Source organism: Peromyscus maniculatus, chromosome 17 (assembly GCF_049852395.1).
Source record: "Peromyscus maniculatus bairdii isolate BWxNUB_F1_BW_parent chromosome 17, HU_Pman_BW_mat_3.1, whole genome shotgun sequence".
Taxonomy (NCBI): domain Eukaryota; kingdom Metazoa; phylum Chordata; class Mammalia; order Rodentia; family Cricetidae; genus Peromyscus; species Peromyscus maniculatus.
In genome coordinates this window covers 27,773,976-28,062,333 of record NC_134868.1, presented here as the reverse complement: position 1 = coordinate 28,062,333, position 288,358 = coordinate 27,773,976, and the positions used below count along the sequence as shown (strand labels likewise).

Sequence of the window (288,358 nt, the reverse complement as noted above, 5' to 3'; positions counted from 1 at the left end):
CATGCTAGCATTATCTTTGTTTCATGAATTATCAGTCACTGTTAAATTTAGCATGAAAAGCACATAGAGAATGGAATTATTCTAGTTCTTTTATTTATACTTTTCCCAAACTGTGCTAGACCAAGGGGGAAGGAAGGCCGGCAGCTGTGTAGGGGTAGCTACTCTTGAGGGGAGTAAAGGAACTTTAAAGGGTATGCACTGGCCAGAAATTTGGCCTTCTCCACAATATTGTCCTGGATGACCATGAATAACTTCTGTGTGTCCAGCCAAAAGTGAATAGGAAATAATTTGGACCATCCTGGCAACAGGAATCATAGAACATCATACCATACACCATCAGACACAGCGTTGCACGATAGCATTTGGTTTCTGCAAAGGCCACAATAATCTAGAGGATCCGAATGTTTCTCCTCTGGAGATTAAGGATTTCTAATTCAAAATTCAGAAATGCCAAATAATTTCCTATCTCATATCTCTCAAAAATCACTACAAAATAAGCTATGTGCATTTAGTTCCTTTGGCTCTTTAGTATAGCATGGTGGCTGACGTTTGTCTCATATATACAGAATGTTCCAGGCAGGCATCTCACTGAGGACCTTCAGTAGGTTTGGTACTCGTGCAGTTCTCCAAGGAATGGGATTTTCACAAATGAACAACTGGAGACTTGGAGAAATTACATAATTTCTGTAAAAGCATACAACTAGCAGATGCCAAAGGCAGATTCCAATTCAGCCATAATGGCTTTAGAAAAAAGCTTTGCATCATTTTGCCATAGAATGAATGTCACAGCTGGGAATATCTCATGAACCTAACTAAACCATTTGCTCTGAACAGCAGTAAATTGAAATACATATAAAGTCAATAAGAGAAACTTCAGAAAATATCTGGGCTTGAAAATGCACAGTGCTTTTCAATAAAGACTTTACTTTTACTTGTGGATATCTGTGTGTAGGCTTATGTGTTCATGCACGTATGTGCTTGGGGTGCCTAAGGACATGAGAAGAGGGCATTGTATCCTCTAGAACAAGTGATTCTTCCTCTGCACTATCTCTCTAGTCCAATGTCACTGATCCTATCTTTAATTTATACCTGGATACTTTGCAGTTCCCCTACATAACCACTATCATCTCCCAGGACTAGTCACAGGCACTTTTAGTTGGCACACAGTTTTTTTTTTTTTTTTTTTTGTGAGGATACAATGATATATATATATATATATATATATATATATATATATATATGTATGTATGTATATATATATGGTAGTGATGTATTCACCATGAAGAAATGATTAAAATATAAGATAAGCATTGATGTATGGATTACCCTGAACTACATTCTTGGTCTGAAATGTTTGCTATCTCCCTCTCTCAGTACATACAGAGCATTGTGACTATTTCCAGGCAGTTTCTCCCTTCTAATACATTTAGGCCCACATTTCTGAATAGAATGATTTTTGGCTCTATAATTCACATTTATTCTGGTAGAACTGCCTTTCTTGTCTGTTGTGATTCTTCTTGTATTATTATCCCACCTTCATCATCTCCTGGTTTCTTCCTCAATCATTTCCAGTTATTGAGTAATAAGACTTCCACCACTTTGAGGTAATCAACTGCGACCTCACAGCCCCAATCATTTTATGTTTGGGATGATTTTCAAGTGAGATTTTTCAGTGCTGTCAGATTCTTTAACCTTCAGATAAATCCAGCTTGAATTTGCTTAGATAGCAAGCTGGTCCTGGGGCTGGAGAGGCAGCTCACCTGTTAAGAGTATTTCCTGTTCTTCCAGAGAATAGAAATTAGGTTCCCTCCACCCACATCTGATAGCTTATAACTGCTAATCGCTCTAGCCAGGGAATCCAGCAATCCAGCACCCTCTTCTGGCCTCAGAGAATATCTACATACATGTGTTATAAATTCACACACACACACACACACACACACACACACACACACCACATATAAACAAAAATAAGGCTTTAAAAATGCATCTGGTCTTGAGCTTGCCAAAAATTTAATTCCTATTGCCCTACAGGTACTGATAAGGTCTCTAAGTGTAACTCAAAAATTAGTATCTCTCTAATTTATTCGCTTATTTTGAAGCATGAGCATTTGTTTATCCATCACCACTACCAGCCTTCATCTATCTTTGTCTAAACTAGGGCAGCATCCTAACTAATTTTTATAGTTCCAGCATCCCTAACTGTCCAGTAGACAGCCATTTGTTGAATAATCGTTGAGTAAATGGGTGAATTCATACAATATAAAGATGATGCTAAACCTTCAAGATGAGTTACTGTTGAGCTTTTGCATACTACTGAGTCCAAACAAGAACAGATTTACTACCTGAGATAGAATTTGCTAATAAGATTCTTCATCTCACATTTCTAAGCCTGAATATCAAACTCTGGCTCAACTGGATGAGTTTAACTCAGTCATTCCTAGGAATATAATTGGTTTGGTTGCTTCTTAGGTGGATTTTAAACTTTTCACAAAATGAAAAAAAAAGTTTTTTTTCAATAATGATTGAATCTCCACTTTGAAATGAAAGAGATTCAACATCCCTGTGCACACATCAGTACAGCAGTGAGATGTGACAGGTCCTGAGAACACCATTTTTTTTTCCTCATCAGAGGACCACAGCTAACTCTTAATCATCCAATGAACAATTTCTGTCCAGTGGAGCTTGAAACTTCCCACATGACCTCTGCCTGGGATCAGCTGTTGCTTGTATCTGCCCACTGGTTGTGGAATCTGGGATTGGTTGTGCAGCACTGTGCCATCTCTTTATAACAAGAGCATCCTATGGGAGAGCCTGCTCTGCTTCCAGTTTCCCTTGATCCTGAGCAGACGGCATTATCTCAGTACATTGTCAATGAAGGGGACTGTAGGCCCCTGCTGACCCCCTTAGCTGTAAAAGCATCTCCCCGGTTGAAATATGAGCAAAATAGAATTCCTTCCAGAAACAAAGCAGAACATTTTTGTGTGTGTGTATGTGTGTGTGTGTGTGTGTGTGTGTGTGTGTGTGTGTGTGTGTGTGTGTGTCTGCAGCTTGATTAAACTTCCCCTAGGCAGGAGTGGCCCAGGATATTACCATTAAATAAATCATGCAAAATGCTGTGCAGTTGTAAGGGGCATAATAACTTTTAGATTTATGTTTCATAAACTTTTATGGAATTTCACAATACCTTGCTCTACAGTGAAGCTCGGAGCGTCCAAGTTACATTCTCTTTGCTTTTCCTGAAGACTTGAACATCACCTCATGCTGACCTGACCCTTCACACACAACTCTTGATCTTATTTACACCACATCTCTGTTCTTTTCCTGTGGACAAAGACAAAGTCTTAAAACTAACATGTAGCATGCTGCCAGAATTGTTTAATTTTTGCCCATTTAGTCTTTTTATGTTTATTTTGCCATGAACTCACTTGGAGCAGTAATGTCTTTGAAATGCCAAGAAACTATTCCTTTCCCACCCAGGTTTCTATTATCTGCCAATCAGGTATGATTGCTTTAAACTCTCCCTGCATTCAATGAAGTGAATTTTTACCCAGAACACATACCTTAACATGTCAATGGCTTCACATATAAGGGAATTTGTTGGATATGATGCTAGTAGATGTATTAACTAGCATCAGGACCTTGACCACTTTGTTCTATCTTCAAGAGTAAATAAGATGTTAGTGGAACAATATTCAGCAGAACACCTTGAGCAGGTGTTTGCCCAAAGAGTCATGATATTACCATCAGTCCACTTAGAGACTGCTCTCAAATCATCATATAGTTAGCTTTTTAAATTCTAGTATATTGGCTCAGCACAAGGACATTTGTGTTCTCTGACTCTGTTTACTCATGGCTATGTGAAAAAAAAAAAAGGTTCAGGACATACTTCCTCAGCCGTCTGCCTTTCCAGTTGCTACAGAAGATTAAGGCTTTCCCAATGGTTCAGTAACACACAGTAGCTTGGACAAATTGTGTGAAAACTCCTCGAATTATTGCTATGCGGTAAAATGTCCCCTGCTACATAAGCAGTGCTTGTGGAGCGCAGGGCATTATGGCACTGCTAGAGAAAGCTGAGAGTGGTGTGCCAGCACTACCCACTGCTTCCTCGTGATGCACGCCATCATCCTTCAAGGATGGACTTGCTCTCTGCAGCATCTTCTGAAGAAGACTGGGGTTCTTGTGGCTGGCCGGGTGTGGACATGCGCAAACGTGAGGGGAGTGAAGACTATCCTGGAGGGCTCACAGAACACCCCACAGCAGTTGAGCAAAAGAACAAATTGAAATGGGAGGAAGGGGGTTTCCATACGTCAAAATCCGGGGGTTGTCTGCTCAGAGCAAACTATGCAGCCGTAGTACGTCTGACATGAGATAACGTTCTGTGAGCTGGATTGTACCTGTGTTTCAAAACTTACAGTAACCTGGGTAATTTCTGCTGTGGGGTTGTCTTTCTGTATGCCGTGAATATGTGCTGCTCTGATTGGTTGGTAAATAAAACTGCACTGGCGTATGGCAGGGCAGGATAAGGTTAGGTGGTACATTCAAACTGAAGACGAGACGAAGAAGGGTGGAGTCGGGAGAGATGCCAGCCTGACGCCAAAGGAGCAACAAGATGCCAGCAGACCAGTGATGCCACAGCCAGCCACGTTTAGGTAAATAGAACATATAGGTTAACATATAGGTTAATAGAAATTGGTTTAGTTAAGTTATAAGAGCTATCTAGCAAAAACCTGACCCATAGGTCATATAATTTGCAATTAATATTAAGCCTCTGAGTGATTATTTTATAAGTGGCTGCAGGACCCAGCAGGACCAGAGAAACATGAGGCTGTGGGGGCAGATGGAACCAGAGAAATTCATGGCTACAAATTTCCATTGTTTAAAGTTTTTTTCTCTTTCAGTTTATGAAGGTTCAAGTTAAACTCAGTATGATCTCTCAGGCATCTTTTTCTGGCACTTTTCCCTCTTCTGAGTTCTCCTCTTCCAACTTCTTGTAATTATTTGGGGTGTCAAGGCCTTCTCTTTCATCACTGCCAGAACTTGACCTTGGCATGTAAAATTAGTTTTTGATGTTGCTGTCCTTGATGAAATGAAAACATAACATTGCTGGCATTTCCTTTCCTTTCCTCTGATCTGTGTTTCCAGCCCACAGAGGTCAGTGCACATGACAGCCTATTCCAGCTGCGAATGCCACTTCAAGATACAGTCCATGCTCTGTGTGAGGGCTTTAACACAACCATCATCAACTACTGCCTGAACTACAACCACGCTGTTACATCGACCACACTTCTAATATAATAAGCTTTTTAATTTTTGAATCTGCTGAATGTACTCGTGGCCACCAGTTGGTTTAAATCTGAGAGTTGTTATCTAAAGAAGAATCCATCAATGCAGAAAATGCTCCTATTTTAAGGCCATTTCCTTATGTATGAATCATTTTAAATCTGTTTTCTTCTCCTAACATATTCCACTAAAAAGTCACCATGGACTCCTACCACTCTCCCATTATCAGAGCGTGATATTGTGTCTAACACAAAGATAAGTGTAGATGAGTTCCTTCCTTCCTTCCTTCCTTCCTTCCTTCCTTCCTTCCTTCCTTCCTTCCTTCCTTCCTTCTTCCTTCCTTTGTTTTTGCTAATAATCCATCTTCATACAGAAATAATTGTAGCATGAATCTTAAAAGGTCTTATTAATAAAAAACAAACCTGGAGCCAGGTATGAGCTGGAGCATAATATATGATCTTTCAGGGTGAACTCTGAAAGATCAGAGAAGCTGAACAAGCCACAGCTTCCTCACCTCGCCAACTTCTCAGCTGATCTTGTTTCCTCAAACTGGAAGCCTCTGAGTTCTCATCCAACTGGTTCTTAGGTGAACTGCTGCTAAAAGCCTAAAAGCTTAAAAAGCTAAAGTTGCTGGTCCTCAAGCCTTATATACCTTTCTGCTTCCTGCCATCACTTCCTGGAATTAAAGGTGTGCGTCACCATGCCTGTCTATTTCCAGTGTGGCTTTGAACTCACAGAGATCCGGATGGATCTCTGCCTCCAGAATGCTAGGATTAAAGGCATGTGCTACCACTGCCTAACCTCTATGTTTAATATAGTGGTTGTTCTATTCTCTGACTCACAGATAAGTTTATTGGGGTGCACAATATATCAACTACAAATAATTGAAGTTATCCCTATTCACTGGGATTTCGAAACTGATTAGTCTAATATATTCCCTCTAGCTGAGCCTTACTCATGAGTCTTCTTTCTTGATTTTAATACAGATGGGGTTTTGTGATATGAATTTGTGACCAAATATTTTTAATAATAGTATTTTTTAGAAGAAAATGATGAATTGGCCAGAGACATTTGAAAGTTAGCTATATGTTTGTGCAAAGCAAACAAAACCCTATAATTTGCCTACGTGTTACTTTTCCAAAAAGAAATTAATGTTACATTGTGATGAAGCCACTATTACTCAGATTTCTTGGGGGTGCTGGGTGATGGCTCCATCTTCCTGTACAGGCATGAAGACCTGAGCTCACATCACCAACACCCATGTAAATGCCAGTGGTAGCTGTGGTACACCTATAACCCTAGCACTGAAGAGGCAGAGATGGGGAACTCCTGGGGCTTGCTGGCTAGAGAGTTCCAGCTTCAGTGAGAGGACTTGTCTCCAAATGATAGTGGACCGGTGATTCATAGCAGCAGTGGCTTTCTGTGCAAAAAATTGTACCGGCCTGGGAACATTGACGTTACATCAGGGATTGGGGAGGGACTCATAAAGCCCCACCCCTGGTAGAGGAGCTATAGAAAATTAAACATTGCAGAGGAGGGGGAGTCGTATTCCTCAGTGGTGTGGCCATTTGTACATTGTCCCCATTCAAGCGACAACACCTCCCTCATGCTCACGTAGGCAAACCTAATCAAATGCATGGAACACACACACACACGCACATGCACACACACACACACACACACATGCACACACACACACACACACGCACACACACACACACACACATAGATTTTTGCTATTAGGGAAGATTGTTCAAGTAAGAACTCTAGGTTTTCATTCTACGCTGTCTGACCTGTACCAGTCATGTTCCCAGTACTGTCTGGGGATACGAACACTAAGATTTGGTCACAAAGCAGGCAAGTAGCCAGGTACAGGACAAGGTTTTAGGTTTCCTAGCTTGAACAATGGACGCCATCCAGGTGCCATGATCACTGCAGGTTGGAACTCGGTTGTTACTCCATGGCCACTGGTTTTTACTATTCGCACTGAAAATCTAAACTTGTCCCACAGGCTGAGGCTGTGGACAACTGGGCCCACCTTTATGGGTTCTCTTGGGATAGTTCAGTGGAGCAGAGTTCACATGGGAGAGAATGGTTCAGACACAAGCATTGCGTTCAGAAGACAGTGCACATTCAAAAGAATACCCTCTGCACCTTGACCTTGATTAGTTGATTGTCTTTGCTTCGTTGACATCATGACTTGTCCTGTCACTCAAAAGAGCTTTCTTTCTTTCTTTCTTTCTTTCTTTTTTTTCAAAGATAGAAGAATTTGGTCCATAGAGAGTCTACTACCCTAATTCACTCTTCTTTTCTGGATCGTGGGTTGTTGTGAACACACAACTAAGTCACATTTTATCGAGTCTAAAATGAAGATATTACCATACAGCTATGAAAGCAGATTCTATAAGAGGGGGGAAGTGGTCTCTAGACTCCACCCCTTACTGAGGAGCAATTAGCAGTTGATGGCTAAGTGGGGGGGGGGGAAGAACCATTCTTCTTTTGAGGGTATGACTACTGGGAGGTATCCCATGATCCAGTGGGTGGACCCACACCTATGCATGTGTGGGCAACACTAATTGGACATAGTGGGTTATTTAAAAAATATATATAGAGAGAGAGAGTTGGGAGGGGTATAGTGAGGAGATATGAAGGGAGCTGGAGGGAACTAGAGGGAGTTGAGGGGGTAGATATGGAAATCAGGAGGCATGTGTAGATGCCAGCTCTGTTCTTAGCTCACCAGGCAATCACTGCCCTCTTGTTTCTTCTTCAGGCAGATGCTAGATTGGCATGAGATAGGCTCCAGGCCCTCTTCATTCTCTGGCAGTCTGTGATTTTCAAGTCATGGAGATGCTTGCTGTAGCAGTGGGGTGCCATGTCTGGGATGACTGTGTGTTTTGTTCCTTTAATGGGGACCTCAGCAGCAGTCCTGTTTGGCATCAGCTGGGCTGTGTCAGCACAGTGAAGCTGATTGGCTGAGCCTCAAAAGCAGACCCTAGAGAGAGATTGATTCTGACAGGGAAATAATTAAAGGGGGAAATTGGTGCCTTGCACGGTAAGACATCTGCACACTTGTGATGCTCTTGGTCAAGTCTTCAGTATAATATGAGCTTTAATGAGTATGGACAGAAATGCCGTAGGTTAAGGCCATTCATGAAATTAAAGAGAAAAATAAAAGAACAGAACAGACATGTGCAGATTATACACAGGCAAGAAAAATATGTTTTAATTCTTGAATGACTAGTTCTTTCTAATTTTTACATTTAGAGCCAAGCAATTTGTTGGAAAATTAGTCAGGCTTTAATTTTAATGTTATGCAAATACACCAGCAGCCTGAAGCAGTTGGCAGGGGTAGCTCCCACTTTCTCCAGCACCTCCTGCCAACATTCTCTTCTGCATTGGTCCTCTTGCTCGGTTCTTTCCTGCATCTTCTACTTTAGCATGTCCCCATACTTTTTTAGCCATTTCAAAATATGTACGTTTCCATGATTCTACCAAGCCCTGACTTTACATCCATGAGTGTGGTGCCAAGCCAGTCCAGTATGTCTCTCAGTATCAGAGAGAATATTGAAGTCTTCTGAACACCAGCCCTGCCCGTGGATGCCTGCCAACATCGAACTCAGCCTCCGGCACTTCACCCTCCATGTGGTAGAGGCGGCTGCCTCTGGTGTATTCCAACCTGTCCATCCAGATTCAAGCAAGCTCAACTTGGCAATATCAGCACCGATCATCTGAGTCCAGGGCAGCCCTAGGAAGCCCACATGCTAAGCACAGCAGCCTCTCAGTGCATTCCCCTTCCTTGTGATGCACAGAAATCTTAATTCCTTCTTCTAAGCCATGAATCCTAATCCTTTTGTCCTTGGCCCTCCACATGCTACATCCTCGGAAAATTCAAGGCAGTCATGTCATTGGCTCTACACTTATCTCAGCAGCTCCCCACTTAATCTTGGTCACAAGGCCAAGAAATGATGTGCGCTATTAGCTCTAAACATCAACTTGTCTGGATGTCTGGGACAGAGAAGAATGTGTTATGAATTTTCCCTCATTCTTGCTTTTAGATACTGTGGTTGTCCTTCTACATGACCAAGTCCTCCGCTCTCTTTCTCCTTTTACATTGTGGCAAATTATAAATACTCTAAAAGCTAACCATGGCAACCATGCTGCTCACTGCTATGAGACATTTACGTTGCGGTGAGTCAGCACCATCTGTCTCCAGCGCCCCTTCATGTTCCCAAACTCACACTCTATTTCCATTAAGTATTCCATTTCTTTACTCCTACCTCCCCAACTCTCCTGTCTCTGTGCATTCGACTAGTCTAGATAACTGGTCTGACTGGAACTATACAATATTTGTTCTTGTGTGACTGATTTAAGTTCCTCAAGATTCACCCATGTTGTAGCATGTGTCAGAATTCAGCCTTTATTCATGCACTTATTAGTGCATTACATACTTATGTATATGTGTATACCATCCTCATGGCCAATTCATCTATCAATGGACACTGGGTTGCTCCCATTTTTTACCTATTACAAATAATGTTGCTATGAACATCAGTATACAATCGAAATCTTTCTTAATTACATAAAGAGCTTTGTTTATAAAGAAATGTTGTGGAGCTGTGTGAATGGATAGTTCTAATCAGGTCTCATCTTTGCCTCTTAAGGACACATGGCACAGTCCTACACAACAGACAATATCGTGGTTCTCTGTTTCCTTTTAGTCTTTCTTCTTCTGCAGACACAGTTAATTTCTTTTAACAAATGAATGTTCCAGTTTATGTTACTTTCTTGAGGCTGATGATACAAAAATAAGAATAAAGTGTTCTATACTTTTTTTGAAAAAGAGATAGAGAGATAAATATAGATGATAGATATATAAATAGATAGATGATAGATAACAAAAAGTTGAGAGATAATTAGAAAGAAAGAAAGAGAGAGAGAGAGAGAAAGAAAGAAAGAAAGAAAGAAAGAAAGAAAGAAAGAAAGAAAGAAAGAAAGAAAGAATAAAATTGGGTGGGTAGGGAGGTGGGAAGAATCTGGAAGGAGTTGGGGGAGAGGAAATATGATCAAAATATATTGTATAAAAAGAAATTAAATAAAAAAAGAGAGGAAAACCCATGCAGAAAAACAAACTATGGAGTGAGTAAAAACAGAAAGAAAGAGAGAAAGAACAAGAAGAAAGGAAGGGAGGGAGGGAGAAAGAAAGGAAGGACAGAGGGAGGGAGGGAAGGAAAGAAGAAAGAAAGAAAGAAAGAGAGAAAGAAAGAAAGAAAGAAAGAAAGAAAGAAAGAAAGAAAGAAAGAAGGAAGGAAGGAAGGAAGGAAGGAAGGAAGGAAGGAAGGAAGGAAGGAAGGAAGGAAGGAAGGAAGAAGAAGAAGAAAGAAAGAAAGAAGAAGAAGAAGAAGAAAGAAAGAAAGAAAGAAAGAAAGAAAGAAAGAAAGAAAGAAAGAAAGAAAGAAAGAAAGAAAGAAACAACTTGTCATCTAAAATTACATAAAATATGAAAGTGCTTCCTTATGGAGTTTTTGGTGAATTCATTAAATCCTCTTACTTTTGCTTATTAGGTAAAAGTCATACTAGCTGGTACAGGCTCTCGACTAGTGGTGTTTTAGACCTGAAAGCACTCTTGGGGACAGCCTATCTTAACTGTCTGGGTAGTTAACAAGATTTGTTCTGTTCATCTAGTCAGTATTCAGTCAACTACCTATATCTGCACTGTGCTTAACACTGCAACATAAAAGGCTGCTTTTGTCCCTGGCCTTACAGTGCTCCCCCAACCCCGCCCCTTTTCTACCAAAGAAAACAAAAAGCAATAAACAAAGGCATTGAAATGCAACAGGCCAGTGAGAGAAACCACAGAAACAGATACAAAGAAAAGAAAGGGCACTCATAGGCAGACAGTGAGAAAAGATGCGTGCACATTCTGACTGATAAGCACCCAAGTGAGGCACTGAGGGTCAGTGGGGATGGAGGGAGTTGAGAACTACATCTCTAAAGGGAAAATGCTATTCCACACAACATCATCTCCAATCTCGGAACTCTCTCCTAACAAATATGGTACAGTAGAAACCACGGAGGATACTATTTGCTAGCTGGCTCACAGTAAAGTTTATGCTCAGCCAGCTTTCTTATACAGCCCAGGATCAACAGCCTAAGACAGTGGTTCTCATCCTTCCTAATGATGCGACCCTTTAGTACAGTTCCTCATGTTATGGTGACCCCCAACCATAAAATTACTTCATTGCTCCCTATAACTATAATTTTGCTACTGCTATGAATCATAATGTAAATATCTGTCTGTGTTTTCCAATGGTCTTAAGTGACCTCTGTGAAAGGATCATTTGAACACCCCAGGTTGAGAACTGCTGGTCTAAGAGATGGTGCTGGTAATAGTGGGCTGGCCCTTTCTAGATCAAATAACAATCAAGATAACCAACAGACACCTACAGGCCAATCTGATGTAGTCAGTTTCTTTCTCAAAGAGTTCTAGGCTGTGTCAAATTAACAGTTAAAGCTAAACGAGGATATGGGACCATGTGCTAGACACAAAATTCAAGCCATGTATGGCAAGGGAGAGGGAAATAGGTCAATTATCCCTAACTCTGCTCCAGGTAGCACATTCAATAGCTTTAATTTATCCCATGCAACCATGTTGTGGGATGGTCTGTATGGTGTGAATGTGTTGCTCTGATTGGCTAATAAATAAAAAGCTCATTGGCCAGTAGCCAGGCAGGAAATATAGGTGGGATAAATAGACAAAGAGAATTCTGGGAAGTGGAAGGCTGAGTCAGGAGATGCTACCAGCCACCACTGCGATGAGAAGTAAGATGTAAGGATAAACTACAAGCCATGTGGCAAGGTATAGATTAATAGAAATGGGTTAATTTAAGATATTAGAACTAGATAGCAAGAAGCCTGCCATGGTCAAACAGTTTAAATAATATAAGCATCTATGTTTTTATTTGGGTCTGAGTGGCAGCAGCCTGGGTGGGACTGGAGATATCTCCAACTATACAGCCAACCATCAGGAGAACATTTTCAGAGGTAACACACTGTAGATGACTGTCTTTGTGTTCTGTCTTGTAATGGATCTGGGTGATTCCCCTCATTGTACTGTTGAGTGTGGAGACAAGTGACTGGTCAGACCACACTGTGGAAGCTTAGACTTGAAGAATTAGCAGAGATTGAGAACAAAGAGATGGAGACGGGTCAGAAAAAGGCTCTGACCAAAGTGAAAACACTAAATGGGTTCCCTATGGATGCTATAACAAACCCAGTGTCTTATAAAGTACAGAAATCTATTCTTCAGTTTCAAAGATGTAAGTCCAAAATCAAGAACCACAGCAGAACCACATTCCTGGAGTCTCTAGAGAAGGGTCGCTACCTTGTTTCCAGCTTCTGTGGCTACTAACATTCCTTGGCTTGTATCTTACATTCTACTCTCTGCTGTCCTCTTCATACTAACTTCTCTACATATTAATCAGAACTCCCTCTGCCTCCCTGTGAGGATCTCCATGATTTCATGGAGGGCCCATGCAAATCATCTAGACCCTTCTTCTAGCTAGAATGCCATTCACAGGTTCCGTGGTAATTGATCTTATCTGTGGGAGTCATTACCAAATACATGAGAAAAATCATACTAAGTATAGGGAGAACCCAACATACCTGGCTTAGGACCATCAGTATATTAGATCTCAGAAGAAAAAATAAAATCCGAAATGCCAGCTTCTACACAGTTCATCCTTACCTCAATTTTAGTGGAAATCCATAGCAATTAATGTACTCTGGACACATGCAGTGTGATTAACTTCTAATAATTTAGTTAAAAGCCAAGCAAAAAAAGCAACAAGTTGTACTCAACAACTCAAGGATGCATTCTTTGAGGAAGAAAACCAGACACGTGATTGGATAATTTGTCATTGATGAAGCCAACAACAACGTCTCAATAATCCCCCAGAAATTATCCTAATTGCAACAATTGCAAATAGCCAAATGAGAGTGTGCTGAAGTCTGAGAGTCAGGTCACCTCCGGCTCTGCAGAAATCTCATGAAGCTGGGGTTTGGTGTGGGGACAGTGGGCACCCTGTTTAACTGGGTTACAGTAGCTCCTTTTGCTAAACCATTGAAAATGGCATATTTCAAATCACCTGTGAAAATATTTTTAATGCACCACAAAATATTTGGTTTATAAATCAGCACTCTATGGTGTGCATTTACAGTGTCAAACTCTTCAATAATCAAGGCCCTGCTTTGAAAAAGCCAGGAAGTTAAGATTTCTCCATCCTGAGCTACACCATGGTTCTTAGTCAAGCAGTGGACTTTCAGCGCAGCAAACAAACCAAACTTTGTATCCGATTCAGCAGTGTGTAAAAGAGCAAAGTATATTTCTTCAAAGAGTGTTGATTTGCTTGCTTAAAAACTTTCTTGAGACACAGGGCTCTCTCTTCCTGCAGCCCACTGGAGGAAAGCTGGCATTTTCCCTTCATCTCTTGAACTGTAAGTGCCTATGAAGGTGGGTTTATGAACATTCCCAACAACCGAGCTTTGTTCCCTGGGCTCTTAGCCTTCTTTTGACTAGTACCCCCTTGACCTCCAAGTACCTCTCCTGCTTCTCACCGCATGACTGTCCAGGTTTTGTTCATGGCACAGCCCACACACAACCTTTCAAGGGAGACTGTTCATGTTTGGGCTGGCTGGAAGGTTCCCAGTATTATGGAGTATTCATTTCTCTCTTAGCTTCTAAGCTCAGTTATCCCATTTGGGGAGACCCACTCTACATACAACTCTCTTTAAGGCATAGCCTTAAATCCCTGGAGGTAGACATGCCCCTTCCTGTGTTTGCTGTGGACTGGCCAGCCCAGATATCTTCATTCATCTAGTACATGTCATTAGTCCCAGTCCTTCTGTACCTTTCCTGGTTATAGGTGTCCTGATTTCCTTTCCATGTGGCTTCCTATGCCAAAGTCCATGTCCTCATTTATCCAAGCAATGGCAAACAGCAGACATAGGCCACATGACATCTACAGCATACTCCCTGGCCACAGCCTAAGGTGCCCTGAGCTTCATGGTGTCCATTTCTCACCTGATCTGAAACACTTTAAATGGCCATTCTTAATTCATCCACAATTTTTCCTTTCTGCCTGTGGACGTGTTGTGTTTCTTTGTAAAGCACGGCATTTACCTGTAAACACTTGGAGATGAAAACGTGCCCTGTGGATGACTAATGAGCCCAGTAACTTGGGAGAGGAAAAATGCTTAGTAATGTGGATTTTCCTGGAGTCTTTAAACAAGAAAGAAAAGTAGAGAAAGCTGCCCTGGGTGTCTGTATATCAGATGAAAAGTTTCTGAACACAGTATAATCTACATATGGAAGCTTAGTAAGACCTAATTCTTTTCCCCCTCTAAAATGACATCCCCAGAGAATATAACAGAAATGGAGGGGCCCTGTGTGGAGCACAATTTGCCATTCCTTGTGGTACTTTATTTTTCTCTACATAAATGCTGAGACTATTCTAGAAGAATCCTAAACAAAGCCAAATGTTCAAGTTCATTTATATATACATATACATATATATATGTATATATATATACATATATATATATAATTTTTCTTTTCTAAAAATTTTTAAAACCGTGACAAGAGGCTATAAAAATAACTGGTTGATTCTTTTTCACTTGAGTTTATATATAATGGAGAGAAAAGGCCTAAGGAGAAATTGAGCAGTAACCCATGGATTGCTTTTGAATTTTTATTGGCAATGGACTTGAGCTCATCAATGGGGTCTATGTCTGTGGAGGTGACCTTGATTAAGATCAGCCATATGCTATAGTAGGCCGTTATGGTGGTTGGAATGAGAATAGCTCCCATAGGCTCATATGTTTGACTACCTGGTGGAAAGATTAGTAGGTGTGACCTTACTGGAGGAGGTATTTTACTGGGTCTGAGCTTCGAGGTTTCAAAAGATTCAGGCCATTCCTGTCAGCTCTCCCTCTGCTTCATGGCTATGTTTCAAGATGTGAGCTGTCAGCTACTACTGTAGCGACATCCCTGCCTGCTGCCATAATGGCCACGGACTCTAACCATCTAAAACTGGAAGTCCCAAAAAACTCTTCCCTCTGTACCTGCCATGGTGGTTGTGGTATCTTATCACAGCAATAGAAAAGTAACTAAGACAGTGGCCCTTTACACTCCTGGATTTTCCAGTGAGTCTTCTTGGTGTGGGTGTTTGTTTTGTGGGGTTGTGGGGCTGGCAGTGTTTGGTTACTGTTTAGTTGGTATTTTTGCCTTCAGTGCCAGGGTGGAACACAGAGCCTCTTCTGTGCCAGGCAAGTACTCTACCGCTGGATTCCACCACTCCCCTCGCTACATTCTTCACTGCCCTCAAATGCTTGTTAATCCTAGAGAGGCCGGGCTTCTGTGTCTTTTTTTTTTTTTTTTTTTTTTTTTTTTTACAAGAAGGAAAATAAAGGAACAAGAGTGAAATTCCGTTTTACCCTCAGTCTTTGGAAATGACCTTGTTAAATTGTCCATCCCCACAATATTCCACTGCGAAGTTGAAAACAAAGTCCAACCCAAGAGTCTTCAAGAAACCAGCCAACCACTTCTGGTTATCTACTTATAAATTCTATTTGGCTAAATAATACTTTTTTTTTTTGTCAGCAATATTCTGTGAGTAATTTGATTTTTTTTCTCTCTTACTGTCTTTCCAGAGTATACATTGTAAAATTCTGATATTTGCCACAGAAGTGAGGAACCAGATCATTGACAGGGCTTTGACACTATCTGTATTCTATGAATCTAGATAGTCAGGTATAATTTCCCTTGAATCAAAACACAGAGGAGTATCACTCTGACCTGCCTTACGTCCCTGTGCGATCAGTTACACTAACTCTGTGCAAAACTCGATCCAGGTTCTGCCGCATAGCTTTGTCTTTTCTAGAAAGCCTTATAAACATCACCAAATAGTACCATGTTTCTTTGGCTTGCAGATGTACTTTGGAGAGTCTTTGATGATGTGGTAACAATAGTCTACTCATTTTTAGTGCTCACAAGTATTCATTGTATGATTGTACCATATTTTGTTTACTGAGCAGTGAGAGAGCATTTGAGTTGATCCCGGTTGGGGTATTATAATTAATGTATGTTTGAACATGTACTTAGGATATTGGTTTTCATTTGACTGGGATAGATACCTAGGAGTGATTGTGCTAGTAAACACATCCAACAACACAAAGAACTAGAAAATGGGTTTCCAATATGTCTATGCCATCTTATACTGTTATGTGTGTGCAAAGTAGCTTCTCCATGTGCTCATCAGAATTTGTGCTGTGAAGTTTCAAAATAATTTTAGCTAGTAGGTATATCATAGTGTCTCATTATGGTTTTAATAAACATTTTTCTAGTTACATAAGTTAAGCATATTTTCCTATGTTTTGTCAACAATATGCCTTTTTGGTGAATTACCTCTTCAAATCTCTTACCTACTGTTTAAATTAAATAATTCTCATAACAGTAAATTTTTTTAATTATTTATTTCATGTTTTGAAATTTTAATTATATCATCTCTCCCTTCCCTTTCTTCCCTCCAAACCGTTTTTGTTCTTTTTCAGATTCATGGCCTCATTTTTCATCAAATGCTGTTATACACACACACACACACACACACACACACACACACACACACACACACAAATATATATTCCTAAATACATAAATGCATCCTGCTCAGTCTATATAATGTTACTTGTATGTCTGTTTTCGGGACTGATCACTGGTACTGGATAATCAATTGATGTGCTCTTCCCTGGGAAAGATTATTTCTTGTGTTCTCAGAATTCCTTGGTTTCCTGTAGTTCTTCATCTATGCTTTCACCATTTTACAGTAGCATATCTGCTGTTGTCTGGTTAGGTCATGTTTAAGCAGTTGTGTTAGTGAGACTTTATGGATGTAGCTTCTACAACCAGTCAAAATGCAGAGTTGTGGGGCCCAGTGCCTATGGACACATCTACAAAACAACCTCTGCCCCTACGGCTCAGGGATTGTTGCAGAAGAGAGGATGGGAAGACTGTAAGATCCAGAGGGATGGGGAGTTTGCTGTGAGATTGTGTCTCCTGGGGAATATCAGAGGGAACATTTTAAATGTAGTATTATTAGTAATTCTTTGAGAATTTCATATGTGTATTCAATGTATGAGCAAAGCTTTGAAACTCTTTTTTGTAGTATAGATATGTTATTTTTTCCTATACTAGTAAGTAATTTTCTCTTATCAGTGGGGATATTCTATATTCTTAGCAGTGAACTCTTCACAAGAGGGTTTTTAACTTTGGAAAAACATTCTACTCATTTCTTTCTTCTCTGAATCATAGTTTTTGTAGTATTTTGAAATTTTACTCAACATGAAAACACAGTTTTTGTATTTTATTCTGTAAGGCTTATGTTTTTAAGATTTATATGTATGTCTATAACCCTTTTGAGCTTATGGTATGAAATTAAAAGAAATATAGAATTCTCTTTAATATATAAAATACTAGTCTCTTAAGATCACATCAAGGAAATAAGAACTTTTTTTTTTAAAGTAAAAACTATTTAGACCCATTAAGGTTTTCATAGCTCTATTTCAAATTTATGTATTAGCTACTAAAAAGATTAAAAGATATATATAATAACTTTATGCTTCTTTTCCCCCCATGCTATCTGTTCTTACTTTTAGTACATTGTTACTAAAAGTTCAACAGTAACTTAGCTGTAATATCCTACAAAGAATTGTATTCACTTCTCATAGCCAATCTTTTGCCCATTACATCTGTATGCTTCCTAGCATTCTTGTTTGAATTAATAATACATTTCATAGTCCAAAGTTGTTATTTTCAAAAACTAATTACCCAGTCATATATTCCCTGCAATCTGTGGAGATCCGTGAGGAGCCTAAAATTGTCACTTCTAAATGACTTTAATTTTGTCTTGTCTGTGTGTGCACAATTCTTTTTGTCATAGACGGTATGAAGTTGTTTAGAAGAAAGTGTTTTGCCGTGCATTGTTCTGGATCCATTTTTCCTGGAACACACTTTCTGTCTCTGACTTCAAAGAACTCTCATTGGTGCAAAATTTTTATACAGAGAACAGTCAGTGCTGTAATGTCTTGTCGTTATTGCCCAGCCTTCCTTCCTCCTCTTTTCTTTCCTCTTCCGGTCCCCTCCTCCTCCTTCATGGAGCGCTGGCCTTGCAGCTGCCATGCCAACAACCATCACAATACAACTCACCAGAGACCATATCGTAGTTACTGTTCTATTGCTATGAAGAGGCACCATGACCATAGCAACTTCTTTTTTAAAAAGCTATTTAGTTGGGGCCCTGCTTACAGTTTCAGAAGCTATCGTGGTAGGGAACATGGTGGAAGGAACATGGCACTGGAACAGTAGCTGAAAGCTTACATGTTGAAACAACAACTACAAAGTACACATACACACACACACACACACACACACACACACACACACACACACACACACACACGGGCATTGTTTAGGCTTTTGAAACCTCAAAGCCTACCCCCACTGACACACACCCTCCAATCCTCCAACCTGGCCACACCTCTTCATCACCTTCCCAAACATTTCTACTAACTGGGAACCAAACATTCAAATATATGAACCTTATTAGGGCTGTTCTCATTCAAAACACCACAGGCTGTTTTCTCCAGACCGTACATTTGCTCATCTCAGGCTAGGACTTTCTATAAGATTGTATGGTGATATTTATTTATGGATTTCCTGGAAGATCTATAGCTTTTCAAGTTACATTAATGGTTTATTCTCCACATTCCTATTTCTACTTATCGCTAAAGTACAGAAAACTTACATTTTCAAATCTATTTATCTGATATACAGGCAAATTCCTGTTTTAATTCCTGTGCAGTTTTTAAGCCAGGACCACTTGGTTTGCCTGTGTGTAAAATAGTATCACCAGCAATGCAGGTAGTTTGATATTTTTTTTCTAATACATAGGCAATTGCTTTCTGCCTTAACTGTGTATAACATAATCTTTGAAACTAATGACACAGGGGGATATTTCCTGTCTACTTACTAGTTCCTATTTTCATGTCATATCTCTTAAAATGCTGTTTTGTTTTAGTTTTTGGTAGAGCTGTTATATTTGATTGTCTCCCTATTTATTTGTAATGAGAAATGAGTGCTGAATTCTGATCATTCCATATATGATCATTTGATTATCCGTTTGTGGATTCAAGAAAGTGGTATTCATTTTTTATGTGGATGCGGTATGTGGATGCTCAAGTTTGTGTAGGAGTGTTCACCGTGTGTGTGTGTGTGTGTGTGTGTGTGTGTGTGTGTGTGTGTGTGTGTGTAGTCCAGAAAGAGATCAATACAGTGCATCTTTCTATCTTTCTTCCAGTATTCTCCATATTGATATTGAGACAGGGGCTCTTCCTGAACCCAGAGGTGGCCATTTTGGATGGACTGGCTGGCCAACCAGCCCCAAGGATCTACCTATCTCCCCCCCACACACACACTCCAGCTCTGCAGTTTCAGGCACATACTAACTCTCCTGGCATTTTACACAGATTCCGAGGATCCCAGCTCAGGTCCTTGTGCTTGCTTGGCCAGCGCCTTACGCACTGAGCCATCCCTTCCTCCCCAAAAGAGTGTATTTTTAGTAATTATGTCACATGCAGTACGGCTTATATGGGTATTGGCTTATTCGTAATTAGAGAAATGATGTCTGAGATAATTTGTAAATGACTCAAACTGTTACACCTAGTAAAATTAGTTTCTTGAAAATAGTAGCCTTATTCCATAAAATTTCTTCTTCATGTTTCTCCTGGCTCTCTTTTAAGCTGTTTTGAAAGGCCAGGCTTCAGTTTTAAAGCGAATGTCTTTAATAGACTTCACATTGTAATAAAAGGTTGTATTTTTCTGAAGGTTATATTTACCTGTTTGTAGGTAGTGTGTGACATTATGACAGCTGATTATTTCTGCCCCCCCCCCGCCCCCAGGCAGCCCTTTTTAAAAGACATGCGATTCTGTGTGCTATCATTTTACTCTTGTGTTGCAGCAGGTCTCCCACGTGTGGCTTATTACATTTCTCCATTGGATATAACAGAAAACTACAACCAGAACCACAGCAGTTAACTACTCCAAACAGTTACTTGTTATTTCAACCGAATCAATGTATTGTCTGGTTCTTAGATTTCAGTTTTGTGAAGCCGTGGATAGTTTATCTCACACTGGAGAGTCCTGCTAAGGGAGCTTATAGTTCCCACACCCTATCTGAGTATCTGGACTAGCTTCTGCTTTTGAATGTTCATTTAAACCAAATTATCATTTCAATAAGCTAACAGTAGTTAGATCAGTCTGGAATATGCACTTCCAGAATTTGCCGATGCTTGTTTTTCTGGGGCATGGTATATGTGAGCAGAGGAAGAGGGCTCCCTGGGACATGAGCTCTGCCCAAGAACTGATTAAGGACATCTTTTCCCCTTGGAGACTCAGTATATTATGCCTCATTTTTTTTTTTATATCTCTCTACTTCCCTCTCTTCCTCTGTTCTTGCCTTTCTTATCTTTTCATCAAGGGTTTTTGTTTGTTTGTTTGTTTGTTTGTTTGTTTGTTTGGGTTGTTTTGGAGGGTGTGCTGAAGACTGAAGCCAAGACTTTAAACACATTATGAAAGCACTGAGATATCTCACTAGCCTCTCTTTGGATATTCAGATTAGTCCTTTCCTTCCAATAAAGGATTAAAGATCCTTAGCACTCAAGTGCACCGAGTACATACTGGACCCATTTATGGTCAGCTAATTCTCACAAGTATTAGTAGAGCTCTAAATCAGTAACTTGCTTTTTATGGATGAGGTAATTTTATTAGAAAAGATAAATATTTTAAGCCTTAAACCTTGTCATGCCTTTTAAGATTCTATTATATATAAGCACTTTACACTAAAGTCAAAAGCTGTATGGAGAAGGGGTCCAAATACAGAATGTTGTTGTTTCATACAAAAAAAATCAGAAAAAAAAATAATAAATGGCCCCCACTGTGGGAGAAGACAGACCTAGATTAAGCATATCAATTCCATATTGTATAACTTCAAAAAATAACTAATGATGTATATTCTGAGGTTTAAAAAGTCTTATAAGTCATATTATTAAATGGCTAAATGCAAAAGAAAGCTGGTAACGGCAGAGCACAGACTTCAGGATGCTGTCTATGCTTCACCAGGGCAACGGCTATACCTATGTGCATATGTGCAGCTATATGTGTGAATACAGAAGCCCGGTCAAATCCTGGAAAGACTCAGGCAAAGCCTTCCTCTAAAGAGAGAGGAGGGCCGGCAGGCAGAAGAAATATAGAAAGGCTGTCGTCTTTGTCTTCTCCACTTGGTAGTCATCATACTACAATCCATATGTAGACAATATACAATATTGTCACATATTGTATACAAGCTTTACAAAATGAGCACAGTGAAGGAAAATGCCATTCTCATCCTATCAACTGTGTGCCTCAGCCAATTTAACAGGGATATTTGCTCAATTATAAAGTGATAGGGACTGACCACAGGGACAGTTAAAATGCCTGTCTTCAAAGGAAGTGTTTTATTGGGTTTTGTTTATTTTTAACCTAGAAATAAAAATTGGATATATTCATGGTATACAGCATGATGTATATCATGGAATGGTTAAATCATGGTAATGCCTGGCATACTGGCAAATGACTTCAACCCTAGCTTTGGGAGGCTGGAAGTTTATGAGTTTCAGACTCTCTCAAAACCAAAACAAAGCAAGATACAGACGTGAGATATCACATGTGCAAATACTTCACATAGTTATGATCATGTGATAAATACATTTAAAATATTTTCAAGTTATGTAAAAATCTTCCATTTAACTGGATGAAGTTAACATGGGGAACAACAGATCCTTTGAACTCCATGATATCATCATTTTGTTTTAACTAGGGGACTTTCAACCTCACAGTCAGCTCTTATAAAACAGAGTTTAACATGGGCTCTTGGTCTTAGATTTTCAGATGACTCCCACATGATGACCACATATTCTCTCTCTAAATCATTCTTATATATTTTTATTACCAAATATTGAGTCTACCCAACCAGATAAACAGTAATAAAAAATGATGAGATTCAGAATTCTTAAAATACAAATCTTAAAATACAAAAATTCATGTGTATATAGCGCTCTGCTAAGCTCAATATTCTATAGTATACAAAAAAGTAATCACAGCTTTTTCACTTTGGACTAAAATAAATGGTCTTGCAACGGCCTTGTCCCTCTGTTAGGAGAGAGATCATTCCCACAGTCATAACCCAGGGTAACTAATGCAAGGATAATTTCAATAAGTATCTGAAAGCAAAAATTAAAGTTTAATGTGAACTAGAAAAACATCTTATAAAAAGTAAATGTTTCTGCTTTGCATAACCTAAAATAAGAGGAAAATACATTACTAAACTTAGTCTAATCTAATTCTAGTTAGTTTAAACTGTCAAGTTGACACAATCTAGAATTACCTGGGAAGAGAGCCTACATTGTGTTGGCCTGTAGGCATGTCCACAGGAGGGGCCAGGGGATGTTTTGATTGTTGATGGATGTAGGAAGATCCAGCCAGAACCATTTTCTGAGCTTGTGATCCTGGACTATATAATAATGAAGAAAGCTAGCTGAGCATAAGCAAGCCAAAAGGATCCATGAGTGTCTTTCTCTCTGCTCTTGGCTGAATGTGATGTGACTAGATGTTGGAAGTTCCTTCCTTGACTTCTGCTGTTGACAGGCTATCGCCTGGAACTGTAAGCCAATAAATCCTGCTGCTCCAATGTGGTTTTTTGTAAGTGTATTTTATCCCAGCAACAACAATGAAACTAGAGCAATGGTCTATTTTTATGCCTTGCTTTAGGGAACAAATGATTTGGAATTTATAGTTTTGATTAATATACAGGATCAATAATGAGTATAGGACTCCATTCATGGTCTAGTTTTTCTCTCAAATACTTTTATATAAAAGCAAAGATAATAAATATTGTCTAATGGACCCATCCTGATGACCAGTACCTAGCTGCCAAAAAAGATGTAATTGTTTTCTTTGAATCTGATCTCAGTGTCTAATTGGAAACATAACTAAAGCTGTCACACATACAAGCAACTTAAATTTAGTGTTAAGAAATTTCATATGCTGATGAATTTATGTTGGTGTCAACTGGAAATTCAAAAGTGAAGTAGAATTGTCAGCTACCACTCAGGGAAAGAAAAAATAGAAGCAGATATCATTCACAATAGATTTCCATATTCCCATTTCCACTAGTTCACATAAGGTGAATGACCCATATAGTCTTCTGAGATTCAGTCAATCTATCACAGAAGTTTTAAGGCCAGTTATAAATAAGGTCATCGTGGCATAGAAAATGACAGATTTTCTAACGAGAGAAGAGAATCTGGCCTGGTACTCTGTGAGTCTTTCTCTGGGGGGTAAGCTTATTGGGAAATGAATATATAAGATAGATAGATAGATAGATAGATAGATAGATAGATAGATAGATAGATAGATAGATAGACAGATAGACAGAGATAGATAGATAGATAGATAGATAGATAGATAGATAGATAGATAGATAGATGAGAGATAAATAGATAAGATGAGCTAATTGGGAAATAAATATATAAGATAGATGACAGGTAAGTTATGCATATATATGGATTATATATACATACATTGATTATAGATACATAGATTTTATATATGTGTGCATACATAGATGGATTATATAAACACATACATTGATGGATTATACATAAATACATAGATGGATTATATATACATACATACAGGGTTATATATACATGCATACATAAATGGATTATACATACATACATGCATATGTGAATTATGTAGTTACACACACATATATAATTCATTTTGTGCTAGTACTTATGTGTCCTCTCTTTGCCAGCCTATATGCTAAGGACTTGGACATTCATTAGTGATTGGAAGCGGAAATGTCCACTTTTGCTCCCATTGATTGGCCGTTAAGCCTACCACCAACTCTTATTACAATGCTGCCCACAGCTACAGATAACCATAGGTGTTGATGGTATAATTAGCCCTATCAGCCACCATCTTGAACAAGAGGAATTATGAAATAGAGAGAGCTCTCTCCTTTCCCAGCACTTCCCAACATGAGAGAGGTCTGAGGCTCCCACATTATAGGCCAATATGGAAGCATTTGAGGAAGGATGAAGCAAGGTGTCTCTGTGCTCCACTTTTCTCCATCTTGTTTTCGATTTTCTCTTCCTCAGCTGACCACTTAAAAAATCTTGAGGGGTCCTGATTGCATTGGCAAAGTATAGTAAAAGAAGACCATTTTTTTTTTTTTTTTTTTTTGGTTTTTTTCGAGACAGGGTTTCTATGTGTAGCTTTGTGCCTTTCCTGGGACTCACTTGGTAGTCCAGGCTGGCCTCGAACTCACAGAGATCCGCCTGCCTCTGCCTCCCGAGTGCTGGGATTAAAGGCGTGTGCCACCACCGCCCGGCTACCAATTTTTTTTTACATCATTGATTTAGTGCATGTGTGTGTGTGTGTGTGTGTGTGTGTGTGTGTGTGTGTGTGTATGTGTGTATGTGTGTACACAAGTGCCACAGCACGCTGTGGAGGTCACAGAAGGTCAGGACTTTCAGAAGTCAGTTCTTTCCTTCCATGTTGTAGGTCCCAGGGGTCAAACTCAGGTCATTACTCTGGGCTAAAAATTCCTTTACCTGCCAAGCCGTCTTGCTGACCCAAGATCAATTTCTTAAAGTTTTCTTTTGCTTTTTCTGTTATGTCGCATCAAGGAACGTTAGGGGATGCTTTCACCGATGACTGTAATCATCCTTCATTGTCACATCCTTGGCCATGTATTGGTGTTTGGTGCTTGCTGTACACAAAGATGTTTGTATGAACCCCTTATCAAGTTCTCAAACAAAATGATATGAAGACGATACTATTACCCTCTTTGAATGAATAAAGGGAAATGGAGCCAGAAGGTATAGACCCTCAATGAACAAGCAGCGCCCAGGTGTCCAATGCCGTAAACCGCGTCCCAGATACCTGAGTTACCTGGTCTTGCTATACCTTAAGAGCCAACAGCTTGCCCCCTTCCTCTTTTCCATGTGTCCCCAGAGAAAAGTGAAACCAGACGCTCTGCTGAAGGATCCCTTCAGACTTTGAAAATGAAGTTAAGCCAAGGCCAACCGGAAGTGCTATTTTGAAATCTGTTGTCTTTTTTTTTTTTTTTTAAGAAAACATTAAGTACCCAAACCTAAACTTATTCCAACTTCAGTGCTTTTCAAAGGAAATTCTACACAGCTGTCTTTGATGATCACGGCAACATTAGAGATTAATGGCAGCCCCGAGAATGAGGTTATGTCCGCCTACACACCAGCATAGACAGATAACAGATAAGACAGTGTGCACAGAGAAATATAAAATTAGACCCAGAAAGCCTACCTCGGTACTGGGCAGCTATGTATCAAAATGAGCATCCTGACTGCAGTCTTTTGTAAGGGCCCTAGTTCCATACATGAGGCTCCACCCTAGTGTCTCAATCCCCTGGTAGGGGCTCTTAACACAATCACATTGGCCCCCTGTTGAGACTTGAATTTGGGGGGCGGGGTGGCATATTCCGCCCAGAGTAGCATGGAGAAAAACAAAACAAAACAAAACAAAACAAAACAAAACAAAACAAAACAAAAAAAACAAGAACTGTGCATGGTTTTATGGATTCAAGATTATCCACTAATTGCTTTTTTGATAATTGCATTAACTTTCACTTTGGAAAATTTATTTTCACCAACTCCCTAAAATGCAGCCAAGGTCTACCCATTCCCAGTGTACAAATGGGCAAACTTAGAGAAGGATCAACGCCCCTTCGTTGTGTTTCCTCCATGGCTTGCACAGCCAAGGAGGCTTGACCGGTGCTCAGAAAGTTTCAGGAATAGGTGGGGCTTCTCTCCGTACTATTTACTAGTTCCTGGAACTTTTCTTTTCTTTTCTTTTTTATTTTTGCCTGTTTGTGGTTTTGCTTTGCTTTTTTTTTTTTTTTTTTTTTGAGACAGGGTTTCTCTGTGTAGGTTTGGAGCCTGTCCTAGATGCTCTGTAGACCAGGCTGGTCTCAAACTTACAGAGATCCACCTGGATTTGCCTCCCGAGTGCTGGGATTAAAGGCATGCACCACTACCACCTGGTGAGACTTCTTAACAGTCACTAGAGAAAATCCTTGATTGACACTGGTTACATAAAGAAGACAAATAAATGCTCGATCAAAACTGGATTTTTTTTTTTTTTTTTCGAGACAGGGTTTCTCTGTGCAGTTTTGCGCCTTCCCTGGAACTCACTTGGTAGACCAGGCTGGCCTCGAACTCACAGAGATCCGCCTGCCTCTGCCTCCCAAGTGCTGGGACTAAAGGCGTGTGCCACCAACGCCCGGCCAAAACTGGATTCTTAAAGCTGCTGGACAGACCTGGTGCCCTCACTCCTCCGGCCACTCTGGATCTTACTCATCAGAGAAGTGGATAATTCCCTGTAGAAGGCACCCGAGGGTAAAGGACGCATGCGCTGTACTTTCTCTCTACGTGATCATGCAGTCTCAGTCCACACTGACCTCAGAAACCCGCTAGGCAGAGCCCACTGATGTGTCCAACAGTTTGGTCTTATTAGAGGTACAGTCATGTGATCAGAGTTCAAATGAGATCAGAGACAAACAGTTTGAAACATAATACTGAAAAGAGCTTGCAGCTCCCAATTATTTTATAGGAGAGTTTTTTGTTGGGATAAAGAGAGGCCCATACTGGATCCTGAACAGAAAAGAGGCAGGGTACAGAGGCAGAAGGTTTTTTTGTGAGACCCCCATGGGGCAGGAGGTGTCCTGTGATACTGTGGGTGTCTTTTATCTCCTGAAGATTTCGTGTTCCTGGCAGTTCTCCTGTACAAGCTTCTCATTGATGTCCATTTGAAGTACACAGGAACTATATAATAACCACAGGGTCAATATAATCACGATTATATACTCTCTTTACTTAAAAGATAGTTAAAAGCCAGACATGGTGGTTTGAACTTGAAATTCCAGCACTGGGTAAGTGGAGGCAGAAGAATCACGAGTTCAAAGCCAGTTCCAGCTACAGAGGGAGTTCAAGGCTAGCTTAGGCCAAATGAGACTGAGTCTCAAAAACAAACGAACAAACAAACAGAAGACAGCTAAAAGTGGAAATTCAGACTAAACAATGGGTGAAAAGTTTGAAAATGTAATAATTGCTAAGGGTGTCAATTATTGGAGTGGTAAAGCATAGTCATTGCATATTAGTTATGATACATTTGGTTAAATCTCTTATTCTCTCAGGAAACATTTTAGAAAGTTTTTTTTTCCAACTTTTAGTTTTTCACAGTCTTATAAACCAAAAAGGACAAATGTGATTTATAGTTATCTTTTATTTTTAAAATGTTAATAAAGTTGTACTTTTGAAATGTTTTCTCTAATAAGTTCATTCTCATGGAACTAGAAAAAAACCTTCATTTTGCAGCTGAGAAATATTTCAAAATGTTTTTAACTAAAATGAAATACATTTAATAGTGGTGAAGTACTTTATTTAAATGTTAATTTGTCTGTATTGTCTCCTTTTTTCCATGCCTGCCCCTCAACCCAACACCAATCCTCTTTACTGTGGTTGGGTGACTTATCCTTGAGACTTCATTCCTACCTGGTGACTGTGGCCAGCACTCCCAAAACACCTGCCCAATACCCAGACATTTCTTCTACCGAAAGAGTCTCATTTTCACTGGGCACGACATCATGTTCAAGCAAACACTCTAGCATCTGCTGCAGCTGGTTTGGGTCAACGCAACATTAGCATCCTTCAACATGGAGGTGATAGCAGCCAATCTGTGTGAGTCAAATATGAGAGCAGGTACCCAAGGTAGCAGAGCATCAGGACAGGAGTCTAGGTTGGGGGTGATGTGGTAGGCCCTTTTGGTGAAGTTCTAATCTGCCTACAAGATATTTTCAATAGAAAAACAAAACAATAAAGGCACCAGCCCTTGGTTTATGTAAGCTGCAGTTCAGATTTCTTCTACCCAACTGAGTATTGTACTGGCTCAGCACAGTATTTTAGGTCAACTTGATATAAACTAGAGTCTTCTGAAAGGAGGAAACCTCAATTGAGAAAATGCCTCTATAAGATAAGGTTGTAGTCAAGCCTTAAGGACATTTTCTTAATTAGTAATAGGTGAAAGAGGGCCCAGCGCACTGTGGCTGGTGCCACCCCTGGGTTCCTGAGTTCCATAACAGTAAGATGAGCAAGCCATAAGGAACAAGCCATTAAGCAGCACCCCTCCAGGCCTCTGCATCAGCTCCTGCCTCCAGGTTCCTGCCCTGTCTGGGTTCTTGCTCTGGCTTCCTTCAGTGATGGACTACAATGTGGAAGTGTAAGCCAAACAAACCCTTCCCTCTCCAACTTGCTTTTTGGTTGTGGTGTATTGTCACAGCAATAGAAACCCTAACTAAGACAAGTTGGTATCAGCATGGTGGGCATTGCTGTGCCAGACCTGATCATGTTTTGAGTAGAATTGTGGAAAGGCTTTGGAACTTTAGGCTAGAAAAGCCTTTGAGTATTTAGAGCTCAGTGGGATGTTCTCTAAGAGCTTGGAAGATAAGAATGTTGAGAGCAGTGTAGAAGATGGAGGCCTGACGTGTGAGGTTTCAGAGGGAAATTTACTCTATCAGGGTCATTTTCTATTTTTGAATTATGATTCTCTTGTTCTGATTAGGTGGGCTGAAGAGTCAACCATGTTTTGTTTTTAATCACATTCAACCAAAAACAGAACACTGTGTGCTGTCTATCTTGAGTGAACATCATATTTATTTCTGACAAATTGTCCAAGCACTGCCCATGACAGGGGGTTCCTATGTAGATGCAGAAATTGCACTATCCACACAGGGCAACATACTCCTAGTTTGGGTACAAATTTCTGGTCGGTGAGTTTTGCCAGATATCTTCTGCTTTTCTCTATTTCAGTAACCTATTTTTACAGGGAGAGTTCAACATAAAAAAAAATTTACAATAGGTGAAGGTTCAAAGAAGATGGCACTCAGCCAATAATCAAGCTATTTAATAGGAGGATTGGTGGGATAACTTAGCAGATAGAGGCCCCTCCTGCTGAGCCTGAAGACCAAGGTTTGATCCTCAGAACCCACATGGTAGGAGAGAGTTGACTCCTGCAAACTGTCCTCTGATCTGAACACATACTCTGTGGCACATACATACAACATACTCCCTTCCCCCAACACACACACACTCACACACACAAATGTTTTAAACTAAAACAAAATACATTTAATAGTGATGAAGTACTTTATTTAAATGTTAATTTGTTTGTATTGTTTCTTTTTTTCCATCTTTGTCCATCAACCCAACACCAATCCTCTTTACCTGAAATATTAGTGGGTAAATATTGCCTTATAGAAATAGAAGCCTTTAATATTTACTTTATTATTCTAACTTTTATTTCCTGTTAGAAGTAGGAGATGCTTTCTGTCTTGTATAGGGATATGTGTTAGTCAGTTTTCTGTTCTTACTAAAAATACTTAGCTAATCAAACAATAAGAAGAAAAGTTTAATTTCACTTGAAGGTTTAGGGCTTTCAGAGCATGGTTGATTGACTCCATTGTTTGGGGCCTGTAGTGAGGAAGTACACTGTGGTAGGAGTGTGTGATTGAATAAGCTTCTCACCTCTCGGGATCAGAGAAGCAAAGAGAGAGGAATAACCAGGGTCCCAATATCCCTTTAAGGGCACAACCCTAGTGAATTCTTCCTCCCAGTGGGTTTCACCTCATAAAGATTCAGCCATATCCCAATAATCTACTCTATGCAACAAGATTTCAGCACATGGACCTTGGAACCATTCCAGATCTGTTCCAGAACTTTAATAAGAGGCTGAAGTGAATTAAGATTACGTAGTGTTCTCAAAGACAGGAAGGAAGGATTTGGCCTTTGGAGGTGTTAGGAGAGTGGTCTCCTAACAAATAAGACACAAAGGAGGTGGTAGATATGTATCCATTGAGTAGTTTGTAGAGTTGGCATGTCCTTTGGGAGTTGGCTGTATTCACTATTCGCTATGGAGGGTGTTCCCCCATTATATAAATACTCCAGCCTCATTGAAGACTTCCAGACCCAAGTAGCGCAAAAGGAGTCCATATACCGGAAGGCAACACAGAAATGGTTAGTAGGGGATTGTAGTTATACTAGTAACCAAACTTCCTTCAGAACTTCTGCCTAGAATTGCCCTTGCACAACGAGGATATTCTCAATGAGGCAGAACAGTAACTAAGGCTACATTCCCTGCCAGCCCAAGGGTGTAAGTCAAATTTAAGTTGACAAACAAAAGAGAGATGAGAACATTTTTTTTTTGTCCACCTGGCATCTTGGACAGAAATCTCACCTACTGGGTTGTTTATAGAGGAAATGAAAGACTGCACATAAATCATACAGTGATGATATAATGACCCCTGGGCACCTGCTGCGTTTTTAGCTCTGACTGTGTTTCTTATCAGATGAGTTGGGTCGTCTTAACATAACTTAGAGTTTAGATTAGTCAAAGATGACTTAGAGGAAAGTCTGTTTTTACCTTGAAAACAGACCTGTCGTGTTCTAGTGTGCCCCGAGCACCTGAATGAGATCACTCATTAGAGCGCTGCCATTGTTATTATCTCAAGACCCAGAGTTCCACTTTCATTGTTTCCACAATGGCAACCCTTTCAGTAAGCCATTCCTGAAAGCAGCCATGCAGATTAACAAATGAATATTCATCAAATTTAGCAAATCCGAATGTAGTACTCATACTAATAAATTCTTCAGTAGCAAGAATCTGCATCTCCTGTGGAGGTTTCTAGCTGGCTAGCAAGATGGGAAACAAATACATTTGTCAGCAAATATAATGAATTACACACTTGAGAACTGAGAGTGTCAAGATGAAAGAAAATGGGGAAAGTGAGAACAAAATTGACTCTTCCTAGCACAAATAATGTTTTCAACTGATTAAATGAAATGCACTAAAGTGAATTGAAACAGAGCAACCACAGAAGCTAATTGAATCTGTTGCTGCCTCTAGTATGCTTGATGGGACAGGAAAGAAAAGGAAGGAAAACCATGACCTTGAGTTGGATCTCAGTTCTTATAAAGTCAAGCTGTGTAAGTGTGGCATCTGTGTATAAACGTCTAATTGTTTTTCATCAATGGGCAGTTCTTTTTAAGCAAAACCCATTGCTGAGGGAAAGTCATTTATTTTAATGAAGTTTGTTTCGAGCAATTAGTAATTTTCAAGTAATTGAGTTAGAAGTGAAATGAAATCCAATTTTGGGAAAGTTCTCCTTGTTGGCTTCCCAGCAAACATGAATGTGGTTTATTTGCTGCAAACTGGGGGACACTCACCTGTTTAGTGTCCAGACTGTTATTCACCCAGCATTGGCTTCTGCCAGCCACTCCATGGTAATGGTTATCAATATCTCCCAGCACTAACTGGATGGCACTATGCATCTCTTAACTTCAGAAACCAGTTCAATAAATACCAAATGGGGGCATGGGGGTGTGTAGAGAGAACCCCAAAACCTCTCTCACATGTGACTGCATAGTTGAGGCTTTCTAGCCCTTCTGGAATTTCCTGTGGCCATGTGTTCAAACCATGACAAGCATTTCCTGGGTTAAAGTTCAAGTATGTACGTGGCTAAGAGCCTGGTTGGGTCATGTCACTTGAAACCAGTCTCTGGACAGTTTGTGCCTCAGAGACAAACCTGTGTTGTCACTGAAATAAGAATCACAGCATAAAAGAAATGAGAAGTTATGTCAGTTAAGAGCGAGCTAGAAAGGCTGAGGGATATTGCTCAGTAATATGCAAGGGCTGAGGTTAACTCCTATCTCACTACTGCCACCACAGCCCCCAACAATGAAAACAAAGAAAAAGGATTAACTGTCATTTTCATAATACAGTATGTGCCAAAAATATTGGAGCAAAATTTAAATACTTTTGGTGCCACGTTTAACTGGGGTTCTTAGAAACTAGAACCAAAGGTCACATTGGAAAGAGAGAAACATGAAAAAATGCTTGATATAAAAGAAAAGTTTTTAAAGCTAAGCTGGAATATGGAAGATTTATGGGGTAAGTTAAGTCATGTTGTGAGCACACACTTCAGATGTATTCTGTACAGACTGTAGTGTAGGGAGCATTAGGTATCAACCCCTCTAAGGGCTTTGTTTATTTTTGTTGATTTCTGCCATTGTCCTTACTGGATTTGGAGAGAGAAAAAAAAATAGTGAATCTGGTGATTGTTCATCTAGGGTTAGTATACAGCACTTCAACACATAAACAAAGATAAATTTCAATATGGTAGAATTCATTTGAGGGGTTCGGTGAGGGTAGAGGTACTGGAACAATGTGAAAGGGTGACCAGAAGCAGCATGAATCCAGAACTCCCATGGGGTTTCCACCTTTTCTTGTCCCCCTGCAGAAGAACAGCCCATGAGTTATCATTGTCACGCCCTCTCTTGAGTTTCAGTCACGTGAGTTTGAGGTTGATAATTAAACTTATGTGAAATATTCTCTTTGAAAAATAAAAGGAATTCTAAATTATTCCCTCTTGGCAAGCACATCAAAGATGAAAAATGAAGAACCCAAAGATTCCTCAGGTAATATCTAACTCAAGCTTCCATTTGAGGAGGCAGGAAGAATGCTAGGCAGGCTGGACAGAGTGAGGTGAACAACTTGCCTACCACCAAGGAATATCAATCAGCTCCTAGGAAGCTTTTTCCTCCATTCTCATTATCTACCACCCTCTTCCTATGGGATAACTTGTTTACTCATACCAAGTTAATTTTCTTTCAGAAAATCCTTAATTGATGTGTCCACACATGCCTGATTCCCAGACCCTTCAAACTTCACTGATACAGCCAATCCAGGGGGAGGTTGATAATTTTAAATCTTTAAATGTGGTAAGCATCAAAATTAGACAGATGTCTGTCCTAACTTTTATGCTGCATAGAAGTCACAAATCAAGGAATGTAGTGCCAAGCAAGTAACAAACTGAGTTTCTGAGATACTGCTTGAAATCTCTTTCTTCTAATTAATGCTGAGTTGTAGAGAAAATTTCAATATTTGATGTGATCTTGCTCACGTTAAAAATTATCTCATTGGGTGCATGAGATTTTTTTTTTCCCCAGCCCGAGGTGTTCTTTCATCCGTCTGGTACATGCCATTTTTTTACGGTTGGGTTATGAGAACAATGACCTCATTCTCTCTGGTTGATAAGAGGAATGGCACACTTTTTATAACTTGAAAAGGCCTCTGCTTATTGATATGGGGGTTAAAATTAACTATAACACAGGAGTCGCCCACTGCATACCTCACCTTATCTTGCTGAGCAAAAATGAAGAGGATGGAAAAACATGTACAGCTCGTGGCTCAGGGCTTTGTCAGGGGCAATCTGTGTTCCTGTAGAAACCTTTATCTCCTCTTTAAGCTCATGCCACGGCTGGCTGAAATACATTTTGTTGAATGCAGCCAAGCTCAATGGAACAATCACACTAAGAAAGGTAGATTCAAAAGCCTTTACTGAAGACGTATTGACCTTTAACTCACAATAACATTTGATAGGCCAATAAATGTGAACATTAACAACTGATCTTTTTCTCTCAGAGGCAGCACATGTCTATCTCTTAAGTGCACACCCCAGTTTCATTTTCTAGGTTAAATTCTGACTAAAATCTACAAAGCATGGTATTTAAATTAGTTGGGGTTTCAACTCTATCTCTAAACAAGACTGATAACTGAGTTTTGGACTGTGGTCTGATAAGAAGCCTGAAAATGGAATTATAATCTTGTTTTATCATATTAGTATTTATGAAACTAACCCATTTAAAAACAAAAAACCTCTATTCAAATGGAAAAAAGTAGCATAGTTGCACGTGGACTTCTCCATATGAATTGCTAGCTGCTGGTGTGGTGGGCTATAGATAATGACCCCATCATGAACGTAAATAGTACAACTTTGCGTCTTATTGTAATTGTCTGTGATCTTATCACTCTCCCCAACTTAATTCACATAACCCCATAGGATTGTACACTATTTTTATCTCTGTTTTCCAACCTCTGGCTTGGGCGGATTGCTGGCACATGGACCGATTGCTGGCAAGTATAGACGCTCTCCATCAAGGTTTATTATTATTCAGATTATGCAGTGTTGAGAGAGGAATATCTCATCATTCCCAGTTTAGCCTGCTGCTCTCTTTTTTTTTTTTTTTAATGTGTAATGCCTCTAATGTGGAAACGCCAATGTCATGTGGAAGAATTAGTCATTTATCCTATTCATGGACTACATCAGAATAACACACATTAATCCACGGGAGAGCTTTTTACCACTCTGTCTCAGCCTGCTGCTTGCCTGATGCACACAAGGCTATGTGCATAAACATGACATCATGCATTTAACTTTGCTTTTTTTTTTTTTTTTTTTAACCACCATGCATTGGAAGGGGAAATAGGAGCAGGGCCTGAGGGTGAAGGGCAGGAGGCAGAAGAAACAGCTTTCCCAGACCTTCCCAGGGTGAAAAAGATCCATATCAAGGCAAAGCCATTTGAGGAATAAGTGTTTCTTGCACATCATGAATGAAATGCTAGGGAAACATCCCAAAGCTTTTAAATAAATGGTATTCACGTGTTGCCTTCCATAGCTAAGGGTTTAATAAGGGCTGTTCAGGAATAAGCTGCTACTGCCGCGTGAGGGATCATCATGAAGGTTGCCCTTCATGTTCAAATAGGAGACCCCTTGAGAAGCTTGGCTGTCATAGTGGTGAGCTGAGGTCCCACCCATGGCCTACCAGTGAATTCTTTGCATTTTAGTAAAAGATGTGCAAAGTTAAATTCATGTCACCTTTATGGGTATCATCTCAATGACCACTGTGCATGGCTGATGGTGAAGACTGCACAACCTGACTTTGTGCAGTCTGGCCTCTTCGGACCTCATATGCAGGCACCGCCGCCCAATTCCCACTCGCCTCCAGGTTTTTATTGCACTGAAAATTTATCTAGCACTGTCCCTCATGCACACATAACTTTCTACTCAGTTTTTTACATTTATGAAAATTACGTTCTTTTCCGTGCTCTCTAGCCAAACGATCACTATAATTTCAATTTTCCCATCTCCGCGGCCGGGATCTGACTCATGCTACCACCAACCAGCCCTCTTTCAAGCTACTGTCCTCGCTGCCCTGCTTCAAATCGCCGACTGCCCTATTATCAAGTCTCTGCCACGCAGCGGGCAAAGCATTATGTATCAAGTATAAATCTGTTTTCACTCCAAGAAGGAAATCCAGATTCCAGTGTTTGACCTCTAAAGCACTGCCTGGCTGCCTTTGCTCCGCTTCTCCATGCTCATTATGGGAATGACTTCTGTTCTATGTCCCGCCCACACTGGCCTCTTTTTGAGTCTCTTAGACGCTCTGAACTCCCTCTGATCTCAGGGACTCTGACACATCCCACCTGCCCCAAAGATTCTTCTCCCATTTGTTCTCACGGCTCCTCCACTCAGGGAGATCTTGGAGTTAAATGCTATCCATCTAGGAGGCCTCATCTAGCCAGGTAAACTGTTCAGTCATCCCTCAGCCTCTGGTACCCTCCGGCACACTCTACAGTCTCTCCGACTTCCCCTGTTCGCTGCAGTTATCACTAACTAGTCTGTTTACTATCTTAGCCTTCTCTGGAAATCTCCAGGCGAAAAACACTCTCCGACTCTTTCATCTGATGCCTGGTATAGTCTGAACTTCACAGATTCTGCAGCTGCTTCCTTATTCACGAGCCAGTTTTCTTCCTCTTCTTGTTCTCCATCGGCTCATTGTTTTTCTGTATGATCCTATTTCATACTTGGTGGAAAGCTTCCCAGAATCTCTGCAACTGCTTATAAAATCGCCATTGACCTTTTACTTATGGAGTACCTTCAAGCAACCTCCAAAGGGGGAGAAAACATTAATGAATTATGAAAGGCTCCTTAGCATATGGATAAAATTTTACTGACTCAATGTCATTTTTCCCTACTCCTCGTCTTTCTGCATGACTAACAGTATTTGCTTCTTTACTGGCTCATTATCTTTGAGCACCTGTTCTTGGAAACCACAGCCACCAGCACCTTGGGTTTTGTTGAGTAGCCACATTTCTTCTTGCTTCTAGGTCCCATTACTCCCCATCCTTTATGCGTTAACCACCATGTCCCAGGTCCTAGGGACACAAAAAGGACTTAAAATGCATGGCAACCTTGGGAAGCCTATTCTGTCTATCAGAGAAGATTGACGTCTAAAATACAGGTAAACACAGCAAATGAGAAGATCCAAACAGTCAGGGCCCTACAACCAGCCAATCTGGACATGCTTTTAGAAGGAGGTGCCCATACTGTCAGCCCACAAAGGAAAAAACAGGGTTTCCTGACAAGGAAGGACAATCAGTTAAGGCAGGAATAGTCAAAGAATCTAGAGTTTTGAGAGACTGGCCTGCTTAGAATGTATAGAGTGTGCAGGAGATGGAGGGAGAGACTAAAGAGGGATGGGACATGGAATAAAACCTTGGGGGAATGAGGAGTGATGTACAAACACCTGAATTTTATCTCTGGGGACAAATGGCCACTGGAGGTGTTTACTTTCCAGCCATAGGAATAGCAAGAAACTGTAGTCACTCACTCCTGCGTCCTCTTCCGTCAGTGTTTCTGAGTGAGAAATCCCATCACAGCCAGTACTGTGCTTTCTAAAGTCTTAGCAGAAACCTCCTTACAGACAGTAAAAAATAAACTGATTTACTGTTTTGATCGCTGTTCATTCTCCTACTTCCTTATGTTTATTCCCATTAGCCTTTTAGGTTCATCGAAACTCTGGATGAAGTCACTGGAATGTATAAATAGACTCACCTTGATGATGAGAAAATAATTAATTTTTCCAGAACTAATAATTACTTCCAAGTATCCCTAGACAGGTTTATAAATATGTAGACTTCTCTTGAAGTCTTCGGTCTTGTTTTGCTTTTATTGTAAGAAGTAGATGAATATGTCACAAAAAAAGAAAACAAAAATTATTGCTTTCCTTTGTCATACCTTTGAATATTTCTCTATCATATGAAGCTAATTTACTCCTTTTTTTTAATTTTTCAAGACAGGATTTCTCTGTGTAACCCTGGCTGTCCTGAAACTCACTCTGTAGACCAGGCTAGCCTCAAACTCACTAGCTGGGATTAAAGGCATGCACCACCATGGTCCAGCAATAATTAACTCTTTAGGTAGGGGTTTGTTCCAAAACCTTTCTGTTCCCGGTGTATTTTCATCTCATTCATCACAGTCGCATGGGCTTCTTTTCAGCCCTTTCCTTGAGTCTCCCTTAATGCTATACTATGAGCTGCAGATTTGCCTGTGACACACCCGTGTTCATGCTGTCTCTGGCTAAAAGGCAATTTATGGACCCAGAGGAAAGGAATTGTATCACATGGAAATCCATGATGTACAACAAACACTAAATACTTTATTTTACCACACCATCTTTATCCCCAACACATAAAGGGGAAAATGGGGTGTGGGGGAGGTAACGATGGGAAATGGGAAAGAATGCATCAACAAGAGTAATTCAACTTTCAGCACTGAGTTGTGGCGTGGGGACAACAGTGTCTAAAGGGTCCCCAACAGTAGAAAACATTCAGTGTTTTGCCAAGATTACGAAAATTTTGCCTGTGTATATGAGAGGAGGTGACAATGTAGAGTCTGAAGGAAGGAACAAGTCACTTCTGTTGTACAGATACCACAAGCCAACCAGTGGCATCAGGATATTAACGCACACTCTTATGAGCTATGTTGTCACAATTTCGGATAGTGTGACTAGGCTTTACCTAGAAGGAAGTGACAACCCACTGGCTCAGTAGGTGGACCTGTAGATAATTTTCAGACGCTATTATTGGGAGTCTGTGGAGAAGGGTAAAACTCAACGGAGGAAGTAACATGGCCGGGTCAGGTGGCCATGTGGGAGAGAAGCAGAGTGAGATTGGCACCTGATGGAGAACCCTATAATCATCTTGGTAGCACATGACACTTCATTGTGCACGAAGAGCATCCTAGTAAAGAACTACAGTTTAAGTGGTAGAGACATGGCTCCGAGGTTAAGAGCGTTGGTGCTCTTGCTTGTTTCCAGTACCCACGTCTAGAGGCTCACAACTGTGTATAACTTCAGCTCAACAGCATCAGACACCCTCTTCTTGTGCCTGCATGCAAACTGTGTACATGCAATCACACACACACACACACACACACACACACACACACACACACACACACACGTGCACATAAAGAATACACATTTAAAATACATTTTTAATTTTGATTGTTTGAAATTAATTTTTTAAAAGATGACTTAAAATGGACATTAGATTAAAGGAGTGATAGAAGGGAATGCGAGGCATGAGCTGGTTTGTATCCTAGTGTTTATTTAACTTTGTACTCTTTAAAAGAGAGCTAAGTGTGAATAGACATCGCAATGTTGCACACCGAGTTTCATATTTCACCTACATTTACTAAGTATTAGAATTTACTAAGTGCCTGGAATTACAAAAGCACATTAAACCGTGGTGTGATTCATTCTTCGAACCAAGTGACCCAAAGCAGTACCTGGCTTTCTATTGATATCTACTATAATTCACTGCAAGGGACAAGTCAAAATGGTATTTTAATGCTGAGCTGGTATTATTCTGCATAAAGTCACTACTGCAAGTCTCACAAATGGGCTGCTCAGAGGTGATGGAGAACTTGATGGTCATTAAGACATGTGAAGGATTCGGTATGGTCTGTAACATATCAGAGAAGACACCAGGCTTTCATTCTGCTTGAATCCTGGGTAATTTTACCATGTTTCTATTTACCAAAGAAAAACAGGTTCTCTAGGTGTGCCTTCAGAAAGTGCCTCTTGAACTGTTTGTTTTTCAGAGAAGGAAAGTTGTTCCCAAATCAATATGCTTAAGGAAATGGAAAGCCCTTGATTAGCAGCCAAGAGGCCTCCTAATGAAATGACATTTCCCTCCAGGGATTTCAAGTGGTTAATGGAGCCTGGCACTCTCTGTGTAAAGTGCTTATGTTTGCTCTGTTCTGTGCTGAGCTGCACTTTACAAACACCAGAACACCATGAAAGTGACCCCAGATAGACACATTTGCATGTCCATTTCTGTCTTTAGACAAAAAGTAAAAATAAAAAGAAGAAGAAGGAAGGAAATATTCACACCTGGGTTGTGTAGCTGAAAGTGAAATTTCAAGTCTGAAGTAAACAGACTCGAAACAATTCTTCATGAACCTTCATAGAGTAGTGGGCAGTTACCAACCTGAAAATATAAAAGCTCATATAATGCTGGAGGCATGGGAACACAATGAGATGAACAACAGTCCAAGCAGTTGGTTCTTGAAAAGATGGACAATCCCTGTTTTGTTGTTTTTTCCTGAAGAAAGTAAACAGGCTATGGTCTTTATTATGGTATGATTTAAATGTGTTTATAAATGTACAAGGGCATCATTGTCCATCTTTATGGTATCTTCACATTATCCATGTGTATAAAAAGGCCTTAATTTTAAAGCTTGGCAAAATTTCTGTATTCTTTTCTTCCCCCTCTTCTCTACCTCCCCACCCTCCTCACAAATGGGGAAGCTATCTCCTGAAAGTGATCACAGATAAATCTACTTCTCATTTGTAATCACAGCATATTTCTTGATTGGAGCTATGAAAAGCTTTATAACTTTGTATCTGTTTTTAAATAAAATTGTAAATAAATAGGAACACATTGTCTTGGTGCCATTTTAAAGTGGGATTCTTAATTTCTGAGGAAATAGAGGCTTTCTGAGTTTATTAGCAACAGCAGTAAAGGCAAAATGCATGAAAGATAAGCTGTTTATTATGTCTCTGACAGCTTTTTTTTTGATACATGCATATGTATTAGTGAAAGTTTTCTAGAGAAACAGAACACACATGGGCATACACACACACACACACACACACACACACACACACACACACACACACACATTACAGAAGATGCCTTATGAAAGCTAGGAAATTCCATGATCTGCTGTATGCAAGCTGGATGCCCAAAAAAGCCAGTGTTATAAGTGTGAGTCGGAGTCTGAAGGCCTAAGGACCAGAAGTGATGTCCTAGGGTAGAAGGCAGATGCTCCCAAGGAAACAGAGAGTGTGAATCCACACTTCTCCTTTGCTATATTCAGTCCCTGAACAGATGGGGCAGTTCCCACTCACATTGGTGAGGGCAGATCTTCTTCGCTCAGTCTACTAAATCAAATCTCTTCTGGAAACACCCTCACAGGCATACTCAAAAGGTTTTACCAGCCATATGGACATCACTTAGACAAGTCCACCTCTAAATTTAACTATCACATGTTCTGAGTTTATTCTGACCACACTTGATAAAACATACAATACAGAGTGCAATGGTCTTTGGCACAGGCACTCCAGACATTACCAGTGCTACTCAAAGGAGATGAAGCAAGATGAAGCAAGACAGGTTTGTTTTGTTTTAGAATACAACCCATGAAATGAAGTCATCAAGTCTTTGTATTGTATTCCTTTTGTGTCCACACATGGAAATATCATTTGGAATACACGTATCTGAAGGACAATCATGCCATACCAAGGAGCTGTGAGTGTATTTGCTTGAGTTTTGACATGGATGAAGAAACTGTTCTCTTTCCCTCTAGCAACTTCCACTCAAAACTTGTTAGCCTCTTCACACAGGGGCTAAGTCAGTGGAAGAGAATCTTAGGTTCCAACATGGCGTCTCAGCATTTGAAAGAGACTCTGAGAACTGGTGGCAAGCAGATGGCTCAAGGTATATGTTTTCCCTAACTCGGACCTCACCCGCTGTGCATCCCACCTGAAAGTCATGTTTAGCATTCCCCCAGATTTGAAGAGGAAGTGGTGAGTCATGCCTGTGAGCAGGCTAAGAAGAAAGGTCTCACAGGGATCTTCAAATCAGGTCTGCCTCCACTTCACATTTATATCATGAAAGAGCTTTGTTTCATCAGAAGCCAGAGACCAAGTATGAATTAGCATCACCACAGTCATGGAGAATGTTAGGCTTAGGCAACTGTCGGGATGACCATGGTGGGTGTGGATCAGAAAGCCATGCGGAAGCCCTCATGCCATTTAGAGCAGACTGTGCTGGCCAAGCAGTTGTTCTTGTCATTTTAAGAACATTATGCCTGGCTTCTGTTTCCTGGCAATCTAGATCTGCTCTTTATTTCTTTTTTAGTCTCAATAGAAATTAAGTGGTCTGGCCATCAACAACCCTGTCTTCTCTTGGTCTCCTGTGAAGACAGCCAGATGGAATAAGGCCTTGTATATTTGCACATTCATTGGAATCAAAATAATGGCACACTAATTCTTCATCTTGTAGGTAAAGGCCCAGGTCTGCCCCCAGGAAAGCATGGCATGCTGGGCTACTGTCTTATTCTACAAGGAGAGTTGAAGCATCAAAACCCAATGACAGCACTGAAAAGACTAATTATAGAGACATGTGGTAGTTTATTTAGAAGGAAGAATTTTACAGCCTATGAATGAATTATCCTCACACAATTATTTTAGATTCTCAAATATGTGTGTTTGAGGCAAAGAGGCAAATGATAATCCAGCTCAACCAGTTTAAGCAGTCAATTCATAATGTCACTTTGAATTTATGAATTATCTCCTTGTCAATTGAACTGAAATAATAGAGCAAGATTTTTTTCCATTAAGGAAAATCCTACTTCAAATAGGATAAGTCTTTCAAAATCTCAAGCCAGAATTCACAGTAGATCAGTAGCGAGTTCTTGTTCTCTGGAATGAACCCCCAATCAACCAGAGCATGCTGAGGTGCAAAGACCTCAACCAAATTCTGAGTAGGAAGAGATGCTCTACTGGGCTGAAGGGGTCCTAACCTAATGGGGTTCTGAGACAGTGCATCTTGTTTTTGAGGCTCAGTCACTCAAGAGGCCCTCCAACTATCGCTTTCATGACTGAAGGTCACTCACTCTCTGTATTCATCATTTTTCATGTGGCCTGACCAAAACACACTGCCTGACAAAAGCAGTGTAGGGAAGAATGAATTGAACTTGGGTTATGGTTTGGGGGATCAGTCCATCATATCATCAGAAGCTTGAGGTACATTGTACCCACAGTCATGAGGCAGAGAATGCCGGCTGTTCTTGCTCAGCTCCTTTTCTCCTTTCTAGTCAGTCCAAGACACCAGCCCACAATGCTGCTTGCATTAGACTGGGTCTCCTCATCTCGGTTAACCTAATCTAGGAAATCTACCGCACACATGGACATAGCTTATTCTAAAGCCATCAAGTTGACATCAAGATTAACCATCATGAGCCGGGGGGTGGTGGCGCATGCCTTTAATCCCAGCACTCGGGAGGCAGAGTCTGTAAGTTCGAGGCCAGCCTGATCTACAGAGCGAGATCCAGGACAGGCACCAAAACTACACAGAGAAACCCTGTCTTAAAACAAACAAACAAACAAGATTAACCATCACATTGTCAAAAAATCAACAAACTTCATCTAGCCATGGTCAAGTCACTATGACACAACAATCTCACAACCATGTGCATCCTTGATGTAAATAAACCACAGTGGTAAAAGTGCTACAGAAGATAGTTTACCCTGCTTCATCTAGAGTCTTCTTAAAAGGTCTCAACTTCAGAATGATTCATACATGTTTACTGTAAAAATGAAACTTAAGCTTGAGGTCCATATCCAATGGACCTAATTGTCAGATGAAACACTAAAAGTTTTTATCTTTCTATACTGGAATTTTAAATTTGGGTTTGATTCTGAACAAGAAAATTTTCATTTATGTAACTTTTTTCTAGGTTTTTTTTTCAAGTCTATATTTCATAAATTTATGTTCCTTTGAATTTCCTTTTGCATTCAAGTTGATTTCTTGGGTCCAACTTGTAATTGCAGAGTCATAGCGGTTATGGACATGAAGAATATTTACCAATACAAAATTTAAGACAGTATGTAATGATGGAATTTCATGAGATCTAAATCACCATTGTTGGGTGAACCACTCCCAATTCTCTTTTATTTCCCCAATACTACAGTTCCATGAGTAACATTTAGCAATTCTTGTAGGTTAACCATTATCCACAAGCCACAGCCCTTCTCCCATAGTGTTCCTAAAGGCCTGAATCATACAGGAACCATTTCATACCTGGCCTCAATCCCAGAGCCTTTATGAAAAAAATGAAAAACTCTACATTTTCTTCTCTATTGACGTTCCATGATATTTATGAAGCTTGGGATTGTCTAAGCCTAGAACTTAGTGTCGTTCCTACACAGTCCCTGAATTTAATCAAAGTTGGCAGACAGTCCAAAAACTGCAGAAAACTGTGATTATTTGGGGATCAGTTTGAAGATTCTTTTTTTCCCCTTTTTTATTTATTTCTTTCTCATACAATACATCCTGACCACAGTTTCCCCTCCCTCCACTCCTCACAGCATCCCTCCCTCTCCTCTGCCCCAGATCAGCTCCTCCTCTGCTTCCCTTCAGAAAAGAGCAGGCCTCCCAGGGATATCAACCAAACGTGGCATAACAAGTTACAGTTTGGACAGTCTTAATTTTCTGGAAAGTTTAAATCCCAGAGTGTATGCCAAACCATCCCTGAGTCTTCACAGATGTGGTAAGTTATGGATTCCAAAGATCCAAGTAGTTCTCATATGGAGGGCAGGCCACTTGCTGTTTGAGGAGAGCAGTCATGAAAAAGGTCCCCAGAGGCCTAGAGAATGTGACTGAGTAGTAAAGTGAATAGAATAGCTCAGTCCCAGGTTTGGTCCTTAGGACAAATGCATAACCAAACAATCAAAACGACACTTGAGAAACTTTACTCATTATTCTGAAGTCCATTTCTACCTCATGAACAAATCTCCTTAGATGGGTGCTCAGTGCTTCCACAATTTAGTCATCTGCTCAGGCCCTAGGGTACAAATTCTTGCTCTGGAATGACTCATTGCTAGGATTCAAGTTGTCACATTCCTTATGGAGTCAAGGTTACTATAATTGTCACTGCCGTCTACAGCAGCCCGGGAAGGGCACCAAAGTGAAGGGAATTTCACACATGCCATGAGTCACTTACTCATCCTTCTTCAGGGATCTGGCTGGAACTTGGTGAGGTGAAGGAGGGGGAGATCTGTCTGGCTGATGCAGACACGGGGACCACAAAGCCTGCAAGAATGGAACCTGAACTAAAATTGTCCACCATGACGCATGTGTGTGACTTGATTTTATGGCACTGGCATTTTGGCACTCAGTGGCCACCTCTGCACCAGGCAGAGTGAGATATTGATGCATTCATCCAAAAGATATTGCAGGTGTTTTCAAAGGGAGACCAACTCAGATCGTTACTCCCAAACAGCAACCAAAGCCTTTCCTTTTGACTTTACCCAAAAGGTAGAACTTTAAAAATTGGTTTTTTTTCTCCTCATCCTAGAATAAAAAATATTAAGTCTTAAGTATAGTGCAGTAGAAAAATTTAAATAATATCAATATTGCATCTATTACTAAACACAAGATGAGTGTAAATTCATAGCACAGGCTTTGTCTAATTTGTTATTCCATATGCCCTTTTATTATTTTTTTTAAAAAAGCATCCCTACAGTCATTCTTACTACACCAAACCATCCCTGGGAACAGGGGCCTACCATGAGTCACTTTTCAATATCTTGGTCATTATCATACAATAAAAGTTCACCATGCTTCCCTTTTTCTAGTTTTTATTTGACACGTAGGATCTTTTTTATTTTTTTTTGCTCTCAAAATTAAATATCATAAATAACATCATCAAACACCAGTGCTTTTAGAGATTCTGACTCATCCTCACCAACTCCCACCCCCGCCCTATCTCCTCCAAATGTTCCTGGGTTTGAACACTGGACTGTATTAATGACAGACTCATCAGCAACCAACTCATCCTGTCCTCCACCTTGTTTTCTGCCCCATTGAATGTGTGCTGTGATCCCCCTCTTAGGGACGTCACTCTCAGGAGGATTGCCAAGGCTTTGCATGCCTCAATTTTAGTCACCTTCAAGTCAGGTTTATAAGCATATAACTGGTGCTGGGATGTAGCTCAGTGGGTAGAATACTTGTCAAGCATTCACAAAGCCTAGGAGTTTGATTTCCAGGACCATGTAAACCAGGTATGGTGGCAGGGGGATAAAAAGTTCAAGATCACCTTTGGCTACCTGAACAGTTAGAATGTAGAATGGACTACATAAGACACAATCTCAAAAAAAAAAAAAAGCATACAAAATAATAAGCATGTAATTTATAAGCATTCATTCTTTTAAGGTGTACATATGAATTTTGAAAATTAGATGGAATCATGAGACTTCTATCATAGAGACATTAGGACATTTTCATCACTCTTGTAAAACACCCTCTTAGCCACTGATACTCATTTTCCTTCCCTACCCAACAAACCTCAGACTGCTTTCCCTGGATCTGTCTTTTCTCAAATGCTGTGTTGATAGAACATGTCTTTTTGTCTTTTTTTTTTTTTCATTGTCAACACACATTTGAAAGTCATCTGTGTTTTTCACACATCAGTGCTGTTTGTTTTTCCTTTCTAATAGTGAGTAGCATCCTATTGTATTGATCTAACATAGTTTATATAGCCGTTCTTCAACTGAGAAATATCTGTGTTTCAGGGTTATTCTGAACAAAGCCTCTATAAATAGTCGCATACAGGTTTTCCTGCAGATGGTAGGTTTGAATAGACAGCAAGGAGTAAGGTATTTCATTGTGGCTTTCATTTGCATTTCTATGGGTAGTGGTGCTGAAAATGTGTTTTTTGCATCTATACCCCCATGCTAATGGACTATCAGTTAAAACCTTTTGTCTAGTTTGAAAATGTAGTTACTTGCTTTCTTCTTATTATTGATCTGTAAAAATCCTTTATATATTCTGGATATCAGTCCATTAAATTTTGTAAGATTTTCTTCTGGTTTATGGCTTTCATTTTTTTAGTGATAGTAGTCATATAAGTTTTACATTTTGGTTATGTCCAATATATTAATTTTTCTATGACATGAAATATGGGTAGAATGTAAATTTTTTATAACCCATGTTCAAAGATTGACTCCTTTATTTCTATAGATTTTACAATTTTTAATGTGGTAAAATATACATAGCATAAAATGTAATTGTAATCATTTAGAAGTATGCAGTCCAGGGATGATTATCTGATTTACATTGTACAGCCAATGCCAGTCTTCTTCATTCCCAAAAGAAACCCACAGTCCCTAAGCAGTCAGTCTATTTTCCAACCACCCAGGCAGTGTTCATCAATGATCACTCTTTATACATTATATATATTTATATAGATATAGTATATAGACAATCATTTATTCATTGAATTGTCTGGGTACTTCATTAGAGATGTGGGATATAATGTACATACTAGGAACATTTGTTCTCTTATTCTAATCTGTGTCTTTCCCATCTCCAATAATGATTATCTTATCTTATAAGTCAAAGAATATTGAGTCTTAGGCATAGCATCAGGATTATGAACTGCCCTAGCTAGTTTTAGTTGTCTACTTGACATAGCCTACAGTCATCTGGGAAGAAAGCCTTGGTCACCGAATTGCCTAGATCAGATTAGCCTATGGGCCTTTCTGTAGGGAATTGTCTGGATTGTTCAGTGATGCCCAAGAGCCCTTCCCATTGTGTGTTTCACCGTCCCTCAGCAGGTCATCCTAGGTTGTGTAAGAAAGTAAGTAATAAGCCAAAGAGTCAACCAGCAGGCACAGTTCCAATATCGTTCCTGCCTTCAGGTTCCTGCCTAGAGTCCCTGTCCCACCTTCCCTCAAGGATGATCATGGCCTGGAACTTTAAGTTGAAATCAACGTTTCTTTTCATAAGTCCGTTCTGGACAGATTGTCTAATCACAGCAGCAGAAAGGAAACTAGAACACAGAGGGAAGCTACTGCTCCCGGTTCTGCATGGGTTCTGGGAATACGAACTCTGGTGCTCACCACTGCACAGTAAGCACTTGCCCATGGATCCATCTTCTCACCCATTGTCTCATCCATGGACCTGATACACCTCCCCATTCATTCAGGTCTGCCTCAGTGTCTTTCTCTCATAAGTTTTAGCTATAATAAATTATTCCTGGGTACTTAGTTTTTGGTGCGATGGCAAATGATACTTTTGTTGGCAGTTTTCAGTTGTTCGTTCCTAGTATGTACACTTAGGATTAATCTGTATGCATTTAGTTTATATTCACAATCTTGTTAAACTCAGTTACTGGCTCAGGAGCTCTTGGGTATTCTTTGAGATTTCCTTTGTCGAAAATTGTCCTCTGTGAACAGAGGCTGTTGGGTTCTTTTGTTCCCACCCATGCATCTGTTACTTCTTTTCCTTTCCTTATTGTTCTGCTGAGGATATCTCATCCAATAAGAAGAACTGCACAAACTGGAATCTTTTCCTTGTTGTTGACCAATCACATTTTAGCTGCTGTTTTATTTTCCCGTGATGAAACAATCTTGGCTTTTGTAGTGCCAGCCTAAATTTTCTCTGCCTTCCTCCTTACATGGTAGGCACCTCTTCCTCCAGCTGCCCTTAGTGGGTATACCCCTCACAGTCAGCAGCTTCCCTCCATCAGCTCATCTACTCTTGTGTTTTGAGGTCTTACTTGTATATAGACTCCTGAATGCTAGACCTTTCCTAGGGGAATCTCTTATGAAGTTCCATGCCAAGTGCATGTCTTAGTGGCACATCAAATTGATGTTATTAATACTTACACCCATCATCACTACTCTTCCATTTGCTATATAATTTGTTTCTCTGGTACATATTTTTTTTTTAAAAAAAAAAAGCATGTATCTAATTATATTGGCAATTGGCTAAATGTACTCATGTGTTATTTCAAGTTTTGTACCAGAGCCAAGCAGGCCCTACATGGTACTTCTGTCTCACTCTCAAGCTTGCTCATCCCCTAACACTTCCCTTCATGTCCACTGCATTCCATCTTCATGGGTCTTTGTCTTCTTCTGAGACAACCAAGCTTCTTCGCTCTTCATAACAGCAGCAGAACATCATGTGACTAGCACTTTTTAGGTGTTGTGGGTCTTTCAGGATCAAATGTGATCTTCTTGGTCAGCTTTTTTCTCTACTCAGTCTAGGCTATGCTAACCACTCGGATGTTTTCTTTCATCTGATCATCTGTTCTTTTGTGCCCTAGCATTATTCTCTGACATCACATTGTTTGCTTAATTATTGGTTTGTTGTACCCTTTTATCTGCCCCTCTTGAAAGTAAGCCCCTTGAGGACAGGATATCGACATAGTAGCTGTATTCTCTGCTTCTTATTCCAATGACTGAACTCAGAGTAGATGTTCAGTAAATAATGAATGCTGAAAAAACAAAATCTCTAATCACTTGGTCACTGAAAATGGAAATCTCAGTATTATCTTATTCCAGCAGTAAAATAATGGAAGCCATTCTAGACACATGTGTGTATTGTTGTTGTTGTTATTGTTACAGATTGACCCCAAGTCTTCACAAATGTTAGCCTAAAATCATATCACTAAGTCAATAGGTATGAGATGGACCCTGGATTGTGTATTTTAAATAAATTTAGGATTCTCTCCCTCTCTCTCTCTCTCTCTCTCTCTCTCTCTCTCTCTCTCTCTCTCTGTGTGTGTGTCTCCCTCCCTCTGTCCCTACTCTTTCCCTCCCTTCTTTCCTCCCTCCCTCTCTTTCTCCTTCTCCCTTTCCCCCTCCTGAATCCATCTCCTTCCCTCTTGGGCTGGTAATCAAATTCAGGTCCTGCAGATGATAGACAAACACCCTACTTCTGAGCTACCTATGAGACTTTTTAATCAGAAAACAACTTAACACAGAGAATTAGGACATTGTGGAATCTGTTGTATGCACTAAAGAAGCAAAGGCCGGAGACACTCCGGCTAGCATTTAGGAAAAACAAATTTCAGGAATTTTGATGAACTCTTGCCAAAGCTCTCAGCTGTCCACATCACCAAAGATTCTCTAGGAGTTATGCAGAAGTCCTGGCCAAAGCTCTTTCTACCAGCTGCCATACCCATTTGCTTACTCATCACTGCTGAGTAATAACAGGGTTCCTTTCTTTTCTGGCTTCCCATCTTCCAGGAGTTCTTTTCAAAGCAGAGGAACATGAGGTCCTGTTGGCCAGCAATAAAGAAACATATTGGCCCAGGACCCCAGGCACCTCTGAGAAAGGAAGCAAAGATAGAAAGAAAGGAAAGAGAGGAGGATGGGAGGGAGGGAAGGAGAGAGAGAGAGAGAGAGAGAGAGAGAGAGAGAGAGAGAGAGAGAGAGATACTAACCAGCCAACTCATAAACTCACCTCCTTCCACTCTGTGATGAAGTCTTTACTCATCTTACTCTCTCCATAGCCCCACTGTCTCCTTTCTTAATCTGTCTGAAATATAGATAACTCAGTTCCCAAAGCAAGAGACTTCGATGCTTTTTCATCATCTGTAAGGGTAGGTTCAAGTGCCATGGCGTGGGAGGAAAGGCCTGGTGCACTGATCATTGTTCTTCAGCAGCATCCTGCAGGCTGCATATTTCCTCACCTCTGCCTCTTTCCTCCTCCTCCACTGGCTGCTCTGCTTCCTGCTCTTCTCCCCTTGATATCTGCTGACCCTTTGAGACACAGTTCAGATGTCACCTTGCCCAAGGGGCCTTATATGGGTGGTGTGGATGAGAATGGCCCCCATAAGGTCATATATTTGAATGTTTGGTCCACAGCAACAGTTGGTGGAACTCTTTGGAAAGGATTAGAAGGTGTGGCCTTATTGGAAGAGGTGTGTTGCCAGGGGTGGGCTGCAAGGTTTCAAAAGCACAGACCACTCCCAATTAGCTCTTTCTGCCTCATTACTTGTGGATCGAGATGTAGGCTCTCAGCTACCACTGTAGCACCATGCCTGTCTGCCTGCTGCCATGCTTCTTACCATGATAGTCATGGACTCTAACCCTCTGGAACCATGAACCCCAACTTAAACACCTTGATCATGGTGCTGTGTCATAGCAACAGAAAGGTAACTTACTTCACTTCCTTGTCTTTTCCTCCCTCTTACCCTCTCTTATGCCCACCCTACAACTGAGTTAGGACCCTCCCCAAAGCAGCACTACCATTCCCATGCTAACAGTCTGTCCGGCTATAGACTTTGTACAAGAAGAACCGGTCCTAGGAATATGTCATCTCTTCCTCAGGGTTAACATCATCAGGATCACATTTTGTCCCTTTCATCTTATACCAAGTGACAGAGACTCATTTGGAGAGTCTTAACCTCTCATCCAAATGTCCACTTTCTCATCCTTGCCCTCATTTGGAGAGTCTTAATCTCTTACTCACATGTCCACTTTCTCTGCCTTGAGCCCATGGCAGATTAAACCAGAGAGTTTGTATTTGACTTTGCCATTTTTATTTGTGTTTGGGTTCGACTTCCTCCTGACAGTTTTTTTAAATTCTGATTCACCAGGGAGCACAGGTCTCACCATTCTGAATTTCTCTCACACAATGTAATGTGAGAGCTGAAGGATCTCCCCTGTCTTGCAAACTAACATCACATGACATTAAGACCTTGAAGAGCTGGCGTCTAAAAGGTAGAGTGAAAGTAATGTCCTATAAGAACACTTGCTTCTCTTGCAAAGGACTCTGGTTTGATTCCCAGCACCCACATGATGGCTCACAGCCACCTATAACTCTATCTCCAGGTGATCCAGCGTCATCTTCTGGCCTCTACAGGCTACTGAAGACATGAAGTGCACATAAACCCATGCAGATCCACACACAGAAATGAGTAAAAGTAATAATAAATGAAAAGTAAAGAAAACACGGCTGGCCAACAGGCCACATGAGATAAAGCTGTGTATATCAAAGCCGCCGCTCCTCACTGCTGTGTGGTGGTCACTATTAAATTTTTTGCATGTTCCAGATTCTTGCATCCGAGCCCTCCAGGTAGTCTCTGAGGAAACCAAAAAGCTTCTGTGACTTGAGTTGTGCCAGACCTAGGTGGCAAATTGCCTTAACTGAAACTCCACTGGGCGTGATGGTGGCCTTGCCTGCCCCCAGAGGAAGTGGAGGCAGCCTGGGAGGTAAGGAGATGGATAGCAGGGACTCTGCTATGGTTTTACAACCACAGGAATGGAGCAAAATTACAGCTGAGACCACTCCGACTGGAAACTGAGAATTATGGGGTGAGTGGGAATAACCAGACCTCCAGTGTGTGTAGTTGGAGCCTTATACACACTCTAGCATGCCACAATTGAGGGAATGTGAGGAAACACTGGGTACATCCAGGTCTTACAAATTACAAGTACTATAATCCTTACAAAAACACAATCTATTAGAAATAATCTCAAATGGGAAATGTAAAGGAAATTGTGGGATTTTAATGAAAATACAGATCTGTGGGCTTGGGAATAAAAGAAGAGCTATTAGGGATCATTTCCAAATTAAAAACCAGTACTTCAAATGGAAGGGACTGGATCACTTGCCTTTGAAAAAAATCCACAAAGAAATCTAGATTCCATTAGTTTCTTTATCAAAGAGTTAATTTTTTTTATCCTTAAAGAAGATATATAGCTGGGGTAATGGCCCACACCTGTAATTCCACCACTTTGGAGGTTGAGGCTGAAGGATCAAAATAGTTAAGGCCAGCCTGAGCTACACAGGAAGATACTGGGTAAAAAAACAGAAAGTGGAAGCTATGCCCTTGGGAGACAGTCTACATAATCTTGGAATAACTTAAGTGATTTGTTATCCATATCCTTTGCATTATGATTTTGTATTTCAATGCTCTTATGCTAATTAACTGCCTAAAGATGTATAGGCTTTTCAGAAGTATTTCCATATGTCGGGAAGAATTATATTTATATAGAACAATCTCGACTACAGATTAAGTTAAGTTGCATATATTAGTGATTATGTTCTAAAGACAGATCGTCTACCTCAACTTGCTTAATTAGAGCGAAATCCACTAAAGCAATAAAGCTCAGTAATAAACATATATTTTCTCCCAACCCAGTTGCATTTGATGGAGGACTCCATCTCAGACTTTTCTTTATCTGAGGATTTTTTTTTAAGTGCTTTTAAAATTATCTAACAGGAGAGTTTGGAAGTCAGTGACTTCCCTGATCAGTAAGAACCATTCAAGCCCCCACAGAAACTGTTTCAAGAGCATGGTTGAAGTTAGCTTTCCTGGCCTAGCTGTGCCTGTGAAGAAAATGGAATTGCAATTTGTAAGGAAGGCTTTGGCTTCGGATGGTGTTTGTTTGGACTTGTGGTTCTCCAGGAACAAGTGCCTGATGCCCTCTGTTAAGGTCAACAATCTGCATAAACTGAATATTCTCCTGCACATTTTCAAAAGCAGCAAGCTTACGTACATTGACATAATTTTAGGGGTTTTTTTTTTTTGCACATATATTTTTTTCTCAAAAATATGAAAGTTGGCTCCAGTGTCTCATGAAGGTTGCTAAGAGAGAAATCAGCCCACACTTTTTCCCTTTACTTGTTAACTAAACACCACTGGGGGAAAAATGCTGCTCAAAATTGGCAAAAAAAACTCAAACAACACAATTTAAGATCTTTCTATCCTTTATTTTTTGGGGGGCAACAGTCAAATGAATTTTCACATATAGAAGCATATTCTAATATTCTTTTGTCAAATTATTTTTCTTTGGTAGTTTAGATTCCTCGGGGGGGGGGAATATCATGAGTTTACTTAAACATGAGAAATGGTTTTGTTTCATTTTCTACCAAATAGACCAGTTAAAGTTTGAACACCATTGAAATGAAAGGGTCTTGTATTTTTCTGTAGCTAGGCAGCAATTCTATCTTTAAATGTATATTTTATTTCATTCCATCTTATTTGTAAGATGATTGAAAATTACTTTTTGAAGACATCCTTTAATGTGCTTTACATCTTTGAATATTAGGTGTACTTTATGACTTTGGGAAACATTCATACTTTGGAAATTGCCTTGAAAAACAATAATGTGTGTACCAGGAAAAGGACTTGGTTTTTTGTTTGTTTGTTTGTTCGTTTGTTTTGTTTTTTTCAAGACAGGGTTTCTTTGTATAGCCCTAGCTATCCTGGTTCTCACTCTGTAGACCAGGCCGGCCTCAGAGATCTGTCTGTCTCTGCCTCCTGAGTACTGAGATTAAAGGTGTGCACCATGAAACCACCCAGCTAGGATTATTGTTATTATGTACAAAACAAATCAAATATATGCTGATTCTGCAATATAAATTTCAGAACTCTTTGAAGTCAAATTTTTATAGGGTCTATCCATGGGTTGTATTATTTAAATATAAATATTTACATTCACTATTTTGAAACTATGAAGAATAGTTCTCACTTTAGGACCTATTAACAAATGGATAGTAAGGGGAATAAATGTTTAGTATTGTTCACAGTATACTGAGATGAGAGCAGCATGTATTTATTTTTTGTTTATGTGAACCTAAACTTCTAGAGTATGGGAACACAGTAAGCATGTGCTACAAATGTACACAGGCCCAGACTACAAGACACAGTACATGCTTTATCTCGTTGGCGTATCATAAGTGAACGTATTTTATACTTTGTGCTGACTAATGGAATACATGTTGAAAAATCTGGTTAGCCATTATTTTATTATCTGAATAGCTATCACTTCTCCATTCCATTGTCATAACTTATATTGACTCCAGACACAGATTAATTCTAGAACTGTTTGCTGAGCATTTGTTCTGTGCCAGAAGCTGTATTACATGCTACAGGCTTACACTCCCTGAGGTGATGGTCTGGTAAAGGATATGTACACTCTTTAGGTGATGAGGAAACGTCACTTGGCTTCAAGTGTTATCTCCTATTCCATTGTGGGTCTTCGTTAACTGCAATAAAGACTAGTTGAGAATTAGTGAGAACTGTTAATTAAATGTTCACTAGTAACATGAAATGTTACCTGAATTAAATCCCCTGCATGAATCATGACCAAAATAGTATGAATTAGATGCTAAACTTACTTTTACATGTGGAGAAATAGTAAGATGTCTCTACTTACCAAACTATAAAGTGACCATCTATTTATATTTCATACATATTTGTAACTTTTTACACAAACTATATCTCCTCCAAACCATTCCATTTAAAAAGCATGTTAAAGATGCATCTAAATTATGGGATTTTATGGCCCTGATTACTTAATTTCTTACATTTGGAACAATCTTAATTAGGTGGACACAGAAGCAAGGCGTTACAGGGTGATAATCCCAACCACTGTGTACGTGACGTGACTTCATTGATTTGAAATGCCAGCTTCTGGAATGCACAAGCACAACCGTGGTTAGACTTTGAGGAACAAAGAAAGGACAGTGACCTACCCGTGAAAAGAATGCTATGGACAAGCCGATCAGTTACTTATCAGTCTGCTATTGTTACTGTGCCAAACCGCCATGTTCGCATTGCTTGGGCATGATGTGACCGGTGGTTATGGTCAGACAGCACGATGAAGATAAGATGATGACGTCATCCTCCGTGGCCAGCTCACACCTTGTTCTCTGGAATTAGTCGTTGAGGAAAGTGTAAAACCAAGCACATGTTCCAACTCGGTTACAATGGTGCTCTGATGCTCCGTCACAGCAAGAGAGGAAAGATTTTATGGATATAAATTCGGCTGAACTCCTTTGTTAAGAAGGAAATAGCCTTATTGAAACAGGGAAGTCTCAAGACAGTGTTAACCTTCAGGATTACACGTGAATTCAGACTAATGCTTAATGATCTGTTGAGAAGGGGCTCCCATCTTCAGGTTTGGAAGGGAATTGATTAATACTTTCTCAAAATTCTTGTTGGAGAAGATGCCCATTATCTTCCACAAGAATGTCTGGAACAAATTCAGATAGTAAAAGAAAAGTCTTAAAGGTAAACGTGTGCAAATTCGCTTCTGGGTAAATCTTCAGCCAGAAAAATCTCACCTGAACAACAACAACAACAAAAAAATCAGTCTGAGTTTGGGATAAGGATAAGAGTAAGGCACAAAAATAAATAATTATTAAAAAATGGGATAATTCTTTGTCATCAACTCTTCTTGAATGGCATTTTGATAAACAATAGCCAAAATAAATCATGGCTGTACCAAGATCACACACATTCTCTCTCTCTCTCTCTCTCTCTCTCTCTCTCTCTCTCTCTCTCTCTCTCTCTCTCTCTCTTACTTCTAAGGCAAAAACATGAGAGCAACTTCATCTGTAAGCTGCCCAAAGGGATAGAGATGAAGTAGGTAAATACAATTGTTTGATAATTTCACTAGAGTTGATCCGGGTGGATTACTGCTTTAACGACTTATATATACTGAGTCTGAATCTCTTAAGGAAAGAAAAATCCTAAAATTTAAGAATACAATACAGTTATATATGATATGCACATATAACATGTGTAATAAATATTCATTATCACATGTAGAGTTCTATGTAGCGTTTAGACTATGGCTGCTGGGTTTGAAATCTCATTCCTTGCCTGGACTGTAAGCAGAGGAGTAACATGTAAAATGGCAAAGCTGACAGAAACTAGCGTGGCCTAAATAGAAACATCTGAAGAAGCTGCTTTGCAAAGTGCTAGTATGAAGAGAACAAGTATTTCTAAGTTTCCATTTTATCAAAGTCTCCTTTTTTTTTCATGATAGGGTTGAGAATATTTCTACCAGAAAACATAGGTGATAATTAAAACATGTACTGAGCCATTGCATGTGCCGAACACAATGATTAACTCTTCCTTTTGAGGGAATTAGTTAATCTGCCATCAGCTTAGCAAGGCACTGTTGCTGATGCTAATGTAGAAATGAGAGAGTTGAGAGGTCTTGCTAATCTCCAGTCCGACTCAGTTTGTCCCTAGTTAGAAAAATAAGGACTAGGTTTCCCTATTTGTTTGTTTTCATGCTTTAGCACAGGATGTCACTCTACAGTCCAGCCTGTCTTTGAACTCGCTCAAAATCCTCCTACCTCAGCCTCTGGAGTGCTAGGATTACAGGTGAGGGACTGTGTGCCAGGCTCAGGGACTAGACTTTGAAAACCACTAATGGTATCACAAAGTGAGTGGAGAGAGCAAGGTTTGGGGACTTAAGAGAACCATGTTCTAGTCTAGACTCTGATTCCTTGAGGGTGGAAATGAAGAAAAGGCAGGTATATGGAGAACAGAAACATGGACACAGGAAAGCTGGGATCAGAACATCTGGGCTCTCACATAGAGAAGCCACAGCACCCCAGAAGCTCAAAGTGTTCATTATGTACAGTTGAACAGGGGTGTGGGGTTACTGCATACGGCTGAATGGAGGCATATTTAGCTAATCTGGGTAGGAGCAGTATTTGTAGGGGAGCAGTCTTCAGGATATAAACATTTGGTCACAGAAGAAAGCTATGGTGCATATTTTCTACACACTCTGTTAGAATTCACACTCAGACCCCCAGAGTCTGCCATCCCTCTGAGCCTCAGCTGGGAAACACTTTTCCATTCCTATACATTGGAGTCCTTCACATGGTCATGTCTCTGGCCACATCACCCACTCACTTAGGACTTCATTTACTCTGACTTTCCTCCACTCTTCAAAAGTAGGTATTATCTTCATGACCCTTCTGGGCAATTCTTAAGTTCTCAGTTGACTCCTTTATAGAGCAATTGACTCACATCTGAAGAAAAGAAGTGTTGACTCAATACATGATATCCAACAAATTGCGTGATCCCTCTGGGTGCCATCCATATTCCCCTTCGTTTTTTTGACTTCATTTCCAGAATTTCCTTTGTTCCCGGAAACGATTTGAAATAGCCTAATAAAAGATATACCGCCTAAGACCTTAAAGATAAGAGGTTGAGGGCGGTGTACTTTAAGGTGAAAATAGCTGTTTCCTCTTCTTGGAGCTCAGACTGAAAGTCTGTGCAGAAATGGAGGCCCTGCTTGATGGACTTCACCCCACCTACCTACTTTTCCTACTTTTCTTCTGCCACATTTGGCCAGAGCAATCTGCTTCTGTGGGAGTCTTGGAGGAAAGAAGAAAAAAAGCCCAAAATACCAACTTGGTTGTCTAATTGTTTTTAATTGTCCAGTCATTCAAGGTCTAGATAAGTGCCTTAAGCCTGTTCCCGAGGCTGTGATCCAAATCCTCAAACGGCAGAAAACCTTGGGAGCAGAACAAAGAGGTTTCATTATCAGCTAAAATCTGAAAGGTTCTATGGAATGGAGAGTCACAATTGCTCTTAAAATAAGTAAGAGATCTAAACAGCAGGCTCAAAAAAAAAAAAAAAATCAGAAGAAGCAAAGCCCAATAAACCACAAACACCCACACAGCAGCACCAATGATCCTTGGCCTGCTCCTGAGAACAAGAGAGACCATGAAAGAACAAGAGAAAAATGGTCAGCCAGCGTCACAGAAACCCAGTTTAGTGAGGGCCTAACTGCCCCAGGGAGGCTGTTTGTTTGGGGTTCAGACAGAACAATTTGATAAGAAAAGAATCTGAGAGGACCCGTGAGAAATGTAAATAATTAACCTTGCAGCCCCAGCAAACAGCAAGCTAGAATAGTCATGTTTAGACCTTCAAAGCAGAAACGTTAGCACCCTCAAGCCCCCAGCCTGAGACCGTCATCTTAATGCTATTATGCTCCAGGCACTTTTCCTTTCTCCTGAGAAGTCAGTCCTTAAAAGCCAGACCACGTCACACTCCAGGGATCAAAAGGAGGCCTTTCCCAACACATTGAAGACAGTGCTCTGAGTTCTTCAATGCTCATGAATGTGTCTGCCCACCTGCTTCCTCCTGTATCTTTCGTGTTTGCAGACTTAAGGCGAATGTTAGCTATTTCATGGGGGGGAAAAAGGAAGAAGAAGAAAAGTGCTTTATCAAGTGGCATGATGGCGTATACACACCTATAATCGTAGCCTTAGGGAGGCTTCAGTGGGAAGATGGCAAGTTCAAGGCCAATCTAGGCTACATAACAAGTTCTGAGGTACACAATGGGATCTTGTTTCAAAAACCCAGGGGCTAGGGGTGTAGTTCGGTGAGAGTACTTTGGCCAAACAAACAAACAAACAAAACAACAACCGAGAAAAGCAAGCACACCCTGCAGTACTGTATTGTACTCGCTCTCTTTCTTCTACATGGTTATTGTACAGAACTCCTTATTGAGACATGTCTAGTAGCATAATGGTTCTTTCTCTAAATTATGCCCTAAAGTAATCTAGATGGACAAGCAGAATGTGTTTAATTAATCTCATTTTCCCCCTAAATATCTTTCTATCTGTACATCCAGGTGAATGAAAATCACCAAGGAAATAGAAAGGGATGTAAGGAAGCAAATGGGGTAAGCTTTAGTATGAAAAAAAAAATTACCAATGTGGACATAATCAAATTAGTTCTAATTACTATGGTGCCTCTTAAAATTCTGTCAGAGCTAGGGTTGACAACCCTTGAGAAAACAAAGGGAATCTGACATTCGAACTTCAACTCAGGGACAAACAGTCCAGGAATGTTGACCTTCTCATTCTCCTCTCCAGTCCAGTTCAGTGAAGTCATTTCAACTGGGGATCTGAATCTCCAAATGAGATTATTTGTTTTAATCTGTTTAAGAGTTGAGTGGACACGCAATTCCATATCACATGGAACCATGGCTTAACTAGGTAACTGGCTGATAATGAAAAACAGCTGATATTCTTTATGATATATCTTCACAGCTATTTTTATTCAGAACATGAGCTTAGAGTAGGTGTTCACATTTTCTAAATAAATACTGTGTGGCAAAAACCAAGGGTGCAACTTATAAAACAGCTCATCTCTTTTTCACTTGGTGAACAGAACGCTCCATCTGCTTTATCTGATCCTTCTAATTCACTTCCCCGTGTGCTCAGGAGTCTGGTGAGACTGAGCATGGGGATGGGAGTAGAAATTAATTTCTCTCCACTTTAAAATTCTTTTCCTAAAAGTTATGTGTTGTTCTGGCCAATGTTTTTATTAAGTGTGTGTGTATGTGTGTGTGTGTGTGTGTGTGTGTGTGTGTGTGTGTGTGTGTGTATGATCACTTTAGTAGCACTTCAAAAAAAATCCTTTTCCACAAAAATGAGTCTCCATCAAGATCCCCATATTTTCGATCAGAGACAAAATTGAGTTGTACTTAAGTCTACATGGAATCTGTCACCGGCATTCCGAGTAAGAGTTCACTCTGTTAATGGACGATTACAAGAGATTGGGCTTCATGCTTTGTTTGTCAACCCCACCACACCATTCACACATGGTGGTTACATGCTAGTGTTTTAACGTGAAACCACCTAGAGAGAGAGGCCCAACAGCACCAAAGACATTTGTCAAATCCTTCCTACATGGGATAGAAAGCCCATGGGATGATTGTCACTGTTTAGGGGAGAGATGAAGGTAGTTTGAGAAGCAAGGCCATGTACTGGTTTTGAAGACTTTAGAAATCAGGATCAAGGTTTGGGAACGGAGCCCATTTCAAAACAAAGCACTTTTCAAAAGCATATATGAGTTCACAGAAGATAGATCAATTCTAATCTGTGCCATCCTGTAGCACACCAATGAGAACGGAGGTAATAGACAATCTATGAAAGTAGATTCAGCCACAGCAGGTTCAGAATGCAGTGAGTGCATCTTTACAGGAATTGGTCCATCGAGGTGGGCTCAGTAATGTTTGACAGAGTTGTTGCAGAGAGCTTCATCACAAGGTGGTACTTTAACCAAATGACCTGCAAAGCCTTCCCCTTCCCTGGGCACCTCTCATTTAATACGTGGAATGGAAGCTCAGTGCGGTTAGTGTGGAGATGAGAGAGTTTGATGGAATCAGTGTACAGTGTGTGCCCCTGGGCTGTTTCAGCAGATCCTAGATTCAAGGCCTCTTGAGGTCCTTTACGGTTCAACTATAAAGTGGTGCTTCCTATCATGATGACTGTGTCTTTTCTTTCTTCTTGTGATATGGAAAGGAAATAAAATGATTGTGTGTTCTTAGGGACTGCCTCCAGGCACGCCGAGGCCCAGATTGTATTAATGATATTCATGGATGCCACCATCCTCTCCATCTCTCCTTCAGAACCAAAGTGCTCACTTATCCGGTCCTGTGAGGCCTTATCTTCACTTTGGACAAACCGGAAGGGTCATCTCAGCCCCCTAACTGCCTGTAGGCATCTGCTAAACCCTGTGATGGTTAATTTGACCGTCAGCTTGGTGATATCTAGAACCACCTAGGAGGCTAACCCCTGGTAATTCAATGAGGAAGTTTCTAGATTGAATTAATTGAGGTGGGAAGAACCATTCTAAATGTGGTCTATAGCAGCATCTCTCTCTCTCTGTCTCTCTCTGTCTCTGTCTCTCCCCCCCCACCTGAGTATGGATACAATGTGACCTCAAGTCTCCTATCACCATGTCGCCTCCCCCATGATGGACTGTATCTCTTAAACCATTCACCAAAACACACCCTTCCTTCTAAAAGTGCTTTCTCAGGAGTTTGGTTACAGAAACAAACTAAGTCATTAATACAAAGTCTCATCAGAGGTGTTCTTTCCTCTTTGCCCAGTTTTCCCTACAGACATAAACCCCCTTCAGTAAAGCCTTCATGGATTTCTAGAAAAACCAACCCAAGACAGTAGAAGTGATAGTGGTGCTGATGAGGATGCAGGGAGGGGAGGCAGGCAATGGACACAGTGATGAGGGAAATGGCATTCCATGCACATGGTACTCTGCATTTGATCCTTACAGTAATTTGTGGATACGAGAACTGAGTCACATGAAACATGGCTCCATATATAAAGACAGATCTTATGGCAAATCTTGTCATTTTCAGTTTGAATGTTATTTCACCTGATTTCCATGCCTAACACATCAGAGAACTCAAAACATCTTAGCTGCATAAATGAGCCAATTTCATTGGCTTTTTGTACTTCCCTTTACCCTGAGAATTGGGGGGTGGGGATAATATATTCAGAGGTCCTGCCTTGCAAGACAAACATGATTTCAAACGTTTTGACCTATTCCATTCCATAGATTGTATATCCACTAGCTCACAAGAACAATTTGTTTCATTTAGAAAATGTAACGGCTTGTATATAAGTCATATGCAGAGCAAAGTGAAACAGATTTAAAAGAAGAGGCAAGAAACTCTGAGATCCTGGCATGCTGAGCTGGGCTTCTGGGGTTGTGTTTGTCACAGACCGGCAGAACCTGAATAACAAGTATTGGTAGTCAATGAGTGTCCATACTTCAGCGAGGTGAGTGCACTTCACCGGCCACTCAGAGTAAAACACCATTTCCAAGAAGCCCTCAGAGCAAAGAAACGCTTCAGGGAAAACTCCCCAGCTTCACAGAGCCCAAGAGCACCGATCAATGTTTGTTATGGCAGTAGCATTGACATGGCAAAGTGAACTGAAAAGAATTCCTCCTTCTGCGTCTGCATTTGTGGAGGCCTCTGATTAAAACATTGCAGAGACAGGCTTCCCCACTTGGATTTTACTTGAATGAAGTTGTTCGGCTTGTGTAGTGGAGGACTTAGAGGCCAGCTGGTTTAATTAACTAAAGAAAGACTCCCCGCCATGACCTGGGATATTTCACTCGGCGGGAGTGCTAGGTGAAGACGCTTCCACCGCTGAGAGCGGGGAGCTATTGAGCAAGGGAGGGTGGCTCATTGCAAAGGAGAGGAAATAAAAAGCGATTCTTCTTTCCTCACAATGCAGTTACACACCATGCAAAGACAGGTTAGAAACAGACTTGTTTCTTTCGCCCCAGAAGCAGCCCTGTAGTTTGGTTTTCAAGGGATGGTGGTTGCTAGTCAGGAATCTAGCCTTTGCATCGGACTAATGTTTTTCTCTCCTCCGCTTGGAGGAGACAGAAAGGGGATGGTACATCACCTCACCCAGCAGAGTCGCTGCTGCTGTCACTTGGGTGGCAAAGACAAGTAAACATTTGCTCACTTGGAGAAGTATTTTTAAGAATGCATTTCATCAAAGTTTGGTGTGTCATAGGAGCCTTCAGAAGTGAAGACCCAAGGACCTAGGGAAAGCTACTTGTGCTGAGGGTACAAGGAGGAATGGACAGTTATGCAGGAAGGTGATTGGATAAAAGGGGATGGTGCCATAATACAATGTGGTGGGTGGGGGAAAGGGTTGTCTGCTCAGATTTCCCAGATCTCTGGGGGCGTGGGGGGCGGGGCGGCTTCCCAGAATAAGGATCTTCTAGGAAGGAGTGAGAAGAGAGAAAACAATCTTCTTAATTTTATGGATTACTTTGAGGAGCTATCAAAAACCTAACCAGTGGCAGGGTGGTGGTGGTGATGCACACTTGTGATATCAGCATTTGGGAGGCAGAGGCAAGCGGATATCTGTGAGTTCAAGGCCAGTGTGGTCTACAGATGAGTTCCAAGACAGGCAGGGCTACACAGAGAAACCTATCCAGCATATTCACCTCTCTTCCATCATTGACCATATATCCATTTTTTAAATTAATGAGAGTGGAATTGTGCCACTGGGCAAGTCCATGGATTTGTTGCTGCTGTTACTCATTTTGAATACAATATGAACATCTTTTGTGCCATTTGTGCCATGAATTTGAATTTTTTGTGTGGGTGTATACATGTACAGGCTAGAAGGTCAACATTGGCTATCTTTCTCAATTACTTTACACCTTATTTTTTTTAATATTTACTTTTTAATTTTATGTGTATGAGTGTTTTGCCTGTCTGTGTGCATGTGCCTGGTGCCTGTGGAGGAACTGGAATTACTGACAGTTATGAGCCATCATGTAGGTGCTGGGACTTAAACTTGTTTTCTCTGTAGAGTAGCAAGTAGTCTTAACCACGAAACCATCTCTCCAGCCTTCTGCCCTATTTTTTGAGGAAGGGCCTGTCACTAAACCTGTAACTCACTGATTTTGCTAGGCTGCCTGGCCAGTCAGTCCTCAGAATATGCCTGTCTTCCACTTCCCTGGTGCTTAAATTAAAGGAAGTTTTGGGGTTTTGTTTTGTCTTTAGTGTGAGTGCTATGGATCAAACTCAGGCCATTCCTCATCCGTGTATGCCCCATACTTGACTGACTTAGCTTTCTCCCCAGCCCTGTGGTGAGATTTAAACATTGAGCATCTCCTGTGCCCTGAGGCACAGAACTCTAATTCTCTTGCTGTGCAAATCACCACCAAATTTTAAAAGTCTTCTTTTTAAATGTTATCAGATTCCCAGCCAACTTCTCTCTCAAAAAATTTACCATACCTCTATGGTGCTAAGACGTATATGTTTTACACTAAGTTCCCAGAAAACAAGAACAATTTCAGCTGGGTCACAGTCATGACAGACTTGTCTTGTTCATCCAAGAAAAGCCACCAGGTACAAGAAGATACAGAAAACAAGCAGACCACTGGTTTAAAAGTGTTTCAATGCTCATTATTTACTGTTTCTCAAACTGGGGAGTCTAGAAAATTTCCAGAATACTAGCGCCCTAGGATTGTTAAAGTGATACAGTCTGGACCTCTGCTGTGGATGATTGATAAATAAAATGCTGATTGGCCAGTAGCCAGGCAGGAAGTATAGGCAGGACAAAGAGAGAGGATTAGTCTGGGAAGTGGAAGGCTGAGGCAGAGAGATGCTGCCAGCCGCCACCATGAGGAGCAGGATGTAAAGTACTGGTAAGCCACGAGCCATGTGGCAAGGTGTAGATTAATAGAAATGGGTTAATTTAAGATACAAGAACATCTAGCAAGAAGCCTGAGCCATTAGGCCAAAAAGTTTAAATAATATAAGCATCTGTGTGTTTATTTTATAAGTGGGCTGTGGGACTGCCAGGGCTTGGCAGGAGCTGGAGAGAAACTCTCCAGCTACAGACCTCTGTTATTTCTTCTTCTTCTTCTTCTTCTTCTTCTTCTTCTTCTTCTTCTTCTTCTTCTTCTTCTTCTTCTTCTTCTTCTTCTCCTTCACCCTCCTCCTCTTCTGCTTTTTCTTCCTTTTATTCTGGAAACTGAAACCCTGTCCTCCAGAGGAACAGTCCACATTCTAAACTGATGAGCCATCTCTTTCCCATCACCCCCAGTAATTTACTTCTATTGATTCTGAAATGTCAGACTTTAAAAAGCACTAGATAGAGAATACTGCCATTCAGAACACTCCAAGTCTGTATGTAAAGAATTTTAGGAATATCTTCACCTAATAATTCCGAGTCTTTCTTGTATGCAGAGTGATAGATGGGGAAATATAATCCTAATGTATTTGAGAAAGCTCTTGCAACAAACAGTAATAAAAATTCCAATGTACAAAAAGAACATTGTGCTATGCTTTCATTGGCAGCATGTATTTTTTTTCTTTTTCATTTTAGTGGAACATAAAATGTCAGTATGTCTTGTAATCTGAGTTTTTCTTTTTGTCAGAACTTTTTTGGCACCTAAAATAAATACCTTACATAGAGAAGGTATCCAACAGATGTCTGATAACAATGATGGGGGAATGAAAACAGCTAAAATATAAAGCCCTGTATGTTGTGCTATTAAAACATATCACCTAAGAAAGTGTTCCCCAAGGTCTTCTTTCAAAAATACAAATATGGGCAAGGCATAGTGACATACATCTCAAATCTTGACACTTGGGAGGTAGAGCCAGGAGGATCAGAGGTTCAAGGTTATCCTCAGCTATACATTGGGGTGCTGGCTAGCTTTATCTTTGTGAGACCCTGCCTCAAAAAGGGTGGTGATGGTGTTTCATCTCTGTTGCTATTGTTATTGTTGTTGTTGTTGTTGTGGTGGTGGTGGTGGTGGTAGTGGTGGTGGTGGTGGTGGTGTGTGTGTGTGTGTGTGTGTGTGTGTGTGTGTGTGTGTTTAATTTCATGATTTAAGTTGTGGAGAGATGATCTGGCAGTTAAGAGTGGGTATTGCTCTTGCAGAGGACCCCAAGTTTTGGTTCCAAGCACCCATATTTAGCAACTCACAACTGCCAGTAACTCCAGATCCAGATCCTGACACTCTGGCCTCTGTGCGTGCCCATACACTCTGCGTATATACCACCCCACAACACATATACATATACATAATAAAAATAAATCCTTACAAAGATTAAAATTAAAACATGGTGCATGGTGGCTTCCCATTCCTTGGGAGATAAAGTCTCTACCATACATGCCTCATCACCTGTTCTGCCCAGTCCAAAGCTGCAACTATATTCACCTCCTGGGGACTTCTTGTCCCTGTGCTGTCTGTCACACCTGCTGCTGCCCTCACCTCAGCAGAGAAATCCTGTTTCTGCCTATCAGAGTGGTCCATCTACTGGACCAGTTCAAGCACAGACCTTCATGAAACTCACAGACTAATCATTTTTCTCTTTGCTCCCAAGACACAATCACTCTGAGAAATCCCAATGTGGTACCACTAGGGATTGGCTTCTGTTTTCTCTCTCTCTCTCTCTCTCTCTCTCTCTCTCTCTCTCTCTCTCTCTCTCTCTCTCTCACACACACACACACACACACACACACACACACACACACACACACACAAAATGTGATTCTTGGTTCAATAATCTGACAGTTGATGTTATTCTTAGGATGTGGGAGGAAGAAAGAAAACTCTTGATTGGATGGAGGGAAGACATAACTCAACAGTGACTTGTCTAGCCTCACTTAATTTTCGTTCGTTCACTGACTCTGTATCTGAAGACATGCTCTGGAAATAGTATGAAGTCAAAGCCAAAATGATTCCTGACATGGGGAACTCTATAATCTAGCGGACAGTGGTAATATATATACATGGGTACAATGGGAATGTGGTCAATGGTAGGCTAAGACCCTGTGTCCAAGTGCAACTAAAAAAGTCTCAAGGAAAAAAGTGCCTCTCTCCATAAATACCCACTCTGTGACCTCAGAAGCATGTTTGGAATCCTCCTAATGAACTTCTTCTCTCCCCCAAGATGGATGTGTCTTCCCTGTGTGGCTCTATCTCCACCAATCTACTTCTCCAGGCCCCTTTCTTCTCCAGCTGTGGTGCTGAGGACAACACCCGCTTCACAAGTGAGCTCCCCTCAGAAGTAACTTTGCCCCAGCAGCCCCCTGGGCATTCTGGCAGTAAAATTATTCATCATACATAAAGAAAGGGCTCATGGGATGAAGAAACTAGGGCTATGAGGGAGGATAAAGTATTCACTAATTTAAATGAGAGGGCAGGGACAGCATTCATGACAGAGAGGGCAGAGGGCGGAGCTGAACAGGCCTCCAACAGCATCACATGGTTTAGCAGGATCCAGATTAAATCCCACGTGCCCTTCAATGACCATTAATAACCAGTACCTGTTTCTTCATCCCTGACCACCGTTGGCCTTTAGGCTCTGGGATGGCCAATATTAAAGCTCACTGTCAATACGATGAGCTCCACAGTCACAGGGGATGTGTCTGAAGGTGTTTCCAGAAAGATTTAACAGCAAAGAGCAGACCCAGTTTGAAGATGGTGAACACCTGTCCATGAGTTGGCATCCTGGACTGAATAAGGAGGAGGAAGCCCACTGGGCATCAGCATTCATTTCTGTCTGTTTTTTGACTTTGGATGGATGAGACCAGCTGGCCCAGGATCCAGCTACTGTGCCATCCCCACCAGGATGGACCATGCCTTCCAATTGCGAGTCCAAACAAGCCTTCCTCCTTGAAGTTGCTTCTTGTCAGGGACTTTGTCACAGTAATGAGAAAAGCAATGATCTGATTGTTTTTTTCTTTCTTTCTTTTTTTTGTTTTGACAGAAGACACATTAACAATGTTGTCATTTTCTAAAACCTCTGTGTTCATCTAATTTTTACAATTATATACAGGAAGATTCCAGACATCTGTACCCATCACAATCCTGCTCACATTATAGCAATGTAATAAAAATGAGAAATGAAGTACCAAAGAAACACATAATGACCCTTTAATCCAGTTAGTCGCCATAACAACTATCATCTGAGTCAGACAATATCCCCTAAGGCACATAAGGGTTAAGTCATTCCCACACGACGATATGGCTGATGCTGACATAAAGGTTGGATCTGTGCAATGTATTTATTTGTCCAGTGACTGGTGGAAGAATTAATTAAACTTGGATACAGGTAGGAAACTAAGATGAAGAGTGGCCCAGGCTAAGCTGATTGAGTCCCTGCTGGGACACCTGCAGGACACCCTGATGGATCAGTGTTCCACCACACTAGAAGGGATACTTCTTCACCCCGTCAGTCAAATCAGTCCTGTGAATGGATTCTCTGATGATGCCCAGCCAGGTCAGCAACATAGGAGGAAAAACTAAGAATGAACTAAAAATGAAGCTTCATGGAGATTTACTTCAAGGCAGCAAGGAGGTTATCAATATGTGACCAACACCCCCTCACTCCCCACATACTGGAAGTTCACTAGATGAAGGTGGCCATGACCATAAGAGATGCCATTTTTAGAGACATGGCCAATATCGTCTGGCAATGGATGCCTACCTAAATCCATTCTCTTTTTCTTCATCAACAGCAGATCACTGTCTATTATTATTGTCTGGGGCTATAATGAGCCTGGCTGAAAAAGACAGCATCTGCAAGTTTCACTTGTGATTAGGACTTGACAGGCAGGAAGATATCCGTCGGAGGTGCTGGATGGAGGGTGTGAGAAGGTCCTCCAAACAGGCCAAGATGGAGATGTAGCTCAGTGGGTAGAGTACTTACTTGCCTGCCATGAGCGGGTCACATAGTTTATTTTTCCTGGCAGTATAGAAACTGCCATTGGCCAGCCTTTTCCTGAGTACCTACTGCCTCCAGTGTGGTTTTCAGTTAATTTTCTGATTTGGCATTGGGCTGCTGGGCCCTGAAGCACCCATGATAGTGCATAATACTTTGGCTCCATCTTACTTTGATGATTGAATCTCAGCATTTATATCAGAAGTATTGTATCAGAAGCATTTATATCTGAAGGACAAAAGGTGACGCTTCCTATTTTCATTTTTTTTTTCTGGGCATTTGCGCATTTGGCTGCTGCAGGATTTGGCCTTTGCCTCCTCAGCACAGACAAACCTTGCCAAGTTTCACCCTGTCCCTCATAGTTGGTTTCAAGGGCTCCGGTGAAACCAACAGCATTTGTTTTAAAGCGCTTCTTGCCAGACTTTGTTTGCTGAAGCTATGGTTCGTTACTGATTCAACACTGCTGGGAGAACCCAGCCTGGGGCTGCTTCTGAGCTACAAATGTGGTGGCACTGCAGGCCCGCAGCTACCTGGGAGGCATTGTTTCCACCACCGCGACCACGGTAAGTGGGAAAGGTCTCTCCAGAAACACTCCAGAGGTGGTCTAAGTGCCTCCCTAAAAGGAAGAGTGACTCCCTCACAGGAAAAGGGACAGCTCCAACTCTCCTCTTCCCTGGTCACTTTACAAGCTTATTACAAGAAAACGCCAACAGTCACTTTTCAGTGAGCCCAGGTACAGCTTTTCCTGGGCTGCTTGCAAACTCACACAGTGGACCTAACTCAGATCTCTGGTCTTGAGCTGGGCCTAGCAAAATGTGTTCCTGCTCAAGGAGTTCGTTCTCAGAACTGGAAGGGCGTGGGTGGGTAGTATAATTGTGGGTTAGTTTTGTTGTTATTGAATAACAACACTGCCCCCCGCCCCCCAGCTCCCACTGACACATATAAATGCAAACTGCCCCTTTCAGCTTTTGCAATCATAGTTATTTGCAAGGCCAGAGCTTGGGAAGGCTGGATGTCTAAAGGAACGTTGTTATTACCGGGCAGCCAAGAGCAGCGTAGGCCTTGATAACTCTACTTCCTGCACCCCTTGCCGCCTTTTCCCACGGCTTCTGATTCTAGAAGGGATGCAGAGCGATGACAGGGTCCTGGTTACTCCTGGTGGGGTAGTCTTCTATGGCACACACACACAGTAGTGCTCTGTGAGCAGATTATTTTATGTCAAGTTTTTAAAAAAGTTTTATCTTGCTAACACTAAATTCTCACCATATCTCCTGTGATATTTGTGGTTCCATGTTCATTTTCTTAATTTTTGACTTCTCTGGTAGGTAGATTTCTGAGATGCCTTCACTAGGCTGCCTGGTTTTGGTTTTGGGGGCCGGACATCTGAATGTCACTCTGGATATTAATGGGAATTAGGATTCTTTGGTGGAAAGCACAGACCGAGGAGGTCTCTGCTTTCCGGCTGAGCATCTTGGAGAATGGAATCTTCAAATCAAACCCAATCTGCTTTAACTTTCAACCCCCAACCTACTTCCTGTCCTACCCAAGGTGACACTTGCCGCACTTCCCATCCTGATCCCACTTGGGATGTGCATTGTTCCTGTCATTGTGAAAATGGCTGAACATGGAAGATTGTGGAACAAACTTTGGCCTATTCCATTTGTTATTAGGATTTAGGAACTTCCACAAAAGCTTTATAAAACTATGTTATTCCATTAAACAAAACACACTCCAGCTTCATTCCACACAAGCAATTCTTACAAAGAGTTCTTTGTCACACTAGAGACGGGATCTTTTGGTAGAACCCCGTGATGGAGGATCTAGAATAGGTGTGCCTGAGGAGCATGTTGATCTAAGCAACAACGCAACAACGGTCTCATTGAGTTTTACAGCAAAGAAGGAACCAGATTAAGGAGGGTTTTAACTTGGGAACCAGCAAATGCGGAGAAACAGGAATTCTTTTCAAGAAAGTACAAAATATTCTCAGTAGTTTTACCAAAATAGCCTTTTAATAAGAACAATAACATTACCTTTGTTATTCCATAATTTAATCAATCCTCATTTTTAACTTTACAAGTAAGTTATGTCCCATCAATTAACTTTAACCTTAAAACAATATCTATTCCAAACAGCACATTTCACTCCATTTTTAAAAGCTTTGTAACCTGAAAAGAAAAATTTCAAACTTAGAGAAAAGTGAAAAGAATTGCAAAATAAAGTAAAAACAACCTTCACCTAAGATTCACCAGGGGTTACTATGTTGCATATTTGTACTGTCCTCATTTAGAGAGAGATAATAGCTAATAGACAACTACAGATAGATAGTTAAGTGATAGGTTATTGATAGATAAGTAGATAATAGAGAGACGAAAGATAGATGATAGATATGGATATATTTGTACATATGATATAACTTAGCTCTTAAGTGACAGATAGGTAAGTGACAGGTAGAAGTAGTAAAAATTTGTATGTGGTATGATTTAGCTCTTAAAAGTAGATAGCAGAGAATGATATTATCTAACCTAACTGTTTTATCTAATATTATTTCTAAACATACACTGTGTTTGTTTTAGAAAATCATATTCTAGTGTGGTAGTACATGTTTTCATATAGAACATAATGTTGAAGTGGAAATTTCCACCCCCATTCTTCATTTCATTTCATAATAAACCCAAAAAGTGTGTGTATTATTGTTAAGTGTCAATGGACATCTTATCAACTTTTAATGACATAGCAAATGTAATTATGATGTTTAGATATATAGAAATTAGAAAATATTTTATGGCCATTCTGCTCAAAATTTCACTGTAAGACAATAATACCTCAACAGAGGAAATGGGCAAAACTGTCAATAGGAAGTTGACAGAGGAGGTGACATACAAGATCACCACATGAAGAGATGTTCAGTTTTGTTAGTGACTTAAGAGATGCAAAGTAAAACCATAATAAATGATGACTTTGCAGCTACCACACTGACAAAAATGTAAAAGCTAGATGATACCACACATCCTCACTAACGACCAATGCAGAGGGCTGCCAGATGCAAGGTATTAGTGATTTAGAAGGCATCTCATCTTCTTACAATGAAAGATGAGCTAGAAAGGCCAGATTTGCCTTCTTGGAAGCCTGTACACAGCAAGTTTTAAAAATGAACACTTTCACCAGAAGAACAGAAGTTAAAGGTGTGAATTAGAATGGGCCCATAGGACAAGAGAGATACTGATGAGCCATGCCAGAGGTTTTGATATAAGCAAAAGCCAATGGGGTCCCAAGTCCTTATACAGAGCTGTACTTAGCAAGCACTCTGCAACCTTGGGTTCAACATTGACAGATTCAGGCCATCACAAATAAAAGGTATTCACCAATTGCTTCTGTGGGATGTGATACATAGTAGCACACAACTATAATTCCAGTACTTAGGAGGCAGAGGCAGGAGGATCTAGAGTTCAAATTCAGCCTCAACTACATAGCAAATTCAAGGTCATCCTGGGCTAATGAGATCCTGCCTCATTAAATATGTGTGTGTGTGTGTGTGTCCGGACTTCTTAACACTATTTTCTAAGTGCTATGACACAACATACATAGCATTTTTACATTGAATTAGATATAAATTGTATACCATATGAACACCACATTTTTTATAAAGAACTAGAATATCTGGTGATTACATTATCCTTGGTGAGACAAGGTTGTCCTGGAAACAGTCTCTAGTGGTTGACAAGGGACAACTCTTTAATAATCAATAGAGATGATTAAAGGACATCATGGGGTCCACAAAATAGCAAAGGGTTGGTTTCGATTCCCACTAGCTTTTTCTAGCCCCATGCAATGTGGAGGTTTCAAGTTCTCTTCTTTAGAGCAGGGACTGTTTGTGGTGTGACAGATGAAGGAGATACACCATAAAGGAAGAAGACCCCTTGAATCCCAAAAGAAAATGACTTTGATGTGTAGGTGGGGTTCTCTGTCTAGACCTCCGGTTAGTTCTGTTCCTCCAGCCGCACCTCAAATAACCACACAGAGACGTACTAACAGTTACAAATGTTCGGCTGATAGCTTAGATTTGTTTTTAGCTAGCTCTTATAACTTAACCAATTTCTATTAATCTGTGTGCTGCCCTGAGGATCATTTACCTGATATATGTAGTTCCCATCCTGCTCACTCTGTGTCTCCTCCAACTCTGCCCTTCTTCTCTTGCCCCAAAAATCCTGTCTAGCCATCAGCCAATCAGCTTTTTATTAACGAGAGCAGCACATCTTCACAGTGTATAAAAGGATTATTCCACAGCATTGATGATTCCTATACCCAACTAAACAGTCATGTAGGTAGAATAAAGACATTTTCAGACATATCATGAAAAAAAAATCACACAAAAATCCAAAATAGCTTTACAATATTTGTTGGTATCTTTTTAAAGTGCCAACATTTAATCAGAATCACTTCAGTTTTTCTGAAATGATAGCCTCCATAAATGTATAGTGCTTGAAAATGAGTTAAAATGCAGAATACCCATGAAGTCTGAGAGTATTCAATATTAAGGAAGCCACACATAATAACATGCACCTGGAGTTACAGCTACTCAGCAAGCTGAGCAGAAGGACTCCTTGTGTTCGAAAGCTGGAGACAGCCAAGGCAACACAGTTAGATTCCATCTTACACTCAAAAATTATATGAATTAAGAAGTTATGGTATTCAAGTACAGAAGGCAATAATGTACGGGCCAGATTGGCTTTCAGGCAGTGACAGGGGAAAACTGTTAATAACTAATAGGGTATGACAAGCCCCCCCAGACAATAGAGACAGATCCCAGGCCCAGTGGGAGCACCAGGGTGCTCAGAGAGCGTCACTCACAAGGTGTCCATTTGGACAAGATGTTGAAGGATAAAGAGGCAGCTTGGAACTGAGGTGAAAAATGCTGGGTGGAGGTTCAGTAAAGAACCTGTCAGGAAACAGAAACATCCAGGAGTCCAGGAAGCATGGACCTTTATGCCACTCAAGATGGTGACATTTGAGATGGAAGAGCAGACACACTCAAGGAATCGTAGTACCCTGTTCAGGACTAGCAAGCTAGCAATGTAACCTGAGGATGACTCCAGTGACGAAATATAATGTGGGACTCTAACTGAGCAGAAAGGACCACTCGGTCTTTCTTACTGGACATACTGATCCTTTGCAAGTCGAATATGACCTGCTTGGACAGGAACAGGAAATGGAGTACCTAAATCTACATCCACAGGATTCCTGTCATACTGACCCTGGGAGTAACTACAGAAGGAAGGAATGCTAACTTGGGCAGGAAAATGCAATCCTTACAACACATAAATCAATGTCTCCTAGCAAATGAAACCTGTCTGTTTACCAGTCCAAAGTGTTAACACACTATTTCAAACAGATTGCTAGAGGTAAACCTAAGTAGGACACTGCTTTAAAAATATATCAGATAGAATATGACTGATGACAATATTAAAAAGTAGAAAAGGCTGGGTGGGGGGGACTGTCAGAAGATTTAAATTGTTAATGACATTAACCATGGGAGATACTCTGAAGAGATGGGCTTTTTTTTTTTTTTTAAGTGTGGAATGTAATCAAACTCCTGCCTTGAAGGTAATGCTTAAATTCCCAAAGAGTTTTTCATTTGGTTTGGATTTTTTTTTAAGTATTTTAAATTTTAAAATAAAGTATAATTGAGTTAAAGAGAGTATTACTCAGGAACAGCAAAAGAACTTTTAAAAAATATTCTACTTTAAACTGTGTAATGTACTAAGATATTAAACGCAGTCTATAGACTATTATTTGGACTAGATATAACATACATTTCATGGGGCTTTGTTTGAATTAAGTTGGCTACCAGGTTGTCATTGGAAAACAAAAACCACAGCTGCCCCCATTGACCAGGTCTCCTTCCAGCCCCTTCTGTGACTCCGAGGTCGAACCTGTTTATACCCAATGGTTCCCATTAGTGTCTCTCCGGCGATTTGCATATTATTAACCTGGATAGACGCAAACACAGCTTCGCTTCCTCGATCTCACAGTGGAACCCTGATATGTACAACAAAAGTTCCCCCAGAAAAGCTGTGTGTATGGGGGGAGGGGGGAGGCCAGGGCGCGCGCTTGCGCTCTCGGTGAAACATTCAGAAAGGTAACAGAAGCTGCCCCCCGCCCCTTTCGAAAAATGATGAGTTTGATTTTAAAAAAAGAAAAAAAGAAAAAAAATTAACAAGCTGTGTCGTGCGCTGCACATGATCAGCCATGCTTGCTAAGTCTGTCTGTTGGCTGTTGCTATGGCTACGGAAAGCCAATGGAACCCAATGAGCTGTCGCCGCCGCAGCGCTGAGAGGACCAGCCATTTTACTTATGGAAAGCACTGTGTGGCGTCGAGCTTCGCGGTGGAAGAAGCATTTATTTCTTTCAATCTTTTAAGAGGAGAGAGCCACAATGGGCATGCTAGCGCACAATCATTGCAGCCACGTGTGCCTGCGAGCTGCCCCTGCGACAAGCTGTTGACTGCTGTTGCAATTAGCTGATTGGAGCGCGGGGAATGCAGGGTGATAATGCTGCGTATCCGCTCGCGGGCAGCAGGAAAGGGTTTTGTCTCTGGGAAGGCGAGCCTTCCCCGCACAGTTATCTCAGCAGCTCCCCAGCTGAGAGAACTGGGGCTCTGAAAAGAGGGTGTCGCCCTCTGCTAGCACGGATCCTGAGCGAGGCTGCTGCTGCTGCTGCTGCTGCTGAGGAGCCGCGGGTCTGGGAAAGCAGGTGTGTGCTCGGATGGGCACTGGGCTGGAACGCAGGCGGACGCTCTCGGGTTCACCTGCTTCCTGTGAACAGACTGTTAGCTCAGAGCATCTGCTCCAGCACGCTGACGCTGAGAAAGGGGCTCCGGGCATCCCACTTGACTGCCGGAGGTAAGCTTTTTTCCCCCTCTTTCGAAAGCTCGGCATAAAAATAAATTGAAGCAAAAACTTAACCTGAAATTTTTACATTGATCGCTATGGTCTGAAATTAAGGAGGAAACACACACATTACTTCCACAAAAATAAGTGTCTAAGATACAGAGTTGACTCCGTGAGTTGAGGTCCCAGAAATTGTATGAAAAAGAAAAAGGCGCTGCTGTTTTGTGTTAGGATTTAAAATAACTATTTACTGTTATAACAAACTGTGATGGCTTGTCTTTCTGGATAGACCTGATAGCCAATAACCTTTCTCTCCGACAGAACAATGGGTTCTTTTGTGACTTGCCCTTTGACACGTTAAAAGAACTACACAGTAAACCGGCTGCGTGCAAGCTGTGAAGCGTTTGGTTTTGAAGCCCCATAAATGTTTTAATCCTTAACACCTATGCACACCTTTAAAGCAAGGAATTCTGTTTCCTATGTGGATCATAGTAGCTAGTGGATTTTGTACTTGCTTATTCTAGACCAAACGGCCCGGTGTGCTGTTTGGTTTAGTCCTCGGCAGTTACAGAGCAAACACTGAAGGTATTGGAAGTTGCTCACACCTCCTCTCGCAATATCCTGCATGCCAGGCTGCCCCAGAGCACAACACCCCCATTGTACTCCCCAGGCTCAGAATCCAGGGAAAGAAAAGAGGTGAATTATCGGCGCTGAACTCCAGCATAGCTATAAGAAAACTTTCCTTGCATAATTTTTCTCACAAGTAGACAGATTTCACAGGAGAGTGAAACTGAAGAAATAAAACAACAACAATAAAACAAAAACAAAAACCCCAACACATTCTTCCTACAGATACACACACCAATAATGGGAGCGGTGTCTGCTGCTGATCGCTGCCTGGAAGTGGCACTGACTTGGAATTGAAAGGGGGATTGCCCCTTCCTGGGCATTTCTTTGGTGTAGAGTCTCTTAGGAACAGGCTGGTACGGTGAGTTGACATCGGTCAGCCAAATCAAACTCCCTGGCAAGGGAAGGGCCCAGAAATAATTAAATTCCGCTTCAGCACCGTCTCGGCCTTTCCTAAGTCAGTTCTGCTGCTGGTGTACCAGGAATATGTTGGCTTAGTCATAATGCTGTTGAAAATACTTCACCGAAAATTATTTGGCTGACAACTTCTGATAATACGTCTCCGCCAGCTAAAGATGGAGCTTATCGTGAAATTTCAAATAAATAGTAACTGAGATCTTTTTCCCAAGAAATAATTTTATTATTTACTGTCTTTTACTTGAAAAATATAGATCGAATAAGGAGTCTCCTGACAACGTGACTTGGGATATTTTCACTGATATGTGTGAACACGTATCACCTGTTTCATATGTCAGCATATCCTCAGAGCAAATCATAAAGCACAAAAGGGGGTATTTTATAACTTTTCTTCTGTTGGTTCAGGATACAAAGACTTAAACTCAGAATCATCAATGTAGAGAAATGTGAACACGTGTTGGATATGGAGGCCTGTGAACATGACTGAGTGGGCAATGGTCTATGGGATAAAACGCTGAGATGATGGAATTGTACTTCACTTGGTTTAGTTTTTAAGAAGTCAATGAACAGACTTAACCTTAAGTCAAGTTCTAGGAATAAAAATCTCAGCCATGTAAATGAGTCAGTAAAAACAAAATGAATGATTAAAAAAAAAAAAAAGAGCCCCTTTCAATTTCATTTCCTTTTTATGATACCGCCAAAGGGATTCTTAGATTAACACCATAAATACACCTGAGGCAAGAAAATAATTCTCTGTCAGTTTCCCTCGAAGCAACTTTTAGAACAGGTTGTAGAAACACCTACAGCACACCTGACTGGTATGTCCTGTTGCACGTGTGGTGTCTTTATGTGGGACAAGAACGTGTGAGGAAAATAGACATGCACACTCCTTACCCTGGCTCTGTATTCCCACACTGCTAACTATTTAAGGCAGCAGCTGTGGACGATGGACACCTCAAAACCAGTTCTGTGCAGCACACCAAGAGCTGTTAATTCACCAGTTTTAAGCACGAAGCTCAGGGAGTCCCCATCGGTCACCACTTGGCTCATTTTTTTTGGTTTAGTTTTAGACTCGTTTTCTGCCATTCCCAACTCTCCTATTGGCAAAATCAAATATTTTATCATTTCCAAAACACACTATCAAACTGTGACAAATGTTGACATTCTCTGTTGTAGATTTCCCAGCAGCAGCGGTCATTTTCATGGACCCAGCAAGAATGCCTCCCCAGACTGTTCCTTACCACATCTGGCAACCCATGTCTCTCTTTCTGTCCGCAGCATCATCTTGTGTTTGCCTCTGCTCACGGGTTTTCATGGTCTTACTGCTCTCTGATTCTACAGCATTTAGATTGATGATTGATGACTGTACAGTATTTAGAACCTGGCATTCAGACATTATGTTGATAAGCTCAGGCTTCACTATTAGCTACTGTAAATATAGCCTTAACTCAGGACTGTCTTTCATCAGAGAAACTCAGAACATAAAAAAATAATAAACTAAAATAAAAAGAGGCATCCACCTCTCAGATATGAAAATGTCACAGTTTTATAAAAGCAATAGATATTTTGTATTAAATTGTCATTTTTTGAAAGGAAATCTTTAAATGTAACTTTTAAACAAACCAACAAAAATTTCAGATGAAAAGAAAAAGTGAACATTGTTGTTTGGGATTTGCTCTAAGTCAAGCTTTTGACTGAAAGCTGAGTATAATGTAAGACCCTTAGGAAGCAGTTTTTCATACTGAAGCTGAGAAAGAGGAGTTTTGAGCTGAGGGGGGACCAAGGATTTGGAATGCAGCATTTGGTAGCCAAGTTTCTTTCCATTTTCATAAATAAACTTTGAAGGTTACAGGCTCCCTCATCAGTCAATCACTGATGTCCTGCATCCTTCCTCCTGAAATGAGCTCCTAGGAAAGTGAGGGGCATCACTCCAGCTGTAGACCTGATTTTAATAGAGGCTTGCCTTTTCCCCAGATAATGACATAATTATTATTTTTAAAATATTCTAATTACCATTTTTTGTGGGGAAATTGCTAGAATGCTGTCATCCATGGGAGTGATATATCAGGAACTCTCTGTACAATTCCCTGTCTCTTAAGGTACCCATGTTCGAGGCCAAAGTAGTCATTAATTTGGTATGAATGTTTTGTACACAAAGTAGCTCAGATTAAAAAATCTCAGAAAGTTCAAAATAGCCAGATGTTTCAAATGAGAAAGGAAAATGTTAAGAAATACTTAAATTCATATTTCTAGACATTCTAACATCTACTCCATATTTGAATTTTGTAATGGAAATGAGTTAAGTAGAGGTTCCTCATGATTATACTGGGTTCTAATGGCTTGCATTAGCTATCTTCCAGCTGATGTTAATGTATAGCATCCTGTAATTAAATAATAGACAAAGCTTGATATTCATCTTTAAAAACTAGTTAATTATCTCAAGTCACGTACCGTGATTAGATTTTAGGAAACTTAATCTCATCACATCATTCTCTATATTTCATATTTAAGTAATATTTGAAGGCTTACATTATACATAAAAATATTTGGTAGTATAATGAGTGGCCCTTGCCTTTTGCAATGAAGAATTATGATAGATGACTGCACTTGGTAAACTATCCCTGTCATGAATTGTATTGAGTGTTTCAAAATATCTATAAATCATTTCTGAAAACACTAAGATGTATGTATTCAGCTATAGGAGCACAGTTCTGTAACTATTGATCTCTAAAATTGGCCCCATACCTCTGATTCATCTTAAGTTCAATCGAGGTGATGTTAGTTGGCTGGGGGATGGATTACTTGCTGGGGATAGCATACATCGTGACATACTTACATAGAATAATGTCATGCTCTCCATTTTTCAAAGCAAAAATGTACTAGTTCATTAAATAGGAAATTTGGCCAAAAGGCATAAATTTCTTGTCCCTATATGAGTCAAGGATAATGTAGGTCTAGCATTGTTTCTGCTTGCTCTCTAAAAGATTTTATTTGAGCAGAATTCAAAAAGCTGTGATTCTTCTTCAACCTAACCAAGAGCCATCTCAAAGAAAACATACCCATTCCCTTCAAGAATATCTTTTTAATATTTAAGATATTTTTGCAAATATATTGTAAATAAAGGAAAACCAAACAAGAAAAAGGTGTACTTGAAATGTTCAGGGACTTTTAAAATGCACATTTGCCTGTTTTTTTGTTTTTGTTTTTGTTTTTTTTTGGGGGGGTGTTATTCTTTAATTCAGACATTCAGTTCCTCTACTTTTCCTTTGAGAAATGTTCATGAAGAAGGGCAAATATCAAAAAGGAATTTCTTATAATGAGCCATATCCTCTGTCTTGAGAAGGATATAATTTTATGCAGTATTAATTAAGCAGCATGCGGGGGCTTAAATTCCAGCTAACATTCCTACAGGTTATCAAGGTGAGTCTAGGCCAACCAAGGTGGAAAGAAATCTTTTCAGATTCCTTTCCTACTCATTTTTTTTGGGGGGGGGGAATGGTTGGAGTTGAAAATAGGGGCAACTTAAATGTCTCCAATTCCACATCCCCTCCATGTTCTTCTCAATGTGGCATCCCTTAGAGACTAAGGTGTTTGTAAGGCTCAGCCACGAAGACCAACAAACTATAACCTAGATGGGCTTTGGACCAAGAGTATCAACACTTAGAAAATTCCAAACAGGAGGTACAAATGCCAGTAGGACTTGTGTGAAGTTTTTAAGTGCACAGAAAAACAAAACAAAACAAACAAACAAAAAAAAAAACATATATATACATTCTGGCCACACTGGAGAAAATGCTTTTGTTTAAATGTTTACTCTGTCATCCTCTACAAAGTACCTAGTCGTCTAGCCTAGGATAGCTGGCTCCTCAGGAGCATTTAGACCTCCAAGGAAGTAACTGTCCATGAGGTGGCATCCCTGTAGATAGAAATGTACTTACACTTTTGACTATGGGAATCTTTCTCCATCTATTAACTAAGGCTCAGCTACTTCTGGACTTATTAGGATGTTGAATATTTTACCCCCTTTGTCCATACTTGATACAACTGGGAAAACACAACACAAACAATTTGAAGCCCACATTGGCTGGCTTTTTGTGGCTTATCAAGATGCCCTCACACCTTATCACGTCTGTTTTCTGTGCTGGAGTTAACAGAGGAAAGAAGATTAGATAACAATAACTCCAGCTATTCTTGTGCTCACTATGTTGTCTGGTGAAGGTTTAGTGTGTTTTGAAACAAAGGTTTGTAATCCGTCAGCAATATTATTGCATGGTAAATACCGTGCTTTATACTGTGAGAGTAAGCACCTTTTGACAGAACTTGTCCCTCAATATCTAGATCTAGATTTTCTTTGTTATTGTTCTTAAAGGTTTATTTAATTTTACTTTATGTTTATGGGTGTTTTCCCTGCACTTCATCTGTACGGGGCATCATGCAGTATCCATGGAGTCTAGAAGAGGATATCAGATCCCCTGGAACTTGGGGGTTGCAGAAGGTTGTGGGCAGGAATATAATTGACATGAGTCCTCTGCTGGAGCATCAACTGCTCTTGACCACTGATCCATCTCTCTGACTCCCTCGTTTTTATATTTAAAAGAGGTCTCACTAGGTACCCCAGGCTAACTTCAAACCCCTAATCCTTCTGCCTCTGCCTCCTGAGTACTGGGAATACAGACACTTGCTCCCACATGCAGATAGATCTGGAAATTGATATAACATGGTGGTCAAAATGAAAATGTTATGACCAGTCAGTTGCTGCTACAGCGAGAACAGTCTTATGTTTTAGGTTAGACAATTCTAGGTAAAGGAAAGTCATGTGACTACCTAATGTTACAACAGGAAAAGGTTACCAGTGCTTGGGGAGAACAAAAGTGACAAGCAAAACTCAAGCAGCTTTAGAATGTCAGCTGAGGCATTGAAGGCATTCAGGACACAGGTTGCCCCATTGAGTCTTCAGTCGGCATTCATTGAATGAGTAAATGGCCCATAGTGGTCAGATCTTCCTCTACAGTCTAGTAATGCTGACATGTGATTTTAAAAGACTGTTTCTACCCAGAGATCTTTTTTTTAAGCTTTTAAAAAATGTTCTTAACTTTTTGAAATTACAAAACAGAGAAGAAGAAGAAAATTAAAACTTTAGCAACTATTATTTTTTTAAAGCAAAATATAGTCTTGCTGAAGAAAGGCCCTGTGCTCCAACAATTTCATAACACAGGAATACTGCCAGGACCTGGGTAAAGCTCAAATGTAACTCTGAGTGTCATGAATAATTCAGACAAGGAAATGTGATTTCTGTTCGTTCTAAAGTGTCTGCTTATATTCACACCCGTTGAGAAAACAAGATCAACACGAAGGAATCCACATTTGCCTTCTATTTCAAATAGCATACGGAAGATAATTTAAACACTACACATTTTAAGATATTTCTTCTTACGCTTTGGAGTATAATTAGAGAACTTAAGCTAGAAAATGATGTCAATTTAAGGAGATCTTTTTAAGTTGAAAACCCCTAAAAGCTGGAAGAACTTATATAAGCAATAAAAATAACATCTTCCAAGTAGACTCAAGGAAATGAAAGCTTGAATACTTAGCATTTGGTAAGCTACAGCAAATATTTGCATGATTTTTTTTAAGATTTATTTTATTTTTTAATTTTGTGTCTGTGTGTCTGTGTGTGGGTTTGTGCTCATGTGTGCCAGTGCCTGCAGAGACCTGAACCATCTAATCTGTCAGTGGCTGGAGTTCCAGGTAGTTGTGAGCTGCAGGGTGTCGGTGCTGGGCTTCAAATCTGGGTCACCAGCAAGAACAGGAAGTGCTATTAACATGGAGACATCTCTCCAGCCACACTGCAGGAAACACTCCTATGAAAGTGATCCAACCTGATCAACCCAGAGGATGCTGAAAATAACAGACCAGCATTTGCCCTGTGTTAGCTACTCTCCCAAGAGCTTTACATGTGTTACTTTAGAGGAGGGACTGAAAACCATGAACATACCAAGAATAGGTACATTCAAGGACATGTGACTGAGAGGTACTCAGCAAGACTTTTGTGATCTTTCTGCCAAAGGAAGACTTAACAAGGTCATCTGCTTAGCTGCTCCTTACACTTTGCACAAGGCATTCTTGTGCTATTGCAATGAAGCTTTTCTATATATATATCTAACCACCCCATGTAAAAGTAAATTCCATGAGAAAACAACAGTGTTTTTGCTGATTATTCCATCGTGGACTTGGCCAATGGTGGGTGGATACTAGATGGAATAGGTTCTAGACATCTGGGTTTATATGTCTGTAAATAACAATATATGTGAGAGTATGAAGGTCGAATCACAATAATGAAAACTGGTTCCATGCAACTTTCATCACAAGAAAATTAATATGGTCCATATATCTGCAGATATTCTTTTTGTTGGGGGATTTCTGCATGGGATTGGTGTCCTTTTTATGTAAAACACTAAGCTAATGTCTAAGGAATCCTTTGAAGTCTTCAAGGTATCTTGAACAAAGGAAGTCCTTACACAATAGAAAAATAACTTGGCTCATTGAACACGCTATCAACTTCCCCCTCCATTTAGTCTCCAGAACAACCTAGCCTCAAGGTAGTGATATCTGAGAATTAAGAAAAAATAAAAATGGGGGAGAATATAGTCATCTGCCTTACTGAAGAAACAATAGTCATCCCTTTTAACTATACCTGTGTAGGGAAAAAGGTTTTCTTCTGTCCTGAATTCTCTGACTTTACATGGAAACACGTATTTTCAGATGAGATGCAGCCTGAAATCTGATTATATCACTGACTTCCTTTCTACCAGAGCTTTAATTCTATAAAACTAACATAACTGATGATATTTTCTCTTAAATTAAACAAAGCTTCCCTTCTACAGTGTGTAAAGTATTAGGCTCCATTTTAAATTAATTTTTAGATTTATTGGCAGGACAGAAGATACCATCACCCTTATTTAATAAAAGCAAATGATAATCAAAGTCATAAATAACCTGGTGTAGTTTGAAAAGTCACCGTCCTTTTGACCCAGTGTCCCCAGAGTGCCTCATAATAACCATGATCCAACAAAGTCGTTTGACTTGAGCTGTAGATTATCATGCGATGTAGTATTACATCACAACCAATTGAAACCCTAAATTTTTCTCTTCCTTTGAAAGAAATTAGAAAAACATGTCCTCAAAACTCTGTTTCCTCCCTTTGGGGCTTTGATATTTATTTTTTTTTAACAGGCAGGAATGCAAAGATTAGGATCATCAACTTGTTTCCTACAGAATGTTCTATCCGTGAACTGCCTGGTTCCCAGACTCCTCAGTGGTTAATTGAACTCCACATCTAACCCAGTGTGTGAGCAGAGGTCCTGGAAGTCCATAGCATGGAAAATCCCTGCAGGGGATAAGAATAGGGCCTTAATGACTAGGGCCCAAAAGGACTTCAGCACATGGAGTGTGTACCATCCATTGGCTCACCTAACCAAAAGAGCATTCAAGTCCAGAAGGAAGTAAGAAGAGTGTTGATTTGAAATTCAAGTGTTTTCATTTCTAACTAAAAGGAAATCATTTCCAAGAAATTTACATATGTTCTTGCTGATGCATCCCAGAGCAAGGGAGGATATTTTATCTGGCCAATAAGACAGGATGACTTCTTGGGTGACTGGCGTTGGGAAACTGCTTCCCACTGATTAGAGAATTCATTGGTTAGTACATTCTCTTGGGAAATAAATCGGTATACTACCCCCCAAATATAATGCCAGGTCGCAAAATGATTTTAAGAGCATGATCAATGTATTCGCTCAACAAACATACCAGTACCATGAGTTCATACTTCTAAGTAAACCAAGATATGAAGGAATTGTTCTTTCTGGCAGCTCGGCATTCCCATATAAGATGGGTTCTTTCATTCTTCCTTTTCAGGCTTTTAAAGCCAGTGTCTCAGTTGGTGTACTAATTCAAGTTAGCTGGCCATGCCCTTTCTAATTCTATCTAGTATTGAAAAATTCTCAGGAAAGGGAAGTAATTGAGGATGGACCTTAGTGGCAGAGTGCATGCGCTGAGGGTCTGACTTCAAGTCTGTGAGTTCAGTTCTGAACTCTGCAAAAAGATAATCAGTAAAGGAAAGAAAATAAGAGAGATCCTAAGTTCTGGGTACAAATTTAAGGAGAGACCAGATGGAAGCATAGATGCTGAGATTGTAGTTCCTGTTGTTGTTGCTGTCTTGAAACAGGATCTATTATGTAGCTCTGGCTGTCATGAAGCTCTCTATGTAGACCAAGTTGGCTTCATACTCACAGAGATCACCTGCCTGTACCTCCCAAGTACTGGGATTAAAGGTGTACAAAACCAAGCCAGGCCATAATTCTCTTTTAAGGTTGATATTTCCACATGATTAATTTATCTGTTTCTTGTACTCCTACCCAGGGCCCACCCTATGTTCATGATAGAAGAAATGATGAGAAGTTGAGTTGGGAAGCCATTAAAGGATCTCAGTTCAATAAGGCAGGAATGTTAATTACGCAATCCGTAGAACACAGAAGATAACCTGCCATACACAGGATACAAAGTTAGCAACAAGAAACTCTGTGCTGGAGGAGATGACAACGAAGGACTCTGAGAAGAGAACTTTCTTAGAGGATCAGGCAAGGCAGACCAGAGAAAATTGTAATGACAGGGAGCGTCACACAGGATTGGTGTACCAATTAAATGACTCCTATGACAGCAAGGAGAGACTGCTACATAACTGTCAGCAATTCTCTCTCCTCTCTTTTTATCTCTTGCTAGAGCAATTCTTGACACTTGCTTTCCCAAGTAAATATCAAAATCCCAGCTTAATCAAGGCCTTACTTCAATAGCCTTTAAACGTACCATGAAGGAGAATGGAAGCCAGTGGAAACCATTGTGGAAAATAGAAGTTCCTACATTTAAACTATCCCGTCGCTCTCATTGGAAGGGTTGCACCACAGGCTGGGAGTTAGGGGGACAAACCCCATAGGACTTCTTAGTTATGAAAAATTACTTCTAAAATGAGCAAGACTTTGGTAGTGAACATCATGAAGATGTAGACCCCACATAATTCACAGAATCATTATCTGACATGAAGAAGGTTCTATATATGTTAGCTGCAACTACTGTGATAGCTGATCGTAGAAGTTACAGAGGGGCTCTGCTTACCTCTGGGTCCTTGACAGTCTTACAGGTGGCGTGAAGGTCCAACCCTACTACCCTCTTTGATGAGATCCTAGTTTAGAAATCCCAGCAGGCTTTTGCAATGCCCACCTAAGAATGGATCATAGGGATGTTGAAAAGAAAAGATTCATGGGTAATGAGATAACAGGAGGGATGGTGATGCCATCAACCAACATGGGAAGAGGGTTTAAACATGCAGGACTTGACATGCTGGCTGGAAATGTCTTGATAAAGGCACCCAGTAAGCAGGCAGGAGTACTTCAGCTATCAGAAAGAAGTAAAGCAAATTCTGGGGCCAGTGAGGTCTCTGATGTTGCCTACAGGAAGGGAACAGGCATAGGCTGGCAGGCCCTTGTAGCCTGACCCTACAGCCTCTGTGGGAGACATTTTCCCCCAAGGATGCATGCTTGATCAACACAAGACTCTAAAGCAGTGGTTCTCAACCTGTGGGTCATGACCCCTTTGTGGTCACATATGGGATATCCTGCCTAACAGATAGTTACACTACAATTCATAATAGTAGCAAAATTACATTTATAAAGTAGCAACCGAATGATTTTATGGTTGGGGGTCACAGCAACATGAGGAACTGTATTAAAGGGCCACAGCATTAGGAAGATTAAGAACCACTGTTCTAAAGAAACTGTTTTAGGAGCCGGGCGGTGATGGCGCACGCCTTTAATCCCAGCACTCGGGAGGCAGAGGCAGGCGGATCTCTGTGAGTTCGAGGCCAGCCTGGTCTACCAAGTGAGTTCCAGGAAAGGCGCAAAGCTACATAGAGAAACCCTGTCTCAAAAAAAAACAAAACAAAAAAAAAAGAAATTGTTTTAGTTCCTCTTTAAAAATGATTCACATTTTTTTGCAGTTATGTTTTAAATTTTTTATTTAATTAAAATAAAACTACATAATGTCCTCCCCTCCCTCTCCTCCTTCTAACCCTTCCTGTGTTCCCTCCCCACTCACTCTAAAGTCCGTGGCTTCTTTTCCTTTCATTATTATTGTTATATATATATATACATATATATGCCAATAATTATGTAAATGCAGCCTGTCGTTTAATATAATTGTTCAGTTTACCTAAGTCAAATGTTCTAGATGACACCACCATTTCCCCCACATGATTTTAAAGTAAATGATAATACTCCTTATGTCTTTGTTTTAAAAGTATGTTGACTGATAAATGCAATTACGGTGACGTAATAATGAATATTAACAAAAACCGACATATGAGCCACTTTTAGTTATTTTGTTGTTGGAGGTTGACAAAAGCTGTTTGTGTTGTTTTTGTGTTGGTTTTCCACTGAAGTTATTATTGTAAGTCTGGCTTCTTGCAACAACAACAACAAAGAAGATTTAAATGATAAATTATTCTAAAAACTTTGGTGGAGATTAAATGGAGTACATGCTCTAATTGTGTACATTGAGACTGATATACAGAAAATACTGAAGAAATGTGGCAGGATGTGGTAGCGTAGGCCTGGAATCACAATGTGTGCGAGGAGTCTGGACAGGAGGGTCAGAAGTTCAAGACCAGCCTGGGCTGCATAGCGAGACTCTGTCCTCCCCGAAAGCCGGGAGGGGAGTAACGGCACTTGCTGCCAAGGCTGATGGCCTGAATTTGATCCCTAGGAACCACATGGTGGAAGGAGAGAACTGACTCCTACAAGTTGTCCTCTGACCTCCACATGTGGAATAGGAGCACGCACGCACCCATACATATACATGTGCATGCTCACACATGTGCACTCACAAACACATGTGCATACAATAAATAAATGTAAATTAGAATGAATTAAAAAAGAAGGAAGCAGGTTAGGAAGGAAGGGAAGAAGGGAGGGAGAGGGAGAGAGGGAGGGGGAGGGGGAGGGATGCGTGTTACCCAGTACTTCTGTCATTTTGTAAGCTTGAGTTCACTGGGAAGACAGGTACTGAGAAGCCCCCGTTCTCCTAACTGTGTGATAAGTTCAGTGGTGACTAGCTAGAGGTCTGCTCGTGGGAACTGTTCACAGTCTCGTAGACAGTCACGCAGCATCAATCAGCATCAGAGGGAAGTAACCGAGCCTTCAGAGGGCACACACAGAATAGAGTATGATCTCACCCGGACCACTTCAGGCAAGCACAAGGCAAAGACAGGGTTTGGATGATGTGGACCCTGTATGCTGATGAGCAGAGCATGGAAAGGGCATGGGAGGTTGCCTCGTGGGTCTGAATGTAGGAACAAAATGGAAATGAGGTGTGGTGTGCTGCAGGGATAACTACAAGGCCATTGCAGTCACAGGAACCCGGGATTCCTTCCAGCCTGGTGATGGTTGACTCAGGGTATGTGGACAGGTTCTCGGCCTGCTCTAGAGCGCTGTTCCTGACTTCTGGTTGACAACAGTCACCTCTGAGAATTACCATTAGAACAGAATGAGGTGTTTGTAAAGTGAGTGTATACTATAAAATGACTGATTATGGAACAGGAATGTATTCCATCAAGACCCACTGCCAACCAATCACTGGTCTAAGGTCATGTAAGGGTTAAAAATGGACTACTCCTGGAATCACAGCACAGTGGGGGAACTCTTTAACCATAATCAAGTTTGGCCAGGTCTAGAACAAAAGACTAAAACAAAAACAACCACCTAAAACAAATAAAAATGCATTTCCACAAATAAATGAAATACTACTTGCTATAAAATGTACTAGGTTTCAATGATCGCCTCATTCGTAGAGGCCCTGATTGACATTTTGATAGCCTAATTATCATGTTATAAGACAAAGCAGTAGAAAAAAAGTCAAGCCGTCTGCATTTAAATCCTCATCAGTTCCATTTATTTTTAAAATTAGCATCCACTGTAACTTAAGAGAGTATGTGTACCACTGGAAAACTGATAGCTGCTAACTTGACATTCTGTGTGTAATGTCAGCAGACCCTGTGTTTGCTGGCAATGAAGATTTGCCCTGGATTAAGAATGATTAGTCCTACTTTGGAGCTGAATAAGTTCAACTGGAGTTCAAAAATAATCAACAGGCTTGTACCAATGCACGTGTCAAATAGTTTCCCTTTGTTGACCATAGAGATAAATCTAAAGAAGAAAAATGGGGCACTAGAAAGCATGTGCCTTGGGAGAACAACCATCTTGCTGTCTTCACGGTTTTTTAGGGAAGTATCTAGTACTATAAATAGCAAGTTTGAACACTAACTTTTATAAGATTCGTTGCACATGTATGTACTCCCATACTGGAGAAGAGAACTCATCCTGCCCCTTTACAGGAAGAAAAGGGACTGAGAATGTAGCTCAGTAGAAGAATCTGCCTAGCATGCATGAGCCTTTGGTTGGGGTCCCCATTACCAAAACTAATAAAATGAAGTCAGGGGGGAAAAAGGCATAGGAATTGAACTGGTTCTTTACAAGACTTTGGTGCTCAGTTCACACCATAAGGCATGGCCATGGCTAGCTGTGTCCATGCTTCATCCTCTCACGCATTTTTCATCATCACGAGTTAAGTTTCATCATGAACTAGGATCACATACTATGTGAACAGGCAAAGGTCCATGTCCCTAGGGAGCTTCTAGTCTGTTAAGGTCTATTTGTAGGTCTGTTACACTTTGTACGTGAGGCTCCCCGTAGGTGGAAATTTCTGTCCCACCCAGTCCCACAGCTAGCTCGGTCTCAAGTAAACATGCAGAGGCTTATACTAACTACAAACTGTTTGGTCTATGGCTCAGGCTTCCTGCTAGCTAGCTCTTACATCTTAACTCAATCCATCCCTATTAACCTATGTTTTGCCACATGGTTTTATGGCATTAACTGTTCTCTCACATCTTGCTTCTTCTGGAGGCAGCTCAGAGCATCTCCTCAGACTCGACCTTTCTTCTCTCTCTCTCTCTCTCTTGGATTTCCTGCCTGGCTCCATCCTGCCCTGCCATAGGCCAATGCAGATTTATTTATTAACCAATGGGAGCAACACATATTCACAGCATGCAGAAAGACCACTCCACAGCAGCTCTGTCAGCTGATTAATTATGAATCTGCATAAACAAAACATATTTTTGCTAGATGTTTACTGCGTCAGCAAATGTGTTCCCCATATTGTCTTCTCACATAGGTGATAGACTTACACATGCCTTTGGAGGGTAGTAAAATGTGGCATGTGGTAAAGGTCTGCTCTTACTAACTTGAGTGGAGGTATGTAGCTTTAAAGTCATGCTAAAATCAGCATGCTTTCAGAATTAGCAACTAAGACATTAAAGTTGTTTACAAAGAAGGTTATTTTAATAAGTACCAACATGTTATACCCTTAAAAGTACAGTGATTTTCTTGGATTACTTCTGTATCCTATTCAAGGCCTTCAGTTGATAACTCAAATTTTTCAAAAGTTAGACACTGTAAAACATTCATAATGAGTACCCAAGTCCTCCCTTCTGTCCATGTGTGAGACATGGGAGAGGGAAACAATACAATGGTACAGAATCAGTGCCTGGTTACAAATGTTGCTCATTTCAGGCAACCGTGAGCACTCATTTAGTTGGGTCCCAAGTGAATCCCATCAGTTGTAAAGGGATAAACATATTTTAGAGTCTTTGAGAACTAAGAGGCACTTTCTGTCAGTCCAAGAGACTGGTGTATGAACAAGGATATTAACATTCCTAACATTCAAATGCTAAAATTCCTTTTCTGTGGAGAGATCATTTATAAGTGTAACTGGCTGTATAAATCACAAATAAAATTAGAGTCTGCATTGGCTCTTTTCATGTGAAAACCATTGCAATTTTAGAGACATCCATCTCCGTGGGTACCTTGCAACAATCCCTGAATTTTATAGCTCTTAATTTGAGCCAAGTTATTAGAACCCATCCAACAGATGAAATGGCTCAGAGATTTGTATTTTACTTGGAAAGCCACAATGTGAGAGAACATTGGGAATATTTGAACTGCAATGTGTCTTTGTGAATATAGACACTGTCTTAATAGACTTCTGATCTACCACCTTCATTGTTCGTGAGTTTTAGATTTTTATCCCAGCGCTTGTTTCTCTTAGGACAAGCTAATATAACCACCAGAGCAGTGGGTAGAGATAAGTGTAATCAGGAATAAAGCTCCATATCTCCTTGGAAGCTGTGAAATTAGAGATGCCTTCTTAGCCTAGAGATTAGCAAGTGCCATTCATAACCCTTTGTGGTACGATAAATACATTGTTTTTTAGCAAAACGCAAATGACAAATGAAGCCAGTGTCATGGAATCACTCGGTCCAGCTTCAGAGTAGCTCAAGTTTACAGGTAATTACTATATGGGAAGAAACTTCAGAGTCAAAAGAAGTTTCTAAATACATTGAGAAAAACAGTGAGAAAATGGTCCAGAAGCAAGATTAGTAAACTGTTTAACAAGCCTTCATCTTGACCGTTTCATGAACTTTAAATTCTTTTTCATTTTTTTTTTATTTTATGTGCATTGGTGTTTGGTCTGCATGTCTATCTGTGTTCTGTGTTTCTGAGGGTGTCAGATCCCCTGGAACTAGGGTTACAGGCAGCTGTGAGTTGCCATGTGGGTGCTGTGAATTGAACCTGGGTCCTCTGGAAGAATAGCCAGTGCTCTTAACTGCTGAGCCATCTCTCCAGCCCTGAACTTCAAATTCTTAAAAGAGGAATGTCACCAAGTATGGCATCAATAATTAGGATGGTACATTATGATTTCTCCTTCAAATGACTCTGTTGTAACAAATGAATATATTCTGAAGACACAATATAAGTTTGCCTCTTTAAAAGTTAAATGAGAAGAGAATGTAAATGAAATAATTTGTTATATTTACATAATTTCTTATGAAATCAATTTAATTGTCTTCAATTGTATATGACTAATAATAATATATAATATAGTCTATGTAGTTATATAATGTGCAAGATATTGTTATAAATATTTTATTATTCATTTGACAAACTGTATGTTGATAAGTAATGAAGTCATTATGTCTTTATTTTTAATAACTACTTCATGGAAACTGTAAACTCTGAGTAGCTTTCTAATTAGTTCATCTGGATAAAATGAGTGAGATAAATGAGAAAGGGTGTTCTCTACAGGGCTGGTTAGAAGAACGAAATCAGCTCATTTCCTCTTAATTAAAAAAAAACTATCTATTGGTTATCTCAGGGTGGCATAAAAGTATTCCTCAGAAATAGAACTTAGACTGATTTTTGAGGATTAGAAAGAACATTAGTTATTATTTTAACTTAAGGGTGAGAAAAAAAACCATCACAACAAATTTGACCTGACCTGGTCTGATTCAGTAAGTCAAACACCTGAAAGAATAATTGGAGCCCACAGCCTGTAACCCTGGAATCCTGTACGCACTAGCTCATGTTCTTAAGTTTATAGGTCGTGGTGTTCGTTACAACTTGAAATTTCCAGAACCTTTGTAGCTACCCCAAATAGAATGTGATGCCTAAGTCCAGTTTGGAGGCTCAAAGGTGTGTTTAAATGTGTGTGAGTCTTTTAAAGAGGCCAAGTGGGTAGGCAGATCCTAATCAAGTAACATGAACATAGAGTTCATGTTACAGAATGATCGAGCCGCCAGAGCTTACAGTTCAGGGTGAGTAAAATGATGGGCACCATTTGTCCTGGACTGCCTGCTTCCTCTTCTCTTACCCACCACTGTATATACAAGCCCAAGGCCAACCTGAATTCTGACCTCCTTATCTGTCTTTGCAGGTAAGATTCATTACATGGTATAACTTTTAGACTTAACCAATAAACAAAACACAATAGGATGCTCTAAAATTATTGCAGCCGTGAGTTTCTTTTGTGCTTCCAGAAGCATTTGACTAAGTAATCCTCACATTCACAGAATTAATTTATCTCTAAGAATCACTTTTTTTTCCTAATTATCCTACATAACATCTTCTCCTTTGATAACTGATTCTGAGATCATTTTGCCCTGCTCGGGTGTCTTTAATGCCTTCATTAACTGTGCCTCATTTTCAACCTCAATGGCTCCAAATTTTGGCTTTCTCTGTAGAAGATATTCTATTCCTCCTGTCTCAAATTATTGCAGCTCTCACCGCCTCTGCTGTTGGTGTCTCTTTTCGTTCCTCCATAGAAGCCTCTTTTTGTTGCTCCATCAAAGCTAGCACCGGATACTTAAATGAACCGGCTGCTGTGCCCAGCAAGCCCATCAGGGTTTGAACAGCAAGTCTCAATCAGGACTGCTCCCCAGCAAAGAAAGTAGCCGTTGGCACTGGAGCAGCCCTGGTACACATGGCACAAATCCATAGGAACCTTTGGGAACACTAGCCCATCCCAAATAAGCGATTGGTGCTGTTTGTGGCCTTCTGTCTCGGATGGGAACAATGTTCCTCAGATTCTCATTCAGTAACAGTTTTCCTATATATTCATCCTTCATACTCTAATTTTCAAGATGTGAAGACTTTTTGGCTTTGTATGTTTCTTCCAGCCATTATTTCAAGAATATATGAAAAGTAACCGATACCTAAAGTTAGAATTGGTCCTGGAAGTCTAAAGAATGTGCCAGATTTGTGAAGTGCTGACTTAGGAACAACATACTAAGTGTATCTATACGTGTGTGTGTGTGTGTGTGTGTGTGTGTGTGTGTGTGTGTGTGTGTGTGTCTTGGAATTTGCCATACAAATTCATGAGTTCTTAAGGTGGAGACCCTGTCAGGGGAGACACAGAATAGGGGTAGAGGAGTAGACAGGAATTAGAAGGGAGGTTTACACGAAATGCTTCTGAGTTTAATTAAAGCAGACAATACTCATAAAAATCAAGGTCCTAAGGTAATTACCATATTTCTACAAAATAATAAAACAACACACACAGATATATATAATTCCACTTCAAGATGTTGTTTGTAATAATACCCTCAGATAATATGACCATCAATATGACAACCTTTCTCTGTCCTTTACAGACTACCTCTCCTCTCTAAGTCCTGTGAAGAAAATGGTTTTTATTTACCATTTATTTAGATTTCCTTTCTAGTGTGTCTATTCAATTAGCCAATATCTGTTTTCACTTAAGTCATCTTTTATTTGCTTTTGCTGTTTTTTTAAATTGTCCTTTTATGTTAGTCCTTTATTTGATCATATATTCACCCATCGCCTATAGTGACCAGGTACTGTACAAAGAGTTAGCTAAATTCAAGGTTTTGTTGCTTTTGTTTATTTATTTGTGTGGGGTGGGTGATGGGTAAACATACTTACAGCCCACGCAAACAGGGCTTACAGGACTCAGTTCTCTTCTCCCACCATGTAGGTCCCAGGGACGGCATTGAGATTGGCAGGCTTGGCAGCAAGTGCTGACCTGCTAAACCATCTCACTGGTCCTAAATTCCAGTTTTCAAAAACAAGGTCTGTCTTCAAAGAATTCACAGTCTATTAGGACAAAATCAAATAGCTGCTATGATAGTAAATGGCTACTACCATGATAGTAAATCTCTTTCTACAACACACTTACTTGGAGTCATTTTTCACAGTCTCATTTAATTCTCTCAAGACACCCTCCAACAGGTAGACACTGTTGTCTGCGTTTTCTATTTTATCAAGTAACTCCCCTGAAATAGCATACTTTGCCACTGGGGAAGCAAAGGCCAAAGCACAGCACTGCCTGATTCTAAAAGGCTCCACTCCTCACGTTGGGCAAGGTAATCACCACTTTAGTAGACAGATCTTGGACTTCAGCTATCATTAGTTATAATTATAGTCAGCCAACATAGGTTAGTGTGTGCTTGTAACAAGATGCCCAGGGTTAGAAATCTGCAGAGATAAATTCACTTCTGCTTTCTCCAAGCCATTCCTTTTGATAACAATAGAATTCCACTTCAGCCTTCTACTTAACATATGAGATGATAATGTCATTGATTTAAAGAGACCATCCAATCAACTGCAAAAAAAAAAGTAGGGTCAAGATGAGAGTTTCTTAGTTCCGTTGCCTGACAAGTCCATGAACTCTTATTTAAAATTAAAATAGGAAAAAACAAAACCCAGAATGTGAACTATCTGAAATAAATTATGAGAAAATTAAATTCAGTATCCAGGTGGGTCCAATCTATTTCACTTTCCCATCAGCAAACTAAAAGTGCCTAAATTTTTGCAGCCAAATTGTTCCATTTGGAAAGCATTTTTCTATGTAGCTTTTGAAAACCACTGTCTAATGATTACTGTGTGCCAGGAGTGATTTCTTCTGCAGTGTATTTAGTCCCCTATAAAATGCTCTCAGGTCATGGATTGTATCCCATTTCCAAAGTGAAGGAATTGGGGCTCCGATGTGCCAAAACAAGGAGTTTAAGCAGTGCAGAAGGAGAATTTTAACACAGAACTACGCTGAGAGGCCATACTTTTAACTCCAGCACTGTGTGTCACCAAAGTGATGAAGATAAGCCACAGCAACAACCACTGCTTAGGCAGCACCCGCTGTGTGCCAACACTGAATAGCTTTTCACAAGTTAGCTCATTGGACTTGTACGGCAATCAAAGGAGTAAAATGCCGTGGTGGTTCTTATTTTATTGTTAAGACATCTGTCATCTCAGCACAAGCTAGAGTCACCTGAGATGAGGGAAATTCAGTTGAGAAAATACATCCGTAAGTTGGGGCTATGGGCAAGCCTGTAGAGCATTTTCTTAATTAGTGATGGGGGTGGGCAGCTCAGGCCATTGCGTGTGGGGCCATTCCTGGGCTGGTGGTCCTGGGTTCCATAAGAAAGAAGGCTGAGCAAGCCACAGGGAGCAAGCATGGCCTCTGCATCAGCTCCTGCCTCCAGGTCCCTGCCCTGTTTTTGAGTTCCTGCCTTGAGTTCCCTCAATGCAGTGTCCAGGATATATAAGCCAAATAAGCCCTTTCCTCCTCAAATTGCTTTTGGTCATGGTGTTTCATCATAGCTATAGAAACCCCAAAACAACATCTAAAGCACATATTATCAAATTGCCTATAATAGTCAGAAACAACTGTCAGATTCTATGGTAGCAGCCAGGTTCCTTGGTTCTTAAAAAATATAAAGAAAAACAAAACAAGTATGTGACTCCCTGCTCTAAGATCAAATGTGTTATCATTTATCTTTATTCCTTCAACTAAGGTATTTAATCAGAAAACAAAAACAAGCAAACAAACAAAAGCAGGAGTCCTTAGAATCATTCCTGTGTATGTCATCACGTGTATTGAGTTCTGGGAAACAGTACGTTTTCTCATCCGGTATAGCTGTACTTCAGTCATGAGTGGCAGCATCCACAGTTCTCAGAAAGGCACAAGTGGAACTGTTGTTACCGGCCCGGAATAAGTCTTCAAACTGTCTTTTCTGTAACAAGAAGAAATTCCATCTTTCAATTGAGATTTTGAAAGCTCGGGTAAGCTACGTAAGTGACCCTGTTCAAAGTTTTCTGAACAATGACCTGGCCATGTCCACCAAGAACAGGATAAACACTGGGTTCCTGTTCTGGGTTTCCTGACAATTAGTGCTGTGTTCTTAGCCTTCTTGGCATCACTGGCCATTAGCCGTAGAGTTTAGAAAGGCCGAACACTTTACTGCATTTAGAAAAAAAGAGAGAGAGAAATATATCAAATGTTGAACCAGCTATGGCTTTAGGCATCTTGAGTGTATTTTCCATGCCATTCTTTACTCCAGTGGGCCTGAAACCTAATGCAGTGGCAGCTTTGAATGCTAGTGTTGATGTCTAGAAGTTACACTTCTGAATCTATTTTTACGTGGTATCTTAATGGCAGGGCTAATAGTCCCCGCTATCTTTCAGCCAGCCTGATGTAATAAAGTTGTTCTTAGATGGTTGTGTTTATTGAGCCCAGCTTCAAGAAACAGGATAACTCTGCATAGCTCGGAAAGCCTCTGACAGGCTGGATTTGCTTCAGACAAGGAGCTCACGCAGAGGCAGTCTGGTATGGGTTCACCTCCACTATCTGGCCTTTAATGTGGCCTTCCTGAGAGAGCAGGTCATCTCAGTCATCATAGGAGTACAAGGCAAAATGGCACAGGACCAATAGCAGCCTGCTGGGGAGAGTTTGCGCAGATGTTGTGTGTGTGTGTGTGTGTGTGTGTGTGTGTGTGTGTGTGTGTGTGTGTGTGACGTTCTCCATGTTGTGTAGCTTATTAGCTAGGGTGAATACAAGGAAGTATGGGAAAGCAAGTTTCTAAACAGGTATGCTCACCAGACTCCTTTGAAATGAAGGAAGCAGAAAACGGGTCCTCGGTATGTAGTGAATGGTGTTCAACACGAGCATGTTCTAAAACACAATAAACATGGGATGTTTATTGATGGGTGCAATAAATATGGAATGTTGATTTGATTGTAAAAAGCAAGCAAGAAAGAGACTCAAGGAGGATCCTTAGGCAGAATAATCTTTAAAGAAAGAATTACTTGATGAGAAAATGTTGGCCCTGGCTGCTGGGGAAAAATGTGAACAAACTACGTTTTAGAACAAACTTAGTTTCTAAAACTAAGATGTCTCACAGCTGTCTGGACACGCCACGGGCAGGTTGGACACCCTTCCCTGTCTGCCTCCATAAACCAGTCTAAACTAGTTCAGCCCAGAGGACATAAAGGAATATTCAACCACCCCATTATTTTTTGTAAAATTGAGTTAAGGTCACTCATTTTTTAGCATGTCTCCCAGAGTTCATTTCTGCCATCTCCTTTTGTGATAGAACCATTATTGGTATTTGTAGGAGGTTGACTTTGCTGGCTAATACTGGCCCTCCCTGGCTTCTTTGTGCAAGGATGTCAGGATCATGAGAGTTTTTTTGTAGGCATACTGCAGTAGACAAAGGAACTGTGAAAATCCAGAGGTGATTTGGTCCTGGGCATCTAGCACCAAGGCCTTGTCTGTCCCATCTGAGAATAAAGGGACTGATGGGGAGCATTGAGCTACAGGTAGATCTGTACCTATGTGGATGAACGTGGCAACAGGCCACAGGAAGGTTTTGGTTTAGGGAAAGTCATAACATGGACAATACTCATATATCCAACCTACATTCATATGGGGAGAAGTTTTATTTTATTATGTACTTAATAGAGTCTGTTTGTTTGACTGATTTTTTTAAGACAGAATCTGGCTATGTAGCCCAGGCTGGCATTGAACTTGCTCTTCCTCTAGGTCTTCCCTTACACACCCCCAGCCGTGCTAACTTTTGAATACTGGCCAACTGGTTTTTGTACTTGACTTTTATGATTTATAAAGACTTTCCTAGCATTCTGTGTAGTATGTATGTGTGAGTGTTTTTCCGTATAGTGTGTGTGTGTGTGTGTGTGTGTGTGTGTGTGTGTGTGTATGTGTGTGATATAGTGGGAAAAAAAAATCAGTCTCAGTTCCTCCTATACACTTACTTAAGAATAACCAACAGATAAAACTTATGAGACTTCAAAAGATGTGTGGATTTCTCCCACCAGCCAGCACCCACCCGGTTCAGAGTGGACGATACCTGGGCATCCTCTACTCTAAGCCAATTCGGACACTCTCTGGAGTCTGGATTCTAGAATGTGTGTGACCCCCACCTCACCCCTCAATAGAAACAGATTCTGGTGCTGGTAAGGACTTACAGTTTAGCTCAGAATGCAAATGCAGAGGAGGGCTTTGTGAATGATCAGTCCCCTGTCTTGGAGTTCAGTTTCCCAACTTCGGGCACCGATTTTTGTTCAGGGCACAGCAGACCTGAGAATGAGCTGATGGATACTTCCTGCACAATGAAACTAAGAGCGACGACGTTTTTCCTGCCCACACTTCACTTTGACGAGGATGGCGGAAGCAAACCACCATGCCCAACTTCAGCTGTATTTTACAGTCTCTTGCACACCCTCCTTTAATCCAGTTTTATCAGATTTCTATAGTCTCCAGGGTAAGAAAATCGGACTGTCATCCTTTTCCATACATCCTTGAAATCCGTGCCCATGTTTGGGATGTTCTTGTGGCCTCAAACACAAATGTATTTGCCTGAGAGAATGAAACATTGTTCTCCTGGATTAGACAATGATGCTAAACTGAGGAAGGCTACGAAAGCCTTCAGGTATCCTGAGCGCAACTCAATTTTCAAAGGGGGGAGGTGGGGCGAGCTCTTGAAAACAATATTCCTGGGAAAATGACATCCGCTTCCTTCCTCCTCAGACCCTCCCAAATAGTAGGGTATGATGAGGCATCGATTGAGAAGTCTGAGTTCTCTTGAGAAAAGAATTTTTAAAAGTTCCAAACTACATGAATTGAAAGTTGCACAGAAAAATTCTTGGAAATCATCATGCTATCTAAAAATAATTGCTAAATGTAGCCACACATTAGCCATTGAGCCTGGAGCCATTACATGCTTTTAAAGTTTTTCTAAAATTACCCCCACCAAAATAATAACAACAACAACACCTGGAAAGCAAGGCCCCTGAGTGAAAACTGGGGGTAGGGGTCATCTTGTTTGTCTCTTCTTTGTGTCGTCTGTCTGTTTTGCTGTGCTGGGGGATGGACCCAGAGCTACCTCTGTGGTACACTAGTGCCATGCTGCAGAGCCACAGCCTCAGTGGAAACCCTTAAATGGTGCCAGTGTGAGCCCAGATGTTCTTTCCAGTGGGGATTTATTTTTATGAAGTTCTCTGGAACACTGAGCCCTCTGGGGCCACTTACAACAGTGAGGAGTATATTTGAAAGGCTGATGAGGTTACTAAACTCAAAACCGGCATATTCATTTATTTAGGGTGGTCCAGCAGTATGGGAAAGAATAACAAAAAGATTCTCTCTCTCTCTCTCTCTCTCTCTCTCTCTCTCTCTCTCTCTCTCTCTCTCTCTCTCTCTCTCTCTCTCTCTCTCTCTCCCAAATCATATATCTGCCTTACAAGTGGTTCTAATTGGGGTGTTATGTGAGTTAACAAGATTCTCCCTTGGGGTATGAATACCCTCTAGGACGGTTTGGTCTACGCAAACCGTGTCTAAGTGGGGCATGGTTCTAATGCAACATTGAGCTCAGAACCATCTAGATTCTTGCTAAGCATTTAGAAGGAGAAAAGAAAATGCCCAACTGATTGGCCTTTTGACATTTACTTCCATTTTGTGCTCACTAATCTCCTTTGGAAAGCTTATTCATAGTCTAGCATCTGAAGCCTATTTTGTGCTTACACAGAGTGTAAGACATTCAGTTACTACTGAGGCAACCGGCCTCACTTTGGATTTTCATCAGGGTTCTTATGTCAGGGTCCTACCTTCTCTCTTAGAGCCCATGTTTCTGCCCAGATATTTTACCTGTTGTTTCTCACATCTCCAGATGAAGGCAGAGGTTCACTTAAATATAGTCATTGATGAATTATTTGAAACTGATTTATATTAAAAAGAAAAGAGAATATGAATGAATGTAATTAGTATTGCCATTGAGAGAAAAGTCACAGTGGTGACATGGAAAAAACAAAATCGTCCATCCTTTACCATTTAAAAATATGCTTGAAGTCTGATTTGCTCTCTGGGATGCCAAATATGTTGGAAGGAGCTGTTTGGATCCTGGCTCAGGATCTTTGGGAACAAAGGAGACTTTGGCAAGACACAGTGTTCCACAGGATTGATGTTAAGTGGAAGCAGGGACCAGACCCCTAACCTCTTTGTTTGAGCGCAGATTTTGAGGTAACATGACCACGCAGGCAAGACTGAGGCAATGAGGCTTCCCGTAGGGTTAGCGTGGGAAGTAAGTGGCCAGGAATGAAAAATCATAGCTGACTTAGTACTCAGATCATCCATCTTTATTTGTTTCATTAACATTTATAGTTTCTCAAGGAGCCACATTTAAAAAAAAACGTTTCTTTTTGTAAATAAACTATTATAAGGGGAGAACAAATAAAAATAATTTTAAGAAACTTGTCTGAGAATAGATCTCAAATCTTTATCAATAGAATTGTCATTCAAGAAGTAAAACAAGTATCTATTTTAAACTGGTAGCTAAGTAGTGCTTGGTAAAATCAGTCTATTTAGTCAAGCAGAAAAATGCAGTATTCTATAATGGCATTTTAAAACTGGTAAATATTTTAAAATCAAAGCTAAACTTACTTAAGGTTATAATTAGATACCTCAAATTTAAGTCAGTTTTTTTTTTAAATTAGAATATCTGCATCATTTTAGTATCTGGTGACCTCAGCTGAAATATTTCACCATTACAACACACGCTGAAACGAGTCACATGACACCGCTCTCCACCATGCTTGGCCCCCTATGTTTTTAAAAGCCATTCCCCAAGTCAGTAATGCAACCAAGGAATTGTATTTGTCTCAAAACAAAGCGCAACACAGCTGGAGAATCTTCTTGTAAGGCTTGAGTAAAGCATTGCTTTCTGACACTACTCACATGTTTCTGTGTTGCCATTTACATGGGGAAAAATAAGATTGGGGGAATTCATCTTCATTGAATCAAGGCTTTTAAAATAATGTTGCAGTATTTGCTTGGTAGGACCACCGCCTTCCATTCCCAGTTCTTTGATGCAAGCTAGCGGCTTCTGGGAAGAGGGGACCGTAGTTGAGAGATTGCCTGTGGGCATGCTTGTATAGCATTTTCTTGATCAGTGATTGATATGAGAAGGCCCTGCCCACTGTGGGTGGGGCCACCCTTGGACAGGTGATCCTGGGTTACACAGGAAAGCAGACTGAGAAAGCCAGTGAACATGGATTCGTCCATAGTCTTTGCTTTGGGCTTCAGGTGTGTGCCTTGAGTTCCTGCCCTGGCTTCCTTCGATGAAGGTCTGTGATCTGTAAGATAAAATCAAGCCTTTCCTCTCCCCAGGTTGCTTTTGGTCATGGTGTTTATCACAGCAATAGACAGTAGATTGGACAAGGGACATAGGAAAGGCCCGATGAAAAAAGTGTGCACACACAGTCCTTTCCTTCGGTCTGGGTAGAGAGAGACCTTCGCTCTGTTTTTACTCTTACAGCCTGAGTATAATAAATCTTTAAATGCTAAGGCAATGTTGATCTGCCCATTTTTGTATTCACGGAGTTCCCAGCCTACGGTGAGCTGAGAAACGCTTGCCACATCCATTGAATGAATTGCCACAAAGTGAATGAATGCAGGAATACAACTTCTAGATTGTGGCTATTCATTCTGAAAACGAAGTAAAAGTTCTCTGAGTTTGCCCGTCATGGTGACCCAGTGTGAATGGTTATTTTCCCCCCACCCGACTGGGCTTGTGGCGGCAGAAGCCTCTCTGCAGCATGTCATTGGATGGTCCCCAGCCTCAGCCAATAGATAAGACATGTCATCAGCTTAACCCAGTAGCTTTCAAAAATAGCATAGTTAAAGTGGACGTGTAGGTGTGTGCTAGAAAGAAACCATTTGCCTGTGGCCTTAAGAATAGGCTGGTAGCTGATGTTCCTACCTGGGAGATCTAAAACGTTGCCTAAGACCCGTTGTGAGCAAGCAAGGGGGTAATCAGAAGTCCCCTTGTCAATGCAACATAGCGTCTTACTTTCTACGGATCCGGTAAACCCTTCTGAAAACCTCAGGGGTGGAGCAAGGTGCTGTGTTCCTTTAAGATCCAGTCAAATCTGTGTGTGTGTGTGTGTGTGTGTGTGTGTGTGTGTGTGTGTGTGTGTGTGTGTGTGTGTGTTTTCAATAGCGCTTTCAGTTTCCCTCAAAATTTCAATGAATATTTGCACAATGAACCAAGTTGTTGTGGGTTTCCTGGTTTGTGTTGGTTTTCCCCCCCAGGGTGGGGGTGGTGATTCGGGCAAGGCATTTTCATCCCTTTGCAGACAAGTCCAGCTGCTGGTAATGCTGAAAATAGCTCAAATGCTCTCAGGCCAGGAGCACCACCCAGCAGCTGAAGTTCCTTGCCTCTCTCATTTGCCTTCTCTCCTAACCCCCAGTCCCCCTTTTCCTCCCTGCAGACGCTTGGAGTGGACTTAATCTTAAACCTCTGGAGGTCAAGACCTTTTAAAAAGGGCTACATAAACAATCTCTACACGGAAAAGACCCCTGACTTGCGCTTCCTCTGTTGGAGCAACTGTGAAGTCCAGCCTCTTCAAGGTAAGGTTTTTGCTCTGGAATGACTTCTTTTCTGGTGTGGTCATGACTGGTGTCTCTAATATACCTTTTTAGTGAACATAGGAGGAAGGCAAGGGAGTCCCAGGTAGACCCTGTGTCCTGGGATGCAGCGGCAGCATCGTGCGTGGTTTTTTTTTTTTTTTTTTTTTTTGGCGAGTGTAATTGTAAACTTTGCCTAAAGCCCTCTGTCCCGGGTGGCTGCCGCACAGACACACTCCTCTTGCTGAGCACTGCCCCAGAGTCCTCATTACAAGTGACTGCCACAGAGGTGAGAGGACTTCTAGACACCATCATTTCCTTGTTTAGACTGCTTTCTTATTTTAACTTTCTAAAGGTATTCTTTAAGCAGGATGCAGCCCACCTGAGGAAAGACAGTGTATTAGTGACTGCCCTTGATAGACAGGGAGGTGGCTATATTACAGTATGTTCCTGTCTTATTCACAGCTGGTGTGGAACGGAACGTGGTTTGGGGGACTGGATTATTATCATCATCATCATCGTTATTGTTGTTGTTGGGTTTTAGTCGTCTAGCGCACTTTGGGGTGACTGATTTTGAGAACCCCTTCTCCAAGCTGAAATTTAGCTAAGCCACTCTCTTATGAGGTAGATTTTCTGACAGGTTTTTTGACAGTACACATTTTTTGGATAGTATTCTGGCTCCCCCTCCCCCCTCCCTTATGCTTGTACTTGACATTTTGCGAAGTACTTTGATCTGTGGACTTTACCCTCAACCACACCATTTACTTTGATTGTGAGTATTTACTATGTTCAGTAAAAAGGCTTTTTCTCCCCGCTTAATGCTTTGATAGCAATTCCTTCAGATAATTTACTGGCTTAGCGTCTTCTGCCGCTATGATTGAGGTTTTATTTCTAAAGGAACCTGCAATTTAAAGAAAAATGTTCTCCTGCAAAGCACTTTCATTACATTGACTGTCTAATACAGTGGTTCTCAATCTTCCTAATGCTGCGACCCTTTAATACAATGCCTCATGTTGTGGGGACCCCAATCATAAAATTATTTTCGTTGCTACTTCATAACTAATTTTGCTACTGTTATGAAATGTAATGTAAACATCTGTGTTTTCCAATGGTCTTAGGCCACCCCTGTGAAAGGGTTGTTCAACACCCCCAGGGGTCGAGACCCACGGTCTGAGAACCACTGTTCTAACAAGTCACAGCTCAGGATATCTAAAACCAAATATCAAAGACAGTTCACAGAACCAATCCTGTCAACTCCTACTGGAGTCTCTTGCTTCCCCCAAATTACCATGTGCCTTGAGACCTAATTGTTGCTTTTGAAAACATGAGCATGGAAATCCTTGGCATTTCAAGATGCTTTTTACCAAAAGAGTTTTGGTTAAAAACAAAAACAGAAAAACATGTATTTCAATGGCATGGTGATCTTTTGAGTAACAAAAAGAATAAGGCAAAAGAAAAAGGCAGAAGAAAGAAAGAAAAGAAGTAAAGTAAAATAAATTAAAAAAGAAAATCTTCAGTAGCCAAAAGTTTTAGTGAAACTTCTTTGATGTATGGGATGAAGAATTTAACAAAACAAAAATTGCTTCTTAAAATGGATGAAATCTTAACACTCTTACTAATCATTAATCACTTTAAAATATTGTCTTGACTTTCAAAACGTCATTGCATTTGCTTCCTGCTCTTTTCTTCTCCCAAAGCATTGGCTATTTTCAAATCTCCCTGTTAGCTACTGTTCTGGGTATCCTTGGTAATATGGTTCCTGTTCTGTTGGAGGCTAGGAGCCTAACCCAGTCAGGAAGAGGCTGTGAAGTCTCAACTGTGACTATACACGGCTGACACAGTCTGTTCTGTGACCCTTGTAAAGAGAAGAAGCCAATAGCCACCAGACAGGACTCAGAGGTGGCATAGGAAGGGAGCATGTTCCAGGAATGTTCCTCCTCAAGTAGAAGCTCATAGAGTTCTCCCCTCCAGCGTGTGGATTATAGTAGGAAAGCCTAGAAAAGGGTCAGCATCATCGCCTTGCTATTTGACTTATTGGAATCTACATTATAAAGAACACATCAATGGTCTTATTTCCGTGAATGGTCAACTTGTGAGTCCCCCCGCTAGTCTGAGCAAGGGCTTCACTGCTTCCAAGGACCTCGAGGATCAGGGATGGTCCCTTTTAGCAGGGGGAAGGCTTGGTGAGCAGTGCCAGGTACAGATGTGTTCCGAGAGCCAGCAGCAGGGCCGTTAGTGCAGATGCAAAATCAAAGACGTCAGGGATAAGGAAGTGTTCGAGATGGGAGACTGTGATCCCATCCTGATGAGCCATTCGGTGTCCTGTTTGCCCCTTCTTCCTCCTGCCCCTCTGTTTTATTTTACTTTGAAGCATTGGGTTGTTCCAATGTGAAACTCAAGGAGAAACCTAGCCGAGGCCACTGAGTTTCACATAGGCTACATAGCGTTCTACCTGGACTTGCTCGAAACTCAGCCCGTGTTTGCCAAAAGTTTCATGAGTGTCAGCAAGCCTCGGCTGGAAACCTAATCCGAAGCCAGGTGACTCCTGGTGACTTAGAGGCTTTGTTGTGTAAGTACAGAAGCTGCCACACAAGGGCACTTCTTATTTCCACGACTTCTACTGCAATTCCATGTGCAGACACAGTTCTTTCTATATATTCTGTGACATTTTAAGGACAAGCGGAAGTCTAACATGAACTTCTGTAACTGTGGTATTTAAGCGCTGGCAAATAGAAGCCTGAGTTTTAAATTCCAGCCCAGTTTGAATCACAGTGGTGTGAACATGCTGGTATAATTCAGCTAAAGGAAGGAAGTCCCAAGAGAGCTATGGAATGTCTTTCTTTGCTTAAATATACCTCTGTGCTTGGGAAGAACAAACAGTAACATTTTGTCCAGGTCTGTCCTCCTGACAGTACGCCTTTTGTTCACTTTCCAAAGGTGCTGTCAAATATAGTGGTGGAAAAATAATAAACTTCCCCCAGATATGTTTTCCCTGCCTGCTCAGTTGATACACTCCTAGGGAACATTTCGAGTATTGAAACGATTGCTACTGTTGCCTTGTAATGTAAACTGAGAATAAAGGGGTAGTCATGAAGCCAGCTTCTCAGAAAGGTGTGGCCGCCCAGCGCGGCTGTGTATGTGAACAGTCAAATGGGATGTGGTTGTTAAAGTGTGGTGTGTGTGTGTGTGTGTGTGTGTGTGTGTGTGTGTGTGTACATGTGTGTATGGAGGGAGGAGAGAGGAAAATGGGTTTTCAACTTTTGTGCAGCAAATCTGTGGCCTTAGAAACAAAAGTGATCAAGCCCCAGATCTGAAAACATTCCTTTGTTGATCATATTAATTTTGTTGGCTGCATGCCAAAATATTTTTGGTATTATTTCCTCTCATTAAAAGCAACAAGCGTTAGGATTCCAGACATACTAAATAATCCCCAACAGAAATAGGACCACTTTTGGAGAGTCACATACTTGTATGGTTCAGTCTCAGAAAAATCATCATGATTGAGGCCATCCTAAGATGCAAAGTCACCCAGAAAACTAAGATTCAACTTGACATTTTCTTAATTGGACAGTGTGTGATGCCATCTGAAGACATTTCAGAGAAGTAAATTGGTGACCGCAATAAAGATTTGGTTAGACTAAACTTACTGACGTTTATGAATACAGACTCCTGATCAAATTAAATTCCAGAAGATTTCTTTTTGGAAACTTTAAAGTCAGTTTTAAATTCAACAAATCATACTTTTATTGAGGATAAAGTTTATATCTTGCTGTATCACTGTTGTTTGATTTGACACTGTAGAAAGCATAAAACATTATAAGATAACAACAGCAAAACTTAGGTTAATATATGTAGGTTTAGCCCTGGCTTTACTATTCTTGATATGAGATTTATGGGCATATAAGAATTTGCATAGTCTTGAATTAGCAAAATGAGAAGAAAGTGCTCAAATCCAAGTCCTAGAGGAAATAACATGAAACAATCCATAGTATCCTACAAAGAAGAATATTATTAAATGCACCCTGGCACAGGAATTTAATCTTTTAGGCAGGTCTGTCATCCATAATATTCATAAGAAAAGAGCAAAGATACCATACCAAAAATAAATGCCAAGCTTATGTATATGCACACGTTTCTCTAGATCATTAAACAGTGTTTTCACAAATGTCTTCAGCTGTCATTTAAGAATGCAAATATCTCTGAATCGAAAATCATTTTGTGCTTAATTTGCTACCAGAAATAAATGAGCCATTTCATACTTATATATTTCCTAAGGATATATTACAAAAGCCTAAATAACGTAATAAAAAACATTTTTCTTCTTAAGCAGAAAATAAAAAACAATAATGTGGTTCAGATCAGGTCAAGATCAAAGAGTCCCTCCCAATAGACCAAAGAGGATTATTTGCACAGCACAGATAATGCACTCATCTTCAGAAAAGTCATCAATTTAAACCAAATACGAATATTTGAAATAGGAAAAAATGCAGGGGCTAAGCATGTAACTCATTAATGATAGAGCATCTGCCAATTATGTGTGTTTCCCTGAGTTGAGGTTGCTCTTCAGGACCATCGCAGGAGGAGGAAGGGAAAGAGGAGGAAATAAAAACCACTTTAATCATTATAATACGCACAGCCCACAGTCATTCTAGAGTCTGCCCGTCTCTTTGCCTTTTACACTGATGTGCACATTCCTTTTTGAAATACAGGGATTACTGTAAGGGTACAAGAGGCCTTCTCATTGCCACTCTCATTCCTGGGCTTTCTCCTAAGGAATCATGGAATGAGGGATGGAAATGAACCTCTGAATCAGCCCTATACTCACTGGGAAGTGGTGGCCAACTGGTCTACCACCTATGGTTACAGAGAGAAAGGACCAGATTGCAGGAGAAACTAGACTGCCCTCTCCCAGGAACTTGACAGAGAATTCTCCTGAGTCCCCAGGTCCCATTATATTTTTTTCTTTCTCCTAAGATCTTCTCTTATATTTTCCTCTGCCTTTGTTTAGGAGAAGCAGAGATCTCTCTTATAAATTCGCCATTCTTGAGCTGCTAATGGAGAGAAGAGGTTCAGACAGCAAACTCTGTGTTTCAAGATCCACACACATTACAGAATTAGCCCACAACCTCTGACCTGGGAGATGATGGGTATTTGGGTATCATAGGAGATTTGTGCTTTATAACTACTGTTGATGGATTCACACTAAAATGCAAATAGACTGAGCAAGATTTCCTTTTATACTTTTTATTTTTTTATTAAGAAAGTTTCTATTCATTTTACATATCAACCAGATTCCCTTGTCCTCCTTCTTCCTACCCCCCAGCCTTCCCCCCAACCCACCCCCCATTCCCACCTCCTCCAAGGCAAGGTCTCCCATGGGGAGTCAATGACATCATGAGGTTTGCAGGCAAATGGATGGAACTAGAAAATAACATCCTGAGTGAGGTAACCCAGACTCAGAAGGACAAACATGGTATGTACCCACTCATAAGTAGATACTACATGTAAAGTAGAGGATAACCATACTGCAACCCACAGTTCCAGGGAGGCTATCTAGTAAGGAGGATCCTAGGAAGGATGCATAGATCACCCAGCAATGGAGAAATGGATGAGATCTACATGAGCAAACTGGAGGTGGGGGAGTAATGGAGGGCAAGGGACAGGGAAATGAAAACTTAGGGGAGCAAGAGGTTCGAGCTGGGAGAATAAGGAAAGATACCATGATAAATGAAAGCACCACTTATATTTTTTAAACCAAACATTTTAGAACAACTTTATACTTATAGAAGAACTATGAAGACAAGTGTTATGTTCCATGCTTATTAGTACAACTTACATTAAATGGTATCCCACTATAATTAATAAAGCTCATTGATGATGATATTATTTTAACCAAAGCCCATGCTTTCTCCTTCTTTGTACCCAATAACCCTCCTCTGTCCTGGGATCCTGTCCAGACTATCATATTACATGTAGCCATTTCTCCTTAGCCTCCTCTTTGCTATGGCAGTTTCTTTCCTTGTTTTTGAGAGCTGTGACAGTTTGGGGAATACCTGTCAGGTATTTTGTCCTGTTGAAACTTCTCATGTGTTTTTCTCATAACTAAACTGGGCTCACTGGCTTAGGAGAGGGAAACCTCGGAGCAAGGGTTCTTCTCATCAGCTCACCTGGATACATGCTGTCAGCAGGGTATAGGGCTGCTAACAGTGTCCTTGATCACATGGCTGAGGCAGCTCTCAGGAGGTTTCTTTTCCTATAAAAGCACCTTCTGTCCCCTTTCTATGTTTAAGTTAAGTACTGTTTAAGTTTTTAATCACATTGTGGTGATAAAATACACGATAGAAACATCTTCTGGGAGGAAAAGTTTAACTTGGCTCACAGTTCCAGTGGCTATGGTCTGTCACATGGACAAGGCAAGGCAGCTCCCTGGTGGGGTCATTTGGCCATTGTTGCTCACACAGTGACCAGACCAGCTAGCAAAGAGCCAGAGGAGATAAAACCTTCAAAGGCTCACCCTTTGTGGCCTATGTTATTGTATAGACTCTAGTTCCCAAAGGCTGACTTTCTTCTACAAGGAATATTTGAAACTACTAATTTAAATCTACTCATTTATTCATGCCATCATAAACAAGTGGACATCTGTTTTATACTTTGAGTTATGCGATGCTCAATATTGAGATCTGAGTATTAATGGGTGAGATCAGAAATCACCAAACAGACAAGCTTCTGGTCATGTTTGTGAAAGACTGCCTAGGTTAGGTTAAATGAAGTGTGAAAATTCACCCTAAATGTGGGCAGCACTATTCCATGGGTTGGGACCCCAAACTACATAAGAAGGAGAAACCTAGAATTCATCACTTTCTGCTTCCTGCCTAAGGATGCAATGTGACCCTCCATCTCCTTTCTCCCTCTATGTCTTTCCCGCCATGTTGGACTGTATCACTTCTGTTCCCATAAGTTACTTTTGTCACAGGATTGAGATAGTAACTCACGCAGTTCACAGTTAATCCATGGATATATTACTTTTTCTTCTTTCACATTATTCCAATTTGCGCCTCGGCTTTGTCGATTGATGTGGATGTCTCTTTGATATACTCCTATCATTTAAAGGTTTTACTCTGGTACCACAAAATACTCCATATTCATTTGGTGTGTTCCCTGATCCACAAACCAGCTATTTCCTCAAAGATCTCTGGTTACTTTTATTGAAGGAGAGTGTTGGTGAAACCCAGAACATTCATTTTAGTTTTTGTGGGAAACATTTACAAATTATAAGCAGTTTTAACTTTTATATTACATAAGAAGGAAAATGTAGGCAAAAATGCAAGGAGTCCAGAAAAGGCATGAATATGCCTATTCTATCAAGAACCAAGGTTTATGATTAGGCCAGCTGAAACAACCTGTCAGTACAGCGAAGAGAAGTGTGTTAATAGCTCAATGCAGTTTATATTTAAAGTTCTACTCTTATGAAAAGACAATTTAGCATTAGAAAGGATAGAATGGAAAAACGCATGCCTACCTCATGCTGTCGTTCATTTGCACCTGAACTCTGACAATGGCTGAATTGACTTAATAGGGAGGTCGGCGTACATTTGAAAACAGTGTTTGAGGGCCTAGGGGGATGGCTCATTAAGGAAGTGTGAGGACCTGAGTTCAGATCCCCAGTACCTACATAAGTGGGCAAGGCAGCCTGCCTGTAATCCCAATGCTCTGGAGGCAGAGAAACGGTACCTAGCATGAGTTGGCTGCCTCCATTAGATGACTCACCAGTCTCCAGTTCAACAAGAGGCCATTTCTCAATATATAAGGTGGAAGGCAATGCAGGAAGACGCATGATGAAAACCTCTGACTTGCACACACATGCTCACATGCAAAGACATATGTGACCACAAACATGAACACATATGCACACCCTCATATCACATATACACATGTTCAATGGGGTGGTGGTGGTAGAGCATACATTTTTAAAGCACTGCACTTTGGTTATTTTTAACTAGTGAAAATGCTGCTCCAAACCCAACTTCTTAATTGTTCTTGACAGGCATTTGGCTCAGTGGCACCTTACTCATTCAAATTTGCAAGCCCGAGAATTTCAGTGACTTAAAGTTTAGTCACAATTGGTACTCTGTTGATTTGGTTTTGTTTGAATTGACTTTCAGATGTTTAATTTTAAAAACCCCCAACAATGTTGGAAAAGCCCTATGAGCTCAGTGAGCATGGAATCAAAGAGTTTCCAAATATAGACTTTTCACTTTTTAAATTTAATTTTATGTACTATAGTTGTGTGTGTGTGATGAGGAGGGAGTGCATGCATGCATATGTGCGCGCGCATACACGTGCATGCACATGTGTGGACACACACACAGGCACATGTGTGGACACACACACACAGGCACATGTGTGGACACACACACAGGCACATGTGTGGACACACACACACACATACACACACACACACACACACACACACACACAGGCACATGTGTGCACACACACAGGTGGTCCCATGGGTGGCATGTGTGTAGAGGACAGAAGACAAGACACGTTTCAGGAGTCCGTTCTCTCCTCCTACTTTACTGAGGCAGAGTCTCAAGGTGGTAAAAATTGCTGATGGGGCTGGTGCCTGCCTGCTCAAGGAAGGCTTCCTTTCTGAAGTAGGAAATGGCCCTTGCCCCAAGGCACAGGAATGTAACACACCTATGTTAATGAGAAGCAAATAGCATTCGACATATCGCCTCCCCATCATAGAGTCGGAGGAAGAGAACTAATAGTGTTTCTGACATAAAATTAAATTGTCGGCATTTTGTTTTTTATAAATTATGATTGTTTTTGTTCAAGACAAAATAAGTCCTAAGCTTTGAAGGAATAAAGTTCCTAGGCTTAATATGTACATCACCAAAATAATGTGGCTTATAAGAAACTAAAAACAATGAAAATAATAAAATGAGCAACATTTTGTGAAAAGAAGAATGAAAGTTACTTTTAAAAGCTTGGGGTTTGTTTATTTAGTGTGTGTGTGTGTGTGTGTGTGTGTGTGTGTGTAGGCAGGCAGGCCTGTGCATAGAGGTCAGAGATCAACCACAAATAGCATTGCTGAGGAGCCATCCACATTATTTTTGAGACAGAGTCTCTCTCTCTAGGACCTGGGCCTCCAGATATGGCTAAGACTGGCTGGTAAGCCAGTGGTGGGGCTCTTCCTGTCCCCACCTCCCTCCATGACGGGCTTTTGACATCGGGGCTGGGGTCCAGCTCAGGTCCTTGCGTCCATGCAGTGAGCTCTTTACTAATGGAGCTCTTTCCAGCTCATTAAAAACATTTTTTTGGTTGTTGTTTTATTTTATGATAGCTAGTTATGTGTAAAATATGTTACCATTTATGCTGGCTTTGATTTACACCATGAATATATTTAATTTGATGAGTTTTGTTGAAAATTGGCACTCACTCTCTTTGTCTTATGTGACAAGCTCTAGCACCAGATGAGCCTGAAACAAAGTGATAATTGTCTTGCTGAGGTGAGAACACTTGAGTGTTGTGAAATATTTACCCTCCTTATAGAATTTTATCTATTTCTGTTATAGAAATTCAAAAGAAGGCTACCAGTCATTTATATCTACACAATACACAATAATTCCATGTATTCACAAATATCCTTTTTCTAATCAGTATTCTGAATGAATAAGGACACATGTGTCATAAGACGCATTTCACAGCAGACCTTTTCATAATGTTAGTGAATATTAAAATTGAGCACATTTAACACTCAACTGCACTTATCATCTTAAGAATGGCTTTATTTAGAAATTTATTAATAACATACTCTTAATAGTGACCACAGATAACTACTTTAATGTCTTAAGCAATTTTATATTCCTTGAATGAAATACTATCACAAGATTTTTTTTTGGTATCACTTCAGCTGTTTATTTATTTTTAGTCCTTTTACTATTTGATGATGATCATACAGAGTTGGTGATTTCAAACTTTATACTATGGCTATAGAAAGATTCAAAACATATGGAAAAATTAATAGAACCTAGTACAGCCTTTTTAAGATTAAAATCTATCCATGAGACATAGGAAAGAATTACTATAATTTGAAAAGTTGTATCTATTAGAAAACTACATCAAAATAGCATAAAGAAATATGGATTGTCAAATAACAAATTTACATAGTGGATGCCTTTGAGGAGAGAAAGGAGATTACAGTTACAGAGGTATATGCTAAGCTTTAATTAAATTAATAGTATCTCATGTCTTAAGATCAATATAGATATTGGCATATTTGTTTTGTCATTCATTTTATATATTTAATATTTGAATAAAAACGTGAAAAAGATCTTCTCCCTGAAGTTACATTTCTTAAGTTTGAGATATATCCTAAATGCAGAACAAATTCGAAGGATATCTCTTAGGTGAGAGTTAATATCATTTCTTCTTCTGCTTAAAGCATCCCAAATGTTCTGAACCTTTACAAAGACAAAATGACAAGCAGATGCATGACGTTTGGCTTGTATTTCTATACTTTTCCCTTGGGTGTCACTTTGGTCATGGTGTTTCACTGCAGCAATAGTAACCCTAACTCCACGGAGGGCCTTGTTTTCTTGATGTCCTCCCTTCCCTCTGGCTGGGACAGCTTTTTGCCTCCTCTTCTGAGGAATTCCCTGAGCCCTGAGGGCAAGGATTTAATGGAGACATGCCATTTAGGGATGAGTGGTCCAAGGTCTCTCTCTCTCTCTCTCTGCATAAAATGTGGCTGTGGGTCTCTGTATTTGTTCCTATCTGCTGGAGGAGGAAGCTTCCCTGATGATGGCTGAGCCAGGCACTGATCTATGAGTATAGCAGAATGTCATTAGAAGTCATTTTATTGATACTTCTTTTTTTTTTTTTTTTTTAATTTTAGAACAGCGGTATTTGGTTTTACCCTAGATCCCTAGCTATCTAGTATCAGGTTCTTGATCACCAGTGTCAGGTCTCAGGAAGTGGCCCTTCAATCAAATCAAATACTGGTGGGTTAATCCTGCAAACTTTGTGTCTCCATTGCACTAATATACCTTGCAGGCAGGACACCATTGTAGATCAAAGGGTTGTGGCTGGGTTGGGGTTTATGTTTCTCCTTGGGTAGCATGCACAGTACCTTCGTGTAGCAAAGACACTGGTACATAGGCATGAAATTCTATGTAGTCATCAGCTCAACTTCATGTTCAAAGGGTTGTGCAGGTGTTGTCTTCAGCAATGGGGCCTTGCTGTCAGTTTGTGGAGAGCAACCTCTATGGCCTTGGCAGCAGCCAGTGTTGTTTGGGGATTCACATGATACCCCTTTGGGTAAAATTCAATTAGATATAACCCACTTCCAGTACTGGAAGCTTCATTTGGTGGCAAGAGATGACCATCTGTGGCTCTGTGTGCCCCATTATTTGACAATTTCATGTAGATTGCCTGTGCTAACGATGTTCTGTTTGGAAAGTCTTTTCCCGTACCACTCACTACTCCCCACATTTCATCTATGAGGTCAGTGTATCGGGTTTCATTTTGAGGTCTTTGATCCATTGGGAGTTGATTTTTGCAGGATGATAAGTATGGATCTATTTGGATTCTTCTACATTGCAGCCATTTTTATTTTAACAGCACCATTTTTTGAAGGTACTTGGTTGTTGTTTTTTCCCTCAGTGTACATTCCCTGCTCCTTCATAATTCAAAGAAAAAAAATAAGGTGTCCATGGGTGTGTGGATTTAGGTCTGCGTCTTCAATTTGATTCCATTGATTGATGTGTCTATTCTTGTGCCAATACCATGCTGTTTTTATTACTGTAGTTCTGTAATACAATCTGAAATTGGGAATGGTGATACCCTAGCAGTTCTTTTATTATTCAAGATTATTTTAGCTATCCTAAGGTTTTTGTGTTTCTATATGAAACCGAATGTTGTCCTTTCAAGATCTAAGAACTGTGCTGGAATTTGATGGGGATTACATCGAATCTGTAGATTGCTTTTGTAGGATGGCCATTTTTACTATGTTAATTCTACCAATCGATGAGCATGGGAGATCTTTCCATCTTCGGATAGCTTCTTTAATTTCTTTCTTCAATGACTTGAAGTTTTTATCATATAAGTCTTTTACTTGCTTCGGTAAAGCTACCCCCAAGATATTTTATATTATCTGTGGCTATTGTGAAGGGTATTGTTTCCCTGATTTCTACCTCAGGCCATTTGTCATTTGTATATAGGAGGGTTAGTGATTTCTGTGAGTTAATCTTGCATCCAGCTACTTTGCTGCAAGTGTTTATCAGATATAGGAGTGTCCCACTGGGATTTATGGAGTCAGTTATGTATATTATCATATGCAAATAAAGATATTTTACTTTTAAGAAATAGAAGGAAGGTCAGAGTGATTCTGTATCTGCTATTGTTCAAGTGTCTTTAATTCAAAATAATATACCAGAGGGTAATACTTTGAGTTGGCATGATCTTAATTCCCTCATAGGCAATGCTCATGAAATTTATTTAAAGCATTTTTCATTTTATTTTTATTTTTTGAGACAGGGTTTCTCTCTGTAGCCCCAGACTGTCCTGGAACTGATTTGTAGACCAGGCTACCTTTGAACTCAAAGATCCTGCCTCTGCCTCCCAAGTACTGGGATTAAAGGCTTGCACCATCATACGGAGCCTTAAAAGTATTTTTAAAATAATCAACAAATACATGAAAAATCACAGTTCTAATTAAAATGGAAAGTAACTTTGAATTTTTTATGTCATTATTATTAATGCTGCAAAACCAAGCACTGCATACTAAAATAATAATATTTGTGAGTGAGTGTGAGGGAGGGACTTTTGGATTGCTGACATTAGAAACTGGCGAGTGCCCGCACCTCATCCAAATCTCTTCTCTCCAGCTTTCTGTGCCGCTGGAGCTCCTGATTTTCCTTCAGGTCCGATTACAGCATCTGAATTCCACTTTCAGGAGTCTTTCTCTCTGCCTAACCTTACAATCGCTTCCGTGAGTTCTGTCCCTTTTGCCTAAGTCCCTGTAACCGTCCCAGAGTCCACCTCCTTCCTCCATGGTGATCTCCAACTTTACACCTCTCTCTCTTCCTGATCTGTCTCATAGGATCCAGACTCACACTTCCAAGTAGTTCTTGTATGAATGCCTGCTGAATACCTCAAACTCCACACTTTTAGAATGTATCCTCTTTTACCTACTCCCTCCTCCTCCTCACCCAAGGGTATGTCATGCTACTGAGATCACCCAGTTACATGGGACTGGAATCTTAGACAAGTGTGAAAAGTTCTCCCCACTCCTCCTACCTCCCTACTCATGGATTACTCGGTATTCCCCTTGCCCTAGTTACAAGACTCTTGCAACACTCTTGGCTGGGATTTCTTAGGAGTATCCTGACTTCTCTTCGCATCTTTTCTCGCCTCCAAGCAGCCTAAAGGCTTGCCGTTGCCAGTATCCTGTCAAAAGCAGGTGAGCTTTGCATATAGAGTTCCATCTACCAAATTCTCCTGTTTTGTAGCCCCGCCCCCAAGCCCTATCAAGCCATGAAGATAAGTTCAGTGCATCATGTTTAGGAATAAATAGCCCCATGCTTTCTAAGGAAACAGGCAGAGCTGGCCACATTTCCCAGCTCATTCATAAGGAAAGGGTGTGGTTCCCTGGGATGCGCTTGGAGCACAGACCCAATGCCGGCCTGCTGCTTACCTCAGCGAAGCCTTTTCCCCCCAGCCTCTCCTACCAAACCATTGCTTTGTTGGCAATTCCTGAGTGCTACTGTAGTGGCTGAAGGACAAGTTCTAAATTAGAGCACCTTTGTTTGATAAAGTGAATCCATTAAAGCCACAAGCTCCGTGTGATTCATATAGAGTAGTCAACGTTCCCACAGAATGCTAAGAAACAAATCGCTGAAGCACCTCGCGCACCTCCTGACTCTCATTTCATTCAATGAGAATGTTGCTTAAAGCACCAAAAGCAGTTATGGGTGGACACTTACAACACTGCTTAGTTTTACTAGTAAACTTTTCGTTTCCATCCTTTATGTTTCATGTAAAAAAAAAAAAAAATCACTGTTTGTGTGGGCACATGTGCTCACTCACGTAGAGGCCAGAGGCCAACCTGCCTTGTCCTTCCTCGGGAAATATCGACCTTGTTTCTTGAGACAGGGTCTCTCATTGCCTGGAACTCATTTATTAGAAAAGCTAGATAGCCACTATGCTCCAGGGAGCTGTTTATCTATGTCTGCCAGTGCTGGGATTAAAAGTGTGTGCCAGCTGGGTGGCAGTGGCATGCACGCCTTTAATCCCAGCACTCGGGAGGCAGAGCCAGGTGGATCTCTGTGAGTTCGAGGCCAGCCTGGGCTACAGAGTGGGTTTCAGGAAAGGCACCAAAGCTACACAGAAAAACTCTATCTAAAAAAAACAAAACAAAACAAAAAGTGTGTGCCACCATGCCCAGATATTTTACATGGGTTCCGAGGATCCGACTCAAATCTTCATGTTTGTTCAAGCAAGCACTCGATGGACTATGGTATCTCCCTAGGACTGCAAGAGAATTCTTGTCTCACTGTCTCTGTCACTCACTTTGTCTCTATCATTTCTCTCTCTCTCTCTCTCTCTCTCCCTTTCTCTCCTCTCTCTCTCCCTCTCTCTTCTCTCTCTCTCTTTGTATTAATATTGTATTGGTGTTATATCTGCTAACTTTTTACTGTGTAATCAAAAGCAGCTATGATTTGGAATGAAATGTTTCCACTTTTCAAGCACAATGACAAATTATTCAGAATAAGATCAACAATCATTCTGCCCCTGATACTCCCTTGCACATTCCTGAGATTGACAAGTGAGCTGACTTATTTTTAATGCCACTGTTTTCAACTAAAAATGGCTGCATGCAGCTAGAGGGGGATTTTCTGCACTGCACATTCTACCTTGCTGGATCCTCTCATGAACTCTTAGATGGCAGGTAGCTGAAACCGCTCATGTCATTTCTTTTCCAGCATTCAATATTATGACCTTCCTGAAGACCCATTCCACAGATAAAGGATGCCTACAGGAATTTTGTTAACTTTTTGAGTATTCCTTCCTCATGTTTGGCCAAATCACGGACAGTAATTTTAAAAAGCCATTTTCAATTCCTCGGAAACTAAATATAATATAATTCACAATGCTGTCAATAGGAGAGTTGAATGCAAATAATAGAATTACAGTGGTGGTTTCCTACCTACTTCTGTCCAAAATAACATTTGACCTCTGAATATTTATTGCAGTAAATAACTTCTAGAGTAGCCATCTAAAACACATCCAGATCTTGATGGATGAGTCCATTTTCCACGTATTTGTAAATTACAGTGGAGAAAACCCACTATTGGCCTCCAGGAAACCCATTTACACCAGAGACTGAAGTCTTCTGTGCTCTAATCATTCATCAAGAGGTGTTTTTAGGTGAACTGCTGAACCAATGTTCGCCCTACCCACTGCCATTAATGTGCACACCATGAAGTCAGTCATCCAGCACAGGCCTTGCACACCACCACCTCCCTCTACTGCACACACAAAGTTTATTTTGTTCCTGCGTGTGCCAAACGAAACACCTTACCCCCTTACATATAAACACGGGACATAAGAGCCTGCCTGTGAATGGAATTGTGAGAATTAGAGGAAAAAAAGAAAGAGAGCTCAGTTCTTAGAGGCTGATAATATGAGTGGCACTGACTGTATGGAGCAGAAATAGCTGTGTTCAATCCTACATCATGTCTTTAAGAAAGAAGCTCTTATCTCCCAGTCAGGCTTTTGACGTAGCATGGATATACTTCACTTCTAAACTTAGCAATACTGATGCCCTTGTTATTTGTGACAGGGCACAGTCGTTCCCTCCTGCACATCCAAACTTGAGAACTGTCCAAGTCTAAGCAGCACTTGAGAACTTGGGACATATCAAAGAACTACTCCAATAGAAAGGCATCTTTCCTGTAGTTTCTGAATGCCAAGTAACAGTATCAATGAGAAGGAACATGAACATAAGGCTCTAGAGGTCACCATGTGTAATCACTGAGAATGGAATTCGACACTCCATTATATGCTTTTGCACACACACACACACACACACACACACACACACACACACACACACACAACTGGAAAATATTTGGTCTATCTTCTTCCCATCAGTGAATAGCTTATCTCATTTCTGAAGATAATTATGAATCAACAACATCATCAACATGGTGTTATAGTAAAAATCTCATTTACAAGGAACTTTGAGTTATCTAAATGTCTTAGGTCACAAGAGAAGCCACTGACGTGAAAGAGGAAAAAAAATGACCTGGATAATACCTTCAAACATATGTTAATAAATCGGACCTTCCTAAAAAGCAGATTACTGGGTTTTCCCTGCAAAGAACTGGGAGAAAAAGAAATTAAGCCCAATGGGATGTCAAACCTATACAGTAAACAAAATTCTGCAGGCTGATCCTGTAAAGGTATGCCGTGTTCCAACTGTAGACACCAGGACACAATGCTTGATTTGGGATAGCTCAAAGAGGCATAATTTTAGTGTGTGGACTGATGGGCCTGCTTTCTGTCCAAATAATAAGCTACTTAAAATCAGGCTCCTCAACCTGAAGAATGAAATTTCCTAAAGCATTTTGTTCATAACTTTGAAAAGTTTGTACGATTAAAAGCCCAGGTGATATAAATGGCTAGCGTCTAGCTATGGGAAGGAGAATATTTTAACGTGGCTAAAAATAATCTTTACATTTTATAGAGGCGCGTGTCCTAACGTGAGTAGTGTGAGTAATGGTTGTAACAGCAGGAACAAGATACGTACATGCTGGAGAGGCACCTGCTTGAGCACCCTCTCTCTAAGAAACTGGGAATGAAGAGTTCCAGGGATTTCTTGTCTATTCTACCAACTAGTGATCCAGATAATCTGCACACTATTAAAATCCGTGGGTGTCTTCACTGGTTTCCTATCAAACTGCCTGGATTCTATGGCTCCTTCACAACATTTGTAAAAATCTAGAGGATTTTTTAGTTTTGGTTTTGGTTTTGTATCTTAACTGATGTAAATTTATTTCAGACCTTTTCTGACACTCTCAGTTAAATCCCTTCAGTCAGTGTAGTTGGGTGTGCAATCGAGGAAAAAATTAGGGCATGGGAAGATGGATCAGTGTGTAAAGTGGTGTCTGGGCAAGCCTGAGGACCTGAGTTCAAATCCTCAGGACTGACTTAAAAGCTGAATATGATCAACCAGGACTATAACCTGAGCACTGGTGGACAGAGACAGGAGGATCTCAGGGACTCGCTGGCTAGCCCTTCTATCCCAGATGATGAGCTCTAGATTCTGTGAGAGACCCTGCCTTGAAAACTACAGTGGAGAATATGACAAAGGAAGCTATCCAGAGGCAACCTCTAACTTCTCCATGCACACACACATATAGGGACACACACCCTACACACATGCGCTACACACATACACCAATAAATAAATGAATAAACGTGAGATAAACACGCATCAGAATTTATTCCTCTGAGATATAAATAGAGAGATGTTTCCTTCAAAAGGAGAGGCCTTAAGAGAGTGAGAAAATGAAGATTCCCTTAGTTCTAACACCAAATGATTAGAAAGTTAAAGTGAGAACTTTGGCGGCTGTAATCTGGGTAAGGTTGACAATTGCATTTGGGCTTTTGAAACTCACCGCTATTTCCAAGCTCAATACCATTTACACTATGATTCCTACCATCTGCTGCAAATGATGCCCAGCATTATTAAGGTCCTGGTATTTTTATCATATTTTAAGTAGTATATTTTGTGGCTAGAAAGGTGTCTTTATGGCTAAATTCTCACATTTGTGCATACCTTAGGGACCTTGTATTTTTACTCTTCAGATCATTTATAAAGCAGTAGTTCTCACCCTGTGGGTCATATCGCCACAGGGGTCTCATATCAAATATCCTGCACATCAGACATTTGCATTATGATTCATAACAGTGATAAAATTATAGCTATAAAGTAGCAATAAAAAGAATTTTATGATGGGGGGGTCACCACATCATGAGGCACTATATTAAAGGGTTGCATCATTAGGAAGGGTGAGAACCAGTGGTTTAAAGGAACATACGAGGACAATGGAATCCATAGCCTCATACCAGGTTATAGTGACTCTCCTCCATGTGAAAATGAAGATGGGTTACAGAATCAGATCTCATCCATAACTGTAAGGGGAAGCAAGGATGTCAGTCACCATGTGAAACAAAGACCATGATTTCTGGGAAGAGCCGGAAGGGCATCTAGTCAGAACATCTGATTGACTGCCTCTATGGTCAGCTTATGGGAATAGAAGGGTGATCATCTTGCCACACAGCCAAGCCACAACTGCATTTCAGATCAACATTCTGTTGAAGGGGAGAACTGAGTGTCGATTCTACAGCTGTTAAGTATACAGACAAATGACCTTTTTTTTTTCTCCTTGTGATTTAATTGCCAGAGATGATGCTGTGCATTTCAATGAAGCCCCTTTCCTCTCCTCCTGGGCATACAGCCAGGTCACATTCACCCACATCCATACTCTCTCTGCTAGTGAGAGTGGTCCATTCCCCTATCAATCTGCCTCCCAATACCTATATCCCCCATATTTCCCCTCTCTGCCCCTCTGCCCATTGGGTTTAGCTAGTGTGATAGACTCTGAGCACCTATGGAATGTTAGAGCAATGTGTGAAGGAAGCCCTATTCCAAATGACTGCCAGGGACAGAGGCCTCTATTATCCAACTGACTTGTATTGGCTGTTTGATTTTTCTGGTGTTCAGCTATGAAGATTTGGAAGTTGGATAACTTTACACAGTTGGTAAAACTATAGAATTACATGATTATAATATAAATTGTGGATGTGTTGTGGAGGATTTTAAATACACATGAAGTTATATTTTCCACAGATAAATTTTTAAAAGATAAATGAGTAACATTGAGTTCAAACTGTTAAGCCATGGTGCTCTGACTTTGAGAAAATTAGGAGAAAAAAAAATCAGAGAATTGAGCTTTCCTACTTCATTTGGAAGCATTTTAGTTACATGTCTGCAGTTTCTACTTTTGCTGAATATTTCTTCCTCTGAGGAGGCTGTTGTCCTAGTGAAACTAAAGGCAGAGTAGAATTGTTACTTTTTAAAAATTAGGCAATTCTTACAAATGATCTTGAAGAATAGCCATGAATCCCTGTAGTCAAATTTCTAGTCAGTATCCCAGTTAGAATCTGTAAATTATGTTTTGTAGGAAATACATTTTAAACCCGAACTTCCCAAGGACATAAAAATAAGCAAAGAAAATGAAAATGTCTGACTCAGTGCAAAATATGTTGCACTGATACTATTTGGAATCTTCCCAGTGGGCTTTTTAACCACATCTGCCTTTTATGAGACTCCCAGACAACTCTCCATCATTGCTAATTGACTCCCAGAAAGAACGATGTGAGCAGTCACATTAAAATGACTACAATCCAAAACTCAATCTCCCCAGACTTTTTCTTTTCATATTTATGGGTCAGTGTCCTAAAAAAAAATACCATGGCAAATACAGAATGATAACTCATCCATTATGTCTAATTAGGATCAAAGATTCATTATGCACCAGTAATTGCAATGAGTGTACTTCCTAGGATGGAAATTGTTTGTGGCTAATGTGCTGTAGGAACCCATGCAATACTTGTAGCTACGTCAAGTGACTCCAAGGAAAGTTCCCCCCTTGAGGAATGTCTTTCATCTCGGTAGCTGCTTTGTAAGTTTGCCTGAAGCTCCCTCTATAGTCCTAAATGTGGCGTATTGGTGCCAATTTAAATATCAAGTATTACGACCACAAAACAAGCAATATTTTCTTGTCTGATACACATCCATTAGGTACCTAAAAAAGAACACACATTCTTCAGGCTACACATTTTGTCAGGGCTAAATGGGTCAGCATTTATTAACAGTTTGAAAAGACAAATATAAAATGGAACCAGAGCCAGACTTAATTAAATTTACTTCCTTTAGTCTTATTTTAAGGTCTTTTTCTACTCACAGTATCTAGGTTTTTGCTGGAAAGGATTGTACTCAGCTTACCACTGCCTTCTACTACCATGATTTTGAAGGATGTCCCCTTTTTATTAAGAAGCCTGGTGACACTGACTATAGTCTTTAAAAAAACCTACTGTATTACATAGATAGATAAAAAGAATTCTAACTACAATAATATTGTTACTTAATTTCATTTTTAATAAGTGTGCAATGTTAGCATGCACCAACTAGACAATCCTGTTTTGCAGCTAGATAAGATGATTTATCCTTAAACTCTTGCTGTTTCCACAGGGATCCTCTGGACTAAGTTTCTTATCCTTGGCGTTGTTAGCCTTTTGATCGAATGATTATTTGTTGTCGTGGATTCTCTGGCACGCTGTTGGATATTTAGTAGCATCCGGTCCTTTATAAGATGCCAGCTAACACCTCTCCATAGCTCAGTAATTGCAATTAAAACTGTCTCCGGATGTCACTTGTCCCCCTGGAAAGCAAAGTTACCATGGTTGATCCTTAGTATTCATAAACTTCACCTTAATGCAAAGCTGCTTTTGCCTTATAGTAGATGTTAATGCCAGTAGAAACCTTTTCTCCACTGTTCTTTGGTGGGGTTATCTCCATTATTGTTTTTTTCCTGTGCTATATAGTGTGTGATGGTTAGAATTAATTGTCAACTTGACAGGATCTGGAAACACCTCAGACAATTTTCCAGGTACAACTATGAAAGACACTTAAAGCTGGATTGGCCTCTGGTTTCACCCATGAGATGTTATCTTAATTGAATTCGTCGGAGTTGGAAGACCCACCAGAAAGAAGGTAGTGCCATTCTCCACCCCGGCTTGGGTTCTAAGAAAAAAGGGAACTGAGCACTAGCGTTTATCATCTCTGTTCCCTGGCTGTGGATGCAATGTGAGCAGCTGCCTCAAGCTCCCGGACAGCGTGACTTCTCGGCCATGAGGAACTGTGCCATAGATGATAAGCCCCCCTCCCCAAATCTTTCTTAACTTGCTTTTATCACAGCAGCAGGAAAAGCAGCCAGGACACGGCCCCTGGCATCTTTCTTTAATCTCTTTTCCTAGTTCTCTCCTCTCAAAAACGCCTATCTCCTTCCATTTGTTTGTACGTGTTCATGTCCATATTTCGTCCCTGTTGTAGTCCATATTTCTCTACTTTATTCAGAGCGGTTTAGAATCTGGGACCAGTTAGGCAGCTGCCTGATGCCTGCCTTCCTCCTTTAACATGAGAGCCACTCCTCAGCCAGTTGGTTTTAGTGTATGTATGAGCAAGATGCAACGTTGACACGTGTAAATGATGCGCTTTAGGTCCATCGTTTTCCTTTAATGGACTAGACATACTCTCAGAGCAGTTAAGGGGGAAAAAAAAACCTTGTCTGAATCAGCATGCCTCGTGTAAGTGGAGCAAGAATTCTAACCTCAGTTAGGAGGACATTCCAGGAACCAACATCAGTCCTCCTCAACATAATGTCTCCCTGCAGTGTGCTGATGAGACCAGAGGGTGCTATTTCTACATATCCTTATAAGCAGTCACGACCAAGGCTAACTACTTCCCCAGTGGGTCCACTTCCTAACCAGCTCAGCACAAGTGTTTATAGACAAAAATTGAAGCCACAGCACCCAGCAGGTGAGCAACAGTCCCTTAAGATTAATTTCTATTAGTTTTGTTTGTAGGAATCTTAAAAGGGATACAGCTAGTGAGCATGCATTTTTTTCCCCTCTCCACCTTTGCATTGAGGCCATGACCTCCATTTCTATATTCGCTCGTTTGTCAGCAGGAACAGCTAAAACTCTTCCATGAATCTGTAGACTCGTCTGCAGCCTTCTGCTATCATCCCCCTGCATCACCAATTGCACCTCCTCATACATGAATGCAGGCTCTGAACTAATGGATCTCTAGTCTTTCCTTTCATACAGTGCCCCTGGCATCATAGCCCATGTACTGTCGTCAGGTTACACAATTTAATGCGCTGATCTCTGTAATTCTGAGCCAAACTGGGCAAGAATCAGAGGTCTGTGTAGTGGATTAATTGGTTTCCCCGTCCTATTGGGATTTCAGATGAAAAGTTAGCTAGCTTTCTTTTCTTCTTTCTTCACCGCCCCCCCTTTTCTTCTCTTCTGGTCTCTTTTCTTTTTCTTAATGCAATGTGAGGCCTCCTCATCTTTTCCCCTAAGGATGACTCTCCATGGGATATCAGGAAGGCAGGAAGGTCAAGGCAATTAAATCTTCCCTGCCTTCTGTGCCGATGCCAAAGGTAGCTCAGAACAGGCCTGATCCTGGGGTTGCTCTTAGCGACAGCTTCAGAGCTTCCTCAGGCTGTGGAGCTGTGGCATTCCCAGGCCCCAGCTGTCTTTATGGTGAGTCTCTTTTCAGGTCCCCTGGACCAGTTTTTCTATCTAGGAAGACTAGGTAATCGTCCCAGGCAGCACCTTCGGCAGGTAAGCCAACTGCAATGGTTCCTCCTGCCGACTATGGAATTCGGTGTTCTCTTTGATGAAACACATTTATGAAAGGGATCTTGTTCAGACTCCCTTAAAGATGTATTTTAAAATAAAGCCAGAGCGTTGGTGCCCAGAGCCAAGTTCAAAACACATAACTGTCATCATGTCACTGCAGAAGAGCATCCCACTGGGTTCTTCTGTGTTTGCCCACCGGTTCTCCTCTGAGAATATTGTAGGTGTGGATCTCATTCTCTTCCAGTCCACGCTGCTCCTGCTTGCAGTAGGGCTCAGAACTTCCGGCTCCAGAAGGAGCCCGGAGAAATCTCATAGTCATCAGAGGTAGCTCTACTTCACCAGTTTAGCTATTACTTTTCACCACGGATTACCAAAATCTCACTTTATGAGAGAATTGTTTTGAGATGATTAAGCACTTTACTTTATGTATGAGTAACATCTCATTAATAACGAAAGACAGATACAAAATCCATTGCAAACCTCCTCTTCCCAGAAGTGTTAGGTTCCTTAGAATTGGCCCTGGGGCCTGTCTGAAGAGCCTAGCTCAGCTGCAGAGATATCTTTCCTTATATATACAGGGACCTTTGGGTGATCCTTAAGGGTTTTAGAGTCATGCTACCCAGCCCGCCATATTCCATATTCCATAATAGATTCCAACATGGAAATATAAGAGTAAGAGAAAGTAAACGCTGAAAATATTTTCAAGAACATACTGCATAAACCAAAGTCAGCATGATTAATGAGTTTTTCTGGTGAATATAGGAGGAACCAGAAATGTAGCTAGTTATTCCCCAAAACTCCACTCAGCACACACTGAGGCCCTGAATGGCATTTCCCTTCATTAAAACTTGGCACTAACTAATGAGGCCAAGGTCACATGTCCTGATAGTCTCTGATTAGATGCTGATTTCCTAGTTCAAGTGAGAGCAGTCCTTCCTACCTTAGAGCAAGCCACTGAAAACTTACAAAGTGTGCCTTAAGTAAGAACAGTCTTACCACAGCTTAGACAGAACCAGGATCTTCCAGGGGCAGAGCAAATGGGTGTCACAGGACAAGGAGACACCATTACCTGACCTCTGGGGTCTGACTCATCTATCGTGGGTATGGTGGACTCCAGCAAAGCACAGATCATCCTAGCAACCCCAGCTGCCTGTGAGAGAATGTAACAAAAATGTCCTTTCTTCTGGGTCAGTGGTTCTCAACCCGTGGGTTGCGATTCCTTGGAGGTCAAACAGCCTTTTCACAGGGGTTGCCTAAGACCATCAGAAAACACAGATATTTACATTACAATTCATAACAGTAGCAATGAAAAGAACTTTGTGATTGGCAGTCATCACAACATGAGGAAGTGTTGTTAAAGGGTTACAGCATTAGGAAGGTTGAGGATCACTGTCTTTGGGCATTCCTACTGACAGAGTCTAGTTAACCTGATCACACCACTCATAAACTAGGGTCCTCTAGTCCATTCCAATCAGATCACAGCCTGTTTCTAAATTCAGCTCTCTGAATCTGCAATAAAGTTGCGTTTTATGCTCAGAGCTTAAATTCGACATTATCTTCTTTTGCTTACACAATAGAGGTCTATTTCTCAAAGTTCTGGCAGCCAGAAAGAAATCCAAGAGGCTGTTCAAGATCAAGGTGTCAGCAGATCGTTTTCCCGGCAGCATCTCCTCTTGTCTTGGGTCTGTCCCCTGGACAGTTGCTTTCTCACCCACTGTATGAGGACAGTCTTTTATCTGCGTCCTTGCATCTGTGATGTCTTTTTTGTGTGTCCACATTTTTTTTCTTATAAGGATTCTAGGTACACTGGATGAAGGCCTACCTCAATGGCCTAATTTTAACTGAAGCATCTTTCTAAAGGCCTAGCTCCAAATATAGTCACATTCTGAGGTATTTGAGAGTCAAGGCTTCACCATAGAACATGTACGTGTGTGTGTGTGTGTGTGTGTGTGTGTGTGTGTACACATCTGTGGATGTATGGGTATGTATTTGTGTATGTGCATGTAGAGACCAGAGGCTGACATTAGGTGTCTTCCTCCGTTTCTCTCTATATCATATTTTAAGACAGGGTCTCTCGGTGAACGTGGAGTTCACTGGTTTAGGTATACTGGCAAGCCAGGAGGCCCCAGGGATCTACCTGTCTCAAACTTATCAGGTCTGGGATTATAGGAGTATTGACATCACCTAGCTTTTTTTTTTTCTTTCCAATTCCTGGATGTTTTTATTCTGAAGACCAAATCCCTAGCATGCATGAAGCAAACAATTTTACCACTAAACTATAACCTGAGCCTTTATCATGTCAAATTTTAATAGTCAGTTTATAGCTTAGTGATGATTTCCAAAGACAATAGTCAAAATATTATAGAGAATCAAACTGTGTTGCAAAGAAAAGTAGAGAAAATTCTATTAGGAAATAATGATGATGATGACAATGATAAGGATGATGACGGTGGTGGTGGTGGTGGCCTTGGGGCTATATATACCAATTCACAAAGCACTAGTAATAAAGAGATTGTAACTATGATTATATTAAGAAACCAAAAAGGCAATCTGTAAGACTAGCTTTTTATTTTTATAGGTTATTGGGGATTGAATTCAGGGCCACATGCTTATATGGCAAACACTTTATCTGCTTAACCATCTCCCCAACCCTCACCACGGGAATTTTGAGAGGACATATTTTAATGACTAATATAGGTTGTTGACAGAATGGAAGTGATACTGTCTTAGAACTCCTAAACCTCATACTGAGATCACACCCTTCATATTTCTAACCATTCATCAAGCTCATCATGGTCACCTTAGCCTTTCAGAGCTTGTCCCGGCCACTAGCTCCAGGCTCCATTCCCACCGGTATACTCTAATCAGATCAAAGTGACTATGGAGAGGAGGAGAAATTTATCACACTGTGAAAAACAGCCCTGAAAGCACGCTTCATGGTGGTGTTGGAGCACTCTCAGACATAAGCAAATGTATTTGAATTATCTCACTAGGCATTCATCTCTCTATAACCCTTCAAGCTACTTAAGTGTAGAGAAAACACGGCCTGCCATAAATCTCACAGAAATGGAGCCCTGATGAAAAGCTACTTGCCGTTTCCCTCTCCGTGTCTGTCAGCTTGTTATTCCTTCTCTGATTTCCCTCAGGCTTCCTTTTCCATAGTTTACAGTGGAGAGAGATGTAGTTAAGGTTTTGCCGATGCATGGAAAGATCAAAAGTAGGACAGGAAGACATATTTCTGAGAGTTGGATCTCCCCCAACTTTTTGAGAAGACTGAAATGTGGTGGGAAAGGTCATGGCCAAAAGATAGTGACCATGGAGACCAGTAGGACAGGCCTTCCTCAAGGCATTCTTCAAGCAGCTTGAGTTGAAGTCTTCATATTGGCCTAAAAGGTAAAATATTACAGGAAAACCAAAGAGAGAATGTTATTTGTTACTATTGTTTAGTTTTTATGTATAAGAATAATATCTAACTGTTCTCAAGTATTAAGCTAAGTGTCCAATAAGACATGCCCATTGGGGCTGAAGAGATGGCTCAGCAGTTAAGAGCACTGGCTGTTCTTCCAGAGGTCCTGAGTTCAATTCCCAGCAACCACATGGTGGCTCACAACTATCTGTAATGAGATCTGGTGCCCTCTTCTGGCCTGCAGGCATACATGCTGTATACATAATAAATAAATAAATCTTAAAAAAAAAAAAAAATAGGCTGGGCGGTGGTGGCGCACGCCTTTAATCCCAGCACTCGGGAGGCAGAGCCAGGCGGATCTCTGTGAGTTCAAGGCCAGCCTGGGCTACCAAGTGAGTTCCAGGAAAGGCGCAAAGCTACACAGAGAAACCCTGTCTCGAAAAACCAAAAAAAAAAAAAAAAGAAAAGAAAAAAAGACATGCCCATTAAGTATAGTATGGCTACTCACTAAGCAGATCTGGAATATCTTTCCATTTTCAAGTCTGAACGGTATGACTTGAGGACGAAGGTTCCATGAGGAAGGTGCCTACCATGTTCCTTTGTCTTCTTTTTGTTCATCAATGTTGGTTTAGAAGATGACTAACACTACTACAGAAGTGAACTGTGTATTTTTCAAGACATCTGTCTAAAAATGTACGCAAATCAAAACATAGGGCCACTCAGGGCCCCTCTTTGCTTTAGGGATGGTCTTTCTGGTTAGACTTGCATTCCTATCTGTCCAGGTTCGGGATGGTACTGACAGCACCTGTTTGGCCATCTATGGAGCAGCTGCTTCATCCATCCTTCATGTCTGGTTCCCACGTCAACTACTCATGAGTGGTCGTGAGGAAATACTCCCTATATGCCCACTCATCTCCAGACAACATGAACCTGGTACTCTATGCCCTCAGCTGGGCTACAAGTGTCTGCCCATTTCTTCTCCATTTCCTTATTGATGGATGGCTAACGAGAGTCTTCTTGGGGCTAGCTTAACACCTAAACTGTCTCTCCATTGGGAGCTCTCCTTCCTAAATGCTGCCAGTGGTTCAGAAGAAAACCGCCCTTCACAGTGCAGGGAAGTCTTTATGTTCAGCACCGATTTTAGAGGTATTTAATGGGCCATTTATCATGACCTTAGCCTTGTTGTGTCATTTTGTTTTCACCTGTAACCGATCCATCCTGCCAGTGTGTCGGATATTATTGAATTTGTAATTCAATGTGTTCGTTCCGGGATTCTGACAGTTCAAAATCATCTCAGTAGAGCAGGCTTGCTGCCAGTACCACTTGTTTGTGTAAGTTCCAAGGTGACACTACTTCTTTGATTGATTTGGGCTAACGAAAATGATGACTCAAGCAATGATAATTGATCAATTCTCACCTATCTCAATCAAACCCGCAGGTTAGGCTTAGTAATACAGAATAGAAAATACCCAGTGATTCATTTCCATCCCAACCATACACTGTGGACTGATAATCTACTGATTTAATGAAACAAATCCAGGGTCCAAACCTACCAGTTACTTTAAGGAATCTGGGAAAAGCCACATTAGGCTTACTGTGGTTCCAAGTTCTCCTGTGAAGGCCGTAACTTATGGTTGTGGGAAACACCGTTTGAAACTACCATCCTTCATGTGATCACAGTATAATGGTATTATTATAACAGCATCCAACCACATGAACTTTTAGGAAGGAAAAGTGGAGAAAGCCTAACAAAACTAAGGGGAAAGGGAGGGAGAGTCCACATCTCAAAGCTTGCATTGTCCAACATGCATGGACACCTGATCCCTGCCTAGCATAAAATCCGTGGGGTGTGGAAGACAGCTATGGAAAGTAATACAGTAGGTTGATATGATTAGGAAACTACAAACAGAGTTATAGCATACTGTGATAATATATAATGGAGGCAATAAATCATCACATATAATTTTTATAGATATGGTTTCATATTCATCACCAGAGAAGACCATGGAACAAATAACTACAAAACCTTAGCAATATGCTAAAGGATTATCTGGTTCCATCCTACTGGGCAGCCATTGTGAAGCAAGTTGGGAAATCTTTGTAAAACCAAAGTTTGATCCCAAGTTGAGCTACTAACAATGAAATGGGTATGTGAAAGAGAGAGGTGAATGAAAACATCCTATAATTCCTAGCATGGCCAAATATAGTGATAGCAAGTGAGTTACTAGCAACAAGTTTTCTCTAAGCTACAAGTTGCAAAACTAGCCTGCTTCCCCGGGATGCTATGAAACACTAAGAAATGAGGCTGGAGCTTCGAGATGACACTGTACCTAATAAAGAGTAACACAGCGGGCCTCCATCCTGCTGTCTTTCTGAGCTTAAGATCTGAAGTTCAGATCTAGGTTGCTCTGGTTAGATGGATGTAAACAAGATGTCTCTCCAGGAAATGGAGCCAGTACCAGCCAGGGCCAAAAGGCTCAAAGCTATAAGCTGCTGTGAGTGTGAGCTTCACCTGTTCAAGGGGTGCCAGCTGATGTTGGGGGCTGTGCAGCTGTGCAGGGTGGGTGGACAGGTTTGCCCTCTATATTCCTGGATATGTAACACCTCATAGATGAGTTTGGGCCAACGCTTGGGAGACACTCCGAGCCTACCTGGTGTCAGTCATGCTTGGGAAATAATTCCTCTCCCCTGGATTCCATTTATTTTTCTCTCCTTTTGAGGATAGCAGCTTCTGGGTTTTGTGGGGATGTGAGAATGGTGTTCACACCCATGCATGCCCATATGGAGGACAGAAGTAGTTTCAGCTGATATTTTCTATCACTCTCTACTTTATTTATTGAGACAGGATGTTTCAGTGAACCTGGACCTTCCACCCTGGCTGGACTGGAAGGCCACCATGCCCTGGTAACTCTCCTGTCTCTGCCTCATGTCTCTTGGATCACAGGCACATTCTTCCACACTGGCTTTTTATGTAGATGCTGGGCATTCGAACAGAGGTCTTCATATTTGCAAACACTGTCATTGCCTCAGCCCCGGCCTTATTTATTATTTCAGCTTAATCCAGTTAAAACTTTGGCTGAGCACTTATTTTTATGGCTATGACAATAACTAATAGCTCTGGAGAATTTTCCACATCTGAGGCACTATGATGTGTAGGTTTGATGGATTATATAATTTGAGCCCAAAAGTAAACTGTAATGGAATTTCAACTCCATGTATGGAATTTCAACTCCTTTTTGCCTGGAAATTAGTTAAGGATTCAATGAATACTAAAAGGATGAATGGTCAGTGAATGAATGAAAGAACAACTTACAAAATCAACACTTTCGTTATTTTTACTTTGTGCTATGCCAAGTTAAGCAGCCCATGAATAGTCACAGGAGAGTTCTAAGCCAGGTCATATGTACAGTCATGCTGATGGTGTGTTGTTTTGCTTTACTTGTTTTTGTTTGATTGTCTGGTTGGTTGGTTGGTTGGTTGGTTGGTTGGTTGGTTGGTTGATTGGCTGGTTTTTATTTCCTGCCTACCTTAGAAACTGAGTAGTCATACAATGTTAGCTGACCAGCTTGAAAAGTTAGATCCTTAGTGTTACTTAAACTCTATACCAAAAAATGTTTGACACAGGACTAGACCCCAGAGGGCTGGACATTTGTTTTCACCAAAAATTAATGGGAAAAACAAGCCACTGGGACAAGTTAACTGGGAATAAAGAAGCTGAGAAACCAAGGAAGGCAAGTTGAGAAAATCAGGACAAGTCTCTGATTCAGGAAAGACTAAAGGCAGCCCAGACACAAGGGGTCTGAACAGCAAGACGTAAGACAAAAATGGATACAGACCAGGATCAGGCAGTGCACAGGGTGGGGAGAAGGAGATGCATATCTTAATGACTACCAGGAAGGCCAAGCTTGGTTTGCTCCTGTCAGCTGGCCAGGGTATGATTTGTCATCAAAAGAGATAGTGAAAACAGACATACACTTGCAGTCTACTTCCTGCTGTGTCCAGAGAAGACCACAACAAGCTCAGGAGCAGAAAGAGAGGTGAGGAACAAGGCTGGTCTCGGGCACGGCTTCTATGTAAAGTGGAAGAGGCACGGAGGAGCAAAAGAGCCTTCCCGACAGAATGTTCAAGATTTCAAGTGCTGTTTTGAGTCTGTGTGTGTGTGTGTGTGTGTGTGTGTGTGTGTGTGTGTGTGTGTGTCTGTGTGTGTGTGTCTGTGTGTGTGTGTGTGTCTGTGTGTGTCTGTGTGTGTGTGTGTGTGTCTGTGTGTGTGTGTGTGTGTGTCTGTGTGTGTCTGTGTCTGTGTGTCTGTGTGTCTGTGAGAATAAAATTGCATCATGTGCCTCCATGTACATGTAAAGGCTACAAATCAATACTTGGTTGATTTGCTCCTCAATTGCTCCTTCACATTATTTTTGAGGCAGGATCTCTCACTGAACCGGGAACTCAGCAATTAGAGTTGCTGGCTGGTGAGCCCTAGGGGATCCTCCTGTGTCTGCCCGCCGCCCAACCCCCCTGCCCCGGCAGGAATTACAGGTGCCTCACAGACAAGGCTGGCTTTGTACACAGGTGCTGAGAATCTGAACTTAAGTCCTCGTGCTACATGCCACGTACTGTACCAAGTAAATCCACATCCCTGGCCCTTCAGCTGATTCTTGATGACTTTGTGTCATATTTTGCATACTTATGATCATAGACATTGTTATATTTAGGCAAGGATCAGACCACAGTTCTCAGCTTTTCAGCTTTGACACATTTTTCTATCCATCTTTGGGCTCGGAGGATAAACCAAAACATTGGTCCATGCACTTGTTTCTGCTCCCAGCCGCTGTTACACACTCAGGCCTTCCAGCACCCCTCCTTGCTGCAGCATAGACTGGGTGACTTCCCAGTCTTCAGTCCACTGCTTCCTAGCTTTCTTCATGCCACAGTCACAGGAAACTCTGGTGTTGAAAATTACCCTTTGGCAAAAAGCAATGAAGCAAACCCAAACAGCCATCAAGAGCCCAGCTTGCCCACCCCACAGTGACATTCCACAGGCTCACATTTCTGTGCCAGAGGCATTGTAGCAGGCACGCATATGTTCAGCTTCCTGCCATTTATGAGAACGGAACCAGGCATTGCCCCGTGCCCACAATGATGAATGCCCTGACAGCATGTGTACACGGGTGTGCAGCCACTTGTCAGCCTAAGACAAGCCCCCGTTTGATGACTAGACAGGACCACCGCTTCTTTCTGCTCTCTTTCCACACAAGACTGCCCTCCTTCAGAGGACTTGTGTTTCTGTCCGGAGCTCTGTGTTTCCATCATCTATTTTTTATAGCGTCGACACTAACCCAATGGCAGCAAATGAAGGGTATTGTTTCGGACATGGTGCATCATGATGCTGATTTTGCTAGTCCTAGGAGGCACCTCGGCTGCATTGGGTTTTATCATTTTTGTCATGGGAGACCTGGTTCAACAGAACGTAAGTGTTTTCGGGTGCTTGATGTTTCCGTAATGTAAAGGCTTCGTTTCCTGTGGGGGGGGGGGAGGCGAATGTCAAGGTAACATGAGAGATGGATGCTAAGGATGTTGGTGGGATTCCTGGCACGATGGCAATATAGTGAAGACAAGTAAAATAATGTGTCACACCCTCTTGTTTCTCAATAGGTGGGTAGGTTTTTTTCAGAGATGTTGGTTTGCCTGAAGGAGCCGTGTGATATTTCAAAAACATGTGATCTCAGAAATGTTTGTACATTCTCATCTCTATGAACTCTCTAAATACAGTTTTAGGCTTAAAGGGGAGAGGGATTAAGGACCTTCAAAATGTGACATTTTGAAGGAGCCATTTGTAAGGAACTAGCACCTCTCCCCCACCCTCACATATCCTTCCACACACCAACAGAACACTAGTGACTAAATTAACCTGCTAACTGGTGAGAACATTATATACCAACGTAGAAGTCCTTTTGCCCACCATGGGCTTGCTGATAGTGGCTAATCATCAATACAGCAAGTGTTAAACTTTAAGTCTGTAGCATATCCCATCCATCATAGCTTTAGGAGAGAGAACACATTGGGTTTACTTCTCTATGAATAGTTAGTGCATTTCAGATGTATAAATATTACTGCTTTTTTTTTTCAAGCGTCTTTCCATTTTGCCCTCTTTCCAACTTTCAAGACTCCTGACTCAGCTGTTCGACTTTGCAAATGTAATTACCACACTGAGCTGGTAGAAGAGGAAATACTTGAGCAACCCATGCACATTGCTGCTATCTTTCCAGGGCTCTGTGCTTTACCTCAAAGCAGAATCAATAGGACGCCAGAGGAGGAAAGAAAACAGGTTAGCTTTAGGCAGCTTCATGAACTTTCTATTAAACTTGACAGCTAATTTGCAAGTTCACGCTTTAAAAAAAAAAAAAAAAAAGGCTAGGCTTCTTGAAACCCTGGCAGCTGAATCCTCCCAACTATGCAAATAGAAAATGGAGCCCAGAGAATAACCTTGCGTTAGGGTGATAGCCAAGGCATTATTATGGTCAAAGACAGAAATTAATTCTCATTTAATGCTTTCTAGTAAAAGGAGACTAAAAGAAAAAGTAGGCAGCATTATGAAACATGCCAGAAATTTCCATTGAGAGTCTCATATGGAATTTAAAACCTTTCATTTCATCAGAATTCACAACATCATCCCAAGCAAGGATGCCTTCTTAGACCCACTGACGGGATGTTTCAAATGCTTTTTCTATATAAAGATGTGTTTAATCTGATAGAGCAAGTGACATTTTTATAACCCAGAAAAGAATTATTTATTCTTGGAAGAGAAAAAAATCTTGGACATGTGGCCAGATATGGGGAAAATATATTTAGGGGGTGACATTTTTTGGCATGAAATAGAAAGGAAAGAGTTTTTTATGAAACACTTGGCAAAGCAGAATCTTAAAACTATTTCTAAACTTGTCCATTTGCAAAACCTCCTAGTCTGTTTTGCCTTCTCTGCTATGGGAGAAGGAAAATCCCTTGGCTGGGATGGGCTGAGCCCCATTACTGTGCTTCTCCCGATAGGAATTGGTTAAATTAGCTAAACTCCTGTTGGAATGTCTAGCCTGTCATCAGCTCTGCATAAAAATGAAACACATGGCATTCTAAGAGGGAACCACAAACAGCCAATTCTCAGAAAATATTTGAATAACCCTTGAAGGTTAGCAGCACAATCATTCAGAGAGAGAGAGAGAGAGAGAGAGAGAGAGAGAGAGAGAGAGAGAGAGAGAGAGAGAGAGAGAGAGAGAGAGAGAGGGGATGCTTTGAATTTTCCTTCTAGATCCAGAATAGGACAGACTCATATACCCTTCTGATCTGGGCACATTTCTTCAGAAGGTATGATGCCCTCATGGGGAGCCTCAGTGGCCTGGGCTTGGGGCTCATGGTGCTGGGAAAAAATGAATTCTGTGTATTTTAGCAAAATTACCGTTATATGAGGGCACTAGCCAAGGCATTATTATTAAGAACATAAGACAGTAGGCCAAAGAATATAAGTATAGCCTGACCTTAAATGCGAATAGTGTGTTCTTCCAGGTCAGCAAAGTATTTACTTGTTGAATGCTGTGCCTAACCAGCCCTGCCTGAGTAAATAAATGACAAGCACAGGTAGCTGTTGATCAAGGGGACAACATGGAAATCACGAGAAGGCTGTCAGTTTGCCACCTTGCTCTGTTATTTTATTTGTCCCATGCTTCTTTTCTCCCCTGGCAGTACGGTCCTTAAAGCCATGCTCAGTGGTGATCACTCAGGACTCAGTACGCTTGTTCTGACTGGTAAACAACTAACTGTACTTGTGTCTCCTTCTCGGTCAACACCGTCTATTTCTGTATGCCGAGAGGAGCCCGGGCAGGCTTGTTTACTGAGCGGAGACAGCCGCGCTGATAAAATGTCTTCTGTTTTCCTTAGGGCTGAGCGTGAGTCTAGTATTCCAAAGGTGGACAGGGCTTCCTTTTAGAGCAATGTTGTTCTGTCGGTGGGAAAAGCCCTTCGCTTCCTCACATGCGTTCCGGCTGTGTAAAATGTTAATCCCCACCAAGGTGTGAGTTAGATCCTCACCAATGTGAGGCCACGTACACACAGCCTTTGTCCATACGTCAGAATCAACACTGCTGCGCCCATCCTTCTAGAATATTGAGATTTGGACTAGACCTTTGTAAAGTTTTGTGGGGTGTGTGTGTGTGTGTGTGTGTGTGTGTGTGTGTGTGTGTGTCAGAGTCCCTTCTTTTCCCCATTTCCGATTTGAATTTAATGTCTTTGAACTGTCCCTCTATCACTAGCCTAGCTCTTTTTAAACAGCTCAGGCAACCCAGGGAAGCCGAAGTCACACATGCTTGACGTTGATTGAGGAAAGAGGTGGCCCAGAGCTCGTGGTGGGCCACTTGCCTCCACCATCTCCCTCTCCCCACCAGTTTTGGGGAGAGGTCAAGGGTCAGACCTAGGTCAGTGTGGTTCTTTCCTTGGCAACCATTTCAAATTCAAAGCCTGAAACCTGAAGGCGATGGAAATTCTAAGTTCAGTTGCCAGTTAGAACAATCACTGGAAAATCTACCTCCCTTCTCGACAGTGAGAGGTGTTGCTTTTAAAGCACAAGCCATAATTAGAGACAGGGGGAAACTGTGGACATGCGTCAAGGCCGAATCCTTACCTTGGGTATCACTCCAAGTGCCAATCGGCATCGCTAAGGCGTTTGAACCATGCTTCACCCGACCTGCTAACCTGGAATTTTAAAATGTTAGCTTCACAGCGAGACAAAGGGAAAAAGTGTCCCAATGAGCATGCTCGTATTGGGTGAGGAGAGTCATGTTTGCCTGTTGAAAAACATTTCTTTTTACCCTGAGATGGACTATCAGCTTTTGATTTTCCAAGCCCCTGCTGAAGATGCAGTGTTGTGCAGGTGACGTCTTTTGACACCCTAGTGGATTTGCAGAAACTAAGAAGCAAACACAAAAAAGTTAGCCTTAGGCAAAGTCCTGGCAGGGCCTGGTGCTATCAGGTGGGTATATTAAGATGGCTCTGGGCTGAAGACCCCCAAGAATAACTACGGAAAACCGGTGGGGTTGGTGTCATTCACATACCTGTAGCTAAGCAAGCATTGACCCCATTTAGAAAGGGTATTTTGTTTGGATCCTCTTTTCTGTACACGTATGAAAACATAATGTCATCATTCACATGGATGGCACTGTTTTTTTAATTTATTTTTATTTCGCGTTCATTGTTGTTTTGCCTCCATGTATGTCTGTGCGAGGGTGTCCAAAGCCCTAGAACTGGAGTTACAGGCAGTTGTGAGCTGCCATGTGGGTGCTGGGGATTGAACCTGGGTCCTCTGGAAGAGCAACCAATGCTCTCAATCACTGAGTCATCTCCCCGGCCCCAGATGACATTGATTTTTAACCCTTCCTTAACACCCCCACCCCAATTTCTTCTCCCACTTTCCCTTGAGTCTTACATTCTCTGGTGAGGAACCTACAACTCCCCAGACTCTCACGATTGGCTTCTGCGATGCTCTCAAGCCTCACATGACAGCAGTGCCTCTCAAATGAGAACACCTATTTCTGACCTGCAGCGTACTATTGCCTTAGGTGCAAGCTTGCTTTGTTGTTAAATAAAAGACTATACTTGCACCACAACATCTTCATCACTAATCCTTTTTGGAGGATGCTAAGACTTTAAAATTTATCGAAATTAGGTCTTTACTGTCTTCACATCCAAGCTCTCAAGAAGCAATGTTGACAAAAAAGTACTTAAGACTATTACAGCAGGTCCATTTTACGGCAATAAGAATGACTCCATATCTGAGCCCTCATTTCAAAGGTAGGCTGCAATGCGGGAGACCCACGCCACCGCTGAGGCCTGAGGAACTTGGCATCTGGCCATGGCTCTATTTCCAATTTATAAATGGGGGGTGGGGGATGGCAGGCCCCATCTTGTCTGGTATTGTAAGCATAACCTGGCTTAATGTGAGAGCTTGGGAAAGAGCTTTGTGGCATAGCAATTTTGGTAAGTGCTAGCAGCAGGGAAGACTATAACCGTCTGATGGTGAACCCAGCAACACCAGATTGTATTAAAATGTTAAAGTCTAAATATTTTCCAGGGTTGTCCATTCATCGTTACTGCTAAACAACTTTTGCTTCACCGAGGCACACACGCAGGGCTTTAGATGTGTTAGTGGGCTGTTTTTGTCTATTCTGTGGTTAAGGCACAAAAGTGCATACAATCACGGACGTACACACTGTGGACTATTTCTGTGACACAGTGTAGGGATTAACAAACATCTAATACAGAAGCAGATGCAGTTTGGGTGAGATTAATCCTCCAATGCTATTTGCAAACAGGTAGTTTAAGGAGAATTAGAGACTGCAGGGGATTCGGCGCAGGGCTGCATGTGCATGTCTGAGTGTGCCGTTCGCCCTTTCCCCTCGTCACAGTGGTTCCCTCTAGGAAAGAAATGCTCTCTTCCCAATTTGCAGAGGCCACAAATAGCATTCTGCCCGGAAGGGAGAGATAATTTATTATGACTCATCTGAAGCAAGTGTCCTAGGATGTCAGAAATGAAGTATTCATTGCTGCAAGGGGAGTGATCTCTAGAAACACACATTGCTTCTTACCATGAAATCAGAGCCATCCCGTGAACCGGGCTGATGCTGAGCATGGGAGACCACAGAAAAGTTCCCTTTAGCTCCAAAATACTCACACCATTTCCTATGACTGTAGCTTCCTACTTTGTCTCAAATTTCTGCTGCAAGATTAAACTTGGTATTTAGAAATCCTAGACACTTGTTTAAAATATTGTATGATTTACCTGAAAGGAGAGAATGTTCCTCCTCTGTTAACACATCCAAGAGCCTTACACAGTCATTGCAGAGACTCATCCATCCCTAAAAGGTGAATGCATAGTGATAAAGGAAAGGCATTTTTTGACGACAGGGAGCAAAAGTAACCCTTCAGCTTTAGCAGGGAGTGGGAGACAAAAGTGTGGTAGCCCCCAGTGGTGTACGCAGGGAGAGCTCTTTGGGAAGGCTTATTTCATAATGTAAACAAATAATTGCCTCCCTCTATGGATCTGTATCCCTCTCCTTGCCTACACATATTTAGAATAGACTAGAAAAGCTCAGAGGATTTGAGGATGCAGGTGTGGAGTGTGGAGTGTGTGAACCTGCTACCATACTCCATGGTTCCATTTTATTAAAATACTGATCAGTGTCCACATAAATCTTTGTAAGAAGAATTTTATCTTAAATGAGGACCAAGAAGAGAGGAAATGAATCAGCAAAACATGTCAGGGTCTAGGACAGTCAACATTGCTTCGTAAGCATCAAATGTGACCCAGAATAAAGAGCTCTAGTTTACTAATTTCATATGATTGTTGAGTACAAACTAATTGTGATATGTAATGTACTCACAATAATAAATGTGTTTACAGTGTTTCCTTTCAACTTTTTTTTTAATCTTTTGGGGAAGTGAACATCAAGCTTTGTTAAGAATAAAACCTACCCTGATAAAGATAGGTTTTGCCTGGTTAGATCTTGCTTCTATTTTGGTGATTTTGCAATTGTCGAGCAGACCCCACCCACCTATTCATTGTAACATTTCTCTTCTAGAGCCAGAATAGGACAGACTCATATACCATTCTGATCTGGGTGCATTTCTTCAGAAGGTATGCTGCCCTCATGGGGAACTTCGGTTGGCCTGGGTTTGGGGCTCCTGGTGCTGGGAAGAAATTAAATGCATGTATTTTAACAACAACAACAAAAAGATATCTCAGTGAAGTTAAGGACCTAAGACAGTGGCCCTAAGAATATAAGTATACCCTGACCTCCCCTTGACCTTTACCTCTGTTATCCCCAGAAGGATGTCTACCTTGGGTTTTGCACAGACACCTGTGTTTAAGCTGATTCAGAAGAAGCTCCTAGGGGACCTCAGAGGAAGGGGGGCCAGGGCAGGATCTCAAGGGAACTTCCTTTTTGCTTAGTGATTGTTTTGTTTATTTAGGAGTGCTAGGGATGGAACCCAGGACCTTGTACATGCTCGGTAAGCACTCTGCCACTGACTCACATCCCAAGCAGATGTGATGAAATATTCTTGAGTAAGTCTCAGGAACACTGAAAGAGTAACTGAACTCTACCCTTGTCCTAAAAATACCTTCCTTCTCACATAGACACCAATGAATACAAAGGCAGCACCATCAGGAATGTCCATTCCAGCTTCCTATCCACTCCAGGCAGTGTAGGGTTAAGTTGTCAAATTACAGATTGGAGGATATTTATGAAACATGGCATATCATGCCCTGCCTGAGATCTACTTCAAGTGATAAGACTTTCATTAAAAGGCCATTTGAATTTCTAGGACTAACTTCCTTCTGACTTCACAATGGGGTCTTCACAAATCTACCCTCATACACACCCCAGCAGTGTTGATTTCCTTAATTTTCAACAACCCCTTGGGTCAAATTGGTTAAATTTGGTTGGTCGCTAATGACAACCTTGGATTGCTAATGACAAAAGGACTCAAGTCTATATACTTCAGCCATCGAATTAGTTTTCTAAGGCTGTTGAAACAAAAATCAATTTGTAACTCTATTATTCCCCAGTTGCCTAGAACAAAAGTCTAGAGCTCCGAAATCAATGAGTTAGAAGAGCCATGTTGACTCTAAGACTGTTGTGGGGGAATCCTCCTTTGCCTCTTCCAAAGATCTGGTGGCTTCTAGCAATTCCTGGCATCCCAGGGCTGTAGTGACAAGATCATAGTCTCAGGGTCTGTGGTCACACAAGTCCTCCTCCATCATGACTGTCTCGACATCAACCTCAACATCTCTCTCCCTCAACCCCCTGAGAAACAGTCATTGCATTTAGGTACCCTGTTCAATTAACTTTGTAACTCCAAACATGCTCCTTCTAAATAAAGCCACCTTCATGGATACCAAGTGTTATAGATACTGACGTCAACATATCTTCTGGGAAGACACAACTCACCCAACAACAGCCACTATTAGACATGGAGTCATCTCCAAGCAGGAAACAGCTTTAAAGCATCTATTACAGGTTTAAAGCTTACCCTTCATCTCGCAAACTCAACACTCACTTTCTTCCACACCCATACAGCTAATCCATTCTGCAAGATTCAGTGAAAGACTTGGGCATCTAGTCCTTGCTATTTCTGAGCAAAGCTAGCATACAGAGAACTGGAGGACTAACCATCCCTGATTATCACCCAGGCACTTTGGTCTCAGACAGCACATGAACTCCTAAAGAATATATGAATAGCTACATAGGTTCACAACTCACTTTTTTCTTGGTGCTATGAATTTTCTTGTGAAAATATCACTTTATTTTTAATTCTTTCTGTTATACTTCAATACCCTTCCTATTCACATTCTGTATTTGAGATAATCTTCCAAGATAATGGAGTTTTCTACATCTTCACATGCCACTTGATTACTCTGACCTTGGAGAGCCAGGAAACACCCTGGAATTATTTGCTCTCAGGCAAAACCATTTAGAAGGTCATCAGTCTCCACTGAACTTTCCATCTTTTCTGATGGTTTATTTTGTATAGGAAATATGTTACTTCCTCCATTGTAAGTCACATTTTTTTTTGGATGCACAACATGCTTTTCAAGAAAGATTACTAAAAATTATGTAAAAAAGAAAGGTCACATATCAGGGCACAGGCAGAAGATTGTAGAATTTGTTTTCCATTATCGCAGTCAATAATAATCTGTGTGATGTTCTTAGTCTTCTGCAGTATGAAAATATGGATGGGTGGATGGGTGGGTAAGTGGATGGATGGATGGATAAATGATAGATAGATAGATAGATAGATAGATAGATAGATAGATAGACGGATAGATAGATGGATAGATGTAAATAAACAGAAAAATAGACTTCCTAATCTTTGATTATTGTAACAGTTTTTCTGTGTAAGGACAAAGAGAATCTCATTGAAAAATAAATACCAAGAGGCTTAATTAAGCATGACACAGAAAATGTATTTTATAAATATTTTGCTAAGCCAATAAGAGAGGAAGTGATTAGTGAGGTGGCTGTTTTGCCTTCTGCTGCTTTCGGAGCCCGTTGAAATTCCTATTGGCATTAACCATCTGACATGTTTTCCATGTGGAGAAATGTTCTATTCTAAGTTCCAAATCTCCCTCCATTTTCAGTGGGCAGGGTTAGAGTCCCTGTATTTGAATCACCAGGATGGCATTGTATACTCCAGGGAACTCTGAATAGCATTGAGATTAGAGGTTAAAATTAACCATGTGAGTTCTCCAAACTCCTCTTTAAGCCATTTGCAGTGTGTGGATGCTTGGCCATGAGAGCATCCTATGAATAGATAGAACCATAAGTTGCTTGTGTCGTAATAGAAGAAGATTCACCTACTTAGTGGTCTCCATAGGAATGATCAGTAAATATATCCATTGACTGATTTTAAATTAACATGTCATTTTGTCAGGAAGAATAAAATTGGGTAGAACTTTGATCTGAGCTCGAAATGCAAGGAGTCTCTTTCCAGATCTATGATAGTTAACATCCCACCATCTCTTCCAAAGGCACAGCTCCAATAACCTGATTTCCTCCCACTAGGCCCATCTCCGACATTCCTGTTCACTTAGAAATATACAGGCCAGGTGCCTGCTGCCCAGCTCGAAAAGCAGGGATGCATACCAAGCAAAGCCTGGATCTATACAGCCCCACTACCTCTAGCGTAGGATGTAAGTTGAGCTATTTCAATTTTTCATCTCTGAGATGGCCAATGTAAAGCAACCTTTGCAGTATGGGTCCTATGCCAGTGCCTGCAGCAGTCAGAGGGACCTCTGACATTTTAGTCTCGGAAGGACATTTTCTGAAGGTTGTCACTAGTCCCAGAAGGACTGAAAAGACATTTTCTGAAGGTTGTGTCGTTAGTGACAGAAATAACCAAGTCACTGGAATTCTCTAACACCTTCCTGGATGTAAGTGCTGCTCACATTTTGCAAAATCATAACTACTATTGAAGCATATGACTTAATCCATCTTCTCTCTCATCCTGATAGTGTCTTGGTTACTCAAATTTCCGTCATTATGACAAAATATCTGGGTTAGTCAACTTCCAAGGGTCAATTTTAGTCTACGGCTATTCAGCCCTGCTGTTGTCTTTGGGCCTGTATTGAAGCAGAGCATCATGGTATGGAACATGGGGTAGAAGAAGAGACCAAGAAGCAAGGTGAAACGGGAGCAGCGAGGTGGCCCACTGTCCTGTCCGAGGGCACACTCCCAATGACTTAGCTTCCTCCCACTTGGCTCCCCCTTCAACCTCTTCTCAGTAGCACCACAGGACAATGACCAAGTTTTCATCCCGTAGGCCCTTGGGAAATGTTTAAAGGCCAAACCATAAAGTGTTCATTTGAGTGGACAGGGATGTATTTCAAAACAGATAAAAGGAAGGTGGCTTATGGCATTGGTTGACAGTGGTAGCGCCACATCCTCACAGGGAGCCCTCCAGTCCCCCAATTCAGGGCTCTGCCCTGTGAGCGACAGCAAAGAAGAGCTGTTCTTTAATATAAACTATATGCGAAAGAAATTAATATTTAAATTTTTCAGCTCACCATCTGGGTGACAAAAATGTATATTTGGGGATATTTTTCCTTTTGACAAAATTCATGTTGATGTTCTTAAAAATCAGATTATATTCTCTCTATTAGTTTGCATATTAGACTTATGATCCATTGTTTGACTATTTTTCAATAGCATTAAAGTATTCTTTTATAATAAAAGTCCATTAGTGACAGAGGAAATTAGCCACTAAATATATAAATTAAAACACCCCAAGGATGAACCACTGAGATCTGATATCTTCTAATGTTAAAGGAATCAGAAATGCTTAACATTGAGTGTGCTATATCTCTCCCAGCTCCCTGAAGAAAAATTATGTAAGTTGTACTGTACATGAAATGCTGGTGTCCCAAACCACCACCACCCCCCTCCACCACCAACACAGAGTGGATCGTGATCATTCTAAATCTGAACAGAACCATCTGGAATATGAGTCATTAGACTCAGTAAAAAGAAAAAGTGAGAAAGTCATAAAGCACTCTCCCAGGAAACTGAAGATCTGCACCATTCCCTGTGTTCGCAGACCGGAAACAGGGGCTCTTGACACTGAGACCTCTTCTCCCAAAGCTGCAGACCTGTGACCATTTGTCAGGATGACAAGGGCCGTCCTCCTCCTCAAACCGATTCAAGGCAGGCGAGGGAGGTTCCTCTCTTATTCAGAAGATTAAATGTAGAAGAAATTTCAGAAGGAACTACTATAAGAGGCCACACAAAGCGGTGCTGTGCAGGAGGGGAGATTTTTCTTAGATCTGAGGAGAAGGTCAAAGGAAAAGCTACATCTCCCCACAGCCCCTAACCCTTTCACCACAGCAGAGTCCAAGCTGGGTCTTACACAAGAGACAAATGCCCTACCACTGAGCAAATCCCGCAGATTTTTTCCCACTGTTTTGAGACAGGGCCTTTATAATTTACCTGGGCTAGCCTTGAGCTCAGTCTGCAGTCTGAGCTGGCTTTGAACTTGAAATTCTTCTGCCTTGACCTGGGATTATAGGCATATAGCACTCACCCCAGCTTCCTGTCCTTTGTCAACTCTGTAGACTTAACTGTTTAGTATGTGTTCACTGAACAAAGTTTTATTTATTTAATACTTGCATACTTTACTATGTAAGAAAAGAAAAGAAAATGGAATAAACAGTTTCTATAGCTCTCTCTCTCTCTCTCTCTCTCTCTCTCTCTCTCTCTCTCTCTCTCTCTCTCTCTCTCTCTCTCTCTCTCTCCATATATGGAGGCCAGAGATTAAGACAAAACTGTCATCCCCACAAATGGCGTCATCCACCTCCTCTGAGACAGGATTTCTTTTTGACTTGGGGCTCATCAACTAGTTAGACTGACTGACCAGTACATCACAGGGTTCCCCCTGCCCCTGCCTCCCTGGCACCAGGATTATCACACACACCATCACTCCTGACATTTTTATATGGGTGAGTGCTTGGGTGCTGACCTTGGTTCTCTGTGCTTTCACATCAAGCGCTGTTCTCACTGAGCTATCTGCCCAGTCCTTTGTTTTAAGGGCTTTTGTTTTGTTTGGGGCATGCTTTTTGTTTATTTGCTTGCTTGTTTTTTTTTTTTTTATGCTTTGCAGCTCAGGCTGGCCTCAAACTTCTCCCATTTCCTTCTTGAGTGTTGGGATTATAGGCCTGAACCACCAAGTCCAGTTTTCATTCATGGATTTCTTACCATACTCTATTACACACATCATCTAATCCTCACAGCACCTAAAGGCAAGTAAGTGTCCCATCTTGTTTTACAGTGTAGGCAGGAAATATGGGAAGGCCCAACGCTAGTAGGTGACTCTTCTGAGAAAGCACTGGTGATGCTCCTGATTAGTGACTGGCACCATTCAGTGCTGGAGATGCCATCAGGGACCTGATCATCACGACTGATTCCTCACAAGGCAGATAGACACACCACTGGGATTCATCTCTAGTCTGTCTTTTTCCAAAGCACTGAAACAACGCAACTTAATGCTCTTCTTGATTAACTGTTTAAGACACCTACGAGGTCTCCTAAGGGCCTGGTAAATGTTGTGCATCTTCATTTACTCTCTTCCTGATCTTAGAATCACCATGGTTAAGTTTATGGTTAGGAATGGCTCTCTGATACTTCAGTTTGTGAGGATCTGGTCAATAAAGGAGACGTTTAGTTAACCAGATTTAAACACAGCTTTGTTCTCTGAACAATACTAATCTTCCTAACCCTTACATTTTCATAGTTGAGACAGTAAGAAGTATCTATCAGTGTACATCTAGATCCACTTATACTTCCAGCATCACATATGATGGCAGATGCAAACCTAGCCAAATAATGCTCCAGACGATTCCCATCCACAAACGTTTTGGCAGGGGACAGGCAGGCTGTTTGTTGGTTTGGTTTGGTTTTGACAAGCTTAGAGCTCCTCTCTGAGTGACAGGAGGGTACAAACGTTTACCCAGGTGACAAAGGTAGGAATCAAGCTGCCCAGGTTGTCTCAACAAATGCAGTGACTTCCTGTGGGAATCACAGTCACAGGCTCCTATAAACCCTCAGATCTTTGTAAGAAAAGACAGAACCTTAAACCCACTCTTAGTCTGGCTATGTAGATACAAAAACAAGTACTGTACTTTGTGGGATTTTTTTTAATTGAACAGTCTAGTAATCTCTGCAGAAGTTAGTTTGTCTGAGTTTACTAAAAGTCAATTAATTACAAGATGTTGAGCATGGGAATTGTCTTTCTCACATCCAGTCCTAAATACAAGGCCTTGTACTGGCTGGGTTTGTGTGCCAACTTGACACAAGGTAGATCCATCAGAGAGGAAGGAGCCTCATTTGAGGAAATGCCTCCATGAGATTTAGTTAGTCATCAGTTAGTGATCAGTGAGGGAGGAGGGCCCAGCCCATGGTGGGTGGTGCCATCCCTGGGCTGGTGGTCCTGGGCTCTATAAGAAAGCAGGCTGAGCCAGCCACAGGAAATAAGCCAGTAAGCGGCACCCCTCCATGGCCTCTGCATCAGCTCCTGACTCTAGTTTCCTGCTCTGTTTGAGTTCCTGTCCTGGACTTCCTGCAGTGGTGAACAGCAATGCTTATGATTGGCCAAATAAATCCTTTCCTCCCCAACTCGCTTTACTGTCCTGGTGTTTTGTCACAGCTATAGAAACCCTAAGTAAGACAAGACCATACTGTAAGGACCAGCTAATCTTTAAATCAATTGTATTCCCAGGACTGAGTCATTTAGGAAAGTATCTCCTCCACCCACAGCAGAGTCGCAGACCAATCTAGCCACTAACTCAAAATGGCGATCAAGGCTTGTTTTCTAGAGTCTAGCTACTTTTCCCGGATCAGCTGTTTATCTTGCTTTATGTTAAAATGTGGAGTGAGCATCATTTTTTAATCATAAAATTAGCAAACCAGGGGTCATTTTAGGATACCATATTTTGTTATATCATAATGATTTAATTACCTTGATGAAGAAGGCTTACTTCCTAATGAAGACACTGTTTAAAGAACTTGTTGAATAAATTCAGTCTTTTCAAGCATTTTCTTCTCTGTCATGTACCCAAGATCTGATAAAAGGCTTGATTTGGTAATTTAGCTATAAAATAGTTAATTTTTTCTTAATTTATTTTTTTGATTAAGGAATTTTTTACTCATTTTACATACTAACCACAGATCCCCCTCTCTTCCCTCCTCCTGACCCTCCAGCCTTCCCCCCAACCTCCTCCCCATTCCCTCCTCCAACAAGGTAAGGCCTCCCATGGGGAGTCAGCAGAGCCTGGTACAAGACCAGATAAACAATTTAAATAGACCTATAACCCCTAAGGAAATAGAAACAGTCATTAAAAGTCTCCCAACCAAAAAAAAGCCCAGGACCAGATGGTTTCAGTGCAGAATTCTACCAGAAATTCAGAGAACTAATACCAATTTTTCCTTAATTTTAAAATAAGAAAGAATTGACCTAACCAAGTAAAATTTGCTCATTATAAATGCAAAAGTACCATAAAATATAACATATCAATTTGCTAAAATTCTTCTATGTCTACTTCTGTGTATTATTACCATTATGACAAGATACTACTGAAGTATGTTGACTCTGCATGACTTGGCTAGCTGTTGTGACTCCATAAACATTTGGACTTCCTTAATATTCTACCCACTTTTTGGAAAGGATGAGAATGGGTTATGCTGAAGGTACTTAGATCACATCCATGCCGACTGAAGTGACTCATTCAGTAACCATGGAAACAGTGCCCAGCAGTGAGAAGAGATGAGCATGTGTGTGTTCTTTTGATGCTGTTACTTCTGTGGAGATAATCTGTTCGGGATTCCTGATCTGTCCCAGCGCGTTCAGGTCTCCTCTCCCTCAACACTTTCGTTGAGTCTCTGCAATCGCCAGAGTAAATTTAAAACAAGGCAACGGAGGCTGCACCCTCAGGACCCTATGTTCTTTCCAGAAATGAGTCTCATATTTAAAGATGCATGCTCAAATGTCCTAAAAGCAGACTCTCCTCCCAGATACATTTCTCTCCCTTCTATTTCTGCAGTCCTGGTCTAGGGCCAGGCTTCCATTCTCTATTTATGTCATTCTGTTTTTTTCCTGTGTCTCTTTTCATAAGGGTTTAATATATTACTACTTAAAGAGGAAAATATTTTAAAAAAACAAGTAAATAAGCACTCTACCTTATTATACATTGAAGCTGCATCACATATATGTATGTATATATGTATGCATAATATCTTAACTGTGGTTTCAAAGCTGCATGTATTCTAATGTAGCAGCACAAATTTCATATCAAGCAAACTTTACAGATTATGTATCTATGGAGCATGGAGTTTCTAAAAAGGAGCCCATGAAAACTTTGGGTAATTTTAAATTTAAAGTCAAATTATAATATTCTATTCCTTCATTAGTAAATATATAAAATACTGGATAACAAAAAAAACTAAATAAAACATGGCCACCCTTAAGAAAACACATGCATCATAAAGACAAGATGAAGTGATAAACAAGGCTTGCCTCATAATGAAAACACATTTATTTAAAGGAGCATGTTGAAATGAAGTCAGTCTCTTCAGGCAAGGCGCTGTAAAGTTGAATGGGAAGGAGGGCATTGGGAGCTGCTTTACCATGTGCTTCTAAGAATGTTTATTATTTTAAGAATCATTAGGAGAAATCCCAATGAGAAAAACAAAATCTGACAAAAGATGAGCCAGTCACACCAGTTTGTCAGTCAGTCACGTGTTCCCCAACACGGACTTCCCCGATAAACCTGACTGCCCTTAGACCCAGGGCAGTGTCTGGCCCAGGGTAGGCACCCAGTCAGGGTGCGGTGTTTAGATCCTAATGGAGGTTAAAATGAAATATGATCTTAAAAGGCAGAAAAGTGTCCTGAAGAGCCCAGTGTGAGAAGGGAAATAAAGGACAAGGGACTGAAAATTTACCAGAAATTATTGTGACAGGAGGGAAGGAGGCAGGAAGGGAAAGAGGGAGGGAAGACAACCCAAAGGTTATTATGTTAAGATGTTAAGGATAAAAGTAAGAGTCCTGAAGGCCACAGCAGCAGTAGCATGACATGTACAATGGCAGTCACAACTAATCTTCATGATAAACGCCTGTGAGCAAGCACAGAGTTAACAGCTGGATTAATACCCTCTTAGGCATCGTGCCAACGCTGTTCTTCCCGAGTCTATGTGTGAAGATAATCGAGACTTGAGGGATTAACTTGTGGAGCTGGAGAGATGGCACAGTGGTTAAGAGCACTGACTGTTCTTTCCCAAGGACCCAGGTTCAATTCCCAGCACCCACATGGCAGCTCACAACTGTCTATAAATGTAGTTCCAGGGAATCTGACATTCTCACACCAATACATATTAATTAATTAATTAATTAATTAAATTAAATTATTAAGAGAGAGAGAGAAAGAGGAGATTAACTTGCTCAAGGATGTTCTGTAATCCCTACTCCCTGCCCAGAGGTGGGGGGGGGGGGATGGTCCATCAGAGAACATGTATATTTCCCTCTGCCATAGAGTTCCAACTGGAGGTGCTAGAAAGCCACAGTTAGAAGCTTTGTCTAGTGCAGCCTCCCAATTAATACAAATAAGTGGCCTAATTATCCATCACCACTGGTAACAACTAGAGACTAGAATATCGGCAGGATGGTGCCCTGTGCTTCTCACTGCCGGATTGTAGCGGATGAGCATGGTTCATAACTATTAACATATAAAGGGCTGCAGTTCAGTGTAAATATTAACAAGAGAAATGCTCAAAATTAGATCCGAGTCTTTTTATAGAACTCCTCAAAGATTCACAGCAATTGCCTGGGGGGAAATGCTTTGGGTTAAAATATACACTGGCAGCACGTTCTTGTATGTGATGATTCTTAATGCACTGAGCATGTCGGGATATTCAAGGTGCTGAGCCAGAAGCAGTGAGAATTAAATGGTGAGAAAAACATCCTTAGTCTCATAAAAACAGAGGAGAAGAGAGATGACAAGCATCCCGTCTCTGTTGAATGAGTATGTTTCCGAGAACAGAGAAATAAGGAGTAATTGATCTATGGGGAGGGGACTGAGTGAGAGCGCATGTCAGGAATTTCAGGAGGCTGAGGCAGGCAAATTTAGAGTTCAAGGCCTGCCTGGGCTACATGACCCTGGAAAGAAAGTGGGACAGAAAAAAGGGAAGAAAGATGTATACGATTTAGGAAAATCAAATTTATATGTCTGATCAAAATTATCTGTCTAAATTTGGGGAACCAAAATGGAGTTCATAATAACATTCAAAAAGAGCAGACAGACAGCCAAACTGGAGGGAAGCAGACATCATTGATACTGCAAATAGACAGAGAGTTGGCAATGTGGGAGAACTTGCTAGAAGCTTATTCCTTGGAGAAGAGTCTGCAGAAGAGAGTCAGAATAGCACAAGGTGGCTAGGTTTTAAGAAGAATGCTCTGGTCACAGGATAAAGGACTATAAAGAGGGATAGGGAAGTCAAATTAGAGGCATCTGTTAGAGTTCTTAAAGGCAAGCCATCAAGCTGACCACTCACAGGCTCACCAGGACCATGTTCAGATAGCCAGCTCAACAAATACCACGACACTCTGGGAAGTAATTAATACCAAATAGCTGGCTTCACCCTGGGGCTGCAAAGACAGTTAGCTATTTTTTCCTTTTGTCTTGTTTCACCCCGAGGGGACATACCCCACATTCAGTGAAATATATAAATTTGTCTCCACACATCATAAGTTATAAAGCTATGGCACCCTCTCTCCAAAAACACCTAGCGCCATCTAAAGAGCCCAGACCCAAGGAAAGGAGAGGCAATACCAAGAGCTCAGGGTCTTTCCAATGCTTAGCTTCCACTTGCAAGCTGAATACATGAAAAGCTAATTGCTGGACACCCTGGGGCCTTCCCAGCTGTCCAGCTATAATGAATGGGGATGGACAGTGAATATCTTAGCATCTGATAGATAATAATATCTGATTGGCATTAGCAAGCAGATTCTGACGACACTGGAAATCATTGTCATTTAAATTTTAGATGCATATCAAGGAAAGTTTAAAGTAAGGAAACTGATGGGAAATGTGTAGCTGTGGTGCCACCGAAGTCTGTGGTTTATATACTGCAGCTGCTTCCCCATTTCCAACCTAGGGCCTGGGCACTCAGTGAAACAATGTGAACGTCTTACCCTGCGACCTATGAAATCTGTTTATTTTTCCTTGACCCTTCAAAGACAGTTGAACTAGAAAGATACACGCTGAAAAAGAAATTCTCAAGCGATGAACTTTAATATTTACATTGTGGGCAAGGCATGCTCTATGTGTTAAGTCCTGCAAATTCTATGTGTTGAACTATGGGAAATTATTCTAAGGAAGCAAATGGAGTTGGGCGAAGAGCAGTGCTTGAAGCTGTGGGTGTCTCCTCTTCCTGGTTATTTGAATGTGTTTGCATTCATAAGTTTTTTTCTCTTTCTCTTTACTTCCTTTAATATTTCCTCAGAATCCTCATAGGGCTAGACTGTTCACACTCAATTAAAAACATAGCCAGTGATGAGGACACAGTGCAAACCTGTAATCCCACCACTCAGGAGATGGAAGCAGCAGATCATAAGTTCCATCTTGGGCTGTTATATAGTGAGTTTGAAACCAGCCTGGGCCATGTTGTTAGACCTTGTCTGAATGAATGAATGAATGAATGAATGAATGAATGAATGAATGAATGCGATATTTTTCTTCCACTGTGATAATATAAACTCAAATCTTAGCTATTTCAACTATTGAAATTATACTGAACCTCAGAACACCAGTTAATTTTAATTTTCCTGAGCATATTAGGTACTGGTACTGTTTGAGGAACGTGAAAGGAATGTTGAGAAACCTCTGCGCTTCTGGCGAGCAGACACTCAATATTAACAGCATCATCCATGCTCAGCTTTCAGTTAAAGGGAAAGGAACTGGTTCCAGGTAGTTTAGTGATGGAGGAAGAAGACCCTTGGGGGTAGCTCCAACCTCACTCTTTCAGGAAGCTTCCTCGGAATCCCATCCTAGAACCCTGAAGGGTCCCTTTCTGATTATTTCTTAGCACCTATCATATGCCAGAGGCAGACTCATTGTAGAATTCTGCAAAACCCAAAGGGTTTTCACGCCTCTAAAAAATACCCCCAAAAGGCAATACAGCAGCTGCTTCACGTTAAATTTGTTCAGAATGAATTGCAGAAACTGTCTTCCAAATAATACCACTTTAAAATTCAGTGCCCATATGAATTTAACAGGAATGTAATTTCATATAGCTAAGTAGTACTAAAGGCTAGGTTTAGGATCCAAAGAATTACAAACAGTTCTTCATTTGTTTGTTTGAAGTAAAATAAATGTAGACGGTAACTCATACGTTCACACAGCCCCGATCCTTACATTCAGATAAGTAGAGAAACTTCACCCCCACTCCCTCCCCACAATGATCCTAGCCGCTTTATCACCTTGTGGCCAGGGTACTGAATAGTCAATTTTTTCACTTATATTTGTGGATTGTTCTGAAGTACTATCTGTTCTAAACTCTCTCACACACTCCACAGCCATTTCAGTGGTGTTCACGTGTACATGACTTGGAGGTTCAAATTATTGTTTGAGCAAGGATCTAAGGATATCAAAACAAAACAACAAAAACACGTATGGTTTTTTTTCCTATATTTCACTACACACTGGTAGCACAAAATAGCTTTGAGGGTGGGGGTGGGGAGATGCACTCTCACATGATAATTTTGCTGAATTATTTGGAAGTTGAGCAACCCAGGACCTAATTACAAGGGACAAAGGCCTATAATTCTAAGAAGGCCAAGTTGTCTGGCAGAGAGCAGTTCCTCAAGTGATTTACTTAGTCTCCTGAAACAACTTGTGTTTTCTTCTTGGCCATACAGAAAGGTCTGGGTATTTTCTTCTACTTTACAGTGAAACATTCAGTTTCATTGTGGTTATGGCCTAGGGTTTTCGGCTGGTTACAACAAAGTAAAATGTTTTCTCTACTGTGTTTGGTTTCCAACCCCTTACATTTTTTTTTTCACATCTGATCAAAGTTTCAGCCGAAAATGTCCAAAAGGAAAATGTAAGAGACTTCCACTGCCTGCTCCAAAAAGTTTCTTATCTAGGCTTCAAATACTTCCTGCCACTTGCTGTGGTGTTCTTATAGGAAGATGAGACCAAGACCCATCTGGTCACCATGGTTATCTTGTCCTCAGAGAGACAACAAATCAAACATTCCTGTCTATCCCGGCTAAAGAGGATGAGGAATAAAAGATTGAGCATGTCTTCCCTGTGATCCCTTTGGGCTCACTGTGAGGCCTTGTCCCATACTGTCTTCTCAACACTGCACCGAATGATTAGGAAACTTTGGATCATTGTGTGTCTTTGTGTGTCAAGTCGTGTGTCTCTAGTCATGTGAGCCATGTCAGCCACGTGGCCAGAATCTAAACTTTCAAAGCACAGATCTCATACTCCCTCTCTTCAAGGAATGGATTAAGACATAGGTCTTCTCGAGGAATCTGTAGTCTGTATGATGAATGGGTTAAAGCAAGTAAAGGACGGTGGGAAGGGGTGGAATGTACCATGACCTGGGACCGTGGTCAAGATAGGAATTATATTCGCAAACCTGTTAAATGATAGCTCCGCCAGAAGTATGTTGAAGTGAACATTTCAGTCAACCGGTGACTGCTTAAAGCAGTAGTTCCCAACCTGTAGGGTCACGGCCCCCCACAGAGGTCATATATCAGCTATTCAGCATCTCAGATATTTACATTATGATCCATAACAGTAGCAAAATTACAGTTGTGAAGCAGCAATGAAATAATTTTCTGATTGAGGATCACCACAGCATGAGGAACTGTATTAAAGGGCCATAGCGTTAGAAAGGCTGAGAACCACTGGTTTAAAGGAAAATAAAATTCAGTATAAAATTGGGGATGTTTTCCTTAGAATGAGGCGTAAGTATAAACTTAATGGGAGGGTTAGGGTTTTCTAGAGTCCACCTGTGGTACCACACATTTCTTGTGGGTAAAAGCTCAGCTGCTTTTGGGTGCCCAAAGCAACGGTGGTATTAACAAGAGAAAGCTTTGTTGCCCACTGTGTGAGGGTAGAAAGTGGTAGTGTAGGGTAGTGTGGCAGCACTGTGTGGCTTTCCTAGGTGATGTAAAGAAACAGCTTGCCACCCCATGCAGAAAGGGTGCTGACAGACTGAAGAAATCGTGCCATCCAAGTCCTTCTGGGGAACCAATGAGTTCACTGGGGTGAGGACCTGAAGCAGCAAAAAGTCTCATCCTTGACAATGTGTATCCCTTATATAATCTCAAGGAAAGGAGGGGCCTCCAGAAGGCTTTGGAAGATTCTGAATGTACTGGGCCACTCTCTACATCCATGCAGGAGTGTTACTAGGCCTGACCTCATGAGGCTTTCAGGCAGCTCATCATAGCTGCTCTGTCTTTAAGACAGTGATGATTGTGTCTGGCCCTGAGTGAATAGCTACACCGCAAACAGCTGTACAGTTAACCGGACTTGGCACATTCAACTTTTTTGTTGTTGTTGTTTTTCAAGACAGGGTTTCTCTGTGAAGCAGTGCTGGCTGTCCTGGAACTTACTCTGTAGACCAGGCTGGCCTTGAACTCACAGAGATCCACATGCCTCTGGGCATGTACCACCACCACCAGGCTTCAACTTTTTATCTCTGCCTGTTTTTTAGCTCCCTCCCTTTCCCTCAGGCTCCCACTTGGGACCCAAAGAGATACATACCCAAACAGAACAAAGCAAAAGAGGCTAGCATGGTCCTTCCTCTAAAGACCATAGCCTCTTGAATTAAAAAAAAAAAAAAAAAAAAAAAAAAGGCCCACATGATTTCCTCTTAGGTCCACTGGCTAAAATTTGGTCACAGAACCTGAGAACTGTAACTGAACCCTGGGTAAAGCCATGTGTCTGGCTAAGATGTCTATAAATATGGTAAGAGTGGAAGGTTTGGGCATCTGAGGATGTTGGCTCTCCCTGCTGCATTAACCTAACTATATTTGAAAAATGAATTTGTGTGGCAAATTACTAGGGCTTTGTTTCCAAACGTAGATTAGGAACACATGTCGGGCCATTTCAACAATTGAAGAAGGATTTCTCACCTTGTCGAGCGCTACTCATTTACAACTAAATCTAACACCTTCTGCTAAGCTAGTCATAGCCAAATTAAGCTTGCCACCAAGATATGGAGACAAATGTGCTTGTAGTGTGGCACTCTATCGCTCTGCCTTCATTTGGTTTATTTACAATTAAAAAGTAGGTTGAGGGATGGAGTTGGAGAAAGTGATCCGGATAACTGTTACTCTATATGCCACGAAACTGATACCCAAATGATGCTGGAGAGAGATGGGGAGAGAGAGAGAGAGAGAGAGAGAGAGAGAGAGAGAGAGAGAGAGAGAGAGAGAGAGAGAGAGAGAGGTCTGAATTGCCTTAGTGTAGAGTACCCTAACCTGAGTTCATTGAATAATTAATTGTAGTGTATGCTTTATGCTGATTTGAGACTCACGGGAGAAATAACCCTGACAAGCTTGTTTACTTCATTCTTCCTGGAGCATTCTTGACCTAGTTCAGAACCACAACTCCTACCTGCTGCCCCCCCCCCCCCCTCGGCTAGCTGCTGTTCCCCTGAACTGAATGACTGACTTCAGCATCATGGCCTACATTTCTTGACACAGCAGACAATAGGCAAGGCAAATTTCTGAAAACCAGAGCCGATTTAAGAATCTTGCTGTCCCAGGGAATCTGGCAATCCATTTGTAGGGAGTAGGACTCCTTTGCAGAACTAAGTAAATCATGCAGCTGCTTCTGCTCTGTAACAGGGTTTACACCTTGTAAGTCAGTTTAGAGCCGAACTGGGAAGGGGTGCATAGTTCACAACTGGCCTGTGAACTTACACAAAGGAGAGCATGGGACAATTATCAATGGTTGGCTGCCATTGTGCAAACGAGGAAAGTCCCCAAAGGTAGAAAGTGACCTGCAGGCACCCACCTAATTAAGCACTGGGATCTGGAAGCCCCCCCTCCCCTGCTCACACATGTTCCCTTTCTGGTCTTGACACTCAAGAGAGCATAAGACATTTAGATGGAGCCAACAGAACCTGGTGCACACACTCAGTAAGTGCCCGACATGAGGAGCATGTGTGTAGATGCGGCAAGTGTGTAATTGTCCAGTGGTAACCAGCACTGAACAAAATGAACAGTAGAGCAGTTTTCAATTGTCCCTTTGAGTCCTCAGACTTTCCCCACGTCAGTTAACCTACCCTGTTTATCCAACCATGTGAAGCCACAGGCTTTTGTTTGTTTGTTTGTTTATTTTTTGTTTTTCGAGACAGGGTTTCTCTGTGTAGCTTTGCGCCTCTCCTGGAGCTCACTTGGTAGTCCAGGCTGGCCTCGAACTCACAGAGATCCGCCTGGCTCTGCCTCCCAAGTGCTGGGATTAAAGGCGTGCGCCACCACCGCCCGGCGCCACAGGCTTTTTCATTACTTGAAGTTGCAGATGGTGGGTCCTCATACCTGGATACTGTGGTGTTGCCCTCAGCCTACAACAGAACAATGCTGACAGTCACAGAGGGAAACAGCAGCTTGTGTCTTTTTGACTGTTTTATGCCGGGTTCCTTTCTGTTGCATGCATGATTGCATTCCGTCCTCCCCTTGACCCTGTCCTGTTTGCGGCGATGGAAACCGACAATAGAGTATATAAGTAACTCAATCTGTGTCTGCCAGCTAGTAAGTAGTTGTCACCACTGTCACTGTGCTGTATTGGCTACCCGAAAATAGATGATGTCTCTCATAAGTATACCTACAGGAAGCAGTGAAATGAGCTTGGGTATTTTCCCTCTCCTACTTCCCTGTTTGTATTTCTCAGTTTGTGGCACAAGATCTCTTTTGATGTAAAATTGCATGCATATATATATATATGCATACATATATGCATATATATATGCATTTATGTGGTAAAGACCCTTACCTTATATCATCTCATAACCACACGTAATACTATTATTTCAAGAAATGAGTAAATGAATAATTCATAAAGCAAAGAATACTGTTGGACGCTGGACCACTGCTGGAGAACAATGCCCTTGCTCTGACACCAGAGACAATCTTGGCTCTCTTCGTCTCCTCCCTTTGTTCAAAACAGTCTGACTTTTAATATCTTACTGGAAGTAACAGGAAAACAGTACGTTAAGTGATCGCTGTGGGTTTTTTTAATTTTATTTTGGCATTTTGACAATGAGTGGTTATGCCCTGTAATCAAAAGAAAACATGAACTGGCCATCTCCTAGCAACTCATTAAAGATTACTCGCAGGGAATAATTTATGGGTCAGAGTGTACGTGCATGTAACCTTCAAGTTGAAAGCCAACAAATCCCACACTCGCTCATTAACATCTTTCAAAATCCTACAAATACATGAGCCTATCTTGAATGAGACAGCGGAGCCAATGAGCACAAAATGTCCCCAATGGGCAATTTTGTATAAAACGTCAAAGAATGGACCTTTTTTTTTTTCTGTTGTTGAAAATCTAATTACAATTTGAAGTCACTAGTAATCATTCTGCCCTCCTACTGCTGCCTTTGCTGAAGTCTCTTCCACCTCTTTCATGGAAGGAGACATCTGTCACACACAGGCGGACTGTGTCACAGCAACCTGGTCTTCTCTGACGTGTTCTCCCAGTGGGCACCTTCCCTGCCTGTGAAGTCTGGTGTACTGAGGAGATCAGTCAATCAACCCAGCCCCTCCTCACTCCGAGGAAGCTGCTGCTCTCGGAGCCTTAATGAGCCAAAGGAAGGTGCAATCAACACAGATTTTATTCGGCCATCTGTGCAGCAAAGAAACAAATATGGCTTTGGGATAATTCATTCCATCTCTCCGATCCGTGATTTAGTCAACTCTCTTTAAAACTGAGAAGACTGACTGGGGAATTCATGTGACTGATGACCAAGGCAAAGGGGGATTCCATATTTGAAATAATCTAACTACAACTCACACACTTGAACACTAAGATGTGTTCACTGTTTGCTAGCAGAAGAGGTAACAGTGGGGGACTGTGTGTCGGTTGCATGTCTAAGTGCTCTATGTGTTTAAACCCATTGACTGGGAATCAGCACCATTGTCAGCCCTATTTCTAGACGAGGAAACTCAATCTGAGTCAGGGCCAGGACTTTCTGAAATTACCCATCTGCAAATGGTAGAAGGGCTTTAACAAAGCTGATTAATTGGGTTCCACGTTCAAAGCGGTTGCTTATAATCTGGATCCATGGTGGGGGCAGTGTGGTCCCCTACTCCAATTGCTGTTTGGAAACCAAAGGCAGTCAAATGTTGCCATTCCTAAAAATAGCTCAAGTCTGGATCATGAGCATTTGTTCTGAAATGCTTTTTCTGAGCTGTCTTCTCATGACAGAATGTACACCTATTTCTACTTACCATGAGAGGGGCAAAACTCTTTGGTTGTGGGTCCCTTACTATGTAGCTCTCAGTCTAATCAGGCTAAAGAAATGTGACTAACTTCAAGCTTGCTCAGGGCTCTCCAGGGTCAGCATCCTGGACCCATGAACAGGAAGGGCCACTATCATTTAAAGTTATGCTGTTACATACTCCGCTGAAACGTATGGAGCAATTAATGTGCATTATTACCAATCTACTTAGTATTTTTCAGTCTTTACTAATATTGTCTTTATGCCATTTATACTCAAGGGAACCATGAATGAAGCCATCATTTATACATAGTCCTAAAGGATTTAGGCTCAGCCTACATTTTCAGCCAATTATATTTCAAATCACTCAGTTAAAAATTTTCTATGTACTACATAAAATATTCTTAAGTCTGTTTTTTCCTTAAGGTATTCCTAAAATGTAACAGGGTTCCTCACTGTCCTGATAAGTCAGAGTCTATTAAAATAGTAAATTTTATTAATGTTTATCCTGATTTTAAGCTTTCAGTAACATTTTCTTTGGTCCCAATTACTGTAGGTTACACTTAATTTATTTCTTTAAAATGAAACAGTTTTTATTTTGTGTCATTTTATTATTTTTAAATTTTTATTATTTTTGAGAATTCCATATGTATATGCAATAAAATATAATCTTATCCACCCCCCATTTTCCCTTCCAATCCCTTCATACCCTTTCAACTACATGTCTTTTTTTTCTTTTTGGTAACCCACTAAGTCCAGTTGGGTGTGTGTGTGTGTGTGTGTGTGTGTGTGTGTGTGTGTGTGTGGCCATCCACTAGAGTATGGAAAGTCTACCACTTACCATATACTCAATAAATAATGATTCTCCTGGGCTTTAGAGATGACTCTGTGGTTAAGAGCCCTTGTTCTTGCAGAAGACCCAGGTTCAATTCTCAACACCCACATGGTAGCTCACAACCATCTGTAACTGCAGTTCCAGGAGATATAATGCCCTCCTCTGGCCTCTATTGGCACATAATGCACATACATAGATGCAGGGGAAATACTCACATAGAAATAAATAAATGAATGACCCCACCCCCACCACCACCACCTTCAATTATTGCCAGTCCCTCTTCAGTAGAGCGTAGAGCCTGCAGGCCTGATTCTGTGCAGTTCTCGCACAGATAACCATAGCTGCCATGAGTTGATGACCGTCATAGCCAGAAGACAGCATATCACAGAACTCCTCCCCATTCTCCGGTTCTTACCTTGTGTCTCCTGTGATGTTCCTTGAGCCTTGGTGCTGGGGGAATTAATATAGAATACTTTTGGGGGCTGAGCACCAAGTCTCCGATCCTCAGCACTTTGTAGTGTTCTGCACCTTTCCAGTGACTGCTCTTAACGGCCACAAAAGAATCTTCTCCTACCAAGGTGGAGAGCAGCCCAGGTCTATGGGTATAAATGTAAACATATCGAAGGCAATTTGACAGCATGGCCATTTAACAAATAACAATAGCACGTCCCGCTCTAGGGCCTGTGACCTCTTCCGTCAAGGGTTTTCTTTTTTTTATTTTATAATTTAATTTAATTTTACATATCAGCCACGGATTTCCCTGTCCTCCTTCCTCCCCCTCCCACCCTCCCCCTAACCCACCCCCCATTCCCATCTCCTCCAGGGCAAGGACTCCCCTGGGGATGCAACTCAGCCTGGTAGATTCAGTCAAGGCAGGTCCAGTCCCCTCCTCTCTTCCCCCAGGCTGAGCAAACTGTCCCTGAATAGGCCCCAGGCTCCAAACAGCCAGCTCATGCACTAAGGACAGGTCCCAGTCCCACTGCCTAGAGGACCCTAAGAAAGACACAGGGATCACCCAATGACAGAGAAATGGATGAGATCTACGTGAGCAAACTGGAAGGGGGGCAGTAATGAAGGGCAAGGGTCGAGGGAATGAGAGCTGAGAGCTTAGGGGAGCTGGAGATCCCAGCTGGATCAAGAACAGAGAGGGAGAACAAGGAAAGAGAGACCATGATAAATGAAGACCCCATGGGAACAGGAAAAAGTAAAGTGCTAGAGAGGTCCCCAGAAATCCACAAAGATACCTCTACAATAGACTACTGGCAATGGTCAAGAGAAAGCCTGAACTGACCTACTCTGGTGATCCGGATGGCCAAACACCCTAACTGTCCTGCTAGAAACCTCATTCAATGACTCATCCAATGAAGTGGATGCAGAGATTCATGACCAGGCCCCAGGTGGAGCTCCTGGAGCCCAATAGGCGAGAGAGAGGAGGGATTGTATGAGCGAGAGTTGTTGAGACCATGATTGAAAAAAGCACAGGGACAAATAGCCAAACTAGTGGAAACACATGAACTATGAGCCAATAGCTGAGGAGCCCCCAACTGGATCAGGCCCTCTGGATAAGTGAGACAGTGTATTAGCTTGAACTGTTTGGGAGGCCCCCTCCCACCCCCCTCCCACCCCCCCCACCCCCCGCCCGGGGCAGTGGGACCAGTCAAGGGTTTTCAACCAGGATTACAGTATCAGGAGTGAAATTCCCCCCTGTGGAGTGGATCTCTCATCCAATTAGAAAGCTGTTAGCTACCCACAACAGTAAGGCCACCTCTGCCTTTTCTCTGGCAGGCCCTTGTTATAAGCCTTTTCCCCAATTTGTTATGTTTTTCTTAAAATTCAAGGGTAGTTTTTAGAAAGAAAGGCTACAGATTGCAGGAGACAAATTTAAAGTTGAAACAAAGGGAATTATTTCCAAGTTATTCTTTTTCTGTTTAGATAATCCTATCTTGTGGTTATTGTATCAAAATAAATAATAAAACATTTGCTATTAGTCTTAACATCAGCTCTGGTGTTTTAGAAAAAGTACATAACCAAATACCTCTAAAATTTATCATGATTAAGTAAATCTTTTTACTTGCAAATATTGACATACATTGACTAGAGAACTTGGATATGTCTTTACAGCTTTCATAAGACATTCTACTATGATTGATTTACCTTTAACAAAATGATTTATAAGGCCTTAATCTGTATTCTCACAACACAATTCCTTATCTTTTCATAGAATCAACTGTTGTAAAGATGTGTTAAGATAAACTCTAAAAATATTATTTGAGGTATTCAGGTAGAAAGATTTATTGCATTTTTGCTATCGTAAAACATGTTTTTGTGAGAATTTTAGGTAACCAGTTCTGGGTGCTGATGAGGTGTGAAAAGCCTAAAGCAAATTAACATACAGATGGAACTGCATTAATGTATTCATGAAGTTCAAGTATGATCTTGATACAGATCAAGTATTAGAGTCAGTGGGTCTAGTGAGAGCATGGTGACGCATTTTGAAGTTTTCCGCAAGGGACTGCTCAGAAATAGCATGAGTTCCAACCTGCTGACCTTGTCCATTATTAGAAACCTTCATTTTGAAAGAAATCGTAGAAAGTCTGCTAAAATGTAAACGTGTTGTTTTAATAAGTTAATACCTCATCACTTGTAATTTTAACAAAACCCCAAGGAAATCAGATGTAAGATCTAAACTCATCTACATAGCCAATTAATGAATAACAGTTGCATCCTGGAAAGCCAATGCCTCATCACACGTAAAGATAAAGTGATGGCTGTTTACATCTCACAGAATTCAAAGTGAAGGTCACAAAGGGAGGTAGGTGGTGGTTTCAGAGTTCACTGATTTGCTCCAATATTGACTAGATTCATGCTCACGATCAGAATCTAATGCTAAATAAATCGTTAGTGCCTAAGTTCACCAAGGTAATAGTGGTGTTCACTGTCAACATGTGGCAAAATTAATTCATGCTGCCACACTGTAATGACAGAGAGGTCACTAATGACAGTGCCATTTCTATGAGATGGGATTTCTTTTAGCCCGGGCTATCCCTGAATTCACTATATAATCAAGGATGATTGTGAATTTTTGATCTCCCTACCTCTGCCTCCCAAGTGCTGGGATTACAGGCTTGTATCACGATGCCCAGCTGATGCTGACAGTTTGGGTTCTATTATGGAACACAGGTTTGTTCTACTCTTCTTTTGCTTCTCTGGCTCACATCTCCACCACAGTAATATTTCCATAGTTACCCAAGTGCTAAAAATGACTATCTCCTTGAACTTCCTAAAAGGAAGAGAAATCTTGACTTTAGCGCCTCACCATATTCATTCTTTCCGCGTCCTGCCCTGTGTGGGGCCATTCCCAGAATGAGGGCTGTTCCTCCCTGTAGGTTCCACCCCATGACTGAATTTCCTGCCTCTGAATCACCTTCTCCTGTTGAAGGGCCCTGCTGTGATGATGAAAAACAAGATATTAAGCAAATGTGGAAGGTGCAAGGCAGTAAGACAGGCGCTGCAGGAAAACTTCCAAAGGAGAATGGAAGTCAAGAGGAAGGCAGTGTATATGGGGTAGTCAGAAGTAGCCTCTCTGATAAGGTGATGCGGTTGTTTGAATGAGACATGTCCCCCATAGTCTCCAGTGTTTGAACACTTGGTCTCCAGTCGGTGGCACCATTTATGGAGGCTTAAGAAGTGCAGTCTCCTTGGAGGAAGGATGTCATTGGTTTTGGACTTTGAGAGCTGAAAGCCTTGTCTACTTCCAGTGTGTTCTCTCTGCTTACTTGGTGCTTACGGTTTGAAGGTGTGAGCTCTCAAGCTTGCTGCTATATGTCCCCATTATAATGGAATTTCATTCCTCTGGGACCAACAGCCCAAATAAACCCTTCCTTCTGTAGCTTGCCGTGGTTATGGTGTTTTATCACAGCAGTAGAAAAGTAACTAAGGCAGGCATCATGTGAGCAATAAGCTTAAGGACGACAGGACAAAGCTAGGGATAGATAGAAGTACCCTAGACAGAAAGAATACTCCTGTCACAGTAGTGGACTTGGTGTGTGCAATGAAGTGTTTGAGATTCTGGAACTGACTGGGCAAGGAGGCAGAGTGGTAACCGTGAGCATCCCAGACAAGGAGGCCCCTTTCGGCCAGAGAAGAGAGATGGGACCGTGAGTTGGGGGTGTTTGAACAGAATGAATGCTCTCTATCAGAGGTTATAGTCATCACTCTGAACATTCCAGTGTCTGAATACAGCAGATTCAGGTACATGCAGAGGAAGGAAAGTAGCCATGAAGCACTAAAACAGGCAAGACAGAGCCAAGGTACAGGGTACTCACAGAGAAGTGGATATTGTGTGCTTGGCTTCTGGATATGTTTTGAAGGCAGATATTGTAAAATCTGATCACAAATGAACATGGTAAAGGCAATTATGAGTTAAATATTGTGTCAATGCTTTGAGGCTGGAAAGCAGTAAAAATTTTGGGAGCACATTCTAGGATAGTGTTCTCTCATTGAGCCATGTTCCCAGCATTGCCAATACCCCTTTTCTCCTTTTTTTAAAAGATAGGTCTCATTGAAGGCCCAGGATGGTCTTAAACTCACTCTGTAGCTAGACTTAAACTTGGAACATTCCCACCTCTGCCTCCTTAACACTAGTATTTCAAGTCTGTATCACTAGATCTGGCAATAGTGAGACTTTTGCAGAGAGATAGCAGGGTGGGCCCAAGCTCTGGGGAATGTGCCTATGGGAAATGCACAAATGGCTTCATAAATAGGCAGCTGTTACTTCAAGCCTGACATTTTGAGGGTAAGAACTTAGGAATGGTCCAACAGCTATAATTTAAGTTAAATATTAGCCTTTCTTTTTAAATCCACATATCTTACTCTGAGACTGATTCTAGTGTGATTGCCTAAATCCCAGCTGTGTTGAGAGTCTCCACCAAGAGAGATAGAGAAGACATGGTAATGGGGCAGAAATAATGAGAGAAATGCTGAGGGGTGAAAACAGAGAAGAAGGTGGTTGAACCCCAAGATGCTTTTCCTCCCTGCTCTACATGTGTAGGTACTTTGACTCAGAACTCACTAGGGTGATGCAATGTAACCAGAATCCATATGTCCGTGTGTGTGTGTGTGTGTGTGTGTGTGTGTGAATGTATATATGAGTGTATGTATGTCTGTGCCTATATATAACATACATATGTATATTATATGTAAAGTCCATATATGTGTCTATACGTAACATTATATATAAATAATATAGATTATATATATTATGTATACATATATCATGTATACATGTATATATGGCTGGCTGGTTTTATATGTCAACTTGACAAAAGCTAGTGTCATCAGAAAAGAAGGAGCCTCAGTTGAGGAAATGCCTCCATGAGACCCAACTGTAAGGCATTTTCTCATTTAGTGATCAATGGGGGAGGGCCCAGCCCATGGTGGGTGGTGCCATCCCTGGGCTGGTGGTCCTGGATTCTATAAGATGGGCTGAGCAAGCCACAGGAAACAAACCAGTAAGCAGCATCCCTTCATGGCCTCTGCATCAGCTCCTGCTTCCAGGATCCTGCCCTGTTTTGAGTTCCTGTCTTGACTTCCTTCAGTGATGAACAGCAATGCTGAAGTATAAGCCTAATAAACCCTTTCCTCCCCAACTTGCCTTTTGGTCATGGTGTTTTTGGCGAAGCAGCAACAGAAACCCTAATTAAGACATAGATAATATATATGATTATAATATGTATGCATATATAATATGCTCTGATTATAATATATACTTACATATATATAAAATATGCTGTGATAAAGTACCTGAAAAAAAATAAATTTAAGGGAGGTAGGGTTTTTGACTCACAATTTGAAAACACAGCCCTCGTGATGGGGAAGCCATGGCTGCAGGAGCCTGAAGGAACTGGTCATACTGAATATGAATTCAGAAGGTAGGCAACAATGAATGCTTGTGCTGAGCTCATCTTCTATTTACTTAGTCCAGGACCCCTTCCCACAGAATGGTGGCATGCACATTCAGGGTAGGTGTATCCATCTCAATGATCTCAATCTAAAATTTCCCTCAAAGATATACCCGGAAGTTTATTTTCATGATGATTATAAATGCTATCAAGTTTAAACCATCATATAACTTGATCTGAAATATTAGCTCAACCTTTGAATTTTCACACATGACCCTCATTGAACTTGAAACACTAAATATCTCCAAGAAAAGTCAAGGCCTAGTAAACAATCATTGTTTTGTTAATTGTAGAACCCATTAAATTAGTTTCAAGATTATGCTGGAATATCTAATTAGCTTTACATGTATTCATTTGCAACTTAAGAACAGAGTTTAAGAACTCAGTTTTGGGTCTGAGAAAACATACCATTATTTGCCCAAAGAGCCAGATTCCTCTAAACACCACCAGGCAACATCACCTATTTCACCGCGTCTCTGTTGGATCATGTCATCAGGTATGGGCAGTAGACTGATTACCATTGGTAGACTCCACCAGCACACAACTCATATGTATGACATGAGGCTCTAACCATATGGGACCAAGTGTGTAACTCATATAGGAGGAAAGGTAAACGAAAATCTCCTTCAGTGGTAGACTGTGGTATCCATAATACAAATACAGGCATCACATGGGAGGGGGCAAATTAAATGATAATGTAGAGGAAACACAATTCATTTTGAAACCTCAGATAAATGTAGATCTGTTTTGTTGGGGTTTTTTGTTTTGTTTTTTGTTTTTGTTTTTGTTTTTTAAGAGCATGTGCTTTGGAGACATTCAACTGCTAAGAGAGCAATTCCCTTTTGCTTACCTTGTTACAGTTGCATAATGAAGTTCGAATGCTTGAACTGACATTTGTAAAGCAAGGAAATTGAGTTTGAAGGGGAGAGACAAGGTTTGGAGACATCAAAGAGACCAAAGAGAACAGGAATGAAAGGTCTATGTTTAGAGAAGTGTACACCAATTTTTCTATGACATTATTTTAAACGTAGGAAGGTGTGTGTGTGTGTGTGTGTGTGTGTGTGTGTGTGTGTGTGTGTGTGTGTGTACATGTTTATAATTTACTTATATGCTACTTTCATTAACCACTAATAAAAATGCATTCTAAAAGTAACAGAGTACATTACATATAACACATGGGAAATTAGAAAAAGGAAGCCCGCAAACATCATCCTTACTCTAATACTGAAGGTTAGCCCTTCTTTTAAATCTGTCATTTCATTTCAGGAAAACATAAACCACTTTATTATAAGTTTTTAAGTTTAGTTTCCTTGTATTGAATAATAAAATGTTGAAGGTATATCTAGTTTATAAGGACTGAATCAAAATTTTTGACAAATAAGAGAGACTTAACTTTATATAAAATCATCTCTGGCTTATATTTTAAGTGTCCATATATATTTAAAATCTGTATGGATATGTACAGAGGTATATAAATATACCACACATATATAGGTATAGAAATAAACATTTGTGAACCAGAAGTAATATTCAAAACTCATGTCTTAGGACCTAAAACACTATAAAAGTTAGTGATAAACATAACTTTAAATAGTCTTCAAAACAGTTTGAATCATGGAATGATGCTCACTGTTAACATGTCATTTTTTGTGGTGTCTTTTTTCTTTGCCTTAAAGATTTGAAGGTCACCAAAGCCACATGCTTCTTCCTTGTCCTTTTCCTTAACCTGACCAGAAAAAGTACTAGAAAGGAAGAAAGACAGATATGTGCATAACACAGCACAGAAAGAATGGGTGAGATAGATAATTCCAGGAAATGCTCAAAATAGCTAAATTAGTCTTATGCCAAATATACATGAAGTAATGTACTTTTTATAATGTTGGTTCAGCTGAATAAAATGATTTCATCTTTGAGTGTTCCGGTGATTATAACTGAAATGTGACTCACTTCCATGAGGGCTCCTCTCCCTCCTCTTTGGACAAAGTGGTCAGAATCAAGATAAATAAAAATGTTAACAGCCGTAATGTTCGTTGATAGGGCGGGTCTTCACTTTGTAAGGCCAGGGCTATGTGCCTCTTGACTTTGTGTTTATGTGCATCTATGACAGTGTAGTTTGATGGAATTTTATTATGGGACACCATGTAGTATTAGATCCAAACTTAGGGAAAGTCGTGTTCATATGTTTCCTTCTGTTCCATGCATTTTTGAGGATGCTGTGGGAAAGACATAGGAGAGTTCTTAGGGCTACTCAAGGGCTCACTCTGTGCTCTTAGCAGTGGACCATAGAAGGAGCCTAAGCTACTTAAGCACTTCAAGTGCAATGAAGAGAGACCTCAAACACCCTAAGGACATGAGGAAAATCATCTGTTCCCACTGTTAGGCAGCATGGCACCTCCTCCCATGTACAACCAGAAGATCATCTATTAGAGGTTCCTTATTCTCAAGGGATAGCACCCAATAGTATTGGCCTCCAAGTCACCATGAATTGATTATTGGCTCCCATCTGCTCCACCCCATATGCTAAACTATGCTTAATCAGTGTTTCACTTAGGTAAAATCAAAAGGACTAAAAATGCTTATCTCTTCCTACCCAAGCTCTAGAGTTTAGACCAAATGAATCACAGGACTTCAGTAGAAGGATATATTCTTTCCAGAGTAAAAATGTCTTTTACTTCTGAAGACACACATGGCAGAGAGGTAGTGCCCCATCGGGGAGAACCCCAAGTTTTAGTTTATACAGGGTCTGAAATAAAACAAGCTTTTGCAATGTTTGGCTGATAATTAAATGCAGAATGAATGATGCCATACTCTGAGATGGGAGATGCAGGGAAAATGGAGCCAAACCTGAGGAGAAGGGAATTTCTTAAACCCAGAGCAGCATGAGAAATGCATATGAGTCGCATTTGAATTGGAGCTTAGATACAGCAATCTAGAAACTGGGCTAACCCAGGCCTGGCTTTGCATCCGAGGAGACAGAAAGTTAGCTGCTTTGGCAGAGTACTACTGCAAGTGCTTAAATTATACAGAAACCTTTAAAAAAAAACCATTGGCTGCATATAAATTGATATTTTATGTGCATACTATTTTATGTAGTCATTAAAATAAGACCCAGGGGACCCATTGGAGCATTATCTCCTGGGCTTGGTGTTCATCTATGATTTTGGAGGAAAATAAATTTTCTTTATAAACATTCCACACTTCATACTCCTCATGCTCTCCCCAGTTCAGATCATCTCTTATCAGTATTTTCTTGATGATACATGTGTCATAGGGCGGCATTAAAATAGAGCCGAGTATATTAAATCATAACTTGTGTTAAGTAACCAGTTTGATTCCGTTTTTTTGTTTTTTGGGGTTTTTTGTTTGTTTGTTTGTTTGTTTGTTTGTTTTGTTTTTGTTTTTTGGGGGGTTTTTTTGTTTTTTGGTTTTTTTGGGTTTTTTTGTTTGTTTGTTTGGGTGTTTTTTTTGTTTTGTTTTGGGTGTTTTTTTTTTGTTTTTTTTTTTTTTGGTTTTTCGAGACAGGGTTTCTCTGTGTTTCTTTGCGCCTTTCCTGGAACTCACTTGGTAGCCCAGGCTGGCCTCGAACTCACAGAGATCCGCCTGGCTCTGCCTCCTGAGTGCTGGGATTAAAGGCGTGCACCACCACCGCCCAGCTGTTGTTGTTGTTGTTGTTGTTTTTATAGAGGGCAACAAGCTGACACTTTTGTGTCACAGACGTTAGTAATTGTTCCCAAAGCCCAGCACAGCAGTCCACCCACACGACAAAATAGCTTCAAATGCCACTGGGCTCCCCGTGCCGTTGTGATTTAGAAAGTGATGACATGAACGACTCTACCAGTTAGAAAATGTGATGAAAGTATTGGCCGGGAATACAGTGTGCTTCGATGTTCTAGCCCCGGTTCCTCAAAACCAGCAGACTCTGCTCTTTAACCAGGAGCTGTGCAAAGAATGTGGCATTTGGAATGGCGAACTGTGCTGTGATTTGTTAGTTTCAAAGGACTTCTCTGCTGTCAACGCTAACAGAATACGAAGAAAATTAATAATTCTTGTCACTCCCAATATCCCTCCTGCTTTTACAAGCTTATGATAATTTATGGGCTGAAGTTTGTTCTTTTTTTTAAAGTGGAGATTTCTGAAATGGATGTTATCTTAGACACAAATTCTCAAATAGAGCTCCCCAGTGGAAAGACACGAGACAATATGGAAAGACGTGGGATAGACCTTATTTCTGGAGTCCAGTTGGCAGCTGAGAGAACAGCCCAATTGCTGTAGGCTTCCATTAATACATATCCCCTCTAACCCTGGTCATATCAAAAATATGAATCTTTTAATGATCTTCTTCTTCTTGTGAATTCTAATATGTGAATGAATCATTAAAAGTGGCTTCCAGTTGGATTGTGTTTGGGAAATGCAACCAGAGCAATAAGCTTAGTGGTCTGCATATAAACCTTCGATGGATATTTGTTGACTACATACCTTCTTGGATTTAGTATATTCCAGGTGATAAAAAAAAAATCCTATGATTCTGTGTTTTAAAACAAGTCTTTCTTCGTATGAATTAAAATTTGTGTATGCTTAAATTTCTAGATTTTGTTAGTATGTGGATGTGTATGAAGGGGATGTAAATAAAAAGAGAATGATTTGGGGAACAGCAGGAGATGAAGGAGTGTATGTGTCACGAAAGCAGAATCAAGGCTGTTGAGGAAGTGAAAGGAGGCCCAAAGTGGATATGAGAGACCGGAAAAGGTGGTAGGGGATGTTCATAGGAACAATAACAATATAATATATATGTCTGAAAATGTCCCAATGAGACTCATTTCTTTGTGTTCTAATGAAGGAATTAATTTAAAAAGTCAGACACACACATGTAGTTGTTTTTTGTTTGGTTTGGGGAGTTTTTCTCTGGCCCACATTAACAGAACACCCACTTTAGTGATAAGATTAAAAGAAGTTATATTAAGAGCATGTGCCTGAAAGCTACCTAAAACTTGAGTTGTTGGAGTCTGTCCCTGTGTCTGTGTGTGTGTGTGTGTGTTTGCGCGCGCGTGCGCATTAGTTTATGTGTGTGTGCATGTATGTGCATGTGCATGCATATGTATTTGTGAAGTTGCTGCTTCTGTAAGAAAGAATTAACTTTTGAGGCTGCCCATATTTTTACTTCCTTCCCAGTAAGTGACATTACTGACCCTCAGCCATAACCAAGAAGTGTAGACCGCCAACATGTTAATGGTAATAAAATAAATTAGAAATTAACTAGGTATTACTGAAAGGTGATTGCTCTCCTCAGACATGCTGGGATAAAATTAATACAAGCATGCACAATCCTGACAGATTCTGGATTTCCATTACTCACTGCTATGACAAAATGAGGAAACACTTGTATTTTCATTAGAAAAAGAAATGAAGAAATTGGTGATTAGCAAGTTATCACAAATTTCTAGACAGACACCCTTTCAATCTATGAACATGGAACACAGTAGTACAATATACAATAGTCTCTGGATGCTGTGGTAGATGAACCCATGCTTCAGTAGCTTTCCTCTGAAGATACAACCAGGTTGTTACAGATGGAAAGAGTTCATGGCCTCATGCATTTAGGAAGTTAAGAAGAGGGCTTTCTGGCCTTTCTAAGAGTCATAAACATCAAGGATTTAAAGAAATAGTTGAGAGTTTTTGTAGATACAGGAGGCAGGGAGGACAAATGTCTAATAAAGATGAGACCAAATAAGACCTAGTTGTATAAATTAAAATATGCCAAACATCTTATTCGAACTTTCTAACCATTACTATTTAACAACTGTGTCAAGTAAGTGTGGAGTTCTATGAATTTTTGTTCAAGTGAGTTTCACTGTTCTCCAGCACACAACTTAAGGGAAAATTTGTATGTTTTCCTTGCCTATTTTTGGTAGACTGAGTGATAGGCAGCTTGGCTTTAAATAGTGGTAAGGTATGAAGGACTATATTAGGTATAAACAGTGAAGCATGCTGGGAACTCATGAGCTGGCTAAGGACTAGAAGTTAGATTGTTTGGGTTGGCATTTTTCTGTACAAAAGAGCAACAAATGTAAAATCTCATTTTGTTTTGGTACACAGAAATCTTAAAGCACTTGGTTCTAGCATGTACCTATCTGCGTTCTTTCACGAGAAGATTGATAACTAGACTTCTAAGAACCCGGCATTAAGGAACAGAACAGTCAACATTTGGATGTTGTATTTCTTAAACACAAGGACATCCCTTAGGAAACACTGAAGTTTCTAGTTGTGATTGTTATCTGTACAGCTGTTTGTCAGTACAGACTGCAAACTTGTGTTATTTGAGATCATTAACCCAAAGGACAACCAGCATGAGTTATCTGAAAATAAAAAGACAATCAGAGTGCCTGCCAATAATATTTCTCACAGCTGCTAATACTTGACTGACAGCTCATCATAGTGTTTCTACCATGTTGCCGGTGGCCTCACCAACTCCCCACCAGAGTTATCTAAAGACCACCAAAGCCTTAGACTTGCTTTCCTACCAGGATGTCATGTGCATAAATAAAGAAAATGCTTGTCAACCTGATTCCAGTGGGCCCAGCATCCCAGCACAGTAGAATCATGAGCTTGATTTTTAAAAATAAAATTCACAGTTGATTTATCCATTGACTTAAGTGCATTTTAAAACAGTTGTGTTATACTAATCCCACAGTCCATTAAATCTCCTCAGCTTATTTCATGTCAGTTTTGAGAAGGCAGTCTTTTCCATCAAATCATATTAGCTTTAGCCACCTTGAAGGATTTCCTCTTTACATGGGCTAAAAAGTAACGCTGTCACAATTCTTTGTCTTCTCTCATGTGGATACCCTCTGCAGAACTAACAAGTATGTCCTTTTGTTCTCTCTTCAAAAGAAGGTAAAGTCACACAGTCAGAAAAAAAGGAACTCCTTAAAAATGAGTGTTTCTTCACCTCTTATTCCTTCTGAACACTGGGCACATAGGGATGTCATACAAGAATCTTGGTGGAGTCCTTGCTAAGTTCTAGAGAATCATCCTTGCACTCCAAAAAGAGTAGTGTCACCTATGTGATTATAGTACCACATTTCTGATGTTAGAGATAAGTAACTTTGACAATGAAAATATAAGACATCTGTCTTTATTGCACATTTCCATAGAGCCAAAGGAATGCTACACTAAACAGTCCGACAAAATATCAGAAATATATTTTAATAATTATCATGTATCTTCACACAGTTTTTTTTCCCTCTGCTTTTGACCCATTGTTTTCCTCCTTAGGATTTCTACAACAAGCCAACTTACCAAATGTGAAATGTATACAAAGGAACTGACAATAGTTTGTGGTGGTAATCTAATTGTACTGAAATGTGATTTTGATTGTATGTTAATAAATAAAGTTGCCCGGGGGTCAGAGCTATTAGAGCCATAGCAAGAGTGTGGCGGTGGTGGCACACGCCTTTAATCCCATAGATCTCTGTGTGTTCAGGGATACAGCCAGCATTGGAGACATATGCCTTTAAGACCTAGGGGGCTGTACATTCAGACAGTGACGAGGCAGTCACGTGTTTGGGTTTACAACCAATGAGAAGGCAGAACAAAATACTATAAATAGACGAACAGACAGGAAATAGGTCTCTTTCGGGAAGCTGGGACACCGCAGACGGAAGGGTGAGATTTTAGCTCTGAGCTCTGACCTCTCGGCAACTTTATTTATTAACATACAATCAAAATCACATTTCAGAAAAAAGGGGAAGTCCTGTGGATATCATTCTATATAAATAAAACACTGATGGCCAGTGACCAGGCAGTGACCAGGCAGGAAGTAGGTTGCCAGGCAGGAAGTAGGTGGGACAAGGAGAGAGGAGAATTCTGGGAAGTGGAAGGCTGAGGGGAGAGACACTGCAAGCCACCACCAGGAGAAGCAGCATGTGAAGACTCTGGTAAGCCACCAGCCACGTGGCAAGGTATAGATTTATAGAAATGGGTTAATTTAAGATAAAAGAACAGTTAGCAAGAAGCCTGCCACGGCCATACAGTTTATAAGTGATATAAGCGTCTAAGTGATTATTTTATACGTGGATTGTGGGACTGCGGGGCTTGATGGAACCTGGAGAGAAGCCCTCCAGCAACAAAAGTTTCATTCTGGATAAACTTAAAAAGAAATACACCATTGACACATGAAGACTAATCGACCAGGTTAATTTCATACTACCCCTTCATGGAAATTCAAATTCCGGGTGACAGATGGGGTTTCTCCACTGCATCTCTGAGACATTTATAAGATTACTAGAACTGCTCAATCAACCCTGTCATTGCCAAGTTATCTCAATGTTTTCTCAGGTGTTCATCAAACAGGTGTATTAAACCAGAAGAAATGTGACTGTGTCTTTAACAGTCAATTAGCAACACGTGGGATTATTTTACAGTCATAATTTGGTAACATGCCATGGAGGTACTTTAGAAGACACATACCTTTTACATTTCTGGGGTTTTCATAGAAAAAGCAGCAATAGCCATGGGCCTGGATTTAGAAAATCAAAATAATGCTTTCCATCTGGATTTGCACAGTACCTGGGAGAAAAGAGTTTGTGACAAGCAGCCATGATTCCCTCTTCGTCTTGGAAGAATAAGCCTGTGGTTCTGTTAACAGTTTCCATTTTATTCATCAACCAGTTTTGTTTTCCATCACACATCCTCATAGTTTGTTCTTTCTCTTACCCTTCATAACCCAATATTTAATTAACACTATGCTGTGAGGCTTAAGGAGGGCTTGATCTTGATTTCAAGCTTTGCTTCAGGATTCCTTGAAGAAGGAAGCATGTTCTTTATTAAGACTCCAGAGAGCTGAGCTGCCTCTCAAGTGTCAGCTTGTTGCTCTGTCATCTTGGAAAAAAACTTTTTATATATATATCCTCATATATCAATCCTCAGAAATCTGTTTTCTTACAGGGCTGGAATTTAGAAAACAAAATATATATCAAACCATAAATCTCTGTTCCTACTAAAGCATGTAATGTTTGTCTCAATGTATGTCCTAAAGTATAAAATATGGAAAACTAAACCAGCAAATGGAATACTTTTTAATGTCAGAGTGTTATCAATATATAAAAACTAGAACAGAAAATATAAAGCTTTATTGTAGAGGGAAATTCTACCAAGTACACAATTTTAAAAGCTAGTTATTGTTAAAGATCAAAAATGTTCCCCAAGATAGGGATAGGTACTTCTGGGATAGTGACAGGGAGAGAAGCTAGTCTTGTGAGGATGCTAGAACACTTCCATTTGTCTCACAGTCCATTGTGTTACATTTTATGAGCATCTCTTTCCTGCAGCCATCTTCCAGGATTCTAAACCATCAACAGCCATGGCAAAGACATTTTAAAGGCTCATCATCGCCACCTTCTAGTATCACTCTCTTCGGCTTTCGCAGTCTTGACTGTGGTTATACTAAGTGGGTAGTGGTCACTCCAAATGTTTCCTGAAGTTTGTCTTATCACATTCCCGGCAGTGTTTGAAAAAAAAAAATGTCCTAAATAAATGAAAGATCTGTTGAGAGTTGTCCTCCCAACCTGCCTGGACTGAGTCCACCAGGTTGATCGCAGTCCTTGGGGGAGGATTTGCCCTGGAGGAGGTGGGAATGGGGGGTGGGCTGGGGGTAAAGGGAGGGGGTGGGAGGAGGGAGAATAGGGGAACCTGTGGCTGATATGTAGAACTGAATGGTATTGTAAAATAAAATAAATAAAATTTAAAAAAAAAAAAAACTAAAAGCTTAAAAAAAAAAAAAAGAGTTGTCCTCCCAGAGAGCAGAAATCCTCCTCAGTTCCAGTATTCTGTTAAATTGGGGTGGGGTAATTGGGGGATGGGAGAATGTGTACAGATTAACTAATAAACCATAGAGCTTGCCTCAATCTGGAGTGATGCAATAACTCCCTTTACATCTGTCAGAAAATTCTAGGTTATCTTCTTTTTTGTCATCTTGTTGTTGTGTGTGTGAGAGACAGAGAGAAAGAGAGAGACATACAGGGTTTCTCTGGGTTGTCCTGACTGTCCTGGAACTCACTCTGTAGATTAGGGTGCCCTCAGGTTCACAGTGATCTGCCTCCTGAGTGCTAGGATTAAAGGCGAGCACCACTACCACTGGTTTAGGTTATTTTCTTATAACATAGTCAAAGATAAAGGCCTGCTTTAACATAAGGGATGATGTATGCTGTTCATGCTAAGTGGGGGAAAAGGTAGATTTGATTTGCTGCAGCTGTTGAAGATGATCAATAGCATAGTATACATTGTATTGGTGATTCAAGGTAGATGTAATTTGAACCCAGTCATTCTTGCCACCATGTCTTCTCTGTATTTCAATGTTTTCTGTGACCAATAATCCAGTACCACAGAACGGGAAAGTTGTAAAGAACAGGGCTTATTTTAACTTTTCTTTTAGGTGTAAGGGAGACATCTTAGAACATCATATGGCAAGGGACTAAGAGTCGGGGTATTGTCTGTGATGCTTCGGATTTGTTTCCCTCTCCTTTGGAAGCCACCAGGATTCAGTTGTGCGGGCTCCATCCTAATGACCTTACCTAATTCTAATCACTTTGAAAGGACCCCACCTCTAAACACCATCATAAAGGTTACTAGCCTTTTAATAACTGACAATGGAGATTAACTCTCACATATGAAGCTCTAGGAGGCACCAACTATTTTTTAACCACAGCACCTTCCTTCCAATACTATTTGATTCACTGTCACTATGTTAGGGGACTATTCTAATTGACTGTCTATAATCTTTTTTGTGCCTGACTCACCAGATTCTCTTTGGGGATCTTCATTTTTATGAAGAATCCATTTGATTTATGTTGCGTAATCCCATGTGATTTTCCTAGTACCGCACTGTTAAATCGAACAAATGGCTATCTTAATGAAAAACAAAATGTGCAATTCAAACACCGAGAGGCATAGTTTAATTATCTGCAAGGATTGTAAGCATACACGACACTGGAAAAGTAGGATGCTAAAGTAATATTTCATGTGACCATGCACAAGAAATTTAACATTCATTTAGAGTATTTTGCAGACTTCATGTTTGTGTAGGGTTATGTACTTATATAAAGGCATGTGTGCACATGTGCATACTGATGTGTTATTCACATGTGTCTGTGAAGGCCAAATATTAATGTTGATGTCTTCTTCAGTTACTCTCTGCCTTAATTTTTTGGGACAGGTTCTCACCGAATCTAGATTTCACTAGTGGGCAAGGCTGACTAGCCAGAGAGGCACAGCATTCTGCTATGGTGTAATTGCATCCAGCTTTGGTGCCAGGGAATCCACACTCAGGTCATCAAGCTTAGGCAACAAAGAGTTTACCAACAGAGCCATCTCCTCAACCCCTATTGCTGACTTTGAAGCATTGAGGAAATACCAGCCTTACCTGTCTACCACTGACTTCTGTCTTCAGTATGGCTTTAGGGAAAATGTGTGTTTTGGAAAATCCATAACTGTTTTGAGTAGTTCACATGGTAACATCCCCAAAAGAACAATTACAGAGGTCCTTCAACCCATGATTTTTTTCAGAGTTTTTCCCCAGATACCAGGCAATTTAATATGATTTAAAAGAATGATATATGTTCTTATAACAATCATTAGTAAGTAGCTCCTTGATCTTTTGGGGTTTTTTAGTACTTTTAATTACTTCTCTTCATTCCTAAATAATGATGTTGAATGTGTTGAGTCCCATTGAAGTGCCTAATTTGCCTTCTTAATACTGTGAGCCCATCCACAAGGTCCATTAGCTGAGTAATAGTGGGAGGTAGCATCCTTATGCATGGAACATCGTGCCCTTATAGCTACAGTGATGAGTTTTGTACCACCCACCTGGAGACAGAGGAATTGATATGTGGGGGACAATTTAGAAGAAGTATTCAGAAAGGGATTTGAGGTGTGTTTTTGTTTTCAAAACTAAGGAAATATAAAGAACAAAATGAACTGATTGGCATTTACTTGTAACTATTTCAAAAAAACATGTTGACATATTCCCACAGATAAGTAATGCTAAATGTCAACCTGAATGAAGCCATTTGGCTCTAATTGAGACATGAACTGATTTAGCAATTTTAAATACTTCTTATCTCACTACAGACAGAGAGAAAATGGGAAGTGCTTTGACCACTTAAGGTATTTTAACCAGAAAGGGTGGTACAAAAGAGATCATTTCAAAGAACACATAAAATTCAAGTTGGACCTTAATGTATAGCATATTACCATCTTCATATTTAAAATACATCTCTAAGCAATCTAACATCCCAGCGTTTTCTCACTGTATAGACTATCCACATACTTACACCTAAATTATGTAGACCATCAATATATTCCTTCAAAATAGCTGTATCAATTTGAGTGATTAAAATCATTCTATGGAAAAAATTAAAGCCTTAACTTTTGGCTCAAATTTAGTCTCTCCCTTGATCTATGACCTTGATGTTTACACTCAGCTCTACCAAAATAACATGACTTATGCAGAATTCTTGGGTAAAACTGGAGGAAAGATACTGCTTCAGCTCTTCTTCAGAATACATGGCTGATTATGATGATAAATAATAAATCCATACATTATTGTAAGTCTGTGGCCACAGTTGTGTTGCTATGTGGTCAAACCTCTTAGGACGCCCAATCAGAGGAAAACTTGCACAGTCTATTCTTCCAGGCACGTTGAAAACAAAGGCCCCTCTGCTCCACAAAACAATAGTGAGGTATCAATAATGGAAAGGCAGTTGGTACAATTAAAAGATTTTAACACAACATCATGTTGTTGCTGAAGTATCAACCAGTAGTACAATCCATTGTCATACACATGCTGGAAACAAATTAGTCCCCCCCCCCCAAGTAAAACAAATCCATTGCTATGCATATACTGAATTGATACAATGTTGCTTTTTCTGTCCACTTTGTAAAGAACTGATTTAAGTAAATATGGCCCTGCACAACCTATGAAAAATTATTTTGACCCATTAATGTACTAGGCTCTTTGTTCTGTGGACTTGTCTTCTTTGGGTAAATGATTTATATTTTATGGCCCATTGTCATAGCTTTGGCCCTGGTTCAATTCCAATTTAAGAAAATACTTGCAGTGCGGTCTTTGAGTAGCATGCAAACACTCCAAGAATTTGATGCTCCCCAGAATAATCTATGCTTCTTATGCAAGTGCAGTCAAATGCACTTTTTTTTTCAGAACAGAACAAAAGAGATTGGATTCTCTGTAGCTTAAATTGCTTCAAGAGTTCTCAGTGGTGGAATTGCTAATGGCTTTGTGCAAACAAGGGAGACTGAATCATGCATTTTTATTAGTCACCCAAGAAGCCTTTGGGTTTTAGGTTATTCTTAAGCGTGCAAACACCAAGGCTCATCTCTAAGAACCTCAAAAACGTCTTGCCTGATTAGGAAGTTAGTCATTTAATGTTTTGACAACTAAAACAATATAATGTTCAAAAAACTAACAAATTACCCTTAGAAGTAACAGGATACATCATTTTAAAAATGAGCAACCCAAGGGTTGGTGGCGCCTTCCTTTGTTCTGCTTAATCCTCCTTTGCTGTCTGAGAGTCCAATGTTTTGCAAATATCTGCACTGAGTTCTAATAATACAGGTTGATGCTAATTCTCCACTCTGTGTAGAAGCGTTATTTTAGACATTAGCAGCTTTTGAAGTCTGAGAATCAGCCCTCATTCCACAGTGATCTCTTCATCTGTTCAGTTTTATTCTGGTGTGAACACTGCCTTCCTCATCAGTGTTATTCTGGTGTGAACACTGCCTTCCTCATCAGCCAATATTACTCTGGTGTGAACACTGCCTTCCTCATCAGCCAATATTACTCTGGTGTGAACACTGCCTTCCTCATCAGCCAGTATTACTCTGGAGTGAACACCGCCTTCCTCATCAGTTCAATATTCTTCCGGTGTGAATACTGCCTTCCTCATCAGTCAGCATTATTCCGGTGTGAGCATTGCCTTCCTCATCAGTCAGTAGTATTCCGGTGTGAACATTGCCTTCCTCATTCCCCTTTAAAACCTGAATCAGTCTTCACCATAATATGTTGCCTTGTTCCAGAAGGCACGGTGAGGTCGAATTTGGGAAATGTCCTTACAGTTCTCGTGTTCTGGGATTATTTACCCCTTCTTGTTTTAGAAGTTGCCTCAGCTGTGGTCACAGACATCCCTTGAGGCCACTATTCCATTTATTTTGTCCATTTAAGGGGAACATACTGAAAATTTTGCTACTGGGAGATTAAAATAAATACATTGAGAGGAACATTCTCAAAGCTCCTGCACAGACCACTGCCTTCTCCCTTGGGCCCATTGGCATCCCTTCCCTACAGGCAATAAGGCTGCCAAGTCCACTGTTCAGAAAAATGCCAGAGTGGAGAAACAAGGTTAAAAAACCAGCCAGGAACGTGCTTCTTTATATGTATACATTAAAAACTAAAAGGTAAAATATGATAAAATGACTTTTTAAAAGTACATTGCCTATGAAAATTGATCCACATGTGTAAGGTAATGATTCCAAGATACCAGCCTATGTTTTCTGAAATTCTAGAAAATGATACTTAACAGTGAATTCTTTGTAGTGTTAAAGAAAAATCAATCACATGGATATTTGTTTAAAAAAAAAAAAAGACTTCCTTTGTGTGCCAAGTTTGGATCATGAGGTCTCACACAAGTTAGGCATAGAAATTAAACATCTTAAAATGAAATTTGAGGCTATGTGTATAATACACTGGGTAGAACACATGCTTGGTTTGCATGAGGCTGAGTTTAGTCTACAGCAAAGAAGGAAGCAAAGCCAGACAGAAAGGAAGGGAGGGAGGTCTCCATTTTCAACCATCACTGATTACCATTATATGAAAATAGAACTTTATTATAAGACAAAATGATTGAACCCTAAGTTGAATGGAATTATCAATTCTGCCCTCCTTATTAAACTTTGCCTTAAGCAAGATTAATGATAATGTGGCATTAACTTATAAGTCAGCAGTTCTCAACCTGTGGGGGGCAACCTCTTTGGGCTTTGGGTGGCAACTGGGTTCACCTAAGACCATGGGAAAACAGATATTTACATTACAATTTGTAATAGTAGCAAAATTAGTTATGAAGTAGCAAGGAAAATAATTTTATGGTTGGGGGTCACCCTAACATGAGGAACTGTACCAAAGGGTCCCAGCATTAGGAAGATCAAGAACCCCTGTCTTAGGTACACCAAAACCAAATATACTTTCACAGCATTTTGTTCCATGATTTAGTATGCAAACTCTTGAATCACCTCTTTTTTTTTTTCCCTTTACAGGAAAACTGAGGACTTTAATAACAAACCTTTCAAGGTGAAAATGAATACAGGTATGCTTTTTTTCTATGCTCTTTAGCTCTGCTCTTTAAGCCACCTTGGTTCTACATTCGCATAGCACTGTATTGATTGTAAATGTGAGGCTGAGTTTCCAAATATTTGGAGAGTTACATTCCATTATCATCATGTCCCAATCTTATAGCCCAAGGTACAGGTTTTTTTGTTGTTACCTGCCATTACTGATCTTTTATTATATATTTTCTATGTGTGTGTGTTCATGTAGCAGGTACACATGTGTTCAGGTGTGTGTGTATGGAGACCACAAATTAACCTTCAGTATCATTCCTTGCTTTTTAGTCCAGCTTGATTTTGAGGTAGGGTCTCTCATTTGGCCTGGAGCTCTGTGATTAGACTAGGCTAGCTGTCTTGTGAGCTCCAGGTGTCCCCCAGTCTCTGCATCTCCAGTACTGGACTTATCAAGCACATGCTACTGCGCCCAGCTTTTTAAATTTTAGTTCTGAGGATCCCACTGAAACTTTCAAACTTGAATGGCAAACACTTTACCAGCTCAGCGATTATCTCAGCCCTTTCTAGTTGTTGGGTTTTTGTTTGTTTGTTTCAATTAACTCTTAAAGCTGCTTGAAATTGTGTTTATACATTTGAAATCTCTTACTTAAAATATGTTAGGTTCAAAAGCAAATGGTTCTGGTGAACAGTGTTTAACCTTTTCTACTTTATAAACTGTTTATGTTGACAAGGTCAGAAGATAGAATTCCAAAACCTCATGTAAAATGAGTTCGATTAATTCTTTATTATCACAATATACATAAAACCATAAGCATGTTATTTTTAGACTTATACACAGTATCCTTAACTATTTTAACACAAATACCCCTGAACATTTTAACTGTAAAATGATTTATAAATGCCTGATAAATACATAAAATGTCACTTCGGTCCCACAGCAGACCTCTTTGGCTTGTATCTTCACTTTCCCTCATTGTCGATGGTCTCATACACAGTACACTAGCATGCAGTAATTAAAACAACTTTCTCATTGAAACCCTGTAACTGTGTCATAGCTCATGGCTGGAGAATTGTTTTAGCCAGCCGCCCCACAGCAGAGCAAAAGGAACTCCCAGGTCATTCTTTTTCGTCAAGCTCCTTGTATCAAAGTGTCTAGAAGAAGGATTAACAGCTGGCTGGTAAGAGCCAGTATTTAATCCCTAGATCAAGCCTGGAGACACGTGCCAGTTCCACCTCGCTATGGCATCTTCTTAGCTAAAACCTGCTCAAACTGGCCTCAGAGAACACTGTCAGCTGGCTCCTGAGGACAGAGCCCACATGTAGATGGACGTTTAGAGAAGTGAGCAAGACAGGGTGTTCGAGAAAGAACTGATGACCTTCTCAGAGAGCCAAGTGGAGGAGTTTTTACAAGTGAAGATGGGTTTGCCTTCTCCAGTCTCCTCTGCCTAATGATAGCTATCATTTCATTTTGCACTTACAATGTAAATGACTGTGATGAGCCATTTTGCACTCTATGGAGTGACCACAGAGTCACTCCAGCAGACTGTTCACATGAAGAGGTGGGGTTTACTCACTATTTCAGAGATATCGCCTCTGAAGATTTAAGTTCTACACGGCTTCCCAAAATAGGATTTTCCCATTATGAGAAATTTGCATATATAATTATACTAAACATACAGTACTTATATACAATATATTCAACAGTTGGTCTTCACATTCCTATAATCATGTCCTAATAATCAAGTTGGCATGGAGAAACTGGGAAATTGTTTAACTCTCTGGTGTCTGAACAAAGTTACTGCTCAGCAGCATAAATAGAAACCTCTATAACAACCTTTCATTTATAAGGAGTGATCTTGACGCTAGATGGGCACAAGTGTGCATAAAATTGGGTTGCCTATGTGGATAGATTTACCTACGGAAACATGCAAGTTTAGTTGTAAGTTGAAACCCTTTGCTTAAGATTCCAAAGTAATGTTACAATGTTGCAATAAAAACATGCTACATTTAAAAATATGGATGGCAAATATTTAGGTAGAAGTTAGATAGGTACATATTGCTTTCAAAAACAAATTATTGTCACTGCATTTACAAAAATAAGGGATAATTGATTCCTGAGTAACTAATAAATAAAATTGGCTCACCTTATTTATCTATACATTATTAATGATATATAATATTTTTTAAAACTCTATATACCAGAGCCAGGCGGTGGTGGTGCACGCCTTTAATCCCAGCACTCAGAGAGGCAGAGGCAGGCTGATCTCTGTGAGTTCGAGGCCAGCCTGGTCTACAGAGCGAGTTCCAGGAAAGGCACAAAACTACACAGAGAAACCCCGTCTCGAAAAACCAAAAACAAAAACTTCTATATACCAGGTTTGAGACAGGTGCTCAGTTGAGTAAAGTGTTTGCTGCTCAGTCGTAATCCTAATCCCCCAGGTAAAAAGCCATGTACAGAACAAGCACTGGTAATCTCAGTACTGGGAGGCAGAGAGTTCTAATCAGTGGGCTCCACCCTCAGTGAAAGATTCTGTCTTTAGGATAGAGAGAGAAACAGGGGATTCTCTTAACCTTGATCCCTGGCCTCCAGAAGCACCTACATGGACAGTTCACACATACACATATATATGTCACATACATGCAAAAAAAAAGCCTACTTAACAGTCGCTACGGTCTAAAAATTCTTTTATATCTAATATTTACTTTTAATCAGATGTATAACAAACTATCCAAGGAGAATGAGTTTCATGTTTGCATTTTAGAATGCCTAAACTATGACCTAGCTCCACTCAATAGCAACTGACTTATTACTTTCTAATGCATAAGAATTCACTACCATTAAAAACGGGGAAAGATAATTCATAGACTATGGTTTACCCACCTAAGTGTTTTCTAGACGTGGAAACAGCAGCCAGGCATCTTGAAGCTCAGTGGAAGGACACTCAGCCAGGCTGTGGTCCGTGGATAACTGTGATGGAGGGACCAGCACTGGGTTGCCGTGGATAACTGTGATGGAAGGACCAGCACTGGGTTGCCATGGATAACTGTGATGATGGGACCAGCACTGGGTTGCCGTGGATAACTGTGATGGTGGGACCAGCACTGGGTTGCCGTGGATAACTGTGATGGAGGGACCAGCACTGGGTTGCCGTGGATAACTGTGATGGAGGGACCAGCCCTGGGTTGCCGTGGATACCTGTGATGGAGGGACCAGCACTGGGTTGCTTTAGGATGAGCTATGTATCAGAGATAGCATTCTCATATTGAGTCCTAAAAACATCTTCAAAAATCAATATATAAGTAGAAACAGAATGTTAATTTCTAGTGGTTTTGTCTGTTGTACCAATTTCACAGCCTCAACTTTTAAAAATAAGCCCTTTAATAAGTGTTAGCCAAGAGTCTCCATTTACTTGGTCTAAAAATTCCCACACTTATTTTTGTCTCACAGTGACGATGTCTGGGTATTATTTTTTCAGGTTGCTTCTAAGCCTAAATGAAGTATCTAATAATTCTATTGATTAAGCAGTTTGGTGCAAACAATATAATAAGCATTTATGTCCTAACAATTTAAAAGTCATTTGACAAAATAATCCATGTGCATTGAAAGAAGAATAGTAATTTACTTTTAATGTAACCACAATTACTTAATAGTGGTATGGGTGTACCTGTCATGCCCCGAGACTTCTCAGACCAGGAAATGCAGTTGCACATAACCGCTCTTGTTCACGGCTCCAAAATGACTTTCATAGGGCACTTGCTTTTTAACATAGCAACCCTCCACAAACTAGCACTTAGAAATACAACGTGATCAAAATATAACATAAGCTGTAAGATTGAAACTCTCAACTACCTCAATCTAATATTTCCTAAAGTGCCCCTCTGTTTTAAGCAAAATTTTTCAATATTCTCCAATGGCCTTGTGGATTCGTGGGGATGGCACAGGGCATCTTAGCACACAGTTTGGACATCCTGTGCTTGAACCATTTCTCTCAATCTTCTCATTTTGAAATGCTATCCTTTCATCTCCACTCATTTTTAGACAACAAAAGTTTAAAAGAACCAGGAAAATGAAATACTTCTAAAAGTGATGCCACTTTTCACTTTCAACACCCTTAACTACCCAGCCCTTTTAGACCAGCTAGAAGTGACTAGATCGTATGTCCTATGTGCTGTCCAGTGGCATTATGCAGATTTTCCCAGACATGCTGTCTCTCATAGGATTTTAGCAAATTGAACATAGCTATTGGTGTTCTGTTGAGGGTATCTTCAGCTGTAATTTTCTACCATTTGTGTCTTTCTCTATTGGTTGCTAGCTATAGATTTTTTTTATTCTTTTAGCTTATCTGCATTTTGTGTTTCAATTCAGGTTTCTTGTTTAATGGTTTCTGTGTTTAAAAGTTTATAATTTTAAGTTAGATTTTATGTTAGAAAAGTTACACCAATTTTGTAATCTATTGACCTCACTCTTTTATGACTTTTACCAGTAATTAATACATAATTCCAAATCTCTATTCTCTTATGTTTAATTAATAGGCTGGGTATTTTCTCTATGAAGTAAGGAATAAAGAAAGCATATCACAAGAAATAACAAGTATATTCTCATATTGTTGGTTATCTGGCTTGTCTTTTTGTATGTTCACCTTCAAAAGGAGAACTGAGGTTGTTTTGATGATCAGGGAACGATGGAAAACTATTTACTGCACATGCTATATTACCAAGGAATGTGGGAGCAGAATCAGAGGCTATGCAGAAATAGAACTCTAACCTTTCAATCTTGGAGACTGGTCTTCCAAATTTAGAAGTCTCAACTTCTCATAGCATAGAAAATGGCCGATGCATTTGAACATATTTCACTTCACGTTTTGATTTTCTTAGCACGGACATAGACTATGCCATGGCTATTATTCAAAAGCACAAGAGCAATCCATTCGTTTTAAAAATATGCTCATTTCACTGTGTATATCAATGCTGCCCATTTCAATTAGAATAACTATTTCAGAACAGTGGACAGACATGAAATTGCATAGTGCTGTGTGTTTCCTTGGGACTTGTGTATATGAAGTATATAATGCCTATGACAGCTGAAAAATATTACTTCAAGAATTATTAAATCAAGGCAACTCATCCTGATCACCTTTAGTAATCATAAATAGGATAGATTAAATGTAATCTAAATTATTTACATAGGTGTGTAATAATATAATAAAGTGCCATAATAAGTATGGCACTTTAGGCTGAAATACAGGTAATCCATAACTCCAAAGGCTAGCTGTGCTGTTTCTGGACTTGGTGTGCATTCAATACTAACAGTGTCAACAAAACTGAGCTCTGTATGTGAGATATCATTAAGTAAAAAATGATGAACGTTAAATATAAAACTTTTTGTTTCATTTTAAAGCATTGCTGTCTCTCTCTCTGAGCAGACCCCTGGTTTTTCACTTTGGTTTTACTTTGTTTCTTTTAGTTTAGGAGTGAAATTTGCAGGTGTATCCGTGACTACTAATGCTCAACTGTTCATCTTTCTCATGAGTGTCTGACACGTCCCACTTAAAATGCATGACATTGCATGTGCCTTCTCTGTTGCCTTGGCCTCTGCTAGATCATTGTTTTTGCTTCCAGATAGCGGTGGGTGTGCTCGCAAACGTGCCGCCATGTCTGTTACGTTAACATCTGTGAAGAGAGTTCAAAGTTCTCCAAACCTATTGGCTGCAGGTATAACATCACTAACTCACAGTGTCATACTTGAATGGCTTCACCTCGCCTCTCTCTTTCCACAATTATCTTGTTGGGATGTGTACAGGGAGTTTAAGTGCCTTTTAGATCCCCCACTCAATCTTATTTTTTTCTAATCCCAAGAATAGCTTCTATCCTTGCTGGTTTTGTTCTAAAAATAAAAAGCCAAAGGAAACCGATACCTTGTTAAAAACAAACATTTAAAAATATAATTAAAAGCATCAGTCACTTGCCAAAAATATGTTAACTGTAAATGTTAATAACTATTTACGTTTTTGTTATCTCATGAGCTAAAGTAACATGATACTTTGAGAATTCAGGGTTAGGAAAAAACACTTGATCAACATAGATCTTTATTACTATGGTTCTTCCCAAAGATTGCAAACAGAAAACAGACCTTCTTGCATCTATCTCATACACACTTTAGAATGTATCAAAACCTTAATCAATTTAGACTCATATGAACCCACAGATAAAAATATACTTCAGAAGGCAAAGAGGATGGGACATGCCAGCATCCACTGAGGTAGCTCTCTTTTCACTGTCTGTGATGACCTACCTGTGCCACTGTGCCACAGGCTTCATCTAGAGAGTCTGCAGCTAGGGAAGGTCAGCTGGCATCCCAGCCTGCCCCTAGATCCTTGAGGGAGTAGCACAAACCTCCTGGTAACTGGTTAGTTAATTGGTTGATGTGGCTGCCGTCTAGGGTTCCCTCGGGTTTATTTATAAGATTAATTAGTTATATAGAAGGAGGAGGAAAGTGATGGAGTCGCTAAATAATTTTAAATCTCATTCTGTGTTTCAGTCTTCTGTAAACATGTTTAGTGGTCATTTGGTACTGAGGATGCCCTACCCAGTTTTATTAAAGAAAAACAAACTTTTAAAGGTGACTTCCACTTCCACCCTCTTCCCCAGCTCACAAATGGATTTCAGGGTCCAAATTTAAATGTCAAGTCAGGAGTCTCATATTGTCCTTCTTTACATCAAACCACTAAAATGTTTGTAATCTGATCTCATCTGGGTTTAAAAACCACTCTGAATATGTTTGTTCATGCACATGTGAGTATGAAAAGATATTATAAAAGCTACAGATGTATTTATACTAGATGCATGAGAGATGAGAATGATGGAAAGTAAAATAAATAAAAGGCAGGTACATTGTACTATTGGGATGCCTGAACCATGGATTTCACTGGCATTTCAACCAAGTAAAATCTCAGATGTGACCACTGATGCATATGCCAGAGAACGACCCACTATGTTAATAATTCATATTTGTTATCACTTATTAAAAAAAGAACCCACAAAAGATAGCATTGGCTTGAACTAGAGATTGCATTTGAGAGAGTGAGTCAAAACGGTACTACAAGGAATTTCATACCATTCAAGCTATGGGGAAAAGACTAAATGTTCCACAGTAAAAATAGAAAAATAAGCTGAGCCAATCCTGTTGGTATCAACCTATGATTCCAGCTACTTAACGTTTAAAGCTGCCTGGGCTAACAAGCAAGTTTAAGGCACATCTGTGCACACTGTCTCAAAACTTAAGATAATTAAAATGAGAGTAAGGGATGGCTATATAGCTCAGTGAAACACTTGCCTAGCATGCACCAGGCCTTTCATTCAATTTCTTGTAGCCAAGGGCGGAAGGAAGGAAGGAAGGAAGGAAGGAAGGAAGGAAGGAAGGAAGGAAGGAAGGAAGGAAGGAAGGAAGGAAGGAAGGAAGGCTGATTAAATACTTCAGTAATATGAGCAATTAGTAGCTCTTGCCTGTTTTATGTCACCAGAAATAAGGTTTTTTAGCAGTCACTTAAATTTTGGATTTAACTTTAAGAGAATTTTTTTGCATATATCGACACACAAAGTCTTCAAAGACATTTAATGACATTTTAAAGAATCAGGATCCTTTCTGCCCAGGCTCATTGTGTAACAGCCTTCACAAAAACTCATATGGAAAAAAAAAATATATGTTTCAACATCACTAGAGAATTAATTATTCATTGAGATATATGCTAAAATCATCAACTCAAGCTTTACTAAAACATGGCCTCAACTTGGCATTTCATCCACCGGCCTGTCCATAGTTTGCCATTGTCAATATCCTGTGGGTTAATCAGGATGAACAGTCCTGTTTCTTCCACTTGGTGTTTTTTAGGGTTCTATAACCCCACAATGTGGTCACTATTGTGAGGAAACAGAACTGGCCATCTAGAAACTATCACCTGGAGGATTTGTATTCCAAGTGTCCCTCCAATTAGCTCAATATGCCCCTTCTCCCCTACCTCATCTACATCCCTGGCACCTCCACAAACATGGTTCCTATTGCTTAGCCAACAGCCGCCTCCTCAGCACATACTTCATGTCTTCCTTTTCTAGCTTAGTCTTTTCAAACCAGGAGTAAAATAGACGTCCTATTCTCAAGCAAACAGTTACAATGCACATGCGCATTACTGATGCTGCCTCCCTGTCCATTAACCTCTTCTCAAGTCCCCACATTTCTTCTTTGTCCACAGAGTGTAGACCCTCAGTGGTCAGTAAGTCTCTTTCCTTGAGTGCCCCAGAGCAGAATTCCAAAGAGAGCTGCGCATTACTATTCTCTCTAGAGGTGTCACCGTCCTTTAACTAAATGAAATGGTGGTCTCCAGGCTCTGTTATACTCTAGGTGTAGAATCCAGAAAACATGTCATGAATAATTCTACAAAATTATTTTTACTGGATTAATGATCAGATACAATAAATGGGAATATGTTTCTCTTCTATAACTCACTTGTGCTAGAGTCATTCCAGGCAACTCAGATGATTCACATTTATTTTTCTTCCCTTGATTTGAGAAAAAAAAGAAATCCATCTTAAATATTTTATAAAACAAACTTTGCATTTCTCAACCCACTAAACATCATTCCAAGTGTATATGTGTAAATTTTAAAATGCTATTCCTGGAGAGTTTGGGAAGAAAACACAGAGTCATTGACTAGTAACAATTTCTTAATGGTCCCAGGGAACATACCAGAAGAATCCAGGAGCTAAATACAGTGAAGCCAAAGAAGTCCTCCAATCCTTTCCAAAGTCAAGGCTTTATAGGTCCAATAGACCAAAAGAGTGCAAACTGATTTCCCAGACGACCATATGGGAGGTTCTTAAATATTTAGTGCTGAGACAATTGACCATAAGTATGTGGTTAAACAAATTATTTACTATGATTTATTTTCCACAGCTTATGAGCTAAAAGACAAGGAAATACACTGTAACAGTTTTCAGGTTTGAATAAACAAAGACTTTGAAGCAACAATAAGAAAATTCAAATTCTAGAGAACAATGTGAAAATATTACCTTATACAGTAGGCACATCTGCCTTTTTGTAAAAGTTTTTAAAAAAAGCAAGCTATTGAAAGATGAGTCACTATCTAATGTAGCAGTTAAATATAGTGAGTTACAGGTGGCTTCAGAAAACTACCTATCTGGTGGCTTCCTTTAACATTCTAAAAAGCACTCATTGTTTGCAAACCAGGTTCTTTTCAATCCTTTAATTTTATGTTCAGACTTCATGTATCCACCTTGGGCCACGATAATCTTAAAATTACATAGCTGTAATATTATTAAGGGTGAAAATTAGTGTTTGATATATGTTCTAGTTATAGAGTGTAGATATTTAACAAATGATAAGCCCGCTGAAATTAATAATTGTGCACAACCCTCCCATTACTACATTTAACGCACCCCGTTTTAGGACTGAGATAATGTCGGCAAAAACAATGCATGTGGTTCTTTGCCAAGTATTTTTACTGGAGGGTTGGTTTGCCGCATACTCGTATTAATTTCAACATTGTTTTTCTTTCAGGGCGTGATTCTCAGTCTCCAGACTCAGGTACAGAAAAAAAAATATTGTGAATAACTATTGTGTTTATTCCAAGAACATTTTTTTTCTTTTTGCATACCCACAGCCACATCATTGACTTATCATTGATTTCATGTTCAATTTAAATTTCATACATTGTTATACATATTAAATTAAAGTCCTATCAAGACCACTTTGATTTTAGAAAGACAAATCAATTTTCTAACACACCAAAAAAAAATTCAAGTGAACGTAGATATTTCTGTGTCCAATTTGTTTTCCTTTAATAAAAGCGTGGAGCTCTTACAATGATCGAAATCCAGAGACACTGAATGGAGATGCCACATATTCCTCTCTTGCAGCAAAAGGTTTTAGAAGCGTCCGCCCAAACCTGCAAGACAAAAAATCACCAACCCAGGTAATTAAAGCTCATTGTCGTGTGTCTAGTGCCTAGACCTCTGTTTTCTCGTTCTTTTGGGGACCTCATTCCTAGTGTTATAGCTTTAAAATGCTTCTGCCTTTTCCTTTTGCTTTGCTAGTCATGCTAACATGTACAACATGGGGCATGAGTTTTAAGCTCAAAACAGGTAGGTTTTCCTTTGTTGTTATTGATGTAGTCTTTATTTTTTTCTGTGGGTAAGCTTATAAAAGTAGGCCAGTTTCTACCACAACATTTAAGATTAATTCTAATTATGAAAGCTCTGACAGCTGATGTTTTGGATCCCAGAGTTTGAGAGTCAGGGATACATTATGTGTTGAATGGATGTAAGTCAGACAAATGCTGAGCCTTTGAGATTTTCGTAAAAACTGTGCATGTAAAATGTTCTAAAAAAAAAAACCATGTGACTAAATGAACTGTCAACCTCCAGGTCTAAAAATAGGACAAGATAACTTATGTTCACTTTTAACATAATTTTTAAAACTATGGATGGAAGCAATATCTTTGTAATGTGTTCTAAACTAAAACAGCTTTACCAACTTGGGAGAAAATAGTGATAATAATACACAAAGCATTCTTACAGGGCTTAAAGTAACAGTTTAGTCTATCCAGGGCATAGTGTGTATGGGTTTCTTCAGGACAGGTTTGAGAATATTCCTCTCATGACTAACTTGGACTTTCTTTCTGTTTTTCCTTTAACATCATTTCTCTTTCTGAACACTTTTGGCCATTTAGGCACCTCTTCCACCAGGCAGGAAAGAGAGCTTTTGTCGGTCCTTGATAACCAGTCAAACAAAGGGTGACATTTTAGACTCATTAGTAACTAACACAGAAAGTCCATGGTGCACCGAGAGCTTTACTAAGTTTAAACCTCTCCAGGGAGCTATGCCTTCTAGTGAAGATTCTAACCAGACAATAGTGTATTCTGAGGAATCCAACACAACTCTGTCATACACACAAAAAATCACTAATCCACTACCAGCAGCCTCCAACTCCAGTCCTGCACCATTTGGAGACATTAACACCCCATTTCTACAAGAGGACTACACGCGAGATTCTCGAAGAATTTCTACCTTAAAACTAACCCCTAACCAGGACCTAGGGAGTAGTTCCCCATTTAAAACACCACAGTTTTCCCAATCCACTGACATTCCATCATGTCTGAAAAGGTCTTGCTCACCAACCCCTAAGCCAGGACCTAACACACACACAGCATCTCTTTCCATTCAGATAGCTCCCCATTCAGGACATGATCTTGAAAGCCACCAACAGATCCCTGAACGGCCTCCAGAGCCTGAAAAGATACCTCTTCAGCAAGAGAGACAAACGTCTGCAGACGCCGAGACCTGTCAGTCCCCAGCGGTACATTCCACTTCCCAATCCCTTCTTTTGTGTGTGTTGCAGAGACCCTAACTCCTTGGGTTTGAGCTTCTGATTAAACCTAACATTTTACTGGTTTCTAAACAGGAAGGGAAAGGAGAAAGAAACTACTTCAAATCTGACTGAACTCAGTCAATTTCTTTGCATGATTTTATTTAAATACAAGCACAACAAAAATCATGTTCTATGTTTTTCTTGAAAATCATTGACATAAAAGTTGTCACTTAAGATGTTGTAAACTACATCCAACCTTAAAGTACTTCCAGACACCAAAGACCATTTTCTACATCAAAACTTTGGAAGCCAGGTTAACCTCATTTAAACATATAACATCTCTCAAGATAATATGCTTTATCTTAATTTCAAGCCGTATTTATTCCTTTGTAAGTTGACTTTCATTTTCTCTAAAAATTGATCAGTCAATCATTTCAGAAAGCACACTAACCAAATTTTATTACCTAGATTTTTTAGGGAGGGGGCATATTTCCACATATGTAAAATTCTAATTCTAATGATGCTCACCATCTCTGTCAAAGGGGAAGCCAATCTTCCCTCAGCTTCTCCACAAAGTGACACTGCATTGGCAACATGAACTTCTAAGAAAAACTATGCAGTGTTCTCCAGCTTTATGATGAAGCATCCATAGTAACCCCTCTGTGAGTGTGAAGTAAAATCGGGGATAGTAATTAATCCTTTATTCATAGGATGAGGCAAGACAAGAGACTTAACAGAATAGAGAAAACACCAATACATGGTAGCCGCTACTAAGACAGGGGCCCCCGGCAGCAGTGGTGACAGACCTGAAGACTCTGCTGCCTATGGAGGTTGTTTGGTGTCTAAGTTACTAAAGATCATGCAAATGTCTTGGCAGACAAACATTTTCAAGCTATAGAAAACCTTCAGCAGATAACATGACTGACACCAAGATTCTCCTTACCTCCCCATAGTGCAGAAAGTTGAAACATGGCATTTTCTAAATCTATTAAAATGTAGGACTATGCTGGTGCTAACAGTAGCTTTATTTGGGACCCATGACATGTCCAGGAAGCAGGGAGGAAAGTCACAAAGAATGTTCCTAATTACTTGATTCACCCAACGTAATTTGGGTCTTCCCAGCACTTGGGAGGCAGGCGGATCTCTGTGAGTTCGAGGCCAGCCTGGGCTACCAAGTGAGTTCCAGGAAAGACGCAAAGCTACACAGAGAAACCCTGTCTCAAAAAAACAATAAATAAATAAATAAATAAATAAATAAATAAATAAATAAATAAATAAACTTAAAAAATGATTATTCTAATGTTTCAAAATATAGCATCGATACTTTCTTTTCCAATCATTTTGTCACTATCCAGACTAGCCAGAGACAGTGGGGGTTCATTAAAGATTCCCCATAATATTAGCCTGGTATCAAAGACCCCATCACTCTTACTCATTCACTAAATAGTTATTGATATGTCAAGGTTCTATTCTCAAAGCTCGATGTTAAGTCATCGATGCTTAATGTCTGCTGTGTAATTTTTAAGTAATAAAACAAGCAAATTTGCATTCATGAAAGAGTGATTATAGAAATTACACCATGCTAAGCTGTGGTGTGGCATATTAAATAAGGTCTTATAGAACCCACCCAAAAGTTATTTAAAAAAAGTTGAAATATAGAATATTCTGGTCAAAATAACCTGTACTATAAAAGCTGTGAGGCTGAGGCAGGAGGAAAAAGGGAATAAGCAGGGCTTGGAGTTGCAGGAAGTTAATTCAGAGGTAACAAGAGCCAGGTTGCAGAAGTCCTTGTAAACTACTATAAAGATTTTGACCGTAGGCTTAATAAAAATGGGAGTCTTTTAGGAGATTTGGAGGCTACCACTATAATGATTCAACTAACGTTTTAACCAAATCATCCTAGCATCTCAATTGGGAAGAAACTGTAGGAGGAAGGCAGGCAAGCCAGCTAAGAAGCTGTTGCATAATTCAGCCCAGGAAAGATGGCAGTTCAATGCAGGGTGGAAGCCTCGGAGATGGTGTAAAATCCAACTGTGGGAATATTATTTTGAAAGCAACCTTTGAAAGTAGAGCAGACAGAACTTCTAGGGCTGGTGTAAGGCAAATGAGAGGAGAACAGTCAAGCTTGACTCCATCTGAGAAGAGGCTAATGCCATTAACTGAGACCAAGAGACCGCCAGGGAAACAGGCTTAGTGAAAAGTCATTTGTGTCAGCGGCGACATGTTTAAAGTGTCTCTCGTCATCCATGAGAAGTAGTAGAGTGTGGGATGAGAGGGTTTGGGGCTCAGAGGAAAGGTCCTGGTTGGAGATAAAAGTGATCAGCTTATAGATGCCTTTTTGTAGCCGATAGACAGTGAGGTCAACATGAATGGAGGAAACCCAAGAATCGAGCTTACGCAAATCTTTCCATTCAAAGGAAGAACCAGTCAAGCAAACTGGCACTGGTATCTCCAAAAGGGGGAGGAAAATCTAGGAAATGTGGCATACTAAAAGCCAAGAGAGAAAATCATGGAAGGATAGGAAAAGCAACCTCAAATATTGTTGCTAGGACAAGAAGGAGAGAGTTGAAGGCATGCCACAGAGCAGAAGTGAGGAAGGAGCCTTTGTTACGGTGGCCTTGGGATAGACAGGGAGGAGACCAATTAGATCGTGGCTTCTTTCAAGGTGTTATTATGTGCCTCCCTGACCTTTGTTTCTTCATCTATAATACAGGGTTAATAACAACATTTATCTTGGAGAGTTTCTCGGCAGGTATGATAATATATATGGGGTATTTGGCATACTGCCTTCTACATAGTAATTCCCCAACATGCAGAAGCCACGATTATTTTAAAATAGTATTTTCCAAACTATGTAACAGTTTGGGAAAGTAAATTTGATGTTTTCAACAATAATTTTTACAAGATAAATGAAAGCTTATTTCATCCGATTAACAGTGTGTCATATTGGGTTGTCTTACAACACCTTGTAGAAGGTGGCATAAGTTGTTACTATTTTTAATTTTGCCAAGAATGTATGAGATCTACCTTCTTCACAATACTTTTTCAGTTCATGTATGTGGCAGGTGTGTGTGTTGGCATGTGTTTGGCATCTTTCTAGATTATTCTCCACTTTATTTATTGAGGCAGAGTCTCTCACTGGACCTGGGGCTTGCTAACTCAGGCTAGTCTAGCCACCAGCTTCCCACAGGGATCCCCTATGTTTATCTCCTAAATGCTGGGCTTTTGTGGGGGTTCAGAAAAACCCCAACTCTGGTCTCTGTGTGCGCATAGCAAGCACTTCATCAACCGAACCACCTCCCCAGGATGTTCCTCACAAATTGTAGGTGTTCCACACACTATTGTTAATAATTTCACATAGAAAATTCCTAGAATTTGTCTTGCCTAAATGAAACTCTATACACTAGATAGCAGCTCATGCCCCACTCCCAGCCCCTAATCACTACCTCTCCCGTCTGCTTCTGGGTCAACTGTTTCAGATGCCTCGTGTAAGTGGAATTATGAAGTAGTTGTTCTCTGACTGGTTCATTTCACTTACATAATATCCTCTGGGTGATCCATGTCAAAATGCCTTCTTTCGTTAAGACCGAAGAATAGTCCATAATACTATATATCTTATTCTCTTTATCTATCCTTCCATCAATGGACATTTAATTTTCATGTCTTTCCTATCATTGTATATTCATTTTCTGTTTAATGGTCTTTCACAATGGTTTTTACATTCCATATTCTGGCAGGAAGACATAGTAAATGTCAAGGCCTGTAAGCTACACTCTATGAATCAGATATATACACACACACACAATGATACAAAATTGGTCTCCCAAGAAATTAATAGACCCAGGAAACAAAAATATTCTAAGAAATGAAAAGTAAATCTTAGTATTTTGAGATTTCATTTATATATACATATATGTAAACTCTGACAATTAGTATAAAAAGAAAATTATGGGCTACTGTTTGGGCTATTCCCATATCTGACAAGTTAGACATGTGGTTTATAAACTACATGTTTGAAATAATAGCTCCTACAGTTTATATATAGAAAGACCACAAATGAGGTATGTTGCCCTTCTGTGTAAACAAATATTCTGCTGCTAAAAATGTCATTGGGCTTCTTGTCAGATGACTACAAATGTAAGTCAGATGCATAGTAAAGACAGCGGACAGCCACACTCAGGCTTTCCATGGTATTTGTAAGTGCTGTGGCCTTTACTTCTGAAGGATAAACTTGGCCCTTCCAATGTGGGGTAACATAATCCATCATTGGCCAGAACATCACTTCTACTACACAGATGTTGAGAGGTCAAAGGTAAAACTCTATCAGTACCATGTAGAAGAGATATAAGACTTTTCTTTTGCTCCATAAGATCCATATGTAGGAATTAAGGAAGATAGAGTGTAATGGCTAGCTTTATATCAACGGGAGACAAGCTAGAGTCGTTTGGAAGAGGAAACCTCAACTGAGAAAATGCCCCCACCAGATTGGCCGGTGGGTTAGCCTGTGGTACATTTTCTGGCCTGATGATTGATGTAGGAGGGTGTAGCTCACTGTGGGTGGTGCCAGCCCTGGGATGCTATAAGAAAGCAAACTGAGCAAACCAAAGAGAGCAACAAGCCAGTAAGCAGCACTCCTCCATGGCCTCTGTATCAGCTCCTGCCTCCAGATTCCTGTCTGGGATTCCTGTCCTGACTTCGATGATGATGGACTATAAGCTCTAAGGTGAAATAAACCTTTCCTCCCCAAGTTGCTTTTGGTTGTGGTGTTTTATCAGAGCAATAGAAACCCTAACTAAGACACAGTGTAATGCATAAATGTCAGCAGCATTAGATAATAGAACACAGACCTTCAAAGCACACTTTCTGTACCACCCCCACCACAGCCAAGCCAGATCATTGATATCTTCCAATGTATAACCAGTCAATATTCTGTAATGTCTTTGTGGGTTTGTTATGTTTATAGTTGAACAAGGCTTTGGCAAATTTCCAGGTGTGTGTGTGTGTGTGTGTGTGTGTGTGTGTGTGTGTGTGTGTGTGCGCGCGCGCATGTATTAAAATAATTGAACATTACAGCATGGTAGGAGAACAATATGAATTCAGAAATTGTATAAGCTCCCCTCTACTCTGTCTTCTACTAGATGAGCAGTGAGCCCTTTCCTGAATACACATAATGGGGAACTCCATTAGTTTATAAGGCAGCAGTCTAGGGCTTGAGGAATTTTGAGATCTAATTATTAGAAGCATTTCCTATATGGAGTCATAATCTGCTGCCTTCTTTAAATTCTACATGTTTATCCCATGGGACAAAAGAAGTGACCTTTTTTCTCCCTCAATACAACAAATCTCACATTAATTGTCTACCCCCCCCACACACACACACACATCCTGGTCTTGGCTTTGCACAAAGCATTACTGGGCTTCCTAACCACTATCATTTTCAAACGGTGGTGCTTTTGAGCAGCCGTGACAGCACACCAAGCACCATGGTGCACGCTTGTTCTTAATGTCTTACTCTTCGCTGTAGGAGAGGAGTTTTAATGTTTATAATTGACGTATGAGGGAAGCGAGACCAAGGGAAGTTAGATGGCTTACCCACGTCACTGCAGATCCACGGTTGGTAGGTTCTCCTTGTTTTCCCGTCAGTATTAATCTTACTCTCCATCTTCGCAGTGTTCTGAGACTATGACAGCTTCCCAGATATGAAATGACCCTACAGCTCCTGCTATGTGCTACTTCAATAGATTTGCACATTCCGAACGCCTGTCTGCTGTAGATAGGCACTTAGGTGTAGAGTGCTCACATCCATCATACTTTTCCCCACTGCTGAGTCACCCTTCATCCAGCCTCCTGGTTAATTCTCCATAGAGCCGATACCTTGATTTTCCCATCTATGGGTTCTCCTAGTGTTCTGGATTGGCTTCATCTGGACCAAGAGGCTCAATCTGATTTGGAATAACTGAAGGTATTCTTAAGTACGTTAAGGCTTAAGGACTCCCTTCCTTAGTGCGGAGCAGGCAGCTGGGAGACGGTGTCTCTAGTTCCTCCCTTGGTGGTCAGGGAAAATAAATGGCAACTTGGGCTCAAATAAATGAGTCTAAAAAAAGCAATATTTGAATGTATTCACTTTACATGGTCCTGAAAGCAAGAAGACACAAAGCAATTTGGCCTTTCTGAAGTTATCTACCTGACACTAAATAGAGTAGAGTGGGAACCCCATCCTTATTTGAAGCTAATTTTTCCTATTACAAGCTAATCCAGAATGGGAAAATACTTACTTCCCTCTTTTACACGTGTGTTTTGTTCTCTTCTCATGTTTTCCTCTGGGGAAAACATGTAAGAAACGATGTTGTGCAGCAGTTTCCTCCAAGATTAAAACCTTCTACTGTGGAGGGAAACCCCTTAAGGCATAGGTGGGGGGAAAAAAGATGTAAAACAGCAGGATAGTTTAAGACAGTTTACAGGCAGGTAAGACAACAGGGTGTTTTAAAGGGAGGTGAAATATTTTATCCTGCAAGGGAAAGTCATTAAGACAGGACATAAAAAAAGAAAACTCCAAACAACAACCGGAAGTACCTAAAACTGACAAGTTTCACTATGCCCCACCCTCCCAAGGTTCTATAAGAAGTAAAGAGTACTGAGTCACTCTCAAACAAGCCACACTATCTAAAAGAGGCTCAGATAGAGCCAAGCTGCAAAGAATACTCTCAGACAAGTTGGGCCACGTGGAAGACACAGAAACCAGCCAAGCTACCTGGAAGAGCCTAATTGACATTGTCCAGACTGTTAGGCTGTCTGTAGGCCACACAGGGTGCTCCAGGTTTCCATCTTTCCTGAACTATCACCCATGTTGGGTGGGTTTTTGATGATAGAGGAGTCTTTGAGTCACTTCTGTTCCTGTAAGTAACCCCAGTGAATCTCATTGGTTCACCAAGTGGATGTCCAGACTTTGATATGGCATCATTTCCCTATCTGGGGTAATTAAAGGACTGTTCATGTCTCCCCAGGAACAGTGTCACACACACACAGATGGTCCTCTTTCCTCTCATGTCTAGAGGGTGTTTCATTAACATAGAGGTCGGGGTCATGTAAAAGAATTTCAATTAATACTTTAGAAAGTCATTGGCATCTTGACAGGATGGCATTTCAAAGCTTTCTGTGGCTGACCAATGCTGGGACTATATCATTTCAGCTACAGAAATTTTAAGGGTGATAAGATTCATCAAGAGGCATGTATTTAATGTCACCTGTACACATGCACACACACACGCACACGCGCGCACACACACACACACACACACACACACCTATAAAGACTCAAAATTATGAACATGACAGAAGGCAGTGAAAGAATGGAAAATAGTTCTGTTTTCCATGGTCATTCTCTTTGGAAGGATAAATAATGTGTGACGAACACCTCCATGTATGAAAGTGCATAGAATCAGTCATGGTGAGATTACCCAGGACCATGTCAGGGAGAACATGCTTCAGCTTTTGATGCGTCAGATTGAAAGACATGAAAAGTCAACTCTGTGAGAGTCAAAGTCTTTCCCATCTTAAAGGGAAAACTGTCTTATTTGAATGGACAACTTAAGGACTTTTTGTGATTTCCCTTATTTATCATGGATTGTCACTCGGCATGGAGGAAAAAGTGAAATGATCATGATCTATGCAAACTGTCCTAGGGGAACTGCTTTCTATTAGCCAGCTTTATTGGCACTTTCCAAAGACTGCTTTAGACTGAATTCCTTCAGACCTGAAGAAATACTTAATGCATTAAATAAAAATGACTATAGTTAAATATCATACTTCACCTCCCATAAAATTTATAGTTGCAAACATCAACTAATACAGATGATAAATTCCTATTGAAATTTTTAAAGTCATGGTAACAAAGATTTCTATCAGGTAAATCTAGAGAGTTTTTTTAAAGCATATACAGCTTTAAAAGCCACATTTTAAGTGGATCTGCTAAAAAAAAACAACATCATTAAGCTTAAATAAAACTAGAATGAAAAACTATGTCCTAATCCCTCCTTGGATTTTTTTTTCTCTAATTAATTTTTTTTCAGTTAGGAATGTACTTCAGCATATCCATAAGTCCTTAGAGTTTATGTAAAACTTTATGCATATATGAATGAGTATATTTTTCTAAGAAAAAATAGTTTTCAGCAAATTCCTAAGTGATCTATGACCCAACCTTTTAAAATAGTGGACTTTTCAGTATTTAATTAAAAGTGATAGAAAAATATGACCTTAATAAGACCAACAGGCTACATGACATCAGCTATTTGGAAAATTATAGTTGGCGATGAATAGCAACTGGTGCCATTAAAAATCTTGACTAGGCAGTATCTAAGAGTTTATATAGTCCCGTTCATTCCCTTATCTTGGTGCTAGTATCCCATAATATTTGTAGCCATCTTATATCCTCAGACGCTCCACACAACAAAAGAAAAAAAAAAGAAAATGTCCTCTAGGTAAGCAGGAAAATGAGTCAAACGCTTCCATTTTACTTGTTCATTGAGTTGGATGCTCATCATCACATCTGACATCATCAAGGGTGTAACAGAAGCCAACAGAAACTTTTGGTGTGCCTCTTTTCTCTCCTTGCTTGGGTGGTTCTTTCCTTGTGTTTAAACTCCTGGGTTTCAGGCAGGTTTCGAGTTCTTAAGCCTTTTGTTTCCCTTTCCGTTTCTTTCTCCTTTCTTGAGACTCAGTGCCAACAGTAGCTCCAGCTAACCCAGGGCCACTCTAACCATTGTCAATAGTAGATGCTGTTTTCATTTATTTTTGCACATCAGCCCCATTGCTAACACTGCTAGCATATTTAAAGATACAATTGTTTTCCTATTTCATAGTGAACCAGTGAACAGATTTGGTGAGTAGAAAGTGAACAGAAACCACATCCCCCTCCAGGTAGTTGTTTTTAGTTTGATCAACTTAAAGTCAGGGAAAAAAAATAAGACAAACAGTTTTATATTGGGGATTTATTTTGACAGTGGAGAAGCAATGGGAAGAACTGGGCTCCAAGATTTTTCTTGAAAGACAAATCCCGCCAAGGAGCAGACAACTTGATAGCATTTCATTGTCCCCTAGGACAAAACATGAAAACTTTTGAGGAGGAAGTTCCATCCTCATCCTGTCAAGGCTTTCTCACCCTTACCCAGGCTTGCACTGCAATATTATCAGAACAAGGGCCTTTTTTCCCACATGCACCGGATTCATGTTCTTCACGCTTCCATGTTTTTTCCCATACTGTGTGTTTGCCACCTAATCCGTGTGAATACATTTCCTCAGTGTTTGTACATTAAGCCAACGATGATCTACCTTCTCTGTCATGGTGTAAAGTTCTTATTAATTTAAATGATTTCTACTGCCTCTTCTTATTCTTCTCCCTCAAACTCAGCTTGAAAATCAGCACTTAACTGCCCGTGTGTTAGAGGTAAATGCTTCACAGACACACAGAGGAAGCACGCCAGATGCCTCTTCACCACGCCTGTCTGTGATCGCTTTTCACCACCCCACTTTTTCACCAGGCAGTGGCTCCAGCCCACCACCACCACCTGATGATCTGGAGTCTTCCTGCCTGCCTTCAGCCCAGGGCCTTTGTTTATATACACATCCTTTCCTAGCCATGAACAGCCTTATACACAGCCATGCCACAGGCTCTCTCAGGACAGACTCTTCCCTGAGCGAGCACTCCTCCCAATCTGAGAGTGAGTCCTCCACAGCCCTTCTGGCTGAACTTCAGCTGGGAAACTCTGACACTACTGACTGCTCTGAGACACCATCCCCAACTTGGGGTCAGAGATCTGCTGTGACAGATGGCATCACCTTAGCGACCCCTGCTGCCACACATGTAATTGTTCTTCTTTCCTTTGCCTCTGCCATTTTTTAAGGACTGCACTTGTTTGCTACATTGTTTGAACATTTTTATTTGCATAGGTTTTGATTAGTGAACCGACTCTATACCATCTGCTAGGGGAAGCTATCAGAGTCATCCTCATTAAGCCCACTTGGTGCTAAAATTTTTACTGGTATTCCCTTCTTTTTTTTTTTTTTTTTTTTTTTGGTTTTTCGAGACAGGGTTTCTCTGTGTAGCTTTGCGCCTTTCCTGGTACTCGCTTTGGAGACCAGGCTGGCCTCGAACTCACAGAGATCCTCCTGCCTCTGCCTCCCGAGTGCTGGGATTAAAGGCATGCGCCACCACCGCCCGGTATTCCCTTCTTACACACAGGTGCTATTTATGGTAACTCTAAAATGATCTGCTTCTGATTTACTGCTTTTCTGTGGCTCATAAGCTATAACGTGGTTTACTTATAAGGCCCTGTATCAGAAATGTAAATAAGTAGATTATCATCCTCCATTATGCTTAAGTTATAGAGAAAGTCCAAAATGTTTCAAATATTGTCACTTACCATTAATTCCTGGAACATGACCCTCCCTCTAAGACTCACATCACTGTGTCCTGGGTTAATAGTTTGTGCACTACTTTCTCCCAGGAGTGATTCTGCCTGCATAGCACTAATTGTTCTTTGTAGTGGGTAGCTGCTTGAAAACTGACGCCTCTGATGAGTGCTCCTGTCACTGTGGGAGTGGACGATAGAAACCATCTTAGCCCATCTTACAGAAATTTAGCCTGAAGTTGCTTTGAGATGCTTTTCCTCAGCCATCCCAGTTTTGAAATTCATGAAAACATTTTTGTCTTTCATATCTCAACAATTTTTCTTTCATTTATGCAAGGTATGAATAGTTCCCAGACACATGATATCATCGAAATGATGCCTGTCCTTTCATTCAGTCACTGGTCAGTGGCTAGTGAATGGCTAAAATGCTGCTAAATTTTATCACGTAGATTCTCAGTCACTGATAATGAGGAGATTGTGACTTCCATGGAAGGATGTACAATTTTGACCATCTACAACTTTGAGCAGAGAGAGAGAGAGAACTTTCTGAAATTATTACCATCATAAACTCCTGATAGGTCCTGTCAAAGGAAAATACATCTGTACTCTGTTGTTGCTACATACTGTCAAGACAAAGGCACAGAGAAATGCCACAAGCCATATTTTTTTTTTAACTTCTACAACTACAGAAAATTAAAAAAAAAAATACCTCTTTTCAGTTGTTTGGGGTATTGGGGTGACTTAGCATTCATCAAGTGGCTGGATACAAAATTTGTTTTCTGGGAATAACCCAACCAAACCCCTGGCCACAGATGACCAGCCACCTGCCTGAGGTATGGGACCCTCCCATGTCCTATGTGTTGGGAAAAGGGTTTTATTTTGTTGTTTTGTTTTACATCTTTTAACAATTTTAAGGAATTTTAACAGGACCTTCAACAAAAAAGGTTTCCTTAGTTAAGGCCCTTTTGGATCCTCACTTATATGTCTTGTATATAATATATAAAATCTTGTACACCATCGAGGTGCCTGTAACTGAAACTAGTCCCAATTATCAGTTTATTGCACCTGACTTTTCCATAAGGTATTTAAATTAATATGATAAAAAATCTGCTCTCAATGTTTATTCTTTTATCTCTAATTGGTGCTATTGAAGCCATCAAATTAATTCACATTTCCTAAGTATTATATAGGTTTGATATCCCTAATCCAAATATCCAAATCCTAGAATTTTTCAAAATTGGAAACATTTTAAGCATTGACATGACATTGTAAGTTTAAAATTCCACACCTGACTTTATGTGTGATTTAAAAAAAAAAAAAAAAACCAAACCTCAGGAACTGGAGAAATGGTTCAGTGGTTAAGAGCACTGGCTGCTCTTACAGAGGACCCTGGTTCAATTCCCAGCACCCACATGGCAGCTCACCTATAATAGGATCTGATGCCCGCTTCTGGTGTGCAGACATACAGCCAGACAAAGTACCCATATACCTAAAATATATAAATTTAAAAAAAAACCTCAAGGGCACTGATTATGTTTTATAAAATTACCTTCAGACTATATGTATAAATTGTCTATTAAAATAAACTAATTTTATATTTAGACTTGAGACCCATCCCTCCCAAAAGATATGTCATATGTATTCATGAACATCCCACATCCAAAACTGTGTGAAGTTTGAAATACTTCTGCCCCTAAGAAATTGGATAAGGGATACTCAACTGTACTAAAAAACCTTAGTGTTTAGTAAAAAATATTGTTTTTTACATCCATTATTATAACACATCAAAGTTGATTTAGGAAAAGAAAAAAAATATTTGTAGGTTGTTCAACAGAGTTATGTAAAAGCTCTGAAGTACTGGTCCATTCTGTGCTTTATACTTGTTTAAATGTCCAATTCAAAGGGTCCTTAATATGTGGCTGGTCACAAAATAAGAGAATTTGTCTAATAGCTTAAATAAATATTTGAGTATAATCCTTATAATTGAATATTTATTGATTTTAGGACTTATGTGATAAGACTTTTAAATAAATTAGCTTTCTTCTGGATCATTTGAAAGCATAATAATCTTAGAGTGAGGTCATAAATATACACCCACTCACCTGCTGTGTTCCATACTTACATAACTGAAGTTTATTTTGTTTTTAAAAAAAAAGTAAAAAAGTTTGTAAGTTATGAGTCTCTATGTCTGTGCATATGCATGTCTGTATGTACTTATCTGTATTGTTATTTTAACTAAATATTCTTACTAATGTTTTATCTCATTTGCATGCATTATTCAGTTTGCATCATGCTCAATGGACTATGAACTGAGGACTATGTTAAGATAGTCCTGAGTTCAACTTCTATGATCTCAGCTGATTCAACTCAGTCACAACATGTGTCCTCTGGCTACCTACTAGGTCATCAATGCCAAGTTGCATGTTTTAACAACTACAAAAGAAGCACATGCGTGGCTGTCTCAAGGAGAAGCTTCAGGTAGCATTAGACATAGAAAATATTCAGCTGTAAACAAGTAACCCAGTTAATTAGAAATCAGAATGCCAAGTAAAGTTGAAGTAGGGAGAAGCCAGGGTTTTAACATCTTTACAATGCTTTAACCAGGTATGTGATTGCTAGAATAGGTCATTTCATGACTCATAAGTCCAACCATTGCCTTCTGTGTTAGTCACCTTGTTTTGGAAACACGGATTCATTAGAGGGTGTTCTGACTGAGTTGTGAACCAGCCCCTCCCCTCCTGTCAGAGAGCATTCATTTCAAGTCCACCAAGCAAAACAATGTGAGGGAGTTGTGACTACTTAAGGCCAGGTTGTGAGAGCTCAGTCATCCTCCCCCATTTGCTCCGCAGTGACCCCTGTTGGTGGCACCTCTAAAGGCAGAGTGGTGTGCCCGCTGGCTGGCTGGCTGCTCTCACTTTTCTTAACCATTTCCCATGCCCTCTGATAATATAAAAGAATAACAAATAAAGGATAAGATGGAGAAAACTGAAAATAAAAAAGTACTTTGGCCCTCTGACAGCAGTTTTCAAGATAAATAAAAGCCTTGTCGTTGATTACTGACCTGTCGTTGGAAACGCCTGCTGTCATTTAAAGGGGTGACGTTTGCAGGGAACCATGTGCTATAACAGGGCCCATGTGCTTTTCTCAGAGCCAGATAACCATCAATGGCAACTCTGGTGGCGCTGTGAGTCCAGTGAGTTACTATCAAAGGCCGTTTTCCCCTTCCGCATACTCCCTTCCAGCCTCACTCCACTCCAGCATTATCATGCAGCATGGCAGATCGCTGGGTAAGTACCGCAGTCACGATTTCCACGACCGCTTTCATGTGACAACTATCTACCGCAAGAGAAAAATATAAGGTAGCAAAGTTGAGGCAGGAGTGACCAACACCACTCTCTGGCGACCCTAAGGTGGGAAGAAGGGCACACACATTGTAGAAAAGAGGTCCCTTGCTATTTGGAGGTAATAATTCCATCTGTGGCTAAGCCTGGAAAATGCTAGTTGACATTTAAGTGATGGGGTAGAAAGAACGAAAAAATGCCTAGTGAGAGAACGGGGAGCTTTAGGACCCAGAAAACATTAATGGAGCACTTTTCTATTGAGGTGGCTCGTTCCTTCATGGAAGAACTTTCGTTCTAGAATGTTCTTTAGTTAGGCTGTAAAAAAAATTGTTTGACAATGAAAACAGTGTGAGATGGGATAGGGTACAGTAACACCATGAAGTCCTGGATCACACTGTCATAAACTATCAAACTGAGGTTTGAAGGCCATCAGTCCACATTGGGGCAGCGGGAAGCAAGGGAGAACTCTCTTCAGTGAAGATTCTACAATTTATAGAGACAAGTTCTTGACCCTTTGGAAATTAAGAATTAAGCAAAGACATATAGCCCTTGTTTCTGGGAAGATTGCTCAGTGGTTAAGGTCATTGGTTGCTCTTCCAGAAGACCTAGGCTCAATTCCCAACACCCAAATGATGATTCACAACCATCTGTGCCTCCAGTTCCAAGGGATCTGACACCCTCTTCTGACCTCTGAGGACACCGAGCATACATGTGGTATACATACATACACATAAACAAAGCACTCTTCCATAAAATAAAATATATAAATTTAATTAAAAATTTTTGTTATAGTCCTCCAATAAAAAATGATTATTTCCTAAATAATCATTAAGTGTGACTCTTTGTCCCATTGCTTGTTTCGTGAACACAGTTTTCCCCATTCTACCAATTAAAAAAATATAAATATCCAAGTATAGATTGGCCTTGATTTTAGACCTAACATATAGATTTTACATGTTTTTATATAAACAATAAACATATAAAAGTTCATTTCAAAACTTTAAGCATATAATTTTGTGGGTCTTGTGAACACTTTAGAGACTCCTGGAAAAGTCCTGAGCTATACAAAGATAGAAACATTCTTATGTAGCAAAATATATTAGCATAGTTTAAAAATAATGTAACAACTATTTCTTTGTTGCTAAAAATTCAATGTAAAAATTCCAAAAAGTTGCATGAAAAATGTTACCTAATTGAACCATTATGTGAAGTTGGGTTGAAAATGTTTCCATGATATTGAGAACCTAGAAAGTTTTCAGAACTCCAGAGCAGAAAGGATGCTAAGGAGAGCATACCTACACAAACCCCTCAAAAAGAGAGATGACCCATCTTGCAGCCACTACAGGTCAGCAACGGAGAGAAAAATCTAGAACACAGAACTGTGCGCCATTCCATAGTTGGTAGTAGACCCCTTGCCTCCTTCTTCGTACATTGACTCTGAACTGAACAAATACGCCACGAGTTTACTAAAGAACACTTTCTGTGGATCTCAAGCCCACTCATGGTAGAACTCAGCTTCTATGGTCAACAAAACTTCTATAAGATTTTAAATATAGTCATGGGACTCGTTAAAGAGGAGTCTAGATATACTTGTGCCTTTTCTAATGCTACTCCTGGGAGCCATTTGTGAAGCTTGTAATGATCTCCTTTTAAAGTGTAAGAAAGAAGAGCTTGCTTGTGCCAAATTTCTCTCTTTGACAACCAGTCCACAGCTCAGTTTTATAAGAGACTCCACTATTTCAAGATTTTGTAATGTAACTATGCTTTATTATACATGAAAATGCAACTTCCTAAATTATTTCAGCCATAACATTTTACTAAATAATCATTAAATAGACTCTTTATCCCATTGCCTGTCTTAGTGAACAGTTTTCCCCATTTTGTATAAATATTCAAATAGAGGCAGGCTTTGACTTTAGACCTAACCAGTGAGTAGATTTTACACATAAACTGTTTAACATGGAAAGAAATTTCCTGTATAAACATTGAACAAATTCCAGCTGGCCAAGGCAATGATGAGAGTGGAATTTACAGTTCTACTCTGCCCTAGGTGAACTTTAGATTTCATCAAAGACAAAGGCTTGCAAACCTAACAGTTTGTGGGCCATATAAGAGAAATATAAAAAGATCTGGCTTTCATTGCACATGCTGTGTGTTTGTACCGTCCCATGAACTCTGCATGAAGACAGACTTGATGCTGTTTCTTAGGCTAGGACTGTGGCACATCCTATCTGTTCAGAAAACCTTGGTTGCTGACAAAAGTCTAGCATTGTGGCTATCACATCAAGGGCTTTGAGGAATTAAAAAGTCAACCAGAGTGAAATAACACACTGTGACTTCATTTAGAATAGCTTGGGTACACAGGATTTGTATGACTAATCAATGACACATGAAGTAATTCCATTTCCAGACTCATCCATTCAATTCAAAAATGCCTCAAAATGCTTTTCTGTTGCAAACTAAGTTGGAAATGGCCTTAATTATAACAGTTACAATGATACAATGGATATCAGCCTAGAGAGAACATAATGCTAAGTACCTATGTGAAAATAAGTCAAAGTCTTAAAATGCTTATTTATAATGCTTTACACAACATCCTCATAAAAAAAATACATGTATATGTATGGTATAAAAGTTCATTATACTATCTATACATGATATAAATTTTAATTATAAATTATGTATGTGTATGAAAATGAACCCTACACACACCTATGAATATATAAATATAATCAACAAATATATATATATATATAAATATAATCAACAAATCAACATAAGAATTTTTAAGCTTCCACAGAAAAGAGCCCAGAGACAGACGAGCTAAAGCAGGTCACACAGAGCCTAAATGAAGACTCAGTTCTGCTCACCAAGTTCTGAAATTTCAAACAGCAGAAGTCATATCACTTTTGTATGATGTGACTGAAATTATTCCAGAGGTTCATAACATTAACATGAAGATGGAAATTTAATAAGCCTCCTGTAACTTTAGTCCTTAAGACAATTAATTGTCAGTCTCAAGATAAAAAGCTATGGTATGGGTGTTTTTACCATAAAACCAACAATATTAAATAAAATTCAATAAATTGTAATCACTGAAAAGCACTTATTTACCCACAAGCCTTCAGTTGCTAGTGTATATCTTGATCTAAAAAAAAAAATTAACTGACTTTCATTTTCCATTTATTTTTACGGAATCGTTTCTTTGGATAAATAATCCTAGTGCCTCGCTGAAATAACCTCTCACTACTCCCTCAAAAGGCAGTCAGCAGCTTCACAAGAATCATGTGTGACTAACGACCTGAGTAAAGTTACTAGGTTTCTTTCAGCTTCTGCCCCCTCATCTATAAAGGTGACTTTTGTCCGTCCGTCTCCCCCCACCCATCCCGTCCCGCTAAGATTTCTTCTCAACATGGCTGCACTCATCATTCAGCAAATATTCTTCCTCTCACCCTTCGCTGTAAAATGGTGAGGGCTTGATCCATACATATATGTAATACCCACTTCTGAAGGAGATGGGGTAAATACGCGAAAAGGCACAGAGGTAGAAATGTGGATCTTATGATGGTTGGCAATCAAGGTACAAGAGGCACCATTAATTTATAGTCTGTGCATCCGGTGTGTTCCATGTCACTGTATGTTCCACACAGATTCTGCAGAGGCATATTCCCAGCATGCCCAGTCTCTGGATGGCACCATGGGAGGCTCCATCCCACTCTACAGATCCTCAGAGGAAGAGAAGAGGGTAACAGTGATCAAAGCCCCTCATTACCCGGGAATCGGCCCTGTGGACGAGTCCGGCATCCCCACGGCCATTAGGACGGTAAGCCATGCTAGCATGTGCATCTTTCTGGGTCTGCACATGAGCACCACAAAGGATGGATTGTGCACGCTGCTGTGCATTCCTGGGGTCTTATATCATGAAGACTGTCCTCTGAGCCTTCGGCGCTCCCATGAATACCACGCTGTGTGGCAGAGGAAGAAAATCAGGGAGCAAAGACAGCTACGCAAGCTTGTCTCTCCGTTTGAATGTAAAATCATGAAAATGTGGGTTTGTTAAATAATAACACTCTGTTCTTAACTTTCTATCAAGGAGAGGTAAAGCCTAGAGAGAAAAAGGGGGGAAGGGGGTGAAGTGAGTGAGTCCTTTCACAGCATCCAATTCCCACATGCACTGTAAAAAAGGCAAGTGATTTGTTTCTTGAAATGGATGTGAGTTCACACCAGGGGATGGGAAACTGTGAACTGGGACTTGGGAGGTGAGATGACTGTAGAGAAGGGAGGTAATATCATGGGAAGGAAAAGCTGTCTGTGGAAAAAAAAAGGGGGGGGGAGCATTTGCTAGTCCCTCTCAGCTGAGCCTTGCTGAGAGCTCCCTGGATGCTAAGTCCAAGTGTTGAGGGCATTTTTTTTTTAAGTCTTTAAACTCTGCCAAAGCGTTACTCAGTGTGCCGGGGCAGCCCTTTCTGGCAACGCTCCGCAGCAGCAGCAGCAGCAGCAGAGCCTAGGCAGGCAGCTGTGTGCTGACCACATCCACTGCCAGAGGAGGTCTGTGGTAGCAGAGGAGGAAGACCGGGAAGCCAGGATGCGAGCCACGGCGTCTTTACAGGTGAATTTGGTGGGGGTGAGAGGAGGGAGCTCTAGCTGGATGGACGTGGCCTGTGTACCCTCACCAAGGACTGAGAAGACACTGCCAAGAGCAGCTTCCCCTGAATGGAAACACAGGGAGCCAGGGACAGTGAGGGACCCGGCAAAAGAATGCGAAGTGGTGAGACAGGAAAGCTTTGAAAACAATCGAAGACCAAGTAGGAGTCGTCTTTGAGTTTGCAGTGATCATGTTTTACATACAGACGTGAGTTCAGCATTGATTATTCTTGGCATTGGCATTGTAGCTGAAGCCAAAAAAAGTATATCCGTATAGCATGCGCTTGGGATTTAGACTTCTCAGATTGTTAAGGATGTTGCATGTAACTGATAAAGCTTGAAAAGTCTGTGTTGGAATGATGATGGTCGTATTTAAGTGACAGGAAAAATCCCAGGGCTTGTGACTAAGCCGCTCCGTTTTATGACAGCTGTATGTTTCTGATGGCAGAGTTTTGACAGTGTTTGCCTTCCAGAATTTCTGACTCAAAATGACTAAAATTGAATTTTCCCATGCTAATGATGGGCTAATGACTCAGACAGGGATGGTGTCATGGATTTTGCCTGTTAGTCCTTGAGACACAGTATACACAAAACCTAAGAGCTCATTGCTTTCTGTGTGTGCAATTGCAGACCCTGTCTGAAAGATTTCATCTGAAAACCGATAGATGTGTTTTTAAGTTAGTAAATGATGTGTAAAAATGGACATGTTAGTTAATGTGACCCATTCTTTTTAACCTACAGATTTTTTTAATCTGTAATGTTTGACTTGCAAGTCTTTGCTTTGTTAAGTTTTTGAGGAAAAATCTAAGATGTTGGAGATGATAAATAAAACTCAATTAATATTAAAAGTTTATATTGTCTTCTGCTAAATGAAAAGCATGCCAAAGGATAAGCAATCACATATATCCACTAAGCGTGTGATGCTAATTTCCCTTATAAGAAATTGAAAGTGAATTATTAGCCACTGCAGAAGTTCCTTAAAAGGAACCCTGGTTTTTTCCATGTAACTTGCTCGGACCTTTAAAACTTTATAAGAGGGATCCTGTTCATGTTTACTACTTTGCAGCCTTACGAATCACACATCCAAGTATAGACCTGTATTTATAAATGTTGAATCCTGCCATCCCCTGGGCCAAGAATATCCAAGATTATTTCCTTTCCTCATTTGTGTAGAAGGTAATGATTATCAGACTCAACTTGCCTCAGCTTCCTGCTCAGTATGTACATTAAAACCAGCACTGTCTCAAATGTGCCATTTGAGACACAGAAAGTTTTGCCAAGTGCCTCTTCTCCTGTGACTGGGATGTCTACATCAGCCTTTTACTGCCATATTCTTAAAAACAGTAACAAGAATCTCCAGGGCTCAGAGCCCAAGAGACTGGGTAAGAAACCTGGCTAGTCAAGTGACATGCAGTATTTCTTTCTTATAATCCAAATATAACAGTTGTCTGGCTATTTTAGAGCTATCGGGGCAAAAGTAGAATAGGATTGTTGTGTTATATGTAGAAAATATGTCTGTTTTTTAATGTCTGCATGTTAAATTAGTATACAGTGCTGATGTTTCATGACTAGAAGAAGATGAAAGTCGAAGCCTATTCTGATAAGGCCATGGATGATAGCTGCATAGTAGAGTCCCAGGAGTTAGGTAGTCTTACACAAAATGCTTTTGAAGGACACATCCAAAGGTAAACTTCCCGAATTGTGGACTTCTGCATTCATAATCTCAGTGTGAGACGTGACATGCTCCAACACGGCATTGGCTAAAGGAAAGAAAGGGCTCACAGCCCTTCTTTCAGAAAGGCACACTGAGGTTGCAAGTCTCTGCTTCGCCAGCTTCCGAATGGCTCTGCCAGCTGACCGGGCATCTCCTGGCTTCTCTGTACTCACCATATAAAGCTAACAGATGGCATAACTGTGAGATCCTGCCTGATATAGGCCCTCTGGCAAGTGTAGACAACAATGTTGTCTGTCATGGTGCCTGGCCATATACAGCGACACAACTTCCTTTTTCGGCCTCCCTGTCCTCATTGGCTGTGTCCAGGTACAGTGAGAAAACTGTTTTTACACACGGCTGTGTGTTACTTTTGTTGCTGCTGCTCTAGTAGCATAAAGGTAGAATAGGAACAAAGCGTAGTGAAAGAGAAAACCGCCTTCAGAAAAATAAATGGTCCCTAAAGATATATGTTCAAGTATTGTGTGTGTGTACATGTTTGTGTGTGTGTGCATGTATGTGGACATGGAGAGGCTAGGGGTCAAACCTGGGTATACTCCTCAATGGCTGTCCGGGCTTTCTCATCAAAGCTAAGCTGTTTCTGCATCCTTAGTGCTGGTGTTACAGGGGCCCACTACCCATGCCCAGCTTTTTACACAGGCGCCAGAAATAGGAACCCAGGTTGTCATACGCACATGGCAGGCACCTTACTGACTTCAGCCCCAACCCTCATGTTCCAGTATTCTGTTTGAGCCAGCAAGCAGCAGATTCCTGCCTCTTTGTAGATAACCCCCGACACCAGTTCCCATCATTTGGCCATACAGTTAATCAACGACACCCTCAAGCCCCCATTGCAGAAGAAGCCTACGATGCATATGTGGTTCCCACATCTCTAGTGACTGTCAGAATTGTCTACTTCCAGAGTCAAAATAAATGTAAATACTGCCTAACAGTTTCTAGGTGAAAAATTCAATGGCCACATACATAAAAATCGGAGTATAAAATATCATACAGTTTCCACTCTTACAAGTCCTAACCATTGGTTTTTTTTTATTCTGCTCTCATACATTACATCCAGACCCAACCACAGTTTCCCCTCCCCCAACAGAGCCCCCGACCCCAGGATTTCTCCTAGGAAAAGAGCAGACTTCCCAGAGACACTGACCAAACACACTATAACCTAACCAATCTTTTAAATCAGGGCAATGACCTCAGAAAATCTGATGCTTTTTAAGTTGCCTGTGCACAGAATGGTTAACTTCTGGCCCAACTAGCTCTGATATAGTTGAGATGAAGATCTATCTTGCTGAGCAAATTGTTGCGCTACGGTTAGAATGTATGTTTTCACAGCCTGTAAGACAGAGTTGCATCTGATACGCTAGGCTTGCCCAGTACTGCCCTCCACAGATGTTGGAGTTCCCATGCTGTGTGCAGTTACTGAGATTTGTTCTAGTGGAAGGACTATCCTAAGCCCCCTGACACACATCGTGAGGGACCCTGACTCAAGAAAACAAGGCAGAGAGTCTGAGAGGAGGATGTCTGACATCTACCTCTAGCTTCTACATGCTCACATGGGCATGCGCACCTGTACACACATGCATATGCCCTCCCACATACACCCAAAGAAAAGAAGAGATACATAAGTTTCTCATATGCCTATTTCTAGAAAGCATTAAGTAGTAACTAAAGGCTCAAAGATTTGATTGATGTTTAATAATGTAAGTTGAACATTAGTTTCCTATTTGTACTGTAACCTGCTGCTCCTATCACACCTAAAGCCTGGCACACATAAGGAATGCCTACCATCACATAGTTTATAATTTAGCAAGGCGAAAGTTGTATATACTCCAATGTCTTGTCATAGAAGTTTTGAACTCATAGCCACACTTTTATATATATGCTCTATGACTGTGCACTGTCTGATATGTTCAGTATCTTAGTCACTTAGATTAGTAAATGCTAATTTGGTCTTCATTGAAGCTGATCAGAATATCTACTGCTTGCGTCAAAAATATGCCCTCATTAAATTTTTAAATGTCTTCACAGAACACTCAATAGAAAATTTTAAGAATAATAAGAAGGACTAGGGAAATCGATCTGTTAAATGTCTGCTGGGCAGGCATGAAGACCTGAGCTCCATGCCTAGCACCCACATAAAAAGCCAGGCATGAGGCCGGGCGGTGGTGGCACACGCCTTTAATCCCAGCACTCGTGAGGCAGAGCCAGGCGGATCTCTGTGAGTTCGAGGCCAGCCTGGGCTACCAAGTGAGCTCCAGGAAAGGCGCAAAGCTACACAGAGAAACCTTGTCTCGAAAAACCAAAAAAAAAAAAAAAAAGCCAGGCATGGTGGCACACACTTGTAATCCCAGAACTGGAGGGTGGACACAGCAGGAACCTTGGGGATGCCACCCTCACTGGTAAGTCCCAGGTCCCAGAGAGAAACCTATCAAAAAACAGGATCGCTTCTGAGGAACAACATCTGAGATTGACCTCTGTCCTACACACATACACACAGAGAGAGAGACAGACAGACAGACAGACAGACAGACAGACAGACAGACAGAAATAAGCTACTCGTGGTACATCCATGTAATCTCAGCACATGGTACATAGAACATGAGTTAAAGGCCAGTTTAGGATACATATAGAATCCTTGCTTCAGACATATACACTTAACAACAACAACAACAACAACAGTAATAATAATAATAATGAAAAGGAGCTGATGTTTCATCAAATATTGGCTATGTACAACTGGGCACAGCTGAATTGAATAAATAAAACCATAACACAGAATGTTCCAATTCACTCAATATGAGATACTGCATAAATAACAGGATAAATTGCTGGAATTGCTATCGAGTCATAGTAGAAATGCAAATCTACTGTTGGAAATATCAAATATTAGCAGTGAAGACTTTCCTTGGGGGTATTGACTTGAGAGTGTGAAGTCTTAGATTGTGGGTCTGGGACTGAGGCAGATTTATTATAAGAGTTATGACATCATAACTAGACATCAGCATTGTAGAGGTTCTGAAGACAGGTCAGGCCCACAAGGCTAAAGGCTTCAGGGAGAAAAGGCAGACCCATGCTATACAGCTGATAAGTAACCTATAGCACATGCTTGCAGTCAAGGTGTCTCAGATACTCGGTAGCAGGGGAAGGGGGAAAGATTAGAACCTTTGATAATGTGGGTCCGTCATTCAGAATGTGCCTCCTATAGCCCCTGATTACTTAGGGTGTCAGGTAAAACCACTCTGGGGCAGTGAGGATTATAGACTCACAGACAGTCACAGCAGGGTGTCTGCCATTCATTTCATAGCAGCCGTGAGGGTAAAGAGAGAGCATACAGCACCTACATACAGCAGGTGAACCATGGCCTGAGCAGCCTTAAGTCCAAACCTAACAGATAGGGTTGATCATTCTTGGATGTTCTCTTTGACAGACAGTGGACCGGCCGAAGGACTGGTACAAGACAATGTTCAAACAAATTCACATGGTACACAAGCCGGGTATGTATGTTCCCCTGGATTGTTTGTTTTGTTTTGCTTTTTTATCTAGTGCTTATGGATTGAAGGATATATGTACTCAACTTTGCATAGACTTTCTTCTTTCTTCACACAAAAACATCAAGCCCCCAGCAAACGTGATGGCTGGCCCCTTCTTTCCAGCATGTCTCCTATTCTCCCTTTACCCCTAAATCAAAGATGTGCACCTCTGCATTAACCGTGAGCTCTCAAGAAGCCTCCTAAGAGTGTGTCCTTTGGAGGTTACCACATGTTCTGGTCTTAGCCCTCTGCCTCTGGATCTCTGTCTACATCCACACTGGGGTGTTGTGCACACCTAGACCCACCCCTGCGCCTGTCTGCCCATGTCTGTTTCTTACTACAAGAGGGACTGGAGTGGCTTCTCCTGACCCCCACTCAGTACAGTTGACAATAAACTTTAAAAGCACTTAAGGAAAATTATGACGCAGCAGACAGAATCTGCCTAGGGAAATGAGGACAAGGGACCAGTTTTTCGTGTGTAACCAGGGCAAAAATGTACATTACTTTATAGATAAGAAGCTCACTCTGCAGAGGCCTGGAGTGCAATATTTGGAAATGCAAAGTGCTGTTATATGCTAGAAGAAGAAAAAAAACATTGCTTTTTTTTTTTTTTTTTTTTTTTTTTGCTGGTGTGTTTCTGTCATTTTTCTGACCTTCTGCTGTCTTGGCGACAAGGAGTCTGGATTATCATGTTTATGTTTCATTTTCTAGATGAGGACTCAGACATGTATAATACTCCTTATACATACAATGCAGGTAGGACGGCTTTCCTCGCTTGCCATGACTGATCACACTCCACTGTCCGGAAGAACCCCAGCCCTCGTCATCCCACCACCACCCCACGTTGTCAGTTCCTGCGATGAGGAGGATGCCTTACTTCCTTTCTCAGAGCATGTCTAACAAAAGATTGATCCTTTCCCCCCTGGAAATGGGAACTAACACTGTCCTGCGTCATCCATCCCCCACCCCCCACCCCCAGCTGTTGGTTTATCCTCAGCTTCAGGAATGTTTAACCAGTGTGAAGGGACAGAGTGAAAGAACAGACTGTGACCTGGTTACACAACAAAAAGAAAGATCTTTTTATCAGCAGAAAGACCGATTATCATTGCATAAGACCTCTCAGATACTATTCCCCCAAAACAAGTCAAGCAAAGTGTTTTACGACCATGTCCAGGCTTTTGCTCCAAAATGGAACCATTCATTGAAAGATGTGAAAGACCTCCCTCTTGGCCAGACCACTTTTCTGACTCAGAGTTCCCAGTGCTCACAATGGAATGACTTCAGCTCTGGGCATTCCCACTTGTATTTGAATGTGCTGGTTTCTTGTGGAGTGGTCTTCATACTCGTGTGAGAGACACCAAAAATATGTCCCCTTCTATCAGTTTTTCCTAAATATCACATCAGGAGATTGTACCCAACCGAGTCATAGGCCCAGGATTGTGTCCTTATTTAGGGTCCTCTTTCCACCCTAAAAGAAAACTCCATGAGACTCTCACCTCCTTAAAACCTGATGACCAGCTACCAGCCTTTTAACTGGGTGAGTTTGCGGCTCAACTCCAAAGAAAATGGAGAAAGAAAATGGTAAAAAGCCAAACATCAAGTGATCTCCGAGTTAGGGGAAGTCCATTAAGATAAATATTCCCATCCTGCCCTGCTCTACCAAACTCACCTCCTTGATTCACCTCACAAGTTAAAGTCTGACTGTGGAGTTGACCAGGACATACTTCAGGTGTTGTTGAGTGTTACTTCTCAAGGAAACAAATGCACATAAGAGGAACAGTCAAGCAGAGATAAACTTAGGCCAAGATTGAGACTTTGAGAAACTCAGAACTTTTATAGACTTCTAAATATTGAAGTGGTTCCATCTCACTGGTAACGAATAAGCTGATGTTGAGTTGTGTTACCCAGGAGCCCAGGGAGTTTTATCATTCAGTCAGCCAGCAAAAACGCCTATGACCACCCTCTACTTCCTAATAACCCACATCTTTGTGTCTTGCATGTTATTCCTGCCACCAAAACTAACCCTTCAAGCCCAACTCTAGTCCCACGAGATCCATAACATAGTCTGTGTCTCACTCATTATCTTCAAACATCCCTTAATTTTTGCTATGTCCTCTCCATTGGATTTTACTAACTACCACAAACTCTTTTTCAATCACACATCATCTTGCATCAGCTTGTTCAGGAGGGTTTACACTCCCCTGTCCCACGTGGGAGCTGCACCTTGTGCATACAGCATGTCCTGTATTTGGTGGATTGCAATTAACACATCAGCTGTCCTTTGTACACCAGTATTACAAAGTATTAGCTGCTATTTTAATCTTCCTCTGAAAGTTTACCTAAGGTGTTAGTTTCTGTGATTGGGAAGAAACCTTGCTGAGTACCTGTAAGTTTATTTTTACTAACTAGCCTCAATTTTCATTAATCCTACAATAATGGATAATTTACTATAATCAGTACTTACATGCAAGACAAATTGATATCTAATTAATAAGTGATAATTCATAAATTAATGTTGATAAGTTAATAAACAATGTACCACCTCTAATGTACACATTATGAATATGCTTATTGATAATTTTTCAAAACCATTGGCTGTTTCACATAGCCCAACATAGCCTTAACACATCTTTCAAGTTATCTGCTTGTTTTGTTGGTTTTTCTCTTTTTCATGATAGGTCTGTACAACTCACCCTACAATGCTCAGTCTCACCCTGCTGCGAAGACCCAGACCTACAGACCTCTTTCCAAAAGCCACTCAGACAATGGCACAGATACTTTTAAGGAGGCGCCCTCCCCAGTGGCTCCCCCACATGTTCCACCACGACCAAGAGATCAGTCTTCAACAGAAAAGTAAGGCTCCTTCCCCCGAAATGGCTTCTCTTAGGATAAAAACCAACCCACAATGGCACTCAGTGAAGAATCAGCCCAGCATTGTGGAGTGAATATATGCCAAGACTCACTATATTAGCCCGTATTGAGCATCACTACTGAGATTGTGCTGGACACTCTCAGGGAAGTCTCGGTCATGCTCTCATAATGCTCTAAATTAAATTTGATGTATCAGGGACACAAACTCTATTTTCTGTTCAATAAGTGCATATAAGAAATAAAGAGGCCACAGATGGAGTTTATAAGTAGAGCACTTGTCTGAGTACTACGAATAACAACAAAACACACACACACACACATACACACACACACACACACACACACACACACACACACACTGTGTTCACAAGCCTTGGAGATGAGTCTCGGTGATAATGGCTTGCTCCACATACACTGAACTCCGGGTCCAATTCCAATTCTGAGCTGATATGGGGTAGTGTGTGTCACATCATTCATGTAATCTCAGTCTTCATTAAGATGAGGCAGGAATTCAAGACCACTCAGAGCTACATGGCTTCCAAGCCAGAACTGAGCTACACACTAGTATTATATCTCAAAATAAAAACATATAAAATAACTGGAAAAAATTGGCAGGGATTCCCTTTGCTGCCACCACATTCAAGAGATACTAAGCAGTTAATTTTTCATTTGCACAGATTTGAAATTTCAGGTCTTTTAAGTTATCTTTTAGAAACCAAGAGAAATATTCTTAAATCATAAATAAGGCATTTTAACAAGTGCCTGTGACTCATTCCACCAGTTATGTTAACTGCTTCTGATTTTCATTTCTCCACTGAAATATTTTTAAATATGCTATTCACACCCAAATAATTTTTTATGAACACATCTCAATTGTGTTATGTTGGGAGGACTGTAGCTAATAGTCCTAGTTACTGGTAATCTTTCCTGACAGCTCATTATGAGCAAACACTGTGCTAAGCGCTTCCTTGTATTACACCATTTTATTCTGATAGCAACCCAATGGGACATGTTCTATATTACAGCAAAAGAAACCGGTTAGAAGATTACAATAACTTGCTCTGTTTGTATAGGTAGAGTGTCCAAGCCAAGATCCAACCTTAGCTTCCCCTAAAGACACATCCTATGCTATCTCTACTGGTAATGAATAAGCAGTAATGGAAAGGGTGTTTATTATTACTGGGTTTTATAGTACTGGTTTTTAAAGTATTTTCTATGGTAATACTGTCTTAGTTATTGCTCTGTTGCTCAAACCGCAAGCAGGACACAGCTTCACATGTGTGAATGGGAAGGTGTGAGGGCTCTACCGGATAGAGCTTGTTGATTGACTCTACACCTAGGACTTGGTTCTCATTTTCTCTCTTAGAGCACTTCTGTGTCCACCATTCTGTGGAGAAGGAATTTCACTCTATTCGGGATTCCCCAACTCAAAAGATCAAACACCCCTGTTTCTCAAATATAAGTAAATAAGTATTTAATAATCCTTCCTGTTCTCCAAAGGAAGTTTTCTGATTTAGTTCTAGCTGCCCGGAAGAGCTTGGTGTTCTGAGTCCTACTGTGAAAATGCACTTGTCAAGAGCCCATGACAGACTCTCAGTGTTACCAATGCAAGGAAGCAATCAGTTCCCGAGGGCAGGGTTGTGTGTATGTATGTGTGTATGTGTGTATGTGTGTGTGGTGGTGGGGGGGGGTTGGTGTGTTTCAAGGCTCACACCAAGGGGTCCCCACACCACTCTGCTTATCCCTATGCATGCCAGCCCAAGAGATGCAGCTGTAGTTCTCACACATGCATTCAGATGCCATTTGCAAGAAAGAAGATCAAACACGCTATGTGCATTCCTCCTTGTCCCCCTGGATCAAGGAAGCCAGGTCACCAGGTAGTTAACTGACAAAGCTTCGCAGAGCATACTGCCACTTATTTTAAATTCAGACACATACAGCAACATGGGTCTAGCAACATGTCCCTCTTCGTGTGTCTACAAACCTCTTCTGTGAGTTTTTACAACCATAGTCACAGAGGTCAAAACAGAAGGAAAAATTATCTAAAGGGAAGAGTTTAATGGACCATTTAGTTACTAAAGTTAAGCATATGTGGTGTTTTTCATACATTTTCAACCAGAGAGATGTTGTAGTTGTGTTGGTTTTGTTTGCTGTAGTCTCTCAGGGTAGGAGAGATGGCTCAGCAAGAAAAATTGCTTGCTGCTTAAGCCTGAAGAGCTACGTTCAATCCCCAGAACCTGTGGTGAAAGGAAAGTACTGACTCCCAAAAATTTTTCCCCTGTGTGCATGCACTCATGTACACACACACACACACACACACACACACACACACACACACACACACTCAATAAATAATGTTAAATTTGACTGTGGGCGGTATTTCACAGGGGTTTTATGCACACAAATTGTTTCAACATGTGGTTTGCTGTTCATTTACAGGCATGACTGGGACCCTCCAGACAGAAAGGTGGACACCAGAAAATTCCGATCGGAACCAAGGAGTATTTTTGAATATGAGCCTGGGAAGTCGTCCATTCTGCAGCATGAAAGACCCGTAAGCACTTGTCATTGGTCAAAATCTAGGCCTCCAGGGTTCCCAAGTAAACCTGAATTTTACCCCCATATTTTTTCATTATTGAGGAATTGCATTTATTCCTAATCATGATTTGTGTACCTTGTCTCTGAATAGTAGCATATTGATGCAGGACTCATTATGATTAGCATATAGCTAACTGTGCCTAATCCCAGCACTTATACATGAAATACTTAATTGCTATTCTAGCTTGCCTGTGTGAAAAATCATGAATCCATATCCCTGATGTCCAGACCCAGGCAGATGAATCCCTTGACTTCTATGTTGGTTTCTTATTATTTCTTTCACTTAAGAGGAAAATTTCCCAAACACACTTTCTATAACAAGTTGTTTAATTGGTTCTTATTAAATCCCTCTCAGGTCACCAAGCCTCAAGCTTCCTGATTGATTACCACTTTAATGGATCAAGATTGTATTTCTCTTTGTAGTCTTCTTTTTGTTTACTTTGAACACACACAAACTAAACGATGTATGAACTCAGAGAGGACCGCTTGCCTCTGCTAAAGCTAACAGCCGCTTCCTCCATGGCCCTCTGCTCTCTGGGTCCTCTTGCCCATCATTTTTGCTTCCCTTGTTTCTGCCTCAGAGCTCAGTGTTCTCAAGACCTCTTTAAAACCCAGCAGCTCCTCTGTATGTCCAAACTTGCTTCCAGATAAACCCCATTGGTGTTTCCCTTGTGTGTTCCTCCAGAGGTCCAGAGCATCACACTAACACAGAGACTGAAAGGTCAGCCCTGAGATTTAGTTGGGCAGCCTGTGTCCTTACCACACTCAACCTGTGTCCTTGATTTTGAAACCCTGCTTTTGTGTTCTTGAGAAGTATGCTCAAAAATCTTCCAATCACATAATTCAACTGCTATTCTTCAAATAATTCAAAAATTTCTTTGAATGATAAGATTGCAACAGAGAAACTGAAAAGGCAGAAACATTATTGATTCTACTAGGCTCTAGATTATAACCCCGTCACTGAATTTGTCTAACTAAATATCAAGACAGTGAAATTTCCAAACCAAAATTCAATGGGACACAATATTAATTCTGAAAAAGCAAATCACAAAATAATGAATCTCATATTGAATTATAATAGAGAAGCTTTAATGATTTTTGAGGCTCTTGGAGTGATGATATGACTGAAGATAAGAAACCTTTTAATGGCTGAAACAGAAGCATGTCTAAAGAATTCTCTCCATGAGAGCTCATTTATGGGGCCCCCTCACTGTTACTGAAAGCTTTGAAGGCTCTTTGTTTTAAAGTACTAACAACAGTGATAGCAATAACGGCATCTGTGAGTACCAACTACATGCCAGGCTCTAGAAGTAGTAATAATCCCTTTATCTTTATGTATAAATTATCCCTTTATGTAGTGTTCCCAACAACCCTATGAAGCAGATGCACCAACCTCCTGTTTTACAGATCGAGACTGACACAGCATCAGCTGAATGCCACATGGCCACATGGCCACATAGCTGGCACGCGCTGAAACCAGTTCGGCCTAGGCAAACTTTTGTTTGGTGCACTTCACTGCTGTGCTGGCTCCTCGGAGCAGGAAGCCATTAGCAAGTAGTCACCACACCATACTTTGATTGTTTTAGAGTATAGTATAATTAGTGGCTAACTAATTATATAATAAGTTAGTGGTACTTACCTTCCTCTACCCCAGAGCTGGGTTCAGAGAAACTATAATGCAAGCCCAGTATTCTTAACTGGCCTAAGGAGATGGGGAGGTCAGGATGATGGGTGTGACCAGAGATTCTGCTGTTAGATAAATCTCTTCAGCCACAGGAAAAGATGAGTGGAAGGAACTAGTAGCTGGGAAGGAAATGAGAATGGAAGGATTATATTTTTATCCCTCCTAAACCATTTTGTTGGAAGACAGTGTTGTGACAAATGATATGAGAGAATCAAAGATATAATTTGGGCAAACCTTGTTAAATTATCATTTTTATAGGGTGAGACTATTACCTTTTTTAATCAACCCTCAATTCATCCCACTTTAAATTAAAAGGGGGGCGCAAATTGAGCAATGGTATTTGAGAGACCAGCTAAATGTCTTGAAGGCTCAGGCTGTAGGACAAAGAGAGTGGGCTTGCTAGGTAAGAGTGACGTAACACCAGGTGGATTTCAAGGTCTTATGGATGCATCTTCTGTCTTTTTACTTGGAGGTATTTTGAGAGCACCCCCTTTGTTCTTTTCAGTTCTAATTTTTGAAAATTATATAAACAGCTAGGCAATTCTGTACCGTTCCCTTCAATTCCCAGAGAATCCCGTCAGCATCCCTATTTTCCTGGGTCCCCCTCACTCTCCTCCTCACAGGGAGAAATGTCATGACCGAGTACTCCTTCTAGTCGACAACTTTCTGTTGTCGGTGTTGCCATGACACGGTCTTTTCCCTGGTTAGTGAATCCGGTCTCCAGATAATTTGTTAAAAAGCCTCCTGGCTCTCTCTTGTCCCTGGAACAAAATCTAACTCCTCTGATATAATTTACAAAAACCAAAGGACAACAACAAACAAAACCTACCCAAATCCTGTGGTTTCACTCCCTGCCAGCTACGCAAAAGGCTCTCGGTTCCCTCTCATCAGACCTTGGCATGGTTTGATCTTCCTTCCAGGGAAGGATTCCTCACCACCTCTCTTTTCTTTTTATGGAAAGCTTCATGCACACACACCCCGCTTTGTCAGAGGCACACTTTCCTTAGGGGCTTCCTCACCCTCAGCAGTGGCTTTACAGCTCTCCTTGCTGGATACATGCAGGATCTCCCACTTTGACATCCTTGCCTCATGCTTGTTCACTTGCCTGGGTTCCTCGCTGTATGCTTTAGGTTCCTTGAAAGCAGGTACCATGTCTGACTCAGCATTTATCTGTCCTCCATCCCTAACCTAATACCTGGCATGCAGTAAATAACTCCTTGAGTGACTAAGTGAATGTGAACTGGTGTTACCTTGGCAGTTGATGGGTAAAATTGGTGAGAGATTGAATCTATCTATGAGGCCCTGTGAGTCTCCATCAAGACACAGATGGAAGTCACCAATAACTCTAGTTCAGCTTTTGTGATTCCACGAGGTATGAAGGAAGCAAAGGGAACATGTCTGCCCAAACAGAAATTCTCAAACCCTGACAAAAAAAAGATTGCATTCATCCTCAGGAACTGAGAGCATATCCATCTATGAATGAGCTTTAACAGGAAGGCAAAAAGTAAATGCATTTCTTTGAAGCTCATAAGTTCATTAAATAATCAAATAATCATAATCAAATATTCATTTAATTATAAATTTCAGTGCTGATTAAATGGGCCTAATGTCTGATCCAGAGAAAGGCTTGCAATCCCCAGAAATTTGTCTTTAGCTGATCTGACCCACGGATTAGACTGTATTTCCAGTATACAGATTCCATATGACAATCATAGCAACTCTCCTGGGATCATATTAATAAAAGCATTAGCAATCATCTGAATTGGATACACTTGTAGATAAGCCATGTTAATTGTTTTTATGCTTAATAAAATAAAAAAATCTGCAAAAACATTGTTACCCCTTATATAGTAGCCATACTTACATATAATAATAATAGCAGAAAGGATTACATATTAGATGAGTTGAAACACAATGTAAACCTCCAGTGAATATGGTTTATCAACAAAAATTGCTACCCAAGAATTAAAGCATAAAAGTTTGAGAAGTTTTATCTGATGGTTTGACCCGTGAAGAATGATCCCATTATGCAATAGTATTTTCTACGAAAACAAAATAAATAGAAGGCATAGCAACCCATGACTTGACGCTTAAAAGCCAATGAGCATTTACAAGAACAAACTCCTGGGTTCTCCAGTGTGTTTAGGATCATAGAGAGAGTGCGTACTCAATGAGAAGACTGAAAAGCAGGAGAGTTTCTCTGACCTCAAAAGCATCTAAAGACTTTTAAGCTGGGAGAACTTTAAATGATACATCCTGGGGAGCCTCTTAAGAACAAGCACATGTAAGCTCTGGTTTTAGCGTATCTGAGGCACTTCCTCTCACACCAGAGATATAGTTCGTGTTAAGCAGAAGTTGCTAGGTTTGTAAAATGGACAGGAGCAAAACAAGATATCCATCAGCTCTCCTATGCCGATGTGGGACTCACACGGGGAGGTAACTGCCGTTTAGTGGATTCCGAAGTGTTCATATTCGCGGGGGACGAAGAAGAGTTTCCCTGATGGGAGGAAAACGATGAAGCCTATGCTCCAGTTATCTGACCGTCCGCACGTGTCGCTGGCCATTGCAGTGTTTCTCTGTCCTTTAGCGGTAGCTCCAGATTCCTACAGAACACATTAGATTATAACTAAAGGGACTCAATAGGTCAGCCACAGCAAAGAGACCGTTCTGGGTCTGGTACGGCCTTTTTTGGGAGGGTTGGGGGGGGGCAATATGTTGAGGGTTATTTTGAAGGTTATGTTGTTTTGTCTTAATGTTCTTTTGAGACAAGGTCTTGCTATGTAGCCCAGGCTGATTTCAGACCCACCATCCTCTTGCCCCTGCTTCCTGAGTACGTGCAATTGCAAGTGTGTGCCTCCACACCCAGCCTAGAAAACAAAGGCTCTGCTCAAGTGTGCACCATGCACTGCATCCCAGAATCGGACAGGATGACTTGTCACTGTTTGTGCAGATTCTAGCAGGTTGCTCGCCGTGACTATAGACTGAAGCTTTGTGAAACAGCAAGGTTTAATAAATTTTACAACTATAGAAACGTCGTTATAAATGTGTACTTAAAAATAAATAAATTTAATAACAGGAAATTGCTATTTTAAGTTTTGGAGCTGAATGACAGACATAGGCTCCTTTTCCCCAGATTCTATTATAGAAATGTATCTCTACAACGGAGATGTGCAGTCTATCCATTTGTTAGAGGTTTTCTTTAATTACAAGTCGAGGTGAAGGTAAAAAGCTTGTTTGCCTATTTGTTTAGTAGATTTGCTGCCCCCTGCTGTTCATAGTGTTTTGAAGCTTCCCCCCCTCCAAAGCTTCTAGCTTCCCCCAGCAAAAGAAAACACTGTAGCTGAAAGCAGAGGTTTTAAGTCGAGAGCTCATAGCCACTAAGTGCACAGTGTTAGGAACTATCCTGCGAAGGAAATAGTACACCCCCCTGAACAGCACAAAGTTCCTGGTAAATTCTCTCTAACGTTACCTGTTCAACGATAAAGGCTCCAGCAAAGTTATGCCATGAAGTAATTACACACTGCAGAGAACATCTTCTAAATAATTGGGGGAAAGTAACACTTTATCACCAACAAAATCTTAACACTCATAACTACTGAATCGAAAATTTTAATTCAATGGAAAATAGTTATTGTAATTTTTTTTAATTCAATGGGAATAGATTACTGGAAGATGTTATTTCTACAGATTGCACTGTTAACTATAAAGTGGAAACCAACAGTAATATTGACATAAATTGGGATAAATATCTTGTAGCTGGAAGTTTTCCTGTGTCCTGCCCGGTCCCGCAGCTGGCTTATATTAACTACAAAACTGTATGGCCTAATGACTCAGGCTTCTTGCTAGCTAGCTCTTACAACTTAACTCAGCCCATTTCTATTAATCTGTGCATCGCCATGTGGCTTCATGGTGTCACATGTTCTCTTACATCTTGCTTCTCCTGGCAGCAGCTCACTGTGTCTCCTGACTACACCCTTCTTCATCTCCATCTCCAGTTTGAATGTACTGCCTAACCTCATTCTGCCTCGCCATTGGCCAAATGACTTTATTATCAACCAGTGAGAGTAACACATATTCACAGCATACAGAAAGACATCCCACAGCAATATCTCAAGAGTTTCTGCAGCATTTTCTCTTTCTAATAGAATAGCCTCTTCGATTGTTATTTATGGCAAAAAAAAAAACCCTCATAACCAAAAGTAAAATAATACTAAAAAGACAGTTTCTGTGCTTGACTGACAGTGTAGTATTTTGTGTACACATGCATTCTTTCATTTGCCCATCGAGATACCCACACGGGGATACCATCAACCACTGTACAAGAGTGCTGCAATGGAGTGTTATTCCAGCATCAGTCCCAAGCATATCCCAGGGTTACTCTGCAGACATTCTAATCACTACTACTACATATAATGCATAAGCTTGGCCTCTGCACTGTTTTGTTATGATGCCTCGAACTTTTCTATCATTGTGTGTAGTTACTATAATATCACACTCTTCTTTCATAAAAATATTAAAATAAAGCTATACCACTGAAAATGTTGTGGGAATAATGTATCATTCACTGTAGACCAAATGGCATTAATAAAACCACTGTAATATAATGACAGTGAAACACTACAACAAGCTCATGACAGAATGGTGGCCTTTTTTTGGAATGCTGAATATGTCAACGCCCCCAGCATTATAGGGTTATAGAGCTACTCAGTGGTAATCTTTGAGATCCGTAAGTATTCTAAGAATAATATAGGATTGAAGTAGTGAGTGTTTAGAAGCCCTCCTGGATGGTGTGTGGGTATCAGAGCTTTTCGCTTGGCTGGAGTGAATGGCTTTTAGGAGATCAAAAAACTTAGAATTTTTTCTGACTTGATATATTGTACTATGCAACTATACACATTTAACTAGGGACATGAGATATATCAAAGAGGCAGTAGTGCACATATATGATACTTCAAGTGCCATTTTATAGAAAAGCAACCAGCATGACATCATCTAGCGGGTATATATTAAAAAAAAAAAAAAAAAACCATTGAGGGTATCACCGGGTTGAGGAAAGGCTGAATGTACATGTTCTATTGCTCAAGTAATTGTATTTGTTTTTTCTCAACTGTTTATGTTGACACCCCTGGCATTTCTATCTTAAACACAACATTCACAAACCACCTGACAGGCAAGTCAATTAGACTCCATGCCCTCCCTCTCCTTCCCTCCCTACTATGAAAAGCCTGGTTCTACCCATACCCTCCTTTAGCTCCAAGTCCTCATGAGGAGATGGAATCACAAAATGGGATATATCTTCACTTTTGGAGAGACTTGTGACCTTGAGATCTTTGCTATGGTGGGCCATTTTTAAGGACTCTGCTCCCCTCGGTCAGCCCAGGCATAGTCCCTTCCTGAAATATTAGTCTCTAGGACTAAAGCCAGCTGGTGTCCCCCTCCAGGCTCCATCAAGAGCCCCTGTCTAACGAACCAGTGTCTCCTCACCCCTCTCTCTTACAGCCCCCTCTCCCAACAACTCCGACACCTGTTCCCCGGGAACCCAGCCGGAAACCTCTCTCGGTGTCGCCCTCAACAGATGGCCTGCGTAGCCCTTCCCCTCCGCCCCGGAGCTGTGTCCCCGCACCCCGTCAGAGTCCGAGCGCCCCAGCTCTCTCTCCCACCCGGGTGAGCTCCTTCCTTCTTCACCCTCTCTCATGCTGTGGGGAAGCAGAGCTCAGCCTGTGTTCCGAGGCTAAGGCACGGTCAGATGCCGTCTCTGCTGGGGTTCTTCCTGCTCCTGGACCCCTGCCTTTCCACCCTCATCTCCACCATTCCATGTTCCAGCCCGCCCCATCTGCAATGTCTGCATACTGCAGACCACTGCTGCCGCTGCTGGTTGCCAGTGACTTCAGGGTCAGCAGACTGACCCATCCAGGAGAGCCCCTTGGTTCCTCGTTTGGACCTGTCTTCATAGTCTGGCCTGCCATCCTTCCGCATTGTCACTACCAGTATAATTTCCCTAGTTCATGCGTCAGGCTAAAACGTTAGCGATGGTGGCGACAGGGACCCCAGGGATGCCACGGACCCTCATTTTCATACCCTCATTTTGCTCATTGTACCTTACTTTCTCCATTCTGTCCTGCTGAGGTTTGTTGGACGAGTCCGATGCATGTTTGCGTGTGGATGCGCGTGTGTTTTCATACCACACGGCGTTTTCCCTCACTTCGCTCAGTGTGCCTTTTCCTTCCCTTTTCCTTCACATCTGCTCTAGACTGGTCGCATAAATCCAGATGACATAGATTTAGAAAATGAGCCCTGGTATAAATTCTTTTCAGAACTGGAGTTTGGACGTCCGGTAAGTGAGGCTAGACAATTACTATTAGACAAATAGGAGGATGTTGTTTGATTTCTAAAGCATATTCTTGTCAGAAGGGAGACATGTCATGTCGAGAACAAAAAGCTGGATGGATAAAATACATGTGCTCCAGCTTTGTGCAAATTCGCTTTGGTGCCAGAAATGCCTAAATGTGTTCATTCACTTCCCGTATGTTTTCTCCTAATCACGCATTAGAATCACATTCAGTTAATTGCAAATCTATCATGTTGAGGTAGATTAGGGGAGAGCTGTATTGTGTACAGCACATTTTGGTCTAGTTGGACAGTAACTAGTACCTTGCCATCTACAAGAAGACTGTTACTACAGTTCTTGTTTGCTGAGGAATTATCAAGCCACCACAGAGCGATTGGTTCCAAAGCCAATGACTTGAGTCTTCCTGATGCAACAATTCCAATAAGAAGAACATAGACCAGAAAGGTCAAGGAATTTGCCCAAAATTGTCAGAAATTAAACCTAGGCTTTTCATACAACAAGAAAAATCTTTGGGCAGTTCCGACTATAATGGATTGCCAGAATATTCCCACTGTAAATATTCCCCCTGTAAAATGATTCTTTGAATAGGAGAGATGTAACAAAAGGAGAGAATTAAGAAGCCTTGTGGACCTTGATTTATAGTTTTGCCCATGAGCCACCAACAGATCTCTGATCTCCAGACTCCCATGCCTAAAGCCCCTAGTGTGGTCCTCATGGGGTCTGATTGATCTGTTTGGGACAGGGTCAACTCAGGCTTCTCATCACTTCCTTTAACTATTGATTCTCTATTGAGGAATTGTTTGTGGGTTTCATGTTTTCTGTAACATGCATTTTTACAAACCCTAAGCTATTGAATAATAGCATGTCACTTACTCTGCCCAGCAATTTGATAAGAACTCAGATTTTTCTCCACATCACATAAGGACTTAATAAATATGCTGATCACATATTCCTCACTGGATGGCTGTGAGAGCCCTTTTTATGCATTACAATGCAATCTTGGTTAGCCTCATTATATGTTTTATTGAACTGAATCAAATGTGACTGTAAATGAATATTAAACAAAATTTCCTGGCATTTCTATTACCTAACGAGAGGATTGTTTCCTCCTATTTTTTTTCTGGCATCTCCTCTTATTAGAATGTATTTTATTTCACTAGGAAAATGCTCTCTTGTTTTGCTTTATGTATTTGCTGTAATTGGGTAGAGTTTCCAGAGAATGTACCGATTTCTGTGTTGAGCCCAAATTACCGGCACTTTTTTCTGCAACCCTCCTCAGCCACACAGGGACACCCACCTGCATGCCCTCCACTTACTCCTCCCATGTTTCCTTAATAGACCTTGCAATCTGCTGTGGCCAAAGACTGGGAGTGCTAATTTGGATTTGACGAATTACGTTTACAAATCTACTAATTGAACACAAGCAGCTTTGCACAGTGCTTGGGAATATTTGCAGACATTGCACTCTTCCTCCTCCGAGGCTGCCACTTTGTCCACTCACGACACTCTTTCTGTGTAGCTGATGCTCGATTTCTAACTGTTGTCACCTTTTCCACATGTCCATTACTCGCTGCCATTGACTCTCCTCCATCCCATCTCTCCACTTCTGCTTCTGTGGTGCATCTACACCCAGCCTCCTAAAAAGGCTCTGGATTATGTTCAAGATCATTCTTCCGGTGTTTCCAATGAGGTAAAGACAAATTCTTCTCTCCTTCCACATTTCCTGCTTTGTGACTGTCAGTCTGAACATATGTGTTTTTTAGAGTTTCCTGTGTTGTTCAAGCTGGTTTTAAAAAACTCTTTTTATCACTGTGTTACATGTAGCATTATCTAGACAGTGCAAAAGGGTTGGCTATTTCTGAGTTCCAGGTAATGATTGTTTTCTAACTGTTACTTCCAGTTAAAATATTCAGCAGCATGAAAAAATAAAAAACCCAACTACTGAACTTCAGCGTGTATTAACTGCCCACTTTCATAAACTGAGAAAAGTACTACCAGAGGCGTCTAGAAGGCGATTTTTCATTGTGCTTAGAGGTACAGACTCAGAGTTGAGGTTCTTGGGCCGTAGAGATGGCTCATTAGGTCAAAGCATTGGCTGTGACAGCCTAAGGGCCTGACTTCCACCCTGGAACCCACCCACTGTGCATGAAGGGAGCATGTCCTCACATGGTGTGGTGAGTGTGCTGCACCCACCCAGACAGGATAATATAACTTTTTAAAATAAAGTTCTGATTCTTACACAATCAGATACTTATTCCTTATATTTTTTCTAAATGGTGTTAATCTTTCATTTTACTAAATGCTTGTAACTTGTGGCCTTTTTCCACCAGTCAAGACTAGAGATGACGAATACCTGGCGTGTGTGTCCCCGTTTCCCAATTCCACAGCCTCAACTCTTGAGATTGGAACCCAGACAGCCACGACAGCAGATAGTCACTGCCATGTGCAATAAAACTTAGTTGAGGTCTCTGCTGAAGATGCTGTGGGTAGGGCTGGAGAGATGACTTGGTGGTTTAAGAGCACTTGCTGCTCCTGCAGAGGACCTGGCTTGAGTTCCCAGCACCTACATGGCAGCTCACCACCATCCACAACTCCATTTGTAACACCCTCTTCTCCCTCATCAGCACCGCCATACACAAGGCTCACAGGCATGCATGCAGGCAAAACACTCACGAACTAAAACTAAGTAAATCCTTAAAATAATAATAATAATAATAAAGATGCTTATGAAAATCAGCCAATTGGCTAGGTGAAGAATTTATGTCAGGCCATGTAAATTTTAACCTGGATAAGGAAAAGATGGTATGGAAAGGAACAGAAAGGATCCTAAGCCAAACTTTGCCCTCTACAAAGTAACCAGAAGGCTATAGTGAAAAGCACTTAGAAGACACAAGCAGATAAGTCATCGTTAACTATCAGGCAGATAAAAGCCTCCTGAGGGCACTCTCGGGAGTAGCCAGGCAGGACAGAAGCACACAGAATCAACTGATTTTTGTCCCAGCAGTTGCTATGTATTCTTAAGTGAATGCAACGCTGAATAAATATCTTACTATCACTGTAAAGCCCTCACTCAAGCTATGTGCAAGGTAAGAGCCAAGAACTCATGCTAAGGACAATACTCCTGACACACAGCGGGGACGACAGATTGCAGGCATGGAGTTTGAAAGGGAAATACTCAAGTTTCCAAAGGTTTAATCTGCAGCTCCACATTATCGATCATCTAGTAAGCATCATGGTGTGTGTTAAAAACACGGAAGCGACTGAAAAAAAAATTTTATCAAATGAAAAGTAAAGTTCAGTAATCAGGAACTTTTTGAGGTATTGAATTCAGTAATTTTTCAAGATTCATGTTTTGTAGCCAAGCCTGCTCTCTAAAGAGAATCAAATAAAACCAACAATTCTATTCTGTATGTTTTATCATTGCGGTATATGGACAACATAAGAATTTATTTTGATATTCAATTCAATCAAATATTTTTCTTGTGTTCTCCACACCAAAACTATGTTACTGTGTTGATGAACTTTTGTTAGACTTATGATCCATTGGGGGGGATATCTTTATCATATTGGGTACTTTTTGTTGTTGTTGTTGTTGTTGTTGTTGATTGAGACAGGGCAGGGTTTCTCTTTATAGTCCTGGTTGTCCTGGAACTCGCTCTGTAGACCATGCTGGCTTTGAACTCAGAGATCTGCCTGCCTCTGCTTCCTATAAGTACTGAGATCAAAGGCGTGTACCACCACCACCACCAGGCTCCATCTTTTTTTTTTTTTTTTTTTTTTTTTAGTTTAGTGTGAGACTGATGTGTTTAGATAAATTAATCAACATTTTGTAAATATTCCCCAGGTATTTTGATCATCAGATACTTCTGGATTTTTTTAAAGTAGTTGGCTCATTGATTTTGAAACAGAACTTAGAAAACATCATATCCAACTCGTTGGATTTCTAGTTAAGAAAAGTGCAATGGAATAACTTAAAGGAATGTATCTAAAGTCGCCTACTAAGATGGCTGTCAAGAGAATAAATCACCAATTGCTCATCCTTCATTTCAAAATGGTTTCCTTTATACCACACTTTTTACCATCCCCGGGAGATGTATTTAAAGCTTGGCTCTTCGAGAAACTATTTTTTTTAATTATCAAGCTTGTATAAAATGGGTTCTAGTAATTAACACTGCACAGTAATTACTGAGCACAGAGATGGGAAAATTTTAACTTAATGTACTTTTTATGTTATGGTAGTGACCAAAATACTACATTAAAAAAGCAGATTGATAGCAGTAGAACTATGTGTTCTTATCTTTTGGGGACTGAGAGACATGAGTAACTTTAACAGCATAGTTAACTAGGGTATTAATTTAAGAACATGGCCTTTTGGAGTTTAAAAAAATATATACTCCCATAAGATATTTTGATTCTGTCTTTAATAACATTTATATGACATTTCTAGTAAAAACTATAATTATTAGATAATACCTCAGCTATCATTGATCAAGTACCTGGTTTTATCAAGCATATGTTACAAATGACATAGTTTTTTTTTAAATCAAATATAGCTGAGACATTTGTTTGCAAATGTCAGAATGAAACCTATGCTTTGATAATCTGAAACAAATTTTTAAAAAGAATACTTAAGAACTTGTTAGCAACATTTAATCAATAATTTCTTTTTTTTTTTTTTTTTTTTTTTTTTTTTTTTTTTTTTTTTTTTTTTTTTTTTTGGTTTTTCAAGACAGGGTTTCTCTGTGTAGCTTTGCGCCTTTCCTGGGACTCACTTGGTAGTCCAGGCTGGCCTCGAACTCACAGAGATCCGCCTGCCTCTGCCTCCCGAGTGCTGGGATTAAAGGCGTGCGCCACCACCGCCCGGCAATCAATAATTTCTTAGCAGAAAGAATGATTTGATGTCTGCATCCTGTGTTAAAATAGTGATCTTTGTAAATGATGAGTACACTTTGTTTGGTAAAATGGACTAGTTCTTTTCTTGGGACTCTTTTTTTTCAGCTGAGTGTCATAATTACTGTACAAGATTTTGCCTTAATTATTCATCTAAATTTTTTATTATTACCTTATAATTGAAAACTGAAATTTCTCTTATGATACATAAAATCAAAGCATTTCTTTTTGGGAAGAATTTTTTAGCAAGATGGCTCAGCTGTGACCTGAGTTTTATCCCAAAACCTATATTGTATAAGGAGAGAATTTATTCCCTATGTTCTGACCTCCACACACATATCATGGTACACACACACACACACACACACACACACACACACACACAAACAAACAAACAAACATAAAACAACACATACACACTAAATGTTTTTTAAAAAACATTTTTAGCACCGGGCGGTGGTGGCGCACACCTTTAATCCCAGCACTCGGGAGGCAGAGGCAGGCGGATCTCTGTGAGTTTGAGGCCAGCCTGATCTCCAAAGCAAGTTCCAGGAAAGGCGCAAAGCTACACAGAGAAACCCTGTCTCGGGGAAAAAAAAAACAAAACAAAAAGCATTTTAGCTTATTTGGATTATGAAAAACAGAACAAAGAAGAATCATTACAGTTTGTCTTAACTCAGAAACATACTTAATCAGTTCTAACACAGTGTTTTATTTCATATAACAGAATTATCCAAGCTTATCAAAACTGGGGGTTCATATTTCTGATCTTATTAGGAATATTCTGAGTGTATCCTGAATTTGACCCTTTTAGTGGCCAACTATGTGTCAGGCTGTCCCATAAAACCTGTGAACCACAGGTAACGATACTCTGAGGCTCTCTGATATCACTTCTGCAAACACGAAGAATTATCTAATATTATTTTACTTGTTTTCTTTCTTCCTTACTATGTTTTCCTTACTTTCTACTCTCCAATTCAGACAAATTAAAATAATTATGTAAACTGATCAACATAGTAGAACAATTTTCTACTCTCATATTTGTTGAGAACATAGGAACCTAAGAATTTTCTAAAAAGTACAAATATTAAATATGCTTTTCCTGTCCAAAATGAGGAAGGAATGTTTTCATGACAACAGATCCTTTGTTTTATTATGGATAAGATCCCATTCTTAATCAGTAATATGGAATTAAAGCAAAATATTATGCATGAGGCTTGTCAGGCTGGCCTACATAATAATTATAAAGTTATAATCTATTGTTTTAATTGGGAAAGTGATAGTATTTACCAGTTAATAGAAAAGAATAGTAGGAATCACTTATAAAGTGAGACTGTCATTTCATCTAAGTAGGTTTTTAATATTCTGATTAAAAAAAAATCTCCATATAGGAATTTAAGGTAAGAGTCATCAACTCTGGCCTTTGTGGTTGACAATTTTAGGCCTTCATATAAACATTTTCAGAATACAATTTCCATTTTTCAACAAACCAAGGTTTATCTATCATGATGATTGAGCATAAATATCTCCAAAGCCAAAGGTGTATTTCACCAGGAACTGGTTTGCTATGAGTGTAGAGGTCACAACATGGCTGCTTCTACCTTGCAATGTCCCCTCAGAAACTCAATACCAGCCCTCTCTTGTAATCTAGATTAGTTCAGGAAGTGTCTCTGAAACAGCCATGTACCACAAAAACTTTATCTACCACTTTTATGTGGTATCAGTTTCAGTGTGCTGTTCTTAATGAGAGGTGTAAAGCGCACCATTTAAAGGAATGTATCTTGATTCATTTGGTCATTTATTTTCAATTAATTTTCAACTCAAATTGTTCAGGATTTATAAATCTGTACCTGGATGAAGTCCCAGGTGATTTAGATTAATTTCAAATCAAATTCTGTACGTTTTATGAAATAATGTGTGTTTACAGGGGAAAGACATTCAAGTTCCACTTATATGCTATCTTTTCAAGATAACACCTGGAAATAACAATGAAATTATAAAGAACTTTATGTTTTTATCAGTATTTAATGATGACTGCAAATATTTTCTTACAAATAAAGCCAGTTCCTCATATATGAAGTTCCTACTTAGCAGTTGTTGAGAGCCTGACGTTAATGCTAAAGATAATTAGCCCTTCATTCTGTCCAGTTTTCCTGATGATAATGTTACTGGTTTATTTCTTCTTCTTCCTGAGGAAATGAATGGCTTGGTTGTGTTACATCACAGAATGCAGTGTAGTTTGTTAAAAGGGAAACTCAAAGACATGTTGCCTTTCTGGAGAGACATTTTTGTAATAACAATAAATGATTCTTTTGATCACAATATTTAGACTCTAAATCTTAGAGTATCCTTTTTAGAATGCAGAACTCAATGATGACAAATAAATGAAATTTGCTATGGTAATTATTTTCATGAGACTGCTTTTCTATCTTAACAGGCCTCCATCTACCAGCCCTCCATTGACAGAAGCCTGGAAAGGCCCAGTAGGTAAGGATCTCATGACATTACACTAACAAAATATCCTATGCCAGCATTTGCTTCCCAATAGTAATCTTTGTTAGTGAAATACTGGTGCAAATCACATAACTCTTTTTCTTATTTTAAGTACCAGACTTCATATTCGATTTATATGTTGGCATACCATTTTATATGATCACATCCAAGAATTTATTAAAACTCGACAATGTAATTCTGGATTTCTTCACAGGGGTCAGTGAAGGTCATTTCTTCCCACTGTGGCCTTTGTATCCTGTGTCCTTTTTCATTCCAATGAGGGTTGAAAATATTCTCAATGTTGGTTCAGAAACATTTTATAAATTAGAAGCTACTGATATGTATTATTTACACTTTGATCACACAAATATATCTTTTCACTACATTTCAAGGCATCCCAAGTCCATAAACATATTCAATCCACAGACAACACGATGAGTTAAAAATTAGTCACCAACTTGTCTTTGAAGACGCTAATGCTTAAGCTCAACAACCTAGAGTTTAGAAAGGAGAGAAAAAAACAGAGTGAAGCAGGTTAACTTATCACCACTAGTCACAACTGTCCTCAGAGCCGACAATCTAATCTCTGTTCATAGGTTTTAAATATACTTAATTGAGACTATCACCAAAATTCAGATATAGTTCAATAGCAGTTAATATAACAGTCATGGTATACCATCAACAAACAGTTCTATAATGTTACTTTGCCTTTGTACAAGTTTGTGTCAACCTTAGTAAAAACTTTTGTGACTTAGGTAAATTGGGATTTTGAGTGCTTCCCAACTACACTAATATTACAAAGAGAGGCATTCCTCCACTCCCTCCACTGTTATATTTTTACATCTATGTGTGTGTCTAAAATGTTTGAAATGCTTAAATTCTGGAACTTGAGTCTGACCTAAAGGTTGCTATGAAGACACAGAGCCTTACACAACAGGATATTTTGTAGGAGAAAAAGTATTCTACAAGGCACATTCATGATGGATGCATTTGCATTTCATTATGACTAGCAACCCCTGAAGTATGTCACAGATATTATGAACCCTATATATAGAAGATAGATTTTGAGAGATAACATATCCAGATGGTGTCATTAGCTGTTACACATGTCTATAGAAGATATAAAGAGAAATATGCTCAAGAAGAAAGAAATGGGCATAGAAGAGCTCTCTGCTCAATTGACTGTTGATCTCTGCAGAGGACTAAGATCCTAAGACTCACCAAGGATACTAAAATCTACTGACTCACAAGAGTCTTATACAAGTGACATAATATTTCTACCACCTGGCAATGGTGGTGCACACCTGTAGTCCCAGCACTCAGGAGGCAGAGGCAGGCAGATCTGTGAGTTTGAGGCTAGCCCACCTACAGAGTGAGTTCCAGGACAGCTAAGGCTACACAGAGAAACCCTGTCTCAAAAACAAAATACAAAAAAAAAATTATAAATAACCTACTCATGGCCTCCTATATACTCTGAAATATGTATAATGCCTCATGCAGCACAAATGCTATCAAAAAGAATTGTTGGGACTAGAGGAAGGACTCCATGGATAAGAGCACAGGCTGCTCTTGAAGAGATCCCAGGATCAGTTCTCCAGCCCCCACATGACAGTTCACAACCATCTGTAATTGTAGTTCCAGGAGACCCTATGTCCTCTTCTGTCCTCCATGGGCACTGGGCACTGGGTATGGTACATAGACATGTATGTAGACAAAACACCCATACACATAAAATAAAAATGAGTTAAGTCAGTGGTTATTGTAATGGATCACATGGGGAATAAAAATACAGTTTGTACATGTTCAGTAGTAATCTAATTCCTAATATTTCCAGTGCAGAGTTGGCTGAACCTATGGATATGAAGAGCCTGTATAGTCCAGCCAAATATTCTGTAACTTGAAACTTCCCTTTAAAAATGAGAGGGATACATGTTTTTAAAAGATGAACCTAAAGACAGTATTTTGAATGTGGAGGAATGACTTTCTCATGGCACAGTTTTGTGGGTAGAGGGTTGGGGGTTCTGCCATTCTCTAACGTAATCATCAGGCTTCTTGTGCATGTGCTAACCTCTTCCAATCAAAGTGACACTGATTCCTTCCGTCAGCTCTGCAAGCATGGCTGGTGACTTCAGGAAACGGAGGAAGAGCGAGCCTGCAGTGGGCCCACCCAGAGGCTTGGGGGATCAGAGTGTGAGCAGGGCCAGCCCTGGCCGGGCAGACCTCCCAGGATCGAACTCCACATTTACGAAGTCTTTCATTAGTTCCTCTCCTTCCTCTCCCTCAAGAGCCCAAGGTGAGCCACAATCAATGAACATTCTCGCTAGTTCACAGTTTAGCCCAGAGTATGGGGGAAGGGCCCATCTCACGATCACGACTTAGGCCGCCTTTGCCTGTGGTGTCCCTGAAGCAAACACAGTTCCCCAGCAAAGCGATTGCTCCTACCCAATCCAATTCAAACTGGCAAGCCATTTAAGAGTCTTAAAAAACTCAGACTAACATGTTTTGTTACTACTTTCTCAAAAGTACATTGCATTTATTAGTGTTTTAAACCCAAAGTATTATAATTTGTTGTCATAGTTACAGAAATGGCATTTATGGGCTTTTGCGTAGGCAAATTTTCTAATGTTATTACAGATAAATAATTAAATTTGTAGAATAAGAATTATAAATAGCAGCAGAAAAAATATCACTGAAAGCATGCAATGGGGTACTTTAAATTCTGGATTAGAAAATAGTTTACTTTAGGCATGCCTTTAGTCATTTACTCGGTTTTGTTCAACCTTTATTTGTATGGTAGAGTATCCCATTCTACCATGTAACTCAGTGGTCCATAATGGTTTACAATAAGTACATACTGGCCTGAAGGCACAAATACCAACTTTAGAAATGAGGAGCCTTGGTGAGATGACTCTGTAGGTAATGGCACTTGCCACCAAGCCGGTCAACATGAGTGTGATCACCGTGGTTCATATAGTAAACGGAGACAATAGACTCCCACAAGTTGTCATCTGACCTCTACTTGCATGTACACAGACATGAAAGAGAAAGAAAAAGAGAGGGAGGGAGGAGGAAGGAAAGAAGGAAGGAAGGAAGGAAGGAAGGAAGGAAGGAAGGAAGGAAGGAAGGAAGGAAGGAAGGAAGGAAGGAAGGAAGGAAGGGCTGGTCACTTTTTTAGTTGGCCTTCTCCTCTTTGGAAATGCAGTAAGCTGAGCATTGAAGGGACAGAGTTGCTCATTTGGGTCTCTAGTAGATTACTTGGGTCTTTTTTTTTTTCTTTTTAACCATAATCTATTAGCATGCCAAATTTGGGCCACCACAATTCTCTCCAGTCTTTGAGGGTTAAAATAGAAGAGAATGGGTTTTCAAAGCGTGTAAAGAAAATGAGTTTCAACAGAAGTGTCCATGATGTAGGACAGAGTGGGGTACACCTAGCAACTATATACATTAAAACTGCCCCCATGCCATGGTTAAAGCAAAGCGGTAGCTAGTATACAAACAACAGACTGTTTGTGATGACTCGTCTCTGTAGAGGAGGATGGCTGGACTGTCTAAGACCTAACTAACTCTCAGAAAGTAATTTCCTCATTAACTAACGTGCCTTCATCGTATTCTACTCATCTACACAGCAAATATCCTAAGTAACAAGCCAGTTAATGAAATGCCATAGACCCATCATTCTCAGACACAATTCAAAATGTAAAAGGACCCTGATAAACTTAAGTATTTTTCTTACCATAGAGAGTTAAATCAAGTTCCTTTCCCAAGCATTACATATCAACTGAATGAATTACCAGTTTTTGGAGAATTCAGGGGAGGTTGTAATTTGTAAATTGTTAATAGAGAGAGCCACACTGTTAATAGGTAAGAGTTGTGGCTGGGCATGCCTTGTTGCGCCGCCCCCGCCCCCCCAAAAAAAAACAAACATTGAATTATGCAGTAGAAATGTGTTAGTTACATTGAGTGTATTTCGTGTGTGGTTTTGCTTACTGTAGTATCTGCAAAGTCGCACTGAAAAATACGATCTTGTACTAGCATCAAACATTTAACCTCTTTAATTGAAGCTATGTGTGTCAAGATGCCTAGAGTAAGCCACACTAACTGCCTTCTCTCTGCTGTGCTAATACTGACATGCTCTCCTTTCCTTGTGAACCTTTTAACTTCTCCAAATGTCTTTCTCCTGCCATGCTGCTCTGGATTGGAAGGTGGGGATGATGGCAAAATGTGCCCATCCCTTTGCGGTTACTCGGGGCTCAATGGCGCCCCCTCTAGTGAGTTAGAGTACTGTAGCGCGTATAGACAGCATTTGGATGTCCCCCGGGACTCTCAAAGGGCCATCACCTTCAAGAATGGCTGGCAAATGGCCCGGCAAAATGCAGAGATCTGGAGCAGCACTGAAGAGGCTGTGTCCCCAAAAATCAAGTCGCGGAGCTGTGATGATCTCCTGAATGACGACTGTGACAGCTTCCCAGATCCTAAAGCCAAGTCAGAAAGTATGGGTTCTCTGTTATGTGAAGACGACTCCAAAGAGAGCTGCTCCATGGCATGGACCTCCCCCTACATCCAGGAAGTCTGCGGTAACAGTAGATCTAGAATCAAACACAGGTCGGCCCATAATGCCCCGGGCTTCCTCAAAATGTACAAGAAGATGCACCGCATCAACCGCAAGGATTTGATGAGCTCGGAGGTAATTTGCTCCGTGAAGTCCAGGATCCTGCAGTATGAGAAGGAGCAGCAGCCTCGGGGTCTGCTCCATGGATGGAGTCAGTCTTCTACTGAGGAGGTGCCCCGGGACATGGTACCCACCCGCATTTCGGAATTTGAGAAGCTGATACAGAAGTCCAAGTCCATGCCCAATCTAGGGGATGAGATGCTATCTCCTGTCACTCTAGAACCCCAGCAAAACGGTCTGTGTCCCAAGAGGCGATTTTCTATTGAGTCTCTGCTGGAGGAAGAAACTCAGGGTAGACAGCCTTCTCAGGGTCAGCGGAACTGCAAGTCTAAAACCCTGGTGCCCATCCACATCGAAGTCACCAGTGATGAGCAACCCAGAACACATATGGAGTTTTCCGACAGTGACCAAGATGGCGTCGTGTCTGACCACAGCGACTACGTGCATGTAGAAGGGTCATCCTTTTGCAGTGAAAGTGACTTTGACCATTTCTCATTCACATCCTCTGAAAGTTTCTATGGATCCAGCCATCACCACCACCACCATCACCACCACCACCACCGACACCTCATCAGCTCTTGCAAAGGCCGATGCCCAGCCTCTTACACTCGATTTACCACAATGTTAAAACACGAAAGAGCTAAACATGAAAATATTGACCATCCCAGAAGGCAAGAAATGGACCCCGGCCTATCTAAACTTGCATTTCTAGTCAGCCCGGTGCCTTTCCGAAGGAAAAAGAATTTGACTCCCAGAAAACAGCCTGAACAGGCAAAATGCAAAGCCTCTGTGGTTGAGGCTCTGGACTCTGCCCTTAAAGACATCTGTGACCAAATAAAAGCTGAGAAAAGGAGGGGGAGCCTGCCAGACAACAGCATATTGCATCGGCTTATCAGTGAACTGTTGCCAGAGATTCCGGAAAGGAATTCATCCCTTAATGCTCTGAAAAGGAGCCCTATGCACCAGCCTTTCCACACACTGCCTACAGATGGTGCTATTCATTGTCCACTGTACCAAAACGATTGTGGGAGGGTGCCTCACAGTGCCTCTTTCCCAGACGTGGACACAGCCAACAACAGCTACCACACACAGGACTACGGTAGTACCCTGAGTCTCCAAGGTGGACCAACTTTTCTTTCTTTTTCCCTTGTGGTTCGGCTGCCATCCTCCCCCTCATTCATTACTTCCATCCTGCATCTCATCGCTCCTGAGCTGGGAGACCACTCGACAGTCATTGTGTGTGGCAAAGCCAACCTGTGTGGTGCAGCCATGTCTGACTCGGTAGTTCTCATTTGCCTGTGTGGTATCTGACGTCCATGTGTTGACTGAAAGTAATCATCAACTCATAAGCATTTACTCACTTGAAAATAAAAGAAACCCAAATTTGCCACTGAATATTAGGGCTAAAACAAGTAGAACATTGAGAAGACAAATGAACATCATTAGTGCCTATGTTTGTTTGCACTGATGGTGTGCAGCATGTCTCACAAACAGGAGATTAGAAGGTAAAAACGTTCTGCTGTTAAAAAGCAGCAGGTTGTATCCGGACATTTTCAGATTAAGATGTGTCAGAATCCAAGTTTCTAACAAAATAGCCATTTCCTTCAGTTATCTAATATCCTGAAGGAATCATCACTCACTTTCAAAAGAATATATCAAGATAAAACTATAACTCAATATCTGAATCCCTAAGATATTTTTTGATTCATTATGAATCAAAGTCAGTAGTTTCACAGCCTTTTCCTTGATTTCTATATTAATGTTAGAACATTGTACCTATTCAAAGAAATCTGTCCTCTCAACATACACACACACACACACACACATATATGTGTATATATGTAAATACATATTTACATATATATGAGAGATAGAGAGAGAGAGCTGTAGCTAGAAGCAACATCAAATTGAAGCCCCCTAACTCAATGGATGGGTATTACTGTAAGTGCTGTTTTGCAATTAAGAAATGGAGGGACAAAGGGGCTAATATTTTCAGTGTTACACAGATCACAGTAATGGTGGGAAAATTCAAGGCCCTATTAACTAAAAATGTATAATATAAAGTATAATTTCTAAGGACAAAAGGAAACCGAATTTTTGTTAATAACTATTGGACAGTTTTGCTTATTAGTCTTTACCTTCACATTAATTTCACTGGACAACATGCTGGAAAACAATCAATTAAAATAAGTAGGGGCTGGAGCAAGGGTTAGGAACCCTTGCTTCTTCCTCTTCCTGAGGACCCAGGTTCCATTCCCAGGGATTCCGTGGCAGCTCACAATTGTCTCTAACTTCAATCCCATGGAACATAATGCCCACGTTGGCCTCCAAGGGTACTGAACACACATAGTGTACAGACAACATGCAGACAAAATCCCATACACACAAAAATATAATATAAAAAATATATATAAAAAGATAGAATGATAAATAGAATAATAGAATAATTATAAATGGAATATTTTATATTATATATAAAATAAATAGAATAATATAATAATGTAATTTATTTGATACATAGAATAATAAGTTTTAAATTCAATAAATTAATTAGAATTTCTAATCAGTTTCTATATAGACTAAAACAACTTTCATCCAATTTTTTAAACTACCTTCTTCAATTTTCTGATACCCTGATACAATAAGCATAGTATATTATCAAAACATGAGTTTGAAACACTGAAAAAAATTATACTGTACATAGTACAATGAAGTACATATACTGTACATAAGTAAAATTTATCTTAATGATTTGTACGATTTAACATATTTAAATTTGTTAAAGTGAAGAAACGTTTTTCAAACTTGGACCCAGGTACACAGGTAAAATGCCCTGATACTGCCCATTGTAGGCTACCTTTAGGTACCTTCCCTCATGCAAGTCACTCAACTATGTAAGTTTTAAGAAACTGAGAGGGATATTTGCAGTTATCATTTTCAAATGTAATTATTGAGACTTTGCTTTAATGTAAACAAGACCTCAATATTTCATAAGTTGCAACTTCATATGAGGTTTTCTGGTTATCATTTTGTTTTCTGAAATAAATAATTTACTTTCTAATTAGTTGACTTCCATATACAATGGAAGGACATAAGGGATATAAAATCTCAATACCCAATAAGTATTTACAAACAGAAAAAGACACACACACACACACACACACACGGGTGGGAGGATATGACCATAGTCTTCTCATGCTCATACTTTATCTTTCATTTAACCATGACTTCTTAAATTGTATTTGGCACAACGTTTCTTCCTACAAATATGTTATTTTTAAATCCTTTATATATCTTATAATAATTATATATTGGAACCAAAAAGAATAGAAATATTAAGCTTGATAAATTTGGAGTATGAAAATCCCTACAACTGTGAATCATCTATATCAAGGATTGCAGTGTAATTAATTAGCAGTATAATAATACTATTTTATATATGATTATAATACTTCTGTTACTTGTGTATTTCTTCATTTTCAATGTGTATGTGTGTCTTATCATTACTTTACAGTTAGTTATGAGTTTTACATCCATGTTCTCACTAGTGACATCTCTCCAAATTTGGGGGTAAAATAATTGCCACCAGGGAAAAAAAGTGGCTAAGCAGTCTCTTTTTAACGAAATGAAATCTCATTCTGGTTCACCTTATCATTTCCAACAGACCATGAGTCCCCTAGAAGTTACTCATCTACTTTGACTGACTTGGGAAGAAGTCTATCACGCGAACGAAGAGGAACTCCAGAAAAAGAGGTAGTTAGTTTAACGGTATCGGAGTGTTTTTAAAGGACCTTCTGAGAAAGCATTTACCAGCTAACTATGTACCTCAGACCAATAAAGACTTCAGCCTGAAGCCTGACAGCAACAAGAAGAATCTAGAAGCAGACTTAGAGCCTGAGTTTAGGCTCCAGTTATTCCCAACTTGGGATGCACTTTGGGCAATGAGGCTTTTCTGAGTCTTGGCCTGGCAGCCATGAACTAATAGAGTTCTAATTAGCCTGTTCTGTGTAGGACTGGAAGTTTCTACACAAGTACTTTTTCACTTTTTTTTAATTTATTTTTCTATTAGCAGCTTGATACAGTATAAATTTTTATCTTTTTTTTTTTTTTTTTTTTTTTTTTGGTTTTTTGAGACAGGGTTTCTCTGTGTAGCTTTGCGCCTTTCCTGGAACTCACTTGGTACCCCAGGCTGGCCTTGAACTCACAGAGATCCATCCGCCTGGCTCTGCCTCCCGAGTGCTGGGATTAAAGGCGTGCCCTAAATTTTTATCTTAATTGTGAAATGTTTCATTGAGGCTTGCCCAGTAATTGAGTAAAACCAAAACTTATTATAAGCCACAGTCATCCTAGGGTCCCCCCTGCTAGCTAGCCTCCCTGGTTCTGTGGGTTGCAGTCTGATTGTTCTTTGCTTTATATCTAGAATCCACTTATGAGTGAGTACATACCATGTTTGTCCTTCTGGGTTTGGGTTACCTCACTTAGGATGATACTACTTTTGTTGGAGAAGACCCCCAAGTTCTAGTAGCATTGAGAAGTTCTTATATACTGACTCCTGGTCCCTCCACCTTAAACCAGAGCTGGACCACCTATTCCTAACTGCTCTGGGGGACATAAGGGCTTGATGGAAACTAAAAACTGACCTCTGACTGACAGTCTGAGAGAGACTGTGAGACCACTACAAAGTCATGAATTGCCCAAGTTTCTTGAAGCTCACTAGAACCCCAGGGGAAGAAAAACTGGGTGAAAGGATTACTGATTGGTGGGAGGGAAAGAGCTGATATCACTACCTACATGGTATAGTGTGCCTCAAGTAGATTTGTGGGCCCCAGAGTTTGAGGGTAGGCATGGGGATCACTTCATAACTAAAAGATAAGCCAAAGGATTCCTGAACCCTCCATTTCTCTGTTTTTGGCTAACTAACCTCTTGATAACTGGGCTACTACCTCTTGGATAATCAGTATTTAGTGATGATTATGATGACTTCTTTTGTGGGTTTTGTTCCTTTTATTATGACTCAGACAGACTAGTGTCAACCCATAGAAGTTAGAGCAGCTGGTCCTCCACAAATGGTTTGTTTGTGGTATTCAAAAATGGCACATTAGGACAGAATCTTTAATGGGCATTTTATCATATTGTGGCATTAATCTACTTCAGTTCCTGAAATGAAGCCTAGTGAAGAAATCAGCTACTCTGCCCTCATTTAGTTCACTAGTCTAAAGGTACCACTAACTGACACATTTGTAACTGGCACATATCACTTACATTGCATGTGTTTTATTGTTCTTATATGAAATTTAAAATTTTTAATTTAGTGCTCAATGTTTACCTTTCTTTTCAGAAATTGCCTGCAAAAGCTGTCTATGATTTCAAAGCTCAGACATCTAAGTAAGTGGAATAAAAACTCACTATGTGTTTGAACTTCATTTACTATTGTAGGAAGAGGTGTGTGTGTGTGTGTGTGTGTGTGTGTGTGTGTGTGTGTGTGTTATAAACAAGATTCAAATCACAATTCTGTAGTACACTCTAATCAGCTCCTTCAAAATTGCTAACTCAGATAGGATCATTTATTTTCAAGTTCAGTTGTGAATTGCCAAATCTCAAAACACATCAGTTATATTAATGAAGCACAATGAATTCAGAATAGGAAAACAATAAGAAATAAAGATTATTTTTTTCTAGGATTTTTCCTCTCAATAATTTAAATTTTTATAATGATTGGGAGTAAGTATCGCTACCTAGCAAGGGGAGATTGACCTTTATTTGTTCAGCTACATCAAGGACAGTCTATGGGTACCTGCACACCAATGATCCTGTCGTGAATGCTTAATCTCACAACACTCAAAGCTTAGAGATGCTAAGGAAAGCCTGCTCCTGTCCTGTGGTCCTTGAGTGCTGATGTTTTCATAGTCCTGTGTTCCATTCTTTTTAGCCTGTTTCTTTAGGATCTTCCCCATCCAAAAGGCAAGGCAGATAAATAAAGAAGACTAGTGCTAAGCACACAATAGATCTACATCTGGGGGTGGGGGGATGTCCCCTTTAAAAGCTTGGCCCCCAATCACCAGAAACCCTCTCATTTGGCTTCCCCTCAAAGTCTCCATCACAGCCTCAACGTAGAGCTTAGCTAGGAAAAAAGCCTAGGGCCTTGTGGAGCATTTGAGACACGAACTACAACATAACAGCATTTTGTTTCTTCTGAGCTCCAGTGCTAATTACTGTTCTTAGGCCATGATGTGATGCTTTGTAAGATGCTATGCAAAATTTATATAAAAAGATATTTACCTTATTTATTCTTTGTGACAAGCCATCAAACACTTTCCTAAATATGTACCATGAGAAGGGTCTCTGCCCGAGGCTCCAAAGGTGTTCCATGAAGTACATGAAGTTGAAAGGGAGGGGCGGGGAGGGGTATAAGAGAAGTTAAAATGGAAGGAGCGGGTGTGGATTTGATCAAAACACATTGTATACATGAATACAATTCTCAAAAAAATATTTTTGAAAAGTCAAGAATAAAAGTGAAAACACCCACAAGATTCAGGGCCAATGAGATGGCTCAGGGGATAAAGGTTCTTGACACCAAGCCTGACAACCTGATCCTCTAGTTTCTTATAATGGAAGAACCAATACCTACAAGTTGTCCTCTGATTTCTACACATGGTGTTATGTGTGTTCGTGTGAGTGCACATGCACACATGCGCGCGCGCGCGCGCGCACACACACACACACACACACACACACAAATGTAAAATAAATAAAAACAAGCTTCAAAGAGAAGATAACACACATCGCAGAGGAAGAGGCCAGGAACATGACTGGATCACTGACTTTAGATTGCACCACATGCCAAGCCCCTCATCCTATATCCATGGACTCCATCCTCTCCTGGGGTTCCCCAATGGAGAGTTGGGGAGTCTTGCTCTCCCACGTTGCTGAGGGGGAGCTATGGCACCTTTCTGTCTGTGTCATCCCACCTTTCACTGAGGACATGAGTAGGTCTGTCTAATAAAATCTAACTGTGTGCGTTTTTAGTAAAGTAGATTCACCAGCCTCCCATAGAAGCCCAGAAAGAAAGTGGGTCCACTCATCCTATAAATAGCTTGGTCTTATTATAGCTTAATGATCCTCCTCTTGTTCTTTTCTCAGAAGATATAAAGAGAGCATCTGTCACCCCCAATGTGGTTTTATATTTGACATAAAACTCAGGGTGATGGGCAACTTATGTAACTGGTTCATACACCCAAGCACCTCTGAAAATGGAAGAAAAAAGCCAGTTTTAGCCCCTTTAAATGGCCAAAAAAAGATATGAATGCATTTGTACATAATATGAAAAGGCACACACTTATAGATCTATGTTTTAAATAAATATGCCTTTAAAGCTGTTTTAAATCATTTAACAGTTCAAAGCTAATAATTCTAAAACTACAGCTAAGTAACTCACCCAACAAAATGTCTCAGTTTTAGATGGGAAAAGAGACAACATTTTATTTCCCATAGGTCCACAATAGCCAGTATTCCAAAATGCAATAAAAATACAGCAAATGTATCAAAATGGGACTCTAGCTCTGACAGGAGAGGGACAGAGTTTTGAAAACTGGATAATAAGGCAACTTTCCCTTTACTGGATATATCCAGAATTCTAAATACAAGCCTAAATTAAGTAGAAAAGATCTATATCCATCTTAAAAGAAAAAATAGTTGCCTATCATTTCCATCCATATTCAAAAATTTCAACTTGATGTTTAGAAAATCTCCTGCTGCAAGCCAAAGTATTAGGTTATAAACATTATATATGACTATAAACTGGCAAGGTCATAATAATCTGTCCCCTCTTTCAAATTTCATGTCATCACAGGATGTGGTTTATACAGGGTGTGATCCACATCCTTGCTCTTCAAAATCATTTCCAAGATTACATAAGTGACTTCTAGAAATCTGTAAGGGAGATCCTTTATTTAACTGAGCTTGGCAGATGTCTTCATGTGAGGAGTGTATTTCTCAGATAAATATGGAATATCAATCATAAGACTGATGGTTACTCACCCAGAAAGAGTCCACTGATCATGTCTCTTCCAGGGAGCTATCATTTGGGAAAGGAGATACGGTCTACATCCTCAGGAAAATTGACCAGAACTGGTATGAGGGGGAGCACCATGGAAGAGTGGGCATTTTTCCAATCTCCTACGTAGAGGTACGTCCTTTCTCCTCACCCCCAGAAGGATGCTGGCCCAAAGGTTATCACAGGTTTAAGAACCAGTAACTGTTCTCTTTATAGAAGCTAACACCTCCAGAAAAAGCCCAGCCTGCCAGACCACCGCCCCCAGTCCAGCCTGGAGAGATTGGAGAAGCCATAGCCAAATACAACTTCAATGCAGACACAAACGTGGAACTCTCCCTGCGAAAGGTAACCTGGCTGTGTTCTTCATTGGGGTGTTTTCACTGACTGCAATTCTGAACCCAAGATGGGTTACCCTATCTTCTAGAACACCCTAGGGTTTCTTTAGTTTCTGCAAGGGACTCAGGATTGCTCAGGATCACTGTTACCTCTGGCCTCTGTGTCCCTTCCAAAGTGGGGTCCCTGTGAGACACAGAACTCTGAGAGTCTGTCTGTGGCCTAGCCTAAGAAGCAAGATCCTAAGTCCCTTCTTTAGGGGTACCTTGACTGGATACTAAGGAGCACACATATGGGACCCCAAAAGGAGAATGCATTTCAGTTAGTTAGGATGCATTTTAGAATGCATAGAGAATGCAATCTGAAGAAAACACTTCAAACTGTCTTTATACTGCTCGTTACCCAATTTTAAATGAGTATCCAATATTTACTTTTCTCTGCCTTGGAATCAAGGAATGGTCTTAAAGTAATGAAAATACGTCCTCTCTAAAAGCCTTTTTAAGGAGCCATCTGTACAGTCCTGTTTTCTTTTGATCATTCTCCAGGCCTCGTGATGGGTCCAAATCTCTCGCAAGCTATCCAAGTAATTAGTCCGGTGAAGTGAGGGTGGTTCAAGTCTGCAGGAGATGGTCTAGTTTTCTCCTCCCGTTCCCAGTTCTGAATCATCAGCGATTCTCTCACTTTCCATGTGCACAACTAACACAGAAAACTGCACATAATGTGCCATCTTCTGTCCTATACTTTAAAGACAGGCTGCTGTATGAAATACCCCAGGAAGGCCTCACTATCTACTGCCTGTACTGGGCACATTAGAAAATGGGAGCAATTTTGAGATTTGGGGAAAATTCACTTTTCTTCAGTGTTCTCCACTCAGTGGTTCATGGGCACATGTAGCAAGCCACCCAGCACTTTGAGTTAAAGAAAACCTTCAATGTGCTGGCATTGAAAGGGCTGCCTGCTGTGCTGAAGTTCGTGAGCAGAGGTCACCTCCATAACGCTATCAGATCCAGTTCCCCACAGTTCTAGAGCACCTTCCAGCTGCCCCTGCTGGGCTTGCTCTGTAGCAACAGCTTGCTAACCTTGTTCTGGCCCTCCTGTGGTTTTGAGTCGAGAGTTAGATAAAGTTATCTAGCATTGGCCCACTCATTGCAGGAGGCATAATAGTGATTAGAAATGTCTACTATTGCAAAAGCCAAAGATTCTATTCAGAGGGCCAGAATGGCAGAGCCACTCACCAGCTAGAATGGATGCTGGTGTTACACTGTCCCGATGAGAGCAGGGGGATGTTAGCCCACTCCGTCCCGATGAGAGCAGGGGGATGTTAGCCCACTCCACAGCTATGGATGTTCTGGGTTACCATCTTTGCCCCATGCTCTTCATTCTGAAGAAACACTTTCTTCTTCCTGCAGATGGTCACATTGATGCTAGTAGAGATTAGGTGGGGCTACTGCCATTGAGATGACATCTCTCACACCATCTGCCTTTGAAATAACTTCCACAAGTCATTTTACTTCACACCAGTATGAAACATGTATAAGCCCATTCCCATTAACAACCAAGCATCCTTAGAACTCCAGTGTCATGAATGGGAGGCTTATGTGCATCCATGCGGACAATCTATGCTTTTCTAAGAAACACTAGAACCTTACTTGCATTCTTCTGATTAAGCAAAAAACGGGAGGTATAAAATTTTTCCAAATAGAAAACTACTGTTCTATCAGAAAACAATGACAATTATGCTTTTTTATATTACTGTGTCTCTACTTATAATGCATTTTCCCAATGCTCGTTACAGGGCGATAGGATTATTCTTCTTAAAAGAGTTGATCAAAACTGGTATGAAGGGAAAATCCCAGGAAGCAACAGGCAAGGCATCTTCCCCGTTTCCTATGTAGAAGTCATCAAGAAGAATGCAAAAGGTGCCGAAGACTACCCTGACCCTCCTCTTCCCCACAGCTACTCTAGTGATAGAATTCACAGCCTAAGTTCCAACAAGGTAAGAAGCCATCCTATCACGTTAACTCTGAACTTGGGATCTTGGGATATTAATAACCAGTGGGTGATGGGGGTATATCAGAGCATCATATCTATTGAAAAGAAACAAATGCATATATCATATTCATATACATGAGTTCCAGATCAGAAAAATAAGTTCATTTTCCTCAAATAGATGCTGGGATAAAGGCTTAGTGTTTATTTTTGCTAATTCAATTTTCAAGTTTAAGTGCATAAAGAGAAAGAAAATGTTATTATCATCATACATCTCTGTATTTTGGTGTTTATACATTACACACACACACATGTACATACATACATACATGCATACATACATACATTTACCCCTAAATTGTGTATCATTATATAATTATTAGGTGTACAATAGTCTATGAAAGTCTTAAGGCACTTTCTACATAACATAAGACATTATTTTTAATTTAGGGCCTATAATTTTTGCATAAAAATATGGTAGTATATTAGAAATATTCACAGTTTTTTCATTAGTTTTAGGTCCATAAATTCTACTGATTCACTTAAGCTGGTAGCTGAAGAGGATTATTTTCATCAATGCAATTTAGAAAGGACTTTCCCTCCTGAATGATTCCTTAGATTAAGGCTAACCTCCTACCTCCCTTATTCCCAAAATATTTTTCCTCATTTTTCTGTTGAGTTATAAGATATTTTATGGGTGCCTGTAGGGATTTCTTTCTCCTTTACAGTTATTTTAAAATATAAAAAATTTAAATCACCAGGGAATGATTTCCAAAACGTTGTCAAGTGCCTCCCAATGTGAAAAATGTGTTCAGTTGTATAATATGTCAACTGTTTTAGTTGAGATCAAGGCAAAAATATACATAAACAGACCATTAACATTGTGAAAGGGTGCAGTCAAGATCACTTTCCAACAGCTTCCCCAGGGACCTACACCACTCTACCTAGTTAGTAAATAACCCATGAATAGTAAATAATGTATGGATCTATCTCAGTTGAGATATTTTCCTTTAAAAAGTCTTAATATTTGTCATTTTATTCATTCTAATCCTCCGTGAAGACTGGGTTATAGTCGTGGGTAATTACTCAAAAGTCCCTATCACTGGATAGCTGAGCACTTTACATCAGTTTGTTTATGGAGGTTCTAGAATTTAACACTTAGAGATCAACATCCTTCCTTCAGTAGTCTCTATTGACAACAGGGAAATATAAGAATCTTTACCCATCCACATGTGTTTTGCCTATCCTCCATTCACCTTCAAATAACTATTAGATGTCTCTCAAGTGATGGAAGCTTTAGATAAACTGATGCAGGAGGAAACAGCATGTATCTACAAATGCTTACTTAGCACCAAAGAACTTCTCCCATGTGCTTTAATTAACAATGGCAGGCTAATAGTTTAAGTCCGTGTTTTTGGATTTTTCTCTGAATATATTTTCAATGCCATTCATGGTTTTTGTTTTAATACCACATTTTAAACAGAGGAATGTATTAGTTTCACTAGTTACCAACTGTCTTCTTCTTATTGTTCAAAAAAATGCATGTTGAAGTTGATATCCATAATTTGAAAGAAACTCTAGTTTCATTTCAACTGGTTATTTACCCTATGATGTCATTGGCTTAAGGAAGGAAATTTCTGTAGTGTTGCCCTGGTCAAATTTCAGACAAAGAAATAAGTCTTTTTAAATAGTGAGATACAAAAGCAGCAGCTGGGTACAGCTCCCGTTTTCTGACTGGCACTTGCAAATAGAGAATGGGATGCGTTAATGACGGTTGAATCACTCTGGCAAATTCAAATCACATAGCTTGACATATTTCTATTTTGAGGAAGGGTTAAATGTAAGTTGCTATTATTTCTGATTTTGGTACAAGAGAATCTAGTTCCAATCCTTGTTTAAGATGAATTAACCTGTTAAGAGCACTCACTGCTCTTCCAGAGAGGACCCTGGTTCAATTCCTAGCACCTATATGGCAGCTCACAACTGTCTATAACTCTAGTTCTAGGGGCCCTGACACCCTTCACACAGACATACATGCAGGCAAACACCAATGCATGTGAAATAAAAAGAAATAAGTTATTTTTAAAAAGACGAAGTAGCTTTCATTTTGTGTTATAGGTATGTTTTGTGATATAGGTACTCCTTAATCAAAATTAATACTTCATGTGACCTTTGGTATTATCAAGTCCATTTTAAAGTGTTTGTTTTTTTGGCCTTTTAACATGTATAGAGGTGACATGGGGCAGTGATAATAAAGTTGGTAGGAGCAGATCACAATAGGGACTATGGTTGTAATGATGATGATGAAATTTAGAGATTCCTTGTGCACATAACATTTCTGTCCACCCAAGGAAAAACATAAAGGTATTCACCTTGAGTTACTATCAGTTTCTCTCATTTCCAAAATCTAAGTACTAAGATCAAATCTTGCACTTTTGTGTCGGTCACAAGAAGTGTAAAATAGAATTTTAGCCAGGAAGAGAACTTCCATTGACTCTCAAATGAGACTTGACCTACAGGACCGGAGCAGCTGTCAGCTCATCACAAAACACATGCACAGTATGACTTCACGTCAGTGCCCAAGCAGACTTGGATCTTGTGTGAAGATGCTCACAGGGCTGTGTTATGCTTGGTGCCGTTTGCGACACCCTGTGAGGAGATTCCATCGGATGCCCCTTAAAATTTAAATAAGTGCTCCATCCTCCAACAGAACACTTTAAATCAATTATTCAGTGGGGGATACTGAGCAGTTAGACATAGCGAAGCCCATGGCTAAGAGGGCGCTGGCTGTGTGTGTGAAGTCTTATTCTGAACCGTCAGCCAGAACATGAATCTCCAGCGACCTTTGCCAGAAGACTGTTTGCCTCATAAACCAAAGTCAGCTATCTAGAAAACACTAAAGGTCATCTACAGCCTCTTTCATGGCCTTTGGATGCACAATATAAAGCACTGCTTTTCCTCTCCAGCAAGGGTGGAGCAGGATAAATTACCAATTACTCAGCAGCCCTTCTAGAAGTACTTCTTTTGAATTGCATTTGTTGTTTTATTTTAAATATTCAAATTATATCATTAATATGCAAATATAAAGAATGATCTTTTGGCTTCAGAAGACCCAGATTCATAAATTACATTCTTTGGGCTTATATAAAATATCAGGCTTAGAAGATGACTGCATCAGCATCTCATGTCTCCTCCTGTGTGAACATTTACTTTAGAGTGGTTTTTGGTGTTTTTTTTTTTTTTTCAAACTTTGAAGCAGTGGTTTCGCAAGATTGGTTTCATTCTGATCACGGGGCTCTATGATTAAGAGATACGTTTTTAGCACTTATCCCTTAAACATGTGTACATGTATACTTATCAAAAATATTTTATGCCATGTAAATGGGACAACTGTAAAAACTCAAAGGAGTGAGAACCTCTGCAGAGAGGGAGAATGGTAAATAAACCTAGGGATTGAAACAAAGCTTAGTTATGTGATATTATTCTGTGCTAACCATCCTCAGATGAAATATGGATAAGAGCCCACGTAGTCTCAGACAGGTAGATTAATATTAAGCTTCTTGGGGTTTCACTATCTGCCCTCTTGATCTATATGAAGCTCTGCCTCCTCTTTTGATGCTTAACATATCTTCCATAACTAAGAGAGTCCGGTTGCTCAAGTAAGGTCTACAGGTAGTCTAAATGATTTTATGCGTTTAAATTTCAAAAATCGAGATATCTTCCAAGTATCTTCCATCTATGTTCCATCCATGCCTGTGCTGCAATCCAAAACTGTATTCATCACCACACCTTTTCCATATTTCCCTGTTGTCGTATTTTCATGTGTTATTATTTTCTTTCTTTGTTTTACTTCATAACTCCTGCTCATTTCTAAGCTGGCTTCCAGTGAACAGTCCTGTCTTCCTATGTGCAATGCTCTGCCCAGCACAGAGAAAGAAGCCCTCCAGGGGACTGGCCAAGAGTGCCTATCTCTCACAGACTGGTGTCCACCAGCAAACCCATTGGCCCCCACACCATCCTCTTTCCTTGACAACTTCTTGGTTGAATTAGAGAAGTTCAGTGCTTTAACCTTACCATCTGACCAGGCCAAAGCGAACACCCTAAACCAGGTCATCCTTGAAATTAAGGAGGCGCCCTCTCATCTCCCCCTCTCACTGCCTCCAGCATCTCTACCAGTCAAATCACCTCGCTGTCTGTTACCGTCTCCTCACTCAAATACCAACTCAGCTGGGGCCCAGAATGATCATACGGTGTCTCTTCAGAATCCCACAATGGACACTCAAAGCAAATTTATAGATTTGAATAAAAAGAGAAGGGGCTTTTCAAACCCTACCAAAATCCTTGAAGTCTTAGGCGATAAATTTGTGGCCTCTGCATGCACCAACGTGGGTGCCTTGCCTATAACTCTTCCTGCCATTGGAGAGGAAGATGAGGAAATCTGTAAGGGGCTTGAATACCAAAGATGGCTGCCAAGATCTCAAGAGCAAGATACCATGTGGTATGACCACAAGAGTGCAGAGGTGACACCACAACTATACATCAAGGAAGAAGAAGAAGAAGAGGAGGACTATGACTGCTTAAAACATTCACTAGGCATTCGCACACATCCTAGGATTCCCAAGGAAGACATCAATGCAGCAAAACCCAGTAATGAGGTATTTAATTTTGCCTAATTACTGGGGACTAGCCAGTTTTACAATTAGCCAGAAGAGTTAACAATATCACTAAATATCTGCTTCGGACACTGCCTTAACAGGCTTCCTTATGAGGAATAGAAGCATTGGAAATTCTGGGGTGGAAGGAAGATACAAACACACATAGTTTATTAAAGTGATAGAGATTTGTATGGTACAATTCCACTCTTTCATTATTCCTTTGTCACTGTAAATTTAACTTTTATATACTGAAGCTTATTGTCTTCCTAATATTCTAATATTAATAATGATAGCTAATATCGAACTCAGTGTCAGGTGCTATTCTCAGAACCCAACATCTTGAATTTTCAAAACCCAGAGAGCTAGGAAATATGGTTATCCCCACGTCAGAGATGAGGAAGCCAATGGGTAGACAGGTTTGTCTGAGTCTAAGATGAGAAAACAGTACCCTTTGACAAGATGGCAGTCTGAAAAACAGAACAATGAAGGAAATAAAGCAAAATGTCAAACAACTGAAATAGTTCTTCGGTCCCCTTTTGACTCTTCTGGGGCGGTTGTTTTCTTGAGGTTGGTAGCTACTTGTAATCCGGGTCCTTCCTGCAACTTTGCCTTACAAAGGACCTTGGGCAGTAGTTTCCATCAATAAAGGGAGGACATAATCCAAACCTTAAGTTTATGAACTTCTCTCTTAAAAATAAACTAGTTGATATCCCAAATGTGAATTATCTAAATTCAAGAGCAAGTAAAACTACCTATAAATTCTGAGATTTTTAAATAAAAAAGGAAAGTCTGTAGTATATTAAGTCGTGGTGGCATTACCTAAGTCATTCCTTCCATGATTCCTCTATTTCCAAATAATCAGCCACGACTTTGTAGAAAACAAACCCACTGCTTAGTGACAGAGAGAATTCACTATAATAAGCCAAGCGTGCAACTAAGTCTGTTGTCTAAACATCAAGTTTCCCCTTCAATATTACCATTTTGAAGGTGTGATTAGACCTGTGGTTTCATTTGCAGGATGTGCTACCTGCGTGTTTCAGACAGGATCCTACACATAGCATTCATCCTACTGCAAAACTGTAGCTTTGCAGACAGTTCACTCTGTGCTCAGAGAAGTTCCAAGTCTCCTAGCTGTGTGACAGTTTACCTTACTTTAACCAACTTTACAGGCAAGTTATATGTCATTAGGTACTTTCCTGCTATCTTGTTGAGGGGGTGGAAAGCCCTCACAGACGAGATGAATAGATGCAGACACCGTTATCTCCAGCCACCCACACTCCCCAAATCATACTCATTGAGATTTTTGAAATTAAAATTCAACAGGCTAAGTCAGTGCTTTCAAAGCAAGAACACATCAATACCACTTTCACCAAGATATTTTACAATTTTCAAGTTATTAGATGTGGAAGGTACTCTCTTAAGACCAGGTCCCTTCACCTGGACACAATCATAATCACATCTTGTCTTTCCTCAACATTTAAGCCATCTTCATTTGCTTCGGGAGATCGAACTGCTACGTCTTTCCCCAGCTGTCCATTTCCTTCCCCTCCGTTTCATTCTCCTATGGCCTCTGTCTCTGACCTGGCCTGTGAGCTCTTTCAGCCCACCCAGGCCTCCTCACCTCCTCTCCTCCCCAAATACCCTCATCAGCAGGAGATAAGTTCATCAAAATCCAAGGTAACTGCATCTTGAGTGTGGTTCAATTTATTGCATGTCTTCCCATGATGTTCAGTAGATGTATGCATTTAGATTCATGCCGTCTTACAAGATCTAAGAAGTTACGTAACTTGTGACTGCTAACTTTTAACATCAGCAGCATGGCCTCCATCCCAAAATTTAATAGACAAATCCGCATATCAACTACACCCATGTTGAGAAGGAAAACCTAAAATTTACTTCATGATCAAAGGTAACCACTACCTTCTGTTTTAAGCTTCGAGTCAGCTTGGGAGCCATCATGTGTAGAGACATAAGCTCAGTGCCTGCCAACCCCAGTCACTTCTCAGTAGACATGATACCTCCCAACATTTCACCCATCAGCAGGTTCACAAAGCCCAAGATCAGGGTGGTCCTCGACATTATTCGTCTGGAGCCCTGGTCTTCCACAGGATACACCAAGGATAATTTTTTGGTGCTGGCCATAAAGCATCCATCTCTAATACTGTGCAATCCAACAGCCCAGCTGGTACTTAACTTTTCCTAGGATACCACTTTTAAATGAATGATTGGTCTTTTTTTTAAAAAAAAAAAATGATATTGACAATCCAAGAGGAAATCAATCTGTCACAGAAAAGTTTTGATTCTAGAGTTAAGAGTGGTCCCAAAATCTTTCCCTTTAGCCTTCAAACAACAGCTTATCCTCAGACTCCATCTTTTGAAAGTGAAGCAAGGATCTCTGTAGATAAGGAAGGAGTTAAAGCTCGGACACAACCACGTTTCAGTAGCAGTAAGCACCAGTCCTACATCCAGCATCCCCAGTGGTCTTCAGAATCCCCATCACCATAAAATGACACAGCCCATCTATGTGATACTGCTCCGGGTGTGAAAAGAGATCTTTGGAGAAAAGAATAACGTACTTTAAAGACCAATTTCTCTCCACTCTGTTTTCATCTTAGCTAGCAAAAGATCATTAAAACCTTTTAAGAACTATAATGCTACTTTAGATCATGTCTAAGGCTAAGAAGTGCCTTGTACCCCTCTTTCTGTAGCTCTATTTTTAAAGTCAATATAAAGCTTAATCAGTACATGAGAAAGTACTTCTTTAGCAATGGTTCTCAACCTTCCTAATGCTGAGACCCTCATGTTGTGGGGACCCCCAACCATAAAATTATTTTCACTGCTACTTCATAACTGTGATTTTACTAGCATTATGAATTGTAATTTAAATATCTGATATGCAGGCTATCTGATATGTAACTCCCAAACCTGTCATGACTCACAGGTTTAGAACCACTGCTCTAGAATGTTAGCCCTCTAACTTAGAGAGATGTTGAACTTATCATTATAATAACAAGGGAAAAAGTAAAATTTAAAGGGGTTTATCTCTGCCATAAGAGCCAAGATGATTTCATATAGTCTTTTAGGATCAATGTTTCTAGAATCATATGGGAGACTAGAAGTATTCACAATAACTTTATTTTAAAGAGTCATTTTAATATCTATATGAAATGACTAGTTTCAGGAAAGCAAATGTTTGTTTCTTGTATTTATCTCATATTTAGGAACAAATGTTGAACATTAATCCCCTGCTGAGCTTTCTAAACCTCGTAAATCTATTTCATACTCATAAGAAGAATATAAGTTGACTGAACAAATCTGTGTTTGTAAATATGAAAATAAACTGATTCAGTCTCAGATCTCATATTCATTACAAGGAAAGAAAGCATTGGCACAAAAGAAAAAATGTTTTAATAGGCATAGAACAGTATACCTAAAATCATTATAGTAACGTTTTTATCAACCCATATCAACTATTCTGTAGCTCTCATAAATGAGAGAGAGAGAGAGAGAGAGAGAGAGAGAGAGAGAGAGAGAGAGAGAGAGAGAGAGAGAGAGAGAGAGCACACATCCCATGCCAGCATGGTGGTTCCACGGGTATCAGAAACCTGGACCGTCTCAAAATTTGCTGTTTCCTCTTTCAGAAATGTCATATGAGCACAGCTAGGTACGAAGAAGTTTAGGAGCTGTAGTCTGCTCTCAAGGACCCTGTGCATGCATGAGTGGAGACAAAAAATAGCAATGGATACTGAAGAGCATCAAGCATCCTCTTCCACAGCCTTAGACAAGCGTGACAACCATACACCATCCCAAAGAGACTAGAGATCATGACCACTAATTTAGCCTAAGCTAGAGCTACAATCATTTTACTAATGGTCTCTTTATTCTAGTCAAATTCTAGACCCTGCATTGCTAGATCTTGACTGTCCTGGAAGGAAAAATAAAGCTAACTCATGTAAAGATCCCCCTGTTCACTGTCATAGTGAAGATCTTACTTCGAGAGAATACCAAAGGAAACTGGAATCAGGCAATTTGATTTGATTATATTTGATTATATTCCACTACCTCCCATCCCCCACCCCCACCAAAAAAAATTCATTTTCTTCTTAGGAACTTGGTTAGAACACTTTTACCTCTAAGAACCTAATGCTTTCCCTAAAACTTGATAGGCAGTAAGCCAAATTTTCTCTTACCTCACCTTGTTTATTACTGCTTGCCACTTGGTAAATGTAAAGAAAAAAGACAGGTTGAAGGGTGTTTTTGGATGCAGTTATTAAGCACTCTTAATAAGGAGGTAATATTTCTGATGTGTGTTCTTAGCCACACACATTACATTCAAACACTTTCTCCTGACCGCTTCTCTCTCCACATCTTTTCTTCACCATGAGTCTCCCATCATAGCAGCAGCTGAGTCTGGAGGGCAGAGGCTGTACGGAGCAGGGAAGCTGTATGCGGACTGCCCCCGCTCCCTGCTCCGCTGGTATTCATGAGCTTGGCATGCTGTGTGTGTGCATGGAAAACAAGCCAACCATGAAGGTTCCTCCTGAAGGCCACATAATGAAGATGAGAACTAACCCACTTCTTATGGCTTTTCTAGGCTGATTTAAAAAGCAAGACATTTGTCCTGGGTAAGCCGCCTCGTAGCCCAGTGATGTCTAAGCGGTCCTGCAGTTCACCTGACAGCAGTTCCCACAGGGTAGGGTCGGACACCCCCACCTGCGGCAGTCATCCTGGCCGCCCTGGCTCTTCCTTAGGTGCCTGTGCTGTGATTGGGCAGTAAAGTGAGGCTGGGGAGGAGTCCCTTGAGATGTAACGGCCAGTAGTTGAGGAGCTACAGGCTGTGTGCTTTCCCTGTTGTATGTGTCAAGTTTCTCAAATCCAAAACGATGCTATCAAATGCTTCCCTACGCAAACCAGAGCGCCGTGTGTGTGTGTGTGTTTTCCACATCTGTCTCCTTCCCATCTTCAATTGCTGCTCTCCAGTCATTGTTCTGAGTATGGAGAACTAAAATAAAGTGTTGCCTGTTGTCTACCGAGCTCACCTGCTTCCAGTCCTGTCAGCTCCAGTGTCTCTCGGTTGCTATGGATGTATTTTCAACTGTGGGCCATTTCCTAATAGTCTGTTGCTCGGGAGATACATGCCGCGTTCTCTCCAAGCTGCCCTCTGTAATGCTGCTGCTCTCTGGAGCCGGTGTGCTCCCAATTCCCTCACAACTTTGATTGAGCTTGGAGGTCCGTGGCCTCCCCTCTAACTATTCAATTCTGTAACATCTGCAGAACTTGAGAACCGATGGATTCTAAATGGCACCCTGAGCTCTGGGGAAGGCAGCCAAGGAATCTGGGGATTTCCACCTACGCATACCTCGGGGCTCCTTTCACCGTGTCTAAGTTAATGGACCCTGATTTAGCTTTGGCTGGCCGGCCGGCCTCACAGCTATGCTCTGCATTTCGAGTTCTCTGGGCTTAATTTTTAGCATTCTTTTTTCCATTTCATACGTGCAAATAGCGTTTTCTGTGTAAGGCGTTTTGTGTGTTGCTCTGTGTAGACAGACCTACTTTTATTGTTGAAGACAACTTGTATTGCCAAAGGCAGAGGGAAGTGTCAGCTTGTTGTAGATATCCTTAAGTCTCTACTGAACAGCCTACTAGAGCTAACACATATACTTGGGGGTGGAGGGAAGAGAGAGAACAGACAGGGACAGACAAAGAGTGAGTCAGTTCTACAAAAATTGATGGCTGTCATCCGTAAGTTCCCAGGGGTAAGATGACATGCTTTGAGTCACCCTGAGATTTTTCCCTTGCCCATCTTTCCATCTTATAAATTTGTGTCTTAGATTCAATATATTTGAGGACCAAAAGATTCTCTTTTCTTTTGATTTATGCAGAGTGTGTTTCACCTTCGTAATCTAAGAGGGAAAATAGCCAATAAGCATAAGAATAGGATTGTTAGTTACCGGAGTGACAGCCAGCTAGTTCTGGCTAATATGTTCTACAGCTAGCGTTTTCTGAGAAAGAATGGCTTGGGACCCAAGAGCTATTTTTAACGCTTGCGAAGTTCTTCCACATTTGTTTTTAAAGTAACAGCACATACTTTTTAAGGAATTCTCTGACATATAGCTAATTCTCCTGGGATAGGTTGAGAGAAGTATAAATAAAAACTTGTCTTTTAAACTTCCATCTGCAATAGTGTATGTGGTCTACTGATCCCAGATTCTAGGATAGGTTTCAAACCAGCTTCATTGTAAGCAGGGGTTTATGATTGTTCCTGGCTGTGAAAAACAGCATGTGTTTAAAACCTGCCTCTTTTGTATGCATTTTTACATTGTATCCATTTTTACAAACATTTTTTAAAAAAGAAAAATGTCATATGTACTTATGAAAAATTTTAATGAAACTGTTTTCATACAGTTAATAACCACAGTGACACTAAAAAGAGAAAACAAAAGAAAAACGTTAAATAATTAGGGTGCCATGAAAATAGCATGATGCATCATCAGATTTTCAAAATTTTCTTGAACTCTAAAGCCTCACGGAGGAATATAATCATAGTATAATTCTTGCTCAAATTGCCCTGTATGGTAATGGCAACTTGTTAACTTGAGAGTCGACGTCTCAGACTCACAGTCTGTGTAAGCCTCTCCACATGCGCTAAGTGTATATCGTTCTGTATTTACCACAGCAGTGCTGAGGCGTTACGCATGATAGAAACGGCTGAGCTGTTAAAATAGAAATGAACGCGGGCCGTAAACACCGGTGCCAGCAAGTCATTTCTTCTTGAGAACTGAAAATGCGGGAAATGGGAGAGATCATGGTAGGAAAAACAGATCATTATCTACCCCGTGGGCTTCAGAATATCCTTTCACAATTAATCAACACTGAAGGAATTTGACCCACTTCAACCAAAGGCAAAGAACAACTTTTAACGTGTTATTACCACTGCTTGCCATTAGGTGGCAATAGAGGGCAGGCACAGTAGCAAAGACAGCATTCGGAAGCACTTTGCTTGAATACCCACGGGACACACGAACAACATCCGTACTAAGGACAAAACACAGGCGCTGACCTTAACCAAGTTAGTCCATCTAGTCCGTCATAATACTTCGCTCAACATGGGGCTAGTTAAAATTGTCCTTCCATCCCTTTTTAACATTTATTTGCCGTAGTAAACCACCCAATGTCTTCAGGTTTAGAGCTTAACTAACAAAAAGCGAGGGTGAATTATCTATCGCCACTGTGGTTTTCACATGACGAGGCTATATTAGCTAATTTTCTGTATAAAGTTGAGGACAGAACTCTTTCCATGGCAAAGGGAAGCTGTCGGGTGAAATATCTATTGCTTTATGGGCCCCATGAAGGGGCAAGATTCACCCTCATCATGTCTCACCCACTGATCTTAGGATGAGGAATCTGAGCTGAAGGTGTCCACAGGTCGATAGCAGACGGTGCCCCAAACAGCAACAAATGCCCATTCCTAAGTGACCACTAACGCTACCATTCTTCTAGCGGCCAAGACTTTGTAAACGATATTAACTCCAATACTGCAACTAGACGACTTTCTGCAGAAGCAGGCCACTAGTTATTAGTTCATCTGAAGATGATTCGTGTTAAAGAAAGGCTTTGAGATGTTTTCAAAAGTCACGCTCTTATGAGGTATACAACTTCTCTGTAGTAAAAGGGTTCTATTCGGGGCTGAGGATGTGAATACTGTGGGGGAAACTGATGGTTCAGGAGGGAAAAAGGAGGGGCCAAGGTTTGGAGGGTGTGAAGCAAGGGAAAAGACATGTTTTGAAAGATGATTAAAAGCCAGGAAATTTCTGGCTCACACCCACAGGAATTAAGTGACCCCCACACTTAGAGATACACCCCAGCTTCCCTAACTGTCAAAGAGACAATTCATTTAAATAATTTTGGAAGCTGGAAAATCAAAGGTACTGAGCAAGTAAGAGTCTAATGTTGATACTAAATAATGGACTGTAGCCTTCAAATTATAGATCGCTTTAAGTTAACCAACAGATTGATTTAAAGTGGTATTCAATTGTTAACTTAGCAGGGAATTAGAAAGGGACTGGAAATATAATACATACATATGGATGGCTTACACTTGCCTCTTCATATATTTAAATTGATTAATAATCTCTTTAATTACAAATCTCAAAAAATGTCTGGAGAATGGTTTGGTCTTCATTTTTTTTTTTAGACAGGCACTTCCTATGTAACCCTTGTAGGCTGGCCTTGAACTCACTAACTCCAGAGCGCTGAGATTAAAGGCATGCCACCATACCCAGCTTAGTCTTCATTATACTTAAAAATAATATAACTTATAACTTATACTTTTAATATGTTTTTAATTTGTTTTTTGTTTTTTTCGAGACAGGGTTTCTCTGTGTAGCTTTGCGCCTCTCCTGGAACTCACTTGGTAGCCCAGGCTGGCCTCGAACTCACAGAGATCCGCCTGGCTCTGCCTCCCAAGTGCTGGGATTAAAGGCGTGCGCCACCACCACCCGGCTACTTTTAATATTTTATATTTAATAATCTCACTTTATAATTTTAAATACCATTAGGAATTTTATACTGATTTATAGTAGTAAATCATCCATGTGGCCATTACATCTTCTCCACTCTAAGTTTAAATTTATGTACTCTATGCATAAATATTGAGTAAAACACTAGAAATACTGTTAATAAATGCTACCAATTAATAGACTTAAAGCTTCAAGTTTTAGTAGTGAAAATACTTAATCTGCACTAAATAGACAATATGGATTGAAAGATAATAGATAAATTCAGGATCAACAGACTCATGCTGAAGGGAATCCCAGGGTTTCCTCTCCATCCTTGGACCAGAAATTTCTATGGACAATTTCAGGGAAAATCTTTCTACATTATGATAATCCATAATAATTATGTGTATCCAAGCACACTGGTCCTGATATCTGAAGACATGGCCCGATAAACAACTAAATTCCATTATCATCAGAGTTCAGGATCTGACTAGTTATTTTACCAGGCAGCTGTCGTTTCACAGAAAATGTTTGAAATGTGAATGGGTCGAATGTATCTATCTCCCAAAAACATAGCATGTAGATGATCAATGTCAATTACACTGAGTTTCCCATATTCAACAAATGTGTTAAAGTTCATTTTCTGAAGTATTTGTGTGGCTATTCAGGATGCTAAGGCTCGTCATTTCCAATATTATAAGTATCTATTACAGATACTGGTCTTGATGCTTAGTTTAAAAAGAAAGGAAACTCTTTTGAGAGTTCAGTGCACTGGGGATTTCTACCAATATTTCTCTTCTAAGGTAAAGCATTATATGTTTCCTGGATATTGTCCGTTGCATTCTTCTGAAAGTTCTCTGTCTCCCCTTTTGAAAACTGCATGTGCTTCCCTGCCCCACCCCTTACCCCACTGAGAGCGGAGAGTTGAAATTCAAATGCAGCATGGGATGTCTGGCTATTGACTTTCTCACCCGTACCATATGTGGCAATGTCGTCGTCTGTGGAGGAAAAGCTCAGAGTGAATGTGGTTATTGCTCGGCGTGGCTCCCTTCTTCTTGTCTGAGAGAGCGCTAGAGAATGAGGGTGAATGACGGGGTCCAGACTCCCTGCTTCTGTGACTTAATGTCCTTGTTCTTGCCATATTCCTGACCTTGGAAAAATCAATGGGACTCAACCTTCCCTTAAAGCTGGAAGAGATCAGATTGTGGATGTGTTCAAAAGTTTGAACCTTGGGTATTCTGATTCAAAGCACCCTTCAAAACACTTTAATTATTAAGAGCACAGAAACCCTTTATTTGGTGGATTGTTTTTCTTTCCTCTTGGTTTTTTACAACAGGAAATATTAAATGTCCAGAAAAGTATCATGCTATAACCCAAATTGCCTTTTAATGATACCTGTTCCAGCACTGATAACACTGAAAATCTTTTCATTTCAGCCGCATCGTCCTATGTTCACTCATGAAAACATTCAAGGTGGGGGGGAACCGTAAGTATTCTTCTTATCTTCTAAATCAAAGACTAACCCTGACCCACAATACGGACAACAGGCGTACCAGACAAAGGACAATAGGCCTTTGTAAGGGAAAGGGATCAAACAGTGAACATGAAGTGTCCCACACAAGAGATTGCAGTGTTCTGCTTTCTCAATGAGATTGGACACTAATGCTTGAAGGAAAACAGAAGGGCTGGAGAGATGGCTCCATGGCTAAGAGCACTGGCTGCTCTTCCAAGGGACCTGGGTTCAATTCTCCACATCCACAAGGGGGGCCTCACAAGCATCTATAACTCCAGTTCCAGGGGATCCAACACCCTCTCCTATCCCATCCCCATGGGTACCAGGCACTCAGAGGTGCAGATACATACATCAAGCAAAACACTCATACACATAAAATTAATAAATAACAAAGGAAAACCTTCCAGTGTTACAGTGACTCCTACAATTTATAAATCCATCTCTTCCTTTACTGGCTGTATAACTGGTAACCACACCTTTAAAGACAGACAAACCATGCCCTAACATTGTCTTTCCACTTATTGGAATACTTCAAAAGTATACCTAAGCTCTACCTTAGTAGTATAATTCCAAAACTATGACACATGCTTCAAAATGTCTTTCAGAGATAGCAGTATTAAAGCACTCACTACTCTTCAGATACCTGATAAAAATTTCCACCATACCAAGAATGTGCCTTTTCAAATGTTCCTTCCAAATCCCCTCTCCTGATACATTTGTGAAATCAACCTGCATGAATCACACATTGCCTTGAAGAGTCCCATTTGTCTTCCTCTGGCCCATTTTACAATAAGATACCCAGCGGTTATCCACTTCCTATTGGCTCCTGCCTAGGCTGAGTCCCAAGAGACCCCCGGAAGCCACCGCCACAGTCCTTGGCCTTTCCCTGTGCACCTGAGCCTTCTGCCGGAGCTCTGTTCACTTGGTGACAAACATGCTGACCCGAGACTCTTCTCTGTGGCCAGGCCCTGGTGTGGAACTGGTGTTTTCAGCACCAAGAGTCCCTCCTTGTTCTCCATGGTTAAAAACACGCCCTTCAGAACTCACCACTCTCTGAAAGTGCCTCCCACACAGTGTGGCCAGGAAGGTGTTCCAAGGAAGGTGTCTTTATCCCAAACAGACTAGGATAGAAGTAATAATCACTGAAAACCCTCACCTAATTGGAAAAACTTAAGGACGACTTGTAATAATGTTTCTGTTGCTCGTTTACATGTGCAAACAATGACAGGATTACATCATATAAAAACACTCCAGGGTATGTAGGGTGACGACATGGCTAGCATGTTCTACTAAACAGCGTTCTGAGGCATATGAACAAGTAGTGCTCTGTTGTGTGCTATGCAGCCGTGGTCATTTGGCTATTCTAATATTACACAGCCCACAGGTAGGAACAATACACTTTCAAAACCTGCCTTAGATGTTATTCTTTATCAAATTTATGTTTCGTTGCTGCCTGAATTAGAGGGATTGTGGAAGGTTAGCTAATTGCATATATTTAGAAAAATATTTTGTGAAGCAAAAGTAGAAACCTAAGCTACTTTGCTGTGGTTCAGTTTAAGGACAATAAAAAGGTGCAGGTTATAGTTTTGAGTTTGGCTCGGCATTTCGTAAGTGACAAATTTATTTTTGAGGCAATCTTGACCCCTCCGCCACCATCATCTCACCAACTTATTTCAAAGCAGCATTTTTTTTTTTAATTTTAATTGGGCTGCATATCCTGTCGTGCAACACTGATTTGAAAACCAGCAGAGGTAGAAGGACTTCCAGGAAGGTTTGTTTGTGTTTCCATGAAACCTTTTTCTATGTGATCTAATTAAACCACTATGGTAAATAAATTCTGGCATGAGTGCTTGGCTTTCCTTATATAAAAATGAGCTGGAAGTCCATGCCAATTCTGCTTTATTAGCTCTGAGGACCCTGAGAGTCTTCAAGCAGCTGGAGTCTGTGGCCTTAAATAGACCTGTAAGTGGTTGGAGTTATGCCTCAGTAAGGTTAGAGCCTGAGAAGCTCAATGAGAGACTCTGCTTTCCCAAAGCAACTGCAGAGTACATCCGTCAACACAGCAGCCAGGGATGACCATGTCCCTCAAGCTTGAGAATGGACAAAGAGCCTCGCTGAAATCCCCTTGCCCTGTGAACATCCAAAATCACATCATTCTATCACCAACAGCCTCAGACGCTAACCAACATGCAAACAACAAAATGGTTTTCCTCTTCTCCTAAGGCCGGACCCAGGCAAACATCCTAGTGAGGTGGCCCCTGCCCGTCTCGCTTGGCACCCCTTCTAGGGTCTGGCTCTGTTTCTATCCATGACCAGAAGTTGAAGCCCCTACCAACAAAAGACGTCGGAGGACTTAAAAGGGCTCAAAGAATATCAACAGCTAAAATTGCCCACTAGAAAGGAACATTATTAACTAGGGAAGAAATCTCTAATGTGGGGATTTCAGGGGTGGGTGCCAGGCTAGGGAAGATGATGGTTTTTACAGAAAGGCAAAGCTCTTTCATATAACTCCCTGAAGCCAATTTTATCTACATCCCATGATCAGGAGACAAAAAACAGAGAGGGAACCAGTGAAGCTGTTGCACATTTATAGCACGATGTTTCAATTCAAGTACCAGAATAGCCTTAGTCTACCAAAATACGATTGTTCTGACTTGATAAAGTAATCAGAAATAAAGCATTCTTGTTCCAAAGTTGAATTCAGTGTCATCTACTTTTTAACAGTGGCCTAAAATAAATCTAAAGGGCCTCCAGAATATTGTTATTGTTTTCTTACATTAGCACAATTATATGACAATTATAAAAAGCAATGGAAACAAATTTATCAGTCTTTTTAATCCTCTGATCATACTAGTGACAAATAAGTGATATCATGAAAAATTCCCACTGACTACATATCAAATTCTTTCCAGCCTTCTTAGCCTCTAAAATGATAGTCTTTACTTTCACAAGGACTGGTCCATGCTAATAGTCACAAGATTTAATAGTCATAAAAGTCAATGCCAAATATATTCAGTATTCAAACACATGATAGATAAATGTCATCATCTCTCTATCAAAGAGTTCAGACAAGAAAACAAGATGGTGGCATTCTTTCCATAATTCTCTCTCACACGTGATTATTTCAAAGATTTTTTTAATGCAAGCACAGTTTTTTTTTCCTGGACAAATTTTTAAAAGTCCAGGATCCGCTGGCTGAGCCAGGCCAGGGATGGCTATGCATAAAGCCTCACCTATGATTCAAGGTCATAGGTGAGTTGCATGAAATCTTCACATTTCAAATCCTGATTCAGATTATAAAACTAATCTTCCTTAAAGGGTTTCCTATGATAAATACATAGTCTTCCTTTTCTAATAATTCCCACATCATTTACAAAATGTGTGTCTGAAGCATTTTGAACAACTCAATTTAGAACCATTTGAGAATTCCATTTCGAAGTCTCCATTATTTGTTTATGATTATGGCTAGCTAAATATGTAATCCATCTTAATGTGGCTGTCCAATACAGATACCATTTATTTTAGATTCTATTTTGTTATGTAGCACCTGAATAACAAACATTATATGTCTAGACAGTTTAGATGCAAGTCTGGCCTGCAAATATCAGAATGCTTTTGCTGAATTCATGAATATTATAATCTTCCCTGAATATTTTTATTGTAAGTTTGAAATGTTATTAAAGTGTTGTGATTCCCATGAGAATCTGAATGTTACCATTGGCTTTACATGTTTAGCAAAGATTCAACGTTCCTAACACAGCACATTGACAATAGAAATGTTAGAGCTGAAATGAGTGTTATGCTAACTTCTATAAATTCGTGAAGATATGAAATAAACATGCCCATTTGTCCTGTTTAAGGTTTCAGGCTCTGTATAACTATACTCCTAGGAATGAAGATGAGCTGGAACTCAGAGAAAGTGATGTCGTTGATGTGATGGAAAAGTGTGACGATGGATGGTTTGTGGGTATGTGCTCAATTTTTCTCAGACACGTCTGGCTATTTCACCATTTGTTTAAATTTGCTCACTTGCATGGGTCACTGGGAGAGTCAATCTCTCTTCGAATTCATGGTGTACTATATATCCCAAGGCCACTGCATTTTAATAAAGTGTAGCATTTACTGCTGTGGGTATATGTGATTTTCTGCTAGCTTTATTTCAACCCAACTAGGAAAATTTCTTTAAATAGCACCAACTAGCAATGGCTGTGATGTCACAATAACAATTACAAAAACACCAGATGTTCCCAGGCGGGAAAAACCTTTGCTCTGTTCGATGGAAAAATGTTAGCTGTCATCAGGGCAACGTCATTTGATGGGGAGCAAGATGAAAAGGAGACTGACCCATTTGCTAGGACTGATGTAGCCCATGATGAAAGTCCAGGGATCCTCCTCCGCTTCGGTTAGCAGAAGAGAGACTTACCTTTGTTGCCGCTTCAAAGGCAAGCCCGGAGTTACCATCCTAAAGACTGAAAGCTCAGCCATGGAGTACCTGCTTAGCATCCCCCACTGCTCAGCTGTCCGGCCCCCAGCACAAGAAGCGGGGGAGGGAGAGGAGCAAAGAGATGAAGAGGAGGAGGAGACAACTTGAGGTCCTCTAAGAAAATGTTAGTAGACAAAAGTATACACCCAGACGCAAAGAAAGAGGTGACAAGGAAAAGTGTAGGGAGGGCTGGAGAGAATTAAGAAGATCTGGGTTCCATTCTCAGCACGCACATGGTGGCTATTAACTGTCTATAACTCCAGTTTCAGAGGCATCTGATACCCGTTCTGGCCTCCATATGTACTGTGTACATGTGTAGCAATAGACATACATTCAGGCAAAAATACCATACACATAAAATCTTTTTAAAAATAAAGGTGTGAGGATGAAATCTTTCTCTAGATCACCAGTCCAGCAGTGATGAGCTAATGAAAGAACTGAGGTCACATGGACAGATACATGCCTTAAATTCTGTTATTTCTATTCATCCCCATCTACAAGAAGAGAAGTGGTATACATACATGATTTGCAGGGGTTGTAAACAAGCCAATAAATTATAGAATGTTAATGAGAAATGAAATTTTAGAGGCCCTACCCAATCTGCTATGATAAAATACAAAATAATTTAATAATTATTATTTAATTAATTTATATTTAATAATTTGTAAAGACTTTATAGAAAATATCAAAAGAATTGTGGCATATGAAACCAAAGAGGACCATAAGAACAGCCATGCATGCCCTTGGTTTAACTGCCCTTGTTAGACATCATCCTCAATGGTTGAGTTCCCTTCCACATACCCACATAAGCAGTCGCCAATCTTCTATTTTTTAAAAATTCAGTGATTTTTTTTAATTGCTCAGAAGTCTCTATTTTGTTAAGAAATGTGACCGCGTTTTTAGTGAGTGGGGTAGCACTGAGCATGAGATTGTAACACTTGTGATATTGGCTGGGTCCCCTCCAGTGGCCACAGAGGAGGCCTCCTGCTCCGGAACCAACCCTTACTCCTGTGTGTATTCCTTACTCATCAGTCATCTTATCCCACTGCAAGCCTCAGAGTTATCTTTTAGTCCTTGCTTGGCATCGTGGTGACCTGAGCCCTACTGCCCAGCTCTCTTCACAGTTGTCTGCCTCTCTAGATTGGGATAGTGGGGTTCTCCATTTAGATCAATGTGATGGAAATCTACCATGTATGCAAATTCAACAATAACAACATCCGGCAAGACAATTAACTGCCGGCTTTCTCTTTTTATTGTCCGAAAGTGAGTTTTCTTTATTCCTTCCCAAACTATTTAGGGCTTGCTCTCTCAGTGAACCCTTGTAGTTGGAGAGTCTTCAAGCAGACATAGTACCTGACATTTCATTGCTGTTACACACCTTTTCATTTATTGCCTCTGTTTTCAGGAACTTCAAGAAGAACCAAATTCTTTGGTACTTTTCCCGGGAACTACGTCAAGAGGCTGTGAATCACCTCCCTCCTTCTTGACTCCACATGGCAGCAACACATGTGCGTAACTCACCTGCAAAGTCCCAGCAGGCCTGTCGCTGCCATGCCTTACGGTTTCCCATAGGCCATCACCAGCGCCACCTGCTGCCACCACATCACCAGCAGTGACTGCCGCTGGGAGCCTTGGGGAGGCTATGAGCCTTAGGGAAATGTGGCAAACTTATACCCACATAAATGCCGTTTCCTGCTTTCTGTCCTGAACTTTGAAATGTGTGTGTGTGGAATCAGAATGAAAGTCATCATACTCAAAAAGAGTGGGATAGTTAAGGCGGAAGGAAGGAAGGAAGGAAGGAAGGAAGGAAGGAAGGAAGGAAGGAAGGAAGGAAGGAAGGAAGGAAGGAAGGAAGGAAGGAAGGAAGGAAGGAAGGAAGAGAGAAGAGACTCCAGGAGGCTGTCTGGTCTCATGGCTGTAGGTCCACCTCTCTGGAAGGTGTTCTATCCTCAGGAAGCCAGTTTTCTGAAATGCTGTGGTTTGCATTTTCACTTTCAGCTTGGCCGTATATTTTCCTTTCACAAGTTTGCCTAGTGCCCTGGGTTTACACTATATGACAACTATGCTTCAGCTATTGTTTGCCTGCACTTACTATATATTGTTTTATGCACAGTGATTATAAAATCTAGAGTGAGTAGGAAAGTTAATAGGGATGGGTGTGATTTTTGTTGATTGCATTAAGTTTTCACCTAGGAGTCTTTCCTGCCCATTTGTGTGTGTGTGTGTGTGTGTGTGTGTGTGTACTTACTAGAAGTGCAAACAGTGAGTGATTAAGAGCTATTGATCACTACTATGACTATCATGAAGGTTTAGCCACACTGCAGGAAAAATCGTGTTGTAAATTTGCATTGCTGTTTTATATTAAAATGTAATCATCAGCACCATGAACAGTGAGCTCTTAGTGTTTTATTTATCTGTTAAAACTTAAAAGCAGTGTTAGTAAGAGAGGCAAAGAGATGGAAGTAATACCCATAGGTAAGTTTCACTGTGTGTACACTTACACATTCGAGGTTGTATAAGGACATAAAAATCATATGCTATGTTGTACATTTTATGGAAATGTCATAGAATCCCACATGATTTTATAGAGTACTTCAGGAGCACCCTGAGTGTTAAGGCTGGCTTTAGCAAGGACAATGATCAATACAATTATTTTTACTACAATAATTATTTTTCTTCTATGGAACCCAGAATCCTGACTCCATTTGCAGACAGGAATATATATATATATATATATGTTGAGCCTGATTTTTCTGGTATGTGTAAAATACTTCCTAGAAATAATAAATTAGGCACTTTTAGAAACAATGATTAACTCATTCAGGTTGCATTTTCTCTCCCCAAACAGTTCTATAACATGATACCAAACCTGAAAGATTGAACGGATTCACAGTGCCTGTGTTCCACAAACCCTGAGACTTACCTTTGTATTTCGAATGAATTTGCATAAGACCTGTTTGTCTTTGAATCTTTAGCACCTTATAGACAAAACTTTTTATGGCTTTCCTCCCATGGGCAATGCTTGATCTCATACAACATGTAGACTCTAGCATTTTGTACATATGTTTGTTCTTCTTTTTGTACAGACTATTTACTTGTTCAGAAAACAGGGGGATTTCCAAATTGGATCATTATCCTTCACTTACACTGAGTTTAAACTCTTCCAGCAGATCACCCTTTATGATATCTTCACAGGTCACAGGCTAGCATGAATCTGGAAGCTAGCATCTACACAAAATTCTATGAATTGAAAAGATCTTTGTAGCCAATCTGAAATGCACATAAATATTGCTTACAGAGGAACGTCATTTACAGGATGGGGGGAACACCTTTGAGAAAGTCACTTTACTATCCAGTTCACAACCAACTTTATATTAGAAAAACTAAACTTGGGATTGGAAATCAGCCAGCCACATGCAGCTGAATGAATACTACTTTTTCACACCGTTTATGAAAACAAATCTTCAACTCTGTTGCCTGTCATATTTAAGAAAATTTGCTGTTTCTACTCTCTGTATCTGATTTTAAAAGGAAAAAAAATATTCAGACCTGGCTTTCAGGTCATTGACTTTGAATTCTTACAAGCAAAGGTCATTGTGTTTTTCTTGAGTAGATAACCTAATAAATTTTGCTTGAAAGTACTTCCACTTTTCTTTGGCATTTATGTGAACTCTGTGTTTTATTCCAAGGTATTAGTTAAAAATAATTTGAAACATTTGGTCTATGTTCTCTTGACACACTGAATGGAGAAATGCATGTTTGTATCGACTCGGAGGAGAATTTTTAAAATCTACCACCAAAGCCCACTTGCTAAATCCTCTTTTCTTAAATATTGCTCACCAGCCAAAGTGACACATCTCAAAATATCCCTGCCTCAAGCTTGGCTCTTTTCGAAGAAGTTAGTTACTAACATTGTAAGTTATGAGCACCTGTCTTGGGACTCTTAAATACTCTCCTAAAGAACTTTATCACCATTGGTCTCTGAGTGAATTTCAAAACTCCTGCTGCAGAGAGAGCATTCTTTTCTGTCACAGAAATAACGAGTTACCACTAGGATTTGGGTTCTCTCCACTATTATCTTAGTCCCTTCTTCATCCATATGTTTCAACCCACATCCATATCTGTCAAATATTCAGCATCATAGTCCTCTCATGGTCCTCAGTTTGTAAACAAATCTTGCTGCTGCAACAGCCACTCGGGTCTCCTCTCTTCCACTGGATATTTCCTAACTATCTCTAGCTCTCCACTGAGATGTGCTGCCTTGTGGGAAGAACACTCCTCACAGAATTTTGCAGTCCGGTTTTCACCTCAGCGCTGGTCAGTCACTTCAGTCTATACACCTGAATCTGTCCATCCTGGTCACTGGGAGGCTAGTAGGAAGGGATGCTGATATTTATATACCAAATGGTAAGCCCTGACTTAGCTGCATCATCACTGGAGACAGGCTGGTCTTTTTCTTACTTGATCAAAAGCCGGGAGAATCTGTTTAAGTGGCCCTCTGCTTTCATATCTATTTATTGCTTGATTATCTCTTTGTAGGTGGTCAGTTTGTGTGGCCTGATAATTTCTCCCCACTCTTTTCCAGATTTCGGCCATAAAAGAGGATATTCTTTGGAGAATTATCTAGTTACAAAAGATTAAGTGCTCTGACAACATCTCAGAGTCCATTCATTTAAAGAATTATTTCTGCCTCCTCTCCAGATGGCAACTCTTTAAGAATTGTGTGATGAGATATTGTGTACCCTAGTAAACTTGCCTGAGGATCAGAGGACAGAGCCAGCCACTAGATTAGACATAGAAATCAGGCAGGGGTGGCACACACCTTTAATACCAGCACTTGAGATCTCATGCCTTTGCTTGGGAAGCACACACACCTTTAATCCCAGGAAGTAATATGGCAGGGCAGAGAAAGGTACATAAGATGTGAGGAAACAGGAACTCACTCTCTCTTTAGGCTGAAGATTTCATAGAGGTAAGAATAATGGCTGGCTGTTCTTCTCTGATCCTCAGGCAAGTTTATTAGGGTACATAATATATTACCACAGAATTGCCTATCAATTATGTTTTCAAATCATTCACTCCTCACTAATAGGGTCAGAGCACAAGTAGAGATTGACCTTAGAAATAAAATGTCCCACAGTAGGGATTTGTTTATGGAACAAATTCATTATTTGCTTATAGAACAAATTCAGTCTGCCATCTGATATTGGATACCTTACCAGCTAAGACTGGTTTGTACAGAGAACAGTGGCCATCAATTTGATGATAGGATCCCTATCTTTGAACCTTAATTAAATGAGATGTTATTCCCTGCCAATTCCTTTATTTCCATTTCATGTTATGTTAGAAGAATATTGTACATCACCTTTATGCTCATATTCTTACTTTCATCAATGAAAACTGGCAGAAATGTGTTTTCTCTTTGAAATGTAAACACGTGTGTGGTATCTCAGTTTTTCCTCTCATCCCACTACTGAAACACTTATTCCCTGTCCCTTTCCAGAAATTAGTTTGTGAAAATGTGTGATGGATGCGACTTGTCAGCCACACATCTGGAAAGTGACCAGAGAGAAGAGAACGTTAAGTGGCTGCCACACACCAAGCCATTCTTACCCATGTTCTATGTCTTTATCCTTGCAGCGAAACTAGAAGGAAGTCTGTGTGGTACCCTCTCCGCAGATGAGGAAGAGAGCTGCAGGAGGCTGGGTGGCTTCTCGTTATGTGTGCAGTGCGGGAGCATGTGGTGGAAGTCGGATTCAGGGCCTGATGTATCTCTTTCCCAAACCTGTATGCTGCCTCTTCTGTATCACCCAAACTTGGTGACAAGCACATCATTGATCAAACTATGCAGTCAGAATTAACAATCTTCATTCATCCACTCTTCCCCCTTCACCAGTCACAGACACTCTGCTATAGCATTTTATGATGTACATGTGACAAGAAAGAATATGAGCCCATAAATGCAGCACTGAAGTATCTCCCTGAGGTTTCTAAGAGTACACAGTATCTGTGTCTGTGAGTTCTGGTTCACTGAGGCTCTGGAGGCCACAGCCTGTGAGCCAGCTTAGCAGCCAATGGTGTTTCAGGGAAGTGTTTTGTATTCAAGCCACTTGGAGACCAGCAAGCCCAACATGCTCTAGGAACACAGAGTACTCACTGGACAGCTTTTAAATATACACGGTCCCAGGATACACTAGCCATTCTCTGCTGGGTGACTCTCTCTGGGGCTCAGAGCCTTAGCTCACTGCTAATTTCAGCCCCGCGGGAGCTCAGGAAAGTTCCATCTGAGCTCATACACATACATATATCTTGACCCATAAAACTTGGAGCACAAGACAGAAACCAGCCTAGCAAATCTTCACCTGTTCCTTTGGGGTTTCTTGTTTCATCCTTCCCCCTAAAATATGATGGGTGACTCAGTCATCCTTGTGTCTTCTAAAAATAAATGCCATTTCAGTCAAACTCTTGTTACTATTAACACCCATAGACAGGTGCCAAGTTTTGCATTATATTGCAGAGACTTAAAGCATTTTTAATTTTTTTAAGTTTAACAATCATTAGACATCTATTGTACAAAAGACAGAATATACAAAAGAAGGAAACACTACAAATTCCACTTGAGTGAGTGCTATGCTTTGAAACATATCTCTCCAGTGTGTGTATGTGTGTGTGTGTGTGTGTGTGTGTGTGTGTGTGTGTGTGTGTGTGTGTGTGTGTGTGTGTGTGTGAAAGAGAGAGAGAGAGAGAGAGAGAGAGAGAGAGAGAGAGAGAGAGAGAGAGAGAGAGAGAGAGAGAATGGACATCCAGTGTGCTTACATGTATGTGCAGACAGGCTGGGATCACACTAAATACACTCTTTTATATTCTACTACCATCTTTGAGTAGGACTCTAGAGTCAATTGGTTAAGTGAATTGGACATTAACAAAGCCCTTAAAGAAAAGAAGGAAAAGTCAGTTTTGATCCCCAGGATTCATGAAACTACAATCCACTCAAATTCCCAAGGCCAAGAATTGCTCAGTTATAACTAGGTATAAAACACAATGGAATCTAAAGGCTTTATCAAGGAAGGGAAGAAAAGATGAGGAAAAAGAATATACTACTTGTCATCCTCTTATACACAGTAGGTCTCTTTCCAGCTAAGTGGTGGTTAACGGAAGATATTAAGTTGATAAATGTGGAAACTGCAGAGCAGTTGAGTGGAACAGCCAATCCATCCTGGGAGGAACAAAAGGCACAAGTTCTGAATCAACACTGCCAGAACAGATAACTTATTTTGGAAAAAAAAAATAACATACCATAGAAAATTCAGAAGTAAAATGTTGTGATGTGTTCCCATGGCTCATCTGACTTGGAAGATTTTATCCCTCCATTGGGACTTTTGGCAAGGTAGGGAGACATTTCTGATGACCAAGTAGGAAATGCTCTTGTCATCTAGTGTGTGTAGAAACCAAGGCTGCTGATAACTTTCCACAAGGCCAAGGATGCTGACAATATTCCACAATGCACAGAAAGGCTTCTACAATAATCATCATCCAGCTAACTATCTCTACTGTTGAGGATCAGAAATTCTGCCCTAGAGTAACTCTGGTGTTTAAGGGAGATTTGTATTATAAACCATACTTGGCAAGGTTATTTTAATCCTGAATTAGCGAGTGAATAGCTGTAACCATAATGGTTACTATCTTCTGCCCAATGACTGACAGACCCAGATCTTCTGGCAGAAAACAGCCATCTTCCCGTATTCTGGAGGTGAGGCTGAAATACAGTCAGGAAAGAGAAGGTAAGTGAGGAGACATGTTGAAATGGGAACCAAATGATGTCTGCAGGCAAACATTCATCTCTGCAAAGTGTCTTAGAGGAGAGCCAAGTCCAAGGTCAAAGCGTCGGCAGATTTGATACGTGAGAGGGCACCCTCCCTCATAGATGGCCATCTCCATTCTGTGTACTCTCTTGGAAGAAGAAAGAAGCTCTCTGTTCCCCTTTTATTAGATACCAATGTCGTTCCTAATACCTCCACTCCCATTATCCACCCAAGTCCAAAAGTCCCCGTTCCCATATAACATCATAGTGGGGTTTAACGCTTGAATTTGATGGATGGGCATTCCGTCTACTGCACCAAGCTTCGCTTCACACACGCGTCTTCCATGGCAACGCCCTCAGTGAGAACCACACCTATTTGTAAGTTACAATTGCATAATTAAGAAAAGACCTACTGAGCACACCAAGGGCTACGAAGATGACTCAGTGGGCAAACGGATTGTGGGCCCAAAGAAGAAGACCTGAGTTCGGATCTGTAGCATCCATGAGGCAGTAAGTTGGGGAGGCAGGTTCCCTGGAACTCATGCAGCCTAGCCAATTAGTGAGCTCTAGACTCCAGGTTCAGTGAGAGATTCTCAAAAAAAAAACAAAAAGAGAGAGAGAGAGAGAGGGAGAGGGAAGGAGGGAGGGAGGGAGGGAGGGAGGAAGGAAGGAAGGAAGGAAGGAAGGAAGGAAGGAAGGAAGGAAGGAAGGAAGGAAGGAAGGAAGGAAAAATATGAAGTAAAGAGTAAAGAAAACTAAAGAATGACCGAGGAAGAAGACACCTGAGTGTCTAAACCAAGAGAACGCACACATATACACACACACTAATTAAAGGGTTGTATGCTGAAGAGGCAAAGCAACAGCAGGAAATGGGTACCTTGAGGTCTTAATACTACAGATTGTTTCAGGTTCTCTAGTCAGCCCCTAGTCCCTTGAGACCAGACTATTTGATTTCCTTGGTTTCAGCTTGTGTTCTTGATCATTCACTTACAAAATGAACTCAGATGAACATTCAGAAAGGCCTTGAGAGGGGATTATCAGCACTCACAATTTCCATTCTGCAAGGAACCGAGGATGGCACTGAAACATTAGATCATCAAGGAATGATCCCATTCATGAGTGTGACTTTGAGCACACATGAAGCACTAAAGTGACATAAAACATCACAAGTAATTACAAATATTGTACACAAGTATTCCATTGGATAATTGTAAAATGTTGGTATTTCTTACCAATGTGAGAACAGAACATTGATAAGGACATGAGGAACTATAAAGAAGTTAGATAGGGGCTGGAGAGATGGCTCAGAGGTTAAGAGCACTGACTGCTCTTCCAGAGGTCCTGAGTTCAATTCCTAGCAACCACATGGTGCCTCACAACCATCTATAACGAGATCTGGTGCCCTCTTCTGGCCTGCAGTCATACATGCTGTATACACAATAAATCTTAAAAAAAAGAAAAGAAAGAAAGTTTTAAAAAAAAGAAGTTAGATAGACGTTCATCCTAGAAACACTGACCAATTGGAGAAAATAGCAAGGAATTTTATATTTATATGTGTTGTATATAAATATACTATTGCTGGCTGGCTATTCTTTAATCATATAAGGGAAAATTGGTGTCAGGATTAGGTGGGGATAAATATTCAGGGTTTGTTTGGGGGTGTCTATGAAACAGCGTTAATGGACAGCACCTGGTTTTACCATCACCATCCAAACACATTAGTCTAGATTTGAAACAATACCATTGTTTTTAACAGATGAACTTTCATACAAAGAATGGATCCCTAAGACCAAAATTCCACTAAAACTTGGCATTCAGGGCTCTGTCTCTCTGCCTTGACAATTCCTGGCTGAATGCCACTGGCATCTTAGCTAAGTGCTGAGTCTCAAAAGTGTAGGCACAATAAAACATAACTTTTTTCCATAATTACAAAGATAATTCTCATCCTGATGACTCAGCATCAATAAAGCATGTGTAATTCAAAATGAAAGGAAGTACACATAAATGCCAATCTATTCAGAATGTGCTGTGTCCTTACAAGTCACGCTGGGGACATGAGAATTTCTTACTATTTATTTTTTAGCAATAAAGTCCTCCACTAACTGCTCCTATACAAACTTATCTGTTAGAAATTTATCAGAGTTGCTGATAGCATAAATTTCCCCTGGAATTATTGGCATTTTCTCCTAATCCTTTAGCAAATGAGTGGGAATTGGCAAGGTCATCTTTGCCCTATTCTTTAGGAACACACTGGTACCATTTGGTCAAATTTGTAATTAGGTTCCTAAAATATTTTTTCTCTCTTTCTACCAAGCTTTCCCTTTTTCTGCTTACTAATGGCTAAGTCTCACAATGTTTAAGAACTCTCAGTCAGTGCTATCCAAAACTTCTGGCCACCCATCACACACACACACACACACACACACACACACACACACACACACACACACACACACATTTTAAGCCTTTGGTCAGCTGTCAGCTGCTATGGCAGAAAGCTTGACAGACATCTGCTCATGCATTCATGAGTATGGTATTTCCTTCACTGTCAAAGATAAATTGCTAGACAGCTGTATTGACAACCACGCATACTTCCCGACACAGATGATACGGAGATGAGATGGCCTGTTTTCTAAATGGAATCATGGATAATCTTCCGACTTAAAGGAGCCACAGTTTTTCCCCTCAGGACACATCTTAAAACAGCAACAAGGGAATCATCATACACGCTTCAAATACAAAAATGCCTCTTTTTTCATGGCTGTGTAAGTACTCACAATGATGTATAATTTGAAGATCGTCCCAGAATTCATCGTTTACATAATTCTATTTTAAATTCAAAGAATTTTTAAAAGAGAAAGACTATGAATTTCTAACTTTATCAATATGATTCCTCTGAACCCCATGAAAAGAAAAATTTTCAAACCTGGGCTCACTTTCTTTTTAACTGGCGAGAGTGTCAGTTGGCTTGTATAATGGGTAAAATAAAGATAATATCACATAATGTTCGTCTGAGAGTAGATGAGATAAAACACACAATCAATGCCACGCATAGTTGGCATGGAAAGGCTTAGATCCTTATCTTTCCTTTTGAAGTTACCACGTTGGCTGTTAGATCCTCTTGGCTCACTGACCAGCTTAATCAGGCTGGAAGATTGGAAAGGGGCATTAGAATATGGCCTTCAAGATGCCGCAAGCCAAAGAGAGATTTTTAAACAAGATATTGTAGGGAGAGAAAATACTGCTTTTTTTTTTAACAGTAAACCAATCAGTTCTTAAGAAAGAAGGAACTTTAAAACAGAATTTGGACACAGAGAAAAAAATTAAAAAGCGATTTAAATATTGTTCTATTGGCCAGTGTCCTATTTTGATAGTTGCCCCACAGAGAGCTGGTCCATAAGAGGCTGAGGAAGGCTGAAGGGTGATGGAAACCAATAACCTCCCTTATGGAGCCCTGTGTCCTGCCCTTATCAGCATATTCATATGCTAGATCCTCAAGTTACGTGAAGAAAATGAAATCATCCAGATCTCTCCACTTCTAAACTGTCTATGAACTCTTTGTTAGAAATATTTCACGGAAAATCAATACTAGCAGATTAAGAGACATATATAACAATTTGACTCCAAGGACAGGAACCCCTGCATCAGAACTAGTGGCCAGAAGTGGATGTGGTGGCACACATCTACAGTCCCGACACCCAGGAGGTGGGGACAGGGGATGGTTAGCTCAAAGCAAGCTTGGGCTACACTCTAAGTCCTATCTCAAAAGAAAGAAATTAAGGGAGGAAGGGAGGGAGGAGGGAGGGAGGAAGGAAGGGGTAACCAGAGGCCAGACTGCAATCTTAGATGCTGGACTGATCCAGCAGAAGCAACAAATGCATGAAGAAACAATTTAAAAAACAAAAAGGAAGACTAAGGAAGTACAAACTGCTAAATACCTGAAGAATTATCCAGACTTGGGAACAAAAAGGGAAATAAATTAGTTTTTCACCTAGCAAACTGGCAGATAGGGAAAAAAATGTGTCTTTATACCATGTTTACAGGAATGGAAATGGATAAAATACAAGGAACAAAAATTTTCCAATTAATAAGAAAAAATTTAAAGTATTATATATCTATTGGCCTATATATTTATTGAAAGGTAGCTATTATATCTTCACATTTCAATTATAAGTTTTATGTTTTTATGTTTTTTCTGCTATTACATACTTATTTTTATAGCCTAACTGCTAAAAATAAACTGATTATTAGTAGATATTTAATATTATTTCTATAATAAAATGGCAGTGGAATACTATGTTAACATTTAAAAATAGAGTCATAGGAAGGTTATGATGTGTAAAGATATTCTCAATACATTAAGTCAAAAATTTACAAATAATACATCCTGTTTTTATAAGGAAGAATGCAGGTTTACCTATGTGCATGTGCACATAGAACATGAAGGTGTGTATGTGTTGTGTGCACATAGAACATGAAGGTGTGTATGTGTTGTGTGCACATAGAACATGAAGGTGTGTATGTGTTGTATGCACATAGAACATGAAGGTGTGTATGTGTTGTGTGCACATAATATTCTCCTAGACTGTATTGTTACCCATGAAACATGTGATTTCACAAATCAAAAACAGTAAAATACCAGTAATTTCATAGGTTACAACTGAGTAAATAAATATATACACATTGGGAAAAAAGACCAAAATTTCACTAAAATGAGGGGTTTTGTGATAAGACTATGACTATATCCTCAGTGATTAAATTACATTTATAACTTTAAGTTTTTATAATTAAGACACACTTTAATATAAAAAATTGTAGTAAAGTATCTTTGTATATAAGCCCTAAAAGCCTAAAATGCATAATTTCTTAATTATTCTGGTTTTCTGAAGTTATATACAACAAATATGTGTATATAACAGAAATACATATGATGAATATATATAATCAAAATTTAATTGCAATCTAAATATTTTACTATTCATTCTAAATTAAATTTCTTATTTATTTAGAAAAACTGTTTCCTTGTGCCTATTTTCAGCTTTTTTTCACCTTATAAATTCTTCCTTAGAAAATACTCATGTTGTAAATATCAATCCTTTGGAGTTTATCATTTTTCTTAAGTCTTATATTTTGATTAAAGGATATTATACTGTAAGGTTTTTTTTTCATTCATTGAACTAACTTCAATATAAGCTCCTGTTTCATTCTAGTAATTACATGTTGATATTTACCTTGCTAGGAAGGAAGGAAGGAAGGAAGGAAGGAAGGAAGGAAGGAAGGAAGGAAGGAAGGAAGGAAGGAAGAGAATCACTGAACAAAACACAAATGCCTAGTCTTCCCTAGGAGGGATACTTCTTCCTAATATAGTTCCAGCCAAACGTGCGTGTGGCAAATTAACATCCTCATGTGGTGGGGAGACCTGGCCCCTTGGTCCTGATGTCCTCTATCTTCTCTCTCTCCAGGGCTGTATCCCTCGTTTCCTGGCCTTCAATGCTGAAATGTGAGAGAGTAGCTGGTAGTCTGCTTACCCCTCCTGCTGACGCAGCCTTATGCTAGCTCCTGTAGTCTGCAGACTTGCATATCTGCAGATCCTCCTGTCCTGGCCTGGGACTTCTGTGCAGTAATCTCACGTGGCCATGTGGTCAGCCATGTTCTTCTCAGTTCTGCATCATTAGCATGTGAAGATTTGGGGCAGCATAGAACACTAAGCCCCAGAGTCCCTTGGCCACCAATGCTCAGTTCTCTTGATATGACAGAAGTCTGGATTGCTATCTTAAGCACCTTGAACAGATCTCTCTCTCTCTCTCTCTCTCTCTCTCTCTCTCTCTCTCTCTCTCTCTCTCTCTCTCCCCCACCCCTTTTACTCTTCCTCAGGAGAGAAGAAAACTGGCTTCTTCTGTTGTTCCAAACCACCAGGCAGATGTGCAGGTATTTTGTAGTGTTGGGGGCAGAGGGGAGGGTGAGTTAAAAAAAAAAAAAACTCTCTGACAAGTGTTCAGTGCTTAATTTGATAAAGATATAAGAATCCTTGCTCAAAGTGATAACTTACATCATTCTTTCCTAACATTGTCCAAATTAATTTTAAATATTTCTTTGGTCTACCCTTGCAATTTTCTCCTATTAAAATTATGTTTCACAGGATGATTGATGATGATGGAAAAATCAAGTTTTTGACTCATTAAAAAATAGGGAACCTTGTGTCCATTCAAAAGTTATTTGAGAAAAAAAAATAGAAGAGTCATCCAAAACACATATCTAGCAAAAACAGGAGAGAGCAGAAGATGGAGAATGCTGCTTTGAACCAAAAGCCAAAGGACTCTGAAAACTCACAAAGTGGACTAGGAAAAGCTAGTACAAAATAAAGAGAAAACTCAAGATGTGAATGGAAGCATCGTGTGTATTTTTACTTGTAAACTGTGTGTCTCTACATACTTGAGTACTTCAGAGAGGGCCATCCTGAGCCAAGCAGGCTCCCGGCCATTGACACAAAACTTTTAGGAGAGTAAGATAAATAACAGAAACACCAGTGTCCAGATCTCATTTTGCACCAACTTGTTTGAGAAAGAACCTCAGGCAGCCAACAGCATTCTGATCAGTGAGGGATCAAAGAGCTTAAAAGAAAAAAAAAAAAACAGTCTTTACAAAAGACATTTAATAATCAGAAACTTCCAGGCTTACAAAGGCAGAATAGAATTAAAGGGGGATAGTTTGGAAATGATGGGTTGTTTTTTTTTTTCAAATAACAATCTTGGTTGCATAAAGAAGCAAGCCATGATTAACCCAGAGTTCAACAGGGTGAGAGTCGGGAGATTGCTTTAGCATGGCGTCTCTAGAGCATGGAAGGAGCAAGATGGCCCAGCAAGGAACCAAGAGCCGTAAGGGTGCAGATGCAGAAGATGGTAGACTAAATCGACACAGCTGTTGGGGGACCCACTGTGAGAGATGTCAGCAAGGTGAGCTGAGCAAGGCTTGGCCACTGGTTGGCTCCAGGGCTGGAAGTAACGGTGATGTGTGGCTTAAGGTAGGCTGAATGCAGGAATAATGGGAAAAAAAACATATTCCATCTTGTTTTTAATACAAAATGACAGCCATTCATTTCCACACATAAGTTTTCTCTTCCGAGAGTATAAGGATCTGGGACTGGAGACATGATTCAGGAGTTAGAGAGCACTGGCTGCTCGTCCAGAGGACCCGGGTTCAATTCCCAGCATCCACATGGCAGCTCACAACTGTCTATAACTCCATTTCCAGAACCCTGCCCGTCTCTGGCCTCCATGGACACTGCATACACATATAAGCAGGGCAAACACTCATATACATCAAATAAAAATAAATAGATCTTTAAAATTTCAAAGACCTAGATGGAAAAAAATGTAATTTTAAAATGTGTAATGATTCAGTATATTCAATGGTATTAAGAAATACAATGTATGGTAGTCTGAATGTAATTGGCCCCCATAATCTCCTAGGGAGTGACACTATTAGGAGGTGTGGCTTTGTTGGAGTGGGTGTGGCCTTGTTGGAGAAAGTGTGTCACTGTAGGAAAAGGCTTTGAGGCTTCCTATGCTCAGGATGCTGCCCAGTGTGACAGTCAACTTCCTGTTGCCTGCAAGATGTAGGACTCTCAACTCCAGCACCACGCCTGCCTGAATGCTGCCATGCCCCCCGCCATGATGATAATGGACTGAATCTCTGACACTGTAAATGAGCCACCCTAATTAAATGTCTTCTTTATAAGAGTTGCCATGGTCATGATGCCTCTTCACAACAACAGAAACCCTAAGACACAATGGGTATGCTTTTAAGAAGCATTCTGATAGAGTATCAGAAGTTCTGCATTTACACACGTGATCTCACACTGCCATCTACAACCTGCACACTTCCATTTTAGCATGAGAATTTGTTTTCTACATATGTAGTAGCTGAGTTGAACTCGGATGTTGGCTTGTTGTTTGAGTAGAAATAACGTAAATGGAATCGTGGACTTTTATCTGACACGCTACAACTCTGGGATAGTTGGAGAAATTATTGCTTGATTAGCAACCATCAGATATAGCAGACTTCATTCATCTCACTTTTCAGATATGCAGAGGAAATCGTGGCTTCCCTGTTTCCTTTAACCAATCTAATTATCGTGTTTCTACAGAGATACAAGTCACAGGCCAGATCACTTTAAAGTATCCAGGCCCACACATCTGTGCAATCATTGCCGTTATCTAATTCTAAAACACTGTTATCACCCCCCAAAGAAATTTCCAAACCCATTAGCGGCCGCTCCCACTTCCGTTCCATACAGCCCCTGATAAACATTAATCTACTTTGTCTCCTTGGGTTTCCTGCTCTAGATGCTTAGACAAATGTAAACATAACTGTGTGACCCACTGAACTCCCCCTCTGAACTCCCATTCAGCACGGCAGCAGCCTAAGTGGAGCTCACTGTTTAGCAACCACTGTTTCCTCAGATTTTTTCCAGTCCACAGACGACTTGGTTCTGGTAAACACACACTAAGCTTAAAGTTCACTCACGTGTACTCACCTCGTCCTTCTCAAGTTCATCTAGGCACAGGGGACACCTAGACGGCAGTGTGATGATACAAGGGTGAGATGGCATCTCTTCCAGCCTCTGCAGCCGGATGGGTTGACTACTCCGGGTCTCTGGATCGGTGCCCCTGAGGCACAACTGATCCTGACTGATCTTGGCCAATGATGGTGTCCCATGTCTGAGCCCTCCATTACCTCCATCACAGGGAAGGGTTGTGGCTCTCTGCTCCAGTCAAGTCCAGGCCTTGCCATATCATGATCTCTCTGCACAGCGTGTGTGTGGAAGCCAGAGGACAAATTGGGGAAGTCTTTCTCTACTTTCACTTTTACGTGAGCCTTAGGGATCGAACTCAGGCTGTACAGCTTGCCTGAAAAGTACTTCACCTACTGAGCCATTAATGACCCTCTAAGAATTTTTATATAATTGAAAGCTTGCTATTTTAAAATAATAATGTGCATATTTTATAAAAATAATCAGAGGGAAAAGGTATATAAAATAAAAACTAAGTCTGTAGTCAGTCTCAGTTTTAGTTCCTTGTATGTGGATATTTACATTGCTCCCAGAATTCTTCTATCCCAGCTGCTTTATGAACAGTATGTAAGGCAAGCTGGAAAAAAAAAGAAATGTACAGTAGGAGTTTTTAAGGGGAAAAGAATCAATTACAAAGAAACGCATGTGTGAACTCAACTGTCAGCAGATGAAAAGGCAAGCTTGTCAAAGCCTTGTCCACCATGCTGTGGGCTCCACCTCGAGGGCAACAGCAACTACCCTGCTGCTTCGTCAGCTTCTAGTACGGGTATGTCAAATCTGTCCTGTAGGGACTTCTGCGCGACAGGTTGGTCCTGATGGCTGCCATTTACTTGTATATCATTTCCAACATACTTCCACACCCAGAATAAGTAACTGACCCATGTGCCTCCGGTTTGCTTGGGGAAATGTGATACGGCACAATTCTAGAGTGGGAGGCTCAGATTTTTTGTGTTGTAAGCTGTTCTGAAAAAAAAGTTATTGGGCCGACAAGACAGCACAGTGGGTAGAGAGGCTTGCCACCAAAACTGACGACCTGAATCCACTCTCCAGGACCTCTGTGGGAGGACAAAACCAACTCCCGCACCTTGTCCTCTGGCCATACACAAATATGATTAAGGGTT

The 288,358-nt window shown here is 40.5% G+C and overlaps 1 protein-coding gene across 50 annotated transcripts; it reads left to right on the top strand.

Moving 5' to 3' along the window:
* Positions 1 to 68,477: 68,477 nt before the first annotated feature.
* Sorbs2 (sorbin and SH3 domain containing 2) lies at positions 68,478 to 274,505 on the top strand. 50 transcript variants are annotated; one of them, XM_076553384.1, is made up of 27 exons: positions 74,305 to 74,981; positions 102,029 to 102,167; positions 139,692 to 139,747; positions 180,732 to 180,781; positions 186,375 to 186,467; positions 190,327 to 190,353; positions 190,617 to 190,741; positions 191,498 to 192,124; positions 205,691 to 205,829; positions 209,534 to 209,706; positions 215,684 to 215,750; positions 216,498 to 216,542; positions 218,465 to 218,639; positions 221,097 to 221,211; positions 228,439 to 228,603; positions 229,190 to 229,273; positions 230,922 to 230,978; positions 236,616 to 236,665; positions 238,777 to 238,964; positions 245,005 to 245,093; positions 246,679 to 246,725; positions 249,411 to 249,525; positions 249,610 to 249,738; positions 251,522 to 251,722; positions 255,591 to 256,370; positions 257,853 to 258,047; positions 260,965 to 266,292. In XM_076553384.1, exons 4-27 carry the CDS (start codon positions 180,772 to 180,774, stop codon positions 261,145 to 261,147), a joined length of 3,879 nt encoding a protein of 1,292 aa, XP_076409499.1. In that variant the 5' UTR covers positions 74,305 to 74,981; positions 102,029 to 102,167; positions 139,692 to 139,747; positions 180,732 to 180,771; the 3' UTR covers positions 261,148 to 266,292. The 50 variants fall into 50 exon arrangements, with proteins under 50 accessions (XP_076409501.1, XP_076409531.1, XP_076409539.1 ...); XM_076553387.1 differs by lacking the exon at positions 139,692 to 139,747 and adding an exon at positions 75,822 to 75,957; XM_076553386.1 differs by lacking the exons at positions 74,305 to 74,981; positions 139,692 to 139,747 and adding an exon at positions 68,478 to 68,645.
* Positions 274,506 to 288,358: the final 13,853 nt, after the last annotated feature.

Excerpts from the sequence above, each read along its gene's own strand:
- Sorbs2 (XM_076553386.1), top strand. Across the intron at positions 228,604-229,189 it reads CAGCTCTCTCTCCCACCCGG|ACTGGTCGCATAAATCCAGA; the intron begins GTGAGCTCCTTC and ends CATCTGCTCTAG. Across the intron at positions 245,094-246,678 it reads GAGGAACTCCAGAAAAAGAG|AAATTGCCTGCAAAAGCTGT; the intron begins GTAGTTAGTTTA and ends CTTTCTTTTCAG.